Source organism: Bemisia tabaci, chromosome 8 (assembly GCF_918797505.1).
Source record: "Bemisia tabaci chromosome 8, PGI_BMITA_v3".
Lineage (NCBI taxonomy): Eukaryota > Metazoa > Arthropoda > Insecta > Hemiptera > Aleyrodidae > Bemisia > Bemisia tabaci.
This window is the reverse complement of record NC_092800.1, coordinates 21,928,202-22,153,615: the sequence shown is the minus strand read 5'-3', so window position 1 is coordinate 22,153,615 and position 225,414 is coordinate 21,928,202. Positions and strand designations below refer to the sequence as shown.

The following is a 225,414-nucleotide window of genomic DNA, read 5'->3' as shown; positions in this document are numbered from 1 at the left end:
TCTATTTTTGATCTTGCTGATCAAGAGCAGGTTCAAAACGCTAATTGCAAAAATGCCAATCTCGTAATCAAAAATCATTTTCCAATCATACGATGCATGGTCCGGCCGTAAGAGATCAAACTAAAACTTCTGATAAGGAATTGTAAGCGTGAAACTCTTTTTTAATCTTTAAATGATTAAAATCCACAAGCAACAGGTTTAAAACATTGACTGCATGAATGCGTATCCCCTGATAAAGTGTCAATTAATTCTTAGCGCCGAAAGCGCGAATCTCGGCATTTCTGCCTTGCTCGTATTCTCTGACAGTTCGAGAAGATATTCAAAATGTTGATTGAGTCTGTAAATGCATCATATTTTTGCTATCCTCAAGAAATATTATCCTTCTCTTGAGAATAAGGAGGAATGGAGACAGTTTTTTTACTCTCCTGGAAAATAGTGTTTTCCGAGATACGTACTTCTGCACTTTCACCAGCGATCTGTAATCTCTCTATTTTCAAGTCATAGGGAATCAATCACGGTTGTTGCTCATGGTCATACATCCCGGCATTTTCTAGTAATCCAACTGAAGAGCCTATGATGTGTCTATTTTTATGACATGATACAAGAATAGTTACAAGGTCGTCGTAGAATCTTCAGAGTTTTTGCAGTCAAATCACCGGGAAAACTAGAGTCCAGGGCCGGATTAAGGGGGTGGCCACATGAGTCGCGGCCCATGGCGGCAAATCTAGGAAGTGGCAAAGCTTGCAATTTTTTTAAATGGAGGTACAATTAAAAATCAGATTAGAAAAAAATTACAAACAAAATCTCTCATTTCCTGAGAGTATAGTAATTTCTAATTTTGTAGTCTTTTGATGATACAAGAGACAGCAGCTTTAATTAATCGAGTTAAGAGCAGAGAGACCAAACACGCAATTTGGCCAGGAACGGCGCGACTGAGAGATAAATGATGACGAGGACTTGAGATTAAAAGGAGAAGCCCTCGGAGCGGCGCGGCGGTCGGCATGTAACGCATATTAGCGCCTACAAGACTGTACGAATACCTCACGCATTGCATCAAACACAGTGCGGTCACTGCGGTCAGCGTGAAACGGATAGCGCCTACAAGAATGTATGAACACTTCACGCATTGCGTCAAACACACTGCGTTCAGCAGCGGTCGTCGGCGTGAAACTCATAGCGCCTACAAAACTGTCGGAATACTTCCCGCATTGCTCCAAACACGGTGCGGTCTGCCCGGCGCATGGGCGGAAGTTAAAATCATTAAACCACATTTATGTTTGTTCTTTCATAATTTTTTCGTTCATTTCTTATGAATGGAAGGCCTTGTGCACGCAGAGATAGGTTCACGAAACTTAACGTTCGCGCAAAGTTCGGTGGATTTTTGCTAGTAGTGTTGACAGGGATTTCCCAAAAAATGTTTCCAACTTGATGGTTTTTATTGATTTTTCGAAACGAATGAGAAGGGGGCGGCAAAATACAGGAGGCCCATGGGCGGCAAGTAGGTAAATCCGGCCCTGACTAGAGTGCTTTTATAGAAACTTCATGTGGGGGAACGAAGGAGAGGAGCCGATGGAAGCAGTGGCGTGGCGTGCTTTGCGATACATCGATTGATTTGCCATTTAAACCTAAGGTAAAGAATCGATTATTAAGGTGTTCGCTGCGAACACCCTGTTTATCGATCCTTTTCCATAGGTTTAAATAGCATAACAATCGATATATCGCAATTCACGCCACGCCACTGGATGGAAATACAGTGTCCGCATGGAACCTTATTCTTTTCACTCATAAATGCAAGCTGATGGTACATGTGCACAAACATGATCCATGTCTTAAGGCGAGAATTATCCAAATAAAGGCTATTTATAAAGAAAGGAGAAGTGGAAAAGTATTTTTGGTTCCAGTAGTATTTTCATTGTGTTTTATCGATCAATATGTATCCTCTTGCAGGTACCAAGTATGGAATGACGGCAATGAAGACATACATCAATTTTCATTCGTCATTTTACCGTGTCCACGATGATTGGATTGAAGAATGTTAAATTAACTGCAGATTTGTTAAATAGAAGCAAACATGGATGGATCATGAAGCTGGAACCAAGAGTGTACCAGAAACCTCAACAGAGGAGTTAAAATCATTATTTTTCAACTTCCCTTCGGGCAAAAATAAATTTCCACAGGAAACACATGATGAAACAAATACGCGAGATCCTTGGATTTTCGACAGAAAAGGCATTGACAGTCGAAAAAATATTTGGAAGCTCATTGAATAAATGAACTTCGGACTCAAGTACTGATCCAAAAATAAGTTCACGTGTTTGATTTTTTCACAAGTTATATTCTGGAATGAATTCCACGTAAAATAACTGATCACATACTTTTATTAACTCATTTACACAAGCAATTATCAAGGCATTGTAATAATTAAGCATATATTTTAGTTTTTTTTATCGATCACTGTTCACAAGGAGAAACTGAGAGTCTGTGTCGACTGATTCATGACAGTTTTTTTCTTAGGACGACCTTAAAGGGTTTACTGTATAATGTGCCTCTTTTGGTCGAATAAAATCGTAGTGAGGTTCATCCTGGACCATCGTTGGCCTGTGTCATACTATCAAAATACTCCATTAAAATGTCACGATCATGTGCTTTGATTGGTCCAAGTCATCGAATAAGCCAATATAAACACCTGACTTTGATATTTTGATGGCTAACTTTGCCAGTTTGACACAAACTATTGAGCCCCTATAACTCAGTGCGAGCGTTTGTTTTAACGAGCCGAAAACAAACTTGATAATATTAGGCCTTTAGAGACACAAGAGGGAGGATCGCAGCTCTGAACGCTCTTTTATGACTTTAGGCTCAACTTCGCGAATTCCATTCTATTACAATTTTTCTTGTATGTTAAAAAATGTTCCGGTCCTGTTAACGAGGCAACATTTGTGACCAATACCGACAGCTTTTCGCCAAAAGAGTAAAATTTTGGCAGACTTTATAACATGTTAGGTTGGGCCTGAAGTCACTCATTGTAACCATTGTAAGATCCATGATACACTTTTTCTAAGTATGGGAGCCTTACCCTAAATTAAATAAAACTTCCTTCAAGAGCCAGAACAGAAGAATTCGGACCAGTAGACACAGTGCGGATCCATTTATTGAGATCAATGTATTCTATCAATATTTCACGTGGCATATAATTTGTGCAATGAACATTAATTAAAGTGACTCCTAATCAAGATGTTAAAGTTTTTTTATGCAAGAGTTCAAACCTCCCGCTCATAAAAAAACCATGATCTACTTGAGTTAAATCGTTCATTAAACGTCACCCCTGACATTCCCTTGTGGTGCAAGTATATGATAAGTTCAATCTCGGCTCAGCTGTCGCACGTTTTCACACCCTGAACGACAATGCGATGAAACTACCTTGAGTGCACTCACAAAGAAGAGAAAGTAAAACTCTAAGGCTACCGCGCTGATAAAACCCTATTTTTCACGAAAATGATAAAAAAGTGAAGGTACTCTACAAGAAGTGAACCAGTTGACCCCTCTATGTTCAAATCATATTTTCGATAATTAATTCCCACATTAAAATTTTATCAAGTTGAGTGTGAGAACTGTATCAACCGATAGCGCGATTATTCGCGAAGTGCGTTGATGTCCTTTTTAATATCTATATACAGGGTGGCCCAGACCTACCGTTCCAGGTCTTTTTTTCGGTTAATTTGGGTCGCACCAAGTCCAGGATCGCGGGGATGAATAGGGAACCAACCCCAAGAAATCCGAATTGCATGGTCCCAGAGCCCCCCTGGCGCCCCTTGGGGGTTAAAAGGGGGGTCCGTACTTCAAAATTCAGGGTTTATCTCAAAATTTTGAAATTATTTCATCGGAATCAGAACGTGCGGACATCTTTAACTTAAATCGACACCAAGAAATCCAAAATCGGCCCATCCGTGTCCAAAATACCGACCCCTAAAGTCGGGGGACAGAGCCCCCTTTCAAAAAGATTCAAGTTCGTCAAATTGACGTGGAGACTCGGAAAAAATGTCTACTCATGGGTAATCGACCCCAAGGAATCCGAATTTGAGGGTCCCGTTGTCCTCAGAGACTTTTCTGATGGGGCACAGGGGTAACCTCCACACCGGTTAAATTTAAAAGTTCAGAGTCCCCCTGTGCCCCATCAGAAAAGTCTCTGAGGACAACGGGACTCTCAAATTCGGATTCCTTGGGGTCGATTACCCATGAATACACATTTTTTCCAAGTCTCCACGTCAATTTGACGAACTTGAATCTTTTTGAAAGGGGGCTCTGTCCCCCGACTTTAGGGGTCGGTATTTTGGACACGGAGACGGGACGGAGAGGGCGTCCAGCCAAACGGTGGGTAGAGGGCATCCATGAAGAGATGGAGAGATGCCACCTTCCGGAGGATCTCTACCATGACAGATTCCTGTGGAGAATAGGCGTCGCAGAGCGCCCTAGCGCGCCGTAAAAGCGGCTCATACATACATACACATTTTGGACACGGATGGGCCAATTTTGGATTCCTTGGTGTCGATTTAAGTTAAAAATGTCCGCATGTTCTGATTCCGATGAAATAATTTCAAAATTTTGACATATAAACCCTGAATTTTGAAGTACAGACCCCCCCTTGTACCTCCCAAGGGGCGCCAGGGGGCTCTGGGACCATGCAATTCGGATTCCTTGGGGTTGATTCCCTATTCATTCCCGCGATCCTGGACTTCGTGCGACTCAAATTAACCGAAAAAAAGACCTGGTACGGTAGGTCTGGGTCACCCTGTATAAAAGCAGTTTTATAAAAAAAGTTATTTGCTCATTATCATTTCATGTTAAAGCCATCGGACGTTCTATTCATCTCTCGCGTTATGTAGTTTCCTATATATTTAAAATTTACCTATTGTATTTGCACTTTGAAACACATATATATATGTGTAACTTTTGACTCGCAACCATTAATATAAGATCGGTTAAAGATCGGTGCATTAACGCATCGCCCATCATCAATTTTAGTCTAGAATAGTGATACGTTGCGTTTGATTGTGCATTTATTCGTGTGCAATGGAAATATCAATCCCTGGACTGTCTGACGTCACTTGGGCACTGTTAAGTATCCTATGCATCTGCTTGACCCTGATATGGGGCATTCATAAATGGCGTAGGAGGCATACGGAGAGACTTGCTTCAAAGTTTCCTGGCCCTACAGCTCTGCCTATCATCGGCAACGCGTTGACACTTTTTAACAGAACTTACTATGGTAAGTGACTTTTTTGGAGTAAAATAGCAACGTCAATCTTTCACAACTGCCCTGTTTTTCACCGTTCCAGACACGGTTAAAAGTGGTTAGGGTTCCGGAAACAGGGCCCGTATTGATGATTCGAGTTGGAACCGTATTTTTGCCTTCACGTCTCATGTGCAGGTATATAATTCAGAGATCAAAAATTGGTGCATGATTGCTGAAAGTTACAAAACACAGCAACTGTAAAATAAATTGAAACAAATAAAAAATAACAAAAAATCGGTGATGGGCCATTTCCCGGAGATTGACTGCATTGGTGGTAAATGTATTTTGTAACATAGGTGGGGCATTTTATCCCATGGGTGCGTCTGCTGGGAAAGGGCACTGGGTCCAATCATCGTTGAAACATAATGCAAGCAGCATCAACCCCAAAGCAAACTTACACGTACAAAGTTGCGCAGGTTTCCTTACATTTTGAGAGGAGTAGTAGCTACAGCTTGACATTAATATTTCCGATTTTAGGATGCGCGAGATCAATCTAGAAATTTTATTTCACAATATCATGATCAGTTATGCTCCTGTTTTTTTGTTTCTTAGTTTTTCTTAAAGCCTCAAGTGAAGTTATCAACTTCTGGGGTTGCATATTTGTTTTAAAATTTTTTATCTCAGTAACATCTCCAACTTTTCCTTTTGCTGACAATGATACGCTAAATAATTGTATTTTTGCGCGTAAGTAAAACAAATATTTTTCCTTCCCTAAAAAAAATGAGGGAAACTTTCGTTAGAATTTTTCTTCTGATAATGGGTTTCATTTTTGCTCGGTGTATTTAGCTACCTTGTGAGGCTCAAACGTAAGAAAAAGATTCGATGAGCTGTGCGGGGCCGTCCACAAACTACAGAAGGCACTTTTTCCGATTTTTAGACTCCTTTCCCCTCCGTAAGACGCTCGTAAGGCTAGCCTGGATCCCACCTAAATAATAACGTAAGACTGGCCAGACCCTCCCCCTACCCTCTATTAAACATTAAAATGGTCTTGAAACAAATCGGTATTGCTTTAAAATTACTAATTGCTGATGGTAGGAGATCATAAAGAATAATAGTTGTATTGAAAAAATAACCTGATTTTAAATTCAAAAAGTTCAGAAAAAACTACGTTTTTACGAAAAAGCATTAAACATCCCCCAAAAAACGAAATTTGGACTAATCAGTCTTTAAATTAACGAAATTTGGACTAGTAAGTCTTTAAATTAACGAAATTTACAGGATATAAAATGTAAAAAAATAAAATTTTGACAAACCAAAGTTATTTCCCCTTTTCGCAATAATAAGCGTTTTATGCTTACGTAAGGAAGCGCTTGACCCCCTCTCCCCACCTACCTGAGTGCCTTACGTAATTTGTGGACGGCCCCTGTGTAATAACCTCTTTCTGGAGAACCCTAATAAAACATTGGAAATTGTCCAACAGTGAAACACTGTTATAACATCGTCGAAAGATTCCTTATGATCAGCCAGTGCTGCAAAAATTCCCACGAATCTGCTTTTTTCTCATTTTTTTAAAAAATGATTTGGAAATTTTGGATTAGATACAACGGTATTGTGTCTATGGATGGTCTTTGAAGAATTATCCGGGATTTTTAGGCCAATCGATGGTATTTTAGGTGCCCTTAATTATTTTAATTTTCCAGACTTATTACGGATCATTACTGGACTTTGTCAGGAGTATGGATCACCATTTAAAATCTGGCTCGGTAGTAGACTTGTTGTTTTCATCACAAAACCAGAGGATATCCAGGTAAAAAATATATGAAATTGCTGATCATCGTACGATTTTGTAACATTTACTAGTATTCTGCAGAATAAGCATAATTACGTTGCCCTTAAACAAGTATATGATCTCATAACCATTGCTAACCAATCTTTGGTTGTTATTTAAACCATGAAGATTGAAAAAGAAAAAAGAAAACTATGCCACGAATATAGGACTCTAATTAGACTTTTCAGTCTGAACTATTTCACTGAACGATATTGGAGCTTTGTCAAGAACAAAAATGCAAATATCGTAATTGTATTTCTGCGAAAGTTATGGATGTTTGAAGGTTACGACTTTAAAAAATGGCAATAACGCTAGTTTCCCTGGGGTTCCTGCAAAAACGGAGCTAGGCATAAGCCTCTCTCAACTAGTACTATCAGCCCACAAAGTTTCGTACATTCCGGGCTGGGTATATTTTTCGCCTATATGAATAACCCTCTTTGCATATCTTTGCTCCAAATAGAAAAACTCGAAACATAGTTTACAAGAACGTATTGAACTAAGAAATAAGTACTGTAGCAAAAAAATTATGTGTTGTATAAAATAAAGCAGCATCAAAATTCTATTAGTCGATTTTCATTAAACGATTTTCATTGATATTAATAAAAATTTTACATATGGACTGAATTTAGTATTTGGGAGAGTGAGTGTTGTCCGTGCGGAGCACGGAGGACCATCTAGTAATACAATAAAGGAAGGTATTGATTGAGTGAGCTGGACACGGGGATACCCTCTGTTTATAAATTGAACGATTATTGGAGGAGATATGACGAACTAATCTGGTCTGCTTAAACTGCTCTCCTGTATCCTCAAATAAATATTCGACGAGGAAAGTCCTCGTGGATCCGAATAGTGCCCTCATATTTCTTGGTAGAAAATTGCCATACATACATTAGAGTCGTTTTCACGGCGCTCTGGCGCTCTACGACGCCTAACCGCCACAGTACGTTGCCCTCCTACAACCCTTCACGGAGTTGCCACTCCCTTATTTCATTCAAAACGCCCTGTTGCCATCCTTTTACAGGACATCCCCTTCATCTCCTCCCAGAAGAAGCCCAATCAAGCATTATCTTTGGCAGCCTCTCTTCCGTCTTCTTGTCAACATGACCGTACCAGACAAAACCGGAAAATTATCAAGATCTGATAAGTTTTCTTTTTGTTGAATTTTGTTGCAGATTATTTTAAACAGTTCTAAGACATTAGAAAAAGATAACGTATATATGTTTGTTGAAGCAATGGTAGGGGCCGGTCTACTTACAGCACCACGTACGTAAATACAGGTTCAGTACAATTATTTTATCATACTAGGTACATAAAACAGCTCATCTGCAATTTGATGTACCTAATCGGCATTTGCTTTTGACAAAACTGTCATTTGAATATGGAATGCGCAGTATTAAAAAAGTCATGTTACACCCTGGCTCGTGCACTACTCTTTAAACCACGTAAAATCTTTTTCTCAAAAATTTGAAATAAGTCAATTCGATAGTCACGAAGGTTTTACCTAAAATGATGGAGTAATTTCGCAACTACGTATCTCGGTTTGCGGCGTTGCAGACTTCCTATCCTACTGCATTTTTTAAATGGAAAACCACTGTACGACAATGAGTCAGTTAAGTCAGTTTTTTTTTTTGTGTCATTCGAAAGTAGTAAGTGACCGGAGCTTACAGTTTTTTTCCTAATTTTTTTTGATGACTGCAAACGGGAGAAAAGTTTATTCGAAAGTGCCAAAAATTAGGGTGGCCTAAAACGGCGTTTGAACTGCGCGCTCGTAGGTTTCGAACGTACACGTCACGATCAATATGGCGGCGAAGTGCGTAGTGGAAGAATACACGGCGGCGCGACGTCACGTTGGCGGTATGTTTTTGTTGGTCAATTGGCGGTTATGTAGGTTACTTTGTTTGAGATTCATATCCATTGTCCTTAATTCTCTAAGTTTTTCAATCAGAATGCGATACAGATGGATGTAGGATATGAAACATTCACACAGAACTTACTTAACCTCAAACGAGAAATCATGATGTCAACAACGGCGGCGTGGCGGTAGTAAGCTGGTCGGCTTCGGCGCCGCCATCTTCCCGTCTATGACGCGTAGATTCGAAGATTCACGGCGGTCGGTTCAAACACGTTTTCTAGGACCCCTAAAACGGAAGCGTTATATCTCCGCGGAGACAATTTTTCGTGAAATTTTGACATGAGCATCGTTCTTCTCGTGCCGGAAACTGTAAGATTCGACTATTTGCAGGCAAATCCGTCTCGAGCTTAACTGATTCATTCTTAAAACCTGCCTCGATTAATCTTTTCTGTATCCAAAGCAAATCCTGCAAAAACTTCAAGGAATGATCTAGATTTGTTATCTTGTAAAAAACAAAATAGAAGCCGAGATTTTCAAACATCGTAAACGAAATACGTGGTTTCGTACTAACATCGTCAAATGCTGTTTTCCTTCTCTTCAATACTTTCTGTATATGAGATGATGCTTACAATACAAAAGTTGCAAATGGACTTCTGAGTCAAATCTTAACGTTCGTGATCAATATCGTTTAAAGTCGGGTTTGACAGACAAGAAGAGGAGATCCATAAGTAGTCTTTTAATAAACTGCAAAAAAGGAGTGCAGTATCAAAACATGTATTGGAGCCAATTTAAATGACTATACATCCTCTGTTTATTCTCTGCTTTCAGTCGAAAAATGGAAGAAAACTCGAAAAATTCTTACGCCACCTTTTTCCCCGAAAAATATCACAAGATTTGTGCCTCTAATGAACGAAAGAGCAACGATTATCATACAAAAGATGCAACAACATTGTGGTAGTGGTGTCGAAATAGATTTTTATCCGTACTTTTTCACGTCTGCTTTTGACACAGTCTGTGGTGAGCTACTATAATTTTAAGCAAGTAATCTCAATATACTGTTAAAAAATATAAAAATCGTTTGTCATCGAAAATTAGCTGTGGAAGCTATGAGTTCTGTATCAATGATGTAGCCACCACACTGTGGATCGAGTCAATCAGAAAAGTCGGACATTAATTTTTTTAATAAAATTGCAAATTTAGTTGTTTATTTCGTCACATTTACAATTTCAAGGGGTGTTCTCAAAAGACAATTTCACGAAGAAACCAATAGAACCACTTTTAGTTCAATTTTATTATAAATAGACTTATAAGCTTTTAAAGTCTCCAAATTTTGTCCGACATCCCCTATCGACTTGATCCCCTGTGCGCCGAGGCAGCCTATTTCAAAATGCGCGCCATATAATGGCGTGCTTATTATCGTTAGAAAGAGGAAAATTTTTTCTAGTCCCAACGAGAAATTTCAGTCGTAGTCATTTGACAGAGATTGTCATTGGTCTGATAAGAAATTTTTCTCGGTGTATTTTAAACTGGTTCAAAGAAAAAGTGCACCTACAATTTTAGGCCGTACCCTAATTCAATCCCGAGAACTTGAGTTTTTTTTTAAATTGTTCATGATATAACGGATGGGATTGAAAATGTCCTGCACCTAAAAAAAGAATTTTAAACGATTATTAATAAATGCCATAAAAAATCAATTCTAGAGGCATAGCTTAATCGGGGCCTAGAAGCGGGAATTGACGTTTAATATTTCAAAAATATGATTGCTATAGAAAGATGTGCTTTAAATCAAAATTCCAAAACATTCGATCAGAATGAAATCACTGTTGCGTTTCTTTTTTAGAAGCATCTTTTGGGGTTCAGGTTGACTCTCAGCTGGGCCGAAGTGGAAATTGGTCACAAGTTATCTTTCGGTAAGAATCTGGTATCTATAAAGTAATTTTATTTATTTTCTTTCTATGAACACAAAATCACGAATTTTTCAAAATACATCAAAGTAGGAGAAACAAAAATACTCTCAATGTTTTACTTCTGATTATGAAGGTCCTTTAACATTTGGAGAGGATAACGTCTTGTTCCCCACACGATATAAAATGTTTCAGCAATCACTGCACTCCTGTCCAAGAGACTTGGCAGAGGCTAGAGCCAAAACTAGCGGCCAGTGCTGCCAAATTTCGGTAAAACTACCGGAATATTGGCATGAGGCCGCCAGTTACAAGCACTTTGGTCGAATTTTGACACCCAGGACCGCAAAGCTATTTGCTCCTGCTTCCGAACTTTTCGGATTGCAGATATTACAGAAAAATATTTTGTACTTTATGGACTATTTATAACGTGCAAGTTTTCGTTATTCGGTAATTATTAGAAGGCATTAGAAGCAGTAATGCATTACAAGCATTTTTTATTATGAGCCACATTTGTTGTTGTTCTCCCAGTGATCAACTGGAGAGAATTTTCTTTTCGGTTCAGCTATTTGAATAATGCAATAGTCTCGAAAAACATCGAAATCTCGAAAACAAAGTGGCAGCCATTTTTTTGTGGGTTTAATAGAGAAATTTTAAGACTCTCGCAAGTTTTTTCAGTGTAATAGTGATTTCCATAAGATCCCTCAAAACAGAAAACAGCAATTGCCAAAAATTTGCAAACATGAGTTGCGAACAGTTAGCGGAGTAAATAAAGACCAAGTATCCCATTTCCTGCTTTCTTTAGACAGCAGTTTTATGATGTGTATACTGAAGTAGAATCCCCTGATATAAATTAAATATTTTTAACTTTCGAGGACAAATAATTGGTCTCTTTTTCGTTATTTTCCAGAATTCCCAGAGAAACCACACTTTTCATGAGCCAATCATAGTTTTCCCCACAGCTGTTGTAAATATATATTTCTGAATAATTATTGTTTTATTTCAAAATCTAGAATTACGCCTCTTGTAATGGAACGACTTCTTGCACCATGGTTATATATGGACTACATTTATGAAAAAACAAATGCTGCAAAGGCGCTGAAAAAGTACTGTAACGATTTTCGAGAATTCTGCAATAACGCAAGTATTCAATTTCACACTTTATAAACTTAACATTTAAATTGTATATTTTAATAACGTATACATTTTTCTTAGAATCATTTATTTCATGGCATAATTTGTAATTGGTGTTTTAATTGAAGATTAATTTCGTTAAATTACTTTAAAAAACAACAACAAGTTGCAATCGAAACACATCGCATTACTATGTTTGAGCACTTATCTTAATTATATGTATTTGGAACCGTAATTTTGAATGGGCAAAGTAGCACTAAGAAGCTTCCTTGCAAAATCCCTACTACCCTGCCCCTGCCATTAGGATGGGTACGCACTTTTTCCCAATGCTTAGAACATTAGTCAAAGTCGAACAAGTACTGATAATGGAACTTTGAGCTCCGAAACACGTCTCACATTTAAGGATTACCGCAAGAAAGTAACCGAATTTTTTTTTAAAACGATCCCCAAATGGCGCCCTCCCCCCCCCCCCAAAAAAAAAGTTTCTGTCTAAATGAATGTTAAAATTCCAATCGGCATGCATAAAATCAACCGGATTTGTCAAAACAAAAGCTGGCAAGGCAAGCCATTTGGGCAAAACGATTGTAATATCATTACATGGTAATACTAATAAAAAATCTCAGAGCTATACTAATGTTCACTCGTCAACTACGATCCTTTAGAATATGCTCATCATTCAAATTAGAGAGTGCATTACTCAACGTTACAGCATAATGATCACTTTAAATGATACTTTATTGATAAGTCATTAAATCGATTATATAATTAAGACATAATTATTCCCAGGTAGCATTTTTCAACGCAAAAATTGCGTTCGATGAAATCGAAATGTAAACTCAACTTATTACGATTTTTTGTTCGAAAACATTTCAATAGATTGTCGTCGATAAAATTGCGATTTTATTTCAAATTTATGGGATGAAATCGCAGTTTTTGTATCCGATTATATTGTAACAAATTGACGTCGATAAACCCGCAATACATTTTCCGATCAAATCGCAACTTATCGGGATCATTGCTACTTGGGGTGGGTTATATTTTCCTGCAGTTGTTTTTATGCTGACTCGTGTTCGTATCTTGACCTCATTACGGGTAATTAATGAAAGTAAAAAACTTTTTTCGAAAAACTGCGGCAACAAAAATGATGATATGAATGGAGACATTGATTGTCCGGAGTATTTACTAGACGCCATCCATGATTCTCAAGAGGATAGTATCTACACTTATTCTGATTTAGACAAGACGGATGAGGCCATGACTTTTCTGATCGCGGTATGTTTCCTTACATTTTATTTTTTGCACTGAGCTGTGATAATATCCGAGGTGCGAAGCGTCTTTGGAGGTTAGACCGTGCAGCGGTCACGGTGCGTGCCCCTGGTTACTTCAATAAAAAGACCATGCAAATGCATAGAGGTTCATTTACGATGAGAACAAGCACATTGTCTTTGCAACCTGATGGCACTTACCAGGTTTTGAATTCCTACTATATTTCTTAATATGGGTACCTTGTTAGACAAAGAGGTCCTTTAAATGAAAACTGAAGTTAAAAATGAAATGATAAAAATGAAAAATAGTATGAAGTAAAAACTGAAGTTAAAAGTCGAAAAAATCTATTTCCAATTTTTGATACAAAACGCTGCCCATCAGTTTAAAAAAAAAAAAAAAACTAAGTCAAAATTTCACGGCATAATTTTCATTACCGATATACCGATAAATGAATCGCTCCTAACGCTAGCAACATCGTCGGTAAGATGTAACCCCGTTTTTCTCGAAAAAGCCGTATTTTGCCTTCAAACTTTGAATTGTTTTTGAAGGGTCAATATCAGACAAAAACCGGCAGTCAATTTTGAGCCGGTCGTGTAATAAAGATCTCCTTGAATTTTGACTCGCGTCAGATTCAAGGCGGTCAGATTTTCCGACATATTAAAAAATGACTGACATGGTGACGTATTAAGTACTTTTCGACTGAAAACTATTTACATGCTGTCCATCGTCTAATTTAGTAGAGGAAAAAGGCCGGTTTCAGCGCACCCATCAGTGTTGCTAATTTTCATTTTAAATGCCTCATCTATTTCGGTCCTACACTCTGCTGGGATAAACCCCATGAGCCGACCCCCCTACTCCCCCTCAGTCCATCGCCCCTCTTCACTCCCCCACCCCCTCTCCCCTTTCCCCTTCCCCGCCACTCCCCTTCCCCTCCCCCCTCCCCTCCCCCCGGAAGCCCGGCTTGAAACATTCTTCGGACGGCGATATCAAGACATGGCTAAAAAATACAGGTGAAATTTTGGAACGACGCATCGAAACTCATAGTTTAAACACTCCGATATCAACACCGGTCTCTTCCCGCGAATCATCACATTAATATTGAAACGACACATCCATAAACATTTTTTAAGGCAAAATAGAATAAAACCCCCTCTCGCATTCATCCAGAATTTGAAGGAGCCAGTGGCGTGGAGGAGAGCAGAGGGGGGAGGGGCGATGGGGTTCGTCCCAGTATAATGTGTACCGAAGTAGATGAGACATTTAAAGTGAACATTGGCAACAATGATGGGTGCGCTTCAACCGCCCCTTTTCCTCTATTATATATATAAAAGTCGCTTTATAACGCACTCAGGCGTTCTACGACACCCAAACGCCACATATGCCTGTCTTCCCAGAGGTTATCGGGCAACTGACACCGCAACATCTCTTCGTCAACGCCCTGCCGCCAACCCTTTACGGGACGTCCCCGTCGCCTCTTCCCAGGTGGTACCCAATCCAAAACTTGTTTGGGCAACCTCTCCTCCGACATTCTTTGCACATGTCCATACCAGCATAACTGCCTGGACATGACGTCGTGCACGATATCTTTCTCAACCTTCATCACCTGGCGAATTCTCTCATTACGGACACGGTCCCGTCTCGAAATGCCGGCAGATCGCCGCCAAAAATCCATTTCAGTTGCCCTCAACATCTCTTGCGTTCTTTTCGTCAAAGGCCACACTTCACTACCATAGAGCACGATACTTTTAACGATGGCGTCATATATCCGGTCCTCTATTATATTTTAATATTATTTTTTACAGGGAAGTGAATCGACGGCGCAAACCATCTGTTTTGTTATGTTAATGCTAGCTATTCATCCCGAATATCAAGTGAGTCAGTAAAACTTATCTAATTTTGTATATACCTCGAAATAGATAAGGATAAGCAAACGGGACCTATCTTAATGTGGTATTTCCAAAAACAGCGTATCTGTTCGAGGATTAAGAATATTTAATCGTTTAAAGTCTGTAAATAAGTTGTAAAGTATGTTGAAAAGCGAAAAAAAGGGGCTACAGAAGGATTTAAAATACTCAAGCCCCCTCCTTCTTGCCGTCATATATATATATATTACATTACATTCATTTGTTAATATATTTTCAAAATTACCTGTAAAGACGTTAATAGCCTAAGTCGCTGAATGTCTCAAAATTATAATAACTAACTAACTCAAATAATCTCCTTTCAGATATGTTAGATGTACGCACTCGATGAAGTCTAAGGACGATACGAAATCCTGAAATGTGGATTCACGAGAGCTTCTTTACAAAACGAATTCGAAAATATGAAGAAATGATCGATCCCCATCATAGCTTCATCTCCACACATCTATTCATGCGCAAATTATGGCACGCTCCGGCAACAAGGTTCTGTGATGAAATAATTTTTGTCTCCAGAGTCTCCAAAATGTATGCATTATAGTGATCGCGCAAAGCGCAAAAGCGCGTCGTTATGGACGCGCAAAGCGCGTCCATAACGACTAGTACAAGTGGATTGCACTTTGCGAAAAGGAACCAGAAGCATTGCCATGTTGCTAAGATTGTGCGACTTCACCCTTTGCAATAAAATTACTGTAATCATGCAAAAATATGAAATTTACATGGTAATTTTGGTCTTAAATTTACAGTTTTTAGCGTGTGAAATAGAAAATGTTTATAGATGACCAGATTTTTCTTCCAAGACAAGAGAAGTTGCACAATCTTAGCAACATTGAAATGCTCTTGGTTCCTTTTTGCAAAATGCAGTCCAAGTATGATAATATTAATTTGAATGTTGAATGAGATCCACCTTTTTAAACATTTTCAAAATCCAAATGTTTTATTCTTCATTTTTTGCATTGTAGGAGAAAATTTTCGAAGAGCAGTACAATATTTTTGGAGACGCAGATAGACCTGTTACACAGGATGATCAAGATAAAATGGAATATTTGGAACAGGTTATTAAGGAAACTCTTCGCTTGTTTCCTGTGGCTCCTCTTTTTGTGAGATATGCAGAGGAAGATACAAAATTAAGTGAGTAGTCAGAGTAGTGTCTTTTAAAACCTAATGCACTGAAAAAAAAGTATAATAATTTATACCGAGAAGTAGGTATGGTGCACAGTAATACAGTCATTCCCACCGTACTCTCCATCTTGCGAATCCCGGAGTGCGGTTGCGTAAGCCGGCGCGTAAGCCGCGCCGGCTTGTGTCTCGAGGAGGCAGTTCAGCGCTGTGTGCTCGCTGTAATTTGCAAATTTTACCAAAACCATGGTCAGGCCCGCCACATCCCATCTCGAGCCCTGGTACCAGTTTTAAGGTCCGGACCCCAAGAACAGAGGGGGGGGGTCCGAGGGGCATCCCCCGAGAAATTTTAGAGTTTATACGACTAATCGGACGCATTTTGAAGATCCCATAAAGAATTTTTCCATAAATTTCTGCGGAATAAATATGTTTTTTTTTTTATACTTTCAGCACAAAATACTTGCGAATTGTTGCATTCAAAACATCTGGAAAATTTTTATTTATTTATTTATTTTTTTTTTGGGGGGGGGGCATATAATACTATTTTCAGTTCTAAGAGGGCCAGGCCCCCCTGGACTCCCCCTTCGTTTGTCTATGACAAAGGAGTTGAGCCATGAGCCATTGAAGTCGAGGATGCCCAGACTGGAGACTCTTAGCATCTGACGACGGAAGAAAATGAAACGCAGTTACTAAAACTATCTCTCTGCACTGAAAATCTTGAAAATAGATAGAAATTTTCCAAGAAGTATTCTTTGAAAATTTAAGAAGAATTCTACAGTGCCCCAGCGTGTTTCTGAAAATCTATTCACCTTTTTCTTACGAAACAAGGGCTGCATGTGAATTCGTAGTGGTTTTTAACGGGCAACACGGGCCCCCTCCGGGGCCCGGGCCCCGGTACCAGGGACACAGTATCCCCCCCTTGTGGCGGGCCCGCCTTCATGCACGCTGGCCTTGTCGATTTCCTTTGTCATTTTGGTGAATACATAGCTGAAGTGCGCTACAGCTAGAATTGTATTTAGAAAATGGGTGGTTTTTCTAAAAACCACCCATTGGTTTTAGGATTGAAAATAAACGAGGGGTTAAAATGAAAACAAAGTACTGCGAACTATGCAAAACGATTATTCAGATATCGGAACTTGGCTGTTTTGAAAACGCCTTCAAATGCGGCGGGATACCTCTCGCATTCCGGAGAGTTCAAATAGTTGTATCATTGCGCCGTAAGAATGTGACGGAAGATTTAAATGGAGATAGCCTCCATGCACGCTGGGCGTTTCGATTTCCTCTGATATTTTTGCAGGAGTGAATGCATAACTGAAGTGCGCTTCAGCTAGAATTGTATTTAGCAAATGGGTGGTTTTTCTACGAGGATGAAAAATAAACAAGTGGCACCGAATATAACAAAAGAATATGAACTATGCAAAACGATAATCCGGGTATCGGGACTTGGCTGTTTTGAAAATCTCAAATCTCAAATCTAGAGGCTTTTTTCCCGACAAGACGTTTTAGAAAATGAGGATCTTGCGCTGAAATTGCAATCCGTGATGAGCCTCGTGACTCATTATACTATGTGCTAACCTTGGTCCCTGCAGAAATCCAACTTAAATCACTGCAGTATTAGCCAAAGGACGTATCCATGTACCCCCCCCCCCCCCAGTGTAGTGTATACGTTTATAGTTCAATTAGACCATTGCTAGGTGAATACGATGAGACAGAGGCACATAACCTGGTTCTTTAAGCCATTTTCCATTTGGCCCACCAATATATACATTCAGCAGAGGAAGCCATATTTTGAGCTTTTTGAGGACAGGTTGCCATGTCTCAACAATTGAAAATGATTGATAATATCTGTTTTCAGCACAAAATTACGTTTTGCCAGCTGGTGCAACTGCGGTAATTTATCCATTCTTCACGCATTATGATCCAGAACTTTGGCCTGAGCCCAATATATTCAACCCAGATAATTTTACGGCTGAAAAAAAGGCGAATAGACACAAGTATGCTTTCATACCTTTTAGCGGTGGTCCTAGAGGCTGTATTGGTAAGTCTGCAAAAAAAAGGAACATTGCAATCTTTAGAGGACATTGTTTTCTGGTCTTTATTTATTTATTTCATAATATATTTATTCATATGTTAGAAAGATTTGTAATCATTTTAAAGTTCTCTTGCCATGCCAATACAAGAGTTCGAAAAGCCTCTTTCCAGATGTCAAATTAAGGCTACCGATAAAATGTTCATGAAATGAAAAAGTGTCACGGGTAATAAGCAGAATGGAAGTAACCTACTGATTTTGAAGAATAAATCAAACACAATACCAATGAGAGATTTCTAAAGGCTGTTGACTGAAAAATATTATGGAAGCTGGATTATAGATCATTTCCTGATGAATCCTGCGTATGAGACCAAGCGCATATCTATGTTTGTTTGTGCGAAAGAGTTAAAGAGAAGTCTCGTCAGAAAACACCGGCCTACGGTCAGCTCAGAAATATGTGGTTCCGCACTTTGGTCATCGATATTAGATAAAAAGTCAAAAGTACGAGTATCGTACATAACGTAATAACGTACATGTCGTACTTAACGTATGTATTCATACAGCGAGAAAACCTGATGTGCATATAGCCCTTCGATTGTATTCAAGTGCAATTGTTCTGTCTATGAATAATTACGTTTAAATGAAATATAGTGCGTCTTCTTTCCAATCATCCTAACGCCTTTTCCCATAAATTCTATTCTTGTTTACAGGTAAACAATTTTCAATGCTAGCCATGAAGACAACACTATCCATCTTCATACGGCAGTTTCGAGTTAGCACAACTAAAAAACTTGAAGATGTCGACGTTTATATGGACGTGGTGCTTAGATGTAAAGGTGGTTGGAATATGAAATTTGAACAAAGAATAAATCAGAAATCCTAAAAGTGTCCGTTTTTGTTTATTGATTTCTCTTCCTTGCACTCCTTAAAGACTAACTGTCCTGAAAACACTTAAAGCTAACATTAAAACAGTGGCGGCACGTATTAAGGGGAGAAAGGGGGCTGTCCCTCCCCAAAGGCCAAAAAAAAGTATGGATTCTAATTGCAAAATAGATGTGTTTAAATAAAAAGGAGCTATACAGCCATAGGCGGTTCTACGGGGGTGCCAGTGGCAGTGAGTGCCGGGCACCCTTAAGCAAAAATTAAGTACGGTTATCGGAACCGTGAAAGAGGCTTTTGGGCAAGTAAAAACCATGGGCGGAACTAGGATTTTTTTGTGTGGGGGGGGGCACAGAAGGATATATGACTTGGGCTATGGGGGGTCTGGAGGGGCTCCCCCAGCTGCACGGGGGGTTCGGGGGGCCTCCCTCGGAAAATTTTTGAAAATTAGAACGTCTTGGGAGCAATTTTGAGCCATCCCTGCTAAAAATGTTCCGTGTGGATGATTTCCATGAAGTTGATTTCCATGAAAAAATGACACGGAAAAATGGAACAGGAAATATTTCCATGTGGCTGATTTCCGTGTGGCTGATTTCCATGTGGCTTATTTCCATGAAAATTTTTCATGGAAACGAAATCATTTCCGTGAAAATTTGTCATGGAAACGAAATCATTTCCGTGACAATTTTTCATGGAAACAAAACCATTTGCATAAAAATGATCACAAGATGGTTTCAGTACCATCCAAATTGCTCATGGAAATTAAATAAATCTTAGAATCAAGACAAAGGAGACAAGCGTCCCAATGGGAGCACATGATATTTGGACCATGCAGACATGCTCAGTAAAATAGAAAATGAACAAACAACACTCACCAACTTGTTCAAATCTGTAATCCACTGGGTCAGAAAAATCCACTTGAAGACAATAAATCCAAATTTCCGATTAGAACTGGTGCAGGTACGAAGGAACTTTTGAAAACACGATGAGTGCATTGTAAAAATATCTAAAGCACTCTTTAACGTAAGAGAAAAATTAGCACCATGATTTAACAGCTGATCAATACAGAACACCACTCTCAGAAAAGCACTGACACAACACGATTCTTCAGTTTAGTTTTAGAGGAGAAAGCATTTTTCAAAAGATGCGACATCATAGATCCACAGCTTAAATAATTTCACAATTTACTCCGATCATTGATGATATTAAGGTAGCCATCGATTCTCTACCCGACGTTCCTTCCACACATGACAGGAAACATCTACAGGCATAGAGCAAATGGCACTAAGCAGCAATGTACATCTGATAAGGCAAGCTCCTGGAAGTGTCGATCTGCAAAAATACAAAGCGGGAGACAGATCATCAAATTGATCTACCTATCGTTAATGGCCGTCCTTGGAGACAGACAATAAACTACGTAACAATATATCAACCACCTTTTGATAACAGAACGAATTTAAAATGAGAGCAAGACCCTTCCTTATGGAGGGAGGGCCAAGAAACATTTAAAAACGGAACATTTTACTAATTACAGGTCTGAGCCACTGAATAAAATACATTCCACCAGTCAATAAAATTTTAAATTTTGAATGTTGATGGATAACCTGATTGCCAGTATACATTGAGTTGAAACATCTGATACGTAGAGCGGTTCATTCTTATAGAAGCTTTCGTAAGTAGTTTCAGATAGGTACTTTAAAATTAGACACCGGTCAAATGTAGTACAAGAGAGGAAATGGGTGCAACAAAACTTTAATTGTCCTTGATTCTTTTGAAGACACAAGGAAAATGCAGGCAGTATGAGGATGTTTCAACAGACTATCTATAGCACTCGCCTGCAAGAGTTGGGAAGTTTCGACTTGTGATAAAGTCCGCGGATAATAAGATTTGCACTTAGAGAGTGCAACAGAACATCCACCATCTTGATTCTGGTCTTTCCCTTCAATGCGAAATGGATGAAAGATTATCTCCCTTCCCACGGAAGGAGTGGATAGATTTATTAGACGTAGACTCTTCGATCAACTTCGTAACCACGGTTAGGAATAGCACATGGTAGTAAATGCATTCGCAAACCAAGAGAATAGAATTCACGATTACCTTGCTCGTTAGAAAATATCGACTGAATAGTAAATCGGCAAAGAAAATTAAACTCGAGTTACTTGATCAGTATAGCTTGACATGACAAATAATGTGTAATGTAAGTACAAGGTGACAGGCTCATACTTAGGCTTGTCCGTCGTCAAGGTGAAAGAGAGATAATTTACCTGTGTTCGATGAAACTGAGTATAGTCAAGTAGACACCGATAATACAATCGATTCTTCGTTAAGAATCATGAAAAGTAGATCAAATTAAGTTTTCATTTTCAAATTAACGGCATGGCATGGCTTGGCTGGCTGGGTGGATTGAATTGAACAATGGTCCGGACTCCGGAGTTCCGAGTCCGACTTGGACATCGAACAGTTGGACGAGGGACCATTCCGCGGTTCCGCCTTTTGCCTTTTTATCGAGGTTGCGTATGAAAATGAGTGAAAATCAGCCGCTATATTGATTTAAGAGAGCCAGTTTTTGTATTTTAATCCTTTTGAAAACATTTGCCTGATAATTATTTTGATAATAAATACAACCCTGGAAGTATCGGCAAGGAACGATTATTCCAGGAACTAGGAACATCTTCTTCACAAAAGTTAGGTTATATTTATCTCTCACATCACTTCAAGTAGTTCAAGTAAGTAACTTAATGAATAATTTTTCACTTTCACACCTTTCCTTACTTCAATTCAGCCTGATGGCATTTATCGATTCCAAATATTCAAGTTATAAATTGAGCGCCCAAATAGCTTGCCGACTGTTACCTACTGAGGTACGAGAGCTCATTCACCCGTCAATTTAATACTGACTTAAAGCAAGGCATCCACACTGCTTATCCTCTGCCTCACTCATGAATTGGGTGGCTAATGCATTAGCGAGAACTAAAAACGCATCATCCTTAGACATTTTACCAATCGCACATCTGCAGTGCTGCGGATGTTGCCCTAATTTTATCCCTTCAAGGTACCCACAGTCAAATCATCAGTTTGTGCATGTACCTAAAAGTCGTATAATTTTAAAATACCTCAAGAGCTTATACAAAAATGAACCGCTCTAAGTATCAGATGTTTCAACTCGATGTATACTGGCAATCAGGTTATCCATCAACATTCAAAATTTAAAATTTTATTGACTGGTGGAATGTATTTTATTCAGTGGCTCAGACCTGTAATTAGTAAAATGTTCCGTTTTTAAATGTTTCTTGGCCCTCCCTCCATAAGGAAGGGTCTTGCTCTCATTTTAAATTCGTTCTGTTATCAAAAGGTGGTTGATATATTGTTACGTAGTTTATTGTCTGTCTCCAAGGACGGCCATTAACGATAGGTAGATCAATTTGATGATCTGTCTCCCGCTTTGTATTTTTGCAGATCGACACTTCCAGGAGCTTGCCTTATCAGATGTACATTGCTGCTTAGTGCCATTTGCTCTATGCCTGTAGATGTTTCCTGTCATGTGTGGAAGGAACGTCGGGTAGAGAATCGATGGCTACCTTAATATCATCAATGATCGGAGTAAATTGTGAAATTATTTAAGCTGTGGATCTATGATGTCGCATCTTTTGAAAAATGCTTTCTCCTCTAAAACTAAACTGAAGAATCGTGTTGTGTCAGTGCTTTTCTGAGAGTGGTGTTCTGTATTGATCAGCTGTTAAATCATGGTGCTAATTTTTCTCTTACGTTAAAGAGTGCTTTAGATATTTTTACAATGCACTCATCGTGTTTTCAAAAGTTCCTTCGTACCTGCACCAGTTCTAATCGGAAATTTGGATTTATTGTCTTCAAGTGGATTTTTCTGACCCAGTGGATTACAGATTTGAACAAGTTGGTGAGTGTTGTTTGTTCATTTTCTATTTTATTGAGTATGTCTGCATGACAGATGTCATCCATTATTACTTTGCATGATGCATCTTTAGCTGAAAGATTCTCTTTACACATGCCTAGTGGAAGATACATGTGTGTTTAGAACTGCTAATATGCGAACTTTGAAAAACTACGCTGCTATGATATAGAAAATCCTACAAGTCCAAGAAGGTCTATGCGCTGATATTAATTACATACTGACATATACCCGTCAAACAAGTTCCCATGGCCGTCATAGATGGCCTGCCCACAAAGTATGTCTGAAAGGGTGGCCCTAATTTTCATCAAGGAGCTTTGAGTACACCATGTACTTTTTAAAATTATTGTGCTTATTATATTGCTTTCACTTGAGTGTAGATGTAAGTACACACTAAGCTTTTATCCATCATACATTTTGGCACATTTCTTTAATTATTGAGCTTCATAAAATTTCAGGTACTTGATTTTCAGGGGCTGAGATCGAAATCATATCATTAAAAAAAATTGGTTCCAGCAATTCTTTTCAAATTCTTTACAAAAAAATTTAGAAGATTTAATAACTGAAGATAAAAACATAACATGCTAAACACTACCTTCTGATGAAAAAGTACTTAAGTGATGACCAAAATTGAGACTTTTTTCGATCACCCTGATATGGGGATCTTCTTCACCTCCTTTCTAAACATACGCCTGAGAAGAAAAAATTTGACTGCTAATGCAACCCGCAACAATGATCGTATAGCTCTTCTTTCGGTTTTTTCCTTTTTCCCTTCATCTCCCCCCCCCCCTTCCAAAACTTAAGATTCTTCCTTTTCATGTCATAATGAGCCCATAGCACAGAAGTTTTCAAAAATGATTGGAATTCACGAAATTTCATTTTATGAAGTTACATATAAAATCTTGCATCTCTGGTTTGAACCGTATACCGAGTATAATTCCTTGGCGCGCACCTTGCGGAGCGCCTTCAACATCGTAGTTATGCTTCAAACGCGACACTCACGCTCCGATGTGTAATTTTCGCATGTTGCGCATGTCGGAGCGTATGTCCAGTTTAGAATTGCCCAAAAATTGAAAGATTTTAAAGCCGCGAAATTCATGTTTAAATCCGCAATTTTTATTTCCATGCCGAACTGAGAAGGGGATTTTTAATTCCATGAAGGCTTGATGGAAATGACTTGGTTTCCGTGTGAGTTGCATGGAAGTGTCATGAGTTCCATGTCGAGCTCACAAGGAAATATTTTCATTTCCATGAAGACTTGATGGAAATGACTTGGTTTCCGTGTGAGTTGCATGGAAACGTTATGATTTCCATGTCGAGCTCACAAGGAAATGTTTTCATTTCCATGACGGCTTGATGGAAATGACTTGGTTTCCATGTGAGTTTCATGGAAACGTTATGATTTCCATGTCGAAGGACATGGAAGTCAGACGATTTCCATGAAATCACATGGAAATCGGGTCATTTCCACGTGAATCCACATGGAACATTTTTAGCAGGATTCTCAATGACAAATTAAATGGAATTACATATTACAGATGACAGAAATTTTGCTGAATTGTTTTTAAAAATATCATATCTTACTGTGGGTTTTAATTGAATATATCTTAATTTGAATCTCATGAAAACAAGTATTGCGCTAAAACGCGCGAAAAAACGCAACCGGATACAGTCAAACTGCATTCCATGTTTCTTACTCGGCGGAAGAAGCTGCTCTCTTTGCAAATAATTTTCATTTTTCTGACATCTTTGATCGATTACATTAGGATTCAGCGCATATTAATTACATTCCATATGCCTTTTACCTCAAAGTTAATTAGTAGCTTGGGTCCTTGACATTTTTGGAAGGAGCCGAGCAGCATTGCCTTTAAATTTGTAAATTTTGAAAATTTCACACTTTTTAAACACGTAGATATTATTGGAGTTGGATTCTACAGTACTTGAACTTCAAAATAACCCATTCTCAGGATTCATCGGGGGTCCCTTCATGACAAATAATTTTGGCTACCTTCCATGTCTTTTAGAGACAAATTTTCAAGGAATTCGGGGCCTTTTAGTGATAAAAAAGGATAAGAATATACAACACTTTGGGGAAAAAACGATGACTCGAAAAAAAGTCACCACGGGGGCCCCATCGGAACCTCCGCGGCAAATTCTTAGGGGGCGATCGCCTCCCCGCCCCCATGGCCAGTCCGCCCCTGGCGGCACAGGAAAGCCGAAAAACCAAGCGGGGACGCTACTTCAATATTAAACTTCCATCGCCTTGCCAAGGCGCAGGGATACAACTATTTGAACTCTCCGGAACGCGGGAGGTATGACGCTTCAATTGAAGGCGTTTACGAATCTTATGTATTTACATGACGAGATTTTCCAAAAGTTTTTGCATTATATTGTAGAGATGAGTTTCTTTTATTATTTAGTGATAATATTCTTGCTTCTTAATTTTTAATTATTCTGCAACAATTATCTTTTTGCGAAATACAATCCTGGCTTTAGCGCCCTTAAACTCCGACCTTAACGGTCAAGACTGCAGGAGCGGCACAGGAAAACCAAAAAATAACGCAAGGACGCTACTTCAACATTAAACTTCCATCGCCTTGCTAAGGCGCAGGGATACAACTATTTGAACTCCCCGGAAAGCGTGCGGTATCACGCTTCAATTGAAGGCGTTTACGAATCTTATGTATTTACATGACGAGATTTTCCAATTTGTTTTGCATTATATTGTAGATTTGAGTTCCTTTTATTATTTAATTAAATTACTGCTTCTGCTTAATTTTTAATTATTCTGCAAAAATAATCTTTTTGCGAAATTCAATCCTGGCTTTAGCGCTCTTAAACTCCGGCCTTAACGGTCGAAACTGCAGTAGCGGCACAGGAAAGCCGAAACACCAAACGGGGACGCTACTTCACTATTACCCTTCCATCGCCTTGCTAAGGCGCGGGGATACGACTATTATAGCTCCTTGCGAGCGTTTTACGAGCCGGAAACAAACTTGATATTCGGCCTATAGAGGCACGTGAGGGGGAATCGCAGCTCTAAACGCTCTTGTGAGACTTTTAGGCTCAACTTCGAAAACTCCATATTATTAAAATGTTTCTTGTATGTTACAACATGTTCCGGTCCTGTTAACTAAGCAACATTTATGACGAAGACCGACGCATTTTTCCTCTGACTGAAATAATTTTTCCAAAAAGAGTGAGCTTTTGGCAGACATTGTAACATTTTAGGTTGGGACTGAAAGCAGGCATTGTAAGCATTGTAAGATCTATGATACACTTTTTCTGAGTATAGGAGCCTCACCTTAAATTTAATAAAACTTCATTCAGAAGTTAGAACTGAAGAATTTGGACCAATAGACAAAATGCGGATCAATTTATTGAGATTAATGTATTCTATCAATATTTCACGTAGCATATAATTTGTGCAATGAAAATTATTGAGAGTGACTCCTAACCAAGATGTAAAAGTTTTTTTATGCAAGAGTTCAAACCTCCCGCTCATGAGAAAACCATAATCTACTTGAGTTAAACCATTCATTAAACGTCACCCCTGACATTCTCTTGCGTGGTGCTAGAATACGATAAGTTCAATCTCGGCGCCTCGGCTCAGCTGTCGCAAGTTTTCACACTTTGAACAAGGCAGAATGAGGAAGAAATACTGTTTGATCACGAAATCTGACATAGCTCCTATAGTGAGCGATTTGATCACAGACTCTAGTTTTTCTTGCAAGTGGAAAATTCGAATTTAGCGTTACTAGATCTTGTTAAAAGTTGATTTTAATCATTTCGTCGCGTGAGTCGCGTTTAAAACATAAAATTTTCAGGAGAAAACATATGCCTGGGTGCTCAAATTTGTAACTCACCTAGTGATCCACTATAATTTATGGCGCAGCCTGACAATGCTGTCCAACGTAAAAAATAAAAGACTAAAATAAACTCCCTATGATTTGGAAACGAATTGTTGAATTTTCTTACATCCAATTCAATAACTCGTCAAACCTTTCTTAGGAAGCAAGGGAACTACCTTGAGTGCACTCAAAGAAGAGAAAGTAATAACCAAAGGTTCCCGCGCTGATAAAACCCAATTTTCCACGAAAACGATAAAAAAGTGAAGATACTCTACAAAAAAAGAACCAGTTGACCTCTCTATGGTCAGGTCGTATTTTCAATAATTGATTAGCAAAATTGAAAGTTTATCGAGTCGAGAATGCAAACCGTATCAACCGATAGTGCGATTATTCGGAATGTGCGTTGATGCCCTAAAAATATTTATGTTTATATAAATAAGAAGTTTTACGAGAAAGTTTTTTGCTCACTATCATTCCATGTTTAAGTGATCGGACGTTCTATTCATCTCTCGCGTTATGCAGTTTCCTATTTATTTATAATTTACCGACTTCACACTTTAAACGTATATATCAAACATTTGACCTGCGTTAATAAAAATAGAAGATCGGTTAAAGTGTACCAGTGTATAGCTAGCTTAAAATATAAATAATACTTTTTTGCATCAACGCATCACCAATCATCAATTTTAGTCCAGACTTGCGATACGTTGCGTTTGATTGTGCGTTTATTCGTGTGCAATGGAAATATTAATCCCTGGACTGTCTGACGTCACTCGGGCACTGTTGAGTATCCTATGCATCTGCTTGATCCTGATATGGGGCTTTTATAAATGGAATCGGAGGCATCAGGAGCTACTTGCTTCAAAGTTCCCTGGACCGACAGCTCTGCCTATCATCGGCAACGCGCTCACTTTTTTTAACAAAAGTCACAATGGTAGGTGACTTTTTTGAAGTGAAATAGTAACGTTAATCTTTAACAACTGCCCGGTAGTTCAGCGTAGACTCCCTTTATACTGAGAGTCAAGACAACACCCCTCATGGAGTCACAAACGGGAATAAAGATTACAGAAATTGAACGTTTTTCGTAATCTTTGATCGGCCCATTCTCGAATTCCTTTCTTCGTTCCTTCCCTCATTCTGTTTGTTCCTTGCCGAACCCGTAATTCCCCGGTCCATCCCAGATTATAATCTTTGCAGTCGGTGAAACTGTAATCTTTATTCCCTTTTGTGACACTGTGAAGGCCTAAAATAAGGGAACCAATCAGAAATGCGTTCCGCACACGGTTAAGGTGATTTAATGGACGCCATACTTTGTGTCAGAACGGCATGCGATATATCGCATCAATTGGTTCTATTTTTTCAGCTACTCGTCATTTTTCTCCAATTTTGAGATCGTAATTCTGTTGTAAGGAGACTAAACACTCACTTACAAATTTTAACAAAGAAATTCAACGTAATAAAGGCGTGGTTTTTTTAGAGAGAAAATATCGCATTCGAGTGCAGATTCGATATCAGTATCGAATTCGATGTTTTCTCTCTAAAAAAACCACGCCTTTATTACGTTGAATTTCTTTGCTAAAATTGGTAAGTGAGTGTTTAGTCTCCTGACAACAGAATTGCGATCTAAAAATTGGAGAAAATTGACGAGTAGCTGAAAAAATGGAACCAATTGATGCGATATATCGCATGCCGTTCTGACACATATGGCGTCCATCGAGTCACCTTAAAAGTCATTTGAGTTCCGAAAACAGGGCTGTACCGAAGATTCGAGCTGGAACCGTATTTTTGCCGTCACGTTTCAGATGCAGGAATATAATTCGTTAATTGAAAATTGGCGATTACTGTACCTAAAAGAAATGAAAAGAAATAAAAAAGAAGCAGGAAAGTCCAACACGAGGTGTTGCATAAGCGCAGCATGATCATGAATAATTCTAATTGAACGGACGATGTGTGGGAGGAAAAGGAAGTTTAATCGATGAGTGGAAACTTGTGCTAATTAATAAAAGGCAGGTATGTAGTATATGGCGTAAAAAATAATGCTATTGGGATTGAACCATGAAAACGTTTTTATTAATAAAATATTTATACAAAAAATCCTGGATAGTTATGAAGAATTTGTATAGTCTAGATACGAGTCACTCTGTAATGATAACTATACAATCAGAGGCGCTCAAATCAAGGCATTGACCAATCAGAGGCCCTTAAATAAAAGGTGATTTTTTCGTTATACTTGTACGTATAATTTTCAGAAAAGATTCAAGCACCACTTTTGGACCCCAGTAAATTCCTAGTTGCTTAATGATTGAGCGATTTCAACTAATCAAGTAATGAAAAGCCAACTCATTTTGGTATGGCAAGGATTAAAGTAGATAGATCACAAGTTGCACGGATTTCCTTACATATTCATAGGAAATAGCTACAGCCGAACATTAATACTTCCGATTTCAGGATGCGCGTGATCAATCCGCAAATTGTATTTCACAATACCATATGATCTGTTGAACTACATGTTGCAATCAGAAACTATAACTTAAACAATTTTCGGCTCATTTTAGAATCAACAGATGTGCGATTTGTCTCTCTACACACATAGGTGCTTATACGAATGAGTCAGAAATGTCAGTTTCTTAGTCCAAAATTACGTCCAGCTATTTTTCTGTTTTTTTGTTTCTTTGTCTTCTTAAGCCTATATAGTGAAGTTATCAAACTTCTGAGAGTTGTATGTTTGTTTTAAAATTTGTTATCTTAAAATTTCCACAGCTTTTTCTTCTGTTGACAATGGTAGGCAAAAATAATGTTACTTAAGTAATAAGTAGAAAAACTTTTCCCTTCCGCAAAAAAAAATTGAGTGAAACTTTCGTTGGAATATTCTTTCTAATGATGGGTTTGAATTTTGCTCGGTGTATTTAGCTGCCTTGTGGGGCTCAAGCGTAAGTACACGTTCCAATGAGCTGTGTAATTGGCACATTCTCGAAAACCTTAATGGGAAATTGGACATTGTCAGCAGTGGAACATTGTTGTTACCAATCACTGTCACCGTTGTGAACGCAATCGTCGAAAAATCCCTTATGATCGCCCAGTGCTACAATATTTCCCGTGAGTCCGTTTATTTTTTTTAAAAACTTTTTCTCAACAAGGATGTGAAAATGTTGCATTAGATACAACGATATTGTGTGTATGGATGATATTTGAAGAATTATCAAAGATGTTAATGCTGATTGCTGGTATATTAGGTGCGCTTGATTCTGTTAATTTTCCAGATTTATTGCGGATCGTTACTGAACAGTGTGAAGAATATGGATCACCATATAAATTCTGGCTTGGTAGTAGACTTCTTGTTGTCATCACAAAACCAGAGGATATCCAGGTAAAAAATTTATGAAATTGGTGATCACCTTACGATTTTGCAAAACTTACAAGTATTCTGAAAATTGAGCATAATTGCATTAACCTTAAAATAGTATATGATCTCAAAACCATTGTTAAAACAACCATGAAGATAGCAAAAAAAAAAGAAAACCATGCTACTGATGAAGGACTCTAATTATATTTTCCAGTGTGAACTATTTCATTGAGAGATATTGGAGCTTCATCAAGAACAAAAATAAAAACGATATATTTAGTCTCAGTTGTAGAGCCGTAAAACTATAATGACCGGGGGGGGGGGGGGACATAAATGATGAAGGGGAATCGTGTAATTAATGAGGACGAATGAGAGAAGGGGATTTGGAATCATCTTCATCTCCTCCCAGAAAAAGCCCAATCAAGCATTATCTTTGGCAGCCTCTCTTCCGTCTTCTTGTCAATATGACCATACCAGACAAGACCGAAAATTTGTCATAATCTGGACTCATTCTTTTTGTTGATTTTGTAGATTATTTTAAACAGTTCTAAGACGTTAGACAAAGGTGACGTTTATAAGATTTTTGAACCAGTGGTAGGCGCCGGTCTGGTAATAGCACCAGGTACGTAAATACAGGTTCAGCAAAATTATTTTACTATAATACTTAAAAAAACTCTTATGCAATTTGATGTACCTACTCGGCATTTGGTTTTGACAAAGTTTTTATTTAAAGATATAATAGAATGTGTAGTAATGAACAAGGCATGTTACACCCTTGCTCGCACATTACTCTTTAAACCACGTAAATTCTCTTTTCAAAAATGAGAAATAAGTCGATTCGATAGTCAAGAAGTTTTGAGCTAAATCGACGGGGCAAGTTCGCAACCACGCGTCTCGATTTGCGGCGTTGCAGACTTCTCGTCCTTGTTCAATTTTTAAATTGGAAATTACTCTACGACAATGGAGATGTTGCATGCACGGCCGGATTAAGGGGGTGGCCCATGGCGGCAAAATTAGGGGACGGCAAATTTTGCAATTTTTTTTAAATGCAGATCCAAAAAAATCGGATTCAGAATAAAATTACAAACAAGAAAATGTGAAAAAATCTCTCATTTCCTGAGAATTCATTAATTTCTAATTTTGTCGTATTTCGGTGATGCAAAAGACTGCGTACCTTTAATTAGTCGAGTTAAGAGAGAAACCAAACACGTAATTTGGACTGGAGCGGCGCGGCGCAGAGAGAAATGATGACGAGGACTTGAGATGAAAAAGAGAAGCCCTCAGCGCGGCGGTCGTCATGTAACACATATTAGCGCCTACGAGACTGCATGAATCCTTCACGCATTGCGTCAAACACAGTGCGGTCAACAGCGGTCGGCGCGGCGTGAAACACACAGTGCCTACAAGCGTACATAAATACTTCACGCATTGCGCCAAAAACAGTGTGGTCAGCGCGGCACGGCGGTGGAAGTTAAAATTATTAAACCACATTTATGTTTGTTCTTCCTTAAGTTTTTTGTTCATTTCTTACAAATGAAAGGCCTTGTCCACACAGAGATAGGTTTACGGAACTGAACTTTCGCGTGAAGTTCCGTGAACTTTTGCTAGTAGTGTTGACAGGGCTTACGCAAAAAATGTGTCCAACACGAGTGAACGCGTCTTATGCACCCTTCTCCATTAGGCACGTTCACTTGATGGTTTTATTATTGATGTTTCAAAATGAATGAGAAGAGGGCGGCAAGTAGGTAAATCCGGCCATGGTTGCATGTGTGAGGAATTTGGGATTTGACTGTTGATTCTTATGTAAAAGTTCGCGAGAAACGCGATAGTGCGACTGGTTTTCTCTGAAATCATCTCCCAAGCTCAAAAAAGCTCTCAAGTTGAGGCCAAAATGGAGGAGATATCCCACGCTATCCTGAGAGTCCACTTCTACATCAAGACAAGCTCTCCATGCAAAGATTGGGAGCAAATACATTAGCAGTGATTTGAGTTTTAGAGTCCCCAAATAAAGTGGCAGCCCTGTCAATGTATTTGCTTCCTATCTTTGCATGGAGAGTTTGTTTTGATGTAGAGATGGACTCTAAGGAATAGCGTGGGGTATCCCCTCCATTTTGGCCTCAACTTGAGATCTTTCTTTGAGCTTGGGACTTAATTTCAGAGAAAACCAGTGGCAACATCTTGTTTCTCGCGAACTTTTACTTAAGAATCAACAGTCAAATCGCAAATCCCTCACGCATGCAACATCTCCATTCTTATAAACTTCCTCGATTGTTCTTTTCTGTGTCCAATGAAAACTCTGCAAAAATTTCGAGGAATGAAGCAGATGTGTTATCCTTTATAGTCCGGGGGCATACGTAACAAAACATATGTCCCGTGTTAACGTGAGCGGGAGTAAAAATAGCATACAAAAGACTCAAGCAATGGGCGGGACTTATCACAAGAGACCTTGACTGCTTTTGGGATGATATGAAGCGCATTGCTGTATTGCTGTAGGAGCCATGGTTCGCACTGTTTTAATGCGTCTCGAGGTCCATCCCAGCACGCATTCCGATCGCGGCAGTTGAGCTAAGGCAATATTTGCGTATCCATGAATTAAATCAATCAATCGAGCTCTGATTTTGACTTCTTTATCCGTAACGAGTCCTCCAGAACAATTTTCCACCTTGTACGATGGTTATTATTTCTTTACTTCTATTTTTCAAATTTGAGGTGGGATAATGGCGGCTTCTCAAGAACACCGAGGTAGGCGATCTTTTGCACCAACGAACAGAAAACTGATGGCCAAAAATAACCAATCAGAACCTCCCAAAAAAAAGAATTTGCCTAAAAACGGAACTTCGTGGTTCTGCGCAGATTTACCAGTCAGACACGACATCTCGAGGTGGAAAAAAACTCGCTGAAAGCGAATTTTAGCAATCAACACAACTTGACGTAGAGACATGATTGGCTAAAAAATACAACGGTTTTTGATACATCGGAAAATCAACCAAAAATCGGAGACTGGGCGAAACGCTCAAGGTCGCAGAGGTATAGGGAATCCCATAGCGAAAGCAACGGAACGATTCTAATATCATGGGGAACTCCGTTCCCATGACAACAGGAGCCGAGATTTTCAAACATCGCAAACGAGATACGTGGTTGCGGACTAACATCGTCGAATGTTTTATACACTATCTTTCATATGTTCCGAATGGAATTATGCTTACAATTCAGTTGCAAATGGTCTTCTGAGTCAAATTTTAACTTTCGTGATCAACATCAATTGAATTCGGTTTTGTCAGACAAGAAAAAGAGATCCTTAAGTATTCTTTTAATTTTAAAAAACTACAAAAAAGGAGAGCTGTATAAAAACACGTCGTATTGGGAGCAAATCGAAATGCCTCTACATCCTCTGTTTATTCTTTGATTTTAGTCGAAAAATGGAAGAAAACTCGAAAAATACTTACGCCATCTTTTTCCCCGAAAAATATCACAAGATTTGTGCCTATAATGAGGGAAAGAGCAACAATCATCTTACAAGAAATGCAACAACATTGTGGTAGTGGTGTCGAAGTAGATTTTTATCCCTACTTCTTCACGGCTTCATTTGACACACTCTGTGGTGAGCTACTAATTTTACGCAAGTAATCTCCTCTAATCTAATGCTGTTAAAAAATATTAAAAAGCATTTGGCATCGAAGACTAAATGGGGAAGCCATTAGGTCTGAATCAATGATTTATCTAGCCGCCGATGCAGCCCACTCAAATATAGCATAGCATAGCGTGCTTAATATCGTTAGTTAGAGAGAGGAAGATTTTCTCTTGTTCCAACAAGAAATTCCAGTCGTAGCATATTTGACCGAGATCCTCATTGGTCTGATAGGAAATTTTGCTTGGTGTATTTTGAACTGGTTACAAAAAAATTTACCTAAAATTTTTGTTCGTACTCCAATTCGATCCCAAGAAGTTTAGTTTTTTGGAATTTTTAATGAGATAACAGATGAGCTTGGAAATATCCTGCACCTAATGAAAGAATTTTAACCGACCATTAATGAGTAACATAAAAAATCAATTCTAGAGGCAAAAAAAAACTTCCTTAGGGCCTAGAATCAGAAAGTGAGGTTTAATATCTCAAAAACTTGCATGCTATGGAAACATGTAATTTAAATTAAAATTCCAAAATATTTAATTGCATGGAGATAACTGTTGCGTTTCTTTTTCAGAAGCATCTTTTGGGGTTCAGGTTGACTCTCAGCTGGGCCGAAGTCGAAATTGGGCAGAAGTTATCTTTTGGTAAGAATCTGGCATCTATAAAGTAATTTCATTTACTTTTTTTCTATTATCATAAAATCAAGAATTTCTCAAAATACATCTAAGCGAGGAAAAAAAAATACTCTCAACTCAATAATTCTCAAATATTTTAATTCTTATGATGAAAGTACTTACTTTAATACTTGGAGAGAGTGTGTTTTTGTTCTCCACAACATATAAAATGTTTCGGCAATCATTGCAATTCTATCCCAAGAGACTCAGCAGCTAGACCCAAAACTTGCTGTCTGTGCTGCCAAATTTCGGCAAAACTATACGGACCGGATAGGACTAACAGGGCCGGATTAAGGGGGTGGCCACATGGGCCGCGGCCCATGGCGGCAAATTTTGTAATTTTTTTCTATGTAGGTATAAAACAAATCGGATTCAGAAAAAAAATTATACAAACAAGAAAAGGCAATAAAATCTCTCATTTCCTGAGAATAGAGTAATTTCTAAATGTGTCGTCTTTCGGTGGTACAAGAGATAGCACCTTTAATTAGTCGAGTTAAGAGAGAAACAAAACACGCAATTTGGCCTGGAGCGGCGGCGCGGCGCAGAGAGTATTGATGACGTGGACTTGAGATGGAAAGGAGAAACCCTCGCCGCAGCGGTCGGCATGTGACACATATTAGCGCCTATTAGACTCCATAAATACTTCCCGCATTGCGTCAAAAACAGTACGCTCAGCAGCGGTCGGCGTGAAATGCATAGCGCCTACAAGACTGCAAGAATACTTCACGCATTGCGTCAAAAACAGTGCGGTCAGCGCGGCGCAGTGCGGCGCGGCGGCAGAGGTTAAAATTATTAAACCACATTAATGTTTGTTCTTTCATAATATTTTCGTTCATTTCTCATAAATGTTAGGCTTCTTTCACACACAGGTATAGGATTACGGAACATCACTTTCGCGCCAACTTCCGTGACTTTTTGCTAGTAGTGTTGACAGGGCTTTCGCAAAAAAATGTATCCGACACGAATAAACGCATCTTATGCACCTTCGGCACGTCACGTTCAATTCATGGTTTTTATTGATGTTTCTAAACGAATGAGAAAAGGGCAGCAAAATACAGGCGGCCCATGGGCGGCAAGTAGGTAAATCCGGCCCTGCCCTTAATGTAAATTCAATATTTTTAAATTTTGGGGACAAATGATTTTATATGATTATAATATTTTCCATTTTTTCCGGAATTCCCATTGAAACCGTACTTTTCAAAAGCCAACCATAGTTTTACCTACAGCTGCAGTAAACATCTATTTCTAAATGAACATTGAGCTCTTTCAAATTAACCTAGAATGACGCCTCTTGTAATGGAACGACTTTTTGCACCATGGTTGCTTGTGGACTACATCTATGAAAAAACAAGTAATGCAAAGAAGATGAAAAAGGACTGTGACGATTTTCGAGAATTCAGCAAGAACGCAAGTATTCAATTACACACTTTATGAACTTAACATTTAAATTGTATATTTTAATAACGTACATTTTTCTTAGGATCATTTATTTCATGACCTAATTTTTATCTGGTGTTAATTTTCAATTTAAGTTTGAGTTAGAAATAAAACTAACCGGAATAGTCAAAACGAAAGCTGACAAGGCAAAAAATACTGACAAAGCGATTGTAATAGCATTCCATGGCAATGCCAATACATGGTAACGCTATGATAAAAAATTTCAGAGCTGTACTTATGCTCATTCGTCCACTACGATCCTTGAACATGTTTTCATCATTCAAATGAGAGAGTGCTTTACTCAACTTCACAGCTGATGATCACTTTGTATGCTCAATTGATAAATCATTCTGATTGATTTCATAATTAAAACATAAGTAGTTCTAAATAGCGCACTTCTCAACGGAAAAACAGCGATATCTTAAAATTAAGCTCCGATTTTTTACGATTTTTTGGCGATAAAATCGCTGGGATTATCAACATCTGAGCGATTACACTCGATCTTCTTGCTATTTTATCTCTATCAAATCTTAAAATTCATGCAGTTGTTTCTATGCTGACTCGTTTTCGTATCTGGACCCAACTGCAGGTTATAAGTGAAAGGAGCAAACATTTTTCAAAAAATTGCGAAAACAATAATGATTATACGAATGGAGATATCGATTGTCCGGAGTATTTACTAGACGCCATCCACAGTTCTCAAGAAGACAGCATCTACACTTATTCTGATACAGACAAGATAGATGAGGCTCTAACTTTCATGATTGCGGTATGTTTCCTTACATTTTATTTTTATCGTTGAGCTGTGATAACACCCGAGGCGCGAAGCGTCTCACGCGGCGGTCACGGGGCGTCATTGGCGGATCCAGCAATTTGGCAACACTGGATTTCGTCCATTTAAACCTATGGAAATGTATCGATTCTTAGAGGGGCCAGGTGCTCCGACAAGAATCGATTACTTAGCGCAGGTTTAAACGGACGAAATCCGGTGTTGCCAAATTGCTGGATCCGCCTCTGAGTGACCTTAGTTACTTCAAGAAAGAGGCCATTCAGATTCATTTAGATTCATGTACGATGTGAAACAATATACATAGCTTTTGCAACCGGATGATACTTACCAGATTTTGAATTTCTACCCTTCTTTTTGATGTAGTTGGACGAAGAGGTGCTTTGGATGAAAACTGAAGTTGAAAATCGGAGTCGGAAAATATATTTCCGATGTTTGACACAAAACACTTCTCATCAGTCTGAAAAAAACTGAGTCAAGATTTCACGACACAATTTCTTCTTTACGTTCTAAGATTCATAGAAATAAATCGCCTCTAACGCTAGCAACATCGTTGGTTCAGATGTAACGGCGTTTTTCTCAAAACGCCGTGTTTTGCGTTCAAACTTTGAATCGCTTTTGAAGGGGCAATATAAGACAAATATCAGCAGTCCAATTTTAAGCCGGTCATGTGATATAGATCTGCTAAAATTCTGATTCGCATCAGAATCAAGACGGCCAGATTTTCCCACTTATTCAGAAATGACTGACATAATGTTAAGTACTGTTTGACAGAGCGATATTTACATGCTGTCTATCGTCTAATTTTAATTAACATTTTTACAGGGAAGTGAAACCACGGCGCAAACCAACTGTTTTGTTTTGTTGATGCTAGCTATTCATCCCGAATATCAAGTGAGTCGGTAAATCTTATCCAATTTTGTACATACTTACCTCGAAATAGACGAGGATAAACAAACGGGACTTACGTTAATGTGGTATTTCCAAAAAGAGCGTGTCTGTTCAAGGATAGGTAAAGAATATTTATCGTTTGGAGTCTATGAAAAAGCTGTAAAATGTATGTTTAAAAGCGAAAAAAAGGGGCTACGGAAGGATTTAAAATACTCGATCCCCCTCCTTGCTGCCAATGATTATAGTGCATTCATTTATTAAAATCAAGTTTGAAAATTATCTCCATTAACAGATGATAAATTAACAGGTTCGATTATGTCTGAAAACGGCACCAAATCCTTAAATATGGCTTCACGGTGGCTTCTTTACAAAACTAATTTGACAATATTTTGTATAAGAATATGGTAATATTTATTTGAATGTTGAATAAGATCCACCATTCCGAACATTTTGAATATATCCGAATGTTTTATTCTTCACTTTTTGCATTGTAGGAGAAAGTTTTTGAAGAGCAGTACAATATTTTTGGAGACGCAGATACACCTATTACACCCGATGATCTAGACAAAATGGAATATTTGGAACAGGTTATGAAGGAAACCCTTCGCTTGTTCCCTGTGGTTCCTCTTTCTGCGAGGCATGCAGAAGAGGATACGAAATTAAGTGAGTGGTGGCGTTTAAAACCTATTGGGTTAGTTACGCTGGTCACAGAATCGCGTTTTGATGCTTGATTCTCATAGATCAGCTATAAGTAACAAGATCTGTCCACGCAGCAACTTTCTACGTTCAATATTGACAAATATGATGTGATTTGAAAACTTCGGTTTATGACGTCATTCAACGCGATAGTGACACCCTCGGTTTCTTCCACCGTGCTCTCATCCGGGTTTCACGTTGAGTAACCGGTGAAGATGTGTGTCTTCCAGCCTGACAAATGAAAGCAAGAGCGGTGAAGGAGTATCACTACCGTGGTGGATGACGTCATCAAACGAATTTTTTAAAGCGCGATATCTTCATTACTATTGATTGTAGGGAGTTGCTGTTTGGACGGATCTTGTTATATTTAGCTAATCCACAAGAATAGTAAGGCATATTACAAATAACAAATAAGAGTACAAAGTAATTACAAATAAGAAAAGGCGACACAATCTGTCATTTCCTGAGAGTATAGTAATTTCTAATTTTGTCGTCTTTCAGTGATACAAGAGACATGCAGCACCTCCAATTAATTGAGTTAAGAGAGAAATCAAACACGCAATTTGCCCTGGAACGGCGCGGCTTAGAGAGACATGTCGAGGACTTGAGATGAAAAGGAGAAGCCCTCGGCGCGGCGGTCGGCATGTAACACATATTAGCACCTACAAGACTGCATAAATACTTCACGCATTGCATCAAACACAGTGCGCTCAGCAGCGGTCGGCCAGAAACGCAAAGCGCCTACAAGACTGTAAGAATACTTCACGCATTGCGCCAAATACGGGACGGTCTGCGCGGCACGGCGGCGGACGTTAAAATTTTTAAAACCACATTTAAGTTTGTTCTTTCATAATTTTGTCGTTCATTTATTATAAATAGAGGGCCTTGTCCGCACAGATGTAAGTTTACGGAACTTGACTTTCGCCTAAAGTTCCGTGAAAATTTTGCTAGTTGTGGTGACGGGGCTTTCCCAAAAAGTGTGTTCAACACGAGTAAACGCGTCTTATGCACCCCTCCCCCTCCGTCACGTCCACTTGATGGTTTCTATATTGATGTTTCAAAATGAATGAGAATGGGGCGGCAAAATACAGGCGGCTCATGGGCGGCAAGTAGGTAAATCCGACGCTGAGTTGAGGAGGGCACGAGGTCAATCAAGGCGAATATCAACGAGAGAAAAATGTGAATTATAACACGCCAATTATTATCAGGTGGTTGAAATCATCGTCCCGTGTTTTGGTGGATTGTCGTCGGCTATGTTGAATATTGCGTAGTATCTTTGTGAGCAGGGATTGGACGGAATGACTCCTCTAACGGAATGTTCACCTGTGCCGTGGTATCGTTTTTGAGGCGGGAATCTCGAAAAAACGCATATTGTGAAGTAAGGGGTGCATTTCAGACTTTGCCGATGCGCGCGCTCATCGTGATTTTTGAGACACTTTCTACGAGTAGCAACTCTATTTTTGCTCTAGCAAAAGTTTGCAACAGGCCCTAGACTAATCTTACGTGAATATGATGAAGCAGAGGCACATAACCTGGTTCCTTAAATCATTTTCCATTGTTGTTTCGTGTAATTGAAAGACTTTTGCGTAGTCGTTGCTACCTACATGTGTGCCCTTGTCTAGTCGAAGCAGTTAAACCCACATTTTGAGCTTTTTCAGAAAAGGTTGCCAGGTCTCAACAATTGAAAATGATTGATAATAGGTAACTGTTTTCAGCACAAAATTACGTTTTGCCAGCTGGTGCAACTGCGGTAATTTTTACATTCTTCACGCATCATGATAGAGAACTTTGGCCAGATTCTAACACATTCAACCCGGATAATTTTACAGCTGAGAAAATGGCGAATAGACACAAGTATGCATTCATACCTTTTAGCGGTGGTGCTAGAAATTGTATTGGTAAGTCTACAAAAAAAACTAACATCACAAACTTTAGAGGACATTGTGTTCTGGTTTTAATTTATTTATATTATATTATATTTATTCATATGGTGGAAAGATTTGTAGTCATTTGAAAGTTCTCTTGCCATGCCGACACAAGAGTTTAGAAAGCCTTTTTCCAGATTTCAAAGGCTACCGATAAAATTTTTATGAAATGAACGTGTCACGAGTACAGCAGAATGAGAGAAATGTGCTGACTTTGAAGAGTAAATCAAACACAATACCAATGAGAGATTTCTGAGGGTTGTAGACTGAAAAATATAATGAAAGTTGGATCATAGAGCGTTTTTTGATGAATCCTGCACGTAAGGCCAAGCGCATATCCATATTTCTTTTGGAGAAAGAGTTAAAAAGAAGTCTATAGTTAGAAAGTTAAACCAACCTCCGGTCAGCTCAGAATTACGTGGTTTCGCGTTTTGGTTATCGATACATTAGATCCAAACGAATCATATTGTGAGCAAATCTGATGTGCATTTATAGTTTCTTTCGAGTGTATTCAAGTGCACATTGTCCTGTCTATAATAATTACGTTTAATTGAGATAGTGCGTCTTTTTTCCAATCATGCTAACGTCATTTTCCGATAAATCCTATCCCTGTCTACAGGTAACAAATATTCAATGGTAGCAATGAAGACGACAATATCCATCTTTATACGGCAGTTTCGAGTGAGCACAACTATTAAACTTGAAGATATTGAAGTTTATTATGACGTGGTGCTTCGATGTAAAGGTGGTTGGAGTATGAAACTTGAACGAAGAATAAATCAGAAATCCTAAAAATGTCCGTTTTGTTTATTGATTTCTCATCCTTGCAGTCTTTAATGACAAACTGTCCCGAATACTCTCAAAGCTAACATTAAAACAGTGGCGACACGTATTAAGGGGAGAAAGGGGGCTGTCCCTCCCCAAAGGCCAAAAATAGTATAGATTCTAATTGCAAAATGGATTTGTTTAAATAAAAAGGAGCTATACATCCATTCTGACAAGAGCCCTGAAATCCACACGAATATGATGAGTATTACCGATACGAGTATACAGTCGAACCTCGATAACTCGAAAACCTCAATAACTCGAAGAAAATGTCCGTTCACTTCCGCAGAAGGCCAAAATCCTCGATAACTCGAAAAATTTGTTCCGTTAACTCGAAGACATTTGAGGCTCATTCCCTTATTGTGATAACGTAAAACAAATAACGGTTTTTTTTTCTAAATTGACCTAGCACCAACCTCGAACCCCCAACCTCGATAACTCGAATTTTTCATCTCCAAACCTCGTTAACTCGAAACCTCGATAATCTTGAAACCTCAATAACTCGAATTTTTCATCGCTTCCCTTCAGCTTCGAGTTATCGAGGTTCGACTGTAATTGAAAGAAAATCAAACCCTAACATTGAGGGTGAAACTGAAAAATCGTGGATCTCGTTTGTAGCGTTTCCAAATCTCTGCAGAAAATCTTTTCTATGAAAATTTGCAGACAATACCGTGTATAACAAGACATAAACAAAGACATACATGAATTGTGCATATCGCTTAGTATGTCACTAGTAGAGAGAAACCAGTGGTTAATGACATGCGGGTGGAAATTGGTCAGTGTGTCATTGACTCAAGGCCCTATCGTCGTATTAAAGGGTCGAAAACTTCAAGATATTAGTCTACTATCAATTAAGTCAATGGACTTTCTTAGAATTCACAGCCTCATTAAGTCATTCTTGGTTTCAGAGAAGGTCAAGGGCAATATCGTGTCTACTGTCCGTCTGGTTCGTCCAAGTTTAGCTGAGACATTTTTTTTCCTCTGAGCTGCTCTCCTTTTGCGAGAGTGAAGCATATTATGTAATGGATCGATGATGTGAATAAGAGTGAATCCATGAAATTATAGATGAGAAAAACAGTTTTTTTGTCGAATTAACGATGACGCTAAGATAAACGAACGACACCGCCGCGCCGAAGAAAAACGCCGCATGAGCCTTCGATCGTTGCCACAATTCTTTTGATGGAACACGAGTTTACTTAGAAAATCCTGAATATTTTTCTTCCGATTTTACAGAAGATTTTGCTCGCATTTTAATCTGAAATATCTGACAATATCAAGGGAAATTTGCATAACATTCCTCCAAAATAATCGTTTTAGGTAATAGAGGAAAATTTTGCAACTCTGGAATACACAAACGGTGTTTTTCCTTACCACAACAGTGCAGCACAATGAAAATTGCTGTCAAACACAAACACAGGTACTGACCGGCTGGCCGATCATTGAAACTGATAAACAAAGCGATAGACAAAGAAGACATAGGGAGTATAGAGCAATCCTATTGGTTGACATGGTTGGTTCTTATTGACTAAGGAAGAAAATGATGGACTAACTGTCGGGTCTTTGGTGGGTTGCAGTTAGGTAGTCCATTAACTACCTCTTACGTCCATTGCCACCACTCGCTTCCACCAATAGGATCCCTCCAAATCCCTATTGTCGTTTTTATCTATAGCTTTGTCTATCAGTTTCAATTATCGGCCCGCAGATGGGATGTTGACTCCCCCAAGTCCCTCAAACCACTCATCGTCTCATCATGCGGCGGACTGAACGGGAATCTCGCCCCGATAACCCTCGGCCTAGAGAACGCATTCTTCCTGGGCACAAAAGTGAAAGGCCTTATCGAAGGGGTCATTACCTGGGTGGATACCGTGCTCGGGAAATGACCATCCAAGGAATTGGTGTTCCCGTGGAACCCGGGCGGCGACTCCGGGAACTCATGCGCGGGCTTCTCGAAAGGATACGGCGTGAACCTGGTCGGGTAGTCCGGCCCGAACGCCGGCTTGAAGAGTCCCTGTTTCGGGGGTGCCGGCACAGGGACCGGAGAGAGATCGGGGCTGTACTCCTCGACGGAGTGGTACACGTATGTACTTCGGAACGCTCTTCACGATTTTTTTGTTGGAATCGGTGGCTGTGATAGTTGCGGCACTTTTTGGCAGGCCTGATAGTTGATAGGGCGGAGGATTAGATGACTTCTAAAATAATGAATTGAAAAGTCATCGCTTAGACCCTTGAATACAACAATATGCCAGTTGATACAATATATTACCGTTCAATTTCCACCTGCTTCAAGTCATTCATACAACTTGAAAACAAGTTGTTCATTTATCTTGTCACCTGACAACTTGAAAACAAGTTGTCAGGTGACAAGATAAATGAAACGCAGGAATGCTTTTGCCGCTTCTTTTGCCCGAAACGCAGATTTTCGTTCCTGCAACAAAAGCCGTGGCGGGAGATTTGAATTTCAACAACTTTGCAGTCTTGGCAGAAAACCAATATCACCTTCTGCTGTTGATACAAATGAACAAACAACCCTTTTCGAATATTAAATGAATTTTAGTTCTTCGCAAATTTTACTTGCTCTGAATTTGTTCATTTCAGCAGACGGTCATACTTGTTTTCGGAAGACTGCTGAGAAGTTGTTGAAATTCGAATCTCACGTCACGGCTCTGGTGGTGGTAACGAGAAGCTGTGTTTCGGTCGAAGAGATTGGCAAGAGCATACCTACGTTGCACTTACCTTTGTCAAGGGACGCTTTGAAATCTGCGATGAAATCACGCTTTTCTGGCTCTTACCCCTTCATTATTGGCAAGAACCCCTTCACGTGCAAGAACGTTTAACGACACGACCGTGGAGACTGATTGTGAGCTAAATATGAGAGAGGAAAATAAAACTTGGTAAGATTAGCATAATTTTAGGAATGAAAGTGAAACTTTTCAACTGAAAGATCTTACCTCTACACGGAAAGAGGGCAAATGTGCGAGAAAACGCGTTCTGTAAGACAACTTTTACATTAACGATCCAAGGTTCCTCGGCTATCTGGTTGAAATGCTCATCAAAACTCTTCAAGGTCTAGTTGATGGTTTTCATTCAATTTTATGCTTTTACAAGCCCACTTCAGATTCGAGATTTGCTCAGTAACAGGTCTCATTTCTCACTGTGGTAAATATTCCAGTGATAGGTTCGAGTGTTCGGTCCAATGACGCAGTCCAGTAACAATATAGTGAGGAACATTGGTATGTGATTGTTGGGTTACCCCTTACAAAGTCAAACTTCGTAGTGGGAACCTATTGATTTTTTAGAGATATCTTATCAGTGTATTTATCATCTTTTTTTAAATCGTTTGAATGTTTCTTCGTCTGGAAAAAGGTACGCATGTGAACCAAAGAAATTATGATCATTTGAATACTTTTTAATCTGAAATTATCATAATTTAGTCGGACTTCAATATTTCAACTAAGATAATTCAGCTTTTTGACTTAAACTCAAAACACCGTAGTGTTGATGTTTAGGTAATATAAAATTCAAAACTTCATATCGAAGATGAACCCGCAAAAATGCGTAAACCTCGGTTACAGTGTTTCAAAATCTCCGTTCTTACTTTATATTTTAAAAGGAGACCCAACCAACACCGTGGCTTGACATTTTCACAGAATATTCATCATGCTGAGAATAAAAGTTTTTTTTTTTTTTTTTTTTTTTTTTGGTCAAGATGATTAGGTATTGATTAGGACATACCATAGCATATTTTGAGCAAATTTAGCCTTACTTTTCTCAATTTTCAAAAAGAGACACAACGTGCGTTGAGAACTGCGCAGAGCTGCATCTATTCGTGCTTGATGGATGCCCGTGATGCATTTGCAAAATTGAAGGCGCGATGGCATTTCGCAATGCTCTTCTCTATACTGCCATTGAGGTGCAGGTCCGATTTGGGAGAAAAGTTTAAAAAGAGGTCCGATTACATCATTCCTATCTCCGGCTGTGTTGACATTTGACCTTTTTTTATTCTCAATTTGATGTCTGCTATTTCACGATGTATTTGTAGACCTACATCGTTAGCTCGTAAGTATCCGCCCCACATGGCCTCATACGCAAGTGTTTCTAGCAAGCCTCGGGTCAATTGGACCTCTCTCGGGCATCTGAGAGTTTCACAGAAGCATATCACCGAAAAAAAAAAGAGGTGTTGTAGCGGCATCCTGGATGTTAAAAAAATGTGCGAAGACTCTTGAATGTTGTCATTGCGACTCTGGCTGTTAGAGTTACATCCTAGGATGTTACTTTTACATCCTATCATGCTACGTTAACTGCCAGAGTGTTCATAGCAACATTCAAGAGTTGTCGCACATTTTTTTAACAACCGTTACATCTGGGATGTTATCAAAGCATCTTTTTCTTCGGTGTAGGTTATATTTAGCTGTGATACCTGAGCTGCAATATGTTTTTCTGCCAATGAAGGTTCTGGACGTCAATTGTACATTTTCTTGTACATTTTCACCCTTTATTCTGCTGATTTGATCATTTGTTATTTGTGATCGAATAGATGCTAACTATTGAATGGTATGCTCTTGGACTGAATGAAAGTACCCACGTCCTGTTCAGCATCATTTTTATTTGCGTGTGTCTTATTTGGGGTAGTCTAAAATGGCAGAACTATCATTTTGAGAAACTTGCTGCAACTTTTCCTGGGCCTAAATCTTTGCCTTTCATTGGTAATGCACTCGAGTTAATAGACAATAACCCAGAAGGTAAGTTGCTATTTATTTTTTTTTTTTTTTTTGTGATTTATTCCTCATGATTGACTCCGGGGAAAGACCTCAATGAAGGAGGACAACTTCTTCAAGATAGAGATGTTTGTGGGAAAATAAAAAGTTCAATTTCATGAGAAATGACTGTCTCCTAATCCAAGGACGAGTATACAAACATAGTTTAGTTCAAAGTTGTGTCATATTTAGATGCCTTAAGTCCTTTAAGTCGGATATGAAAAACAAGCAGGAAGCTCCAACGCATTGGCGTCGGAGAGCGGCTCTGGGGGCAGTAGTTGTAGTCAAGAATGAGGGCCTAGACACATTTTGTCATTGATGTACAATCCGACAACTGTCGATTCATGTTTTGTAACTTAGCAGATTTACGTAGCCGGTGTATAAATGTGTATTGGGCTTTGATATGGCGAATACATGGCATTATCACTTGTTGTATACTTTTAATTTTGAAAGCTCTTTGGAGGTCCGCTTCCTAAAAAATCTCTGGTTGATAAGTCGTTTAGCGAGGCTGCAAAAAATTTGCATTTTTATATCTGAAAGTGTAGGTATTGGTTTTTTGTATAATTGTTTTTTTGGATTGCTGGAAAAGTAACGCATACTTCTATAATTTAGGACTGAGTCAGGGAAATACAAGGTTCGTTAAATAGTAAATATTCCTAGTACCGTGTGACACTATTGTTAACGAAAAGTTTTTGCAACTTGTCAAAGAGGTTGTTGAATGATCTTCGAATAACTTTTGATGAGCTAGAGGTAATGGTTCTATCTGCAGCTCGTGGACTTCTGTACGATATTGTCCAGAATCATCTAAATTTTCAAAAAGTGTCCGCTTGTTCGATACCCAATTTGCTCATTCATGCATACAAGGAGAAGCGCATGAAAGCTTTAGCAGACATTTTGGAGATGAATCAAGAATTAGATGAAGAATTTATGACTTAAATCACGGCACCTTAATCACGGGATGACCTTAATTACGGCAACTATTTATTGTCCATGAGATGCAGATGGTTCCATTTCCCTAGCTCATCAAAAGGTATTCGAAGATCAATTTCATCAGCCACCCGTACGAACCACGTTTCTAGTGACCCGTACTTGCTTCGCACGTATGAAACATACAATCAGAGAAAACAGAATTCATCTTACAATAATCAATAATCAGTAGGACATGAATCGTTGCGATGTATAATACGACATTATAATGCGGCATTACTATTGTAATTCATTTTAATGTTTAGGGGCATTATAAATCATTATTGCCACGTCGGAATGAAATGTTGTAGACTGAATTGAAAAGCATGTTGGCAAAATTTATTATAAAAATAGTATAACATGTAGGTACATAACATAAAGGTAATACAAATTAAATGATTAGAGCGTGTATATTTCATTACATTATAGGTATATTACAATCATTTTTGTCATTGTTGGAAATTTTGATAGTTTGAATTTTGATAGTTGATAGTTGATAGTTTGAGAGTTGAAAATTTGGTTATTTTATTTAGTTAAGGTGATTCGATAGACGCCATATTTTGTGTCAGAATGGCATGCGACATATCCCATCAATTGGTTCCATTTTTTCATTTACTCATCATTTTTCTCCAATTTTAAGTTTCGCAATTCTGTTTTCAGGAGACTAAAGCACTCACTTATCAATTTGTATATTTATATTGAGTTAAGGGTAGAGACGTATTCCTCACCGGAATTGAGGAATGGAGGTGTTACAGTAAGTCCGGCATTAGGTTCCATTTCGACATCAGCGACGATCAACGCTACGATACTGGAAGCCAGTCTTCCGATATTAAATCCCTAGCGGGGAAGAAAAAAAATGCCTAGATTTCGCTAAAAATCCCTAAATCCCCAGATTTGCTCAAATATACTTAAAAAATCCCTAGATTTTGCAAAAAGCGCCATTTTTTTATGAAGAATCATGATGTCATTCGATGTAGCGATTTGCAATATTTAAATCTGATTGGCTCGTTTGAATTTTGGCGCTCTCTGAAAGCAGTGCTAATCCAGACCAATAAAATGAAAGAATATTAGTTGATTTCTTATTATTAACAGGTTGAATGCAGTTGAATGTCAAGTACATCGAAGGACGCAATCGTTTTAATTTCCGGCTTATTTGCGGGGAAAATAGTGTTGCCAAAAAGGCCTACAAAATATAGATGAAAAAATGTTTTCGATTGTCGAAGCTAGAATTGAGGTTAAAAAGTTGATTTTTGGTAACTTTACCTCATCAAAAAAAAATCCCTAGATTTCCTGAAAAATCCCTAAATCCCTGGAAATTCCGGAAAATCCCTAAATCTAGGAATAAACTCTTAGACATCGGATGGCTGTTGGAAGCATTAGAGTCAACATTTGAAACGCTGCTGCAGAATTTGCCGGGAGTATAATCGAGTGTTGAAAGTCAGTAGAATTGAACAATGTAATAATTGCTTTCCGAAATAAGCGTTATAATAAAAAAACAACGAATCTGAACTGTTAATACTGGAACACACCTTCTGTAAATGTACCTTGCGAGAGATAAGTAAAAAAATAGATGTACTGGAGGAGAAGTGCTTCTCCACAGAGTTTGAAGAAGGAAAAAAAATGCCCAAATTTACTTACTTCAGCATTTTCGGCAAAATCACTGCAATTTCCGGACCTTTTTCTGGCCAGGGGCCAAAATTAAATGATTATGAAGGGCCACTTAGATGTTGTAGATAAAAATAGGACTGTTGAAAAATTCGCCGTTTTCAATAAATATGTACCCGGAATGGAAGACATCTAGGGGAAAATTGTTACGATTTTCCGATGCAAATATTTTCCTACAATCTATTTTCCTGCGTTTTGGGATTATACGTACTAAGCAGGCTAAGGGCCCGTTCGCCAAAACTTATCGGAACTGTATGAATGAATTGCTCCTTTTAAAAATCAAAACAATATCGAATTGCGATATATTACACAGTTAAGATAGGGCTATGTCCTGTCGTAAGCGGCGACATAAAGTCGATATCATTTCAATAATCGCCCCAATGGCCACGATAGTTGTTAGACGTTTACGGTTTCCCTGGTAACCTTTGTTTGCTATCAGCTGATATCGAGTAAATGACTAGGAAGCTCCAACCCAGTGGTTAAAGCTTCCTTAACCGCGAAAACTTTAAAATTCAAATTTTCAAATTTTGAACGTAAAGTACATTTTTTCCATCACGAGATAAAAGCACAAACAAGTTTTGAATTGTTGACTGTATCACCATGATTCCAAAAATACAATACACAACATAGCATTGACTAACAATAAAACAGTATGCAATAAAATAAAGTCATGACAAGGAACATAGCCGAAAATGGCGCGATTCCCATCAACCAACGCGCGGTCTCTACAATGTAACATGCTGCATTGATACTCCCCAGCTGGGACCGTCCGGAATAGCAGCTCTAGTGCAAGCACCAGAGCCGCTAATATTAATAGCTTTTTCTGAAAACCAAGTTCTCTAAACAGTAAACTTCTAATTGTTATGACTTCGATTAGGCTCAATATTTTTAGTTGAGATTTGTGCGAAAATGTCTACAATCGTCTCAAGTTTGATTTTGAAAACGAAAGCCCATTTCTCCCTGCAAGATCACTCATTTAATAATATCCACAGATTTTTTCACCCAAACGTTATAACCTGCTTTAGCATTGAAAAACGGTAGGTGTCGAAGATCACAGCTTAAACCTCAATGTTCCCCAGAAGTTTTGAAGATGGCTGAGTTTACAACAAATGTGGAAAGATTATCTTAGGTCATGACCTAGCCAGAGAATTATTAGAGCTACATTGGAAGAGTTAATTTGCAACCAAAGCTCAGTACTTACGAATATATATGTTACATGCATTCGATACAACTTTAAAGCGGAGTACAACTAAATTATAACCGACTACATTTTCCAGTTTCTGATGTTCATAATTTGTGTCAATTCTGTAATTATTATTTTTATTTATTATTAATTGAGGAGACATTCATATGTTGGAAATTTTTAGATATTCTATGGAACCTGCGTCATCTTAGTAAAACATACAAGTCACCATTCAGATTGTGGCTCGGAGGAAAACTGTGCGTGTTCATCACAAAACCAGAGGATCTTCAGGTGAGAATATTCATAAAGGTGCTGAATAAATTAAGGCAAACTTAAGTTTAAAAACAGCCAACCAATGAGTAATTTGAGATAAACATTTGTTGAAATTCAATGATTTCATCCATTTGAAACACAGTTAAGGTTTGTGACTTATGGATTAATTTAAAGCTGCACAGCCGCACACATATTTAAAAATTGAAATGCTTGTTTCTCGAAAGTGAGGGAATTTTGATGTATTATCGACAGTTTTTTTATGGACTTATCAAGTTAAGGTATTTCAGTCGAGTAGGGAACAAAATTTACCAAATTGCACTACTTCCTCGGAAAAGAAAATTCTTTGGTATTTGATGAGACAACTTAAGCGGGATGTTTTACTCGCAGTTTAACCACGAGAGCCACCGCGTTCCCTTTACGGAAATCGTTGCTCCTCTAACCTAAGGGCGTATGTCTACGCCCTAAGGGTAACCTAAGGGTGTATTTCTACGTGAGCCCGGCTGTACATAAAAATCCATATTTTCTGGCGCTCTTACCGAAATTGAGATACACCTTTACACCAGAGGAGCGACGAAATGTTACGGAAGGGGGGGCGGGGTATTTGACTGAATTCTCAACTTCATGAGTACATTATGAGTACATGTTCACGTATGAGTACACACTTCAAAATCCATGGATATCAGCCGCAAACTTCTGAAAAAAGAGCTCAATCAAACCGTGAGATTACCATAAACAACGACCATTACGTAGTTCTCAACAAAGGGGAACACCTGAAATGCTAGAACCTAAAGTCTTCGTTATTTTAGAAGTGTCAGTACTTAAAAAAAAAAAAAAAAAAAAAAAAAAAAAAAAAAAAAAAAAAACCTTGAGGATTTAACAGAGTTGCCCGCCTTTATTCCATAACTCGGCAAAAGTGCATACATTCCTCTTTCGTTTATGAAACACGGCGCGGCGTGCGATGATGATCTCATGATAACTCAGAACTTTGGTTTGAAAGCCATATATTTATTAGAGTCGCTCATTCGTGTTGGAAGTTAGAGAGTCTTCTCTCCCAATATTTCTTCTTCAGAATTCTAGTTTTAATTTAAAAAAAGTTTCCAGCGAGGCATTTTAATTTAAATACTAGCTGCTCCGGGCGCCCTACGGGCGCCCTCCACAGCTAGCAATGGTGGTGCAGTAGCTTATTTGGAATCGGAGCGATTAGTTGAATCTAAAACTACAAAAACCCTCAAAAACATTTTCGGGCAAAAAATCCGGTCGAGGAAATTGACGTGTTACATCTTATTAACCAAAAACATTCCCTTTCACCCCTCCAAGAAGGTTGATAAATCTAAGTAAGTAACTATGAGATGGCAAAAAGCTCTCTTAAATTCTCAGGGTTCATCAAGGCCACATATGTCCAAAAACTTACTCTATACTTATGGTTTAAAAAAAAGAAACAAAAAATAATCCCTTAACAATAAGAAAATTTAAAAAAAAAAACAAAAACAAAAACCGATTATGTGGTTCACAGATATGTACATAAATCCTTCGAATGAACTTGAAATCACAAAATCGGTCGAGAAAATTTAAATGAATTTTCTCCTTCAATTATGAGTTCCGCAACAAGCACGACTCGCTTGAAGCTTTCCATACACGAGCCGCAAGAAACTAATTTCTTCTTTCTTACCTACTGATTGTGAGGAGAGCGGGAGCATTTACTTTTTCCTTCATTTATACAGGATGCAACAAGCATGACTCTTGCGTTTGCAGAAACCCTTTCATTAAGGAGATCGCGAGAGCCTTTACCGCGTTCATTTCCAAAAGGGATTACTCCAGAATTTCATGCATTTTAATAATTTAAACGATTCATCTGTTCTTCTCTTCTCTCCTTCTGTCCATTGACAGAGATACACAATTTTTCCGACTCACTGACGCGACCGGCTCGATGCTCTCAGTGAAACGGTGCCTTTTTATCCCTGACGCCAGTTTCAGTTTTACCAGTGGACCCATTTTACCACATAGGTACATTTCAGACTCTTTCGATTAACTTCGCTGCATCTAAATCATGGTTGCTTTTACTGTAAGCTTACCATATGATTTGGATGGTGAGAAGGCTAAAAGTTTTCGTTTACTTTTCCTTTTTTTCATTTTCACGAAATGGGGTCCCATTTGACAAGAGGAGTTACTTAAAAAAATTGAATTAAGTTTCGACATAAGAAAACTCACACCCATGCTGTGATGTAAGTGTTATTCTGATTTTTTTTTTTTTTTTTTTTTTTTTATACCTTAGAGGTAATCCACACTTGTTTACGCATCGAGCCGGTCGCGTCAGTGAGTCGGAAAAATTGTGTATCTCTGTCAATGGACAGAAGGAGAGAAGAGAAGAACAGATGAATCGTTTAAATTATTAAAATGCATGAAATTCTGGAGTAATCCCTTTTGGAAATGAACGCGGTAAAGGCTCTCGCGATCTCCTTAATGAAAGGGTTTCTGCAAACGCAAGAGTCATGCTTGTTGCATCCTGTATAAATGAAGGAAAAAGTAAATGCTCCCGCTCTCCTCACAATCAGTAGGTAAGAAAGAAGAAATTAGTTTCTTGCGGCTCGTGTATGGAAAGCTTCAAGCGAGTCGTGCTTGTTGCGGAACTCATAATTGAAGGAGAAAATTCATTTAAATTTTCTCGACCGATTTTGTGATTTCAAGTTCATTCGAAGGATTTATGTACATATCTGTGAACCACATAATCGGTTTTTGTTTTTGTTTTTTTTTTTAAATTTTCTTATTGTTAAGGGATTATTTTTTGTTTCTTTTTTTTAAACCATAGTATAGAGTAAGTTTTTGGACATATGTGGCCTTGATGGACCCTGAGAATTTAAGAGAGCTTTTTGCCATCTCATAGTTACTTACTTAGATTTATCAACCTTCTTGGAGGGGTGAAAGGGAATGTTTTTGGTTAATAAGATGTAACACGTCAATTTCCTCGACCGGATTTTTTGCCCGAAAATGTTTTTGAGGGTTTTTGTAGTTTATATCAGCTCGTTTTTGAATGGAGAAAGGTGTGGCCATAAAATATTAAGTAGGTACTATTGGCTAATTGAAAATCCTGAATGAATGGAAAGTAAACAACATCTGCTAAAGCACTAACACATTCAGCGGAAATTTTAATAGCACCCACTGACTTTGTGATCAGTCTGGAAATAGGTAGTTGAAAGTAGTGGGGCTACCTAAGGTAGTCAAATGTATCAGTACCTATTGGAAAGGCTCACAGGAAAAGGGTGACAGGGGAGGGGGAGGGGTTAAATAGCTATCGAGTTGTCATTTACCTGCGTGAGAAAATTAATGGAAAAAGAGTATAACTTATTGTCATAGGCATTACACTGTAAGCTTATTCCAAGTGATAAAATAATTTTGCTCATTTGTTTCAACTACGCACATCATCCCTCTTAAGCGCACCTATGTTTGTATTAATGCTAGCAGCAAGTTTTTCGATACTGAATTTCATCACTCAGCAACCTATCAGATGATAATGGAAATTCATGAGAGCGTTGCCTTATAAATCATAGGTACTCTATATGGAATGATGAATTATTCATGAAACAACCAGTGAATGAAGTAGTAGAGCACAAATTTTACCAAAATGAGTCTATTTGGTGTGGCATGACTTTAAACCAGCTAGGTATTTTCATGACTTTTGGGATTATTATTCTTTAGAGCATCCAAACATCCAAACTTTGTTCCTACAGACTCTAGGTACACCATACTCTAAGGAGCATTGTAAAAGAAAAATTGTCGATGATTGCAATGAAATGAGAAATATTTTCATTTCCCCTGAATACTTAATTTGTCATTGAAAATTTGGCAACAGGCATACTTATCGCATAAGATGATCTTCCTAACTTGAGGGTGCCAGCAGCCTGATTGTTGAAAGTTTGTGTTTGAAAGGTAGACACAGATGACATTGGTTAAAAGGTGGAGCGTTATTGATCAAATATGTCTTATCGCTGCTTTATCGTGCCTTTGTCTGGTGGAATGGACAACATACTGGCAGAAACTTAAGAGATGCCTTTAGCTTGTCTAGGGTTCCACCCATCAGAGGCACGACAAAACAGCGACAAGACATAGCGTCGACCAATCACGTACCGCCTTTTGACCTATGTCATCTATGTCTACCCGAGAAACACACAATTTCGACAATCAGGCTGCAGGTTCTGACAATGAATACCTATTAAGAGAATTTCTCACTGACCTTATTAAGTATCGGCCATTGCAAAAAAATACCTGCGCATGCAATGAAATAGCTTGTCTTTCTCTTGGATTAATTTCGAATAATATCGCTTCACCATAAAATTTGTCAAATCATATACTTGCCCACATAGGTAGTGCCTTAAGTTATTTTAAAAAATGCAATAGCCACGAAGAAAGTATTTGGTCGTAATACAGGCATTTTAAGGATAAAATATTGCAAAATTTACCTCTTAGTTTCCTTGAGTTTTTAAGGTTCACTGACAGACATCAACCGAAACGGCAATCTCTTGATAAGAGCATTTAGTTAATATATGGAAGGTGATATGCGAGCTTTCCATTTCTTCTCATAAATGATACCAATTGATCTAATCACATTCAGCCTTGGACGATTAGCGGTGCAGAAACTAGGTAGGTCAATACTGAACTCCGAACACCTGATATTTTACGTGCACTGTTTCACTGGAGTAATTACATGCTGGGAGCTGAGCTTAGAAAGCACTCGCTAGGTCAAAATGGAATAATACTTCAGTAACACATCTAGTATAAATAAGTATAAATAGCAATAAGTGGGTGCAAACATAACCTTATGACTTGATGTAAACAAACACTCAATACGTGAATGACACAGAGGCTCCCTCTAGCAAACTGGTCCTCATTTAAAACAGAGAACTGAGATTAAATATCCATTAAACAGGGTGGAGATTATCCCCTCACATAAGCAGCAAGAAAGAGGGGCGGCGATTTAAACAAAGCTTTCCATTCCGATTTAGGTGGGTGTATCCTCTCACTTACTGGGGCTGATGCGATCAGGCAAGGCTCATAGACAAAGTAAGGATCATGAAGACATACTTCTGGCTGGATAAAAAGATAATTGTTAATATTGTATTCAGCCTTGATTGACACAATCGCACTTATTCCAATGGAACTAGGTAGGAACTGGCACCTACGTATGTTACTACTGTAGTCCTCTTAACAGATAAGCAATTTATTCTGTTACGCTTTTGTACGGAGGAAGAATGGACGCACCCATTTCACACGGTAATCGATGCAAGAAAATGAAGCCTTCATTGTGTTTTCATCATCAACTTATGAAATTATGAGAATAATACGAGTACATACCTTTCATTAAAGACCTTGTTACTAAAGTTGGGCAAAATGATGTTTCTAACAACTCCTGACGCAAAATCAAAGAGACTCAGAAGAAACCAATTTGAGCAAATGCTCACAGTCAAAGACCTTTGATTATGTGACATTCAGTTGACCTATGATTGAACTGTTCCGAAAAGGGATGGAATTGTGCCTCACATACTCAGGTACGCAAGCCGCGCGTAACAAGAACGGTAGAAGAGATAGGAGGATTCCAAGATAAATCATGAAGGAAACATGTTCTTAATGTAAATAACATACACTTCAGAGAAGCATAATCACTCCAGAGCACATAGGTTGATGGCAAGATATAGAGCGAATAAATTTTGGTCGAAGTTCAGTGACAGTCGCATGTGAAGACCGAGGCTCATATTCCAGTAATTTTTAGACTTTAGTAGTGAGAATACATTCTGTGATGTAAATGCTGCTTCCTTTGGAGAGTTTGGCACAATTTCGGTGTAATTTCTTTGACGTAATTTACCGGAATTACGTCTATCGCTTCGGTTTTCGGTCAGGTACTGACATAAACATGACGACATAACCTCACTTAAAATTTTGTCACATCATAAAATAAAGATATCACTTGAACATTTTAAGAGAAATTAAGGTATATCGGGCTCCAGTAGAACACGTGAGACGTAATAATAAGAGTACGTACATATAGTAGTTAGCATCTACGAAGAATTAAACTCTTATCCAAATTAGGTAAATCTATTCACAACTAGTACTAGTTAAAGAGGTTGGTAACGACCGACCAGAAATCACTTGAGATTTTTAAGAAACCAATGAAGTGGTGTATCGGGATAAAAGTGGGCGTAATAATATAAGTGTGTAATATTAGTTAGGATCTAAAATGAATTGAACTTTTAAATTAAATCTGTTCATTATTCACAAATAAATACAGTAGATGGAGGTTGATAACGACGACAGGAATTTCGTTCCCGAAACTCGGACGAACCTGAACAGAATGAACCAATGGCGTTGAACCATTATATTACTGGTTTTTTTCTAAATTCAAAAATTATAGCTAAAATTTTGAAGGATGTAAGCGGATGCTGGATTATCCGTGAGATAAAGCGCTTTTTTATGTGGCAAAATGAAATCCTCACATCTTCACGGAGTGCCCTTTATATAGGCTCCATTACGATCTGCGGCCGGGTAAGCGAGAAATCTGTTGTTAAAGATGGTCATGACGGGCAGTTTAGTCGTATTTTCCGTAATTTCTCTTTTAGAACACCAGGAATGTTAAAAAACTGTAAAAACCCGTGGACACGGTAACATGGCGATTCTTTAGGTACCCACTTTTATGGGTCTAAGGTTTACCGTTATCGCGGAGTTTGAGTGACTTTCTCAGGACCGTGGATTCTTGAAATTCAAATTTCCCGGCAAAGTGAAAAGTAAAATTTTCGTCGTTTTGGGTCATTAAGTGCTTATAACTTTTTGAAAACTCAATGGATCTTATTGAAACTCTTCCACTTTGTAGTCCTAATTGAGATGCGTCCGTAGACACCAAGATCGTAGGAATCCGAGCCGTCGTTTGGGCTGCAGTCGAATGGCAATCGAATCAATTTTCAAGTTAAGGGAGTTGCCTGTGACTAAGAGTGTCGGCCACCCGTTTGTTATCGGGACTTTAGTAGGACGTCATTTTCCTCGACCGGGGGTGGCTACCGCCACTCTTGATTTAATAATGATGATGATTCTGCGGCAGAAGATCAAGGAATTTAACTGCCTCTCTGCGTTCCAGAGTGGGGACTGCCATTCTACCGAAAAATGTTATAAAAAGCTCGCTAAATTAGTTTTTCTTTTTTTTGTGTTATTTTTTAATTTTTTTTTATTTTTATTTTTTGATAATTTTCTAATGACTATGAGGCTTTTGGGATTTATAAAAGATCGAAGCACCTCTTTGTGCACGATGTTTTTTGTACGGTTGCCTTTGGGAAGAATTTGGACTTCAAAATTTTTGTACGATGTAGCTCGTGAGAGTGCAACATATAGTTGACCATGGCCAAAAACTGTTAGGGGTAAATAAATGCCGACTCGCTTCAGTGTTTGACCCTTAGCTTTGATGATGGTCATGCAGAACGCAATGCGAATTGGAAATTGTCGCCTCTTAAAAGAGAAAGGGAGAGAGGAGTCTGCAGGTGACAAATCAATTCGTGGCAGTGAAATTCTTTCACCGGCCTTCCCGCCGGAAATGACCTGCAAATCAAGACAATTTTCTTAACGTTTCCAGACGATCAATCGGGTACCATTCGATAAACCTTTAGAAACGTTGAGGTTTCTTAAAAACATGACAAAAACTCCCTCCGCAAAAGTGTGAGTTTATGCGGTGGTAAGCCACTAAGATTAAGACTGTCCAAGAATTCGAGGGGAAAATTGAGAGCCTCTCCCTCTTCCTCTACGATGAGCCTGTTAACACTGAAGTACGTTTTAGAGACACCTGAAAGAACTTCAACAACCTTGTCGTTAATTTCATTGCAATGCTTATTTTTAGGGGCCAGAATTGCGCAGTTTGTGAAATCTACGTTCGAACATGAGGAAGCTATCTTTTCCATAAATTTCAGTAATAATATCAGTTTCAGTAATACTGCTTGTCGGTAAATCAATGAATTCCGGTATGGCCTTTTTTAGCAGAAAGTTAAACAGCATCACCTATTTCGAGTTAAAATTTTGCAAACTCCGCTTCGTCTTGCAAAGTTCTCATATTTTGAGCAAGTTTTCTGATTTTAAAAAGAGGTCAAAGTCGTGAGAATTTGATTGCATTTTGCACCAATGTTTGGTGAGAAGCATGCGGAACCTGTCTAAAATCACCACCCTAGACGACAATTTTTCCTCAAAAAGGGATATCATTACCCATTCTCTAAGAAGTCGGTCGATGCGTGCCAGAGCATGCGTGATAACCATGGGAGCTTCACCCCAAAAAATGATCGTTGTTTTCCGTATAGTCTCAGCCTCTCTTGAGCTAACCGTCAGACTCGACACAGAATTCTCATTCAGAACCGAAGGAATTTTGAATTTGCTATGAACCGGCCGACCGTTAGGTAGCAACGATGTGGCGGAACCTGTCCAAGCAACGGAGATGACGTCTAAGTTTTCCTTTGTACAATACGCAGTAAGACATTCTTAAACGAAAGTTTTTCCCGATCCTCCTGGACCATCAATGAATATCGCATTACACGTGTAAGATGGATTTTGGATGAGACTAATTATTTCAGAAATAACTTGATTTTGCTCTGGGTTAGCGGCAGAAATCATGGAATCATAGTTTTAGGGGGAGGAGAGTCAGGCTCCGACCCTTGAAGATTCAGGTCAATTGGAAGCAATTCCGGAAGATCAAATGATGATATTGAAAATCCATGAAGTCTTAATGTGCTTTCAATAGCAAAAAGCCGATCAACGTAGTCGACCGACCAACAAAATAAAGAGAGAGGAAGAAACGAAGTAGGTATCAAGCAAATTTGAAACAAATTTGGAAAGAGAAAAGAACAAATAAGAATGAAATGTCCATAACAATACATGTTAGCAATACGTGTGCGCACCGCTGCAGTTAATGAGTCAGGGTCAGTCAAATCGCCAGGATGCCTATCAAGAAGTGGTGAAGCGGAGTAGCCGAGAGATTGCGACGGAATGTGGGTGGTGAGTGACGAACGACAATGCGACCCAAACCCTCTTTGAGGTTGGTGGGAGGAAAGCTATGCGAAAGAAAACGGAGATAGCCGAAAGAACGTGGTGGGAGGGGTGGCTGAGACCCTAGAGGGGGTATCTAGGGACGGGCAAGCAGGTAGCGGCCAGATGACCGCTCGAAACAGCTGAACTTTACTCGTCGATAAAAGTAAGAAAATTTGAGAAAATCGAAAAAACAATTACAGCCTGCAAATCTACAGATCAGAAGCTTTCATTTAAAAAAAACCCCATGCAAATCGGTCCGGTGGTTCTCTCAAAGTTAATGTCCCAAAATGCGGACTTTAGTCTGAATAAATAGGAGAAAATTTGAGCCCAGCTAAAGTTCACTCGTCGATAAAAGTAAGACAATTTGAGAAAATCGAAAGAACGATCACAGCCTGCAAATCTACAGATCACAGGCTTTCATTTAAAACAAAAATCATGCAAATCGGTCCGGTGGTTCTCTCAAAGTTAACGTCCAAAGATTCGGACCTCCGTTTTAATGCGTCGAAGAAAATTTGAGAAAATTATGGGAGAAAATTTGAGAAAATCGAAAAAACGATCACAGCCTGCAAATCTACAGCTCAGGGGCTTTCATTTAAAAAAAAGATCACGCGAATCGGTCCGGTGGTTCTCTCAAAGTTAATGCCCTAAGATTCGGAACTTTGCATTTTAATATATAGGATATGTATTCTTTCTCAAAGGGATATGTGTGTGTTTTTTTTTAAATTTAATGTATTCTTTCAGATTATTTTCAACAGTCCCAAAACCTTAGAAAAAGATGCATTGTACGGCTTCCTTGAAAAAGCAGTGGGTACTGGACTGGGTACCGCGCCAGGTAAGGGCATACGATTGCAAATGTTTACATTAAAAAATCAGTAATTCCAATGTTAAAAGTAGAATGAGGACCATTATGTGTTCATCCGTAATATTTGTAGTTATCTTATGATTTTCACCTCACAATTTCTCTTAATTGTTCCAAAATCGCGTCCAGGATTGCACGCAAGGAAGGTAGGGTAGAATTCGAAAGAAGAAGGGGTAAAGTACCCTTTAAAGTTGGAGCAGACAGGAAGGAACGGAAAGTTGGCATTGCTGAGGTTGGAATTTGAGTAATTTGGCCGGAAGAATGGGTACTGGCTCTGCTTATAGCTCCGGACCTAAGTGGCTCATTATTATTTTTGAAGATACGTATGTAATTGACACCGTACGTTGCCTATAACTCCTTCAAGATATTGAGTGCAAACGAATGGGCTTTGATTTTATTAATTGTTCATTTCAGTCGATAAATGGAAGAGAACCCGGAAAGCGTTGGCTCCTTATTTTTCTCCCAAAATTCTAACCAGTTTCGTGCCTGTCATGAATGAAAGAGCAAATATCATCGTCCAAAACATTCAATGCCATTGTGGAACGGGCGCTGAGATAGATATTTTTCCGTACTTTATGCCGGCCGCATTGGATACAGTCTGCGGTAAGTTGGTTAATAAGTTAATTTACAATGATCACCATCACGACTATTAAGACGCGATTCAAAGCCAGAAAGCTTCCGCTTAGTTCCATACGGTGGCATTGCTTCCCCAAAATCATTGATTTATTATAAATTATAGAAATTTATATAAAAAAGGATTAAGCTATCGAGTTGGAGTTTTACATAACTTAATGTGAGGTAGGCCTCGCAGACATCGCAAGAGGCAAAGCCGAGAGGGAGGGTATTGATGCATGGGTAGGCTTTCTGGCCTATCTTGGAATTTGAAGGCAAAAAAACAATTAGCGTAGTAAAAATATATCGACGGTGAAACTACCAAACCACGTATCTCGTTTGCGGTGTTTAAAAATCTACGCTCACATTTTATTTTGTTGAAGTAGACCAAACAATATTATTCCTTTAAATTTTACAGAATTTTTTCCGCACGAAGAGGAAAAATCACAGAAATTTTCAAGACTGGACGTTAAGTAGTTTTTCATTTAAAAAATAAAGTATGACAGGAAGTCTGCGACGTCGCAAACCGAGATACGTGGTTTGGTAGTTTCACCGTCGATATGCACCTTTTGGGTCATATTCACTTATTCTAAACACTCCAAAATAACTATAACAGTTGCAATGAAACAGTTAGTAGCACCTTACATGGAAAAAAAATAGGGTAGTCGACACAACCAGCGGCTAGTTAAAAATGCGCCAGCTACTGTTCGGTAGTTACGATAACTACCGCACGGTAGCTAGCGCATTTTTAATTAGCCGCTGGTTGTGTCGACTACCCTATTTTTCCCGTGTATTTACAAAAAAAATAGCCCGTAAAATTTCGCTTCCTCTTCTGTTTTCGTTTTTCTTCAACAGGAATTATCCTCTCGATCAAAAATGTCTAAGAAATGTGTTTCTATCTTTAACCTTTCTAAAATTTTGGTTCCGCAAACGATAGATTTATAAGTTTCCAACCTCCCGACCCCCCCCCCCCAAATAAGAGCAGCGTTTCAAAATACCATAGGAATTATTATAGCTGGCTAAAGAAGGCTACAGAAAATCATACTATAGCTGGCTGTAGAATGCGGAGAAAATCAGACGGTTGGGCTATACGAAGCGATAAAAAATTATGCAGCCGGGCTATAGTTTGTTCCTATCGCCGGGCTTTACACTTTATCGCCTGGCTGTTACTTTTTCACCATTGTTTATAAAAGGCTATAAGAAATTGTGTAGAAATTCGTGTGCTTTGGAAATCATTAAATTTGATACGGAACCACCTTCATATTTACAAAACACACATTACTTTTTCCTTTAATACATATTTTTTTTTCATCAATTAAAATGAGAATAATCCATAGGATGTGCAAACATTTCAAAATCATGAGTTGAATAACGCTGACTCCGCCAGATTAAATATTAGAGCCTAACACAAAGCGGAGCGGCGACGCACTGGCGCCTGCAAACCTAACAGGGATACTTCACGCATTGCGCAACGCGTGAAGTATCCCTGTTAGGTTTGTAGGCGCCAATGCGCGTTTCGCGCTGGCTGCCCGCAGCGTGCCACGGCGCTTGAAGCAACTATTTCACACCAGAGGCATTGCACAGTATCATACGAAACTGAAGGCGCTCTAATATATTATTAATGGCAGGCACCCATCAAAAGTATGGAGCTTTCCTCGCAAAATAAATCAAGATACTACGGCCCAAAAAGAGAGCAGTATTCCAAAAACTCATTAAGTCCTAGTATCCGTAATCAGTAACGTTTAGCATACACTTTATCGCCTGGCTGTTGCTTAATCGCCATCTGCTATAAAAGGCTGTAAGAAATTGTGTAGCCAGCTATAGAAGCTATTGGAAATCTTACAGCCGGCTGTGGGTCTATGGTGTTTTGGAACACAGATTCTACTGTCAATTTTTACCAGGGACGTGAGGCTCTAAAAAAAAGAAAAAATGCGTAATATGCTCATGCATGATAAAATAGTATATCTTGTATGCCGAAACTGTCTACATCCAAAATGGTTTGTTGTATTTTAAAGTATCGTGGTGTATATCTTCCATTGAGTATCACATGTCAGAGAAACATCCGACTAACCAATGAAGTAATCGTGACTTACTTTCAGAATCGGCTTTTGGAGTCAAAATCAATACTCAGCAAGGCCAGAATTCAAGTTTCTCTGAGTCTTTGTTCCGGTAAGAGTTTCATGCCTTAATTCATTTTAACTTTTTAGCAAAATATATTCCACAAAAAGTGGCAAATATTACTATTACTATTTCAATACATCTGCTTGAGCTAAACATACTTCACACTACACTACTACACTGCCTTGCTAAGGAAGAACGCCGTATGAGCCTTCAGACGTTCTCGAATTTCCTTCGATAAAAACCGAATTTACAGGAAAAATTGTAAATATTGTTTTCTAAAATTTTCAGACAATTTTGTACACAATTTAATCTAAAATATCTGAAAATTTCAAGAAAAAATATGCATAACAAATACTCGAAAATACATGTTTTATTCGGAGAAATTCGGCAAATCTCGAATGTTCATAGGTACGGCGTTCTTCCTTAGTACGGCAGTACACTTCCCTCTCCTCTCAGCCTTGCAATTGCACTAATATACTCGTTTGAGTTTAATTTTTGACTCTCATGCTACAATATTCGGAAATTTTTAGCCTTCATTTCTCCGCAAAATTGTGTACATAGGCTGAGCACTATTCCACCATCTTGTTAGTGGCAAATATCCTCAATACCGATAAAATGTTTAAATAAATATGATTTAGAAATACTAGCCTCTTGACCTTTTGAAATTATCGTAATTCAAATTTATAATATTTGATTTAGGGTGAGCGAACTTCTAGCGGCACGATTGTATAAACCCTGGCTTCATATGGACTGGATCTACGAGAAAACAAGCTATGCAAAGGAATTGAACATCGAGTGCGAGGCTGTGCGTCGGTTTGTCTATAATGTACGTATGCTCAATTGTGTGATTTTTTCCGTAGAACGTGACAAAAGCTAAAAAATTGGAGAACTTAAAATTATATTTGTTGATCTTCCAGGTTATTCAAGAAAGGAGGAAGACGATTACGAGGACAAACTCTTCTTCAGGTAAATAAATTCCTCTTTTTGTCATTCATTTTAAGTTTCATAGTTTTCGTGTTTACTTGACTCGTGTTACTTGTCAAAATCAAAATCCTTAACTGTTAAAGAGTACTAAACTGTAATATATGCATATCAACGAATCATAAACGTGCGGAGATGTGGATAGTAAAATTGGGCATATTCATGCTGAAAGGAACTATACTGCGCACAAACCCTGTAACTATAAATCTTTATACCATAAATTCGTACAATTTTTGGGCTAAGCGTGAAAATAAAGAGAAAAAACTCAGATTTGCTTTCAATTCAGAGCATCATGATTCGTTTTCAAATTACGGCATGGCCTATTTTGATACAACCTCAAAAAGCATTGAAATTGATAAATTGATATGCAAATGAAATCCTGCAAAATAACGATACAAATCATAAACAAGCAGGAAGCTCCAACGCATTGGCGTCGGAGAGCGGCTCTGGGGGCAGTAGTTGTAGTCAAGAATGAGGGCCTAGACACATTTTGTCATTGATGTACAATCCGACAACTGTCGATTCATGTTTTGTAACTTAGCTGTTTGGCTTTGATATGGCGAATACATGGCATTATCACTTGTTGTATACTTTTAATTTTGAAAGCTCTTTGGAGGTCCGCTTCCTAAAAAATCTCTGGTTGATAAGTCGTTTAGCGAGGCTGCAAAAAATTTGCATTTTTATATCTGAAAGTGTAGGTATTGGTTTTTTGTATAATTGTTTTTTTGGATTGCTGGAAAAGTAACGCATACTTCTATAATTTAGGACTGAGTCAGGGAAATACAAGGTTCGTTAAATAGTAAATATTCCTAGTACCGTGTGACACTATTGTTAACGAAAAGTTTTTGCAACTTGTCAAAGAGGTTGTTGAATGATCTTCGAATAACTTTTGATGAGCTAGAGGTAATGGTTCTATCTGCAGCTCGTGGACTTCTGTACGATATTGTCCAGAATCATCTAAATTTTCAAAAAGTGTCCGCTTGTTCGATACCCAATTTGCTCATTCATGCATACAAGGAGAAGCGCATGAAAGCTTTAGCAGACATTTTGGAGATGAATCAAGAATTAGATGAAGAATTTATGACTTAAATCACGGCACCTTAATCACGGGATGACCTTAATTACGGCAACTATTTATTGTCCATGAGATGCAGATGGTTCCATTTCCCTAGCTCATCAAAAGGTATTCGAAGATCAATTTCATCAGCCACCCGTACGAACCACGTTTCTAGTGACCCGTACTTGCTTCGCACGTATGAAACATACAATCAGAGAAAACAGAATTCATCTTACAATAATCAATAATCAGTAGGACATGAATCGTTGCGATGTATAATACGACATTATGATGCGGCATTACTATTGTAATTCATTTTAATGTTTAGGGGCATTATAAATCATTATTGCCACGTCGGAATGAAATGTTGTAGACTGAATTGAAAAGCATGTTGGCAAAATTTATTATAAAAATAGTATAACATGTAGGTACATAACATAAAGGTAATACAAATTAAATGATTAGAGCGTGTATATTTCATTACATTATAGGTATATTACAATCATTTTTGTCATTAAAAGGGGAAAGGGTCCAGAATGAGGGAGAAGGAAAAGTTGAAATAATTTTACTGGAAGGAGGGATAAATGAGGTACTCACCGAATTTATTCGTACAGAACATTCAAAAATCCCGTGAAAAAACAGCTCACAAATAAAAGCAAATTGCCATAGAAACTTCTTCACGAAATCACACACACAACGAAGAACGAGGCGCTACAGACGAGTCCGTCCAGCTGGACAAGTTAAAAAATTCCCATGAGCCGAGTGCCGTAGGTTAAGGGCCCGTTCGCCAAAACTAATCGGAACTGTATGAATGAATTGCTCCTTTTAAAAATCAAAACAATATCGAATTACGATATATTACACAGTTAAGATAGGGCTATGTCCTGTCGTAAGCGGCGACATACAGTCGATATCATTTCAATAATCGCCCCAATGGCCACGATAGTTGTTAGACGTTTACGGTTTCCCTGGTAACCTTTGTTTGCTATCAGCTGATATCAAGTAATATGACTAGGAAGCTCCAACCCAGTGGTTAAAGCTTCCTTAACCGCGAAAACTTTAAAATTCAAATTTTCAAATTTTGAACGTAAAGTACATTTTTTCCATCACGAGATAAAAGCACAAACAAGTTTTGAATTGTTGACTGTATCACCATGATTCCAAAAATACAATACACAACATAGCATTGACTAACAATAAAACAGTATGCAATAAAATAAAGTCATGACAAGGAACATAGCCGAAAATGGCGCCGATTCCCATCAACCAACGCGCGGTCTCTACAATGTAACATGCTGCATTGATACTCCCCAGCTGGGACCGTCCGGAATAGCAGCTCTAGTGCAAGCACCAGAGCCGCTAATAAACTTTGCAAATATTAGTATCAAAAATCACAATCAATGAGACATTTCCTTCGATCAATATCTACAGGGTGAATGCCTCCCTTCAAAAGCGACCATGTGCGGTTGCCGTTGACATCTTATCTTTACTTTTTTGCACGAGGTTTGTAGGAAAATGATTTACTTGGTGTAAAATCGAGATATCTGATAATATTTTACCTCTCTTCCAGACCAAACTCCTGTTACTAATGCCAACATTCATAGCAATCTAAGTTCGAGGTATTTATTAGATGCAATGTATGGTTCTCACGAAAATGGCTCTTTCCGTTTTTCAAGCCAAGACATGATAGATGAGGCACTTACATTTTTATTCGCGGTGAGTTAAAGCAACTTAGACTTCATTTTGCAATAAGTGACTAGTATTTCTGCCTCATCCATAACAGCACAATTACTTCCATGGTAAAACAAATGGCACACACATTATTCCTGAAATGAGCCAGAAATAATAGTCCCTTTTGCGAAAATTAGTCCGTTTACGATATCAACCTCGTGAGGTGAAAAATTACCATATTTTATTTTCCGGAGTATCAAATATCCTTAATAGGACAAGACATTTTCAACGCTGCAACACTTGGTCTCATGTTTTTCCCTATCGTCCAGTGTCACAGAAGAATAGAAAAGCGCTGTCTATACCGTTGCAAATGTTTAACATTTTCAAAACACACAACTATTTCACTTCATAAACTTTCAGGAATTCAGCAGCTCCCCTCCAGTTGGGGTCGCCTTCAATTTCACCACGTAGGCAACAAACATACCGGAAATCGCGAATATATATTTTGCAACTAGAAACTACAATTTAAGGCTCATTCTTAAAAATACTTATGTGCACAGGGATTTTAATGGTACAGACGTTGTTCCTAAACCGAGTGAGAAATTACAGTTCTTAATTGCAAAATTTATTCCACTTATTCGTAAAATAGTAATTTTTATACAATTTTCTTTTTTCTAGATCTCAGGGTTGATGGAAAGGTGTGTTTAGGAAACGCAAAAATAAGGAGCATTATGTTTTTCAACTTTACTTAATCTTTCCTTAATTGTATATTTTTCTAAGAAATGTCGGGTTTTTATTTTCGGTATGTTTTACTTACTTCATTTAAACCCACGTTCAATGTTTTTTTTTCTTCCTGCAGGGCAGTGAATCAACTGCACTGACGAATTGCTTTTGTCTGCTAATGCTTGCAATGCACCCAGAAATTCAGGTAAATCCTATTCCTAAATCTATAATTTGGGCATGTAGTAGGAACAAGAGTTGCGATTAAAACAAAACGACGATACGAACTATTTTGTGCTTAAACTTTGTTCACCAAAAGAAGCAAAAAATAGAGAACTTTTTTGCTGGTCGATGACGTGTGCGTATTTGATCACAAAAAATGATTGAGGTGACACAGTCTAGACAGACGAAACCCTCGAGGGGATTAATGGATGACAATGAAATAAAATAAATCGTTTGAATTTATAAATGTTGAATGGCAATGGCATCCGTGCCAATCAAGCATCTCTGTTTGTTTTATGTTTCATTCATCTGAGTTTTTTTTTTCATTTTCTATTTTTTTGCAATTAAAAATTTGAATGTCATTTGTCCAAAAGCTTTGCGGTTTTCAGTTTTTTTATTTTAGTTTCATTATTATTTAAATCAGTTGTTTACTGTTTTGTACTGCACTTGTTTTGCTTTTTGAGGTAATTATCTGAATCTGCATCTTTCACAATATTTTTCATTTTTTTTTTTTTTTTTTTTTTTTTTTTTTTTTTTTTTTTTTTTTTTTTTTTTTTTTTTTTATTAAGTCAATTTTCTTACTAACTAAGACAGAGTTAATTACTACAAAGAGAACAGTATTTATATAAAAGGTAAGATGACAATTAAAGAATAAAATATAGAAGAAAGTACCGGGAAGGCAATAAAGCATGACATCAGTACTAACTTCTAATTCCAAAAGATTGGAAAGATAAGAGAGAGAGCGGTGTAAGATTAAAGAACGTAAAAAATAACATTAACATTGGAAAAGAAAATAAGAATTAAAACTATCAAGAAGAGTCCATTGCATTGAAAGCTAAGGTCTTAATATTAATAATGTCTTTAACGTATCTCTTAATTCTAATCCAATTTGTCAAGTTCTTTATAATTATCTGTTGGAAATTTCCTACATTAAATACTACATTCAAATCGGCCTCAATTTCTAGTCTCATTCTTAAAAACCTATCACACTCAAAAAAGGTGTGTTGAGCATCATCTACCACTACTCTAGAGCAAAAAACACAGTTTGGGTTCTGAACTAGTTTGAACCGGAAGAGGTAGTATCTGAAGCTTCCGTGACCTGATAGTAGTTGGGTGAGGAAAAAGTCAGTTTCCATTCTGTTGTCTCTAAAGATCCACTCTTCGAAATCGGGAACCAGCCTTTTAAACCAGGCATCTTCAGAAGGAGGGGAAGAAAGCCAAAGATCGCACCACTGATGTAAGATGTCTTGCTTTATATCGCTGAAGTTTTCTTGTTTCCCATATCTTCTCATCCTCTCCTCCATTGTGAGTTGAATGGGAGGAAAACCCGAAATTGCCTCCAAACACCTTTCCGATACTGTCCTGTAGGCAGAACAGAGCCTCAATTTGATAGGGCGAAGAGTTTTCTGAATAAGCTTGATATTCCTTATTTTCGTGGCGTCGTGGTACCATACAGGAAGACCGTATAGGAGAGCAGAAAGGACAGACGTGAAAATTAGCTTTTTCTTAAGAAAAGAAGGCCCCTTTGACAAAGGCATTAAACAAGATAGCGATCTGATAATTTTTTCCACTTTTTCACAAGCCAGTTCGATGTGAGAGTCAAAACTAAGGTTTTCTCTAGAGAGCCACACCCCTAAGTATTTCAACAATTCGCTCGATCTAATCCTGACATCATCTACTAAGACAGAGGAAATCTTATAAAGATTACCAAAAATGAGGGCCTCGGATTTCACAGGCTCAAGAGTAAGGTCTTTTTCTCTGAGGACATCGCCAATCTGTTTTGTGACTTCTCCTGAGACTTTCTTCAAGTCCCAGGTATTATTACCTGAGACAATCACTCCCAGGTCGTCCGCAAATGCTGTTTTTAGTGATGCCGGTTCTGTGATGAGATCAACAACTTTGTCATAAGCGACATTCCAGCAGAGAGGGCCCAGTATGCTTCCTTGAGGGAGACCTGAAAAAACTTCCAGGGTAAGATCTTCGATGACAACATAGCGATCCGTTAAATAATTTTGCATAATGTTGATCAAATAATTAGACACTCCCTTTTCTTTTAAAGAGTTTATCAAGTCAGCCCAAGAGATCGAATTGAACGCATTCTTAATGTCAAGGGAGATAAATGCGATAGGCTTTTTTGGATTCATAAAACGGAATTCCTTGATTTTTGTCTTTACTCTTTCTATAGCATCATTTGTAGACAGGCCCTTTCTGAACCCAAATTGAGAATCGGAAAGGGTAACTTCTTGAGAGATCCTTTGATGTAACATCCTTTCGAAAACCTTCCCCAGAAAACTAAGCATACAAATCGGCCTAAACTTTTTCTTATTTGATGATCCCTTCTGATCCTTCGGAATCAAGACCAGCTTGGCTACCTTCCACTCCTGGGGAAAAACTCCATTAATAAGATAATCGTTAAACATATCCAAACACTCTTCTTTATTAGTAAGAATAAAAGCTTTAGCAATCTCCGGTGGGATATCGTCTGGTCCCGGGGATTTTCCTTTCTTCAGTCTCGATGCCGCTTGAATAAGTTCTTCAACAGTGAACAAAGGAACAGAATCTTCCTCTATAGGCATAGGAGACCAAGTGATGGGGGGGTGAACTGGAAAAAGATCTTTAAAAGCATCAAGAATTTCCTCTCGAGAGGGTTTTGACTTGTCCTGAGAGGAAGGTCTCTTTCTTTTCCTGGTGACTATTTTGTAGGCTTTCCCCCAAGGGTCCTTTTCGAGTTGGTCTATTAAGTCATTCCAGGATGCTCTTTTAGCTTTCCAAATTTCTATTTTCATGTCTTTCTGAGCAGTTTTCAGCTGTTCCATGATTAGTTTCCTGGATTCACGGTCCTTACATCTAGTAAGCCTTCTCCTGATTGAAATACAGTCCACCCTTTTAGCTTCAGTAGTCTTATTCCACCATGGCACAGGGGAAAAACGAAAAGCTGTCTTTTTACTAAAATTTCTGTTGCAGCAATTTGAAATAATTTCCAAACAAGTACAAGCCGTTAACAGGCTGTGCGCTAGTACAGAGGAGACCCTCTTTTTTGTATCATACGAGAATTTTTTAATATTCTCTTCCTTTATCCACCATCCTCCCGCAGGTTTAGGATTGGAGGGGGTTGAGGACTGTAAAGGAGATTTCAAGCGGAGCAAAACACACTCGTGTCCTCCCGTAGTTCCATAGGCCAGATTGGAACATTCCACTACTCTATCCACCAGAGAAGAAGAGACAAAGAACAAATCAATATACGAGTTCCCCCTCGCTCCAACAAAAGTAGGGTTAGCTGAATTTGGATCATTCTGCACAAAGAGGTCATTTGAGATGGCCCAGTCTCGTAGCTTTCGGCCGCGCGGCGTATCCTTCCAATCTCCCCAGGCCTGTGAACGGGAATTAAAATCACCCGCTACAATCAGGGGTTCCTTAGATGATTTAAAAGCTCTCTCAAGAGAGAGAAGATAGTTGTCAAATTCATCAGAGGAGCAATTGGGAGAAATGTAGCAACAAAAATAGCGGATATTCCCATGAACAAAAGAGACAAAACCGTCTGTCCTCTTCCACTGCGAACAACCTCCCACAAGATGAGGGGTGGAGACAACTGCTACATCTTCACGATTGTCGGCATAGAGAGGTTTAGACTTAATATATCCTCGGCAGGGTTCAGGAGTAAACAAAAAAGAGCATTTAAAATCTTCCGCTATTATAGCTGCTGAATCGTGAAAAGGGCCACTATGGTCCACATTACAAAGTAAGATAGACAAATGATAGTCATCTTTATCCGAGAACTTTTTACTGGCCATAATCAGTTTTGCTTTTGTGGACTCTGACCGCCTCAATCCAAGCAGGGCAGTTCTTATCATTTATCTGGTGATTTATTTCCTTTCTACCTGAACCATGACAGGCGGCACAGACTGGATCTGCAGGTTTAACTGCAGGATCCTTCTTACATTCAGATGTTTCATGATCTCCCAAACAGGATCTGCAGGAAGGGTTATTCCTGCATAATCTACGTGGGTGACCATATTGGTTGCATAGTCCACATCTAGTGGGTGAGATGTGATCGGTAACTCCGCAATTCATTATTCCAATTTTTAATTTAGAAACTGCACACGCAATAGATCTAAGTTTAGGAGAGGTACAGATCAGTACTGTTTTAGTACCATTTGCAGAGTCTGCCTTTGTTTGGTAGACTTTTACCACATGAAAATTTGCTAGAAACTCCTCTTTGCTAATGCGAGGATTTTTGTTAAAAACTTCGTTATTGTCAAAAATTACCGCAGGGATATCTTCATCATTAATTTCAGAGTCCACGTAACTAACACGAATGGTTGGTTTGAAGGCCAAGAAGGGCTTTAAAACTAAGGACTTTTCATCTTTAAGGCTATCTAGGATTTTATTAGCTTCAGTGGAATTCCTGGTCATCACCAGAATTTTATCATCCTTGCGAATGATTTTGTCAATAGCAGTATCCAACTTTCTTGACTTTAGAGCTTCACTAAAAGTCTTTCCGACTGTTAAACCATTTACCCCCTCCGCCTCTGCCGAAATTTCAATGAGAGAGGCTTTGGGTTTCGGCCGGGAAGTGTTCGACTTTCCCAAAGGGAGCTTGACCATAGGTGGGTCAAAATTCCCCGCAATAACATCTGCTTCACTTGGCCTAGAGGACGAGTCCTTGTTGTTACTGAGCGATAATTTTTCTAATGAGGATGTAAGTTTGACGTTAAGTTTGTTCACTGAAGTGGTTATTTGAGCAGCAAACTCCCTAAAATCCACCCTAAGTTTTTCACCTGAAGCGTCGGAAGCTTCGTTTTGTTTTCTGATAAGGTCTTCACAGAATTTAAAAACATCATTTGTAACTGTAAATTGATTTTCCATCAGAGACACTAAAGTCTCTCTTTTGAAGAGAGCATCGTTATCTGTTGCCTTCTTTAAAATATCTTCATATTCTTTCTGAGAATTAAAGAACTTGGTCCTAAGATCTCGAAAAGTTTCACTCGAGGAGGAAAAATCATTAGGGTGGTCAACTTTTTTGGCGTTTTTTCCCAGCTCCCTGTTGTCCGGGGGCTGATCTTGTTGGGAACTTGCTTCAGAGTTAGTTTTGCTGTTAGAAGCTTCACTATTAGAGGTATTCCTAGTTGATCCAGTTTTTCCGAGATTATTGATTCTTGCCCTCGTAGCCGGAGGGGAGGGAACCGATGAAGACATAGAAGACAGATTGGGTTTGGTACGTCCACGGCTAGACGGCGCAGCAGAAGTGCGCGGAACAGTGTTCTTGACCATGGCAGCCGACTAAAGCTTTTTACTAGGCAGAGCTTCGATTGTTGTCCAACTCCAAATTGAAGGGGTTTTAAAGAGCCGGAGCCGCGATGCCGACAGTCAGTCAGTCGCGTCGTTGTGTGTAGAGCGATTTGAGCAATGAGTAATCACCTAGGAATAGAGCGCGGGTGAGCTGGCTACAAGCTTTATCAAGTTCATGGCTTTTATCTGATAACAGAGTCAATTAATGCTTTGGCGAAGCGATGACGCGAGTCGCGACGCAATGCAGTGGACCAGTGGAGCGTTTTTAGTTAAATGTTTTTAGGATGTCTGATAATCAAACTCTCAACTGCGCTTGCGCGGCGGCGAAAAAATTGACGTGGTGCAGCATAGATTTGGCAAGAATATTGCATAACGCCACACTACACCACACCAACGACTCCAAGCCTATGCACTTAAGAGATTGAAAAAGAACCAGAATAAACCGAACCACAACCAGACAGGAGGCAGAAAAACATTCCAGAAGGGTCACAGGTGAACAGGTCGCAGAGTTAGAGCAAAGGAGTCCAAAAGAACTCAATATTTTTCATTGAAGCCGTGGTATACCTTCATCCGGTGGTTCAAATTATATATTTTCTCGCCGTGCAATATGGCAAGGAGATCAACACGATTTCCTCCTGGACGTGCTCTTTATCCATTACCCATGTTATCACAAAGATCCAGCCAAATTTTGAAAGATTTTATTGAAATGTTGGAAATTAGTAAACAAGTTGGTTTTTGCAATCGCTAGCGATAGCAATATTCGTCATGGGAACTTTTGCTTCTGGGATATGAAAATTTTAAGGTACAGTTCGTTTGTAGTATCTTTAGAATTGAAGGGGCTATGTAATTTTGTGTCGACATCTCTTTTTTAACATTTTTAATTTTTTTTCTTTGCATACAAGAAAGCTGTTATTTACCAATTATTTATTTTCGTTGGATTATGTATGGTGAGTTAAGATTCAGAACTCTTCTTTTAAGAAACCAAGTTTCTTGCATTTAGAGTCCGGGTGCTGGCATCTTAATCCAAGAGTCCGTTTTCTTAACTCAAGTGTCAAGTCTCTTGGTTCAATGCAATATCGGCTTGGATCAAGAGAAAAATTTCCAAGAGTGCACATAATCTTATTTTAAGATTTCATTTTTTTTCCAGTGTATGGTTTTTGGAAGTTAACGCATTTAACTTTCAGTTTCGTTTTTTCGGCGTAAAGTATGATATTTTTACTCTACGCATATGCCCGAATACGCATCATAACGACGGTGAAACTACCAAACCACGTATCTCGTTTGCGGTGTTTAAAAATCTCCGCTCACATTTTATTTTTTTGAAGTAGACCAAATCAATATCATTCCTTGAAATTTTCACAGAATTTTCTCCGCACGAAGAGGAAAAATCACGGAAATTTTCAAGACTGGACGTTAAGTAGCTTTTCATTTATAAAATAAAGTATGACAGGAAGTCTGCGACGTCGCAAACCGAGATACGCGGTTTGGTAGTTTCACCGTCGATAAGTGACCTATGTGCTTCCTAAGTTGCCATTTTTTTCATTCAAATAGATGTAACCGAAATGTTAGATGTGTACTACCTATACTACTTTCATGTCATTGCTTTATTTATTTATTTACTTTTTGCGTAGGTATAAATTGTTATTTTTTGCTGAATATTGGAGAAAATATTGCTTTAAGAACGTGGAATGTAAATTAATTTTATTGAAAAACGAAAATACCATCATTAATTTGGGCGAACAGAGAAAATATACATCAATATTTGGGTCAACATCTCCCTGATTATATAAAGGATGAATATATTAGTATTTCTGTATCAAAAAACTTAGCTTTTGTCTTCAGAGATACGATGATTCTAGTCCCAGTCAATTTGTTTTATTGAAAAAACAAAAAAACAAAAAATAAATAATAAAAAAAAAAACAACTGAAATGTTAGACATACTATTTTCATGTCTTTCTATTTGTATCAATAGGTACTTTTTGCTTAACTTACGAACGTTGAATGCAAATTAACTTTATTGAAAAAAGAAAATAACGTCATTAATTTGGGGGAACATGTGGCTGATTATATGAAGAAGGTATATTCCAGTATTTTTGTTTAACATATTAACTCACGAGAAAATGTTCGTACATTTATCATCTACTATTAATTATTTTTTGATGATTAGTCTAAAACATTCAATACAACCATTAAAAAGTAGTTCCCATCGTCGGGTATCGAACTCCCGATTGCCGGGTGCCCGCACCGAATCAAAATTACGAGGCGGTTTAGTCAACTAGGCTATGATGGATCCACGTGAGCGACTGTAAAAATAGCATACAAAAGACTCAAGCAATGGGCGGGACTTATCACAAGAGACCTTGACTGCTTTTGGGATGATATGAAGCGCATTGCTGTATTGCTGTAGGAGCCATGGTTCGCACTGTTTGAATGCGTCTCGAGGTTCATCCCAGCACGCATTCCGATCGCGGCAGTTGAGCTAAGGCAATATTTGCGTATCCATGAATTAAATCAATCAATCGAGCTCTGATTTTGACTTCTTTATCCGTAACGAGTCCTCCAGAACAATTTTCCACCTTGTACGATGGTTATTATTTCTTTACTTCTATTTTTCAAATTTGAGGTGGGATAATGGCGGCTTCTCAAGAACACCGAGGTAGGCGATCTTTTGCACCAACGAACAGAAAACTGATGGCGAAAAATAACCAATCAGAACCTCCCAAAAAAAAGAATTTGCCTAAAAACGGAACTTCGTGGTCCTGCGCAGATTTACCAGTCAGACACGACATCTCAAGGTGGAAAAAAACTCGCTGAAAGCGAATTTTAGCAATCAACACAACTTGACGTAGAGACACGATTGGCTAAAAAATACAACGGTTTTTGATACATCGGAAAATCAACCAAAAATCGGAGAGTGGGCGAAAGGCTCAAGGTCGCAGAGGTATAGGGAATCCCATAGCGAAAGCAACGGAACGATTCTAATATCATGGGGAACTCCGTTCCCATGACAATATTGTTCAATACTGGTGCATTAAAGGTGACAAGCAAAGCTACATCTGCCTGCATTTGAAGGTATTCCTATACACAGTATTTAGATTTTGTGTTCATTAGAATCTTTTAACTTTACTAAATTCCACCATTTTGTCCTGAATTATTTTCTTGATGAATGCACGTAAATCTCACTGGATTTTAATGAAAAAATAACTGAAATGTCTTTTTCTGAACACAGGAAAAAGTTTTTAAGGAACAGTACGGTATTTTTGGGAATGAAAACAGACCTGTTACAACTGAGGATATAGATAAGATGGAATATACTGAGCAAGTTATCAAAGAGACCCTTCGCCTGTTTCCAACACTACCTTTCATTCTCAGATCAATAGAAGAAGGCATTAAAATAAGTGAGTAAAATAAGTGAACCGCATAATCGAAAGTCACGTTTTTAAGTAAGATTTTTTTTTCTAGGTTGCCTTTTAGACCAACGATTGGTCTAGTAACGTTTCTCTCTAAAAAATGCCATAGATTATCTCAGCTCAACGCTATTGCCTAACAATTTTTAATAATGACTCCACGTCCTCTTTAATTATTTTAATAGTCGAGTAAAAAAATTGTTCATTTTAGCAAAATTTTCCGTCATTAAAATTACTCATAGTTTCTTATTTACATGTCTATTTTGAAGAAATTATTTTTCTGGAGATCGCCATTCACTCTTACATTCACTCTCTTTCTTACAGATACCTTCTACTATACTAGGGATTTTCCGATGGAATACTTCAGAATTATTTTGAATTTCTAGTGTCATAACAAGGACCGATAATAAATAGGAAATTTAAAATAATGCTTAATCTGCTGGCTTGCAGAAGAGGATCAGTTTTTCTGTTCATATTTTTTACGGAGCTTTGATGAGTGGAAATTGAGTAAATAATATTCACTCTTGTTTTTCAGCACAAGACCATATCCTGCCAGCAGGTTCAACGGCAGTGATTGCGCCATTGCTGACCCATTACGATTCAACACTTTGGAAACAACCGAAGCAATTCAATCCAGAAAATTTTTCAACCGAGAATGTGGAAAGGAGACACAAGTATTCATTCATAGCTTTTAGTGGTGGTGCAAGAGGATGTATCGGTAAGAAAAACTGTATTCATGGTTTTTCACAGCTTTTTTATTTTTCGTTTTATTTATTTTCTTATTTTTAGAGCATTTCGCGCAGAATGTCAATAAAGTTTTCCTACAGAGCATCCGTGATTTCCCCATTTTCTAGTCTTGAGGAATCACGGATGTTGCTCATGGTTATACTTCCCGACATTTTCTGGTAGGTGGTAACCGAACTGAAGAGCCTCTGATGCGTCTATTTTTATAACATGACACATGAATAGTTAATAGTTATGAGGTCGTCGGAAAATATTCAGAGTATTTGCAGTCAAATCATCAGAAATACAAGAGCCCTTTTACAGAAACTTTGTAAGGGGAACGCCACGAGGGGAGGAGCCGATGGAAATACAGTGTCATAGAACCTCATTCTTTATACTCATAAATGCAACCTGATGGTGCATAAGCACAAATATGATCGATGTCTCAAGGCGCGAATTCTGAAGCTAAGAGCTACTTATGAAAGAGCAGGGCCGGATTAAGGGGGGGGGGGCACATGGGCCACGGCCCATGGCGGCAAATTTAGGGGGCGATAAATTTTGCAATTTTTTTAAATGTAGGTATTAAAAAAAATCGGATTCAGAAAAAAAAATTATCAATGAGAAAAGGGAACAAAATCTATTTTTCCTGAGAGTATAGTAATTTCTAATTTTGTCGTTTTTCGGTGATACAAGAGACGGCGTCTTTAATTAGTCGAGTTAAGAGAGAAACTGAACATGCAATTTGGCCTGGAGCTCAGCGCAGAGAGGAATGATGACGGGGACTTGAGTTGAAAAGGACAAGCCTTCACACATATTAGCGCCTACATGACTGCAGGAATACTTCACGCATTGCGCCAAACACAGTACGATCAGCGCAGCGCAGCGGCGGAAGTTAAAATTATTAAACCACATTTATGTTTGTTCCTTCATAATTTTTTGTTTCATTTCTTTTAAATGGAGGCACTTGTCCACACAGAGATAGGTTTATAGAACTTAACTTGCGCGTCAAGTTCCGTGAAATTTTGCTTAGTAGTGTTGACAGGGCTTTCGTAAAATATGTATCCAACACGAGTAGGTAAACGCGTCTTATGCACCCCTCCCCCTCCGGCACGTTCACTTGATGGTTTTTATTGATGTTTAAAAACGAATGAGAAGGGGGCGGCAAGTAGGTAATCCGGCCCTGTGAAGGAGGAGAATGGGAAAAGTATTTTTGTTTCAGTAGTGTTTTCATTGTATTTCATCGATCAATATGTGTCCTCTTTCAGGTACCAAGTATGGAATGATGGCCATGAAGACGACATTATCAATTTTCATTCGTCATTTTACCGTGTCTACGATTATTGGATTGAAAAATATTAAACTAACTGCCGATCTGTTAATTAGAAGCAAACATGGATGGATCATGAAGCTGGAACCAAGAGTGTACCAAAAATCCCGACAGAGGAGTTAAAATCATTATTTTCAAGTCCCCTTTGGACAGAAAAATTTCCACAGGGAAACGCATGATAAAAGAAATGCGCGAGATCCTTCGACTTTCGATTGAAACGCATTTACAATGGAAAATATCATGTGGGAGCTCATTGAATAAATGAACTTTCCGCTCGACTGCTGAGCCAAAAATAAGTTTACGTATCCGATTTCTTTACAAATAATGTTCTGAGATGCATTCTACTGAAAGTAACTGATCTTCCATTTTTATTTTATTTATATGTTATGTATTTTTATAATGTTCGTATAATGACATTGTAACAATAAAGCATAATTTAGTTTTCTGGTCGAAATAGGTACATTGTCCACGAGGAGAAATTGAAAGTCTATGTAGACTGATTCATGACATTTTTTCCTAGGATGGCTGCAAATAAAGTGTTTCGTGTATTATGTACCTCCTTTTGGTCGAATAAAATCGTAGTGAAGATCGTCTTAGACCAATATTTCGGTCAAAGTATCACAAGCGCCATGGAACGTTTAAAAATTTCCGCAGCCATTTTAATTTTTTGCAAAGAAATGGATTGTCGAATCTGTTTGAAAGTTTCCAAATAGCCAAAAATTGCCAAAATAGTATAGATTCTAATAGCAAAATGAACGTATTTAAATAAAAAGGAGCTATACGCATCCATCCTGACGTGAGTCCTGAGATCCACAAGAATATGATTTGTATTACCGATACGAGTCTAATGTGCCTGTTGCAAACTTTTGCTAGAGCAAAAATAAGAGTTGTTTCTTATAGATAATGCCTTAAAAATCACGATGAGCGCATCGGCAAAGTCTGAAATGCATTCATAACTTCACAATCTGCGTAAGAATTTTGCGTTTTTTTAAGCTTCCCGCTTCAAAAACGATATTACGGCACAGGTGAACATTTTGTTAGAGGAGTCGCTCTATCGTTGGCGATATTCATCATGGCCGACGCTTGCGCGCAGTTCTGCGCGTAATTCGAGGAGAGTTCAAGGTCAATCAATTCGGGCGTGGAAAATATGAACGCTAACACGCCGATTGTTATCTGATCTAATCCAGTTCAGGTGTTATCTCGTCCCATCACACGTGTTTTGGCGGATTAGCGTCGGCCATGATGAGTATTGCCGACGATGGAACGACTCCTCTTACAAAATGTTCACCTGTGCCGTAGTATCGTTTTTGAAGCGGGGAGCTCAAAGAACCGCAAATTTCTTACGCAGACTGTGAAGTTATGAGTGCATTTCAGACTTTGCCGATGCACTCATCGTGATTTTTGAGGCATTATCTATAAGAAACAACTCTTATTTTTGCTCTAGCAAAAGTTTGCAACAGGCCCATTGAAAGAAAAGCAAACCCTAACATTGAGGGTGAAACTGAAAAATCGCGAATCTCGTTTCTAGCGTTTCAAAATCTGTGCCGACATTTCAATTTATTAAAAGAGAATGAACCGACGACAGCGTTTCTTGAAATTTTTACAGAATGTTCTTCGAGCGGTAAATGAAGATTAGGGAAGTTTTCAAAACATTTCATTGAGTATTAGGGACAGGATTCAATCATGATTCGCGTTTATGATCCTTCACCCTCACCGAAGATATGAAAGGGAAAATCAATTCTTAGCGTCTTAATTTAAATCGTAGAAGTCATGATGTTATATTATTCTGAATTCTTGTCATTCGATTTAGGTAGACATTTTCTCGTTTTAAGCGACTATAATCTCGATAAAAGCTTTTATTATTTTTGATTAAAGAGAGAATTCTTCTTAGTAGCAAATTTAAGGATATTTCCGCTGGAATTTTTAACAACATTTAATTTGAAAAAAATTTCAACTGCCACTGGATAATATACACCAGTATCTGCATGGTTATGAGGTTTTTGCCACTTTCTCCTTAAGGAGGAACCACTGTGCGCCGTCGATTTGCTCCTTATCTTCGCATAAAAAGTTTGGTTTAATACAAAAGTAGATTCTCAAGAAAGCGGGGTTATCTCCTTCAATACGGCCTTAACATTGATTTTTTTTTCTTCTTCTTTAGTTTTGTCTTTGTAACATGATTCATGTGACTCGCATGAATCGTGTTTTACGTAAGAAATAAAGGAGAAAACATACAGGGTGATCCAGACCACTCGTTCACTATCTTTTTCTCGAAAAAAGAGGAAAATTGAGCTTCGGGACAAAAACATTCATGGGTTAAATCGAACCCAAAGAAGCGAATAAAAATATTTTTAGCCCCCCAAAATGGCCCCTTGGGGGGGGGGGGGTTCTGGGGGGCTGCCCCCCCCCCCGTATCTCGCGATTTTCAAATAGGAAGGGTATGTTTTGACTTTGGCTTCGGATTCAACGGCAAAAAATAAGATCATTTTGTTTTTTGCACTTTTTCCCTAAACCATCAATTTTTGGAGCTATGGGGCATTTTTGAGACAATCTTTAATTCGATGCTGTAAGCGGCCAAATTATTCAAATTTCAAAATCTAAAAGTCAAAAGATCAAGAGAGATCAATACCTTTTTATTGATGTGCCAAATGACCCCTGTTGCTCCAAAATTTTTGGGGCCACGACCCCCCAAAAGTTTGGGGGCTTTGGAGGGCCGTAAATCAGAAAATTTCAAAAAGCAAGGGTATGTTTTGACTTCAGATATGGATTCTACGCGAAAATTTACGTAGAATTGATGTGGCGCATGGCCTGTTTGCTTCAGATTTTTTTTGCCCCTTATTTTCTCCAAAAATACACGGCCTCTTATGGGAAAATGGGGTTCCTCAGTAATTTAGAGCAAACAGGCCATGCGCCACACCAATTCTACGTAATTTTTTGCGTATAATGAAGTAAAAACATACCCTTCCTATTTGTAAATCGAGAGAAAAGGGGCCATTTTGGGGGGCTGAAAATATTTTCATTCGATTTTTTGGGGTCAATTTACCCCATGAAAATGTTTGTCCCGAAGCTCAATTTTCCGCCGTTTCCGTGAAAAAGATAGTGGACGAGTAGTCTGGATCACCCTTTATGCCAGAGATTTCAAATTTGTACCTTACCTAATGATTACCTAAGTCAATCTTTTTTAGGGAGCAATGAAACTACCTTGAAGGCACTCACAAAAACGAGAAAGTAATAATCTACGGCTACTGCACTGATAAAACCCAATGTTCCACGAAAACGATAAAAAAGTGAATCAGTTGACCCCTCCATGGTCAAATCCTATTTTCAGTAATTGATTATTGGCAATTGACAGTTTATCAAGTTGAGTTGGCGAACTGTGTTCACCGCTAGTGGAATTATGTGCGGAGTGCGTTGATGCCTTAAATAATATCGGAAGCAGTTTTATGACAAAGTGATTTGCTCATTATCAATTTATGTTTAAGTCATCGCTGGTTCTATTCATCTGTCGCGTTATAATGTAGTTTCCTATTTATTTATTATTTACTGAATTCGCATTGTGAAAAATAAATATACTGTCGACTACCGCGCATGGAGGTGTATCTATATTTTTATGATTTTTCAGGAGAGCGGAAATAAAATTTTGCAATGTTTCCACGCTTCGTAATTAGGCCCCTAATTAAAATTTCGAAATATTTTCTTCAGAAATAGAACCAGAAGACCATCTACTTCCAGGATATATAGGTTAAATTTCAAAATCAGCATTAAAACAAGGAGAAAACCCGGTTTTAAAAATATGCGTGGACTTACGCCCCCATGCGCGGCACCCGGAGTGGTTAACAGCTAGGCGCGATACGCCCCTGATTTCTAACAAACAGGCAGGAGTCTTTCCTCTTCTAGGTATCGCCATCGACAATGTAGAATGTCATTATGCTATCGCTTGATGACGGTTAATGTTTTAAATTATACGTTTTCCATTCATTAGCAAGTTTTTGTTCAATACTTTTGTCTGATTAATAGGCCATGAGATAGATACCTAGGTCAAGGTTTCAACAAACCTTTCAAGGAGAAAAGAGGTCTTCGGTTAGCAGCAAGACAGTTTTGACGCCCAAAATCGTAAAATAAATGCAGCTGGTACGACTTTCACGAATTCTGGTCGTTTTCATACATGCCGATGAATGCCAGACTTCAATCGCTGGCACCGGCAAGGAGATTGTCAAATTTAATTAATGTTGCTGTAGCTTTAAGCAAAGCACAGAAAAGCCGCGCATGCAGACGTATCGCAGCTGAACCATCCCCTTCTCGCACAATATACGTACGCTTCTATGCGCGCTCACAAGGTGAGCAAAATGTAGATACGCCTTTACGGTTTTGCTTAATAACTCAAAAGCTATTCGAATTTGAGCTTCCAGAATAGGCGAGATCGAAAGAGCACCCTCTATTACATAAGAATCGACTGAAAACTCAAAATTTGCGGTCTCGCCCCCATACGCGGCTGGCGACGATATATCGACGGTGTAACTACATATATCATAACATGTATCTCGGTTTGTGACGTTGTAGACTTCCTGCCATACTCGATCTTATGCATGGAAAATCACTCAACGTCCGTTTTTAAAAACTTCCGTGATTTTTCTCCTAAGTGCAAAGAAAGCTCTGTGAGTACCTCGAGGAATAAAATTGATTTGTTCTCTGTCAAAAAAATAAAATGGGAGTGGAGATTTTGAAACGCCACAAACGAGACACGTGGTCTGGTGGTTTTACCGCCGATATGAAACTTTTGACCTACAACTAATAAATGAAAGATCGGTTATAGTGGACCAGTATAGTTATAGCTTTAAATATAATTAGTATTTATTGCATCAACGCATCGACAATCATCAATTTTAGTCTAGGATTGTGATACGTTGCGTTTGATTGAGCGTTTATTCGTGTGCAATGGAAATATTAATCCCTGGACTGCCTGACGTCACTCGGACACTGTTAAGTGTCCTATGCATCTGCTTGGCCCTGATATGGGGCATTCATAAATGGAATAGGAGGCATACGGAGCGACTTGCTTCAAAGTTTCCTGGACCGACAGCTCTGCCTATCGTCGGCAACGCCCTGACACTTCTTAACAGAACTCATTATGGTACGTGACAATTTTGAAGTAAAACACCAACGTCAATCTTTCATAACTGCCCAGTTTTTCAGCGTTCCGGACACGGTTGAAAGTGCGGTTAGGGTTCCGGAAACAGGGCTCGTATCGAAGATTCGAGTTGGAAGCGTATTTTTGCCTCCACGTCTCATGTGCAGGTATATAATTCAAAGATCAAAAATAGGCCATTGCTTAAAGTTAGAAAACACAGCAACTGTGAAAGAAATTAAAATAAATAAAAAATAACAACAAAAAAATCTGTGATGGGCCTTTTTTCCGGAGATTGACTGAATGGTGGTAAATGTATTTTGTAACTTAGGTGGGGCTTTTTATCCCATGGGAAGGTAAACCAGGAGAGGCACTGGGTCCAACCATTGCTGAATAATAATGCGAGCAGCAACAACCCGAAAGCAAACGTACACGTACAAAGTTGCACAGGTTTCCTTAGGTATTAAGAGGAATAATAGCTACAGCCGAGCATTAATACTTCCGATTTCAGGATTTTTATTTCACAATATCATGATCAGTTATCCTCTTGTTATTTGTTTCTTATAGGTTTTTTTAAACCTAAAGTGAAGTTAAGAACTTCTGGGGGTTGCATATTTGTTTTAAAATGTTTAATCTAATATAATATTTCTAACTTTTTCTTTTGCTGACAATGATACGTAAAAATAATTGTATTTGTGACAAGGAGAAATTTTTTTTCCTTCCCTACAACAAATTAGTGAAACTTTCGTTAGAATTTTCCTTCTGATGATGGGTTTCATTTTCGCTCGGTGTATTTACCTAGGTACCTTGTGGGGCTCAAACGTAATAACAAGATTCGATGAGCTTGGTTAACGAAAACTATAGACCCCCGTGCCCGCCACAAAAAACACGTTCAAATGCGCCCGCTTCACATAAACTCTTCCCCCGCCCTTGAGAGGTTAACGGAAAGAAACCCATACTTATGATCACCCAGTGCTGCAAAATTTCCCACGAATCTGTTTTATTCTCATTATTTAAAAAAAGGATTTGCAAATTTTGGATTAGACACAACGGTATTGTGTCTATGGATGGTCTTTGAAGAATTAGCCGGGATTTTTAGGCCAATCAATGGTATTTTAGGTGCCCTTAATTTTGTTAATTTTCCAGACTTATTACGGATCATTACTGGACTTTGTGAAGAGTATGGATCACCATTTAAATTCTGGCTCGGAAGTAAACTTGTTGTTTTCATCACAAAACCAGAGGATATCCAGGTAACGAGTATATTAAATTGCTGATCACCTTACGAGTTTGCAACTTTTACTAGCATTCTCAAAATAAGCATAATGACGTTGCCCTTAAACAAGTATATGATCTCAAAACCATTGCCAACCAATCTTTGGTTGTTATTACAACCATGAAGCTGGAAAAAAACAAGAAAACTAAGCCACAAATGTAGGATTTCAATTATATTTTCCAGTCTAAACTATTCCACTGAAAGATATTGGAGCTTCATCGAGAACAGAAATAAGAATAATATATTTAGTCCCACTTAAGGAGCCATCAAGCTATTTGATGGCCGGAGGGAATGGGGTGTTAAAAATTATACAAGGTAATCGTGTACTTTAAAATGAGGACGATGTGAGAGAGTAGAAGGGGATTTGGAATATTGCTATGAGGAGCAAGAAATATGGCCGAGGGAGTCCGTGCTCTTGAGCTCTCCCAGTGGCGTGGCGTGCATTGCGATGTATCGATTGTTATACCATTTAAACCTATGAAAAGGATCGATAAATAGGGTGTTCGCAGCGAACACCTTAATAATCGATTCTTTACCATAGGTTTAAATGGCATAACAATCGATACATCGCAATTCACGCCACGCCACTGCTCCCTGCGGATAAAAAATTTTCAATTTATTTCTTCAAATACCAAAGTATAGCAGTGATCGAGAAAAATAACGATTTTATCCCTCGCTTATGGCGATTATATCAGAGGGCAATTATGGAACAATTATGGACATTATGGAATACAAATTTGCGATTTATGGCGATTAAATTGATATGCATCACAATTTTTAGTTCGATAAAATCGCGATTTTTTTCGTCGATAAGATCTACATTATATCGTCATATATCGCAATTTTTGTTTCGATAATATCGCGATAAATCGCCGGGCTATAAAATCGCAATTTTATTTCAACAAGATCGAGGATAATCGCTCATATTTAGATGGTCTCAGCAATTTTATCGCCGATAAAATCGCCATATATCGCGATTTTTCCATTGAAAGATGCCATTAGGGTAATAATGTATTTTTGAGGGTTCACAAAACGTGTGAATTTAGAGGATTGATTTTCCGAAAATTTGCAGGATGCTTACAGAAAAACAAGGTCATTTTGGTTTCAGCAGCGGAAAATAAGCGAGAACAGGCCCGTAGGACATCTGCATTAAATAATTTTGTTGACTTCTTAGATGGAAAACGAACGAACCAGTTCTGCAAGTGCGAGTATTGGCGGATTATGTCATCTGATTGGACAAGCCTTCGTATCAGACACAGCGGAGAAAATATATTAATTATAATACAATAATGGAAACTATTGAGTGAGCTGAACACGGGGATACCCTTTTTTTATAAATTGAACGATTGTTGGAGAAGATATGACGAAATAATCTAGTCTGCTGAATCACATGTGCTTAAAGGGGGAATGTTGAAATAATGACGTCATGTCCAGGCAGTTATGCTAGTATGGACATGTGCAAAGAATATCGGAGGGGAGGTTGCCCGAAAAAGTTTTGGATTGGGTACCACCTGGGAAGAGGCGACGGGGACGGCCCGTAAAGGGTTGGCGGCAGGGCGTTGACGATGAGATGTTGCGGTGTCATGTCAGTTGCCCGATAACCTCTGAGAGACAGGCATATGTGGCGTTTGGGTGTTGCAGAACGTCAGAGTGCGTTGTAGGAGCGACTTTATATATGTCTATATAATATATTTAAATAATTAAGTACGAGATAAACCGCCTATTTTTTACTGCTCTCCTGTCTCTTCAAATAAATATTCGACGAGGAAAGTCCTCGTGGGTCCGAATACTGCACTCATATTTCTGAATGGGAAATTGCCATACAAACATTAGAGTCCCTTTCACAGCACTCAGGTGCACGACGCCTAGCCGCCACAGTACTTTGTCCTTCTGTAACCCTTCACGGAGTTTGCACTCCCTTATTTCATTCAAAACTCCCGTGTCAACGTCCTTTCACAGGGCGTCCCCTTCATCTCCTCCCAGGAGAAGCCCAATCAAGCATCTTCTTTGCCAGCCTCTCCTCTGTCTTCTTGTTAACACGACCGTTCCTAAAGGGTGTCCCATTTTGGACGTTAAAAAAAACTGCGAAACCCAACAGAGATACTTGCCAAGAAGTTGTCTCGTGGTTAGAAAAAATCACAAAACAATCTCAGCTTCGTAGCTAAAAAAGGTTAAGTAGTCCCGCAAGGCATTTAAAGGGTTTCACCGATTTCTCATCTTGGCGATCTTAGCAATTTCGCAGATTTCTTTTGGAATATGGACTCGAGCTAGGAAGTCGCGAAAGCGGATAATGGGACTTTTGATATTATATTTTAAGAGAGAGAAAAAAACAGTTTGGACCCACGAAGCTCATCGATCTTGCCTCTCAAAAAGCAAAAATCATACATAGCGATTTTAGCATCTTTAGTCAAACCACTACTGGACCGTTGCTCGAATGAAATGTCGCGGCGTTTGACGTGCTGTTTCATAATGATCCCATCGGAGGAGCAAAAATTCCTTCAAGTATGTTCATTAGGGGTGTAAGAGAGTCACTTTGGCCATTCGTTGATATCAAACTTTGCGCTCACTCTTTAAAAGTGTTTTTTTTTTGTGGAATTTTCCTGTTTTTCATCATTATTTAAAATTATTTAAAAAGGGCGACTCGTCTTACATCAGAATTGAAATCCTAAGGCAGAAAATGTACGAAGATGGTCAAATCCTTCCTCTAAAAAAAATTTTTGGATTCAAAGCCTCTCAAAAAGCCGATGTTGCCATCTAAAAAATGGGAGAAACACGATGATACGGTTTTCCCAGGAAGGAACTTCAAAGCTCAAAAAAAGCTCTGTAAATTGTGATCACAGCCAAGGGGATCCCCGCGCTGCCGCGAGAGACCACTTTCTTATCCCGGCGTTTGAGTCTCCAAAAATATTCATCCATTCCCAGTGGCATTCCCTTATTTCATTCAAAACTCCCTGTCGCCGTTCTTTCACTGGGTGTCCCCTTCGTCTCCTCCCAGGAGGAGCCCAATCAAGTATCTTCTTCGGCAGCCTCTCTTCTGTCATCTTGTTGACATGACCGTACCAGACAAGTCCGGAAAATTACGTCATAATCCGACAATTTTTCTCTTTTTTTAATTTTGCAGATCATTTTAAACAGTTCGAAGACATTAGGCAAAGATGTGGTTTATAAGTTTTTTGATGCACTGGTAGGCGACGGTCTGGCTACAGCACCAGGTACGTAAATACAGGCTCAGCAAAATTATTTTATCATACTATATTGAAAAGCTCATCTGCAATTTGATGCACCTAATCGGCATTTCGTTTTGACAATGCTGTCATTTGAATATATGTAGAATACGCAGTATTAAACAAACCACGTAAAATCTCTTTTTCAAAAATTTGAAGTAAGTCGATTCGATGGTCAAGAAGGTTTTAGCTTAATTGGCGGAGTAATTTCGCAGCTACGAATTTTGGTTTGCGGCGTTGCAGACTTCCTTTCCCAGTACATTCTTTAAATGGAAAACTACTCTACGACAATTCTTAAAAACTGCCTTGTTTAATCTTTTCTGTATCCAAAGCAAACTCTGCAAAAACTTCAAGGAATGATGTAGATTTGTTATCTTTTACAAAACAAAATAGAAGCCGAGATTTTCAAACATTGCAAACGAGATACATGGTTGCGGACTAACATCGTCAAATGCTGTTTTCCTTCTCTTCAATATTTTCTGTATAAGATGATGCTTACAATACAAAAATTGCAAATGGACTTTTGAGTCAAATCTTAACGTTCGTAATCAATATAGATTGAATTCGGTTTGGTGAGACAAGAAAAAAAAATCTTTAAGTATTCTTTTAACAAACTGCAAAAAAGGAGTGCAGTATAAAAACATGTATCGGGAGTCAATCGAAATGACTCTACATCCTCTGTTTATTTTCTGATTTTAGTCGAAAAATGGAAGAAAACTCGCAAAATACTTACGCCATCTTTTTCCCCGAAAAATATCACAAGATTTGTGCCTCTAATGAACGAAAGAGCAAGGATTATCATAGAGCAGATGCAACAACATTGTGGTAGTGGTGTCGAAATAGATTTTTATCCGTTCTTCTTCACGGCTTCATTTGACACACTCTGTGGTGAGCTACTAATTTTAAGCAAGTATTTTCTACTTTTTGCAGCTTTATGTATGTATCTTCTCTATTTTAATACTGTTAAAAAATACATATAAAATGTGTTCGGCATCGAAAACTAACCGTGGAAGCTATGAGTTCTGAATCAATGATTTATGTAGCCACCACACTGTGGATCGAGTCAATCAGAGAGGTCGGACATTAATTTGTTTACTAAAATTTCAAATGGAGATATTTATTTCGTCACATTTTAAATTTCAAGGGGTGTGTTTAAGAAGAAAATTTTATGAAGAAACCGATAAAACCATTTTTAGAACTTCAAATTTTTGGAAAAACAGACTTAAAAGCTTTTAAATTTTCCAAATTTTGTCCGACTTTTCCTATCGACTCAATCCTTTGTGTGCCGAGGCAGCCTATTTTTTTAAATATGCGCGTCATATCATGGCGTGCGTATTATCGTTGGAGGGAGGAAAATTTTCTCTTGTCCCAAAAAAAAATTCCAGTTGTAGTACATTTGACAGAGATTCTCATTGGTCTTTTAAGAAATTTTCTAGGTGTATTTTAAACTGGTTGAAGAAAAAGTGATGATTATAGAAATATAGTAGTTTAAATTTTTTTTCTTTTTGGGTACAGGAAATTGTCAAGCTCATCCGTTTTCTCGTGACAAAGTTCTTGGGATTGAATCAGAGTGCGACCTTTTGTAGACTCTGATTCAATCCCAAGAACTTAGGTTTGTTTGAAATTTTCATGAGATAACGGATGGACTTGAAAATGTCCTGCACCGCCTTACAAAAGAGCTTTAAACGACCATTGATAAATGTCATAAAAAATCAATTCTAGAGGCATGAATAGCTTAAGGGCCTAGAAACGGAAATTGACGTCCAATATTTAAAAAACATTCATGCTTTAGAAAGATGTGATTTAAATCAAAAATCCAAAACATTCTATTCCATGGAAATTACAGTCACGTTTCTTTTTTAGAGGCATCTTTTGGGGTTCAGGTTGACTCTCAGCTAGGCCGAAGTCGAGATTGGGCTCAAGTAATCTTTCGGTAAGGATCCGGCGTTTATAAATTAATTAAATTTATTTTCTTTCTATGAACATAAAATCACGAATTTTTCAAAATACATCAAAGTAAGAGAAATGAAAATACTCTCAATATTTTACGATATGTATACTGATTATGATGGTCCTTTGACTTTTGGAGAGAATATCTTCTTGTTCTACACACATGCTCCAACAATCGCTGTACTCCTATGTAAGAGACTTGACAGCTAGAGCCAAAACTAGCGGCCGGTGCTGCCAAATTTCTGGAAAACTACCGGAATATTGCCATAGGGCTGTCAGTTACCAGCACTTTGGTCACCCTGGTAAAAATTGGCGATAAGAGCTGCGTTTCAAAATACCATAGGAATTCTTATAGCCGGCTGAAGAAGGCTACAGAAAATCATATAACTGGCTGTAGAATGCGGAGAAAATCATACGGCCGGGCTATACGAGGTGATAAAAAATTATGCAGCCGGGCTATAGTTCCTATAGCCGGGCTTTGCAATTTATCGCCTGGATGTTGCTTTTTCGCCGTCGATTATAAAAGGCTTTAAGAAATTGTGTAGAAATTCGTGTGCTTTGGAAATCATTAAGTTGATACGGAACCACCTTAATACTTACAAAACACACGTTATATTTTCCTTTAATACATATTTTTTTCATCAATTAAAACGAGAATAATCCATACAGGATGTGCGAACATTTCAAAATCATGAGTTGAATAACGCTGACTCCACCAGATTAGATATTAGAGCCTAACACAAAGCGGAGCGGCGACGCACTGGCGCCTACAAACCTAACAGGGATACTTCACGCATTGCGCAACGCGTGAAGTATCCCTGTTAGGTTTGTAGGCGCCAATGCGCGTTCGCGCTGGCTGCTCGCCTGCCGCACCGCAGCGTGCCACGGCGCTTGAAGCAACTATTTCACACCAGAGGCATTGCACAGTATCATACGAAACTAAAGGCGCTCTAATATATTAGGAATGGCAGGCATCCATTAAAAGTACAGAGCTTTCCTCGCAAAATACATCAAGATACTACGGCCCAAAAAGAGAGCAGTGGTCCAAAAACTCACTTTAACTCGAGGACTTATTAAGTCCTGGCATCCGTAATTAGTGACGTTTAGCATACACTTTATCGCCTGGCTGTGAGTTGCTTAATCGCCATCGGCTATAAAAGGCTATAAGAAATTGTGTAGGCTATAGAAGCTATTGGAAATCTTACAGCCGGCCGTAGGTCTATGGTATTTTGGAACACAGATTCTACTGCCAATTTTTACTAGGGCAAATTTTGACATCCAGGACCGCAAAGCTGTTTGCTCCAGCTACTGGACTTTTCGGACTGCGATGATCTTTCTTGAAAAACTCGATTTTACGAAATAATAGGTCGATGATAAAAAACGTCTAATACACTCTTTTCGAATTTTACACACAAAATTCTGTTAAAAACCAAAAAAGGCTTAATCGATTTTTTTAACAAAAATCACACTCACAATCAGCACTAAAATGTATGAAGCCATTCAATTAGTTCAGAAAACAGAAATTGCCCAAAAATTTGTAGACATGAGTTACGAATAGTTAGCGGAGTAAACAAAGGCCACTAATCCCATTTCCTGCTTTCTTTAGAAAGCAGTTCTATGATATGTGTACTGACGTGGAATCCCCTAATATAGTTTCCTTAACCTAATAATACTTTTAACTTTTGAGGAAAAATGATCGGTCTCTTCTTCGTTATTTTCCGGAATTCCTAGAGAAACTGCACTTTCCATGAGCCAATCATAGTTTCCCCCACAGCTGTTGTAAACATATATTTCTAAACGATTATTGATTTCTTCCAAATTATTCCAGGTGTACGCCTTTACTAATGGAACGGCTTTTTGCACCATGGTTATATATGGACTACGTGTATGAAAAAACAAGTGCTGCGAAGGAGATGAAAAGAAGGTGGAACGATTTTCGAGAATTCAGCAATAATGCAAGTATTCAATTACTTTATAGCACACTTTACAAACTTATATTAAATTGTATATTTTAATAATGTACATTTTTCTTAGAATTGTTTACTTCATGATAAAATTTTCATTCGGTTTCAATTTTTAATTTAAGTTTTTGGTTAATTTGGTTAAGTGACTATAAATAACAACAACGACAAATTGGAATCGAAATACATCGCATTACTATGTTTGAGTACTAATCTTAATATGTATTTGGAACCGTAATTTTGAATGGGTAAAGTAGCACTTAGAAGCTTCCTTTCAAAATCTCTATTACCCTGTCCCTGCCATTAGGATGGGTACGCAGTTTTTTTCCAATGCTTAGAACATTAGTCAAAGTCGAACAAATACTGATGATGGAACTGTGAGCGCCAAAACGCGTCTCACATAAAAAGATCACCGCAAGTAACCGAAATTTTATTTAATTTTTTTAAGACAAACCACCTGTGGCGCCCTCCTCCCACTTTCCACGAAAATTCTGTCAAAATGAATGTAAAAATTCCAATTGGCATGCATAAAATTAACCGGATTTGTCAAAACAAAAGCTGGCAAGGCAAAAAATTTCGGCGAAACGATTGTAATATCATTACGTGGTAATGCTGATATAAAATCTCAGAGCTGTACTTATGTTCATTCGTCCCCTACGATCCTTTAAAATATGTTCATCATTCAAATGAGAGAATGCATTACTCAACGTCAAAGCATAATGATCACTTTAAATTATGATTGAATGATAAGTCATTCAATCAATTGCATATTTAGAACATAATTATTCCCAAGTAGCATTTTTCAACGTAAAAATCGCGATATTTTGAAATTAAAAATTGCGTTCGATTAATTCAAATTGTAATCTCAACGTATCGCGATTTTTTGTTCGATAACAATGTAATATATTGTCGTTGATAAAATCGCGATTTTATTCCAAATTTATGGGATGAAATTGCAGTTTTATTATCCGATAATGTTGCTACAAATTGACGTCGATAAAATCGCGATACAAATCGCAAACCTATCGGGATCATTGCTACCTGGAGTGCGTTAGATTTTCCTGTAGTTGTTTGTATGCTGACTCGTGTTCGTATATTGACCCTACTACAGGTACTTAATGAAAGGAGAACACATTTTTCAAAAAACTGTGGCAACAATAATGATGAAATGAATGGAGATATTAATTGTCCGGAGTATCTACTAGACGCCATCCACAATTCTCAAGTAGATAGCATCTATTCTGACTCAGATAAGATAGATGAGGCTCTAACTTTCATGGTCGCGGTATGTTTTCTTACATTTTATTTTTTGCACTGCGCTGTGACCCGAGGTGCAAAGTGTTTCTGGTAGTTGGACCGCGCAGCGGTCACGGGGCATGCCCCTGGTTACTTCAATGTAAAGGCTATGAAAATGCATTGAGATTCATTTACAATGAGAACAAACGTATATGTAGTCTGTGCAACCTAATGGCTTTTACCAGGTCTTGAATTCCTACTCTTTTTTTCAATGAAGTTAAACAAAGAGGCCCTTTAAATGAAAAGTAAAGTTCAAAATGAAATGATAAAAATGAAAAATAAAATGAAGTAAAAACTGAAGTTAAAAGTCGAAAAAATTGATTTCAAATTTTTTATACAAAACGCTAACCACCATTTTCAAAAAAACTGAGTCAAAATTTCACGACATAATTTTCATTACCGATAGCATTCTGAGAGTTATAGAAATTAATCGCTTTTATAACGCTAGCAACGTCGTCATGGGTAAGATCTAACGCCGTTTTTCTCGAAATTGCCGTGGTTTGCCTTCAAACTTTGAATTGCTTTTGAAGGGGCAATATTAGACAAACTTCGGCAGTACAATTTTGAGCCGGTCATGTAATATAGATCTCCTAAAATTTTAATTCACATCAAAATCAAGACGGCCAGATTTTCCCACTTATTCAGAAATGACTGACATGGTCTCAGGTACTTTTTGACTGAAGAATATTCACATGTTGTCAATGTTCTAATTTTAATATACGTATAATTTTTTACAGGGAAGTGAAACCACGGCGCAAACCAACTGTTTTGTTTTGTTAATGCTAGCTATTCATCCCGAATATCAAGTGAGTCGGTAAAACTCATCTAATTTTGTACATACCTCGAAATAGACGGAGATAAGCAAACCGGGCATATCTTAATGTGGTATTTCTGTTACGGGCGAATCCCGATTTCTGGGCAGATCGCGATCGGCCCGGGTGAATCCCGATGTGCCCAGAAAAATTGGACAGATTGGGCAGAAAAATCGCGGGCCGGCATGCATCTCTTGGAGGCCGCCGCACTATGGACCCAATTCACTTTTCAGTGATCAAAAATCATAGCGGCTCTCCGTTTGAGTATAAATACAATCAAGATATGTCATCCCCATGATTTTGATGCGCTGAATCCGAATTTGCCCTCCAATTTTTTTTTTTTTTCCAATTTTTTTTTCAATTTTTTTTTTTTTTTTTTTTTTTTTAGAAAAACTAAACTGAAAAAAAAATGAATAGGTACAGAAACTCGCACTATCCAAAATTTAATTTGTATTTAGAAATGTCGAAATAAGATTCAGAGAAGACTTTCCTATAGGTAGATTTGCCAAGAAAGGCAAATCGAGTACATAATAATGCTTCGAAGAGCGGGGGGTAGCAATATTGTCACGTTAAGAAAATCAATCACCAATGGAGAAATACTCGGGGAGTAAGGAATTTTATGCGCCGCAACATTAACTAGGTACTTTCTAGGATTGAAAGAGCATTTTTTTATCGATAAAACTGCGGAACGGTGAAATTTCAAAAAATCTCAAAAAGTAGGCGGGAACCAAAATTTTTTTCCCGGAACCGATCAGCCCTAACATAGATCCATATAGAGCTACTTAAGTGGTTCTCTGTAGAATGTCCAAAGTGATTAGCACGTGTTGAAGGCTGCAACTTATAGGTGTTTTTTCAAGCAAAAAATTGAGTATTTTCTGGGGGCAAAACTAGTCACGTTATAAAAATTCAAATTTGGTCGAAAAAAGCAGGCGGAAGCAAACATTTTAGGTTAAATTGCCTTCCTTAAGGATCAGCAGAACGCGACTTAAAGTTACTCTGAAGGTGCCAATGTCTCAGATATTTTTCGAGGGGCTTTCTAGCGGTTGAATACGTATTTGAGAAACACGCAGGTACGGAAAAAGATTCAAATCCGTCCAAAAACAAGAAGAAGAACCAATATTTTTTCGGGTCTTGACTCCATCTTAAAGGATACATGAGATACTTAAGCACGTTTTTCGGTGGTGTCGCTGCCTCAAAAAAGGTCTCAAGACGCTGCAGATTGATTAATGGGCTAAAACTTGCCAATTACAGTTCTTTTAGCCACGACTTTGAGACCTTAATAATTCGATTTCACGAGAAAAAGCAAACCAAAAGCCCCCGAAAATATTTCCTACTGTCGCTTCCCAAGGATGTGTAGAAGGGACCTAAAGGCTGTCTAATTAGGTGACGTTGGTGACTTTTTTTTAAAATGCAAGTGACGCGGGAAAAATCGGGGCAATTATTTCCTGAAAATAGGATCCAACTTCTACCATGGTGTACGATGGTATCAGAATGCCTCGGAGAAAAATTGTAACTTAATGCGTTACAAATCTTTAGAATCCTTACAAAATAGGTATAGCAAGAATTCTGAAGAGACCATTTCATGATTCAGAGAGGCTCCGAACGGCTTTGATAGAGAAATAGCCACTTCACGGGTCAGAAAATACATATCCGACATTTGCACAGTTTGTGACACTGTTCAAAGTGACCAGAAATTTTTTTGAGGCATCACATACGTGATAGTTTATGACCGTACGATACTATATTTATCAATTTGACTCGAAAAAAAAATGTCGTCAAATTTCATAAATATCGATTTTTGAGCGCTCCCGAGCGGATTGGGACCATAGTGCGCCGGTCATTTTTCCACTTCTGCCAAGCACAAAATCAAATCTGCTCAATTTTGCCTGGAGAGATCGCAATCGGCCCGGACAAATCGCAATTTGCCCGCATTAGTATGGGCGAATCGCGATTTGCCCATTTTTAGCTGGACAGATCGCGATTCGCCCGGGCAGATTGCGATCTGCCCAAAATCGGGATCTGCCCGTAACATTTCCAAAAACAGCGTATCTGCTCAAGGATAAAGAATATTTAATCGTTTAAATTCTATGGAAAAGCTGTGAAGTATGTTAAAAAGCAAAAAAAAAGGGGGGGGGGGGCTACGGAAGGATTTAAAATACTCGATCCTCCTCCTCCTTACCGCTAATGATTATATTCCATTCATTTATTAAAATCAATTTTGAAAATGGACTCTATTAAGAGATGATAAAGGAACGCATTCGATGAAGTCTAAGGACGACATCAAATCCTGAAATGCTGGATTCACGATAGCTTCTTTTCAAAACGAATTTGACAATATTTTGTATACAAGTATGGTAATATTAATTTGAATGTTGAGTGAGATCCATCATTCCAAACATTTTCAATGACCAAATGTTTTATACTTCATTTTTTGCATTGTAGGAGAAAGTTATCGAAGAGCAGTACAACATTTTTGGAAACGCAGATAGATCCATCACACTAGATGATCTAGATAAAATGGAATATTTGGAACAAGCTATTAAGGAAACTCTTCGCTTGTACCCTGTGGTTCCTATTTTTGTGAGACAAGCAGAAGAGGATACGAAATTGAGTGAGTGGTGGCTTTTAAAACCTATTGCAACATCCAAGAATCGCCTTTGAATGCATCTAACCTCGATGAAAAAAAATAAATTCTCACCATTAGTTCCAAAGGCATTCAAAGAAACTTTCAATAATAACCTACAGCAGTACAGAAAATTTTGGAATATTGAGATAAAGTTGGCCACGAGATAAGACACGAACCAAAGCATTACTCCGTTCAGTACATACTCTCCCTGGTAAAAATTGGCGATAGGAGCTGCGTTTCAAAATACCATAGGAGTTCTTATAGCCGACTGAGGAGGGCGATAGAAAATCATATAGCTGGCTGCAGAAAGTGGAAAAAATCATACGGCCGGGCTACACGAAGCTATCAAAAATTATACAGCCGGGCTATAGTTCCTATCGCCGGGCTTTACACTTTATCGCCTGGCTGTTGCTTTTCCGCCATCGGCTATAAAAGGCTATGAGAAATTCTTGTGCTTTGTAGATCCTTAAGTTTGTACGGAATCACCTTAATATTTATAAAACGCACATTATATTTTCCTTTACTACATATTTTTTTCATCAATTAAAATAAGAATAATCCATACAGAGTCGTGTGCAAACATTTCAATGTCATGAGTTGAAAAACGCTGACTCCGCGCGGGATTAAATATTAGAGCCTAACACAAAGCGGAGCGGCGACGCACTGGCGCCTACAAACCTAACAGGGATACTTCACGAATAGCGCAATGCGTGAAGTGTCCTGTTAGGTTTGTAGGCACCAATGCGCGTTCTGCGCTGGCTGCCCGCCCGCCGCGCAGCAACTATTTCACACCAGAGGTATTGCATAGTATCATGCGAAATTGAAGGCGCTCCAACATATTAGGAATGGCAGGCATCCTTCAAAAGTACGGAGCTTTCCTCGCAAATTAAATCAAGATACTGCGGCCCAAAAAGAGAGCGGTAGTCCAATAACTCACTAAGTCCTAGCATCCGTAATTAGTAACGTTTAGCATACGCTTTATCGCCAGGCTGTTGCTTAATCGCCATCGGCTATAAAAGGCTATAAGAAATTGTTTTGCCGGCTATAGAAGCTATTGGAAATCTTACAGTCGGCTGTAGGTCTACGGTATTTTGGAACACAGATTCTACTGCCAATTTTTACCAGGGCTTTTTGGAATTTCACGCAGAAAATCATTCAAACGACGTGACGCGATGGTAAACTTAAGAGAAGTAAGTAACATCACTATAATGCTCCCTGACCCCCTAAATTCTCATTTTTCGGCACAGTTAAATCTTCCGTTCTACCGGGCTGTGTGCCATTATTTTTGTGGGTATCGATAGGTCACTAAATGAACCTGTTCCAAGCAAATCTGATTACTAATCTGAGTGTTACGTTAACAATTTTGAAATCGATGCGGCTCAAACACAAAATGGTGTATTAAAATAGAAGAACGTTTTTGCTTATAAATATGCGTATAGGCCCGTGAAGCGGGTCTGAGGGTTCGAGGCGCCCTCCAGGGGGTTGGGCCGCGTAGCGGCCAGGGGGCGGATGCGGAGCCCCTTAGAACGTTTATACATTCAATTAGACTAATTTTAGGGGAATATGACGAGGCAGAGACACATAAGATTCTTTAAGTCATTCTTAAGTTCCTTAAGTCTTTGTCGTGTAGTTGAAAGACTTTGTGAAGTCGTGGCTACTTACATGCATGACCTTGTCTGGTGGCCCATCAATGTATACATTTAGCAGAGGGAGCCACATTTTCACCTTTTTGAGGACAAGTTTCCATGTCTCAACAATTGAAAATGATTGATAATATCTGTTTTCAGCACAAAATTACGTTTTGCCAGCTGGTGCAACTGCGGTAATTTATCCATTCTTCACGCATTATGATACGGAACTTTGGCCCGAACCACACAAATTCAACCCGGATAATTTTACAGCTGAGAAAATGGCGAATAGACACAAGTATGCTTTCATACCTTTTAGCGGTGGTGCTAGAGGATGTATCGGTAAGTCTGGAAAAAAAGGAGCATTGCAAACTTTAGAGGACATTTATTGTGTTCTGGCCTCTATTTATTTATATTATATTATACTTATTCATATAGTGAATGCATTTTTTTTTTAGACTTTTAGTCATTTTAAAGTTCTCTTGCAATGCCAACACATAAGTTCAGAAAGCTTTAATCAAGATTTTAAAGGCTATAATCCGATAAGTTTTCATGAAATGAAAAAGTGTCACAAATAAAGCAGAATGGAAGAAATCTACTGATTTTGAAGAAAAAATCAAACACAATAGCATTGAGAGATTTCTAAAGGCTTTTGACTGAAAAGTATTATGAAAGCTGAATTTTAGAGCATTTTCTAATGAATCCTCTACATGAGACCAAGCGCATATACATATTTGTTTGTGCGAAAGAGTTGAAGAGAAGTCTATGGTCAGAAATTTACACCAACCCACGGTCAGCTCAGAAATACGTGGTTTCACACTTTGGTCATCGACATCAGATCAAAAGTAAGCATATAGCGAGCAATTCTGATCTGCATAGCCTCTTTCGACTTTATTCAAGTGCAATTGTTCTGTCTATAATAATTACGTTTAATTGAAATAGTGTGTCTTATTTTTCCAATCATGCTAACGTCATTTTCCGATTAATTCTATCCATGTTTACAGGTAACAAATATTCTATGATAGCTATGAAGACAACACTATCCATCTTTATACGGCAGTTTCGAGTTAGCACAACTAAAAAACTTGAAGACATCGAAGTTTATATGGACGTGGTGCTCAGATGTAAAGGTGGTTGGAGTATGAAACTTGAACGAAGAATAAATCAGAAATCCTAAAAATGTCCGTTTCGTATATTGATTTCTCATCCTTGCAGTCCTTTTAGACTAACTGTCCTGAAGACTCTCAAAGCTAACATTAAAACAGTGGTGGCACGTATTAGGGAAAGAAAGGGGACGGTCCCTCTTCAAAAGCCAAAAATAGTATAGATTCTAATTGCAAATTGGACGTATTTAAATAAAAATGAGCTATACATACATTCTGACATGAGCCCTGAGATCCACAAGAATATGCTGAGTTTTACCGACACAAGTCTAATTGAAAGAAAATCAAACCCTAACATTGAGGGTGAAACTGAAAAATCGTGAATCTCGTTGAAAATCTCGTGAAATTCGAGAAAGGGGGCGGTCCCTCCCCAATTCTAATTGCAAAAGGGACGTGTTTAAATAAAAATGAGTCATACATCCATTGTAACATGAGACCTGAGATCCACAAGAAGACATGTGTGGCAGGACTTATGACACAATTAATATAGTTTCTTCCTCTGTAAATACGTCCAAATTGTGATCCAAATGATCGCTGTTCTCTTACGCATGATGAATTTCCATTTTGAGCTTCTCAATATTCTCAATTAACTTATTGTATTTTACTCTTCTTTTTTCCCATTATGTTTAATTTTTAACGTTTAATTAAGCGCTCAGCCGATAGGCGGCGCTTTTTGATTTCGATTTGCCACTAGAGCTCTAGTATAGTAGGGCGATCAAGCGGTTCAATTGGCGCACCAACTCATCGATGAACGGAAACGTCATTTGGAAAATTAATTTTTAGAATTACTCCATAATAGCTCTGTCGAATACGATTAAATGCAAATCTAGCGTGAGAAATAATTAACAGTCTAAAACTTCACTTCGCCTATGCGGTTTATAGTTCTTCTATAATTACTTTCGTAAGTTCCAAGATGCGGCGTTCTGATTTCCGAAAACTTTTCACGGTGATAACTTTATTCGGAGACTTCAGTAGAATACGCTTACATATAGGTTCAGTGTCTTTGACTTATTTTTCTTTGCTCTGGCGACGGTAGGTAGTTGTTACGCGTTTACGGTATCCTTGGTACACCTTTGTATTGCTTCAGTGGAAGTCGAGTAGTATGACTATAGGAAGCTCACCCACGGCATTCTTCGAAAAAAAGCGCGAAAAACTTATAGATTTGATTTACAAAATTTTAAGAAAAAAAATATCTATTTTAAGAAAGCTTTAATTTAGTTTCTGTAATTTCGTTTTTCATAAAATTTCTGAAATACAGTAAATATATATTGGTTTAAAAGTTGAATATTTCTATCACTTCAGCAGACCCTCAATGCTGAGCGCTTCTTAATAACCAACGTATTAGAGCTTTCCGACTTGTTTTTTCTTTTCTTTTTATTTTAATTTTTAAACTTTAATTTTTGACTCTACCTGTTTCTCTCCCTAATTCTGTTCCAAATTAGTAATTTTCTAAAAGTGCCTCATCAATTGTATTGTAATTTTTTATTTTACAGTTTTAGAAATAAGTGTAAAAGCACTTTATGGTCTGATTCATATATTGTTACTTTATATTTTAAAGGTGCTTGATGGGACGCCATATTTTGTGTCAGACGGCATGCGAGATATCGCATCATTGGTTCACTATTTTCAGCTTACTCGTTTCCATTTTTTTACTTATTTTGAGGATCGCACTTCTGTTGTTCAGGAGTCTAAAGCACTCACTTACCAATTTTAACAAAGAAATTCAACGTCATAACGGCGTGATTTTTTTATTGAGAGAAAACATCGCATTCGATATGATATCGAAACTGCACTCAGAATGTGTCATTTCTCTCTGCCAAAAACCACGCCTTTTATTACGTTGAATTTCTTTGTTAAAAATGGTAATTGTGAGCTTTTGACTCCTGACAACAGAAGGTATGTATGTATGAGCCGCTTTTTACGGCGCGCTAGGGCGCTCTGCGACGCTAATCTCCACAGGAAATCTGTTCATGGTAGTAGACGATCCTCGAAGCTTGGCATCTCTCCATCTCTTCATGGATGCCTATACCCACCGTTTGGCTGGGACGCCCTCTCGTGCCTACCTGGGGGGACCCACTCCAACACACTTCTTCGGCAACCTGTATCTGCCCATTCTCTGCCACATGCCCATACCATACAATTGCCATGGTCATGATATCGTGCACAAATCGTCCCTCAACGCCCTTATCTCTCGGACACGTTCCTTCCCTGAACACGTTCTCTCTCGAGATTCCAGCCGATCATCGCCAGAATTCCATCTCGGTCGCCTTGAGCATTTCTTGGGTCCGCTTCTTCACCTGCCACACTTCACTGATAGGTGAATTAATAGAGCTTGACAACCGAGTTATAAATCCTCTTCTAGTTGTCTTAGAAATCCTTAGGTCCCAAAGGATCCAGGGGGGATTGGGGGGGGTGGGGGGGCAACAGAAAGTGCGATCTCAAATAGGAGAAAAATGACGAGTAGCTGAAAAATATCGGGAACCAATTGATGCGATTATCGCATGCTGTTTATGACAAAAATATGGCGTCCATCGAGATCACCAATCTGTATATAGTACCAAATAAAAAAAAAAAAAATAAAAAAAAAAATTGAGCTGCCCAAGATAATATTTTAAAATCTTTGCCACTACAGTTCACAGCTGAAGGCTCTCAGTTCCGCTAGACACGGGTCCTGTGAGAGAAACTCATAAAAAATATCCACTTCAGCGCTCCTCGGACTGATAATTGCACCTTTCGGCTAAGCCCAAGCCGGTAGTGGGGTCCGTTTATTATAGTCCGTATTGAGTGCGTCATTTTTTATGATACAGTTCACCTAGGAAAATTGATGCTTAATTGCGAAAAAAATAAAACTCAATGCTCCATCACCACCTCCGTCTCAAAATTAGTGAAACGGCGGGTCTCGGTTCGACATGTGCGCCATTTGCGGAAGAAAAAGTTCTGTGATTCAATTTGGAGCCAGCCAGGAATTCGATCGGTCGATTTGAAATCAAACTTAAAATTTCAGATACGTCTTGGATTTTTGGCCGTGATTCATACAGACTGTGTTTTTATTCGCATTAAGGAAGGGACGTTTTACAGAAAATTTTTCTTTACTCTTAGCGTGTTTTTAGTCGGAATCTTATACCAACCTTTGCGTTTTAGTGTTTCTAATATTGATGCTATTCTAGATTTAAAGCAATCATCTAGAGTGAGCCCTGAGCATTTTTAGTTCTTTTTGTGGAAAATAGTTTTGGCATAAGGTCACACTGAGTTGGCATGAGTATTATCGCGATGTTAAGAATCAAGAATGTAAAAAAGTCATTGATGTTTTGGGCATATATTTGAATCAATTATCGGTGTTTGTATACATTTTGATTGTGTTGATTGACTTCATTATTATATTTGATATAATAGAAAGTGATCACAAGGATAATTTAATCATCAACTCTTCACACGCTGTGCTGAAGGGATAACATTTCAGTGGTAAGTTATTGAATATAATTTTTCGCTTCATAGATATTCTGCATGTGTAAATTGACTGTGTCCTGTTTTTAGAATGAAAAAAATATTCATTTGTTTGATGTTATTTTTGACACTCACGTAAATATAAGTCTAAATAATCTTGTGATGTCCTGCAGCAATCAGAGAGACAACAAGAGGAGTATAGAAAATTAGTAATCTCGTACTTTCAAATTGATATGCCCGTTGTATCAATCTTTATTAAGAAGCATTTTAAATGCCTTCTTGTTAGTTTACTAGGGATTTTCAGAGAAGTTTTGTAAATTCTATATTGTTAGGAAATCAAAGTAGCGCTCAGTGCAAAGAAAAAATTAAAACCAAATCGCGATTAATTGCAATTATATTGCGATTTTTCACCATGCAACCGCAACATTCTCACATCATTTGGTGAATAAATGCTGATTTTAAACGATCGACAAAATGTGCTCCTTGTGTCAGACAGTTAGGCAACTTGCAATGCAATGAGCCATTCAATTTTATTGAAATAAATTTCAGAAAGGAGTGTTCCTTCAATCGACAAATAGGCAACATACACAACACGCCGATGCAATAGCAATAATTTTACTGTGTGATTGCAATTTATTGCAATAGATGCTGGTTGGGTTGTAAAAAAATGAGGTATGGACATTATCAAGGTTCGTCTTACATTTTTCCTTCGCAACCGATCCATTTTAAATCGAAAATCAAAGGATCTCTCCGTACTTCATTGACTTAATAATAGGCCCATTTATTTCAAATTGAGGAGACAAATCTGAAAAAAAAAAACAAGCAGAAAAATCCAACATGAATATGTTGGAAAAGCGTGCCGAATAACTAAAATGTTGGACACATACCTACTATTTTCACGTCTTTGTTATTTGCATCAATTGGTACTTTTTGCTAAAATTGGGAGAAAATATTGATTCATGAACGTTGAATGTAAATTGATTTTAAAGATTCCGTCCAATTATCTTGATTTTAAGCTGATATGCGGCATTTCGCACGACCGTGATTTGGGCGAACTGCCGTACATCGAAATCGCGTTGAGTTAATCTCTTTGGATTTCGAACTGTAACTTCTCTCCTATTCGGCCGATTTTTACAAATGAGGTCTCTTTTTATTTGTACTTTAACGGAAAGGAAGGAAAAACTCGCTAAATAGACGGGAAACAATTTTTGTGAAAATTTTGTGGATCCTGGCGTCACGGTGAATGGTTAATCGGGCGTGGAAGATAATAGGTTCGACGAGGCGACCCTCTCCTCGCCGTCTTCTATTGCCTTGCTCGAAACCTGACACCCAAAGCTATATCGGGAGATAACTGCAGTGGTTTGAGTGGATTTCTGCAGGGGCCACGGTTAGTACATGGTATAAAGAGTCACGAGGCTCATCACAGATTGCACTTGCAGTGCAAGACGCTCATTGGCTAAACAGTTTTGGCGGGAAAGAAGGTTCTAGAGTTGAGTCCTCCGAGCGTAAGAAAGCTTCTATGAGGTTTTTGTGAAATGAAATAATACGGTTTTGACAGGAAAATGTTCTCAAGGGTTCCCAATTAGCAGTTCATTCGGTTTTTTGGTAAGAGACCATCAGGGCTTGACAGTATAATGGTTCAAAGACAAGAAAACGGGTCCGAGGAAAAAAATATTTGAACGGCCCGTTGAATAGCATTGGTTGATCGGTGTGCTGTACTATGGTACATCCGAGTGATTTCAAAACGCGAGCCCTACTGGCACGCTTAAAAACATGAGTGAGTTTTCAAAGTTTATCCTAAATTCGGACCAAAGTCAAAAGTCAAGACGCTCTTTAAATATTAATACACTTTTAATTGCCTCCTAAGTACTTAAGACACAAATGTTGCATACTAGGCATCGAAAAAACACGGAGTCAGGGATTTTTCAAGGTTTTTAGTGGCATGGAAGGGGTTTACCGGGTCAAAATGTTGATTCGTATGGTTGAACTGGCTGATGATTAAGTCACTGCGGCGGACATAACCGATGAGAATCGATGAGCTGAATACAAATTCACACGGGTACCGCGGTAATTGAGGCTAGCCTACGATTGGATCTTGGACATGAGCATCCCTGTTGCCAAACTTAATAAATCAAATACTTAAGAATAAATTAATTTGCGGCATTCTCCCATCGATTTTTTGTGGGAACTGAAGTTACGATTGCTTTAGAATCGAAATTATTAATGGTCGCCTAAAAATAATTTGTTTGGAAGCACTATACATCGCATGTTTCTTCTTTGAATTTGTACAAAGAATGCTGTTCGTGTAACGAGCACTTTAGAAATCAACTTCAAAGTCAAGTTTCTAGCATTTAAGAGCAGCACATGAAAAATTTATGTATCAAATTGTATCAATCTTTTTAAGAACTACAAAAGTTTAAGTCAATCAATGGTTCAAGCATTTATCAATCGCTCAGATAAACTCATAATTTTCCTAATTCCTAGGGTTCAGGTATTATTTTTTGTTTAAGCTTTTTGTAAAATGAATGATTGGGTCAAATTTTCATTGCGGCTAGATTACGAAGGTAATGAGTGTTAAATCGGTTGAGGGGTTTGAAAACCAATGTTCCAGTTTAATTATTTTATTCCTAATTTAAATGACTCATTCACTTACAATCATCCTTAAAATTTTAGTTCCTCGCCTACAAAAGTATGTTTTTGTTACAAACAATAAATTAAGTTTTAATGGTGGAGTGAAACTATAGGTTTTCTTAAGATATGAGCCCCTGCCATGTTCTCTTAAAACCGGAGAACATGAGTTCTTGAGACTTACATGTAAAGGAGATGCATTTCTAATGAAAAACGCATTACATCCATGCATTATTTGACAATTTACATTGATTTGTTGGCGGAATATGCAGTCAATTCAAACCAGATTTAATCAATTTTAGATGAAATGGGAGATTTTTAATCTTATGATGATGATGAATTTCCATGAAAATTATCAAAATTTTCAAACTGGAATCAGGTCGCGTAAGAAGGAGGAACCCACCCGTTTCGTCTACCACCTACCCCTTTTTGACGTCCTACGAGATACTTTACCAAAGAACGACTTTAAACCCAGATTAACCTGGTCCATTACACATTGCCTAGTTTCCTGTAAAAAAAAGAAAAAACGAAGCAAAATTTTATTTCATAACAGTGAGAACATTCTCATAATGTTTCTGAAAATCACGATAGTTCCAAGACATCACTGAAACAATTTAACCAGAATCGACCTAACTGTATCAAACATGGCCTACATTTTTCCTCCTGTTTCTTCCTCTTCTTCTTCTTCTTCTTCTTCTTCTTCTTCTTCTTCTTCTTCTTCTTCTTCTTCTTCTTTTGGAACAATGACTAAGAGAGATTATAACTTGAATATCTTATGTATCTTACACTTTATGAAATAACCCGTAGAGAGTTTTATGATGTTACGTCGTTCGAAGAATTAAACAATAATAGGAAATTAGGCGACAAGAAATTCAGTTAAGCCAATTCTAGTACCCAATTTTGCTTCATTTTTTCTGCATTTATAGCGTAAAATAATGATGCTTGAGAGTCATCAGGCAGCCTGATCTGCACTTCACGACGCGACGTTTAATAGTAGTAAAAAAAACATTTCATGTTTACAAAAATTGTCCGGGTGCCTAATTTTGATAATTTAAATTGAAAACACACACAGTTAAAAATAAAAACCTCCACGGTGAGGTTATACGGAACCTGAATCCTCACCGTGAAGGTTCCTCAAAAAAACCTCCAAAAGTTTTTGGATATTCCCTTTAAATGGAATGAAATACCCTCACACCTAAAGGATTTATTCTCAAGGTGGAGGAAATAACTTCTAAACTGACTTCGTTCGTCTTGAAGGTTTTTTCCTTTGAGTGGAATGAAATATCCTTCTAGAGGATGAAATAATCTCTGGGTAAAGTAAAAAACCTCTAAACTGACCAGGACTTTTTTGACGGTTTTTTCCTTCAGTGGAATGATACAATCTCAATATCAGGGAAATGAATCTCTGGGTTGCACTATTTGCTAAAAAACACCTAGTGAGCGCGTGCACGCGCTCACTAGGTGTTTTTTTAGTGTTGACAAAAACCACATAATGGAAGCGATAGTTTTTCATTACACATATTCAAAACTGAGCATAGTTTTTTGATTGGTTTTAAATTAATCGTTCGTGAGTGTCAAATTGTCGGAATTTGTCGACTATCGAATCGTATTTTTCGTTCACCAAAGTAAGAGAAAATTCGGTCTTCATTTTGCTTGGGCCGACCACTGACAACAGTGTATAGAGTGTTCCATTAAAATTTGTCGATAGAAAGCGTCTTATGAATGTTGATGTTGGCAGAGGCTTGGGAGCTGATGAGCACCGGCCAGTTCTGACGTGGGTGTCATCCTAAAGTGTCTGTACTACCTCACTATTGACTTCCACGATGGATCTCAAACAATCGATAACGTAAGTAATTTATATTAAATATTTTAACATTTTTTTCGATGAAGGTAATAGGTAAATAGAACCAAGATGTTGAGGTTAAAATTCAATAATTACTAAATCACAATAAAAGCCATAAAACTACTATAATTACAAAACCATAATATAAATTCATAATTATTATTTTAACCACAACAACCTGGTTCTATTTACCCCCTTCATTGCACAAAGGTGTTATTCAAGAGGAACTCTTTAATTTTTTCGATGCAGGACGAGGGATGAGAGACGAATTAAAGTGTCTAAATACAAAACTCGAACTTTAAGTGGGGGCACAAAAAGTCGAATAAGGAGTATTGAATGAAAATGAAATTTCATTCACAAACTTTTTTTTTTTTTTTTTTAGTGATTTTACACTTCGGGAAAACAGGATTTATCATGGACTTTTGTATAATTTTTGCGGAAATCTATGACTTTTAAAGAGTTTGTTTGCACGTTGTATTTTCATATGCACGTTCCGTGAAGTATTTCTGCTGCACAAAAATTTCCCTCAATCTGCTGAAATTACAACCCCATGGCATTCATGTTCGAACAATTATTCTTGCTCATAGGCTAGGGCAATCGATAATTTGCAAGCAAATTGTGTCATGCTTCATCTGAAAATGCTGCATGAGCTTATTTCGCAGTATTATAGATAATTGTATCCAAATATAAGTAATAGTATTGAAATAGATTCAAGAAGAAAAAAGTGCACTGTTTTGTAACTCATTCAAAGGCATTTCCCATTCGACGAAATTTCTCATGTATTCTAGCAAAATAAATCATTTTTTCACACCTCCTCCGAGAATTCCTCAATTTATGAACCAAGGATAGCCTCGTGTTTATATATTTCACTCAATAGTTTATGCTTGGACACGAAATTTATCAAATTGCAGACACCTGCAAATTCTCCATTTAAAGAATACTCCGTTTTATATCAAGGATCAACTTTAAGAAAATTGCATACGTTCATGTCGAAACATATTCATAGAAAAAGATTTAAACTTATCTTATGACGCTAAAATCGGGAACTTAATCATTTTTTATGTTGGTATTTGGAGTGTAGCCGAGTGCTAGAAATAATGTAAAATTTTCTTTGTAAAACTAAGAGTGTTTTGATCTAATAGCTCGTTATCAATTGTTACCACTGAAATCTGTTACCTTGTTTGAAATTAAATTATGGCCTTTGTGATATCGATTTTGTGACCCTGACGATGAAGCGTTTGCTTCGAAAAAATTCGGTCAAAGTTTGTCAATGAAATTTAAGTTTTTTAAAGGAAATTTTACATTATTTCTAGCACTCGGCTACACTCCAAATACCAATATATTCAGTGTTACTACCTTTTAGACATTGTACTACAATGTTCGCTGAACTTCATTTATTATGGTCACATTTTTTCACTTATTTTGTAATAGCATTACATGTTTCTACGACACAGCTAGTAAGCCCCTTACCAAATACCTGGTACCCACATAGTGATTTCATTACAGGATCCCGATTGGCAACGAGCAACTGAACAGCATTGCGGCATCAGGCCTGTCGAGGACGACAAGAACTTTAACTGCATTATTGGTTCTCTGCTCTATTATCTTTCTCGTTGCTCGGAAATGGAAGAACCGACATTTTGAAAAATTGGCGGCAACTTTTCCCGGTCCGACTCCATTGCCTATAGTTGGCAACGCCATGGAGTTCCTACTCAGTGACCCAGAAAGTAGGTATCTAAGTTTATGAAACTAAAGGGAGGTTGTGTTGAGGAGATGCTTTGAATTGAATGAGTGAGTTCGAAAACACACCAACTCGGAAAAAAAATTGTTCAGGGAACACCTAAAACTGCGCAGCGGGCGAAGAAGTTAGTTGAAGAGAAACCTTTTTGGTGCCAAAAGACAAGTACTTAGAGACTTTGAAAAGCACCAAGTTGAAATCGATACACCATGTTTGATGACAGAGAATTAAGCGTTTAAAATTTCCGAGTTGGAGTGTTTTCGTTCTCACTGACTTTCAGATACTGATTTTTCATAGTCTGCCCTGAAAAATGTATATTTTTCGACCTAGAATAACGCTTGAATATTTATATAATTTGTTGGTACAATGTATACTGAACCGAAAAAAGAAAACCACAAAATCGGATGGCCACCCGTTTCCCTTGAAATGGTGAAAAATTGGTATTTCCAATGAAATACTTCGATTCTTCCTTTTTCCTGTCGCTGTTTCGAGCACTTCCAATTGCAATTTCGAAATTTCCTTTTGCGTGCAGATGCCTCTATCCATAAGTGTTACTAAACCGTAAAAAAGTGAAAATCGAAAAAAAAATACCCGAATTGGTGTGTTTTCGAACTCACTGATTCAATTTGGGTCATCATTAGATAGTAGGGGGCTGATTGTTGTAACTGATAAACAAAGCGATAGGCAAAGAAGACATAGGGAGTATGGAGCGATTCTATTGGTTGATATGGTTGGTTTCTATAGATTAAGGGATACGATGATGGACTAACAAAAGGGTCTATCGTGGGTTACCTTTAGTTAGTCTATTATCTACCTGTTTTGTCTATTTAAACCATCCACTTCCACCAATAGGATCCCTCCATATTCCTTTTCTTCTTCTTTTTTATAGCTTTGTCTATCAAATGCAACACTCAGTCGGCTGGCCGCTACTTGGCTCAATCCTTAAAAGCTGCCTCAAAGAGCCACTTTTCACGTTCATTATTCATATGTGTCTATCAACAACTTGTAGAAAATAGGCTTAATTTTTGGAGAAATCACGATGGTATTCAATTTACTTCTGAACAGTTCAATTTTTTCTTTCCTTTTTCGATTAATTACCCTCAGCATCGGGTAACTACAGTTTGGAGACCAAGCGACGATTTTAATCACGAACTTTAAAAATGTACCAAAAATTAAAACACAACAAACATAGTAATTGTTAACTGACTAATTAATATGATTTCAGGGATAATGTCGAAATTAATAGAACTTAAAGGACGGTTTCAATCTCCATTCAGGTTTTGGCTCGGTACCAAGCTGTGTGTCGTCATAGCAAAACCAGCGGACCTGCAGGTAATAAATAAAGACACAACAGCCATATCGATGGCTATAAGAAACAATACCGCCTATCTGCAAACTGACGATTTTGCAGGAGAAAGAAGAAACTTTTTTTAACATTGAGGTTAGATTTGCAATTTTTTCGTACATTAGGTACAGTGTCATTGAAGTGTTCCCTTACAGAAAGGAGATGTTGCATGCGCCAGGAATTTGCAATTTGACTGGTGATTCTTATGTAAAAGTTCGCAAGAGACACGATGGTGCCACTGGTTTTCTCTGAAATCAACTTCCCAAGCTCAAAAAAAGCTCTCAAGTTGAAGCCATAATGGAGGGGATATCCCACGCTATCCTGAGAGTCCACCTCTACATCAAAACAAACTCTCCATGCAAAAGATAGGAAGCAAATACATAAGCAGGGATGCCGTGTTTTCAGTCTTAGAGTCCTCAAATAAAGTGGCAACCTTGTCAATGTATTTTCTCCCTAAATTTTGCATGGAGAGTTCGTCTTGATGTAGAAGTGGACTCTCAGGATAGCGCGGGATATCCCCTTCATTTTGGCCTCAACTTCAGCAGGGCCGGATTTTCCTACTTGCCGCCCATGGTCTCTCTCTTAACTCGACTAATTAAAGGTGCTGTCTCTTGTATCACTGAAAGACGACAAAATTAGAGATTACTATACTCTCAGGAAATGAGAGATTTTGTAGCCTTTTCTCGTTTGTAATTTTTTTTCTAAATCCCATATTTTTTCTATACCTACATTTAAAAAAATTGCAAAATTTGCCGCCCCCTAGATTTGCCACCATGGGCCGCGGCCCATGTGGCTTAATCCGGTCCTGAACTTGAGAGCTCTTTCTAAACTTGGGAGTTGATTTCAGAGAAAACCAGTGGCACCATCGTGTTTCTCGCGAACTTTTACATGAGAATCAACAGTCAAATCCCAAATCCCTCACACATGCAACATCTCCATTGGAACAAACTAAAATCATCAATTTGTGTATTTGGACTGAGTTAAGCAGAAAGGAACCAACCCACATTTTGGAAAAAAATTGAGTTATGAGTGGTTTTGAACTCAACCTTTGCTCTACTATCTATCGCCAAAAATTCAAAGTTTTCGGTGGAGCAAATTTTGCAGAAATTGAACTTGAAGTTTATCTTTTACATTGAGTCTTATGCAGGAGCCAAACTTTAAACCTCTTTTTCTCGGTTCGATCCCGATGTGGCTTGGTTCCTTTCTGTTTAACTCCGTCCATTTAATACTGCAGAATGCATCAAGTCGCCTTCTCATTCTCGCCGAAATCGTCATTTAGGTGGTATTATTCCTTAGCCCTCGATATACACTTATCTTCACTCTGCGCGTCCATTTTCTTTTAAACGAACAAATCTCGCACCAAAAACGTACAATGGTTCTCGTGTGTGTTCAAGTAGTCCGAATGGGTGCGAGATTAATCTACTTGCCGGCGATTTCCTTCTTCACGGCTTGCTGACAAATATGTGTTCATGGTGAGAAAACGATGTGCATCCTGTGCAGCAGCATTTACCGAACCGATCTGTCACGATACTCATTTACTCGATCGAGTAAAAAGTCCTTCAGCATGAGTAATGATATCAGTTAACTGAAAGCTCACTCACCATCAAGCAAAGTATCAGGATATAATTTCCAGCCTCGCGCGATGCAGTGTTTCCCGGAGGAAAATTAACAGCTACAAGTATGCAAAATAAGTCGAAATAATTAAAATTCCATGATTCCAAATTGAAGACCAGAAATTGTACCCCTTTTGTTGATCTTATTGAAGAGGAACCAAGTTTTGGATGATTGAAAGTCGCCATAACATGCAGGTTTTGAATTATGTCACTTGTCATCTTCATTCATCGTTCGTTAACTAGAAACGTAGGTTTATGAACAATTCTGCGTATTAAAATCACATTTACCAATACTTACACTTACATACTTAGGAACAGCTTTTAGAGCGCACACTGGTGCTCAACTACGGGCGCCTAACCGCCTTAGTACTTTGTCCTCTCACAGACCATCAGGGGGTTGGTACTTCTTAATTTCCGCGTGTTCTCCTACCTTCATAAATCGTGTTCACTGTATTATTTGCCCTCAAATAAATTCTTAACAAAAATCTTCATCCACCAGACTTTGATTAATTTTCTTGCACGTTTTTTCAGATAGTATTGAATAGCTCGAAAGTTCTTGAAAAAGATGACGTGTATCGGTTTTTTAGGAATACTGTAGGAACTGGTTTGTTTTCAGCTCCAGGTAATACAAATTCTAATAAATTTATCTTTAAATGTTTTTGAAAATTCAGTTTTTACTCATCTCTTTTATATGCATTTTTCACATTATTCACGTACATTAAAACTGTCTGAGGATTATATTTATCAATTTATCTTAAAAAATCTGTCATGTATGAATTAAACTTGAGTAATCTCTGAAATAAGAAATTTGTACCCACTTAACTACGTCTATTTTTTAAACAAAAGAAAAACCTTTTGTTATTTGCGAAAATAAATGCTTGAGTCTTTTCAATCTTCTCAAAAGAGGAATATTTTTTTACATTTTTACGATCACCGAACAGTAGCACACATACACATAAAGCAAATAAAAATTAAATTAAATCGAGAAAAATTGAAGGGAAAACATACGTCATGAATTGAACACTTTAAAAAATTACTCTACTACTGGTTTTATTTTTTCTCCTCTCAACTCTCTTAAACTCTCTGGAAGGGAGAAATAGGAGAGAAATGTTTGAAGATCACCTAAAAATGTCATAATTTTTTTTTTGCTTATTTGATTTCAGTTGAAAAATGGAAAAAAACTCGAAAAGCTGTGACGCCTGCGTTCAATGCTAAACTTTTAGAGCAATTCATGCCTGTTTTCAACGAGAGAAATATTATTTTAATTGAAAAATTGAAACCACATTGCGGTGATGGAGTTGAATTTGACATTTGGCCTTACATCAGCTCTCTTGCGTTAGACATTATTTGTCGTAAGTAACGTTATATTTTGTTATGGGTGATCGGTATCAGATGAGAACGATCCTCTCCTCTTCCTTGGAAATTCTTATAAACAAACCTTAAAAAGTGGCAGCATGCATCTCGTCGCCCTAAATTGAGATTCATCTGAAAATTTTATTTTTCATTTTCATTCTGAGATTTAATGACAGAATAAGAGCAGTGGCGTGGGGTGCTTTGCGATGTATCGATTGTTATGCCATTTAAACCTATGGTAAAAGGATCGATAAACAGGGTGTTTGCAGCGAACACCTTAATAATCGATTCTTTACCATAGGTTTCAATGTCATAAGAATCGATGTATCGCAATTCACGCCACGCCACGGAATAAGATTCAGTTACTCTACTTATTACCAATCTCTATAAGAATAAAACAAAATTCCGCCGTGCGATGGTAATCTGACAATATTTGGTTTTTGACTCACTCTTTGGGGTAAGTTGAAAAATAGATGGATGCAAATTTTAGCCGCAAGTCTTTAAACTGCAAAGTTTAGTTTTTGACATCGGACGGTTGTTTTTCTTTGTCAGTTGGCAGTTCTGGTCAGGTTCGAAAGTTAACCTAAAAATAATGTACTCTTGGGAATTTACCTTATGATCCCCCTCTTACTATACACCAATTATAGTAAGTCGGGTAGTTTGGTATACAACGGTAAGTAGCTGGTGCAAAACATCAATATTTTTGAGGCCATAGCTGTGTAAACAATGCTGCTTTTTTGTTAGTAAAGAGGTGAAGATGACGTTTTGTAGAGGTATTCGTATTAAGTAGAGCTGTTTTCTTCATAAACAATGAGAACAAATTGTGACGAAAAGCACGTCGTCAATGACCGTAGCATAGGTCTTCTGAAAATTGCGTCATGAAATTACTTTTCCTGCTGCGCTGAATTATATATCAATCGTGCAAGAATGACAGGGGCCGGATGACTTCGAAAAGGAAAACAAATTCGCTATTATTTCTCAAGATTTCCTTACGGCATTTAAATTATCGTGGTATTTTGTATAGTTCAATGTTATTCAGAGCAAAGGTATTCTTCTGCATAATTTCGTATAATTCCCTTGTCCTTTTGGCGGGAGGTGAAAATGTTCTTCAAAAGTGTCTAGACACGGTGAACGTTTTATTTTTGGAATTCTAAATTTAGCAGTCACTGTAGTGTACCAAGTCTATGCTCCTTCCGGTGAATGAATTTTTCATTTAGTATATATTTAAACTTGAGCTTTTTTACCAGATTATTTCAAAATTCTTTAATAATTACTCGAGTTTTGAACAAAATACACTCTGGTGTGATGTACTCTATTGATCTGCTAACTAGTACTTTTGTTGACTCATTTTAAAAATGTAATTTACCGACACATGGTAACTGAGGAGTAAATATAGAGCTTTCAGAGCTTTTTGTGCTCAAAAAATTGAGTTATTTTGAGGCAAATGTTCTCTGAAAACACTTCCCGGCGCGGCGGGAGCAGAAACTGCTCAAAATTAGTGGTAAAGCTCTCCTTTAAATTGCATTATTTTCTTAAACACGCGTTAAAGTCACTGAAGCTCTCTCAGCAAGAGAGGCTGAATGCACTGAAAAAAATGGTTACACATATTTATTCGCCAGTATCTTATTTCATTTCATCACATTCCACTTGATTATACCGCGTGCCATTCTTGTTTATTTGTACCATGCCTTTAAGTTCAAGACGCTCAATATGACGTTTCACTCGATTCTACGTTCAAACTTATTATATTTGTTCACAGAGACCGCTTTGGGTGTCAAGATTAACACTCAAGATAACGAGAACTCAGATTTTGCGACGGCTCTTATGAGGTAAATTTCACAGTAATGCATTTGCTTTTTACGAAGTCTTAAAAAAAAGTAAGAGTATGTATTGAAAATGTAAAGTAAAATTGAAAACACATTTTTTTTATTTTGATAGGTGTCCTCTAGAGTGCATTTATACCAGAGTCTCTCAATGTTCGACATTGTCACACAAAAATCCTAAAAAAGATTCCTGAAAAAAAATTTCTTTAGCTCGATAAAATTTTAAGTCGTTGCGAAGGACAAAGCCGATGTTTTTAAATTCTATTTTTCCGTCTACGGTTTCAATGGACAAAAACTGCTAGATTTAGAGTGGTCAAAATCTCTGTGCAGTCAAAGAAAAAAATCACAAATATTTCACCTACAATAAATCCACTTGTATGCATGCAGTTCATAGGGAATGTCTGCATTCTTGAATATGCAACTCTCATGACAAGTTTATTACCTTGTGGATATTCAACCATGGGAACATTTAAACAGTTCAATGTCCATATTTGCCAAAGGCCTTTCTGCACTCTATCATCAATCATCATCAACCACTAAGAGGTGCTTATGCGACGGATGAGTGAGCTGAAGTTTCACGGTTTGTTTCAAAGAGAATGCGGAAAATTAGGAGCCTAAGCACAAGCTTTTAGTCATGAAGGTGGTTTATAGTAATAGTTTATAGTCCTAGAGATATTATACATTTCATATTTGATTTCAAATAATTACTAGAAAACAGTAATCCGTCTGCTAATGCGTAGTTAAACAAAACTTATTTTTTCATCGTATTATCTCGTCCAGCAGGATTAGATTAAAATTTAGGCTCGCCAGCGTACAAACAAATATTAGCGGGATTTAAAAAATTGCAATCAGTATGAGAGTAAAGCAAATCCAAAGTTTTTTTAAATCGTGCTTTGAGATGCTCAAATATTGAGATGATGACCCTTGAAATGACAATTTATAGCAGATTTTTGATGATGAATTCACATAACTGAAAACTTGTATGAAACTTTTGTCAGAAAACAAACCCTGCAACTGCAGACATACCATAATTCTGTATTAAGCTCCTACACAACGATTTTATAAATTTAATTCTAATTATTTCTCTTATAAATGACGTTATTTACTCCTATGTTACTTCTTGTTTACGTCTTGTTATTTAATTCTATCGTTTTTCTATCACAGAGCATCAGAGCTTGATTACTTGCGAATTTACAAACCTTGGCTTCATCCAGATTTTATTTTTGATCGAGTCAGTTATGCTAAAGAGCTGAGAGAAGTGTACAAAACTCTTCATGGGCTGCCCAAGGAGGTATTATAAATTTAAGAATCAAGTAATTCAGCAATAGTTAATTGTGTGATTTGACTTATTTTTAAGCACTTTTGCAGTGTATAAAAAGCAAGAGTAACCGAAAATTAATTCTGAATTTTTTCCTATTTACATACATGTGTTTTCGGTCTTTAAATTGCTAAACTCAAAGAATAACCGAAACACCGTTAGAATATAAATCTGTTGGATCACATAATCTGTTCTTTCAACATATTTTAAAAAAAAAAACGACACAACACACAAACACACAACATGTTGGACATATTTGTACTAATGGGGGGGGGGAGAGAAAAAGTAGCCTTTCCGATCGAAAAGAGTCAATTTTTCTTGTTATCTATACATGTTATAACATGCAATTTTAGTTATTTAAAAGTGATAAACAATTTTTCAAGTTCTCATCATTCCTTCTTACATTATGTAAGACGTAAGAGAGGAGGACTTGGGCCGTGAAAACACAATTAATATTTTTTTCGCTATTATTTCGGATTATTTCTGTGATCTATGTTGATATCTTTCAAACTTGAAATATTATTTCTCTGTGTGGAACTTTCATTATACTGCTCTCACATAAATTCTCTACTTTTGCAGGTTATTCAAAGAAGAAAAAAAGAGTTCGAATTGAATAAAAAGTTTATTGAGGAGAATAATCAAAATATGCCAGAAAAAGGTAAATAGAGTGTCCTTTCAATACATTTTTATTTAAATTTCTTACATAATATTGGCCGATTGAATACTTCATACAGTACTTTAAAAAAAATTGATGAGACCAAAAACGGGTGATCAGAAAAAGCCGGACAAACTCAAAAGGCAAAAAAATATTTTTGGCTCAAGCCATACACAGTTAAGGGCCGTCCCTAAATTACTTAACGCACTTTCTCAGCTTTTTTGACCCCCCCCCTCCTCCTCCCTTGTAATGCTTCTGTGACGTTGCATCCTTTAACACGTACAAGCAAAATGGCGTCACGCTCTTTTCGACCCCTCTTCTCCCTAGATCGTTACGTAATTTAGGGACGGCCCTAATTTTAAAAAATGAAGAATATCTTGAAGCATCTATGGTTGAATAACAAAGAACAATATGCTTACGTTTTATCTGTTCCTTTTTAACTCACTTAGTCACCTTCTAAGAATCAATTTTCAGCGGGTTTTTGGTGCTCTAAATTGACTTTCCGGAAGCCGGCATAAACAGAGCAATCTTTCAAAGTATACGTGCGATCTTACCTGTCTCCCATTTTCCCGTACGAGCATTTTGTAAATTTTGTAATGGGTCCCGAAATACGTCAGTGTCTGGGCTTCTGGTGCAGAAGAGGCCTAGTTTGTCCATCAAGGCCGCGAGAGTTTAACTGTCTTGTCTTCCTTATTGCACAATACGTTGCCCCTCTGACGTACAGGCGTATCTAGACTTCCGCACGAGCCCCAGAAAACATGGATTTATATATGAAACAGGGCTCACGAGGAGATTGAGGTACGTTCTTTCGTCAGTGGGGCGACGAATAGTGGCGCTAGTCAGAATTGGCTCCGGATCTCGACTGGCTTTTTTATTGTGAAGCACGTTGCCCTCGCGGCGTTGCCACGTCCATCTTAAAATAAGCTAAATATCATGCAGCAATGAGAAGTACTGTTATTGGAATCTGGAGGACCTTTGTTAATTATAAGACTTTGAGGGCGTGATAATAACTTTTTAAACCCAAAGATGAGGGAGAGAGAGAAGGGTGACAGCCTAAAATTTTGCTACACAGTTAGTTAGTTAATATATTTTAAGACATTCAGCGTCACAGGCTATTAACGTCTTTACAGAGAATTTTGAAAATGGGTGTATATACGAAAATTTAGATTTTTAAATTAAGAGAGGTGAAGAGTTTCAAAATTTTGGTAGTAATATTGGGTTCATCGCATGTAAGTGGGTTTGTATTTCTGTTGATTGTAGGTGAGTAGATCTGTGATCGGAGATATCTGAGGGCAGAGCAGTCCATAATTACGTGTTTGACGGTTAGAGGCGATAAATGACAGAATTTACAGATGGGTTTATTTTCTTTGGAGATGATATGATTGTGACTGAAAAAAGTGTGACCTATCCTGAGACGCGCAATTTGAACTTCACATGATCTTATTTTGTGGTTAGATGTTCTTGGATATAGCATGGGGGACGGAGACAATGATGCTGATGCATGTTTTTCTCATGAATTTATGGGTATGATTGCATTAAAATTAAAATATATGGACGGTTAGCTTGTTATTTTCCTGGTTTTTCTGAATAAAATTTGGAATTACTAGACGTCCGACTAAAGGAAACAATGCACACATTCATTCAATTAAAAGTAGCAATGAATCACTCAAATGTTATACACACAGGTCCTTCATTTTCACATAATTCGTTTTCGCTTAAACTTCCATTGCATTTCCAAGTCTATAATCTCAATTTATTAACATTATGCTAAATATCGACGATAAAAGGTTGTGCTAAAAGTACCAATTTTAATTATTACGAAAGTTGAGCTGTATGATAAATTTACATCATACAAATAGAGAAAAAAAATAATGAAAATGTGGGACTCGCAACTTTTGGGGAAAATTATCGATCTGCGCCGAAAGAAGGAAGTAACAGATCCCTAGAAGTTCAGGAATGTTCTCTGTCATACCCACTGAATGTGACAGGAAAGCCATTTTGTAATGAGAGGAGTCAAGCATGTTTTGTTTTTTTTAGTTTTGCTGCGTGCATTATCAAATCTATTAGGCTACTGGAATCATATGAGTGATTTGATTTCAGGAAGCCCTGCACGTACTTTTTCAATCGTGGCCAGACGCGAACTGCCCTCAAGGCTCTGAGAATGGAACAATGCCAACTTTTACGCTTGATTCATTTTCGTATTTTGATTGTTTGGGCAGCTTAGACGTATTTCATATGGTTATGCAATTTTAAAATATTCTATATTCATTATTTGATTTCGTCTTCCTCGAGCATTCCCTATAAATCACATGTTTAATCAGTTTTTAATTATTGATCCACAATTTGGCTATGCCTTTTGTCTGAAGGGAAACAAATGAGGGTATTTTTGGATATTCTGTTGGAGCTCAATGACCAGGGAATCCAAGAGTTCACAGAAAAGGACATGCTGGACGAAGTGGTTACAATGATGATAGGGGTAAGTAAAATAATCGTTTTTTAATTGTGTTATTTCTGTTTGACTTGATTTTTTATTACAACGATGTTGAGAGATAATTGTTAAAATAACAGTCTTTGAATTTACGATCAAGTTCCTTTATTCAGTCAACAACGTGATGGCTGAGTGCTTAAATGTTGCATGCAAGTATGTTGCAAGTAAAAACATTAAAAGTTAATGGGCAGTGAGAAGGCTACTCCCACCAATGGTCGGCGCATGCAATTCTGGATGCAATTTCAGGAAATTGTGAGAACACATGCATCCTTCAGGGTTAATTCCAGTACTGCTCACATCAAATTTTTCTCAATGCCGTATGATATCACTAAATACTTGCAAATATCAACGCAATATCCTCACAATTCTGTCACTTAAACCAAAATCAATTTTGCAAGATGAGGCTATATTAGACGCTTGTCAAATATTTTCAGAAGAGTCAACACATTGATGACGCAGATGAGTCAAAGAATAATGGGAATAAATTTTGCACCATGGAACCATTATTTCTAGCTTATATTTTTATGCACCGAGCTGCAAAGGGAGACTGAAAACACATATGCTGTATCTAAAATAAACCAGAAATATTTAATAGAAAAATTTAATATCAGCAATTTACTATTCCTCGATGCGTAAGAAAAGAGGTTGCGATGAATCTCGTTTAAACTTAGAGTTCCTAATCCTCCGGTTATTTCTATCTCATTTTCAGGGAAGTGAAACTAGTGCAGTGACGAACTGTTTTTGTATTCTTCTACTTGCCATGCACAAAGAAGTTCAAGTAAGTATCTTAGTAGCTTCATCAAAATTAAAGGGGACATTTAGAACTGTCAATTCATGGTCATTTCTCAATTCATTTGATGAATTGATTTTGAAGTTGGCGAAGATGCCCTAAATGCATAGCATATAAAATGGATTGTGTCAAATGTGTGCATGAATTAGAGCATTCCTGTATTTTTTGTAGAATAGAGCATAAAAATACATCAACGAAAAAAAATCAAAATAATAGTCATAAGTCAATTTAGTATAATTTTTTTTTTAAATTTAATTAATTAATTTTTTATGAATGAAGGAGCTTTTTTATCAAGATTCCTGAGTAACAACAGATCGAAATCATTGAAAAAATACCAGAACTAAATAAAAATACTAAGATTCCATTAAGTCTTATATTTTTCCAATCATTATCGGTTAAAGGCGTGCTTTTACAATCTAAACACATATCATCCCTGATTTTTTCTTTTAAACTCATTTATCGCGATCAGATATTTGACAAAGAAGCAAAGACAGAAAGCTATATACATTTTTCATGTTTAGGATAAGGTATTTGAAGAACAGCTGAGCATTTTCGATGGAGAAAACCGGCCTGTAACTGTCGAGGATCTTGGAAAGATGATTTACACGGAGCAAGTAATCAAAGAAACACTCCGTATGTTTCCGGCAGGCCCTGTGTTCCTTCGGACTGTGAAAGAGGACACCAAGATAAGTATGTCTAAATATGCATTGTTATCTATGAACAAATTCAGGGCCGGAATTAGGGGGTGGCCACGTGGGCCGCGGCCCATGGCGGCAAATTTAGGGGGCGGCAAAGTTAAAGTCAGATTCAGAAAAAAATTACTAACAAGAAAAGGCGACAAAATCTCTCATTTCCTAATTTTGCCGTCTTCGGGGATACAAGAGACGGCTCCTTTAATTAGTAGAGTTAAGAGAAAAACCAAACACGCCATTTGGCCTGGAACGGCGCGCCGCAGAGAGCAATGATGACGTGGACTTGAGATGAAAAGGAGAAGCCCTTGGCGCGGCGGTCAACATGTAACACATATTAGCGCCTACGAGACTGCATGAATACTTCACGCATTGCGTCAGACATAGCAGCAGCGGCGGCAGCAGTGGACGTGAAACGCATAACGCCTACAAGACTGCATGAATACTTCATGCATTGCGCCAAATATAGTGCGCTCAGCGCGGCGCTGCAGCGGAAGTCAAAATTATTAAACCACATTTCACATTTATGTTTGTTCTTTCATAATTGTTTCGTTCAGTACTTATAAGCGGAAGGCCTTGTCCACACAGAGATTGGTTTACGAAACTTAACTTTCGCGCAAAGTTCCGTGAACTTTTACTAGTAGTTTTGACAGGGCTTTCGCAAAAAATGTTTCCAGCTTGAGTAAGCGTGTCTTATGCACCCCTCCCCCTCCGGCACGTTCACTTGATGGTATTTATTGATGTTCCAAAACGAATGAGAAGGGGGCGGCAAAATACAGGCGGCCCATGGGCAGGAAGTAGATGAATCCGTCCCTGAACAAATTCAAAAAAATAATCATACATAAATTGTGCAACAATTAGGATTCAATAAAGCTTAGCAGATGATTTTCAGTATAACTACAGACTATTACGGTTATCCATAGGCTTGATTATGATTGTTTTTAACATTAGTGGTTCTAAATTGTGTCCAAAGAACTCCGTTAGCACATATCAATGGCTGAAGTCCAAAACCACGTATATCCGTTGCAGTTTTTCAAAATCTCTGCCCCTATTTAATTTTTCGAAAAGAAAGAAGTCGACAATATAGCTTCACCGAAAAAAAAATTAAAGTTAATTTAACATTCTGGATGTAAAAAAAGTGTGCGAGAACTTACAAAATGCTAAAATACCTGCCACAGCAGTTACTTCAGCAATGCCAAGATGTAAAATTAAGTGCTGTGGCGGGTAATTCAGCATTTATAAGTTCTCGCACACTTTTTTTACATTCAGAATGTTAATTTAACTTCCCTTTTTTTTCGGTGTTGAAATTTTTTAAGAAAAATCATGACAGTGTTCAAGATATTAAGTTGACTAGTTCTCTAATGAAAAAATAAAGTATGACAAGAAGTCTGAAACGACGCAAACGAAGATATGTGTGGTTCTCACTTTGGCCATCGATATGCCACTTACTAAAATGTAAATTCGAGGATCAATTAAAAAATGATAACTTGTACATGCATGACTTTGTCTGCATTGCGTTCATCAAAAGCCGGAAAGGTTGATAGTTTTGAACAATGCTTCCATTCCATGCCCGTCAAAAGTTCCGGGATTCAGAACTTTTTTGTTCCAATTTCTCCCACTCCACGACCGTCAAAAGTTCCGGGATTCCTTTTAGATTTTTTCAAAAGTTCCGAGAAAGTTCCGGAAAATAAAAAAGATCCGGAGAATTTGGAAATTTTAAAAGTTCCGGGAAAATTTCAGGAAAATCTCAAAATTTCCGGAAAATGGGAGCACTGGTTTTGAAAATGTTTAAAACTTTTATTTCAAACGGTGATAATTTTTCTTTCAACAGCAGGTGACCACGTATTGCCTGCAGGAACAACAGCTGTAATAGCTCCACTAATGACGCATACTAGTCCAGATATTTGGCCGGAACCGCAAAAATTCAACCCGGATAATTTCACTGCCGAAAATTTGGAGAAAAAACACAGATATTCTTTTATACCTTTCAGTGGTGGACCCCGAGGATGCATTGGTAAGCACGTGTATAGGTAGGAAATAGCTTTCACGCTGTCTATCTCTCCGTCAATGGACCACTAGACAAGTTACGAAGTTAATCATTTTGATACATGTTTTTTAACCAAAATTTTACATAGAACACGAGTTTCGCAACGAAAATTACTGAAATTTACTCATAGAAATATGCGCTAACTCTCGTGAATTTAAACCTCCTACTCATGAAAACTCAATAATCTACGTGTGTCAAATTGCACCCTAAAAATTACCATGTTACCATGATTACTCTGCGACATGAAAATCTGACAACCTCAATCTTCACGCTTTGGCTCAGCTGTAGCCACTTGTTTATAGTTTGAACAACACAGGGTGGGAAATGAACCGTGCTAGATTGAGAAGCCTGCCACAACCGCTGTAGTACTCAATTGAACTCACGTAAAGTCTTGAGTTTCGCACGATCGGACAATTTTTCCCGTAACCAATGTAAAATAAAAACGTTAGTATCTTGATAGAAAAAGATTTCGGTAATTTTCGATGCAAGAATTGTGTTCTACGTGAAACTCTAGTTAAGAAACATGTATTAGAATCTTTAAATTTGTACCTTGTGTAGTGGTCCATTTGCAAGTTTTTCAAATCGTTAAAGAGTTTTACTATGGAGGGCACGGGTCTCTCTTTCTATCTTTATATTTTTGAGTTTGAGCGGAATATTTAGTAATGAAAAACTATTCTTTGATGCACCTCGCACTCTCCCTCAATGCCTCATGTTTATAGGAAAACTAAAATATATCGCTGTTAATCGTGACTACAAGCCGCATGTTCAACGCATCGCGACACTTAGAGGGAAAACTAGAGCGCCTTCAATTTTTGTGTATGCAACACGGACATCCATTGAGCACGAATTGTTGCACCCAGGCGTTGTAACGAAAGAGTGGCATTGCGTCGCGTTGCTTCGCAGCGGCTTGCAGATTTGAAATTATTTCTGAAGTCTGTAAAATTTATTTTATTAGATTGCTGAGAGTTTCTCTTTTAATGTTTGACCCTAACAGGATCCCGATACGCAATGATGTCAATGAAAACAACAATATCAACATTTATACGGAACTACGAAGTGACTACGTCAATGAAGCAAGAAGACATCAAACTTCGAGTGGATTTACTGATCCGCAGCGTTCATGGCTGGAATATGAAACTTTCACCGAGGATCTACCCGAATTCCGATTCTCAAGAAGTTTTGAACCGACAGAAAATAGAATGAGCTTTAAGTAGACATACTTAATTTTGGTTCCAGGTTGGAAAATTCTAGTCACACCCCCATTTTACTCAGGGTGATTCGTCGATGGTATTTCACCACTCGTTTACACTATTTACGTCTGAATTACAGAAAGAAGGATACAGGATACATACCTCCGTCTTATGGAAGAACGTCATCTAAGCCTTCGGACTTCGGCAAATGCTTGATTAAACGCAAATATTTTTGTATTTTTCAAATAAGTGTGAGTCAGTCTGAAGTCGGACTGATCAGACTGACTTTGTTTCATAAACCAGGGTGTATCAGTCTTAGCAATCTGACGTCATACTGTCCACAAGGACACTACTCTGATGTCAGATTAAAGATGCTGGCAATCAATAAGAGAAAAATGTTTCCCATATTATATTGATGACTTTGACAAAATTAAAAAATACATGATTTCATTGTACATAGAGGTTCAAAATTGTATGTAAATATGAAAATACATAGCAAAGTTTAGCCCTTTTGGCAGCAAGAATTGGTGTGCTCTGCCTCCTTAGGACCTCTTCTTTATTTTGTAAATCTAGAATTGGACGTATTTATGCTAAATTGAACTATGTGCAAAAGTGGAATGATGGGGTGTGCTCGTTAGTGCTCGGGCCATAAGAAGGAATGGGGATTTTAAATCGCCAGTGACGTCAGCGGCAACGAAGCCGTCTCCATTGTTGTTCTTGCTCGGTTAATTCCTGAGCCCTGTCCACAACGATTTGTCACATGTCCACGGCTCACGAGTTAGCGCTCAGTTCCATTTAATGTCAAATCCCGCTTTTCCATTTTCTCAAAAGGAATATTCACTTTGACATTTTTTCGTATCCAGCTCACCACGAGCACACCCCATCTTTCCACTTGCACATAGTTCCATTTCGCATAAATACGTCCAATGGTCCAACAGAACTGCATCAAAATTTCAAAATTTAAGAGGGTCATTGTCCTATCATTGAGATCCCGAGAGTTGAAATAACCACGGTAAAAATTAAACGAATTCAGAGCTGACGAATGTGTCTACGTCAAAATATAGTGACGCAAAATTTGGGTTTTTAGAAAATCCACCACCCGCAGTTGGTGATGAGGGTCCAGTTTTGCGAACCATGCTGTTTTTTTTCCGCACTACCGGCACGCTGATTTATGAGCTTACGCGCACTCGATTTTACACGCATTGTTCAAAACGCCATCATTGTCAAACTTTACCCAGTAATCCACGTTATGACTGGGTTAATTAGTCGGAAATTTGGGTACTTAATTTGGACCATTTTGTAGCACAACTTTTTCCTCCTCTAGGCTGTCTCATTTTCCTCAAATTTTTCATTATAACGTTAAACGTGGGAGTAATGCTGTTCATTTTTTGTCCAGATCTTTCCCAAAGCACCGTAATCTTGAAACGTCTTTGAAAGTGATTTTTTCTGATAAAAAGTGAAAAGTTGTGATCCTCTTCATTTTGTGACTTTAACTTGAAGTTATTCTCTATTCAGTGAAGTTTGATCACCTTTCGGATATCTAATCCCAGAGTCAGCATCTTCTTCTCCAAATTCAATTGTAAGAATTAATATTTTCTTGATCTTTTTTGTGTTGATGTGAAAAAAAAGTAAGCGATGGACCGCACTTTCAAATCTGTGAGGAAAAATTAAGAGGAAGAATTGTTAAATAATAAAGCGATTTTTCCATTAGAATAGAAAGAGGTAAGGAAAAAACTATCGTTAATTTGATCAGACTTGTGGAGAACTAAAGTCACAAAATAGTTTATTTTAAATGTATAAAAAAAGAAGAAGCATGACCCTTATAAAGCATAACTTACTTTCGTGAATCGAGTGATGCAGATCACAGAATTTTTGTGTTTTATAAGACTAAAGATGAACAAAAAATAAAATAAATAAAGGTGAACAAACTGGAAGTAAAAAATGTATTCAAAGGATTCTGTTTTATTCTTTGCGATTTGATTCTGAAAAAAATGAAGAGTTTGAAACAGAAAAATGGAGATTGAAACTCTAAAAGTCATATCAAGATACAATGCATTTGCAATGATACTGTATCGATTAAATGGCGCTGATATCTTTCCAAAATTTTATAAAAGGAATGCTAAAAGTTTGACAGAATAAGCCACATTCTTGTATTTCACACCTTTATTACTTTGAAACCTGTATCTGAATTTAGTATCTTTGTGCGAGAATGGAGCCAGCGTAGGAACTTATTCTTAAATATTATTTTAACAAATTTAAAAATTATGACAAATAATAATTCGAACCGAATTCAGTAAGAATAAACTATAATTGTAGTGCTGGGTGCAAAAAGGGCATTTCTCGGTTACGATGCCTCAAAATCGCCGCTAACGTTTATGGAGGATCAAAACTAATGTGTGTAATTTGTTGAAACTTTCACTGAATCATTCTTTATAATTTTACAATGCTGAAAACGTAAAATATTAGTAAATTTACCCAATATTTCCCTCCCTAAAATGTAAATCAGCGTTGGAGATTCTAAAACATCGCACCCAACACCCAACACCCAACACCTCAATTTGAAGTTGGGGAAGAATTTCGAGTAAAATGACACAAGCTTATACCCATTCGTAAACTCTATAAAATAGTCCGATTAGCAAAAACGTATTATTACTCTTTTGACGTAACTCCAATTTTACGAGAGCCTCGCAAAACATGAAGCTACATGAACGAAAAGGCTCAACTCAAATTAGAGGTTGCGCTATTACGTCAGTGGACTGACCGACCATTTGTGATAAAATAATCCAACGCCTCACCCGTCTTTGACCACTTTATAAGAATTGCAATATTATTTGGTTCCATTTCACTGCTATGAATGTTTTCATGGGCGGTGTATAACTTACTCTCATACATTTATGTGTCAATCGGACCGAATGTTGAGGAAATGTCTAGAGACTTGAACGCAAGGTTAGAAAAGTAAGCATCCATATTCATTTGGTCCCATCCCACTGCTCGGGATGTTTTCATGTTCGGTAAATAACTCACTTTCGTGCGTTTTTGTGTAGATATGACAGAATTTTGATGAGAGGACAAGGAAGCATCTAAGGACTTGAACGCAAGGCTAGGAAAGTAAGCACGAATGATGAAGGATACTGTCTTATCGTGTTCAAAATTTTTACAGAGCAAAACAGCGGAGGGTGGCGCGTAAAAAGCGTTACTTTGGAGCAGCGTGATTTTGGGACAGTCTTAAAGAGGGAAAAATCCCTCATTATAGATTTCTGAGAGAAGATTGGTTTTAAAAATTCAAAAAATACAATAGAAGTAGATTAAAACATGGGTAAACAAGGCTAAATAAAAAAATTTAAAACACCAAAACCAGGTTTTTGTGTGCTCTATCACATCAAAAAATGATTTTCCTTTTCTTTTCACAAAAAAGTAAAATGAATTATTTTGTGTAAAATTATTTTTACAACTACAAAGTCGATCCATAAATTGTAGTTCTTCCGTGGTACGGAAAAACGTTTAATTTTAGGAGGAAAATGTTGAAATGTCAAACGTCAGGATGCCTGGCTGTATTTTTTCGCATTTTTACCGGGAACGGTTACACCAAAAGGCGCACGCGCAGGTCACTAAAAATGGTAGAGCGTACACGCGCGGCATAGCACAAGGCGCCGCGGACAACTTTTTTTTGACATTTGTAATTAATTACCCTAGGTCCAGTAACAGGTCCGTGGTGACCATACCATAGTGCCGTTTCAGCCATTGCTCTATATAAACGAATGGTTCCTGTAGACACGCTTTTAATCAGTATAAGGCACCCAAGAGGAAGTGCAGTTATAGTGTTTGAAGTTTTCTCGTGTTCCGTAGATAACATCCAGGAGTTCCTTTGAATCGTCCAGTGTAAAAAAGGTTGGTTGTTCCTCGGGAAATTCATATCCTACTTTGGATCTTCTCTTATTGTAAATCTGGTCTCTTTCAGTGCAGTTCTATCTGTGAAGTGCGTGAAATTTGGATATCCGTTCGCCCCAGCTTTCCTTCCTTTCTTTACTTCAAGACCATCATCGTAAATGATTGGAGAATGAGTTTTAAAATCCATTTCCTTTTTCGAATATGAAGCCTCTTGTTCGTTTTATGATTTTGAATTACGAGTGCTAAAACACCATTCAGCCATCATTACTTTGAAGATATGTCTCGCTTTAATCGTGATTATTGAGTGGAGAGGTCTCAACAACTTGCATTTTTGTAAATAAGAGGATCCAGGGTGAAATTCATCGCAAACAACCCCCTTTCTTTTCTAAAGCCTTGTTAGAGGCAATACTGAGCATTTTCCACCGCCTTTTTTCGTCAAATTGAAGGATGTAAAATTCCCGTTTTTCAGAGATCGCTCTTAAATCATATTTTACAAAAAAATGTTTACGTACAAAATAACAACAACAACAACATTTTTAAATTGATGGAGCTGAACGAATGTAGCATAGTGTTAATTCAATGATAGCTTTTCTGTTTTGATGAATTTTGCTTTGACTCGGTCGTTTTTAGGCAAGGATCTGGGATAATTTTCTGTTATCAACTTACTAGGAGGTCCGCCCCGGCGCCCTCTGGCCGCTACGCGGCTCAACCACTGGGCGCTGCGCGCCCCTAAAGGCCACTGCTTACTCGTCTTACTCCCCTTCCTCACCCCGTCCATCGAGCGTCTATAAAATGATTTTATTAGAATAGAGAGGATTTCCACTTACGGACTTTAAACTCCAGCCAATCGAGCGTCTTTAAAATGATTTTATTAGAATAAAGAGGATTTCCACTTACGAACTTTGAACTCCAGCCAATCGAGCGTCTTACTCCCCTTCCTCACCCCGCCCATCGAGCATCTTAAAAATAATTTTATTAGAATAGAGAGGAAGAGAGGATTTTGCATGTTGAAAACTGCTCGTTTATTTGCTAAAGGCAAAAGCCCAGCGGGCTGATTGATGGAATTTTAAAACAGCCCGATACGACATCGAAATGCGATATATTACATAGTTGAGATAGGGCTATGTCTATCTTTGTCAAGCCGGCATAGTTTCAATAATCGAGCCGCAGGGTAGATACATACACATCGATGGCCATAAAGCGCGAGACCATCTCTGTTTGCGGCGTCGCACACTTCCCGTCATGCTTGATTTCCTCTTGGGGAGACTATAGTCAACGACATTTTTCAAAGTTCTCCTTGATATTTCTCTTTTGCTGGCAAAATTTGCTGTAGACATTTCAAGTCTTATAAGTGGCTTGTTTCTCCTCGAAAAAGTAACAAGTTGGATTTTGCAATCGCTAGCGATAGCAATATTCGTCATGGGAACGTTAGCTTCTGGGATATGAAATCGTTAAGGTACAGTTCGTTTGCAGTATCTTCTGAATTGAAGGGGCTATGTAATTTTGTGTTGACATCTCTTTTTTAACATTTTTAATTATTTTCTTTGCATACAAGAAAGCTGTTATGTACCAATTATTTATTTTCGTTGGATTATATATGGTTTTCGGAAGTTAACGCATTTAAGTTTCAGGTTCGCTTAAAGTTCGCGTAAAGTATAGGTACATAAGGTGTCCCAAAAGCACCGGGACTTGTTCTGTAACTTCGAAAGTAAGATAGATACAGACATGATCTTGATCTCATTTTAAAGATCAACTCAATACCTATCGATTAAAACCAAGATCAGCTCAATCGGATAAAAATTGACCGAGTCATGGCAATTTGAAATCAGCGAGGAAAGTTTACGCCTACGGGTTTTAAGGAAGATTCTTCATCGCCGTAAATCGAAAAGTCGGCCCATAAAGTGATGCGTATTGTGTTTTTTTATTTTCGAGGTGTCATTTATCAACATTTTGTATCATCAAACACAACAGTTGACAGTGCGTATTATTGCAAAGTACTAAAGGAGTTGAGAATGCACATTTCCCGGAAACGGTCGGACTTGAAAGCTTCGTGGATACTCCATCAAGACAATGCGCGGCCTCACACATCGAGCTTAACACGTGAATTTATGAGTAAAAATGGAGTTGAAACAATCCCTCATCCCCCTTATAGCCCTGACTTGGCTCCATGTGATTTTTGGATGTTTCCTACGCTTAAAAAGGAGCTTCACGGACGAAGATTCGTATCGAAGACCGAAATCCAGAATGCAATTCAAAACTTCTTCAACTCCATCCCAGAGGAAGAATTCAGGAAAACAATGTTGGATAAGTGGCAAGAGCGCATGAAAAAGTGCATCCGGTTTGATGGACGGTACTTTGAAAAGCAAAAGGAAGTTATGGAAGATTCGGAGGAAAGTGGATAGGAATATTAACTTTTTGAATCCTGGTAAGCGAAAAATCTTCCTAAAAACTGTAGGGGTAAACTTTCCTCGCTAATTTCAAATTGTCATAACTCGGTCAATTTTTATTCGATTGAGCTGATCTTGGTTTTAATCGATAGGTATTGAGTTGATCTTTAAAATGAGACCAAAATAATGTCTGTATCTATCTTACTTTTGAAGTTACAGAACCAGTCCCGGTACTTTTGGGACACCCTACGTATGATATTTTTACTCTACACATATGCCCGAATACGCATCGTAAGGGACCTATGTGCTTCCTAAGTTGCCAAGTATTAATTATTGTTAGATTATTGGTCTAAAACATTCAATACAACCAGTAAAAATTAGCTGTTCCCTACGAGATTCGAATCCCCGCTCGCACAAGTAGTGAAGCTCTCCCAGAGTCAGAACAGTAGCGTAGCTAACTGAGCTATCTCGCCGCTCGGATGAAAATGGAGAAAAAGAGAACAGTTAAGTGATCTCGGACGCTGAGCGGGGCTTCACAAAAGAAGTCCTTGAGATTTCAACGGTTCGGCCACTGGCGTGCTAAGAGACAGCGCATTAAGCGCATTACTCTGTGAGACATTGTTTACCTATGCTGTCATGTGTCACAAGGTTCATCTCAGCGTGCATTTGCGATCGCGACAGTAAGCTGAGGCAATATTTCTGTATTCATGGATTAAATCCATCAATCGAGTTCTGATTTTGGCTCATATATCCGTAACGGGTCCTCCAGAGAAATTTTCCACCTTGTACGATGGTTATTATTTCTTTATATCTATGTTTAAAATTTGAGGTGGGATAATGGCGGCTTCTCAAGAGCAACGAGGTAGGCGATCTTATGCACCAACGAACAGAAAACTGATGGCGAAAAATAACCAATCAGAACCTCCCAAAAAAAAGAATTTGCCCAAAATCGGAACTTCGTGGTTCTGCGCAGATTTACCAGCCAGACACGACATCTCAAGGTGGAAAAAAACTCGCTGAAAGCGAATTTTAGAAATCAACACAACTTGACGTAGAGACATGATTGGCTAAAAAATACAACGGTTTTTGATACATCGGAAAATCAACCAAAAATCGAGGACTGGGCGAAACGCTCAAGGTCGCAGAGGCATAGGGAATCCCATAGCGATAGCAACGGAACGATTGTAATATCATGGGGAACTCCGTTCCCATGACAAAATGGGTGCGGATAACCGCAATTGAGATACATGGTTTTGTACATTCGTTATCGATATGTACGCAGTCTCCTCGACTTATAGATTTTTATTGTCTTGGCTGGTTCAAGAGATTCATTGGGTCCATTTCCATGAGTTTTGTGGATTCCAATGGAGGTACCGATTTCTAATGAGCCCGCTCTTTCAATAGTTAATGGATTATGACCCAAAAAGCGTCTCTCTGAACCAAAATGAAGCATGGCAGGAAGTCTGCAACGTGGTAAATGGAGATACGTAGTTACTGACTTACACTGTCGATATTCAATATTTCATGCATGTAAGTAGCTAGAATATGGGAAGTAGCCCGCACCCAGCTGTCAGACTGTGCGAATCCGACAGACTAATCCGAATTATTTCGCGATGGTGGATATGTGATATGTAAGTTATAGTATACAATCTGGCAACAATGTTTTATGTTATGACGTCACCAATGTTGTAAAATTGTGCAGAAAAATCGGAATTATTCCAGGGTGTTGGGAGTGTTTTATTGTATGACATGTCAACCATGTTTTTTCAGTTGTAACGCTACCAGGGTTGAAAGTTGAACTAGAAAATTTGAATTAATGAGGGGCAAGTTACCACATTGAACAAGAAAAAATTATTTTCTTTCGAATCATGTTAGCCCGCACCCAGATGTCATATTGAACAAGAAAAAATGATTTTCTTTCGAATCATGTTGACCAGTGGCGTGGCATGCTTTGAGATATATCGATTGATCTGCCATTTATACCTATGGAGGAGGATCGATAGACAGGCTGTTCGCAACGATCACCTTCATAATCGATTCTTTACCATAGCTTCTAATGGGGAAATATCGATAATCGATCACTCACCCCTCGTCTCTGATGTCAGCCAGCCGCTACATTGAACAGAAAATATGATTTTCTTTCGAATCGCGTGAGCCCCCACCCAGCCGTCACATTGAACAAGACAACATGATTTTCGGTCGAATCATGTTATGAAACGTCTCAATTTCATCTCGAATCTGACAACGTTGCTGGGACTATCCAATCAGAACGCACTTTCAAACTAAGTAAAGCAGTGTTGCTTCGAGTGGAAATGACATTTTCCCTAAAAGGTCCCATCTTCGTAGAGTTTTCCACGTGGCATAGCTTCTTTAGCATAACGTTACGTCACCCGTTCTCTTCACGATCATGTTCGGGAGGGGAGGGGTCTCGTTGCAGATTGCCTACCCATTCAGGCATTAGCTTTAGTTAATACGGAAGATCAATGACATTACTCTCAGCATGAATTTAGGAAATTTATCCTCAAAGAACTTATCTTCACAGGGTTTTTCGTGCAACATAGGTCCCTTACCACACGAGAGGACTCAGCTTTACCCAGTTACTCGTTGCCTATCCATTTTGTGTGACGTCACTCGAAGCATCCATTATGTGACGTCACCCCACCCAGCTGTCATGTTGACCAAGAAATTATGATTTTTCCCTCGAATCATGTCGTGAAATGTCGCAATGTCATCTCGAATCCGGCAACGTTGTTGGAGCTAATTGGACTTACGGAGCAATGAGCGGCATCAAAACTATCCATGCGTTGGTCACTGGGAAAATTTGAATTTTAAGCGGGAAATTGCGACAGGTTCAATCTTGTCGATGCAAAAGTTGAATAGTCTGAAAAAGGAAAGGTCATTGCTCCTCGACCTTGAGAGTAATCAAGTATCGCGGATCATGACTCCGTAATCGTGGTAAGATGGAAGCGACGACGCGCATATCTGATCAATTATTTTACAATTTTTTCCCCCTTCCTCAAGCATCACTTTTTCGCATACTTAAGTGGGGAGGAGGGAGCGAATTTGTCACTGTAGGAGGCAATGACATTTCACATTTAATATAACATACACTTTACTGGTGAAACAGACTCTAGTTAATTGTCGGTAGAAAATGAACCATCCATACTGTGCAACGTTGCTTTAAACGTGGGTCACCGGGAAGATTTGAATTTTCAGCTTCATCCCACACGAAATTGTTAACTTTTTATCGAAACCAAAAACCTCTTCATGCTGTATAACCATCAAGGAGCATCAAACCTCGTCGCACATGGGTGCGCTGCCTCTAGCTCACTGTGTACCTTCTCATTGGAGAAACTAACTCTGGCTCCATGTCCGTAGCAAATGAATTAATCTTACTACAGAGCGTTGCTTTACTTGAACGGCGGGAAGATTTGAATTATTAACGGGATATTATAGGTGGGTGGACAAGTTCAATCTTGTCGAAAAAGATGAACTCAATGCAAAAGCAACCCTAAGACTCAAATCATGTATGAAATATGCTATTTTGTTGCGGGTTGATGATCAGTCCGAGGAACCATTTTTAATTAATATGCTGGGCCAATGACGTGTCTCGTAGTATGCGACATCGCTCTAAACAGTTATTACATGACGTTACCCACCGTATAAGGGAAGGCTGGGGTTGTCTACGGTTGACCAATGACGTTACTTTTAAGCATGAATTGAAGCAATTTTTCCTAAAAGACTTCTCTCCTCAGGTTTTTCATGTACCATAGCTCCTTTATCGTGACGTCACCCTTCTTTTAGCAATCATACACGGAGGATTAATGTTTTCTCATATAATCGTTGCGGTTGCCTATTCATTAGGGGGAAAACGTTTAGCTGATACGATTGACCAATCACCTGTCTCGTTTTCTGTGACGTTACTTGAAGCATCCATTACGTGACGTAACCCATTCTGCCCCATCGAGCTGACACATTAATCAAGAAATAATGTTTTTTTCGCTCGAATCATGTTAATAAGTGATGCATTGTCATCTCGAATCTGACAACGTTGTTGGAACTCGGCATCATTGCTGGAATCAGCGAATCAAAACATAGCTTATGCTGCTCACCTCCAACTATATGACGTCACTCCCTCTACATTTATAAAATCTATTATCAATAATGCGATTTTGCAATAGAATCAATCGTATTCGAATGGTGAAAATTTTATCATTAGCTAAAATGCAATGAAATCTTAGTCAATCATGGAGTTTGCAATCTCTAAATCGGCTGATGCATTAATTTCAGTCCTCCCATTTGAGTCGATAATTATAGTTATGATTACAGTTTCGCATTATCAATACTCCATTATGCATGAGAAAAAACGGCTCAGCTGTAGAGGAAAAAGTGACAATCTCAACTGATAGTTAATAAAAAGAGCCTCCCTAAAAATGGCCCCTTTTCGGGAACCCGGGGATTTCATTCGTATGTGGCTTAAATGAAACCTTATGATGAGACAAGCCTCCAGTAAAAATTTTAGCTTGAGTATATGTCTTGTTTCCGAGATACAGCGTTGCAAAGTTGGCATATTTGAGCTTTAAAATTCTCATATTTTTATGGATTTTCTTCCAAAAACCAACTTCAAAAATGACTTTACAATACTTGCACGAGGTGCACACGATCAATAATAATATGAAAAGTCTCCAGTAAGAATTTTGACTCATGCGTAAGCCTTGTTTTGGCAGTACAACGTTGCTAAGTTTACATTTTTCAGCTTTAAAAAGCTCATTTTTTAAAGTTTCTCATTCACAAACCGCTATTACTGAAGATCGAACTGTATTTTGGGGCATAGAATCAACAATTAGTGATACTCGTAGATGCATAGTTTAATTTATAAAAGGATACGATAATACAGTGTTGCAAAGTTTTCAACTTGTATCTGGGAAAATGTCTATTTTGTGTTATTTTATTGAAAACAAGATTGAACAACGTTGATAAGTGATATTGTGAAACAAAGAAATGTGGAGGACTTTTGTCAATCCTAGGTGAAAATTGGAATTAAAATGGCACTGTTGCCAATTTTATTTAAGTTTCTATTAACATTCCATTATAAAATAAGTTTAAAATAAGGATACTTCCAATAATTGTCTGATTTTAAAACGTAATCCAAGTGAATTTATGGCATACAATGAATGGCCCAGCATCAGTGTTGCTTTCAAAATCTAAAAAATTCTCCCTTGCCTTGGTTGTCAATTTTACTTTTTTTTAGGCAGAATGCAAAAACGAACATAAACTATGGAAACGCTCCAGTTTTTTGAGTACAAATAAATCTTGATACAGTCAATACATTCATTGTTCCTTAAAGAATAGAATATCTTCGACTTAAGAATTACAAATGATGAGAAAATTAAAAAAAAAATAAATAAATAAAAAAAATAAATAAAATAAAAAAAAAATAAATAAATCTATAGAAAAAGAAATTAAAAGAATAAAATACTTAAAATTATTAAAATATTGTTGCATGGATTTGTCAAAAATTATTATTTCGGCATAGCTACTAACTATTTTTTCATTAATAAGTTGTTAAAGTTCCATTCTTGTTGAGGGTTGTCCTCATAGTAGTAAGACCTCTGTGTCACAGTGACAGCATTCCGAAGAGAATAGGACCAGGCTATTGTCATGTTTCATACTTGTATTTCAAAATGGATTTAAGCATTCACATTATGATCTCGGCACTGGATGTAAATTCTTGGTAGCATTCGCTGACCCCTCCATTCTGATAAAAACTACATCCATCTCCCAGTGAAACATATCTGGAAAAAAGTTGCATTTTCTCAATACGCAACGGTGCAGTGTCTTGGCAGTGCCAATCATAACAAGCTCATATATGTATAGAGCATGTTGAAAACATATCTTTGATCTAGATGCCTCAAAATAATTGAGATACTTGGTAAAAGTAAAAAATCGGCAACATGTTGAGGTACTTGCTATATATTTGAAGGCAAGACTATACTCACGTATCAATCGAAAAAAATATTTTCACGTATATTCATAAATAAATATAAAAAAATCACAAAAGTCTAAACAAATTACCAAAAAAAATTAAACAAAATAAAAAAAGTAAAAAATTAAATTAGAAGCATCCTTATTTTAAAATCATTTTATTATTTTTTGTTTGAAAAGAATTATGAATAAACTTGGCAGCAGTATTTTTTTCCAAAACCAATCGTTACCTGGGACTGACATCAGCCCTTGATATTTTGCCTTGATACGAGTTAAGATACCCATTGAAGTCATGTTCAACAAGAAAAAATCATAATCCATACAGAGTTCAAAGTTTTAAGCATGGCAACGCTGTATCACCACCGGTCAAAGAATTCTTCTTCAAATACAAACATTCATCTACAGATGACATAAATGGTTGATTTCCTGCCTCAAATCGTGATTAAATTCTACAAAAGTAGCTTCTTAAACACAGAACTCAAAAATATAGACATTTTTAAAGCTCAAATATATAAACTTTGCAACCCTGTATCATTAAAACTATACTTGCATTTTGAGTTGAATTTTAACAAAAGCCTTAATCTATCATAAAATTGCATCTAAACCCCAAAAGCATATCTTTTAGCCGTCACTAAGTTCGTTTTTAAGTTAAGAAACTTGATAAAATGAACATTTTTTATAGGTTTTTATGTCAACTTTGCAACGTTGTTTTAACAGAATTAGTAGTATTAATGTTTCAATTGAAATATGCATTCGATAATAATACTAACATTTGATAAAATGTCACAAAATATCATAAAACATCCAATTGAATCGTTCTGAGAAAATAAGATACCTGAGAATATGAGAATTTTAAAGCTCAAATATGCCAACTTTGCAACGCTGTATCTCGGAAACTAGACGTATACTCAAGCTAAAATTTTTACTGGAGGCTTACCTCATCATAAGGTTTCATTTAAGCCACAAACGAACGAAATCCCCGGGTTCCCGAAAAGGGGCCAAAAAAGGCCCTTTTTTAGGGAGGCTCAATTTGATTTTTCTCTCCTCCCCAGAAAATGGAGAAATAAAGTATTTAATTCATGCAATTTTTCTGAAGAACATGTCCTCAGCATTGAGTGGGGGAATATTAAGGGATGAGAGATGAAACAAATAAGTCAGGTTTAACAGTTGTGATGACTACAACCGGAGTCAGAACATTTTATTCACATAACTGCGAAGGGTAAATTCTTAAAACTGATATCTTATTTTATGATACATGTAATGTCTACATAGCATCTTTGGTGATATCTTGGCTATGCAATATGCTGATTGAAAATACATACGTGATATTTGATATAAAAATAAAAAAGAGGGAAACTAGAGCACAAAATTAAGACTAGCACGGAAAAATGTGTGTGTAAAACTAAGGAATTGCATGCTTTTCTTGAGAAATTACATACTTTAGTTTCATCAAATACTAACATAATATCTTTGATGGAATTTCGACCATGAAAAAAAGAGACTACTGGATGGTAAACTCATTTAAATGAGGGGAAAATTTGAGTTGTATTGTGGGCACAAGCAATCAATCGCATACCTTCTATTTTACTCGAATGTTTTAGTCAATGATCAACAATTAAAATACGTTAAATCATACTCATTGAACTTGAGACCATTAAATTAAAACGAGAGGCTTATCTTTTTCTTATCACAATACTTACTGTTCCATACATAATCTTCTCATTAAAAAAAAAACCAGTAGCAATAAGAAAAGTCCTGACTTGCTCCTTAAGGGATCCAGGTGTGAAATGAAAGTTGGATGCGAATTTAGAGTTGATAAAAATTTAGATGTTTACAACGGGAGCATAAGAAACATGTATTCTGTAAGTAATGTATGCATAGCGATTTTAAGAGTTATCTCGAGCCAAACTTCATGTGAAATTTCATCTTTGATGAGATTCCGACAATAAAGAGTGTGGTATCAAAGACCCGGCTGGTTGAAACTTTAAATTTGTACGGGAAAAATTTAAAAAATACACAATATAAAATAACTAGGTGCTGGGACCTGGGTTTTCATTTGCACAAAAATCCCGGAAACGTTTTTCCTCCCTATTATCGCGACCATCATCATTTCTCCCCCTCTTGTTTCCCTGTTTCTCGGAGATCTGTACCATTGAGGCCTCGGTGTTACCTACGTCATCAACAACACGCAGACGTTCGCTCAGTCTATATCGATGTGAATTTCGACCGAACCTACCGAGATAATTTAGAAAATACGCCCCACTATTGATTTCGCAAATATTCTCACGACTCAAAGCACGTGCAAAGTCTTTCGGCAGACGTATTTTAAACTGCTCCCCTTGGATTCTAATGAGAGCAGCCATATATCTCCCATACTTACCTTTAGCTTCCTCTAGAGAATCCAGATGATACATTAATGTCCTTCTGCAACCATGATGCGTGGAGAAATTGGCGCGGTTTCGGAATTTTTCGTAAAGCATCGAGCTCTCTGCTCTGTATCAGCGGGTTCTCATCGGCGCAACAGCAGTAATGTATACCATGTTCTGAACTGCTCTCCTTTTTCACACTTAGCGAGTCTTTCATCAATATATTGGTGCCTGATTGTTCAGGGCCGTCATTGCCACTCTCTTCCTCATCTCTCCAGACAATGGGCTGTTTAATGTCTACGTGACCCCATGGCAATGTATCGATACCATTTTCGAGAATGTATCGTTTCCGATCGATATTCCTGAGTCCTATTTTTCGCGTTTGATAAGAGTACAGCTGCATTTTCCGACTCTGAATTCGTCGTTGGGTAACAAAATGATCGGTTTTACCGAATAAGACGTTTTTGTATAAATCAAAATTAATATCTCTTTGCATTGTGCGACCGTCGATTCCTTTCGCTCTGCATAGAAGTTTGACTTGTCCCACCTCGGACTCGCTACCGGCGGCATCAGGTAAGGGTAAGAAACGGCATGCGTACATTTTCGAGCTAAGACCTACAAATTCCCCTATGGTCGCATTGGATGTCTCATCCTTGAACATACCCATATACGCGTAAACAATTTACCGGTGACCAACACGGGTGATCCCGAGGCAAAGTGCTAAAATCTAACCACTCATCAGCGAATTCACGCAAATCAAACACCCAATCATGAGTAATTAATTTTAGAATCAGACCATCAGTATCTGCGTACGCCTTTAAAGCATCTTTCTGGTCCGAATTTTCTCATCAAAACATCGTGATAAAAGGCGTACATATGAACCTTGGCCAATTCGAGAACCGCAAAACCTGCTAGAATCGGACGATCGAATTCAATCTCTGTTTTGCGCAGATGAATTGCTACGAGTTGATCTTTGAAGACGGTTCTGTCTTCGAAATCTAGACGGGCAACATACTTCAATATCTGGTCAGTATCGGTGGCCAATTTGATGTTTTTTCGCTTCAGAGGTGATTCAAAGGAGCTTGCCGAAACAAGCGTTGCTACTCAGTTTCAGGAGCGACTGATGAAACTTGGACTTCGCTTGTTGACGAAGCGCTATATTCTTCTCGATAAATTCCTTCAGGAAAGGTCTCTGTCGGAAAGAGAATGCGCTATTAATTTTAACCAGCTCGATGCCGTGTCGAAGAGCCTGTTTCAGTGCCACGTAATGGATGACATAGTTTTTACGGTCCTTGAAACAGCCCATGAGACGCGGTTGATTTTCACCGTCGACGGGAGGTATCTCGGAGCGACAGAGGAAGGGCATGTCTCTGTGTAATCGCTGAAGGGCGATCGGATACCTCGTGTCAACGTTGAGGATGAGCCCAGTCTCGGCATCGTCGGCGATCTGCATGACATCAACCCGTAAGAGCTCCTCGGCTGATAACCATCGATAATCGTCGTAAGGGAGCGGTTTGCACATGGCGTAAGCGTATAGACTATTCGCGTCCAGGTAGAGCCCATAGGAACATGGTTGACTCGGATCGTAATTCTCACACTGGGGATTGTTCACCGAGAAATGTCTTCTGGTCACCTGACACATCCCCCCTCGAATATTGGACAATATTTGAAAGGTCATGGTGGTATCGCTAAATAGTCTGATTTCCGCTCTCGACATTTTGAGCGCAGCCGAAAACGCGAAACTCGGAAAAGTGAGAAAATTCGCACAATCTAGCTCGTAGACGCTCAAACAGAATTTTCTAAAGTCCTGGAATATATCTGCTAGAAGATTTACATCAATTTGAATGTACACATCTAAATATTGGCCAAGAGTCTTGCAACCGAATTCACGCCAAGCCTCTAAGAAATTCTGATAGTCTGCCTCGGATATGTCACTGTCAGTGAGCGCGTTATAAAAATCCTCCCGTTTTGGAGGCTCAGCCTCTTCGAGTTTTACCGGATCGTCAATATAAATAGCAAAACACGGCTTTCCTACGAGCGATGTTGAACTGAGCGGGACTAGTGCAAAATTTGCGCGTGAAATGAAATGACGAATCGTCCAAGCTCCGCCAACTTCTCGATGCTGGTGTTGAGAAATCTAAACGAGTCTATGAAATTTAAATAAAATCTATTCCCGATGTATACTTTTATGTTGATATAATTTTCTTCGCTGGACGGTATTATATCCACGCAATTTTTTAAGCCCTCTAAACCTTGTACAATATATTTAAAATCGTATTTTGATCCATTATGAAATACGATAGTTACATTATTTACATGTCTCACTTTTATATTACACAGAGCACAAAGAGCCTCGAGATAATTGGTTTCACCAGGCGGTACATATTGATGAGAATGATGACGGACTTTGACAACGCCGGGTTCATCAAAGCCCACTCGACACATACCGCAATGGGTAGTGTTTGCAAAACTTTCGCGATCTTCATCGCTCATTGTGATCTCGGATTTCGTATCATTATACTTGCCGGAAATTTTACTACCAAGATCCAGCATCGTTTGGATAAAATGTTTATGCGGCTCCTCCCCGCGGTAAACCACGGGAGCGGGGGTAGCAAATTCTGGATCGGTCGACACTAGTAAATAAGCGTAGGATAGTGGACGATGAAGTTGATAATTGAACGAATTCAACTCGGAATGTTGCTCAATTTTTTCGAGATAACTCTCAAAATCTGCATAAATGACATAATTATGAGCTATTGTTTTATGCTCGTCCCTAAAACGTAAATACAGGTCTTTGGGAAACGATGCTAGGAAACAATCTTTACTGACAGCATAGCACAGTTTCTTATGCTCCACAAGGTCTTCTTCGGAATATTTATGGGTGAAACACTTCTGACAAATATAAATTTGACCATTATGCCTAGTTATCTGAGAGCGGACTAACTTTTCAAAATCCGTGATCCAACAATGGTGGAATTTTTCTTCCATTTCGTCCGAAATCAAGAGTAAGTTCGTGTGGTCTGCAAGCTGATTTTTTGCCACTCTCATCGGGAAGATTTTAGGTCTAACTCACTGACCTAACCCGTCCTGAACTTCACCTAACCCGAAAACGGAGATTGAACAATTATTTTTCTTTTCAAAGGCTATATCATTAACCTCAACAGGAAAGTCGATACAAGAAAAATCGTATTTTTTTTGCAAGTTTTCGTAGACGGAAGGGCGGTATCTACTTTTTTCAGTCCTGGGTAAAAATTTCCCTAAAACAGAGTACATAAAGCAACGAGTATCCTTATTTTTGACATTCACAACGTAATTGGTCTTGAACGGTAGGTCTATGTAACTCGAACCCTTACCCAGAGCCCTGAACTTGCTTACCTTCAAAATACATCCCAAAATCTGTTTTAGCACCCACCCAGATCCTCTTAAGTAGAAATCAGCACTTTCTTTGACGATACTAGCTTGAAATAGGAGAAAGTTCCGTGCGCAATCTAACTCCCCGTAAAAAGACAAGCTTTTAGTTTTGAATGATACACCTTGAAATTCCCCCTCTTTCGGTAGGACGTACTCAGCGTGAAGCTCTAAAGTCGATGTAATATTGCCAAGTTGCGAAAGCATATTTTCAAGAAGTTTGATAACGGTTGGTTTAACGTCGGACAAGTGCTGGGTTATATCTAAAACGCTCGAATCGAGATTTTTAATGAAGAAAGTACGCAGCTGATTGCCGGCAGCCGATGGTAATTCTTTAACCTGCTCATCAGAACCAAAAAGATTTTTTATGTGCATAAAAGTTCTATTGTGCCAGCTCGATTTCAAGAAAAAGTCGTCGCAAGAATTACAAAAGGAGGCAAATTTCTTTTCTAGAAATCGTAGCTCGGCACCGAGCAGAATTTCTGATTCACCTTCGACTGCCGGGGGGAAATCATTCTTTCTTAATTCTAAAAGATTCGTTTGGAATTTGTGGAACAAAGAGGAAAAATCAGAGTCGGGATTTAACAAAACGTATTTGGTTACTATATGATACCACTCTCTGCTTTCTCAAGAGGGTTCGATTTTAATAAGTAGACATTTAATTTAACTAAAACTGACGGATGTTTTTGAATGATTTCCTCTACTTTCTCATCAAACTCAACCTTCAACTCATTTAAATATAGTTCAATATCAGTGATTTCAGATTTTGAATTTTTGAAAAAAAAAGATTTTACAGTTTTCTCCTCGTTTTCTATTTCAACCTCGAATATATTTTTTAAATGTGCGATGGAGACTTCGTGAGAATAGGTTGTTGAATACTTCTCATTACACACTGAAAAAAAACTTGTCCTAAATTTAAGGAAACATGTATCCTTAAAAAGTTTCCTAATTTCAACACGGTGTTAGCTTGGAACAAGCCAACAGTTATCTCGATCCAAGGTAACAAAATTGTGTTGAGTTAAGAAAACCATGCTTTCTTGAACCACGTATACGTTTTCTTGAAACAGACTAACGGATACTTGAAACGGGAAAACTGTTTCCTTAAAATTAGGAAACGAGGGAATCGCCTCTGTGTCCTAAATTTAAGGATCCATGTGGTGTTGATCGAAGAACCCTGTTTCCTTAGATTTAGGAAACGGAGAGAAGCAAAGCCGTTTCCTGAATTGAAGAATCCATGGAGCGTCGTTTGAAGAGATCAGCTTCCTTAAAATTAGGAAACGGGCATAGCATTTCCTGTTTCCTCAATTTAAGGATCTATGTGATGTTGATCGAAGAAACCCATTTCCTTAAAATTAGGAAACAAAAAAATTACCAAACGCCTACTGAGGAGGTGCATGCAACGTGCCGTACACCACCATGTATTCGGCGAGTTGCTCAAGAGGGGCCTTCCAAATATACCGTCGCTCCTTTGGCGGAAGGGCGCATCTACACTTTGAGATGATGAGCCCTTCCGTCCGTATACCACCATGTTCTCTACGGCTTACCTACGTGAAAATTTCGATGCACCCTTACGCCCATGAGTGACATCACGCTCATAAAAAACGTAACGCTAAATCTCCAATTTTTGGAACCCCACTCACTTCTTCCCTCGTAACACTTTTGCGACGTAGGTCCCTATTCTTTCACACGTAAAAACAAAACGGCGTAACTCTCTCCTTGACCATTTCTCTCCGTTAGAGCGTTGCATATTATTTGAACGGTCCTTTACAGAAATCCGACCGAAGCGCTTGGATGGCGTTATTCGTAAGATCCACTCCACTCCACTCCAAACAAATTCAGTATGTTTAAATTTAATCAATTTATCTCTTGTTCGTAAGGGATTTTCGCGTCGGAAAGTTGGAGATTTTGAAAAAACGCAATTTTTGTGCCTTATCAAAAATATTGTTTTCGGTCCAAAATGTCAGAATGCTTTCTAGAAATGCACGGATCAGAGCCAAAGTTCCTTTAATATTTTTCGGTGAATTTTCTGATTCGACGAAAATTTCTTTAAATTTTCTAAACAAAAGCGTGCGTCCGTTTATGTAGGTAAAAATAAATAATGTGAAGCTTTTCAACATTTTACTGCAAGTACACTCTTTGAATCTGGTCGTAGCTTCGAACATTTTTAAGTGTCTTCAAATCCCAGAAAGCTTGACTCGGCCCGATATGTGCTCAATAAAGTATTACCTATACATGCCTTTATCACCACATCTTTACCGCTATTCCGAGTACATTTTGAAAACTCCATAAAGATCATTTATCTTTTATGTGCCAATTTTATAGCCAGCATTAAATAATCTTAGATTATTTTGTCTATACCTACTTTATTGGAATTTTAAATCATATTTACTTTCAGTATGAGCAGAAGCGGTTCTCACATGAGCCTCTTTGATTTACGCATTAACCTTTATGATATGGGCGTCAGATTGGATAATCGAATGAGTGATAATTTACCTTTGAGAGGCACGTATGAAAATCTGTCCTTTAACCAGACTTAAATAAGAAAATAATTTACTCCATGATCATACTATTTCCGAATGAAAAAGAAAGGGGAATACGTTGGTTATGTTATGGCGGCGATGGCCCACGGTCTTTAAATAATATCTGAGAACCGGCTAATAAACAGAAAGAAAAGGGAAATATGTGGATATTTAATATATTTAAATGATAATTGAGGTAGTATTTGCTAGATAAACCCAAGTGCTATTGAACGGTAGCAGGTGGGCATCTGTGTAGCCAAAGAGATAGATGCGAATAGGTTTAACATAGGAAAATAACTCCTCATCGCTCGCGAGGGTAGGATGGCCGAGTGGACTACGGTGTCGGAAATTCTCTCTTCCCGGGACAATGTCGAAGGTTACAGGATCAAATCTCAGCCAGGGCGAAACGGAGTTCTTCATCAGGATACCAGAGGGAGCGCGAGGCGCGTCAACTACGTGAAGGAAATCATCCCCGGCAGTACCAGCGATAAAGGCATGCGCTTCAACGGGTATGGATAATTGGATAGGGACACTAGGCGGGGAGCCGTTTCCCAAGGCAGCGACGCGGCGGGACCGGCCGTTTCCTAATTTTAAGGAAACGCTTGCAGGTACTGTTACTTTTTTTTTTCGAGGAAACGTTTCCTGAAAACAACACAACACTTACTTACTTTTAGGAAACTCTTCGCGCGGCGGTGTTTCCTAATTTGAAGGAAACGTTTCCGTGCTTCAATGTAACAGGAGTTTTGGTTCAAGAAATCGCGTTTTCGTCGACCAAGGCAATACCGTTTTCTTCATTCAAGACTTCGTTTCTTGTCCACTTTTTTCTAGTATCCAATTTTCTTAGGTCAACACGGCGTCGCCTCGAATTTAGGAAACGTTTTTTTCAGTGCAGTAAAGGCAAAAAAGAATTTTACTGTTGGAGCTCATGATGAGACTGATTACTCACACACACACACACCCTCTCCCTCACACACACCCAACGACGCTTGATCGAGGAAAAAAATGACTGTGTTCAGTTGATGATCGAAGCACAAAAAAAGCGAGGGCAAGATGCTGCAAGGTACGAGGAAGTCAAGTAGCGGCAAGAGCTGAGGAGAAAATGCTGACGGAATTTGCGAAGAAGCTGCGTCACAGCTATTTTTTGTTGCGGGTGGGGCGTGAGGTTGGCCCGAGGAATGTTAATCGAACAGGTTGAATGCAGAAAGGCTCTCAAGGTCGAGGAGCAATGACCTTTCCTTTTTAAGACTACCTATTCAATTTTTGCACCGACAAGATTGAACCTGTCGCAATTTCCCGCTTTAGATTCAAATTTTCCCAGTGACCAACGCATGGACAGTTTTGATTAGAGTACCTGTATAGCGAGAGTATGGACAGATCGCTTCATGGAGGGCTTAGGGCCCAAAAGTGCAGCCACCCTTCTAACCAACTTCTAACGCACAAAATTTCACTGCCAGTCTGCAGATTCCAATTCTAACCATGATGGCAAAGAATGTACAGAAATGAGCGTTCTTCCGCGAAATTGAGTAAATTTATGCAAAAACTGAGTCAAACACGTGCTTAATAAACGACGGTTCGTAACAATAGTATTAGTAAATCGTTCTGGATAATTGAAATTCATAGGTTGGCTGCATTTCTGGGCCCTAACTTTATTCGCAGAAGCATCGGTGAAGGCCTGATGGATTTTCGGAGTTTCACATCTGTCCATACTCTCGCTATACAGGGTTATCCAAAAGTCACTGACCACCCCTGTAACTTTTTTCCAAATTGAGATAGAAGTTTGAAACTTTGGGAATGTTCCTCGGTCTAAGGTAGCAACTTTTTAGTCCCCCCAAAATTTTGGGAGGCGGCCCCCCTTAAGGGGGGCGGGGGCTAACTTTTTTTTTTCAAATGGCAACCCCCCCTTTGTGATACCTCATTCAAAAGATAATATAAAAAGAAAATTTTTGGCGCAAACCGCAGGTCAAAATGTTCATTTTTGACAAAATGGCGGCCGGTCAAAGTTCAAAATGGCGGAAATTTGGCATCTCCGTTGTTCATTGACGGATTGGTGTGAAACTCGGAATTCTAGGGTTTTTTGAGAAGAGAAAAACGATTCTGGCATTGGTTTTCAAGAAAAGTCCGTCCTTTTCAAAATGGCGGCGGTCAAAATGGCGGCCTAGAGCGGGAAGTGGATATTTAGGCTGCATATCGTTGGATTTTGCATGAAACTTGGTATCTGGGGGTATTTCGGCACGAGAAGAACGAATCTTTCATTGGATATCTGAAATTTTGACAAATTTCAAAATGGCGGTGGAAAAATGGCGGGAAATCAGTTTTACGGCTCTTTACCGATGGATCAGCATGACATTATTTGATATTTCAAGAATCTAATGAAAGATTCCTTTTAATCCAGCCAAAAACCGCCAGGGATATCGAATTTCATGCAAATCCATCGGTAAAGAGCCGTAAAACTGATTTCCCGCCATTTTTCCACCGCCATTTTGAAATTTGTCAAAATTTCAGATATCCAATGAAAGATTCGTTCTTCTCGTGCCGAAATACCCCCAGATACCAAGTTTCATGCAAAATCCAACGATATGCAGCCTAAATATCCACTTCCCGCTCTAGGCCGCCATTTTGACCGCCGCCATTTTGAAAAGGACGGACTTTTCTTGAAAACCAATGCCAGAATCGTTTTTCTCTTCTCAAAAAACCCTAGAATTCCGAGTTTCACACCAATCCGTCAATGAACAACGGAGATGCCAAATTTCCGCCATTTTGAACTTTGACCGGCCGCCATTTTGTCAAAAATGAACATTTTGACCTGCGGTTTGCGCCAAAAATTTTCTTTTTTTATTATCTTTTGAATGAGGTATCACAAAGGGGGGGTTGCCATTTGAAAAAAAAAAAGTTAGCCCCCGCCCCCCTTAAGGGGGGCCGCCCCCCAAAATTTTGGGGGGACTAAAAAGTTGCTACCTTAGACCGAGGAACATTCCCAAAGTTTCAAACTTCTATCTCAATTTGGAAAAAAGTTACAGGGGTGGTCAGTGACTTTTGGATAACCCTGTACAGGTACTCTAGTTTTGATGCCGCTCATTGCTCCGTAAGTCCAATTAGCTCCAACAACGTTGCCGGATTCGAGATGACATTGCGACATTTCACGACATGATTCGAGGGAAAAATCATAATTTCTTGGTCAACATGACAGCTGGGTGGGGTGACGTCACATAATGGATGCTTCGAGTGACGTCACACAAAATGGATAGGCAACGAGTAACTGGGTAAAGCTGAGTCCTCTCGTGTGGTAAGGGACCTATGTTGCACGAAAAACCCTGTGAAGATAAGTTCTTTGAGGATAAATTTCCTAAATTCATGCTGAGAGTAATGTCATTGATCTTCCGTATTAACTAAAGCTAATGCCTGAATGGGTAGGCAATCTGCAACGAGACCCCTCCCCTCCCGAACATGATCGTGAAGAGAACGGGTGACGTAACGTTATGCTAAAGAAGCTATGCCACGTGGAAAACTCTACGAAGATGGGACCTTTTAGGGAAAATGTCATTTCCACTCGAAGCAACACTGCTTTACTTAGTTTGAAAGTGCGTTCTGATTGGATAGTCCCAGCAACGTTGTCAGATTCGAGATGAAATTGAGACGTTTCATAACATGATTCGACCGAAAATCATGTTGTCTTGTTCAATGTGACGGCTGGGTGGGGGCTCACGCGATTCGAAAGAAAATCATATTTTCTGTTCAATGTAGCGGCTGGCTGACATCAGAGACGAGGGGTGAGTGATCGATTATCGATATTTCCCCATTAGAAGCTATGGTAAAGAATCGATTATGAAGGTGATCGTTGCGAACAGCCTGTCTATCGATCCTCCTCCATAGGTATAAATGGCAGATCAATCGATATATCTCAAAGCATGCCACGCCACTGGTCAACATGATTCGAAAGAAAATCATTTTTTCTTGTTCAATATGACATCTGGGTGCGGGCTAACATGATTCGAAAGAAAATAATTTTTTCTTGTTCAATGTGGTAACTTGCCCCTCATGTTTATACCAGCCTCCGCTGTCTGCGAATTCAAATTTTTTAGTAGTAGAATTTTTGGGGCATTTTTTTCCTATCTCAATTTTTTGAGAAACTTGGCATCAGCTTGAATGCTAGGATCGCGCGTACCGCCGCGCCGCCGGACCGTTCGCTGTGTGCTGCTTATGCAACCAGTCCCTCGTCCCACGCACTCATCACGCGGGCACGCGTCGCACTATGGTCCCATAGCCCGATTTAAGCGGCATTAAATCAGATATGTATGTTTATACCTTGCAACATGAGTTTTCAGGGGTTTTTTGGGTCGCTGAGTGCAAATATGCTAACATTTTTCAGAAAAAAATCAATTGTTAACATTTTTATACTTTTTTATAACTGAGGTAATAATTTGTGCAAAAACCTTAAATTGAGGCGGATATTCAATGGTTCCGCGGTGGTGTAGTGGACACCGTGTCTCACCCGTAAAACTCAGGTCCCGGGTTCGGTCTTCGGAGGATTTTTTTTTTTTTTTTTTTTTTTTTTTTTTTTTTTTTTTTTTTTTTTTAGCTTCACAATTAAATTTTACATTGGATGGACTATGAGGAGCTAAAAGTAGAACTTCGTCGAACACTACTGTCAAGGGAACTTGAAAAAGACAGCTCAGGATAATACTTCAAAGTTTCATGGCTGCGGAGGCCTACTTTCAAGTTCCACCGATCAGCCGTTTGAACTTGTTTTCGTCTGCCAAGCTGAACTTAAGCTTAAATATATCCATTTTGATAGATTATGTGTACCCATATGGGGGACTGTACTGTCACAGGTTTAGCAATCCTGCGTACTCCAGCTGGTAGCCCCTGCCTCAAAGGGGGTGGGTAGACAGGGCCCTTAGCTGTGGTGGAAGCAACCGGTCTAGGAGAGGTAACTCCGAAATCAAACCTTGGTCGTCCAGGTTGGGGGTTGGGGCATCGGGCTGACTCCCCGATCCTCGGAAAAATGTACAATGTCAAAAAACCCAATAACATATGCCTCGGTAACCATGGAAACAAACGGACTGTTCGACTTAGATTACGGAAAACGACACTCGCTTTTGGTACTTGGAATGTGCAAGACATTTCCAAGAAACTGACGGAAGTGGTATCGGAGATAAAGAACAACGAGATCGACGTGGCGGTAATAACGGAAACGAAGAAAAAAGGCCACGGATCAGAGAGCCTTGGGGACTATGATTTATTCTACAGTGGAGTGCCGAAACATCAGCGTGCACAGCAGGGTGTCGCAATTCTGATCCGCAAAAAATTTCGAAAAAATATTAAGAACTGGGAGGCCATCAACGCTCGCATGATTAAGATGAACCTAACTATGCACGGTCACAGAGTCACTGTTTTGGGGGTATACGGGGTCAATGATGATGCTACCATCGCACTTAAGGATCAGTTTTTTGAAGAACTGGACGAGGAGGTAGTGAAGGTAGGACCTGGGAGGGAAGTCCTTGTGTTGGGAGATCTAAATGGAAGAACGGGATCCCGGGTGAACGGTAAAATCGTCGGCCCGTTCGGTGAAGTTACGGTGAACGACAACGGAAGCCGCATTATCGACGTTTGCGAGCAGAGGGAATTAAAAGTATTGAACGGGTTCTACCAACACAAGGATATTCATAAATATACTTGGGTCCAACCTACCCGCGGCTTAAGATCCATCATTGACTACGTGCTCGTTAAACAGGTAACAAACCTGAAGATCCAGTAGGTGAGAGTATGTAGAGGACTCTCCTGCGGTAGTGACCACTATTTCTTCAGAGCGGATGTAGCCTTTCCCGCTCGTGTATCGCAGAACGATCAAGGCGACAATCAACAACCGGAGCGACAACGCGTACATCAAGTACAGTATAACATCGATAGCCTAAAGCACCCAAGTGTCAAGGCTCTGTACGCAAAGCGCCTGGATGAAAAGTTAGGGGATGCGTGCGATGGCAGTACGGAAGAGCGGTATGAGTTTATCAAGAATTGCGTTCACTCGGCGGCAGCGGAGGCCCTGGGGGTTTCGGATCAAAAAAATGATAACAGAAAACCGTACTGGTGGGATGCGGAGGGAGAGGAGGAAATAAATGTGAAAAGGAATAGGTATCACCAGTTTCTCTCTTCCCAAAAGTTGGATGATAAAATCATGTACAGACAGGCTCAAGCAAGAGTCCTTCGGGTAATCACTCGAAAGAAGAATGAGGCTTGGGAAGAAAGCTGTATGAAGATAAATACCTACCTTGGAGGCCGGAAAAGTACGGAAGGCTGGAAAGTGATCAAAGGGTTGCGACGGAATAAAATGCGCGACATCATATCTCGATACCAATTGACAAGATGGAGGACTATTTTAAAGATTTATTAACCCGAGATTCAAGGCGGAGTCATAAGCACTAAAGAAGATTCCAACGTGGAGATCCAGCTCCAAGATGTAGTGAAGGTCGTGAGGGAGTTGAAAACTCGCAGAGCTCCTGGACCTGGGGGTATACCGGCGGAGTTGATAAAATGTGGCACCGGTAAATTATTTGAACATCTGAGGAAACTTATGCAAGACTGTTTGCATGGTTCCGAAATACCAAAGGATTGGAAGGAATCTTGGATTACTCCCAGTCATAAGAAAGGTAGTAAGCAAGATTGCGACAACTACAGAGGTATATCGGTCACAGGAACCTTGAGCAAGGTCTACGGTAAAATTCTCAAGGCAAAGGTCGAAGAGGTTTGGAGCGGCCAGGAAGCCGAAGAACAGGCTGGTTTTAGAGCCGGTAGGTCTACCGTCGACCATTTGTTCACCATTACCCAGGTCATCGAGAAGAAAAGGGCGGTCAGCCAGGAGCTGCACTTGGTGTTTGTGGATCTTCAGAAAGCTTATGACAGCGTGCCGTTAGTGAAGCTTTGGGAAGCCTTGGAAAAAAGGGGTTTTAGCAAAGGACTTATGGGGGCAATTAAATCATTTTATAACGGGACGATAGCAAGAATTAAATGTCGTGGAGAGTTGTCCGGAGGTTTTTTCGTCACAAAAGGGCTAAAACAAGGCTGTTGTTTGTCACCAACACTATTTAAGGTATACCTAGAGCACGTGTTAAAGGAATGGAAAAATAAGGTTGCGGGAATGGGCGTTCCACTCCTTGATGGGCAGACCCTTTATACTCTATGCTTTGCCGATGACCAGATCGTTGTAGCTCAAGATGAAGAAGATGCAGATTACATGACGCGGAAGTTGGTCGAAGAATATCGGAAATGGGGCATGGACGTTAGTGTGTCCAAGACAGAGAAGCTGGTCGTGGGAGCAGCGCATCAACGGCAAAGCATAGAGCTTGAGGATGGACGGCGCATCGAAGAGTGTGACGAGTACAAGTATCTCGGTGTCTGGCTCGATCAGGATGGAAGGATGGATAGAGCAATTAAGGACAGGATCATCCAGGGCAGGAGAGCCATCGCGATGCTGAACGGGGTGCTCTGGGATCAGAGCATCTCAAAGGCAAACAAGCACCGGATATATGACGCCATCGTTAAAAGTATCGTGCTCTATGGTAGTGAAGTGTGGCCTTTGACGAAAAGAACGCAAGAAATGTTGAGGGCAACTGAAATGGATTTTTGGCGGCGATCTGCCGGCATTTCGAGACGGGACCGTGTCCGTAATGAGAGAATTCGCCAGGTGATGAAGGTTGAGAAAGATATCGTGCACGACGTCATGTCCAGGCAGTTATGCTGGTATGGACATGTGCAAAGAATGTCGGAGGAGAGGTTGCCCAAACAAGTTTTGGATTGGGTACCACCTGGGAAGAGGCGACGTGGACATCCCGCAAAGGGTTGGCGACAGGGCGTTATTGACGAAGAGATGTTGCGGTGTCAGTTGCCCGAGAACCTCTGGGAAGACAGGCATATGTGGCGTTTGGGTTTCGTCGAACGTCAGAGTGCGTCGTAAAGCGACTTTATATATATATATAGATTATGTGTTTGATACATGGGTAAACGTCAAAAAAAAACTTTTGCGGGACCTCAAAGTAGCTTTCCCAAGACGATTTCATCGCTTGGGAGCCTTACTTTCAAGTCCCACCGATCAACCGTTTGAACGCGTTTTCATCTGCCAAGCTAAACTTGAGCCTACATGCAATCATTCTGATAGATTATATGTTTGAAACATGGTAAAACGTAAAAAAAAACTTTTACGGGACCTTTAAAGTGGCCTCCCGAGGCGATTCTTCGCTGTTCTTGAGCATAAGTTTCAATTCCTTCCGATCAGCCCCATCAACTCGTATTATTCTGCCTGGGTAAATTTAGGCTCTAAGGCATGTGTTTTGATAGAATATGAGAGTGGAACATGATAAAATGCATGGTCAATGGTATACAGGGTGTTCGAAGAGTCCCCTCCCCCCCCTCTAACTTTTGACCTAATTGAGGTAGAGATTTGAAACTTGGAGGGTGTTCCTAGATCAAAGGGAGCTACTTTTTGACCCCCCCCCCAAAATTTTGAGGGGGCCCCATTTTGGGGGGGGGGGGGTTACGGACCCTAACTTTTAATTTTCAAATGGGAAGACCCCCTTTGTGATACCTCGTTCGAAAGAGCATAAAAAAAGAAAATTTTTCGCGCAAACCGGAAGTCATTATCTCAAACCGTTTCAAAATGGCGGCCGGTCAAAGTTCCAAATGGCCGAAAATTGGCACCTGTGCTATTTGCACATGGATTTGCTTGAAACTCGCTATCTGGGGGTATTTTGGCACGAGAAAAACGAATTTGACGTTAGATTTTCAAAAAAACCCTAATTTTTCAAAATGGCGACCGGTTTAGGCTCAAAGTGGCCGAAAATTTGACAAACTCGATTTTTTTGCCAATGGATTCACCTGAAATTCGGTATCTGGGGGTATTTTGACCCGAGAATAACGAATTCAACGTTAGATTTTTAAACAAACCCTAATTTTTCAAAATGGCCGCCGATTAAAGTTCAAAATGGTCAACAATTGGCAACCTCGACTTTTTGCCGATAGATTCGCCTCAAACTCGGTGAAATAACGTCGAATTCGTTTGTCTCCCACCCAGATACCTTCAAACACCGAGTTTGAGACGAATCTATCGGCAAAAAGTCGAGGTTGCCAATTGTTGACCATTTTGAACTTTAATCGGCGGCCATTTTGAAAAATTAGGGTTTGTTTAAAAATCTAACGTTGAATTCGTTATTCTCGGGTCAAAATACCCCCAGATACCGAATTTCAGGTGAATCCATTGGCAAAAAAATCGAGTTTGTCAAATTTTCGGCCACTTTGAGCCTAAACCGGTCGCCATTTTGAAAAATTAGGGTTTTTTTGAAAATCTAACGTCAAATTCGTTTTTCTCGTGCCAAAATACCCCCAGATAGCGAGTTTCAAGCAAATCCATGTGCAAATAGCACAGGTGCCAATTTTCGGCCATTTGGAACTTTGACCGGCCGCCATTTTGAAACGGTTTGAGATAATGACTTCCGGTTTGCGCGAAAAATTTTCTTTTTTTATGCTCTTTCGAACGAGGTATCACAAAGGGGGTCTTCCCATTTGAAAATTAAAAGTTAGGGTCCGTAACCCCCCCCCCCCAAAATGGGGCCCCCTCAAAATTTTTGGGAGGGGGTCAAAAAGTAGCTCCCTTTGATCTAGGAACACCCTCCAAGTTTCAAATCTCTACCTCAATTAGGTCAAAAGTTAGAGGGGGGGGGGGAGGGGACTTTTCGAACACCCTGTATGATAGCTAATAGTAGTGACTGCAAAGAAACGCGAAAACGTCATTTTTCAGCGTCTTGAGGCGATTGTGTGTGATTGATCTGCCACTCATACTAAAAGGTAGTCTAGAGTCATGACAATAACTTCCGAGTAAAATTACGAGGTGCTCAGAGGTGCAAAGTTTATTTTTTGGGTCCTACTTTTGCGATTTTATTGAAAAAACTGACTATGTCTAAGGGTTAATCTAGAGCATTAGACATGATACAAAAGAATTGTTTCAGCATGGAACATCTAGAAATTACCTTATATTTTGTAAATCAAGTACCCAAACACTTTCAGTTACGGTGAAACAACGAACACAAGCCCTTAAACACAGCACTGCCGCTCGGTAACTGGAAGCGTACTCAGAAGTGCTCCGCGCGCCGCACTTCCCAGGCTTGTCACATCTTTATCAGTGTTTCAATCTAGATGATATTTTACAGGAGTCTTCTTTACAGTATGTACTATCGATCTACGTATTGAAATCGAACTTTTTCCAAACTTCATTTTTCCGATTTATTGCCGCTTAAATCGGGCTATTGGACCATAGTACGTCGCGTCGCGCGCTCTTATCACGCGGCCGCGCGTCGCGTCGCGGCTATAAAAGGCGAGCGGTCGCGCGTCTCATTACCAGTCGATGCTCAACCGCCAAGAAGAGAACTGCCTACGGTGAGTACCTCCAAGTACCTACACCTCTGTTCCATCGGCGCGCTAGTCCATCTCTAACCGAGCTATCCACGGCTCCAACGGCTCCATTTCCACAGCCCCCCCACATTCGAATCTTAAACCAAAAATTATATCATAATTTTGTGCTAATTTTGTGCTATTTTGTGCCGCAAATTAAAAATTTTGTGCTGCAAAATTAAGGGGGGAAACGCTCCTCAAAATTGGGGGGGCTGTAGAAACGGTAGCCCCCCCACTTTCGAATTTTCGAAAAAAAAGAATGCCATAATTTTGTGCTAATTTTGTGCTATTTTGTGCCGCAAGAAAAAAATTTTGTGCCGCAAAATTAAGGGGGGTAGCAGCATTCCAAATTGGGGGGGCTGTAGAAATGTTTGCCCCCTGTTTCGATTTCTCGGAAAAGGAGTATGCCATAATTTTGTACTAATTTTGTGCTATTTTGTGCCGTAGCAAGACTTTCAATTTTTTCAAATTTAAGGGGGAAAAATTGGTATTTCAAAATTGGGGGGGGCTGTGGAAATGTTTGCCCCCCTCTTCGATTTCTTGAAAGTGGAGTATGCCATGCTTCTGCTTTAATTTTGTGCTATTTTGTGCCGTAGAGATATTATTCATTTTTGTAAATTTAGGGGGGTAAACGGGCACATCAAATTTTGGGGGGGCTGTGGAAATGTTTGCTCCCCTTTTTGATTTCTTGAAAAAAAAGTATGCCGTAATACTCTCATAATTTTGTGCTATTTTGTGCCGCAAAAAGAAAATTTTGTGCTCCAAAATTAGGGGTCTTAAATACCACCCCAAATTTAAGGGGGAGGTCGCAGGTGCGGCAGCCCCCCACTTTCGAATTTCGAGAAAAAAAGCACGTCATAATTTTGTGCTAATTTTGTGCTATTTTGTGCCGCAAAAAGAAAATTTTGTGCTCCAAAATTAAGGGGGTTAAATACCATTTCAAATTGGGGGGGGGCTGTAGAAACGATAGCCCCCCACTTTCGAATTTCGAGAAAAAAAGTACGTCATAATTTTGTGCTAATTTTGTGCTATTTTGTGCCGCAAAAAGAAAATTTTGTGCTCCAAAATTAGGGGGATTAAATACCACTTGAAATGGGAGGGGCGGGGACTGTAAAACAAGTTAGCGCTCCGGCGGAACCCGAATCTTCCGCTCCGGAGTCGCAGGCTCGCAGGTAGCCGGAACCTTTGCCAGCGCAGCGTGGTCACATCTCTCTCCGCTTTGACTTCTGCCCATGGAAACGGACGGAAAGGGCCAAGCACCGTGGCAACTTAAGAAAGATCCGGGCGGGAGATCCGGCGCGGCGCTCTTTGCACGGGATATTTAACCAGAGAGATTTATCCTATAATCATTAAGGATCCTTTTTGGAGGGTTATATACAGTTGGGTGTCAGCGAGTTCCAAATCGAATGTTGCTCTACTGTTTTTATTTTGCACGCTACCGATTATTATTTACTGAATCGAACAGTTTTGAGAAATAAGTGATTGGCCTTTCATTTCAGAAGCAACAACAATTTTGACACGTATCCAGCAGCGAAACATATCATGAAAGGACCATTTTTAAGGAATGTTTCAGAAAATGTGTTATCGTTGATTTCAAGACCTCCGAAATCTAGTTTACATTACCTCACTGGAATGCGCCCTGTGCTCTTTTCCAACTTTTAATAACAAAATTCAATTTTTCCACCATTTTTCGTTAGGTGCCGATGTTTGGTTTCAAATAAAGTGCCCACACAAATACTCTCTAAATCTTGGTGTGGTATTCATGGTTCTGAGGAAAACCACTGCACATTGGGCCTCTAGACAAGGTATGAATGACTATACCTTTAACGTCGATCAATGGTAAACCCCCCTCCTTACGAGAAAATATGTATATATTCCAGGAAATGCTGATGAGATGAAGAAATAGGGATAGTATTATCGGACACAGCGTAAAAAACACATCAATAACAACCATCGTATGTTAAGCTTTGTTTTCGGACGCAGACCTATGCAATTATTTGAAATTTTTATACCGTCATTTATCCTTCATAAAAGCACTTTCCCATGTTTCACCGCTAAAACGAGAGGTGAATTTATTGTTTTTGAAGTGTATGATGGGACTCTGCCCTCTCAATTTTTTCGGCTTATTCCGACTACGGTCTCAGATTTTTTCTAGAAATTACCGATTCCCCAGAAAATTGCATTTTCTAAAAAAAAAAGTGTTCTTCAATGTAAAATCCTATGTAAAAAAGACGGCTCAGTCGGCATGGGTTAATATTATTCAATTTGTCTGAAACTTGGCAGAGTCTTTTTGTTCAAATGAATTGATTTCAGGGAGTAAGACCAAAAAAATTCGCAAAAGAAATTTTTTCATGTGTGATTGGGCCACTATAGCCATCGATATGATAAATCCGGTCCCTTTAGTCACATCACTCCGCTTGATTGCGATCAATGTATTCTGTTCTATTTCGGAGCGACCCTAGCAACCTGAAAATTTTTGCATCGTCTTGCAACACCCTATACAGGGTGTCTCACGAAAAACGAGCCACCTTGAATATCTGCCGAACGCGTCGGAATTTCGAAAAACGGTAAAAGACGTGTTCGTTTATATCGAGGGGGACACCTTTTGGCGTATTCGACATTTTCCCAAACCGCGGGAGGGGCGCGGGGCGGGGGGTGCCCCACCCGTAAGTCGAACTTTTCAAATGGCACCCCTACTTTTTTATTTCAGAAATCAATTCTACGCAAAAAAACAAGCCACCCTGTCCAAACCGAATGTAAATCGGACAATTTTTCAGTGATTGACAGAGTTTGAAACATTTTTTTCATGCTCTTTTCAAAAATTTCCCACGCCCGATGGAATTGCTGTATCAAACCAAACTCTCCGCCAAAAAAATTCTTAAACATTGCACTTTCGATAAAAAAATAAAAAAAATCTGCTGCACTCGAAATCTGGAGCACGCGGAGCCCTTCTTTTGCGACATTAAAATTCGTTATACCGAACATTTCCGAGGGGCGCTCATCGGGAGGGAGTAGTAAGTTTTAGACAAGAATTATTAATCTTTTTTATGAAGCATAAGAAACCGTGTCCATGAAGAAGCAGTTAAGTAGAAAATCAACGCACCGCGGAAAAATAGCGTCCTCAGAAGTATCAAGGTCCGGCTCAAGTCATTGACCCCCCCCCCCCCCCCAAAAAAAAAAAGCTAATCCATTTGTTTTTCTACTTATCTGCTTCTTCATGGACACGGTTTTTTTTGCTTCATAAAAAAGATTAATAATTCTTGTCTAAAACTTACTACTCCCTCCCGATGAGCGCCCCTCGGAAATGTTCGGTATAACGAATTTTAATGTCGCAAAAGAAGGGCTCCGCGTGCTCCAGATTTCGAGTGCAGCAGATTTTTTTTATTTTTTTATCGAAAGTGCAATGTTTAAGAATTTTTGAAATTTTTCAAACTCTGTCAATCACTGAAAAATTGTCCGATTTACATTCGGTTTGGACAGGGTGGCTTGTTTTTTTGCGTAGAATTGATTTCTGAAATAAAAAAGTAGGGGTGCCATTTGAAAAGTTCGACTTACGGGTGGGGCATCCCCCGCCCCGCGCCCCTCCCGCGGTTTGGGAAAATGTCGAATACGCCAAAAGGTGTCCCCCTCGATATAAACGAACACGTCTTTTACCGTTTTTCGAAATTCCGACGCGTTCGGCAGATATTCAAGGTGGCTCGTTTTTCGTGAGACACCCTGTATACCCCTGCTGGTCGATCACGGAACCAGAAATGCTATTGCTTTTGTTCTTCATGATGGGCCATTTTTAATTACTGGCCGCTATGCAGTCCAACCCCCAAAGGGCCCGCTTCGCAGGCCTTTGTTGCTCGATTTAAGTATACCGGGGGCGCGCTACGATGTTTGGAAAATCGAATGAGTAAATACCATCATCTCGTAATTGGCAACACAGCAATCCTCTAGACCGCTACTCGGCACGCTCGACATCGCTGCCCCATTGTCTCGCGCTTACCTGAATCTGACCCTCGACATTTCAACCGAGGATTAGACAGCTCGCGAGTGCAACTTTTTTATTTTTTCAAAAAAAGTGTTTTTAGTCTATATTTTCAAATTCGCGGTAAAATTTCGAGCATATCGGTGGTCAAACCAAAGAAAATACGTGATTCTGCGGCATAGCAAGATCAATAGGATCGCATTTAGCAAAAAGGAACCTGCGCAGTCACAGTGTTGTTAAAATATTGCTTTTTCATAATTATCTAAAAAAAAAAATCTCCCCAAGTAGGACTAAATAATTTTTGTTAATTTTGAAGGGAAGTTATTCTGTAAATTTTCATACAGTACATATATTTCGTATTTTTAAAAGAAAAAAAAGTAGTCGCACGATTTTGAAAACACTGTAATCACGCTGGTTTCTTTTTGCTAAATGCGGTCCAATATTTCTTCTGCTGAATTTGCAACTTGCGGACCGACATCTCCGTTGTATATCTACAAATCATAAAAAAATTTAGTTCATTGTAATCTGATTTTTCCGCAGAATGTAAGTTTACTAAGAGAGTTAAAGTCGAAGCAAATCTTAAAAATGTCATCAAATTTTTTTGGAGCTCCAATAGGCCACAGGGAAGGCCAACGGATTGAGATCCATTGATGCCGAGCGGTCTATTGTTATGTTTAAAGGAGACCGGCATCGGCCGAGATGTGGTTGCGCTGGTGTCAGCGTGTGCTGGAAAAACCTCAGGTCCAGACATCATCGTATCGCGCCCTCAGTATAGAGCAGGATTTTTCAGGGATTCTCTTCCATTAGTAGCCGCGAAAACCATGAGAATCACCCCGGTTGATCATCCAAACGAACTGAGACTAAAAAAACCAAAATTCAATATCTCTAATTTGGTCGATTTTCCGCCAAATTTGAAATTCCCGTCATTTTTCATGGTAGGGAACTTCAAATTTTGCTTATTGCCCCTACCCTTGCCCAGCTCACCAGTCAACCCAAATATTAGAACCCTGGGTCATATTGCCAAACTCCGCATGGAGCGGGCTCATCTAGGGACTATCGCCTGTCGGTAGCCGGAAAGTCATGGAAATCAACCCAGTGAAACGCTCAAACGAACTGTGACAAAAAATTAAAATTTACATTGGTTGAATGGGGGAATTCGCGACTACACCACGTAATATGCAAAGACCTCAGCCACATTTTCAAAATCTGATTCTAGCAGGCCAGAGCCGGGTTTGGGTTCTTGCCACTTGGTGCCAAAAGAATGGGTCACTAAACCTTGTTTATTTTATTGAATATTCTGAAAGTACAATGTGAGTAGATAACGTGGTGATTTTTCCGCATTTTTATGGAGCCTAAATCGCGGAGAAACCCGCTTTTGAAAAATCTAAAAACTGCAAGACATTCCAAACGCACCCGAATGGCGGGAAACTGACGGTGTTGACGCACTGCGGTAGTCATATCGCAATCTCCTCTCATTATCCTCTGATGTTTGTTAAAATAAAACATGTTTCAATGTGGAATTGTTGCTCGTTTATTACAGCTAACATATGAGTGAGATTCAAGTCTTGAATTCAAAAGATATGATTTCGACTTTAGTATTGTTTTCATGTACGAAGAGTAGATAGACATTTGACGGAAGTCGTGGAAACCCGCGCCCGCTTCTGATTGGTGCCGGATGACATCATTCGGCGCGGCGCGAAACCGGGGCGTTTTAAATTTGCGTATAAGTTGAGCGATTTGAACTGCGCATTTCTCGGTTATTGAGTTATTTGTTCGCGTTTTTAATGTGCGCATCGTGTTCTACGCGTCATTTTCCTTCAGAAAACTATATTCGCAAGTCAAAATTCGTTCATGGTTTAGTGACCCATTTGATCCCCCCCCCCCCCCCCGCCCAGATATACGGTAACAGGCTGTGATCCGATATCTAGGGATTTATCCCCAGATCTAGGGATTTTCCGGAAATTGTAGGGTTTCAGGGATTTTCTAGACAATCTAGAGATTTTTCTGATGAGGTAAGAGTAAGTAAAAATGGACCCTTTTACCCTCAATTTCACCTTCGACTCAGTAGAAAATATATTTTCATCTATATTTTGTAGTCTTATTGCCACCACCATGCTTACCCGATAATAAGCCGGAACATAAAACGATAGCGTCACTCGATGTGCTTGACAGTTCAAAAAAAAAAGAAAAAAAAAAAAAAAACACAACTATATGTAGATTTCGGAGGTCTTGAAATCAACGATAACACATTTTCTGAAACATTCCTTAAAAATGGTCCCCTCATGATATGTTTCGCTGCATGGATACGTGTCAAAATTGTTGTTGCTTCTGAAATGAAAGGCAATCACTTATTTCTCAAAACTGTTCGATTCAGTAAATAATAATCGGTAGCGTGCAAAATAAAAACAGTAGAGCAACATTCGATTTGGAACTCGCTGACACCCAACTGTATATAACCCTCCGAAAAGGATCCTTAATGATTATAGGATAAATCTCGGTGGTTAAATATCCCGTGCAAAGAGCGTCGCGCCGGATCTCCCGCCCGGATCTTTCTTAAGTTGCCACGGTGCTTGGCCCTTTCCGTCCGTTTCCATGGGCAGAAGTCGAAGCGGAGAGAGATGTGACCACGCTGCGCTGGCAAAGGTTCCGGCTACCTGCGAGCCTGCGACTCCGGAGCGGAAGATTCGGGTTCCGCCGGAGCGCTAACTTGTTTTACAGTCCCCGCCCCTCCCATTACAAGTGGTATTTAATCCCCCTAATTTTGGAGCACAAAATTTTCTTTTTGCGGCACAAAATAGCACAAAATTAGCACAAAATTATGACGTACTTTTTTTCTCGAAATTCGAAAGTGGGGGGCTATCGTTTCTACAGCCCCCCCCAATTTGAAATGGTATTTAACCCCCTTAATTTTGGAGCACAAAATTTTCTTTTTGCGGCACAAAATAGCACAAAATTAGCACAAAATTATGACGTGCTTTTTTTCTCGAAATTCAAAAGTGGGGGGCTGCCGCACCTGCGACCTCCCCCTTAAATTTTGGGTGGTATTTAAGACCCCTAATTTTGGAGCACAAAATTTTCTTTTTGCGGCACAAAATAGCACAAAATTATGAGAGTATTACGGCATACTTTTTTTTCAAGAAATCAAAAAGGGGAGCAAACATTTCCACAGCCCCCCCAAAATTTGATGTGCCCGTTTACCCCCCTAAATTTACAAAAATGAATAATATCTCTACGGCACAAAATAGCACAAAAATAAAGCAGAAGCATGGCATACTCCACGTTCAAGAAATCGAAGAGGGGGGCAAACATTTCCACAGCCCCCCCCCCAATTTTGAAATACCAATTTTTCCCCCTTAAATTTGAAAAAATTGAAAGTCTTGCTACGGCACAAAATAGCACAAAATTAGTACAAAATTATGGCATACTCCTTTTCCGAGAAATCGAAACAGGGGGCAAACATTTCTACAGCCCCCCCAATTTGGAATGCTGCTACCCCCCTTAATTTTGCGGCACAAAATTTTTTTCTTGCGGCACAAAATAGCACAAAATTAGCACAAAATTATGGCATTCTTTTTTTTCGAAAATTCGAAAGTGGGGGGGCTACCGTTTCTACAGCCCCCCCAATTTTGAGGAGCGTTTCCCCCCTTAGTTTTGCAGCACAAAATTTTTAATTTGCGGCACAAAATAGCACAAAATTAGCACAAAATTATGATATAATTTTTGGTTTAAGATTCGAATGTGGGGGGGCTGTGGAAATGGAGCCGGCTCCAACGACTTGCGGGTCTTCCATGCCCACATCGCCCGGAGCGCTACCGCACTGAGCCAGCCCGAGGAGCCGTCTCTTGGGGTCTCTACGGCGTCTCCAAGCGCAAAAACCAACGTGGACTTCCATGTCCAAATCGCCCGGAGTGCTATCACACTGGGCCAGCCCGACCGAGCTATCTCGTGGGGTGTTCTAAGCGCTTCCAAGCGCACAAACCAGGTCCTCTACAGGACAGCTGGCACTCGTCCGCTCTTTCTCAGGACCAGCGCTAGCCGACTCTAAAAGTCGCACTCCTTTTCACCTCATTAATTCAAATTTTCTAGTTCAACTTTCAACCCTGGTAGCGTTACAACTGAAAAACATGGTTGACATGTCATACAATAAAACACTCCCAACACCCTGGAATAATTCCGATTTTTCTGCACAATTTTACAACATTGGTGACGTCATAACATAAAACATTGTTGCCAGATTTTATACTATAACTTACATATCACATATCCACCATCGCGAAATAATTCGGATTTTTCTGCACAGTCTGACAGCTGGGTGCGGGCTACTTCCCATATTCTAGCTACTCATGTAATGAAATAAATTGAGCCCCCGTATGAATGGGATCGCAAAATCAAATATCGATCACGCACTCACTTTTTTCAGAAAATGTTCTTGCTGTCACCCCTGCTGTTATTCACGCTCATGATAGTTCTCACGAGCCATTTGATAATCGCAACATGGAAGAAAAGGCATCTCTTCAAGTTTTCGTTCCAGCTTCCAGGACCGCCAGCTTTGCCTATCGTAGGAAATGGACTGGAGTTTATTGGAACTCCTGATGGTAAGTAAACGCAACTTTCCATGGAATTCTAATAAAAGCCATTTCGACTGGCTCAACACGCAAAAAAATAGTCGGAGCTGGCTACAGAACTTCCTGTTCATAGGGATCCTGCACTTTCTTTGTTATAATTACAGAGCTTTCCCGTTGTAAGAACAGAGCTTCGGTCGTGAGCGTACTCTGTCCTAATAATGGAAACTTCGGTAGCAACAAAGAAAGTGCAAGAGCCCTGTGAACAGAACTATTTTTTTTTCAGTAAATGTCCAATCAAGAACTAACTCTGTCATTTTGATTGCATGATTCAGTCAACGTGTCAAGTTGCTAAAATATCTTAACGAAGACGAATCCCCAACTAAACGCGCAGTTACTGAGCTTTAATTTTACGTTTAATGCAATTTCGATAAATTTTGGGGGGTATAATGACCCTTGACGGCTTGTTGGGAAAAGAATATCTTCAAATTCTTCAAACCCTCAATAAATGGCATATGAAGCATGAAAAAATTCAGATCGGAACATTGGTGCTAGTGAAAGATGAGTTGGATAGTTATGTAGATGGAAGATATTGAAATGTTGAGTCAAATAACAACACTGAACTTCACTAAAAAATGAATTGTTACTTGAGAAAATTTGGACACACCTTCGAACCTCCTACCTGTCGATCGTTCTATAGAGAATGAAAACTATACTACATTCATCTAACCTAGAAGTAATAGTATCAGCTGTTTGATAAGACAGCATGTGTAGTACACATTTTTAACCTACCTAGGGAAGTTGGCTAAGTGTTGCAGGGTTTTTAGTAAATTTTGCATACATCACAAAATCTTCTTATGATTGAGGCCTAAAACATACAGTTTAAAAAAATCCGATTCCAAGCCAAGTGTGTGATTATCATGGAATTTTACAGTTATGCCTATCAATTTTTCTAATTGTTTGGCTTCTAGGCCTGCTTATCAATTTCCCAATGGGACATGGTGGTAAAGGCAGGCTGTAAGGAGGCAGGCTCGACATTATTTTGCGGGAAAAGCAAGAACAAAAACGTTAAAAATGTTCAATTAAAGTAAAAGATTTGAGCCCTAATAAGTATCAGTAGGTACAAGACTAAGAGGAGGAATGTTCTGTTCAGACGGATGCATCGGAATATTAAACTGAGGGAACGCCGAGAGACGTAACGTTTGGGCTCTTCTTAGACTTCATCAGTAGATTACACTCGTCAGTGAGCAGTGCATCCAAACGTATCAAAATTGCCAATGCATCTTCCGGAGCTGAACACTTTCCCCCTCAGTCTTGTACTGATACTAATTATAGCTCAAATTTTTGGCTCTAATTGAAATTTGTGAACTTTTTTGGCCTTGATGGGTTCCCCACAAAATAGTGTGAACCCAGCACTATTTTACCAAGACTCATTATACAATAAGGAGAGACTTTACTCAGCAATATTCATATCTTTGAGAAGAGTTAGGACATACATTGAACAAAGGCTTGGCCAGAGGGAAGGGGGTGAAAAATAATGACTTGATGCCATCGTATAAACGAAGAGAAAGCCCCGTAAAATGTGGCCCGAACAGTATGTTTTACAGTTAGGGCCACCTTTTTACTGTTTTTTCTTCGTTTGCACAATTGCATTAAGCCATCTTTTTTCATCCCTTACTTTCTGTCACGCCTTCGTAATGTATTTTCACACTTAACTCAAGAGATACGGGTGTAGTTAATTAAAACCTCTCTTCAATGTATAACGAATCCTCGAATTTTCCTTGACGTTGGCCTAAATTTTATGCCACAAGAATTCTGAATTTTTTCAATTGTAAGACGCCATTTATTACTGAATCCAATCCATCCCATCCCTCATCTTAACGCACCCTTTATGCAGCTCTAGATCATCCTCGCTCATCAGTAGGTAACTTCCATCCAGTGGCGATGCGTGCTATTGCAATATCGATTGATCTGTCATTTAAACCGAAGGAAATATATCGATAAATAGGGAACACTTTAATAATCGATTCTTTACTATAGCTCCTAATGAAAAAATATCGAAAATTGATCATTCGCGCCGCGCCACTGCTACTATCCAATGGATGAACGACCTTTATACCGTCGTGTTAAGGAAGAGCGCCGTATGAACATTCGAGAGTTGTCAAATTTCTCTTGATAAACCATGTATTTTTGGCAACATTCTTGCATATTTTACCTTGAAATTCTCAGATATTTTAGATTAAATTGCGTACATAATTGTCTGAAAATTTTGGAAATAATATTCGCAATTTTCCCGGTAAATTTGGTTTTTATCAGAGGAAACTTGGCAACGTCTGAAGGCTCATACGGCGTTCTTCCTTAGCTCGGCAGTATAGTTCAATAGATGCACCCTTACGATTAAATTGAAATACAAGCGGCATTAACCTTGTTGGAGCTGCACATTACATTGTTGGGGTGATTCAACTCGCTAAGTTGGGCATTTTTGCGCAGCACCGACGTCAGAGGAGGTTTTCCTCGTTTCAGTCTAGGAGTGCGTCACAGTATTCAAGGCGATCACAACAAACCATTTCTGCAAAACCCTAAAACAATGCTTCCATAATCATCAGAGTGCCAGATTTCTCACGATATTCTCAAACGATGCGTTTTTAATCGGGGTCAAATTTCGTCTATTTTTATTCAAAAACGTGACAACACTGTTCGCGCGCCGTAAAAAAGGTATTCAAATGGATTCGTTAATTGCGAAATTATTCGGCCGCCGTGGACAAAGGCGACTAACTCGGAATTATAACTTATTTAATTAGACGAGTGTCCACTTCCGAACTTGACATTCTCATGTTCCGTTGACGTTACACATAAAACTATCGTAAACTAGTTCGTTTCGTCGCGCGGAACGCGGCGCGTGCGACCTTGACATTGCAAATCCAAAAAGAGTCTGGCTCTGGTCCATTGAGACTGGAAGTGACATGTCGCAGTCATTTTCAGGAAAAAAGTAAGATTTATCCTCGTATTGTTCTCTAGAGTACTGGGCTATCTGATTGTTACATAACATAAAAATACCAATCTCCACCTCTATTTACAGGAAAGAGAATTGGAAGTGCGAGGGAACTCATCCCAAAAGACTTGGAATTTCCTCCCTCTCCTCTTATTGTACAAAATTTTACAAAAATATCAACTTAATTTTGGTTCTCTGGCAAAAATTTAATTCATATTTCCGCACCAGTCAATTTTTAAATAAAATTGTATTTCCTCTAAGTATCTTATTCCTCTCTCTTAAAGTCCGGTAATCGGCCCCTTAATAAACATAGTACCCGTAAATAAACCATAGGCCCCTAAATAAACCCGTAAAAAACATAGGGTACGCACTGGAAAAAAACACATTGGATCTAGAGTCCAGACTATTAAAAACATCGACGAGAAAAAATACTCTTGATTCAATCGAATTTCTGCTTAAATCAAGAACCAAGCCTCTTAATTTGAGCGGATTTCCTTTTGATCCAAGCAAAAATCTGATTGAATCAAGAGTATTTTTTCTTGTCAGTGTTTTCAAGAGTCTGGACTCTAGATCCAATGTGTTTTTTTTTCCAGTGCGTCAATGAAAATTCTGATTAATTTTTGTCATATCTGATCACGAGATCAAGTGGAATTGGAGCCCAATTTACACTTTTCAACTTTTGTCAGACAAAATCGGACGGAAAATTTAATGAAAGGTTAAATTCTACCAGATGCAATTTAATTATCGCTGCCGTGTGATAGCCCTAAACGGCAATCGGGTATCTTTATCAGCTTCCGGTTTTTGAAGATATACAGCTTCGGCTAATGTCAGTCGGAAAGTTGCAGGTGACGTCATATCCAAGTCCCTGTTCAACTTTTCTCCCGAGTTTTGCGTTCTTGTGTCTATACCACACGATCCAACTTTTCATCCGACGAAAGTGGAGGAAAAGTGAAATGACATAATGAGCCTTGTAAATTGGACGTATTTCTGCTAAACAAGGGCGGATCCAGCAATTTGGCAACGCCAGATTTCCTCCATTTAAACCTAAGCTAAATAATCGATTCTTGTCGGAGCACCTGGCCCCTCCAAGGATCGATACATTTCAAAAGATTTAAATGGAGCAAATACAATGTTGCCAATTTGCCACATCCGCCAATGCTGCTAAACGGAACTACAGACGAATGGGAAATGTGATGTGACATACTCATATTATTCTCAATGTTCATTAAAAAATTACGTTTTCTTTTCAGAGGTTTTTAAGAATATCGAGAAAAATATGGACTCGTTTCCTTCCCCTTTCCGATTCTGGGTGGGCTCAAAATTGTTCGTTATAATCGCTGAACCAGAGGATTTGCAGGTAACGTATTTATGACGCAATATTGGTGATAACACATATCTTACACTTTTAAACATGTGACAGTAATCTTACTGCAATGCCTGACCTTGAGTTTAAAACTACGGAGTTTCAGACAGCAAAGCTGTAGAACGGTGCGAATTTCAGCTCATAATAAAAATAATTTAAGATGAAGGGGGTTGATACTTTAATCATGGCCAACACCCCTGAGCTTTTGAAGATAAGAGTAACATACGATTTGTATGCTTCTATGCGTAAAGAATAAAACGGAAAAAAATCTGAAATATTTTTCATAGGTGTCATTATAAAATCTTACTTTGATTATATTACCTTATTATGATTCAATAATTATTTTATTACTTAGAAGAAGTCAATATCATAAATTGCAATTTTTTTTCTGCTATTCATTCATATTTTTTGATTGCGTTTTAATTAAAATTTGCTACCTTTAATTGTTGCTTTTTTCCGATTTTCCTCTCAGATCGTACTTAATAACAGTAGATCATTGCAAAAAGACGAAATGTACAAGTTCTTCAAAAACACGGTCGGCGAGGGTTTGTTCTCTGCTCCAGGTAAACTATTTAACCATTGTTTATTATTTATAATTTTTCATCCAGATTCGGTACAAGTAAGAATTAACCGTAATACTTCACAGCATGCTTTTCCTATTCTTTGCCGTATCTTTCGATCAGAATCTCTCTTTGTTATTCTCAGAGGGCTTTGCAATTTAATGCGATCAACAAATCTAGCTTTACTTCCTAAATTTTTTGAAGCGTATGCTTAGGGATTCTAAAGGATATTTCCGGCCGGATATTCAAAAATTTATTTTTATCCAGCCGTAGCTTATTGGTTAAGTGAAGAAATCCTCCAAATCCACCGAATCCTCCTTGAGTCATCAAGATAATTTCGGTTTTTTTTTCGGTTTTATTTCCTGCCCACCCTTTAAATTTTATTGATTCTAATGCTCTCTTTGCAGTTGATAAGTGGAGAAGACACCGGAGAATATTGAATCCAGCATTCAATCCGATTATTTTGGAGCAGTTCATTCCCGTTTTTAACAAGAAAGCCAAGGAGTTAATCGATATGCTACGGTGCGAAGTTGGTAAACCTGAAGAATTTGATCTGTGGCCTGCTGTCAGCAGCGTAGCTCTCAGTTTAATCTGTCGTGAGTATTTTCAAACAAAAGTATAAGCAGAAACAAACTCTTCTTCAAAAATGTTTTTTTCAAACTGATTTTTATTTTATTATTTTTTTTTGTGACTTATTTTTTATTGATGGGTAAAATATCTCAAAGGAACATTTATGCACATGATGAGAAAAATTGTAATGTTTCATTTCATCCAAAAAATTGATTTAAAGCGGATATTTTGAAACACCCAGACTGGACTAAGAGGTCCCTAACTTCGAATTTTGATGATTGATTCATTTTCTGAGGAAATTATATTTTCAAGTAATATTTTCAATGATTTTAAAATGCTGAAATCACAATATGTCTCGTTTGGTATAAAAAACTGGCTTAGAAAAAAGTACGATTCTTGTTACTGCAGAAAAAGTTGGTACTTCTGAAAGTGAAAAAAAAGGCATGATTGTTTTGACTTCTGTAATTTTATGCAGGAACTGCGAATCAAGAAAATTGCCCAGCGTCTGTCTTTGTTTCGCAGGGTCGCCAGATTGTGCGACAAAATATGGGTATTTTACATGGGTTTAAATGAGATAATGTGCTGATTTTTCAGTACTATCCAGCAAAAATACTAATTTGATCAACCTCATGTGTAATGTTCATACATTCTAACTCTATTAAGTATGTGTAATATTCACAAAAAGAAAAAACGATAAAATTGAAAAAAAAAAAACTCATCCCGTGCAATGATTTGCCATCATTGTCCTACTTATAAGCATACTAGATCGACACCACTAATACAACATGGAGAAGCAAATTTTGCCTATCCTCGCTTCTGAAGGCGAATCAATCTCTTATCGTCTCACATCTGGAATATTGCTCATCTCACGTTTTTTTTTTCTCGACTGTAAACTGGAGAATAAAATATGAATTTTTCCTGTGTTGGTTTTCTTCATAATTTGCCTAATTTTCTTTATTCCTTCCTTAATCTAGAAACAACTCTAGGCTATGATTTGAAAATCAGTAAATCGCACGATGCTCATAGTCCTGAAATGGAATTCGCCCGAGCTCTCGAAGAGTAAGTAGAAATTCCAAAATTAAGTTAACCTTAAACCCACGCACAAAAGTAAGATGCTCCGAGTTAAAACTATCATTAACACAGTATCAGAAGTCAGTTGCACTAATTATAGATTAGTATAATCACGGATAAAAATTATTTTAGATAACCGTAAAATAGCAACAGAACGACAAAGTTTTCCAATTTTGTTCATCCAACGATAAAGGAATCACGGCTTTAGAAAACCTCATGTATTAATATCAACCGTCAAATTCAATGAAACTTATGGGTATATATTTGTGAAGTATCATTTCCTTTTGTAATGATATAATTAAACAACTAACTAACTAACTACCTAACATGTTGAAACCATATTATGTAAACATGACCTACTTCATCGTATATTTACATCAGAAATTATTGATACATCTTCAAGAATGAATCTGTATATCATTTTATTGGTCCTCCAATAACTTTTGCTTATTTTTCTTTCAATACAGAGCTTCAGTGCATGACTCAATGAGAATCTACAAACCTTGGCTACATCCTGACGTCATTTTCAACTTAGTGACTTACATGAACGGATTTGATCAAATCTACATGAAGCTCAAACAACTTCCAAATCTTGTGAGTTAGAGTTATCTCTGTCTAGTAGAATTCACATAGCGAACAGCGTAAATTCCTTTTGCCAACCATTCGCTGTCAGTTTCACTTGGAAAGAGGAATTGTTGCTCTCACAAAGCTCACGCAGTGGATTCCAGGTCAAACCTATTTATCTGAGGGTCGTTAAAATGTAAAGTGTTCGGTAGAAATTATTTCGATCCCAGACACGTGTAGCATTTGTAACTGGGACCGAAGTGTATGGTACCAGACGAGTAACACTGTAATTACAAGTGTAAAAGTAAGTTGAACCTGGACTCCGTTGTAAGCATTGTAGAAGCAACGATTCTATTTTCTCTCTGTTCGGTTTGCAAAAATGAACGTTACACGGAGTGATGCAGTTTGCCTAACATTCATGAGGAAGGCGTCTCTCCAGACTGATTAATTTATTGGTAATATGCATATAAAGATGGTTAGAAACATACTGAATTTCTAATCAGTGCTGATTTCTGTTCAATACATTCGCTGAAAAATCTCAACGAGCGGAAATATGCGATGCACACCTTCCTCAGACGCCCAAACTGGGTCAAATTACTCCGAGGCTTGCTAAAAACTAAAGTAGCCCGCAAGCCATATGGGACCGGCACATATGAGCCTTTGACAAAGGTCTTCAAAAATATCCTTAAAAAATATTCAGACGTCAAATTGAAAAAAAGAAAAAAATCTGGTGTCATCACAGCCAAATAGAGGGGAGACGTATTCGGATCTCATTTTTAAGTTTTCTCCTGAATATGAGCGACACTTCATTGGCAGCACTAAGCGGAGCATTGCAATTTCACGCCTCACGCCATAGCGCCTTCAATTTTGGAGACGCAACACGGACATCCATCAAGCACGAATAGTTGTATCTCTGCGCCGTTGTCAACGCGCGTCCTTTCCCTTGCACTATTAGTCCATTTCCATGTTGTGTTGGCTCCGTTTGTCTTATTTGTAGTGATACTTTTGATGTTACTTTACTAAATAACAAATGTTCTTCAATTTATTTACAGGTAATCAGACGCAAAAAGGAGGAGTTTATTGAAAAAAGGCAAAAACTCATAAAAGAAGTTAAGACGGACGAGGACGAATTGGGAGGTAAGCTAGAAAATGTATTCCAGACATAACAAAACGAAAAAAATAAAACCCCAAATCCAAGAAAAAAGATAAATTGAAAACAATGGGAGACAAAAACGTCCTGTCATACATTTTATCTCATTTAAACGGTCGCACAAAATCCAGAGTTTGCATTTAAACGTATTATTCATACTAGGGGGCCCTGCCCCCTGACCGCTACGCGGCCCAACCCCCGGGAGGGCGCTTCGCGCCCTCAGACCCGCTTCGCGGGCCCTATACGCATATGTGTAGGCAAAATTGTTCGATGGATATCTTCGCAATTTCATGCCATAGAGGATCAAAGCCCAAAAAACATTTGTTGCTTTCATGCAACGCTATGCAATAAAGGGTTAAACCTTATACCTTGGACCTTGAACCTTGAACTCTGAGCGATGTACCGTCCCTCAACTCTTCGAATGAGGAGTCCTTCACGAGCTTTTCCATTGTTTTATTGTTTATTCGAGTCGCACGCAGGTAGAATCCCACACCTTGACGTTTCTAGCGGAAACGACATATCTCTCACGCTATTAACATTGGACTTAAGTGACATGAGCTTTAAAAGTTCTACAACATTAAAAGTTCGGGGTTTCATAATTTTTTGCACATCTACATCTACTACAGATGACATACATGTAAAGATCATCCTTATCGGTCCGGCAGTTCGTCAGATATAGTGCTTCCAAGATTTTGCTTGTAGCTGTATAATATAAATAAGCTACAAAAAATGCCCCTATGTTTTATGCCTTATCTCACCAAGTCACCAGTTCAATGAATCAATGTATCCGGATCTATTTTAAATAAATAATAAGGGTTACCTTTCTGATTTTATTCGAAAGATTTCTTCGCATACATACACTTAGTGACAAAACAGACAGAAACTGATTGTCCTTTAATTTGCGCCTGTGTACGCATTCACTCCTTTTAATATTATACTTCCAGAATTTTCAATTAAAAATCTTACTTTTTTCCAGCAAAGAAAAAGATCAAGGTATTCGTAGACATATTACTGGAGATGTCTGCAGAAGGAGCTAACTTTACGGACCAAGACATAACAGATCATGTGATAACCATGATGGTCGGGGTGAGTTAAAATCTACAACAATTATTTATGAGCCATCATTTGTTGAAAAAACAAAGTATGTATGATCGCTTGTTACATGATAAACAATCGCTCATTTTGAAACCTTGCGGTTCCTATAAAATAATAAATAATCAAAACTAAGACAGATCTGTCAGATGAAAATAGATCGAAATATTTATGTTGCTGTTTATTGATTGTCAAAAATCCCGATTTTTTGACGAATACCTAACGCTCCACCGGTAATTGAAATTTTCAATTATTGGCAAGAAGCTAATCATTCCATGTTTTCATCTACATTTAAAGTTTTTGAACACGACATTGGGAAGTTCAAACCCTGCTATAACATGCATTTTAGGGAAATTTTTGATTAATGAAATAGATGATTTTATAATTTCACATGCGCTCTACTTTTAATAGATTCCATTCCAATTCCATTTATTCCCTCACGTTTTTCGCTTTTCTTTCTTTCATGATCATGTTTGTTGACAGAAATTGTTTTTTTTTAGGGCACCGAAACCAGTGCAATCACGAACTGCTTCTGCACCTTAATGCTAGCCATGTATCCGGAACTTCAGGTAACTTCCAGAATGGTTCCTTTTATTCAAAACTAATTTATTCATGTTATTGAGCATATCTTAATTTTTGTGAATACCCCTCTGGTGCCTGATAGCCGATTGATACTTTAAAACAGAAATTTACTCTTAAATTCTACTACTTCCTCTTTTCTTTCCTTATGTGTTCTTTGAACAATCACTAATTTATTCGAATACTACAATAATAGTTTCAATAAATCAATGGTTCACCAGCTTAAAGCAAGATACCGGGGAGATTCTTCATATTTTAGAGGAAGATTAGCCCAGCATATTTGGACTGCATTTTGCAATATGGACCTATAAATTCCGGCCCAGTTTAAAAACAACGTATGTGCCATTAGTTTCCCTATGCACATATGTGTTTTTTTAGATGAGCCAGAATTTATAGGTCCAAATTGCAAAATGCAGTCCATTTAAATGTTTGATTTCCTATTTTTGAGGCTAAAACGAAGTGAATATTTACATGTGTATGGATATTTTCAGGACAAGGCGTACGCGGAACAAGTGAGCATATTTGGTGAAAGTGACAGAGACTGCACCATGGAAGATCTAGGTAGAATGACATACCTGGAGCAATGTTTAAAGGAAACATTAAGAATGTTCCCTCCTGGACCCATCTTCATTCGAGAGGCAGCTGATGATATTCCTATCCGTAAGTACAAGTATTTTCGTGAAAGATTATCTGGATAATGATTCTACTTTACTTCCTCCTATCACGATAAAAATTTGTAGGCGGAATTAAAAAACTGCGTGTTCCTACACAATTACAAAGGATTACTCTTTCTTCACTTGTTTTCATATAAAATTGCAATATAAATGTTTACGATGTAATGAAAAATAACCATAGTGCGCCGATATTTCAGTTACAATTAATAATTATCTTCTTCAAAAATTACTAAGGACTCCAGATACCGCACGTCGTATACTTGCCGTAGGAAAGAAGCGGCCCCCCAGTCGCCTGCAGCGCCAGGGTAGGCAACTTTTGTAGCGGTATGCCATACTTTAGCCCACTTATAATGGAAGTGCATGGGAAATTGCACTTCGAATGTGCAGATTATGAACGGCACATTGCGAAAATTGTTCATTTTAGTCACTAGTCATGGTAAATGGACTCAGAAAATTGAGCAGAGATATTTGCATTAATTTTTTATTTTTTTGTTTTTTTTGTTTTTTGTTTTTTTTTTTGTGGTTTTTTCGGCATTTTTTAACAATTTAAAACATAAGAAAATTTAAGACCGTGAATCTTCAACCAAACTTAGCACAGCACGGCGAAACCGGTCAAACACACGGCAAGCAGTATATTCGTTCGCTCGAAGTATGGCGTACCGCTAAACAGGTTGCCTTAGGGTGCGTCAAAAAAAATGAAAGTCTGAAATGTTCCGCTCCCCAGGCGGCAATCGATGACGTTTGGTAAAAAAACATGTTTGCCAAAATTTGGGCCAATTTCAATCATTTTAAATGGTGCCAAAGGTCAATTTTGTGATGAAATTATGATATTTTGGTTTAGACCTCGATTTCGTACAAAAAACTCGATTTTACGCTGAAATCGTGCGTTTACGAGATAAATGTCAAAGAACTCGACTTGTAGAGGATGAAATTTTACACTAGGAGGACGTCTTTGTAACCGATAAAAATCAAATTGAACTAGAAAAACTCAACTCGGTATTTATTTTTTTGGTCCTCAGAATTTCCGAGGTCTTACTAAGTAGAGGTTTAAAAGACTCATTTTTCACGAAAATAAGTCGAAAGAGGGTATAAATGAACTGTAGGCAAGTGTTGAGGATGCAAATGTCATCAGAACTTCCTCAGTTTCAAAAAAAGTTCCAACTATTTTGCACAATCCTCCAAAAAGTGTACGACTCGAGAAGCAGGATCGTGCTATAATAGTAGGGGGAAAGTGCGGTTTGACCGGGAAAAATTGCGTAACAAACTTTCCCTATGTAATCGTCATCAGTAGGTCCCCCTGAACAACTTCCTAAAAGTTAAAAATGGCCCCACCCCGGAATATCCCTCAAAAAAGTTAAAATTGAAAATGGCGGCCGTAATAAGAGGGTCCGGGAAATCGGTATTTTAAAATGCTCATTCTGTCTCATCATGTGAGGTAGCATTTCCTATGTAATTTTGGTCGTAGATTTCATAAATAAATTCCGCAAGGCCCTCCGGCCAAAGGGGGCGCTCCAAATCATAGATGGCGGCCAAATGTGAAAGGCAGGAGGTTGCATTTTTTTAAATATTCACCGAAGGAACAAGGAAAGTGAAGTGTCTTTATTTGCATGTATTTATGGCCATGAAACTTAAATTTGATGTTATAAATGTATTTAATAAAGGAAATTAAAGGAAACATACGACTACCGAGAGAAACGTAAGCTCAGAAGAGGCCTTGCGGAATTCATTTATGAAATCTACGACCAAAATTACATAGGAAATGCTACCTCACATGATGAGACAGAATGAGCATTTTAAAATACCGATTTCCCGGACCCTCTTATTACGGCCGCCATTTTCAATTTTAACTTTTTTGAGGGATAGTCCGGGGTGGGGCCATTTTTAACTTTTAGGAAGTTGTTCAGGGGGACCTACTGATGACGATTACATAGGGAAAGTTTGTTACGAAATTTTTCCCGGTCAAACCGCACTTTCCCCCTACTGTTATAGCACGATCCTGCTTCTCGAGTCGTACACTTTTTGGAGGATTGTGCAAAATAGTTGGAACTTTTTTTGAAACTGAGGAAGTTCTGATGACATTTGCATCCTCAACACTTGCCTACAGTTCATTTATACCCTCTTTCGACTTATTTTCGTGAAAAATGAGTCTTTTAAACCTCTACTTAGTAAGACCTCGAAAATTCTGAGGACCAAAAAAATAAATACCGAGTTGAGTTTTTCTAGTTCAATTTGATTTTTATCGGTTACAAAGACGTCCTCCTAGTGTAAAATTTCATCCTCTACAAGTCGAGTTCTTTGACATTTATCTCGTAAACGCACGATTTCAGCGTAAAATCGAGTTTTTTGTACGAAATCGAGGTCTAAACCAAAATATCATAATTTCATCACAAAATTGACCTTTGGCACCATTTAAAGTGATTGAAATTGGCCCAAATTTTGGCAAACATGTTTTTTTACCAAACGTCATCGATTGCCGCCTGGGGAGCGGAACATTTCAGACTTTCATTTTTTTTGACGCACCCTAAGGTTGCCTACCCTGGAGCTGCAGGGGACTGGGGGCCGTTTTTTATTTCAATGCGGTATCTGGAGTCCTTAGTAATCGTTGGCAAATATTGATGTTGTTACATAATTTTATTTTGCCAATTATTTATTTGCGAATATTAATCATGGATTCCAGGAAATTACGTGCTCCCCAAAGGAACCTCAGTCTTAATTTCCCCGATGAAAACGCATAAACTGCCTCATTTATACAAAAATCCGCATGAATTCAATCCCGAAAACTTCTCAGAGGAGAGTGTCAGAAATCGCCATCGGTACAGTTTTATACCTTTCAGTGGAGGACCTCGAGGATGCATTGGTGAGTTTTGATTATTTTACATAAATGAATAGGTTGTTTATGAAAGGACATTAGTTTATCTTGTAGATGAACTCCGCAAACTATTAACCTTAACTTGCTAAGGGCTCACCTGGACTCATTCACTCAATGGACTTGTTCCATTTTACAAAGTGCTCATATTTCTCCTTCTTGTTCTTCGGCGTGAGCGTCGTACTTTATTTTACAAAAATTGAACTGGAAATTGATAAGCAGTAACATTTCAAAATGTCATCGCAGAGCTCGAGTTTCGTTCATGTTTCATGTAGCAAAATGAGAACACAACTTTTCGCAATATTACAATGAGGAAGGGAGAAATTTTGAAAGAAGTACTCATCAAAATACTTGCTGACCTGTATTTGATACGTAAGACGTCCACAGTCACAGCCCTTCTCTTGTTGCATTAGCTAAATTTCGATCATTTGCTTACCGGTATACCTCATTTATCAGAATATCCATGAATACTTATCAGTATGTATGTTTTAATTTAGCAAAGAACATCATGCTGCATCGTAATATTGAAATATATTTCTTTAATTAATTAGAACAAGTATATGAATTAAGATGTCAACCCAACTTAAAAACACATATGTTTTAGGATACATGCATTTTCATTTTCTTACTTGTCTGCTTTTTTTCATTTCTCAGGATCTAAATATGCCATGCTGTCGATGAAAACTGTCATGTCAACATTCCTCAGGAATTTCAGAGCCGAAACAACGTGTAAATTATCTGATATATCCTTGAAAATAGACTTGCTGGCCCGAAGTAAAAATGGATATCCGGTCAAAATATACCCAAGAACTTTACCGAAGAATGCAGCAGCGTAACCACTGAGACTGACTTACCTAAGGCTTCAAGGACTGATTGTGAGTTTGCTTCATAGTGAGTAGATTGAAAAAACTCAAGCTTAGATTTGGTGGCGATTTTTTATAGATATGAGTGAAATCTGCTTGTCATTTAAGTTCTCGAAATCTAAACTTGAGCTTTTCATTTTAGTCACAATTGATGCTCACTATGAAAATTATTTATTCTTTTTTGTAAATATCAATATTTCTCCACATTAATATTGCAGTAAAATTAGGGAATGATCCCTCGTTTTATCTTGTCATTTTTGTAGGAACAAGAATCCATGTATCCTTCCGTGTTGCAAGTAAAAACAACTTAAACTCTGTTCTATTCATCATCTGAGAGAATTTATTTGCAAAAGATATGTTTACTCGGAATCACAAATATTTTGTACACTAACATCGTAAATGCGTTCAAATTACGTGTCATAGTAAGTACAATAAATATATCTGACGAATCGAGGCACTAGATCCGCATTTAAGGGAAGCATTTTCATCGAAAGGAACTATGTCTGTTGTGACATGAGTCCTGTCATGCATATATTCTAATTTATTTCAGAGCTCCTGCCAGAATAAATGTAGTTCCTTTTATACTTCAAAGCGCAGCAAATATGCATATGCATAGCCTGAGTCATTAGTCAGAATAAAATCACAAACGAGGTTAGATAGAATGTGTCCTATTTATTTACTAAGTATGAACTGATATTCCTTCGGATTTTTTGTGATAAACATCGATAACTCTTGTAAACAAAGAGCTACACTGATGTAACGAACAATATAGTATCCAAGAAAAATCCAACCTGTGTTATCATTATTTCATTCAACTTATCTAGATGCATTCCAAATGGAGTATTAATGAACTTCAAATAAAATACTTCAAACTCCGCTTCGATTCTATAATCTTTATAATTTACATTTTGGTATAAAATAGGTGTCAGCATTCAATGTCTTAAAAACTAAAGGTGAGATAGTTTGATTTTCACATAGCATAACATACAAAACTGACCTAGGGGGTTGTAGAGTAAATTGAGCGAATAACATTGATTGTTATTATGTAATGAAAGACCTTCACTGCAGAGATGATTAGAATTATCTCTTAAGTAAGTACAAAGTACCAAGAAGCAATGAAAATTTTGAAATTAAAATTCGACTTACGTAATTAAATTGCCACTTTTTACCTCTAAATTTCAATATTTTATATTATTATTTGCTCAGTACATCCCGATTGTAAACGATCAATAAGCTTCATACATTAGGAAATTTACAATGCAAAACAAAATTGCAACTTAGATCAATTCTATTGCATTGAACAATGAAAGATGTCCCTATAATCAGTGGAGAGGCAACGTAAATACCATTCTAATACAAAAGCAATCATTTTACCATGTAATTGCATTCACCGCAATCTGTGCTTCCTGGGCAAAAGGCAGTATTTAATAAAAAAAATTGTACCTATTTTTTTCCAATGTCTGCATCACCCTCCAAAATAAAATCGTTATACTGCTCGGAGAGTGTTATTAAAATCTTAGAACTCTTCGAATTTCTCTTTTGGAATCCTCTCCTCGAATTAGTCAAACTTAGGCAGATCCTAGTGATTATCCCTGTCAAAAGGTTCAATTCGCGTGATTTACACCCATTTGTATAAGTTTTTAGTTCAATTCCTAAAATCATATTTTCCCTCTTTATTAACTTCTTTGAAAACCTTTTAACTGGATAAGAAAGAGAACAGAAGGTGGGCCGGGCACTCCAGCCTGCATAAAGAAAAATTCTATCTGAAATGAAAAGATGTCTGTCGCTTGATGCCATTATGTGGGCAGCTAGAAAAGCAACCCTGAGATTGCAAACAGTTGTGGCTGAGGTCAGATTTTTACGGAAAAACTGACGCACTTAAAAATACACAAGATGAGTCATAATTAATTGCACTTATGTCTATCACAGGGCTTCCAATTGGCCATCGGTGCAGTTTCAGCTTATCAATGGATGAACGTAAAATTTGCAAGAATAAAAAATTGCCAACCAAATTTTACACCGGTCCTTGAGACATTGAGACAAGCTGCGACGGGGTAGGGTTGCCGCAGTTTCATATTCTGAGTATTATTTGTAATGTTGATAAGTACACTGGAAAAAAACACATTGGATCTAGAGTCCAGACTCTTAAAAACATCGACAAGAAAAAGTACTCTTGATTCAATCAAAATCTAGCTTAAATCAAGAACCAAGCCCCTTTATTTAAGCGGATTTCGTTTTGATTCAAGCAAAAATCCGATTGAACCAAAAGTATTTTTTTTCTTTTCAATGTTTTCAAGAGTCTGGACTCTAGATCCTAGGTGTTTTTCTTTTCCAGTGTATTTCAATTGAATCAATCATTTCAAAAAGGGACCAATCCTATTTTGTTAAATTTATCAGATAAGCAAAGAATCCGTCTAGAAATTGAGGGTTCAATGAAATTTCGAGACAGAGGATTTTCGCAAAGGGGAGTAGGTAAGTGGGACCTTTCATCAGACCTTTCATGAAAGAATGCTTAACAGAAAGAGTAACTGCAAGCGTTTAGGGGCTGTTTTGCCCATCCACCAGGAGTACACCTCCCTGGAGGATTCATTTTGCCGTTCCCTTCACAAAAGAACGTAACTACATTTCAATATTGCCAACTTTCCCCTCGCAAATCGTATTTTTACCTATAGAATCTCAGGCGTTTTTCAGTGTCACTGATTTTTCTTCTGATCTCATGCAAATATCAGGAAAATTTTGGACACAAATCGCGCGGATACATTCCTGTATCAACTTTAACAATTTGAGTCAATTTTGCGACCTTGGAATGGATTCACGTTCCTTCGTTCGGGAAACTACGAATGGTACGTATTTCTGCAAAAAGGAGCTAGGAGTATAATGAATTGAGCCCTGTTATGCATATATTCTTATGGGTCCCAGGACTCATGTCATTATGCACATAGTACCGTTTGCCAGAAATACGTCCAATTAATCAACATTTCGGAGATGGCCCTTTTCCGAAATCATCGATCCAATTCTTCACCCCTCAGTTCATCCTGAATCGCCTGTAAAGATTTTCCCTTCGTTTCCATCACAAAATAGTACACGAATAAAAACGTAGCCGGGCCAACGGCGGCGAAAAGGAGAAACGGCGCGTACAGCCCGACGAATTTCACCAAAACCGCGAACACGGAAACACTCAACGCCGAGGATCCAGCACAGACGCCCACCGTCAAGGCAGAGCCTATCCCTTTGAGGCTACTGGAGAACATCTCCCCCTGGTAAATCGAAGGGATGGCGCCGAGTCCCATCGTGAAAGTGAGGCCGAAGATCAGGACGCCCGTCAAAGGGACCCAGTTCGCCCCTGAGACGTCCGTCGAGGTCTCTCGGTCGAGATAGTACCACAGGGATGTGGGGAGCATCGATACGAATATCCCGATGCTGGAGAAGTATAGGAGAGGCTTGCGGCCGACCCTGTCGACGAGGACGGAGCAGATCAGGGCTGAGCCCAGCCAAACGATCCCCATGATCAGGGTGCAGTTGTCTGATGTGAAGGGGCCCACTTTGGAGGGGAGGATGACGGAGGAGTAGGCCATCAGGCAGCTGAAGCCGGACATTCTGTCAAAGAGAATATGGACTAAATTAGTTAAATAACAAGAGAATGAAGTATCATCTGAATGGATATTTGCCTACCTCGCTAATTGAAGGCGTCACGTGCGCGTTCAGACATATGTACGTTCTGTCTGAGGAGCTAAGCAAGCGGTTAAACGTCGCCGTGCGAAACATTTTCTATTATGATTCCTAGCTTGAACTCAATGTTGGTCTCCACGACACAGTAATATTAAATTTACATTTTGAGCACACATACAGACATATCGACGGTGAAAGTCGGCAATCACATAACTCGTTTGCGGTGTCTGAAAATCTCCGCCTGTACGTCATTTTTTTAAAGGAGAACGAATTGACATTATTTCTTGAAGTTTTTGAAGAATTTTCCTCGAATTGAGAAGAAAAATCATGGCAGTTTTAAAGAATTACCGTTGAGTAGTTTTCCATTTAAAAAATAAAGTATGACAGGAAGTCTGCGACGTCGCAAACCGAGTTATGTGATTGCCGACTTGCACCGTCGATATACTCTCATTTCAATGCTAAACAATGTGAAATTGAAATGCTTTATCTCAGACACAATCTTTGAAGCTAAGATAATTTTTACCAATAGATCGTTCCCTCATTGAGAATATTTCAGCTGCATATTAGTGAAATCCCTAGGTTCCCTGAAAAGAGGCAAAAAAAGTCCCAATTTTAAGAGATTCTTTGGTTTTTTTATGTATGAAATGGTCACCATTCTTTCTGATAATACTCAGAGACCCTCCACCGGTATATCAACAATGGTGAAAGCTCATACTATCTGGACTCCAGCATTTAAGTGTTGACATCCCTCATTATCCTTGGCTATTGAGTGACGTGTTGAGCATTTCGTTCAGCCAATAATTCAATGTTTTGTAAATTTCAGGGTTCTAAGCTCATAGGTTGCCTGTCCTTTCGGGCGCCAAAAGCTGCCTTAGAATACCAAACCTAGAGTATCTGTATAGGGAGAGTACCGACAGATCGGTTCTTGGAAGGCTTAGGGCCCAAAAGTGCAGCCACCCTTCTAACCAACTTCTAACGCACAAAATTTCACTGCCAGTCTGTAGATTCCAATTCTAACCAAGATGGCCAAGAATGCACAGAAATGAGCGTTCTTCCGCGAAATTGAGTAAATTTATGCAAAAACTGAGTCAAACACGTGCTTAATAAATGATGCTTCGTAACAATAGTATCAGTAAATCGCTCTGGATAATTGAAATTCATAGGTTGGCTGCCTTTTTGGGCCCTAACTTTATTCGTGGAGGCATCGGTGAAGGCCTGATGGACTTTCGGAGTTTCAGATCTGTCGATACTCTCCCTATACAGATACCCTAACCAAACCTTCAAAATTACCGGGATATCTGTAATGGACCACTAGACAAGGTATGATTTGCAGCATTCTGATACATGTTTCTTGACTAAAATTTCACGTAAAATACGACGCGCACAACGAAAATTACCGAAATCAACTCCTTCCGAAGATATTTAATGATTCTTGATGCGTAAATTCAAACCACCCGCTCATGAAAACTCAATGCTCTGCGTGATTCACATCGTGCGCTAAACGTCATCATGTCAGTCTCTGCGATATAAAAATCTGGCAACCTCAATCTTGACGCTTTGGCTCAGTTGTAGCAAATTGCTCATCGTTTGAACAACACATGGTGCGGGAAATGAACACTACAGGATTGAGGAGCTTGTTGAAATCGTTGTAGTGCGCGATTTGACTCACGTGGAACTTTGAGTTTCTTGTGAGCGGGCAGTTCAAATTCCTTGTAACCAATGTGAAATAAAAATGTTAATATCTCCATTAGGAGTTGGATTCAGTAATTTTCGTTGCGCGAATCGTGTTCTCCGTAAAATTCTGATTAAGAAACATGTACTAGAATGCTTAAATTCGTACCTTGTCTAGTGGTCTATTTTCCCCATATAGGCACTCTAGCTAGATCATACAACTAAACAATATCATTTGAAACTGACCTCTGCAACACCATCAAGAACTCAACGGTGACGAAAGCCTTGCGATTGGCGGAAACGGAGACGAGGCTGAAGAGCTTGCGGAAGCATCCCTGCCGGGTCTGCGCGTCCCTCTCAACGGAGCCCTGGATGGCGGCCAGTTCCGACGTGACGGAGTCCCTGGCCCGGAGCCACGTCAAGGCGGCGGCAGCGGCCACGTGCTGGTCCCGCATGACGAAGAAATACGGCGACTCCGGGCAGAGGGAGAAGAGAGCGAAGAAGAGCACCGGAGTGACGACGTTGACGGCGGCCATCGTGTACACGGAGACGCAGGGACCGATGACGTAGGCGGATATGATGCCCAGCATCGTGCTTACCTGTCACAACATGTCTCGGTTTCAGGGCTGCAAATAGAAAAGGCTCCTCAATGCTGCTGTTGGAGGCATTGGCGGATCCAGCAAATTGGCAACATTGTTTTTCTCCATTTAAACCTATGCAAATATATCGATTCTTGGAGGAGCCAGCTGCTCCGACAAGAATCGATTATTTGACATGGATTTAAATGGTAAGAATCCGGTGTTGCCAAATTGCTGGATCCGCCTCTAGTTTGAGGCTTCTGAACCCGAGTTGATCACCTCTTTTTACGCTTTTATTAAAAAAAGAGGCAGCGACATGGACCAAAATGAGGGGTATTGATAAGGGCTGTTTTTGAGCCCGTCCTTGCTAAATTTCATTACTCCACGATTTTATGCTCATTGAAGGTCTCCATTTTACAAAATGCATTATGATTTGGTTATTTTTGGTCTCATTCCAGGTCAAACACTGATCTGAGCGTGGGTCTGAATGTCGATTTTGACGGGAAATGCGGATTTGCAGTCAAATGCCAAAAAATCAACATTTTTCGCGAAAATTGTCCCGCAGACCCATGAACCGAAAAGACATCAACACTGGCCAAATCATTATGCATTCCGTAAAATAAAGTACTCAGGAGAGTTGAGGAAATTCAGGTAGGATGAGCCCAAAAACGGTCCATATATCGATACTACTTCTTTACTAGGCTCTCTGAGAACATGTTTAAATTTTATTTCGAGGTTTTTCCAGCCGAAGATTTCATTTGATCTCAGAAACAAGCGGGTTTGCCCAGAACCGCACACCAATCGCGAATACAGCCCTAAACCGCACAGTATTGCACAGCTCAAAACAGCACATTTTTTTGGCGGACAAAACCGCACACACAGCGTAACAACATACATGCGAAATTAAACACATGCTTTTACTGCAATAATTTGACAACATGGTATCGCGAGGCCAGTTCGAAGATGATAGGAAAAACTGAGTTGCTACCCAAGTATGTGTGCATTATCGCATATTTTCGACGAGGATCGGCAGTATTTTGACGCCTCTGAACCCTCGGTTTTTTAGTTACTGACGTCCTAGCTCAAATGCAAGTAGACACTGATCTGAATATTAACTCCTTCCTGAAGAACCGGCGAGCAATAATTAAAACTGCTGTTAAAAAAACAGATTTTTTTATTGAGAGAATACGCAGTCCTTCACACCACAGGAAAACCTGCAGAAGATCACGATGACTATGAAGAGTGAGATGAGTCTAAGCTGCTGCGATTCCTTTAGGAAGGCTGTAACTGGCGCCTACAAACCTAGAGGGATACTTCATGCATTGCACAATGCGTCAAGTATCAAGGTTTATAGGCGCCTATACGCGTGTCACGCTGTTTGCCCAGCGGGCAAATGTTTGTACAGGCTGTAAATGTCTTTACAGAATATATGAAAGTCTGATACAAATACGTCAGCGTTGCCAAAACCAGTCAAAATATAAGGTCCGTTCCTTTTCCCCTCTATTGCTAATGATACATCATTGTGTGCGGTTTAGGGTCTCTGGTTTTCGGGTAGGATATTTCGATCTGTGCGGTCGTCCCCGAAACAAGAGATTGAAGCCTTAAAACTTACGCAAAAAGACTGAATTTTGTAGGAGGTGGTAGAATCGGGTCTAGCGGCTGAATCATTGCAACTTTAAGCAAAACAAATATGGTCTAAAAATAAATCTTTGAATGCTCACGTTACAATTGAGGGAAAAAACACATAAGAAACACAAAGAATAATTTTTTTTTTTTTTTTTTTATATGTAGTCCGAGAAAGGTTTATCTTCCGAGACTGTGATGAAATAAACATCAACCTTTTCAATTTCCATCAAAAATTTCATTAGAGAAAAAAATCATCCATAAAATCAAGATCTTCGAATGGTTCGTTCCGGTGTAATGCCGTGCTAAGGAAAAACACTGTATGGACATTAAAAAATTGCCAAATTTCCCGGGTGAATTATCAAATATTTTTAAGAAAGCCATGCATTTTTTTCCTTTAAGTATTTAGATATTTTAATTCCTTTTAGTATTTAGATATTTTAAATTACATTGCGAACGAAACTGTCCCAAAAATTTGAAGAAAAACACTAGCAATTTCTCAAAGAAATTCTGTTATTATTGAAGGAAATACGCGGCAATGTCCAAAGGCTCATTCAGCGTTCTTATCCTCAGCACGGCAGCATTATGCTCTTATATCTTACCTTTGGCAAAACTTGAGTGTGCGCACTATTACATACTAAGTCAAAAAATTATTATTTTTCTCCAAAAACGCTCAAGAATTATTATTTTCAACTGAAATTGTCATCATTTGTGACGATAATGCCGCAACGTAACCCTTCTTTAATTTCTAAGGACCAGCCTATGCGATTACGTACATGCCACAGTGGATTGAGTTAATTAGAGAGGTCGGACATGAAATTTTTCACTAAAACTGCAAGTTTTGATGTTTATTTCGTTACATTTTTCATTTTAAGAGGTGTTTTCAAAACTTCACGAAAAAACAAATGAAACCACTTTTAAAACCTCAAAGTTTGTATAAACTGAGTTATAAGCGTTTAAAGTTTCCGAATTTTATCTGACCTCTCATATTGACTCGGTCAACTGTGCGTGGTTATAGTGGTCAGAGACATGAGACCCTCACTATAGTATCTTGGCAACAGTGGAAGTTTTTACTTTTGGGACTTTATCATTGATGACCCACCTACATGGCTGATGTTTGACAACGTGTTGGCAGTTTCGTTTTGCTCATGACGTCACCCGAAGCTCATCATCCAGCATGTAGGTAAGTCAGCAGCCAAAATAAGAGTGATGACTGTTGCTCCGTTATAATAGTCCATAAGGAATTGTTGAATCTCCGAAAGTAAAAACTTCCACCTATCGCCAAGAGGTCAGTCTCTTGTCTCTATTAGTGGTCAGAAGAAAAAGGGCGTCTTACCACGGCAAAAGTTCCGACAATGCCACGGACCGCCGGTTCGGCGATCTCAGCGACGTAGATAGGGACGACAGTAGAGCAGCCGCCAACCCAGAATCCGGCGAGGAAGCGAGCCGCGATGAGCATGGCGCCCGACCGGCTGAAGAAGACGAGGATCCAGGAGAGGGTCGGGAAAACCGTGAGCCCGAGGAGGGTGATTTTCCGGCCGAAGGAGTTCATGAGGGCGCCGCACATGAACGGGCTCACCATGGTGGTCAAGTAGAGGGCGTTTACCACCCAGGACTCCTCCAAGACGGACAACCGGATCGGCGTGTCCGCGGCTCGCAGTTTTTTGAGTGTCGGCGCCGGCCAGCCCATCAGCGCGCCGATTATGAAACAGGAGCCGCCGGCTGTAAATACACATCAAAGGGAATTTCAGGTGGAGCACCTACATATAGAGAGTGCGTACATGACAAAATATAAAGCTCGCACGGCCCAAGAGGGGAGTCAACCGTCTAACATGAAACACACTAGAAAAATGCCACTGCCAATCTTCAGTATCGAACCAAGATGGTCAAGAATGTTCATAAGCGATCTTCCGCAACAATGAATGAAGAGCAATAAATAAGTCAAATACGTGCTTTACAAACGAAGCAAATACAGAAAGCAGAGATTCAGCCGATGAACACTGGACAGGACATCTATGCTAACGCCGAGATGCAACTATTGCTGCTCATGGGACGTCCATGTTGCCTACAGAAAAATTGAAGGCGCTTCAACTTCTATCGCCTCGATGAGTTGAGAGCGGTAGGTTTGCTATGTTACGAACGGTAGAGCCAGAGAGCCTGCTCCTGTTATCAAGGGATAGAATCGTTTTAAATATCCATCTCTAATTTGAATCAAGATCGTGGAATCTTAAAACCAAACACTTCTAATGAGCTTGCAAGTGGCTTTGTCACTTAAAAATCTTATGCAAGATAGTATGTATATTAAGTTTAGGTTTTCTTTCCTCCTCAGAAAAACCTGGTCGCCAGAAAAGACTGATAAGTATCCGTGGCAATAGGAAATTATAAATCAAGTTACGAACTACGCGAGGTGTGTATTATGGAGTATTCTTTAGACTTTTTATGGCCATCTTATTCAGTCAAACTTACCGGCATATCTTCAATTAAAAAGTTTTAACTCAACACACCTCTTCCTATGTTTCTTCATGCATATTCTTTCATTTTACACTGTTTCTCGATGGGTTCAAAATAATACTCTGGACAAATCTACAGCAAGCTCCATGCCTTTTATGCAAGTAGCGTGCCCATGGATTATCTTAAATGAAAATTAACGAGCTTCATTCTTGAAAAATCGGAGAAAAAGTTATCCATGTAGACTTACCTGTAAATGCCACAGCAAGCTGTCTAGCTACCCCACGATTTATAAATCTAGACATTTCACACAAAACTTAACGAGAAGAAACGAGCATTACAATACTCACATGTTGTCTTGAGTTTTTTGTTTTCGTTGTTTTTACATTTGGGCAACCAAGACGGTTTGTCCCTGAATTTTCTATCTACGTCTAATACTTGTCTTATCTTCCAGAGCACTTAAATGACATTTACTTTGGAGTTTTAGCAATTAGCAAACTTAACAAATATACTATCAATCTCTAAATTGAGCAACACACACCGCTTGTGGAGGACTCATATTGGACTCTCCTGCCAAGGAGGTGTTCCTGCACCTGCAATCTCTGCTCCTGATGATAAGTTTATCTTCAATTGTTATCTTAACTTCTAATTTTCGCCTAATTTGGCATTAATGCCAGTTTCTTAATAGAATGCATACGAGAAACAACTTTTGGGCAACAAAATTTATTTCGATGCCAAAAACGGGCACACATATTATGGCAGTGAAGAAAAAATTCCTGATCATCCACGAACACCACAAAATTTGGTATACGATACTAGATGTCTGTTAAGTTACCTATGCGTCCAATTACGTCTTTCAGACGCATTACTATTCTAGACATCTGGTATAGAGTTAAAGTTTTCCTTGTAATCGTGTACAGTCAGGAGTTTCGGAACCATTGCCATTCTTTTGCATTTCTTTTTTCGTTTAAAGGTAGCAATAAACGCCAAGGGTATTTGTCTAAAGAGTCGTGTCGACTTGGTGGTTTTAAGCAAGAGGAAAACAAGAGACAGGAACTTGGAGTAGGTAGAGAAAAATGAATTTGAAGCTGCATCTTTTAATCATCATAATTTAGGGAACAAACTTCAAATCCCTATTTTCCAGACTAAGAATTTTATTCGGGACATTGGATTTCATGGGCAGAAAAAAAAATTACATCTAAACCAGTTTAAAATTCATCCTTTACTCAATTTTTCAAAACATCTCCTTTTGCAAACCGCTGTCCGAGTAAATGGAGCAATTAAATAGAATCAATTTATCTAAACTTTGTTGGTAAAATGTAATATGAGAAGATATTGGACAACGTGAAATGCCGATAGGCTGATTCTAATAAATTTTTCCCAATTTATCAATCATTGGAGGCATTTTTTGATAAAAGGGCGTATGAGACTTCCAATGCTACTAAGATTAAGCAACGTATTGCTTTAGTTGTAGTGAACTAATCCGACAGTTCTGCCACGAATTTTTTCATGAATCAGCTCCAAGTTTTTCTACCCCATTGCAAGGTAATAAGTCAACTGTGAATGAATTTCATCTGCCGCAAACACCATAAAAAAGTGCACACTCTTAGCAGCATTGCAGCTCTTACCCTACCAAATAAGTCCTCAATTTCACACTTTAAAATTTGAACAGAAAAAAATCCACACTTTTACTTACCGTCTCATAAGATATAAGCCTGTCAGTCGGGCACTAGTTTAGATCAGAGGAGTATCATTTTGTTTGAGACAAAGTTGATAGCGTTGCTAAGCAACGTTAGTAATTTCCGTAACAAGAAGAGCGTCTATTTACAATCAGATACCGGCTGATTCTCAACGGTGAATCAGCCAACCGTAGGTCGGGCTCACAAGTGAAAGCGAAGGTGAAGCACGAAGGACGACTGCTTTACTCGACGTCAAAACAACGTCTCCACGATCAGTGCGGCGGAGTCGCGCTGCTGTGTTGATTTGTTTGCCGGACTCGGCCCGTTAGAATTGTGGAAAAAAATTGTGGCTTTTATTTCATTCAACAGCAAGGATAAAGCAGCATAAATATATGTAAGTTATGATAAGATTTGATCATTACGTAGATTACTAGTCATCACTCCATTCGCCTTCTGACAATTATCAGGGCCGGATTATCCATTAGGCTACATAAATCATAGCCTAAAGGCACAATATTCTGAAAGGCGCAAAAATTTTGAGAATTTTAAAACGATTTTTATATTTTCTCGAATCTTTTCTGTCAATTCTCACTTTTGAAAACCAGCTTTTTTTAGGCGTCAAGCTGTTTACAACTTTGCATCTCAAAATAGCTTGAAATTGTGGTGAATTTGAACTTTTTTCACATTACCTAACATATTTCTTCTGGTTGAAGGGGAGGAGGCTGTTTCTCAGACAGCCCCTACCCCGAATTAGCATCTAATTTTAGAAGCACCGATCATGTTCAATGGAGGGGCGAAAAAAATATTAATCCGGTCCTGATAATCATATAGTTGAGATGAAAGAAGCATGTTGAAAAAACTTCTAGTAATTTTCGGAATACATACGGAGAATATGAAGACGTCGAAGCTCCCAAACCACGTGTCTCCTTCGGGGGGGGGGGGGGGGGGTAGATACACCTAAAAACATAATAACACAACGCTTGATCTTGCTTCCCAGATTTTGTAAACTAGTTTTTCCATGAATAATGCCTTACTTCAGATAAAAATGTTTTGAGGAAATTGACGCCTTAGTTCTTCAGTTTAAACAAATCATATTTCGTCTGCCGGCCTACCTATTTTAAGTTTACTCCTAGTGAGAGCCCAAAAATTGCCTTCAAACGAGTGAGTATGCAACCTACTGGTGCAGTGGTCGAATTTTAAAATTACGAATGAATAACTAGTACTTTCAATGGTTATGAGACAATACCACAGTGAAGGAAGATAGATCAGGTCTAAAAATAGATCTTAACGCCATATTCTTGATAGTCAATAAAAAACAATTTAAAAAGCGGGTAACAAAGCTAATTTTACGAATAAAACTAAAACGTTTCGGCTGAAAACTCAGCCTCCCTCAGTTGGATAAAATAGTAAAAAGAAACATGGTTAAAATCTGAAATAGTACCTAGCTGTACCTTTCAAAGCGAAAGTGTTGTTAAGAAAGCCGCTTTGAAAGGTACTATATGGAACGGAAGGTACGGAACGTCAATATCTCATTCTTGATAGTACGACCGGTTGATCATATCCGGAGAAAAAAATCTCTCAAGCAGAGCTGTAGAGTGGCTTAAAATTCGTACTTATGGAATAGTACATAAATTTTGTTGCTTCTCTTTCAGTGAGTCTTCTGCTAACTTACTATCACTGCTAACTTCTTGTATCAGGAGCCTTTAAAAGCATGTCACAAATCCATTCATCTTTCATAAATAAAGCGCCTTCGACTCGTTGAACTAATTTCAAAAATCAATGTCAAGATCAGAGCCTGGGCGCTGTCTTATCATCGCGTTTGAGACTATCACTGAGCACACTTCTTAAAATGTAGAGCTGGTGTGAGCGCATGAGATATTGCGTAATGTACAGGCTTAACATAAATCTCAACTTAAACCACCATCCAACGTCTTGCACAGGATAAACCACGCATAAAATCTTACGCTGATTTTATTTACACTTTGTTAGCATTTACGTATCAATTGTTGATATAATATGGGCGGAGGAGCGACGTAAAAAGTTGTCCTTCCTTCAAAATTTGCTCGGAGACTTATCTTCTCCGCACGTTCTTTATTACATTCGTAGGATCTACTCGTGCAATTTTAACAAAAAATTCAGAAAGTTTTCAGGCAAATTGGTATTTCCTCCAAAAATCTATAAAATACGTGAAAAAAATCGACAGATCATTCGCTCAAAAATATTTACCTACTTTCAATTTTTTCAAGTCGTTTTCATTAGTTCATGTGATAAAAAGTTAATTCAAGAGCATAACTCTATTTCTACGATTAAGAGAACCTTTTGCAGTGTTGGAGGGTACCCATGCATGGTGCATTATATTATTATTGCATTATGCATTGTATTTTATTTCAGAAAATATTTCCAATTTGGACGTCAACTGTAGCAGACTATCATTTAAATTTGACGAGAAATGAAAACCATCCAATTTTTTGTTTTTCCTTTATTATGTAAACACATATCTGTTTAAGTTTCTTTCTTAATTTGCTTTGTTTCTCTTCTTTCATTCAAGCTGTTGATACAAAAGCATGAAGCACTTAATCAGTCCACTGAAAAAACAGTCCTTAAGTTTTTTTTCTTCGTATGCATTTATCATTCATATTCGTTCTTACTGTCAGAAGCTTTAGAGTGAAATCCAGAATGCACCTTACTCCAGAGCCTATTTTGCCCCCCCCCCCCCTAAAAAACCCCAAATGATAAGAAAAAAGAGTTAAATTCACATTGCAAGAGCAAAAAGTTCAATCGGCGCAAAGAATTGATCTCACTCTGTGAAAGTGGAGTTCACTTTGCAAAAAGGAGCAGAGTTCGCTTCTTCCACAGGTCTTTCCGGTCGTTTGGGTGCAAGATAGGCTTTGGACTGAAATGCACTTCAAATTTATCCCCAAAATTTAATAGTTTTTTCACGTTTCACATAGATTTCATACTTGTAAATTTCTCTTTCTCTTCTCTTTCACAGTCTACAAGCATTTCATCTTCTTTTCCTTACCTAGAATATTTGCAATTTTAACTGGTGGAAAGTGCATGCTTGCATGTGCAATTTTTTGAATGATCAGATTCCTGCGTTTGGAACGCCGTGGTGCAGGTGCCATGCCTTCAGGCTCCTCTATCTTCTTCATCGTTCCCACCCTTCTCCTGACATTATACCTCTCTGGTCGGAGTGCTAATCATGCATCAAAAGGTAAGAGGCACACCAATTTTGCACGTCTCATCTATGCCAATGAGGCAAAAAGATAAGCCATTTCTTCAAGTGGATTACTTAGATCAGCGCTTGAGATGTTAAAACCGATTTTAAACATTTTAGAGGGTACACACCGATGACAAAGGTGCATACCCGACCCGCGTATCGCTTTTGCAAAGTTTCAAAATGTCCACCCCTATTTGATTTCTTTTCTTTGGAGGAATGAGCCAACTTTATACCTTAAGATTTATACGTGATATTCTGCTGCCAGAGAAGAAAAAACATGAAATTTCACAAGAAAGTACGTTGACTACTTTTTTAAAGCAAAAAAAAATTACGACAGGAAATCCGCAATGTTGCAAACGGAGATGTGTGGTCTCGTATTCGCGCCACAGATATTCTACAGATGTTCCTCGAAAGGAAGAGCAAAAGGCAACGGAAAGTTGCTGATTTTTTCGATTTTTTAGGTCCCTTAAATACCTGATTGGACAAAGAGAGTGACATTTTTTCGTTTTTCATTTCCATTTTTTCATTTTTGACCATTTTCCTGTCAGTTTATCGATTTATTGTAGAAACATCAATCAGTAAAACAATCAATCGTATAAATCATCAAACAACACATCAACAACAACATCAATCGTATAAATTGCTAAGTTCATTTTAAAGAATCCATCGTTATCATTTTCTTCACTTTTTATGAATTAACAAAAAAGTACATATCCTTATGGAAGACGTTTTTCGCACTTAAGATCTTTAAAAATAAGAGAAGAAATATTTCAAGATAAATTATACTAAATTAACTCATCCAACTACGATAAATGTTTTTCCATCGTTAAATGGAGAGCTCAAACTGCCAACTGTGACCAATTTTAATCGTCAATTATTACGAAATATTCAAAATTAAAATAAACGTGACCACTTAATTTTTTGGTGTATATTAAAAAAAGTTAAAACAATACTATTCACAGCGAACTTGAATAGGACACATGCTCTATCACCGGATATTACGCTTGACTGACTTTGAAGTTTAACTATATACCTCGAATGTCTTACTTCTACTTCTTAAACAAACCTCTTAAGAGTCAATGTTATCACTACTAATGAAGGATTACTAGCATACCAATTTTTTGGGGGAAGCTACTTAAGATTGCTCTAAAGGAATGTAAACAATGATATGAAGTATACATTTAACCCAAGGCGGGGGAGCTTAACATTAATGCCTGAAAAAGCGGGTACCGCACCAACAGATGAGAAAGATAAATGACTATTTACTCTCATCACTCCAACACGGTATTCACAAGTGTACAATGTACCGAGTAGCACGTGTGTTTCAGAAATTGAACAGTTGTCGTCATCATACTCTTTTCTTGAAGCGACGAATTTCCTTATATCTTTGGGAGGAAAAGTTCATAATTTAAGTTTTGAAGTGAATTTGCACACAGCAATCGATCCTGACACTAAGTAGAACTGCTTTGTTGGAGCACGTGTGGTGAAAAAACGTGTGGAGAAAGAAATTCACGGAACATTATCAGTTATAACTTTTAAATAATTGTAAAACATTCCTACCACCTTGCAATTGGTTTCACTCAATTGCTTCTCCTCTTTTTTTTCTGTACATATTACGAGCTTGGCTTTTTCCAGAGGAATCTCTGAGGTGAATTAGTGTTAAAAGGCATGGACATTATATCTAACTTTGATTTACTAATTTTGAGCTAAATTGATCCTTTTTAAAAGTTTAGTGTTTTCAAGTGCAATCGAATATTATTACTTTCTCAGGTGACATGGCAGAAAATTGGAGGACGTTTCCTAAAGATTTCATAATTGGAGTCGGCTCTGCAAGTTATCAAATTGAAGGAGGAACCAAAGATGACGGTAAGATTGACTTTTTTAATACGTTAATTTTCAAAGGTAGGGTTTAATGTGTTCAGCTTTATTTTTCAATGAGTGAATACTGAATAATTACTCTAATAGAAAATTGCAGAGCTCTTTTTCCTCAATCCAACCCCAGGACCCTCACTCCAACCTTTGACTCCGATTAAGCAAACATGTTTCGTATCTACATCAATTAGGAGACTTGAAAGTCACGTAGTGAAGTCCTGGTCTCTGATTTGGTCATAATGTCACTAGACAAATCTGAAAATGCAAAATCAAAATATCGACAAACGATTGTGTAAAATGTACCCCTTTTCTTTCCATAGGAAAGGACAATGTAAATATCGCGTCTGATTTTGATAATTAGGTTTTTACCAGTGAAATAATTCACAATTTTTCTAGGAATTGATCCCCTAAAGATACCTTTTTGGAGGGCTCATACAAAATGGTGCTGAGCTTTCTTCAGCGAGTGCGAAGAAAAACCCATAAAGCCAAACTCCAACTTATTCACAACACTCCTCGGGTGACCTTGAAGTCGATGGGAGACAGAAATCATGGCTAGATAATTCTTCCAACCTTACTATTGCTGAGAAAAAGAGACAAAACAGTTATGTTGCCAAGTCATAGGTTCACACCGCCACCGAGCGTTTTCATTCTCGAGCTGGAAAAGAAAAACAAATTGAGATTTAATCATGTTAATGAGCAAAAATGCTGATAGGTACATAGATCTACAACAGGTGTTGATAGCTCTCCCATGCGTCACGTTGTTTTATGTACTTATGATTTCACTTCCGGAAGTAAATTCCTATCTAGTAAACGAGATTCAATCACAATATTCAATCCAGAATAATGCAATGCTGCAAATGAGGCTGTGACTCACAGTAAAAGAAACTTTGCAGTATTTCGATACTCTGATGACACTGCGATGTGACTTTAATAGCAAAGTTTTTGTTCCAGCCGCAGTAAATTTTCGGAATACAAATATTTCAACGTTAATGCGTGCGTTCGGTATCATCCTTTTTTGAAGGCGATTTCAAATCCCCTGGTAACCTACACTGAAGGAGAGAATATTGATGTCTTATCTGTAGGCATGTTAAGACTCTATGCAAGATATTGGACGTTGGAAATAGCTAAAAGATAGCCCCGTGTTTGGATGATCCCCTGTTGTGCGATACTTTCAAAAGAATAAAAAGGAAATTGTTTACATTTGTAAAATTATTCATTTATTTTTCCTTTCAAGGTCGAGGTGAGAGTACATTTGACAGATTCGTGAAAACAAGTAAAGATACACCCGTCAACGGAATAACGTACGAAAACGCAGATGTCAGCTCGGATAACTATCATCACTTAGAAGAGGATGTAAAACTTCTCAAAGAATTAGGGGTAAGTATATTGTTTTTGAGTAACTTTTAATATGCCTGAAATATTTGATATTCAGAATAGTATGATTTTTTTTTTTCTGACGAAAGATTTTAAATCTCATGGAGATATTAAAGTGTTTTTTATCTTTCAGGATGCCTTTTATCCTAATTTTGAAAACCACGCAATCTAAAGTCATAATTAGACTGAGTTTGGCAGAGACAGAGAGACCTAGTCAAAATTGGTCTGATATCATTCAAGTCGAAATGTTAAAATCTCGTATTGAACATTTAGTACCTATATTCCTGTTTCAACTAAGGGTGTTTTATTTTCAAACCTTGCGCACGAAAAAAACATTCATTTTTTTAAAAAAAATGTTATGGTTCAAATTTAATGATAAAGATAAGCACAAAAAACGCTTCAAAATTTTTTTTCATCCCTTCTGAAAAATTCTGTAGGGGTAGGAAAAGTGGTAGAACTGTCATACCACCGCACACTGACGTTCCAGGTTTGTCATTGTGCGGTGGTATAACTGTCATACCACTTTGCTGACCACATTGGATTTTAGTACATAGAGTACATTTGTATGTATGTATGATTTCAACTTTCTAATTTTAGTAATATCGATTATCACATATATCATTTTTGGGTCAGGTTTAGGAGGGGGGGGGGGGGGGTTCCAGCGAGTGGAGAACGGCAGTCAAGATGAAAATAAATATAAATAAAAAAAATCAAAATTGAAATTTCAAACATAAGCAAAATTTTTTTTAAATGAATATGAAAAAGGTCAAAATCCAAAAACTTTGTGACTACACAGAATTAGGGTGGAAGGAATGGGGGAAAAGAAGAAAAAGAAAAAGGGGTGTATATTTGAAGTTCCAGGGGAAACTTATTTTTTTGTGGGAGGGGGGGGGGGCAGGAAAAAACTAAAGAATATTTGTGGTCAATAAAGAGTGGCATGTGAGGTATCATTTTCTGGGTCATTTTGGTAGTAGATTTAACGTATGAAGTCAGAACAGCCACCCCCCCCCTCCACAGTCAAAGATACTGCCCCGAATTCAATATATCTGACTTTGAAAGGCAGGAGGGTGCATTTTGTAAATTTTTACGTGATTAGGCAAGTGAGATATCAATTCTTATGAAATTTTGGTCCAAAATTCCATATAAGGATTCAGAATTTCATATAAGAAGTCATAATAGCCCCCCGGTCAACGAAAAAGCCCCAAATCAAAGATGGCGACTAAATTTGAAAGGCAGAAGGGTGCATTTTTTTTTAAAAATTTTACGTTATTGGGCAAGTGAGGTATCAATTCTGATGTAAATTTGGTCGTCGATTTCAAATGTGAAGTCATAAAAGCCCTCCAATCCACAACAGTGCCCCAAATCCAAGATGGCGGCCGAATTTGAAAGACAGCAAGGTGTATTTTTTTAAATTTTTACTTGATCAGACACCTGAAATATCAATTCTGATGTACCTTTTTTCGTAAATTTTATATGTAGTCATAAATGCCTCCTGGTCGAAGGGGGTACCCTAAATCCAAGATGGCGGCCAAATCTAAAAGGCAGGAGGGTGCATTTTTTGAAATTATAAGTGATTAGGCAAGTTAGGTATCAATTCCAATGTCACTTTGGTCACCCACATTATATATAAAGTCATAACACCCCCACCAACCAACCCCCCCCCCCCCGGTCAAAGAGGGTGTCCCAAAAGCCAAGATGGCGGTCAAATTTGAAAGGCAGGAGGGTGTATTTTTTAAATTCTTACGTGATCAGGCATCTGATATCAATATCAGATATCAATTCTGATAAGATTTTTGTTGTGAATTTCATATATGAAGTCATAAAGGCCTCCTTTTCAAAGGGGGTACCCTAAATCCAAGATGGCTGCCAATTTTGAAAGGTAGGAGGGAGCATTTTTTGGATTTTATGTGATTAGACAAGTTAGATTTCAATTCTTATATCACTTTAGTCGCACATTTCAAGCATGCAGTCATAAAAAAACCCCGGTCAAAGAGGGTGCCCCAAATCCAAGATGGCGACTGAATTTGAGAGGTAGTAGCTTCACCCTTCACCCGAGAAATACGCTTAGGACAAGGAAATGTCGGTTCTCGAGTGACATTGGGATCAAAACTTGAAACGGGGAGAAAGATTTCCTCGAGAATGCACAGAAAATTGAGTTATCTACAAAATGCTGTGTGTGCGGTGGTATAACTGTCATACCACTTTATTTCAGCTCAGAAAATCGACCAAAATGAAAAATCAAGTAAAAACTGCAATGCACCTAGTAAATTACGGCTAGTTAGATTAGAGAATCACATTTATCTAAAAAATAACACCTATTTTTCACACACGACTCGAAGAAAAACAATGCGGATCCGACATAACCTAAAATACCGGGTTTTCATGACATACAATACGCTGTAGCCATGTCATTTTGTAAAAATGAATGGTCATACCATTTAGCAATGATAACCAGAGGTATATTGGACCCAATGATTCAGTAGTTGAGTCCGCTCATCACATTGGCAGCGCTGTAAAAATTAAAAACCGAAGTGGTATGACATTCTATGAAATTAGGTGAGCAAATTATATACACGAGATAAGTCTGTACCTGTTTCCAATTTTCCAAGTTGTAAGAAAAAATTTGACCCTGCAGCACTGACTGATATCTTTTTCCTCTAGGTTGATTTCTACAGATTTTCAATCAGTTGGAGCAGGATATTACCGACGGGTGATATCAGAAATGTAAACCAAGCTGGCATTGATCATTATAATCGCCTGATAGATTTGTTGCTGGAAAAAGATATAAAACCATTTGTAAGTACACGCATTTGACATATCTACCCAACTGTAGGGTCTATAATAAATGTGTATTTGGACTTCATTTTACAATTTGGAACTAATATGTCTGCCTCAGGTTAGGAACAACGCATGCACTATTAGTTCCTTTGCACACATTAGTTTTTTACAGATGATCAAGAAATTGGAATTTCCAATTGCAAAATATAGTTCATTTGACGATAAAAAGGGAAAACAAACAGCACTATTCCTATTGGTATTTTTTTCAGATGTGTGAAATGCTGACTTTATCAGCGCTTGGATTGTTGAATCGTCATTAAAGATAACTCACATCGATAAATAGCATTGCTAATGTAAGGATTATCGATCGAGGCTATTTAATAGCGATTCAACAATTGAACCACTGGCATGCATCTCGCGAAAATTTTATTTAGAGTGCCGCATGCATTCAATTAAAAGTACCGAGAGTCAAAAATGAAATATCGGCGGTAAAATTGCAATTATACTTCTTTATCTTGGTTGCGGTGTTTCGAAATCTCCGCTCACATTTTATTTTTTAAAAAGTTATTAGACCAACATCATGGCTTGAAGTTTTCACAGAATATTCTTCATGGAGAGAAAAAAATCACTGCAATTTTCATTGAATGAGGTCAATACTTTCCCATGTAAAAAATAAAATATGATAGGTAATTTGCAACGCCGCAAACCGAGATACACATTTACCATCGATATGTTACCAATTTACCATCGTTGTTTACCATCAATTTTACCATCTATACGTAATCAGGAGTTTTACCATCGATATGTAATCAATCAACATCCTCTTTACACCCATTTCTATACGAAGAGAAATAAATGTACTCCTTCACATCCTAAAATGAGGAGCATTCAGATGAATAAAGCCATGAAAAATAAACATGAAAAAATAATATGCTTATCTACGCACAAACGCAACAACGCGACCAAAATTGTGCCGCCAATTAATCTGACCCAAATTGATACCCTACGAACTTCAAATCAATAACGGCAGTGCCAACATTGTTTCTTGAATACAGACATGAAAGATCGCGTTATGTAAGTGAATTCTTTCTCTCTTTTCCACCTCTCTTTTCGAGGTCTATATTTCGAACATCATTATTATTGTGATGATCCGAAAAAGTGCATCTTCTCCGAATCGCAGACTCGCGTGGACAACCAAATGCAGGATATTTGTCGTATCGTTACGAACGGACTATCATCAGAAGTAGATATAGCTTGATGTCAATCTATTAAAACCGATCTTTAAAAACGTGTCATTAATGATAAGTTTTTCTCATTCTACCATTCTTTTATTTCTATTCAAATATATCAAGAAAAATAGAACATGCCGAGGAGAAAATGTTCAACCATAAGTCTTGAGACGTATTAGTCATAGACATGGTTAGATTATGGAACTAATTTTTTATTATGCAGATTTTTGGCTCAGTAGGCAGGTATATATAATACTCGAATAGTAAATTTGTATGAAAGAAACTTTACAAAAAACTATGCGCATATAAACATTTACTTGAGTGGGTCTGTGGAGAGAATCGAAATGAGTGGATGACGTACTCATCTTATAATCCGAAAAAATAATTGTCATTCTTTGATAGATACCGTGCCGGGATGTTTACTCAATATAAGTAGACATGAGAGGCTTGGAGGACAAGGCACATAAGTGCAGTTTTTTTTATTTTGAGAAATATGTGTTTGAAGTTTCGAAATTACATGAATACTTATGGCGGAAAGAAAGTTCAAACTGACTTTTTGATGCTTAAAAATTAGAATTTGGGAGCAAATTTTTCACAAAACACGCATTAGGACTAGGTTTACTTGAAATAATTAATACCTTAATTTTTTCAAAAACTGCACTTACCCGCCTTGCCCTCCAAGTCCCTCACATGGGCTTGATACTAACAAAGCCCCCTGTTTATCTCTCATGGTAGCTAGGAATGCGTACTATCTATTATTAATGTAATAGACGCTTATGGGGAATGTTATAGCAGACCACGTTCATAAGTTTTGACTGTAAAGTTTGAAATTACGATACCAAAATGTTTTTTTAAAAAAAATCGGTGACTTAAAAAAATGTATTTTTCCTAGGTCACGATGTTTCACTGGGACTATCCTCAGCCGTTGCAAGATCTCGGAGGTTGGACGAACCCTGTCATGGTTGACTATTTCGTGGAGTTCGCCCATCTACTCTTGAAAACCTACGGGGACAGAGTAAGGCTCTATTATCCTTTTTCAAAAGCAATTACTACCTCCGACAGTTGAGGTGAGTAAATTTCATTGAGGAAGAAAAAAACCAATGACTATGGTCGGAAAATCCGTACCTCCGATTTTTGACTTGCGGTGTATCGTCGCTATCATTTTCCATGGGGGTACCTGATCAAGATTTTTCCTTGAAATTTTCTGTGCATATTTTACACTCGTCAAAAACATTCTCGTAAATTTTCAAGGAAATACTTCGGTTTTTGGATTCCTTTAATGGAAGTTTTTTTTTTTTTTTTTTTTTTTTTTTTTTTTTGTACTTTATAAATTGAAATCTCAACATTTAATCCTTCAAAATTACACTTTTGTATCAATGCATCGTCTTGGAATTGGTCAATAGTTTTTAACGTAAATCTCAGGCAAATGACTTAAAAACTTGAAAAACGCAGTTCCTTAAATCACCCTATATAGTAATTAGATTCACTGTCCGTAAAATTTCATTTCACGTCAATTATTATAATGAGTTTTTTTTCTGTTCAAAGAAATTTTTTTATCGATGACAAAGTTACATTTCTTCGAATTGAAGAAAATACAAAAATGCAATTGAATTGAAACAAATTTCTTTCACTTAGAAAAATTTTGAAAAAAACCGCTTTTCTTTACTTCAAAAAAATGTTCTTTAAATCAAAGAAAAAATTTTCTAATTTAAAACCTGTTTCTCAAACATTTTTCTTTTTCAGTTTTAATTCAAAGTGTTGCCATGTCATACGTGCATTTCAATTTGTTTTTAGGTAAAACTATGGTTAACACACAACGAGCCCCGCTTATTCAGCGTGGGAGCTTATGCAAAGGTGTCTTTGAACTATCCACAACTTGCACCTGGGATCATCATGCCAGGCATCGCTGAATATCTATCCGTTCACCATATCTTGCTATCACACGCAAAAGTATATCACATGTACGATAAACAGTTCAGACCTCATCAGCATGGTAAATTTTCAACGTGTCAAGTAAATTCACATGCAGTAAATCTGAATTTTTCCTTCTCGGAAGACTCCTCAGAAAAGTAGAGCCATGCGCGGCACAAGACATTTGATTTAGTGTATTTCAATAGGTTGATTCCAAATTATGATGAAGCACCTTCAAGAATTTCTGAAGAGTTCCCATACCCATGTGTATTCGCCACATGAAAGTTTTGAGAAATCGCCCTGTTATTTCGGCTCTACCAGAACCTATAAACAGTATTCTATCACAACAATTCGAGATAAAAAAAAATCATTGAGGTCTCGTTGAAAAGAAAATACTATAACATATCGAATCGAAAAAGAATTTAGGTTCTAAAGTCTTTCGGATGCCAAATACGGGCACACTATTTTTTTTGGCGTTACGTCTAGTAATTAAAATATCAACATTTAAAAAATTATATCATATGTATTGAATTTTTTTTAAAGTGTTCTGCACCATGACAATCAATCAGCAGGGCTCTCTATATAATTCCATTACCATCTTTTCTCATTGCACAACACTGGAAAAAGAACACATTGGATCTAGAGTCCAGACTCTTCAAAACATCGACAAGAAAAAGTACTCTTGATTCAATCAGAATCTAGCTTAAATCAAGAACCAAGCATCTTAATTTAAGCGGATTTCGTTTTGATTCAAGTAAAAATCCGATTGAATCAAGAGTATTTTTTCTTGTCAATGTTTTCTAGAGTCTGGACTCTAGATTCAATGTGTTTTTTTTTCCAGTGAAATAAAGTAACAAAGTATTTGATTTTAAACCTCACCTATTTATCAAATTTTGAAGATTTGAGAATGGAACAGTTTTTTATGGTTGATGACGTTAAAGCTCTATGATTCCCTTTTTTCAGGCAAAATGGGCATCAGTTTGGATACGTTCTTTTACCGACCTCAAACTCCAGCGGAGGAAGAAGCTCGTGATCGGTTACTCCAGTTTCATGTGAGTGAGAGCGCATTTTCCCACTACATTATTTAATGATCAAATCAGTTTACATACGAGTAAGCATTTTTGGAATTAACTTTAACAATGAAAACATGATAATAAATCAAAGACGGATCCAGCAATTTGGCAACAAAGGATTTCCTCCATTTAAACCTATGCTTAATAACCGATTCTTGTCGGAGCACCTTGCCCTTCCAAGAATCGATACTTTTCCATAGGTTTAAATGGAGGAAATCCGGTGTTGCCAAATTGCTGGATCCGCCAATGTAATACATTTAAATCACTCGATTCTTGAAGAAGAGACGACTAGAAAAGGTGTAGAATTGAAGCAATTTGATTTATATAGTGTCATTAACCACGTAAAGTTCAATTCGTGCAACAAAAATCATCGTAAGTAGCCCCTAACCAACGAAGTTTTTTATGTGAAAGTTCTAACTTCCCGCTCATGTCAAAAATCATAATCTACTTCTCGAGTCAAATGACACAAAAACGTTACTGCGACAGTCTCTGCGCTATGAAAATTTTACAACTTCAATTTCTGCGCTCCGGCTCAGCTTTTACTTGATGTTCACGCTTTGAACAACACTGAGCGGGGGAGGAACATTGCTCGATTAAGAGCCTGCCAAAACCGTTGTAGTGCGTGATATGATTCACGTACAGACTCTGATTTTTCCTGTGAGCAGCGGAAGATTCAAAAATGCGTATACCCAAATCTGAATAAAAACGTTAACATCTTGGTCAAGAATTAATTTCGGCCAGTTACCCTGATCGTCTTCTTCGTGAAATTTTGAAGAGGTAACATAAATCGAAATGCTATGGTTAATAATTTTTCAAGTGGCCCATTTATCGGTTTTATCTGTTTCTCTCATGCATTGGTTTCTGCGGACCGATTATTCAAATTGATAGACAAAGCTATGAACAGAGAGGGCAAATCGGTATAATGGAGGGATTTCATTGGTGGAAGCGGGTGGTTGCAATGAACAAAGGAGATAGATAATAAACTAACTAACGGCAACACCCGAGCGACCCTATAGTTGGTCCATAATTTCCATCTCCCTTAGACTATAAGAACCACCAATTCAATTGATTGGATCCCTACTCATCCTGTTTGTCTCTTCTGTCTATTGTTTTGTCTATAAATTTCAAAAATCAGCCCACCGCAGACTGATTATTGAAATTGATAGACAAAGCAATAAACAAAGAAGACATAGGGAGTATGGATCGATCCTATTGGTTGAAATGGGTGGTTCTTTTAGACTAAGGGAGTAAATGATGGACAAACTATTAGTTGCCGTTAGTTAGTCTATTACTTACCTCCGATGTCCATTGCCACCACCCGCTTCCACCAATTGGATCCCTCCAAATCCCTTTTGTCGCCTTCGCCTATAGCTTTGTCTATAAATTTAAAAAAGCAGCCTACTAGTCGTCTAACACTTTTCATGTATTCACATGTGGAATTTTTAAGAATGATACTACTCCTTGGATTTATTTACTCTGGTTTGTCTACAGATAGGATGGATAGCTAACCCCATTTTCGGTACGGGTGACTACCCAGAAATAGTAAGGCGCATTGTAGACGAAAACAGCAAAAAAGAAGGTAGACTAACCTCCCGACTGCCCCGATTCTCAGACCAAGAGATCCGGGATCTCAAGGGCTCAGCGGACTTCTTCGGAATCAACCACTACACGACCTACCTGGCCAGGGATGATCCGAATGTTGTCTCTGTCCCTTCCATCGAGCGGGACGCGGGCGTGAATTTAGAATTCGATCCGAAATCTAAGGTCGCCGGACCCTTCTGGCTCATCTACGAGCCCGAGGGATTCAGGGAACTCTTGAACTGGCTCAAGAAAGAGTACAACAACCCTCCGATCTTCATCACGGAAAACGGATGTAGCCAGACTGGAAAGACTTTAACTGAGGAGTTGAACGATGACCGACGAATTGGATATATTCAGGTATATTTTTCACTGTACAGTTTAAAATCATTAGAGTAAAGCGTAACGCATGGCGCCTGAGATGCAACCCCCCTTTGCGGGAGCGTGCTCCTCAGTTGAAAATAATTGTTAAAATTTACCAGAAAAAAATACCACAGAATATTTTTTTAAAAAAAGAATAACATTTGTTGATGCCAATGAGTTAGTTCGCAGCAAACCCTCAAACGCACGTGGTTATACGATAAGGATGCATCTGATATCATGGAGAGAAAGAACTCTTGCTCTCACTATGATCATAGTGGATTTCAGGCTGCACCAATTTTTCTAGTCGTATTGTTACAAAGCTACTTTTGTAGTAATAAGTATAGATCGTTTTCGATACCTAGAATAGGTGGAGATTGTATCGATTTCGATTGGTTCAACATGTACACATAGCCTCAAAAGTCAATCGAGTAATCTGAGGAAACGGGGTTTTTCTGATAGATTTTTTATTCTTATGAGTACTAAATGGCATCGCAAGGTGAAATAGTTAGGGATTTTCCGGAATTTTCTAATTTTTAGATTTTCCGACTGAAATCCTGAAAGTTTTGTTTGAGTTTATGTTCTATTGTTTTGAACCAAACGATACATCGAACCACTATTGAAAACAATCTATTCCGGTCCCTGGGACAACGCTGCATTGTCCAATTGCATTATGTAAAACTGTAACTTCACAAAAGCAACATTACAACTAGGTATATGCTCTGAAAAAGAGGTAAGATCTGAAATCTACTATGACCATTGTGAGAGCAACGGTTAATTTTTTCCGTACATTTTAGCATACTTATTGCTCACTTCTTTTCTGACGTATTATGCTTACCAACCTGATGATTTTTAGTCCTGAGTTCATACTCAAAATATAAATTCATGTCATTATGTGATTACAGGCATACCTCGAACAGCTTTTGAAAGCTGTGAACATTGACAAAGTTAACGTGACCGGCTATTCAGGCTGGTCTTTCATGGATAGTTTTGAGTGGGACTCAGGTTTCAAGTGAGTACGGTTTTTTCTCAATTCCTGTTCTCTTAAAATTGCCAAAAATCCACTATAACACGATTATTTTGATAGAGGAATCTTAGGCGTTGACAACTAGATTTTATTGTAAAGTATGTAGGTCTTCGTTGTTTTTAAAATCCAACAAAGACTCCTTCCTGGGGTTAAACATTTAAATGAGATGGATGCATTGAAAATCATTCATGCTTTGTTTTGTAAAAAAAAGGCAAAAATGGAAACAAAGTTTAACCCAGTTTCCGAATTGTTCAAATAATTCTAGATATTCTCTTCCACTGACCTTGAGAAAAATCGTAGAGTTCAGTGCTTTTATTGCCATGATAATTGATAAAAAGGCATTAGTTAAAAAATTGTGGTGCGTATTTGGAAAGTATTCCTTCATCGGGAAAGTATAGTCAATGTGCTGCTGGGTAAACTTGAGGGGCTTGGAGGACGATACCTAAGGCGGATAAGTGCAGTTCTTGGAAAAATTTAGATGTTAATGATTTCAAGTCAAATCAGTCTTAATGATACATTCTGTGAAAAATGTGCTCTCAAATTCCTACTTTTAAGCATCTAACAGTCAGTTTTAACTTTCTTTCCGCCATAAGTATCCATGTAATTTTGAAACTTTAAATACGTATTTCTCGAAGTAGGAAAAACTACACTTGTGCGCCTTGTCCTCAAAGCCCCTTAACTACTCTTGATTAAAAAGTGTTGTATGGGCGTATTTATGTAAAAAGGAACAATAAAACACGCAAACCCTATACACATCGTTTCTTTTCGCATAAAATTCGTCTTTGTGTACATGCATCAAATAGTATTAGTATTATGGTCTCAAGAACAAAAAGAATTAAATATGCATATCGTTCTCGTTTCAGTGAACGGTTTGGATTCTATCATGTTGACTTTAAGGACCCAAAACGAACAAGGAGAGCAAAAAAATCAGCCAGTTTCTATCGAGAAATATTACTATCGAGGTTTTTGCAACCGCAAATTCAAAATGGTACTCATTCATGATGAAAGATTTTGCTGAAGCGGATGCAAACGTCATTGGCGTTTAACTACGTTCCAATCTCCTTCATAGATTTTTTGTAAAACTGCACGGCACGAAAAACTGAAGCAGAATTAGTGCAATGAAAATAATATCGCTCCGTTGATGAAAACGGTCTTCAATTATTTTCTCTCATTTTATACACAAATGATTCATTTTAGGTACAGACTCTGATTTAAAATTCACTTGTGGATTGAAGAGAAAATGTTCTGCAGTCATTATTTTTAAAACCCATCAGTGTTTTTTTTCCCTAATGAAGGTATTAGCTTCCTTACAAAGTAGGCACTTTGTGTAATATAAAAAGGAAACTAAGTTCCTTGTGAAATTAAAAAATGTTACCTTTTCATCGTTTGAGTATTACCTTGTTTTTTCTCTCTTTTTTTTTACTTTTTAAACATTTAAACTTACTGAATATTTTAGATCTCAGTTTTCAGGAGAGGCAATAAAATTACTATCACAAAACATGCATTCAATCAAATTGGATTTTTAATGTTTGTACCCTAAAAACACTTATGCGGAGAAAAATAAAATGATAAAACGTTAAATCTTCTTAAAAAAATAAAATATTGAGTCATTATGTGCTTACATTTCCTCTCTTTTTTGTTTTCTTAATTTGCATCAACTGCTTGCGGCGGCTAGACGGGAAGTTCTTCAAAGCTTCCTCTCTGTGCAAAATACCCTGCATCTACATTCCAAAAAGAAAATGGTAGAGTGGTAACGTAATTTAAGCCCTACTAAAATTTACAATGGAGAAAAAATAAAATAATATTTACGTGGGAATTACTTTTGAAGGGGATACAGCAGATCAGGCGATAGGAGATAGAGCAGATCAGGCGATAGGGTATAGAGCAGATCAGGCGATAGGGGATAGAGCAGATCATTGCGAGTTCACGGCTCACGCCATCGCGCCTTCAATTTTGCAAGAAGCAACACAGACATCCATCAAGCACGAATAGTTGTATCTCTGCGCCGTGATCAATGCGTGTCCTTTCCATTGCTCTTTTCCCAAGTTGTGTTGGTTTCATTTGTTTAATTTGTAAAGGTGTTTCAAGGACTATGTGAGCAACACAACCCGAGGTAGGTGAGACGTAATCGGGCCTCCTTTTTTGACTTTTCTTTAGAATCGGAGTGATTTTTCCTTGGCAGCACAGAACGGAGCATCGCGAGTTTACACCGCGCGTCATCGCGCCTTCAATTTTGCAGATACAACACAGACATCCATCAAGTACGAATAGTTGTATCTCTGCTCAGTCATCATCGCGCGTTGAGGTGTCTCTACTTTCTGAATTTGGAAAAAAATTAAGGTTAAGTCTCAAAATAAGCTATGATAAGTCATAAATAAGAATCATTGCGTGAGAAGAAAAATAAAAAATTTCAGAGGTTTCTCAAGCGCTCTGGTCTAAACATTCGTATTTTAGCAAGAGTTGTGTCGTATCGAGGATATCTTTCTTACGACTACCCTAGAAATTCCAAGCTCGGTCAAATTGACTTAACAATCTCTTTTAAGAAGTTACATTTGACAGATGAGAGGGAGTGAAATATCGTCAGTATGTTATAAAAAAAAAATCAGGATATGTTTTTTTTTACCTTTTAAAAGCATAGAAATAATTTAGATACTACTTCATAAACTGTCAAAATCGAATATATAAATATTTAAGTAGGCACAAGTCGATTTGATTCGACTTAGAACTAAATGTTATCTAAAGGCATCGATAGATTAACAAACTCGCAAACTTAAGGTGCTCCTTTTACTGAGGATGAGCCTTGTCTCGAATGATACGCGTATCTTTGTTTCTGACGGCACTCACCTTTTCCTCCCCAGGGACAGTCTTTTTCAACAAAGGCGCGGCCTCTGACCCACTGACCAATGTATCAGGTATTGCAACTAGCTGGTAAGTCCTTTGATCATTCACTTTTAAATCGCAAATGGATTTTAGGTTGTTTGTTTTTTTCTTTCCCAAAACATGAGGTATATTGTGAACAAAAAGAAACACTGGCTCGAAAATATACATTCACGACGCGGCATGATAGATCTCTGAATTTTAGAACACGGCACATTGTATCTTCATCTCGGGTTCTCTCTTAAATTCATTTCTGACTTCGTTGACCCATTTACTGTAGTTTGCTGCTAGAGGATATGTCTATACTAGAAAGTGTCCCATTACCTCACTTTCGATTGACCATCCTACATACATACTATACATATAGGATGTTCGAGACTTGAACAGCTGGACTTCAGAATTATGCTCTAAGGTAGATTTGTACGCATATACTGTAAGACATAGGGATATACAATAAGTGTTCCTGCCAAAGCGGACCCACACGGTCGTGGGAAACTCGGAAGTTTCCCCGTGTATTCATTGACTGTCAACACGCGTTACACAGCGGAATATTGTCTGGTTCTACGGCGCTCGTTCCTAGTGAACCTCGCCAGACTGCGACCACTACACTTCTGCCGTGCTAAGGAAAAACGCCGTATGAACATTCGAGAGTCGCCAAATTTCCTTCGATAAAATGTTTATTTTTGAATAAAGCTGTAGATATATTCCCTTGGAATTTTCAGGAAATTTAGGGGAAATTGGGAACAAAATTATCTGAAAAATTGGAGGAAAAATATTTACAAATTTCCTCAAAAGTTTGTAATTTACCAAAGGAAATTTGGCAACGCCTGAAGGTTTTACCTTAGCAAGACAGACTTGATCTCCAGTTTAACTGGTGCAAGAGATTGTTTCTTTTTTAAATATGTAGATGGCTTGACTTAATGATTAATTGATAAAATCAAATAGTGGAAAAAATTTCCTGAATTGCATTTACCGGATTCCGGCGTATGACTTGCTATGGATCTGATAATTGAAGGATTATACCGTGTTACTTGTAAGAGCGTTTGGTCGCAGCTGTCATTTCAAGTTTCTTAATTTCTCTTTAAGGTTTTATATACTTTTTCCTGATGAAATTCAACCAACATTGTTCTGAAACACAAAGCAGAGAAAAATTAAAGTTTACGTTACGGAAAAATATCGGGAACTTCCTCTAAAAAAATTATCCATAAGCAGAAACAAGCGAGTAACTTTTTATAACTTAACTCATCTTAAAAGCTTTACACTTCGGAGGAAAGAGGACTTAAGAGGGAGCAAATACTTCATGAGCTTATCGCTCAAACATCAGCCTCAGTAATATCGGAGATCGTTGTTTTTTTCTCCCATGTATATCTTTCAATTTGAAACGATTTGGATTCCATCACCTTGATTTTGAAGATCCATGACAAAAAAGGAGTGCTGAAGAGTTGGCTTCGTTTTACAGTAAGATAATTTCATCAACAAAATACACACAACCCTAATGTAAAAAACGAAGACATAATTGGTTGCGGTTACACGGAAATCAATACTTTTGTCAATACAAACCAGAAATTTCGTCATGACAAGTCCTTTGATCATATTTTGCGTTTGAATGAAATTTGATCAATGAATAACCAATTTACGAGGACGTTCTCTTTTACCTTTCTCCGCAAAGGAGAAAAACATGATTTTACTATCAAAGAATTTTCTCACTTTTTTACCAATACCATCAGGGCAAGTCAGGTCCTATTCCAATACAAGGATCCATACCTCAAACGTTAAATTTATTCCTTTGCAACAAAGATAAATTCGTAAGATTGATTTGATTCACTCAGTGTAACCCATTAATAAGGGAGCGTAGGTTTACCAAGCCCCTTCATTAGAATACGAGGAGAGAAAAGGAAAAATTCCACCCTGTATGTGAGTTCGAAGCAAATGTAAGTTACCAATTGTCGCTTTATATAACAATCCGTTCATTTATTTTGGTCAACAAGAGTTAAGAATAATTTTCTTTTCAAAAGTGTACTGAGTTTAAAAGAAAATGAGGACGAAAAACACAATCCGTGAGGTACATGGAAGTACAATGCACTCTCTGATTAAAAATTAAATAAATAAAAAATTCGATGAATGAATGAAAAAAAAGTCGAATACCGGTGGATTGAGAACTCTTTGGAGTGCGAAAGAAAGAGAGAAAACAGAGACAAAAGCGACCGGGGATAAGTCCATCTGAGCTCGATCAGAATCCAATCGGCGATATCAAGGTTTCATTCCACATTTCTTTCTTCGCTAAGATGTGTTTTTTGCCTCTCATTCTCATTTCATTTGAGTGTGTTTTTTTTAGGGCTCAAGGACTTGGCCACTCTGAAGTTGGCTATTCGCGTCCATAACTTGCGAATTTTACCGACGTGACGAGCGTGTTGGTGTCAGTGTGAAACGAGCGAAAATTTAATGTGATAGTCACTAACGGAACCGCGCCTTTTTTGTGAGGCATAAAGATCGGCGAAAATTTTCCACATTTCTGATAGATGTTTGAAATTTTTCTGATGACTTCGGCGAACTCGTCTACAGGAGCGGAAATCTTAGAATTTTTGAGTTGGGGAACGTGCAAAATGCTGCGTAAATTTAATCCTCTGTCTGTTTTTATGAAAAGTAACGAGTTGATGGGCATAACTGTGTTTCTGTCCACACCTCAGCTAATTATATCTCACTTTCCGTGTAGGAATTCAAAGGAAAATAATATTGCAGATTTATATGCCTATTCTCTGAAATCTTAGAGTTTTCCACATATGTATTCGTAGTGACATGCGACGGAGGCTCATAAATTTTATGAGAATTTTTTCAGGTGGCGTATCTTGACATTTCCGGGAGAGGTTATAAAACTTGATCGGCGTCAATCTGGCGCATACACTACATAAACAAACTGCATAGTACAAGGAAAATAGACTTGTTTCAAATACGGTGAAGCTAAGAGTGAGCTTAAGGGGTCCTACAAGCCCTTGATTGCCCTCTATGACCCAATTATTGTTTTTGTTCTTTCTTCCTTTAATTTTCCTCTCTGTTTTTCTTGTGTAGGAAAGAGGAAAGAATTAGTTTATAAAATTATCAGGAATTTTCGCCGTTGAATGTTTTTTTGTTTCGTTTTTTCCCCTTTCAATTGGAAATTTTATTCGGGCGTATTCATCCTGAAAAGAGCTATTTGCAAATAAGTAAAATCAAAATGAACTTTACGAAACACTTAAATCATATGAAAATAGGTTACCCGAGATTCGATTAATTAGCACATAATTTTGTTTAGCAAAAATACGACCATGAAATGGTTTGCTTTTCTACGATAGCGTTTAAGTCTCCAAGCTTTCCTGTGTTTCCCGACTCATTAAAGTGTTGGAGAAGAAAATGATTTCACCGTGCATGTGGTTATCATGGTCACTTGGACTGGAAGAATTAGGAAGCTAGCTGTCACGTCATGAAATGGTTTACTTTTCTACGCTAGGAGTTTAAGTCTCCAAGCTTTTCTGTGTGATCTCCGACTGGGAGAGGAAGAAAAAAAGAGATAAAATAAAATTGTCTTTTTTTGTCCTTTATTTTCCCTCCTCTCCTTCTTTATTTTTGCCTCCTTGTCACGTTCTCTCCTTCCTCTTTTCCTTTTCTTCTTGTTTTCTTCGTCCTCCTCGTTTTCTTAGTTTCATATTCCCCGCGGTGAACGAAGAATCGACATCGCGATGAGACCCGAAGACTCAAGATCGCAAAGAGACTCGACCCATCAGCGGGCCGATTATTGAAATTTATAGACAAAACTCTAGACAAAGAAGACCTAGGGAGTAAAGGGCGATCCTATTGGTTGAAATGAGTGGTTCTTATAGACTAAGGGGGTAAATGATGGACTAACTACCGGGTCTCTCGTGAGTTGCCGTTAGTTAGTCTATTACCTACGTCCTTTGTCCATTGCAACCAATAGGATCCCTCCATATTCTTTTTGTCTTCTTTGTCTATTGCTTTGTCTATCAATTTCAATAATCAGCCCGCTGGACGCATCATCATTCAGTTTCACACATTTTCGCGGTGAGCTCATCAAGACATCATGCTGGGCGCTTGAGACTGGTGGTCAAATAATTTCATGAGAACGCTCATGATGCGTTAAAATCACGACTCATCAGAGACAGAGATTGCAATCTATGCTTCAACAGCCTCTTCCCCTCGTCTTTTCCTCCTCCTACTTGATGCCACTCCTGGATGGGATGCTCGTGTTAAATGGTGGAAATGAGTCCGATGACTTGTTGAATGATGCCGGTCCGGCACCAGACGACCTTGGCATTGTAAACTGTTATACTAAGCCAGTTTTTGATGGTGAAAGTGTTTCGGCGCGATGCAGCGCGGTTGGGCAATGCGGCTCCAGAGCTTCGCATTGTAAGCTCGCGCTCCTATGTTGCTCTAAGCGGTTTAAATATAATATTTTCATACCAGGATTAGGATTGTCTGTCAGTAATGTTTTTCCGATATGGCAACGCTGTGAGGTCCACTTGTCCAGCTGGGAGCGAGGATCGATGGACCCTCCGTCCAGTGTCTTATTTATTTTAATTTTTTATTCACATACAGAGGCGGATTCAGCAATTTGGCAACACCGGATTTCCTCCATTTAAACTATGCTAAATAATCGATTCTTGGCGGAGCACCTGGCCCCTCTAAGAATCGATATACTTCCATTGCTATAAATGGATAGAAGGCAATGTTGCCAATTTTCTGGATCCGCCAATGATCACATATTTATGCATTCATTTTTCACGAAAGAATCGAGTCTGCTTAAAAAGACGAGCTAGTGCAGATATATAGTCACCTTCCGGCCAAAGTATCACAAGCGTCAGGCGAGCGTTTAAAAATTTCTGCGGCCATTTTATTTTATTACAGAGAAATATTGGGTTGAATCTGTTCGAAAATTTTACTGAACTTCGTCGGCAGCACGAAGAAAATTCAGTGGAATTTTCGGACAGCTTCGTTGAACAACTTCTCTGTCAGAAAATTAAATGACGGCGGAAATTTTTGAACGCCGCGTCGCATGGCGCTTGTGATACTTTGGCCGGTGGGTGGCAATATCTTAATGCCTAAAAAACCTCTGATGATGGTGTTGCACACCAGCTAGGTTGCAGATGACTCACTGAGCGTATAGGTCTACCAAACGTAGGGAGTTCAAAATATGATTGTGATATCCAAAACTGTCACATCTAACTCTACAACACGCGCGGGAGATTTGCAGCGTGTTGATTATTGCTACGCAAAACTCGATTTTTAGCCGTCAATCACTGGGAAAAAAACACATTGAATCTAGAGTCCAGACTCTTAAAAACATCAACAAGAAACAATACTCTTGATTCAATCAGATTTAAGCTTAAATCAAGAACCAAGCCTCTTAATTTGAGAGGATTTCCTTTTGATTTAAGCTTAAATCTGGTTGAATCAAGAGTCCTTTTTCTTGTCAATGTTTTCAAGAGTCTGAACTCTAGATCCAATGTGTTTTTTTTCCAGTGATACTCTAAGACGAGCCATGCCAAAAGTTAAAAAATATTTCAACTTTCTCAAAAATTGTATTTATTCTCTTTATCCACGATATTCTTCACCGTACCTACATTTTAATGCTAACTGAAGATGTTTCCTTCTATTAATGCCATTTTCCAGCGCGGTAGTGGCGATTCCAGCGAGTTGGTAACACTGTAAGTGCTCCATTTAAATCTTACAAATATCGACGGTGAAACTACCAAACCACGTATCTCGATTTGCGACGTCGCAGACTTCCTGTCATACTTTATTTTTTAAATGAAAAACTACTTAACATCCAGTCTTGAAAATTTCTGTGATTTTTCCTCTTTGTGCGGAAAAAATTCCGTGAAAATTTCAAGGAATGATATTGATTTAGTCTACTTCAAAAAAATAAAATGTGAGCGTAGATTTTTAAACACCGCAAACGAGATACGTGGTTTGGTAGTTTCACCGTCGATATGTTGATTCTACGCGAGACAGGCTGATTCACCTAGAATCGATCCTTTTACATATATATTTAAATGGAAAAAACACATTGTTGCCAACCTGCAATAATCGCCCCTAGCTCACGGCAACATGGTGCGGTGTTGGGCTCCTGCACTTCTTCTTTTCCTCGCGTTGCCTGGAAAATTGGATTACACGAGGCATTACTCCCACATACGCACCAGGACCGCCACGAGAGATAAACGACCGACGTCCTATTGTTTGTTTTTATTTGACAGAGAAACACTTAAGACAAGTGCGAGAGAGGGGAAAAAACTCAGTAAATGATGGTAATTTTTACGCTGTCAAGATCAGTTACCAGATTTTAGCCGCGGCAGCAATTTTTCTCATTTTTTTCCAACTCTCCCACACTTGTCGCGTGTTCTCTGCATATGCGCTATCCTGCTGTCAGGTGAACTGATTAGATGGACTTCATTTTGCAATTAGGGACTTCTCTTTCTGACTGATTCATAAAAGCACTTATCTGCATTGGGAAACTAATAGCACATATGTTGTTCTTAAAATGAGCCAGAAATGTTAGTTCCTTGTTACAAAATAAAGTCCATTTGTCTGAGGGATATAGCCAGTAATGATCGCCATCCTCATTCTCTTTCTTTTGACTCGCTAATATAGTAGGTTATACTATGAAAAAACTCAAGGGACAAAACTAAAGGAAAAACATAACAAAAAAAAGGAAAACTAAGAGGTGATATTTTGAAAAAGCATAAGGTATCAAACCTGGTTGCACCGATTGTGAAACGTGAACAAAAAATTTCAAAACGTACAAGTTACATATATCATAAGGTTTCACCAAAATCAGTCAAGCCGCATTTTGACCACATTTTTCAATTAGAAACTACAATTTCTGGCTCATACATAAGTATTGTTGTGTGGAAGAGTAACTAGTGGTACATACGTTGTTTTTAAACTGGGCCAGAGCTGTTAAATACTTAGTAATGTGTGGTTCATTTGAAATGCTCAAATTTTCTCTCAGATTTTACTCTTCAAATAGAAAACTAGAAATAGTGAAAGCAATTTGAGTTTTATTTTCCTTAATTATAAGCCATGTATTTCACGAAAACTCAAGATAAGAACGTTGCATAGTTTTCTTGTAAAATGAAAGAAAATAAGGAGAAACTAGGCAACGAGTACTGTAGTTAGACTGATCCTGCTAATGCAGTCTATATGGCCCTCACAATTTTTTAAAAAAAATTATGAGTTGAGCATTTTTAAAACTGTGAAAATAAGTGCATCTCCCTTCAATTCCACCCAGACTCAACCGCAGAAAAAAAAGATTTGTATCTATAGGCTCCGACTAAAAATGCCACCCACGGCTATAAGGGTGCACAGAAGTAACCACCGCACCGTCTTGGTTCAAAATAACAGTCATTTTGCATTTCCCGCATCACTCGAAACCCTCGCTTCAAAAACGTGCTCTTAACGGGGGAAAATAAAAAAGAAGAAAAGAAATAAACCGTAAACTGTCTGCGAAATGAAAACCCCGTAAATCGTCCTTCGCGTTATGCAACGAGGCAACGTGAGGCAGGACTCAAAGTATATAAGTAACCGATACCTTCCTCGAGGAATATCCGTTTTGCCTATTCTTTTGCGGTCCTGAATTAAATCACTTGCCGCTGGAACGAGAATTCGAAATGGACTTAGCTTGACCTCACTTACGTAAGCATAATTACGCAAGATACATTTAAGATAAATAAAAGGGACGCTCGATGAAACATTAGTGGCGAGGAAAAGCTCAGAAAAGTTACTATGTGTGTCGCAACAATCATAAAATCTCACGTGTTTTGATCGGTCAACGAACTCAATCACAGCTAAACTTTGGTGCGGAAATTGCAAAACAGAGATGTGGTCTCAATCCAAAAATATTAATGTGCCCTGAGAAATGATCTGGTAGTTTCCATTAAAATTTGGGGTTTTATGTGCAACTGCTATATTAAAAAGGATTTTCCTTGCAACGATGAAATCAATTTGCTCTTATGAACTTCAAATGTAAAGTTCAAATCCCTACTACGCGCTTTCATTCCTCAATAAATTGACACATTTGCACCATATGTTTATTTTTATTGTTAATCTATTCGTTCCGGTAAATTGAATCCAACATTTTCCAGGAATGCGCTTCTTGAGTATATGCAGTATAGAAAGTACATTAACCAAGATTCAATATAACCTCTTTTTCCTAGTTTGCTTAAAAATATAGCTTTCAATTTTGCAATCAAAACACATTTTAGAAAATTTAAATCTATAACTTTCTTCATTTTTTTTGGTGTCTTTATTGCAATCGATAATTGCTTGCAGTAAAAATTCAAAACCAATGACCGTCGGTTTCGATTTTTCCTTTGGATCCAATCATGACTCTTGAAATGTAAAAAATGAACTTCTTTTAGGATAAAAATTTAAGTCGGAGACGCAGCGAGTGTCCCTGTCTAGACCTTGCGTTGGAGTGAAAAATGCACGTCATTGGAAAGAAGAAGCTCTACTGATTATACTTGGAAAACAAAAAAAATAAAACAAAATAAAACAAAATTTTATAATCCCGAGATTAGATATTGGTTCGCCCAAAAGAGAAAAAAAAATTAAAAAAGAAATAAAATCGTTTCACCGGGAAAGTAGAACTTAAGGGGTTTTCAATTACGCCCACAGGTTTGATCAAGTAAATGACTCTAATTCCGTCTTTCGGAACAACACAAAAAAGAAAGGGGGAAAATGACGTTAATTGATTTTTTCGAAAAAACAAACACCAAACAGCGTTTTTTATTCGGATTCTTCCCTGCGAGTAAAGCAACAGACAAAGGAGAAGAAGAAAGTAAATTTTGTATTTTTAACCTCTTTACCGCTAACTTGCATTTTCCAGATATTATTTCCGGGTGATTACCTCGAATAAATAAAGTATAGCTGAAATACAATTGATAAATCGAAGGCCTTCAAAATTACACATTCATTAATTCTGATCTAAACCAGAAACACTTTAAGATCGGAGCTGCCAAAATTGTTCACCTTCATGGCCTCTGAAGGAGTGTGAACTTGGTACGTGAATATTAATATTCACACGAAAGTAACGTCCTCATTGAGCAATGAGCACACGCCTCTAAATACTGACTAATTACGGAATTAGCACGTGCTGATAGAATCTTATGCATAGATGATGTAATCAATTGATGAGTGGGAAATTCAAAATCCGGATCCAGTTTCGCATAGAGACTGCTCCAAGTTTGTCATGTTTCTTAGAAAACCGAGAATTACATTGCGACATTGTCGTAAAAAATGATGATAACTTCTGTTAAAAATAACACTTCTTGAGCGTTTTTTTGAGAAAAATAAAACTTTTATGACTTGGTATGTAATAGTGCGCACCCTCAAGTTTTGCCATAGGAACGATACAAGAGCATACTGCTACAGGCTGATTGTTGAAATTGATAGAAAAAGCGATGAACGTAGAAGACCTGGGGAGTATGGAGCGATCTTATTGGTTGAAATGGTTAGTTCCTATGGACTAAGGGAGAAAATTATTGATTATCTGTAGGATCTCTCGTGGGTTGCCGTTAGTTCGTCTATTACCTACCTTCTTTATCCACTGCAAACGCCCTTTTCTACCAATAGGAACCTTCCATATCCCTTTTGTCGTCTTTGTCTAAAGCTTTTTCCGTCAATTTCAACAATCAACCCGCAAGCTAAGAAAGAACGCCGTATGAGCCTTCAGACAGTGCGATATTTCTTTCAATAAAAATCGAATTCACTGGTAAAATCGTGAATATTCTTCTTCAAATTTTTTGGAAAATTTTGTTCCCAATTTAATCTAAAATAACCGCAAATTTCAATGAAAAATGTGTATAGCCCCTCTCACGAATACGTGTTATATTCTGAGAAAGTTAGCAACGCTTTTATGCTGCCGTGCACAGGAAGAACGCCGTATGAGCCTTTAGACGTTACTAAATTTCCTTCAATAAAAACCGAATTTACTGGGAAAATTGCAAATATTTATCTTCAAAAATTTTTCGCAGGGTAATCTAAAATATTTTAACATTTAAGATAAAATATACATAACTATCCTCTAAAATACTTGTTTTATTCTTAGAAATTTCGCACTTCTCGAATGCTTATACGGCGTTCTTCTTTAGCACGGCAGTATGTTTATATGGCGTTTATCCGTAGCACAGTAGACTTGGGGATCTAGAGGTTTGTAGGGTGTGTGCGTATGGTACTTAATCCACAGCACATTCGATTTAAACGATGAAATTAACCTTGAAAAATGAAATTAACGCTCAACTTAGAAGTATTTCAAAACTGGATAGTAAAACTGACCAAGTTAACAAATCGCTGGTTAGATAATGAGAAGGAAAAAGAGCGGAAACGTAATAGAGGAAAAAGAGGCGTGAGCCGAAAAGTCATTACTGGTGTAGCAAGCTCCGAGATACTTAAACAAAGGGACCATAGGTTAATTACTATAATTTTATAAATCTATTAATGTGGAGAATGAAAGCTCTGAAACCATAATAAAATTTCAATTATGAGGCTACCTGAGATGAACTGAACACATCGAGATGATTCAAACAAACATTTTTTGAAACCATTTAGCGAAGCAACTACATGTCATTGACTCACTCGTCCGTAATTACTGTACAAATTTATTCACTTTAACTCATTTTCTTTCAGGTTGTCATGAAATCTTTTCGATCTTAAAACAGATTTCAGAGCCCCCTCTAACCCAAAATTTTAAAGAGTCGTCACTTTTCCTACCACAAATCATGCGGTGTGCATTTAGTACTCAATCCTGTCTTTGATATTTTAAAAAAAAACTTGTTCCTTAAAAATTTACATTTAATTGAGAAATGCGGGTCGACACAACCACCAAAAATTTCTCAGTGCTGGTATCAAAATAACTGGGGCAATACACACACACTGGGGCAAAAAAACAATTTGGATCTAGAGTCCAGACTCTTAAAAACATCGACAAGAAAAAATACTCTTGATTCAATCGGATTTTTGCTTAAATCAAGAACCAAGCCTCTTAATTTGAGCGGATTTCATTTTGATTTAAGCTTAAATCTGATTGAATCAAGAGTATTTTTTCTTGTCAATATTTTCAAGAGTCTGGACTCTAGATCCAATGTGTTTTTTTTCCAGTGCAATGTTTTCTCTATCTGCATCCTTGATAATGAAACACAATTTTTGTTTATTATCTTTTTATCAGTTCCCCAACGCTGACTCAATGGTAATGTGGCTATTTTGTTCTCCTTCAATTGAAAAGATAGGCAGATAGCCTCACCCTAGTCATAAATTCAAAAAAGGCGGATTGCAACAATGATCCGGATGAACTAAGAAATTATCAATTAACAAGATCGGAAAAGCTCTTTTAGGTCAGCGCGCGGATTATTAATTAGCAATGCATATTGAATCCGGGATTTCTTGATCAGGTTCCAGACGGGCGGAAAATGTGCTCACCTCAAATGAAAACCGGACTAGGCAGATCACGCGCGAATCCCGGAGGCCGGACCTGAGATAAAATATTCAACTCCACGAACGGTTGTCAAGTCGAACTAAAAAGCGGCGATTTTTGTATCGCAGCATCGATGAGACGATAATAAGTTTGCCCCACTCGACAAGCAGCGCGTTAAACGTTTTATTGGTGTTTGGATCATCTACTACACCACTACACGGCTTACTCGAAAGTTATGCAAAACATTTAAACCCACGCTTGTCTAGACTCAGAGATTTTAATCTCCTAATTTTGGGCAGAGACTGATGAGCTGAACGCTTAGTAATTTATGCAAACATTTCACCCTTATTTTTTTGGTAAAAGTGCGGTAGATATAGAATCTCATTTAAATGACGGGTTCTCTCACTTGGGAATGATCTTTTTCACAAATGTGTACTCATCTCAAGCTCTTCCAGATACATGACCAAACTCAAGATAATTTTTGGAGATTGCTCTCCAAAAATTTTGTTGGAATTCACAGTTCAGCTCCCACGCATCTTGGTATACAGCGTATAATATAATTGTAATAAGAACTTATTTCGTAAAATGGACCAATTTGAGAAGATTTACTTTTGAAATGTTCAATATTTTTTTTTAAAATAAGGACACTCTTAGCTCCTTCTCACACGGAGTTATCTCATTTTTGGCATGTCCTATGTTTCCTCCATGTCGGCACGCTTTTGATTCCGTTCTGATTTTAATTTCACTGCCAGCCCTGTATTCTTTACTTTTCGATGTCGTGTTTTTGCCGACTATTTTTTTCACATTAAGGAATTTCAGATTATTTTTTAATAAAATGAGGTATACAATTTAGCAATTCCGCCCTTTGGTATATTTTTTTAGAACTTTGCATTGTTACTGCATTTCCGTTTTGTTACATTTCTTTACGACTAAAGAGAATACAATTTTTGATGCACAAGTCGTTTTTTTTTTTTTTTTATCAAGGGTGCCAAAGTGACGTATTGGTATACGAGTACATTAACGTAACAAAGATATTTTATTTTTTCTAATCCGATCCCAAGTCTGTATTGTCGTCTGTATTGTCTCTAATCATCGCTTACGGAAAAACGTGTTTTCCAGCTCCGGCATCAAGATGCAATAGGCACATGTTTCCTGACCAGTTTCATACAGAACACAATTCGCGGAAAGAAATAAATAACTAAAGTAAATTCCTAACTATAAGGTATTAACGTTTTTATTTAATTTTCGTTACGCAAATCATGTTGTACATGAAACGTTGTTGAAGAAACATACATCATGATGTTTTTCAAATTCTCACCTCATCAAATGGCCCATTGAAAATCTGTAACGGGTGGCCCGAGCAATAGATTTGGAGACTTGAACGCATGGTAAAGAAAGTAAGCGCAACGCATCAGCTATAGTATTGGATAGGCTTCAGATTTGGGTTCATTGACAGTGTGGTTTTAGGTCGTGTGAATCCGATGAATTTCTGAAAAGTCTTTGAAGGATCAGTCCACTTATTAAGTGAAAGATAGGCGTAACAACAATACACCAAGCTTTCTTATGATAAACTCATTTAACGAGAGGCCTGAATTTATACATCGAAAAATATTGAGCATCTTAGCTGGGAGGTAATTTGAGTAATTTCTGTTGCGCGAATCTATTTTACATGATATTTTGATTAGGAAATTAATATCAGGGTGCCGTAGGTTGCACCTCGTCTAGTGGTCCATTCGTTATGCAACAATTTCTTCAGTCTAACTCTAGATGTTAGATTCTCACAAAGAATCACATGACGGCTGTCTTGAGAACAAGTGGGGGCGAGGGACTCATTTGTCACCGGAGACGAAGAGAGCTGTCACTGTCCCCTGAAAAAGGTGAAAAATGCAAGTGAGGTTTCGGCAGGAGCAAGTACGCCATGCTACGGAAGAACGCCGTATGAACCTTCAGATGTTGCCAAATTCTCTTGGATAAAATATGAGTTTTCAGGGTAATTTGGGAATCTTTTCCCTCCAATTTTTCAAGAATTTTATCCGCATCTACATCTGAATTACTTGAAATTTTCAAGAGGAAATATTCATCACTCTCCTTAAAAATGAACATTTTTTTGTAAGACATTTAGCAACGCCTGAGGACTCATACGGCGTTTTTTCTTAGCACAACAGAACTGTCACTGTCCACTATACATAGAAGGTGAAAAATGCAAGTGAGGTTTTCGACGGCGGGAGGCCTACCGTGCAAAGGAAAAACGCCGTATGAACATCCAATTGTTGCCAAATTTGCCCCTATGGAATATTCATTTTTGAAGAATTTTATGAATATTTCTTTTAAATTTCCACATACTGTTGCTTAAATTGCAGACACAATTTTCTGAAACGTTAGGATCGAAATACTAACGAACTCCATTGTAATTTCGTATTTATCAAAGGACCTTTGGCAACGTCTGAGGGTTCATACGGCGTTTTTCCCGAGCACGGCAGAAGTGTCCACCGACGCCGGTAGAGGTCGTCGTCCGGAGACAATGCGTCGCACTGCCCGATTTGTTATGGAAAAAGAATGGATTCGACCAGTGCATGCGAGCACTGCGTCGTGCCAAGTGCTCCGAATACAGTTATGCTCGATCAAAACTGCACCGGAGCATTTGAATCCCTCGTCGTAGAACCGAACCTGTTGATTATCTGATGGGCCTCAGAATACGAGCGTTCTTAAGCAGCGCAGGGCTCATGAAAAATTAGAGTTATTGGCTGGAGACTGGTTCCAGGACTGAAATTACTGCTTACATTTCCGCGAGCACGGAGTGTGCGGGCGGCGCGGTACGACGCGACGTCAACGTCACGTTCGGCGCGCGTTTCACACTTGATTCTACCGTGCTGAGGAAAAACACCGTATGAGCCTTCAGACGTTGCCATAATTCCTCATGAATAAAACCGAATTTACTGGTAATAATCTACATATTTTTCAGACAATTTTTCAGACAGCATTTATTCGCATTTTAATCTATAATATCAGGAAATCTCAAGGTGAAATATACATAACTTTCGCGAAAATAAATATTTTATTGGAGGAGATTTGGCAACGTCCGAGTGTACATACGGCGTTTTCCCTGAGCACGGCAGTGATAGCGGCTAATCCTATTACTTCAGCGCTTGCATCTGCCGCTCGAAACTGGGTCTCTGCTTCGTCGTCGGGCCTTATAATTAGTATGTGAGGCACTTATGTCACCGTTATGCCCAATATCACCGCAACTCCGCGTGGTTCGGTTATTTTTAAGATCGGGATTTTTTCGGGTTCGCTGCAGCGGTGTATTGCTGATTTTGGATTCATTCATGGGTTAATGAGGTTTTGGTGGCCTAGGTTCGGAAGATCCCTCGCACGAGTACCCTGAAAAAATTGTCATGCGGCGGGCCGATTATTGAAATTCATAGATAAAGCTATAGACAAAGAAAACAGAAACACTGGGGGAAAAAAGCACATTGAATCTAGAGTCCAGACTCTTGAAAACATTGACAAGAAAAAATACTCTTGATTCAATCGGATTTTTGCTTGAATCAAAACGAAATCCGCTTAAATTAAGAGGCTTAGGTTCTTGATTTAAGCTAGATTCTGACTTAGTCAAGAGTATTTTTTGTTGTCGATGTGTTTAAGAGTCTGGAATCTAGAATCACTGTTTTTTTTCCAGTGAGGGATATGAGAAGATCCTGTTGGTGGAGGCAGGAGGTTGCAATGGACAAAAGACGTAATCGATAGACTAACTAACGGCAACCCACGAATGACCCGATTGTTGGTCCATCATTTTCTCCTCAGTCTATAGGAACCACCCATTTAGTCTACCAATAAGATCGCTCCATACTCCCTATGTCTCCTTTGTCTATGGCTTAGTTTATCAATTTCAACGACCAGCCTGCTAGGTGATGCTTAAAAATTTAAAAGAGAGGAGAGGGTGAGTACATGATTTTACTATGACACACCCTTTGTTCTTGTTACGGGGTTTTAGCTAGGTTAGGGAGAGCATACCCTCCAATATTCGGGAGAGGAAGCGTGTCACGCGATAGATAAGATTTCAGAATGAGAGATGCTGAAATTTCGAATTTATTCAAAACGCCCAACGATGCAGAATGGGATTCACCAGTGGCGTTATTTTTTTTTTTTTGGGGGGGGGAGGGGAAGGTGAGGGCTGTCCTTTTCCTATTTTTCAGAAGGCCTAAATCAAAAACAAGGAAAATTGATCAGAATTTCTAACCCAAGTAGCATTTTTAAATGGAAAAATTGCAATATTTTGAAATTAAGTTGCGATTTTTTGACGATTTTTTGGGGATGAAATCGCTTGGATCATCAACATCCGAGCGATTATTCTCGATCTGGTCGCAATTTTAGCTCTTTAAAAACGCGTTCGATAAAATTAAAACCTTATCTCAATTTAATACGAATTTTTCCGCTAGTATCGCGATTTTATTACAAATTCATGTGATGAAATGGCAATTTTTTCCGATTATATTGAAATTAATTGACATCGATAAACTCGCGAGATATTCTACGATCAAATCGCAACTTATCGAGATCTCCGCTACTTTGAAGTGATGTCATATGCAGTGATTTTCGATGACCATCCGTTAATACCGGAAGCGGAAACTTGGTATTTGATCGTATTATTTTTTGCTCTTCTGTGAAATTGAACCATCAAAACACGTTCCTTATCTCAATAGTCATCCCGCTGTAGATCATTCACCTTAAAGGCCTTTTGCCCTGATTCGACCACGAATAAAATCCAGCTCGAATGAACCGCCCTTGAACTCCCCGCGAAAATAGATGAGAAAATCTTTACGCTTCAATTGTAGTTGCGGACTGACCCTTAACGAGCAGTTCGCGATACTGACTCTTACGTAAGTTAATTAGTCAAGCGGATCAAACCGCGGTGGAGTGAAGCATTATATGGGAGCTGGCAGCTCGACGCTTACGAATCTCAATGATACCAGAACGGTAAGAAAATTATCGACCGTTAAGCGAAGACCTTTTTTTTAATGGGAAAGTAAATTCCGAATTGCGGATGGCATGCACATAAAATAAATGATTTGTCTGAGAGGATGCT

At 38.3% G+C, this 225,414-nt stretch overlaps 10 protein-coding genes across 25 annotated transcripts; 9 read left to right on the top strand and 1 right to left on the bottom strand.

The window, feature by feature from the left end:
• The first annotated feature begins 7,741 nt into the window (after window positions 1-7,741).
• LOC109032528 (cytochrome P450 4C1-like) lies at window positions 7,742-10,827 on the top strand. Its single transcript, XM_019044711.2, has 3 exons — window positions 7,742-8,324; window positions 9,742-9,930; window positions 10,754-10,827. Exons 1-3 carry the CDS (start codon window positions 8,279-8,281, stop codon window positions 10,825-10,827), a joined length of 309 nt encoding a protein of 102 aa, XP_018900256.2. The 5' UTR covers window positions 7,742-8,278.
• A 4,152-nt stretch (window positions 10,828-14,979) lies between these two features.
• LOC109032588 (cytochrome P450 4g15) lies at window positions 14,980-19,171 on the top strand. Of its 2 annotated transcripts, XM_019044803.2 has the most exons (4): window positions 14,980-15,085; window positions 16,096-16,264; window positions 18,108-18,290; window positions 18,992-19,171. In XM_019044803.2, exons 1-4 carry the CDS (start codon window positions 15,053-15,055, stop codon window positions 19,162-19,164), a joined length of 558 nt encoding a protein of 185 aa, XP_018900348.2. In that variant the 5' UTR covers window positions 14,980-15,052; the 3' UTR covers window positions 19,165-19,171. The 2 variants fall into 2 exon arrangements, with proteins under 2 accessions (XP_018900348.2, XP_072159397.1); XM_072303296.1 differs by lacking the exon at window positions 18,992-19,171 and having other exon boundaries at window positions 18,108-18,981.
• Window positions 19,172-30,141: 10,970 nt separating this feature from the next.
• LOC140225279 (cytochrome P450 4C1-like) lies at window positions 30,142-36,015 on the top strand. Its single transcript, XM_072303565.1, has 4 exons — window positions 30,142-30,303; window positions 30,811-30,901; window positions 33,692-33,902; window positions 35,862-36,015. Exons 1-4 carry the CDS (start codon window positions 30,142-30,144, stop codon window positions 36,013-36,015), a joined length of 618 nt encoding a protein of 205 aa, XP_072159666.1.
• Window positions 36,016-36,469: 454 nt separating this feature from the next.
• LOC140225278 (cytochrome P450 4C1-like) lies at window positions 36,470-40,406 on the top strand. Its single transcript, XM_072303564.1, has 4 exons — window positions 36,470-36,787; window positions 37,631-37,699; window positions 38,191-38,359; window positions 40,108-40,406. The coding sequence occupies exons 1-4, from the start codon at window positions 36,572-36,574 to the stop codon at window positions 40,404-40,406; spliced, it is 753 nt and encodes a 250-aa protein (XP_072159665.1). The 5' UTR covers window positions 36,470-36,571.
• Window positions 40,407-44,364: 3,958 nt separating this feature from the next.
• LOC109032586 (cytochrome P450 4C1) lies at window positions 44,365-78,456 on the top strand. 2 transcript variants are annotated; one of them, XM_019044800.2, is made up of 13 exons: window positions 44,365-44,505; window positions 45,677-45,881; window positions 49,895-50,001; window positions 59,767-59,857; window positions 60,299-60,487; window positions 62,596-62,665; window positions 63,317-63,443; window positions 63,535-63,583; window positions 66,226-66,371; window positions 67,186-67,254; window positions 75,788-75,956; window positions 76,501-76,683; window positions 77,954-78,456. In XM_019044800.2, exons 2-13 carry the CDS (start codon window positions 45,677-45,679, stop codon window positions 78,136-78,138), a joined length of 1,590 nt encoding a protein of 529 aa, XP_018900345.2. In that variant the 5' UTR covers window positions 44,365-44,505; the 3' UTR covers window positions 78,139-78,456. The 2 variants fall into 2 exon arrangements, with proteins under 2 accessions (XP_018900345.2, XP_018900346.2); XM_019044801.2 differs by lacking the exon at window positions 45,677-45,881.
• A 2,782-nt stretch (window positions 78,457-81,238) lies between these two features.
• Window positions 81,239-99,094, top strand: LOC109032587 (cytochrome P450 4C1). Of its 7 annotated transcripts, none has more exons than XM_072303735.1 (12): window positions 81,255-81,529; window positions 82,905-83,143; window positions 84,284-84,390; window positions 87,535-87,625; window positions 88,337-88,525; window positions 89,501-89,570; window positions 91,416-91,542; window positions 92,660-92,833; window positions 93,582-93,650; window positions 96,099-96,267; window positions 98,070-98,252; window positions 98,915-99,094. In XM_072303735.1, the coding sequence occupies exons 2-12, from the start codon at window positions 82,948-82,950 to the stop codon at window positions 99,085-99,087; spliced, it is 1,548 nt and encodes a 515-aa protein (XP_072159836.1). In that variant the 5' UTR covers window positions 81,255-81,529; window positions 82,905-82,947; the 3' UTR covers window positions 99,088-99,094. The 7 variants fall into 7 exon arrangements, with proteins under 7 accessions (XP_072159839.1, XP_072159836.1, XP_072159834.1 ...); XM_072303733.1 differs by having other exon boundaries at window positions 81,257-81,529; window positions 82,900-83,143; XM_072303732.1 differs by having other exon boundaries at window positions 81,259-81,529; window positions 82,826-83,143.
• A 2,876-nt stretch (window positions 99,095-101,970) lies between these two features.
• Window positions 101,971-125,405, top strand: LOC109032527 (cytochrome P450 4C1). Its single transcript, XM_072303726.1, has 14 exons — window positions 101,971-102,535; window positions 106,884-106,991; window positions 108,495-108,715; window positions 109,952-110,058; window positions 112,216-112,306; window positions 112,848-113,036; window positions 114,797-114,866; window positions 116,025-116,151; window positions 116,758-116,836; window positions 119,200-119,309; window positions 120,031-120,099; window positions 120,633-120,801; window positions 122,632-122,814; window positions 123,842-125,405. The coding sequence occupies exons 2-14, from the start codon at window positions 106,969-106,971 to the stop codon at window positions 124,048-124,050; spliced, it is 1,647 nt and encodes a 548-aa protein (XP_072159827.1). The 5' UTR covers window positions 101,971-102,535; window positions 106,884-106,968; the 3' UTR covers window positions 124,051-125,405.
• A 29,490-nt stretch (window positions 125,406-154,895) lies between these two features.
• Window positions 154,896-178,693, top strand: LOC140225302 (cytochrome P450 4C1-like). 2 transcript variants are annotated; one of them, XM_072303730.1, is made up of 13 exons: window positions 154,896-155,009; window positions 163,418-163,592; window positions 167,802-167,908; window positions 168,387-168,477; window positions 168,882-169,070; window positions 170,019-170,103; window positions 170,583-170,709; window positions 171,732-171,816; window positions 172,806-172,915; window positions 173,422-173,490; window positions 173,992-174,160; window positions 176,852-177,031; window positions 177,695-178,693. In XM_072303730.1, the coding sequence occupies exons 2-13, from the start codon at window positions 163,421-163,423 to the stop codon at window positions 177,874-177,876; spliced, it is 1,566 nt and encodes a 521-aa protein (XP_072159831.1). In that variant the 5' UTR covers window positions 154,896-155,009; window positions 163,418-163,420; the 3' UTR covers window positions 177,877-178,693. The 2 variants fall into 2 exon arrangements, with proteins under 2 accessions (XP_072159831.1, XP_072159832.1); XM_072303731.1 differs by lacking the exon at window positions 154,896-155,009 and adding an exon at window positions 156,566-156,829.
• A 143-nt stretch (window positions 178,694-178,836) lies between these two features.
• On the bottom strand, window positions 178,837-189,730 carry LOC109032534 (facilitated trehalose transporter Tret1). Of its 3 annotated transcripts, none has more exons than XM_072303739.1 (4): window positions 189,589-189,730; window positions 186,781-187,166; window positions 183,490-183,842; window positions 178,837-181,500 (listed from the first exon to the last, which is right to left on the bottom strand). In XM_072303739.1, exons 2-4 carry the CDS (start codon window positions 187,132-187,134, stop codon window positions 180,906-180,908), a joined length of 1,302 nt encoding a protein of 433 aa, XP_072159840.1. In that variant the 5' UTR covers window positions 187,135-187,166; window positions 189,589-189,730; the 3' UTR covers window positions 178,837-180,905. The 3 variants fall into 3 exon arrangements, with proteins under 3 accessions (XP_072159840.1, XP_018900261.2, XP_072159841.1); XM_019044716.2 differs by lacking the exon at window positions 189,589-189,730 and adding an exon at window positions 188,143-189,575; XM_072303740.1 differs by lacking the exon at window positions 189,589-189,730 and adding an exon at window positions 188,243-189,575.
• Window positions 189,731-189,829: 99 nt separating this feature from the next.
• Window positions 189,830-207,375, top strand: LOC109032623 (myrosinase 1). Of its 5 annotated transcripts, none has more exons than XM_072303727.1 (11): window positions 189,831-189,965; window positions 192,564-192,785; window positions 194,562-194,657; window positions 195,898-196,040; window positions 198,699-198,833; window positions 200,937-201,059; window positions 201,839-202,037; window positions 202,919-203,007; window positions 204,520-204,966; window positions 205,872-205,978; window positions 206,857-207,375. In XM_072303727.1, exons 2-11 carry the CDS (start codon window positions 192,653-192,655, stop codon window positions 206,993-206,995), a joined length of 1,611 nt encoding a protein of 536 aa, XP_072159828.1. In that variant the 5' UTR covers window positions 189,831-189,965; window positions 192,564-192,652; the 3' UTR covers window positions 206,996-207,375. The 5 variants fall into 5 exon arrangements, with proteins under 5 accessions (XP_018900400.2, XP_072159828.1, XP_072159829.1 ...); XM_072303728.1 differs by having other exon boundaries at window positions 189,832-189,965; window positions 192,598-192,785; XM_019044855.2 differs by lacking the exon at window positions 192,564-192,785 and having other exon boundaries at window positions 189,830-189,965.
• Window positions 207,376-225,414: the final 18,039 nt, after the last annotated feature.

What these genes read in the sequence shown, in the direction of transcription:
- LOC140225279 (XM_072303565.1), top strand. Translation starts at nt 30,142, where the DNA reads ATGTTAATGCTGATTGCTGGTATATTAGGTGCGCTTGATTCTGTTAAT. An exon ending in CGGTCTGGTAATAGCACCAG is followed by an intron (nt 30,902 to 33,691) that starts GTACGTAAATAC and finishes CTTTGATTTTAG; the next exon opens with TCGAAAAATGGAAGAAAACT. An exon ending in GAGCTACTAATTTTACGCAA is followed by an intron (nt 33,903 to 35,861) that starts GTAATCTCCTCT and finishes AAATTAACCTAG; the next exon opens with AATGACGCCTCTTGTAATGG.
- LOC140225302 (XM_072303730.1), top strand. Translation starts at nt 163,421, where the DNA reads ATGTTCTTGCTGTCACCCCTGCTGTTATTCACGCTCATGATAGTTCTC. An exon ending in GGGTTTGTTCTCTGCTCCAG is followed by an intron (nt 168,478 to 168,881) that starts GTAAACTATTTA and finishes CTCTCTTTGCAG; the next exon opens with TTGATAAGTGGAGAAGACAC. An exon ending in TCAAACAACTTCCAAATCTT is followed by an intron (nt 170,710 to 171,731) that starts GTGAGTTAGAGT and finishes ATTTATTTACAG; the next exon opens with GTAATCAGACGCAAAAAGGA.
- LOC109032534 (XM_019044716.2), bottom strand. Translation starts at nt 188,197, where the DNA reads ATGTCTAGATTTATAAATCGTGGGGTAGCTAGACAGCTTGCTGTGGCA. An exon ending in TTGTCGGAACTTTTGCCGTG is followed by an intron (nt 183,843 to 186,780) that starts GTAAGACGCCCT and finishes ATGTTGTGACAG; the next exon opens with GTAAGCACGATGCTGGGCAT. An exon ending in TTCTTGATGGTGTTGCAGAG is followed by an intron (nt 181,501 to 183,489) that starts GTCAGTTTCAAA and finishes TCTCTTTGACAG; the next exon opens with AATGTCCGGCTTCAGCTGCC.
- LOC109032527 (XM_072303726.1), top strand. Translation starts at nt 106,969, where the DNA reads ATGGATCTCAAACAATCGATAAC. An exon ending in CAAAACCAGCGGACCTGCAG is followed by an intron (nt 110,059 to 112,215) that starts GTAATAAATAAA and finishes ACGTTTTTTCAG; the next exon opens with ATAGTATTGAATAGCTCGAA. An exon ending in TGGACCCCGAGGATGCATTG is followed by an intron (nt 122,815 to 123,841) that starts GTAAGCACGTGT and finishes TGACCCTAACAG; the next exon opens with GATCCCGATACGCAATGATG.
- LOC109032588 (XM_072303296.1), top strand. Translation starts at nt 15,053, where the DNA reads ATGTTAATGCTAGCTATTCATCCCGAATATCAA. An exon ending in CTATTCATCCCGAATATCAA is followed by an intron (nt 15,086 to 16,095) that starts GTGAGTCAGTAA and finishes TTTGCATTGTAG; the next exon opens with GAGAAAATTTTCGAAGAGCA. An exon ending in AGAGGAAGATACAAAATTAA is followed by an intron (nt 16,265 to 18,107) that starts GTGAGTAGTCAG and finishes ATCTGTTTTCAG; the next exon opens with CACAAAATTACGTTTTGCCA.
- LOC109032587 (XM_072303735.1), top strand. Translation starts at nt 82,948, where the DNA reads ATGGAAATATTAATCCCTGGACTGCCTGACGTCACTCGGACACTGTTA. An exon ending in TTCGAGAATTCAGCAATAAT is followed by an intron (nt 91,543 to 92,659) that starts GCAAGTATTCAA and finishes ACCCTACTACAG; the next exon opens with GTACTTAATGAAAGGAGAAC. An exon ending in TGGTGCTAGAGGATGTATCG is followed by an intron (nt 98,253 to 98,914) that starts GTAAGTCTGGAA and finishes CCATGTTTACAG; the next exon opens with GTAACAAATATTCTATGATA.
- LOC140225278 (XM_072303564.1), top strand. Translation starts at nt 36,572, where the DNA reads ATGCTGACTCGTTTTCGTATCTGGACCCAACTGCAGGTTATAAGTGAA. An exon ending in CTCTAACTTTCATGATTGCG is followed by an intron (nt 36,788 to 37,630) that starts GTATGTTTCCTT and finishes ACATTTTTACAG; the next exon opens with GGAAGTGAAACCACGGCGCA. An exon ending in AGAAGAGGATACGAAATTAA is followed by an intron (nt 38,360 to 40,107) that starts GTGAGTGGTGGC and finishes AACTGTTTTCAG; the next exon opens with CACAAAATTACGTTTTGCCA.
- LOC109032586 (XM_019044800.2), top strand. Translation starts at nt 45,677, where the DNA reads ATGCTAACTATTGAATGGTATGCTCTTGGACTGAATGAAAGTACCCAC. An exon ending in TGGACTGGGTACCGCGCCAG is followed by an intron (nt 59,858 to 60,298) that starts GTAAGGGCATAC and finishes TGTTCATTTCAG; the next exon opens with TCGATAAATGGAAGAGAACC. An exon ending in GAGGACAAACTCTTCTTCAG is followed by an intron (nt 63,584 to 66,225) that starts GTAAATAAATTC and finishes CCTCTCTTCCAG; the next exon opens with ACCAAACTCCTGTTACTAAT.
- LOC109032528 (XM_019044711.2), top strand. Translation starts at nt 8,279, where the DNA reads ATGTTTGTTGAAGCAATGGTAGGGGCCGGTCTACTTACAGCACCAC. An exon ending in CGGTCTACTTACAGCACCAC is followed by an intron (nt 8,325 to 9,741) that starts GTACGTAAATAC and finishes CTCTGCTTTCAG; the next exon opens with TCGAAAAATGGAAGAAAACT. An exon ending in TGCTTTTGACACAGTCTGTG is followed by an intron (nt 9,931 to 10,753) that starts GTGAGCTACTAT and finishes TTTCTTTTTTAG; the next exon opens with AAGCATCTTTTGGGGTTCAG.
- LOC109032623 (XM_072303727.1), top strand. Translation starts at nt 192,653, where the DNA reads ATGATCAGATTCCTGCGTTTGGAACGCCGTGGTGCAGGTGCCATGCCT. An exon ending in AAAAAGATATAAAACCATTT is followed by an intron (nt 198,834 to 200,936) that starts GTAAGTACACGC and finishes TATTTTTCCTAG; the next exon opens with GTCACGATGTTTCACTGGGA. An exon ending in GAGTGGGACTCAGGTTTCAA is followed by an intron (nt 205,979 to 206,856) that starts GTGAGTACGGTT and finishes TTCTCGTTTCAG; the next exon opens with TGAACGGTTTGGATTCTATC.